The following is a 233,474-nucleotide window of genomic DNA, read 5'->3' as shown; positions in this document are numbered from 1 at the left end:
TCCATACACATAAAATAAATGTGTTAAGGTTTCCTATAAAGCAAAACACCTGAAAACTACTAATTTTCCAAGTTCATACTTTTTGTATAAACAGGTAATGCCAAACCTACTTTTCAACAAAAGCAAAAATCAAATCCAAGACCATCTCACAAGAAGGGTCAAGACACACTCTTCCACTCCCCCACCCGCCATGCTGTGGGCCAAGGGGTTGGTTCAGGGTAGGTATGAGCAGTGCCCGGTGCCCTCTGACCTGGGGCTTCCTGAGATTTCACGTCTTGCCTGGATAATGAGCATGTCCTGTCTTTACCAAGACTAAATCAGTCAATCCTTACACAATGGTTGTTATCCAGGACAGTCAAGACAAGAACTATACATTACTCAGTACTACTTTGGTTCTCGTGGCCCATTCTTCTGTTTTAACCTTGAAATTGTGTTGAGGGCAGGAGACCCTTAGCCTTCTAGCAACATTATGAACAAAAGAGTAACCTAAATTAGTTATTTAGCTTCAGAGCTCCTTAATCTTTCCTGGCAGTTGATGGCTGTCCAGGGAAAGAGGGCCGATCTTTTGGAAGGGTCTCCACAGTTATGTTCCCTTGTTCCAGTGAGCCCCACCCACACACATAATGCACAACACCAACTGGATTTAATGGGTTAGAAAAGACGGAACCAGGGAGATGGGACAATACATGTTGATCAGCACGCAGGGGAGCTAGAAGAGGGAAGTTGGGGGTATGGTCATATATCATTGTATGCATGTATGAAATTCTTGAGAAAATTATTTTTTGAAAGTACCTGAGTATAGCAGAATATCATTAGGAATCATTTCACTGACATTTTTACCCATTGTTTGGTTCTATCCTAGGTCTCTGGGTCATCCAGCCTATGGGTCCTGGCCCTCCAGGCAGTGTCAAGGGTGGGCTCCCCATCATGTATTGGGTCTAAAGCTGGACCAACCAGTCATTGGTTGGCCACTGCTATCATTTCTGTGCCACCTTTACCCCAGCATATCTTGCAGGCAGGACAAATTGTAGGTTGAAGGTTTTGTAGCTGGGTCTTGACTGGTTCCAGGAGATGGCCAGTTCGGACTACGTATGCCCCATTACTAGGAAACTTAGCTAGTATACTCAGATTGGTGCCTAGCAGCTGATGGAAACAGATGCAGAGACCTACAGCCAAACATTAGGCAGAGCTCCAGGGATCCTGTGGAAGAGAGGGAGGAAGGATTATAGGAGCCAGTGGGGTCAAGGACACCATGAGAAAACCCACAGACTCAACTAACCGGGGCTCATAGGGGCTCACAGAGACTGAACTGACAGCCAGGGAGCCTGGATGGGACTGAACTAGGTCCATGCATGTTAGTTATGCAGCTTGTTCTTCTTGTGGGACTCTTTGACTGTCTCTGTTTTGCTGACTTTTGGGACCCGACTCCTCAATACTGGGATGCCTCATCCAGGACCGGGGCGGGGGTGGGGGGTATGCCTAGTCTTAGTGCAACTTGATATGCCATATTTGGTTGACATCCATGAGAGGCCTGCCCTTTTCTGGGTAGAAATGGATGATGAGTGGATAGGAGTGGAGTGGAGAAGGAGGGGAAACTGTGGTTGGGATGTAAATACACACACACTCTCGAAAAAATAGAAATATGCCAACAAGGATGAGGGAAATCTCACCATTAGATGAAGAACTACAGGTAGGTTATGAATTTGAGAGAGCAGAGTGATATGGGAGGGGTTGGATGAAGGACAGAGAGTTGTGGAAATATGGATACAATACGCATACGGGAAAGTCTCAAAAATTTTAAGTTAAAAAACACAAATAAAAAAATATTTCAAGTAAGAATTGTATCATGATACAACAAAACAATCTCTTGCCTGCTTTGAAACCAATCTGTGGGCATAAAGACAGACAACACACTTTTGACTGAAAGATAAATGTGCCGGAAGCACCAGCCCACCCTTTTTCCGAGCTCTGGCCTCTTACAGAGCTCAGTGCACTGCCAGTTACCAGGCTACAGAGAATCCGCTGCCAGCAGGCCGTTAGTACACACTGCTGTGTCTTGTGCTTCTTCCCTATGTAGGGAAAAGTCACTAATTACGATACTACTTCTAGAATTTCTAGGAACTCCCACTTTATTCTGAAATGAAAATGAGACATGCCCTTGTTGGCATATTGAAAGCGTTTTTCACTCGTTAGGGTAACATTAAAATGAGGCAGATAGCTGTGGAAGATATTACTGCCTACTCACCCCTGATCAATGAAGCCCAGCCCACTTGTAGTAATGGTTTTTATTCCATATGGAAAAGTACAGTAGTTGTGCAGAAACAAAACTACATGACAAAGGAGAAAGACTTTCACAAATATTAAAGGAAACAATAAATAGCCATAGTAATTAGAGCAGAACTCAGAGAAAGCTCATACAAATGGCCTAGCTTTTTGTACAAAGCACTCTACACACACAGGAACAAACTCCGAGTGACACTGCAAGTTCCTATTCGTACAAAAACCTTCGTGATGTTCTCAGGGACACCACAGCTACTCATTTTTAAAACATTCTGCAAATATAGAACTTCCTTCTCCCCAGTTCTAGAAAATACATCTCACATCTCAACATATAAAATACTCCCCCCCACCTCTTTCAAGCCAGCATTTGAACATCTTCCAATGACACCATTTTCCATATAAAAATACCTTCAACCAAGGTTCATCCCTGTACCTTATCTTTATAGAAGGATAGTAGGCCAGCTTGGACACCTCAGAGGTGTTCATACAATGAGATAAAGTGCCGTTACGGGTATACTGTTAACATGCCATGAGAACACATCGTTCAGTGCAGTGACCAGCATGGATGTAGCTTACAGAGGACATGCAGATGGATGGCGGGTTCTGTTGTTTGTCTTTAGATTAACTTCTTTTGGATTATATATACAGGTCTGAATAAAACTGGGCTAGATATTTATATATGCAACATGTGACTACAAATAATGACTGCAATAATGAAAACAAAACAAACACCCAGTCCTCCAGGGTCCTGCTTAAACCCTGTCCCTAGAGGACACCAGCGCCTTGTTTCAGAGACTCCCATCACTGTCCTGAGGACTTCTGCAACCAGTTAGAGCTAAGTTGTAGGCACCACCAAGAGTGCTTCTCTTGTTACTTTTGCACAAAAGTATCTGACCTGGTCACAACCAAAATGCTAGATAGCTTTTTCCCTTTCTTCAGCAACACTGTAAAGCATAAATACAGTTCCAAAATGGGGCTATAAAAATACTCTGCAAAAAGACTGTAACATAGACGTAAGTGTTTGATCCCCTTTGAGTAACTGCCATGACGGGAACAATACTAGGGTATGCTCATATTTGCCTCACAGAAAAAAACAAAAACAAAAAAACCCTGCTGTTTGCAGTCACGTTTATATCCATCTACAAACAGCTCAGGTTGTAATTTTATACATGTGTAAGAACTGGAGTGTGACTAAAGGATCTGTAACTTAAATATTCCCCCATCTTATCCAGAGCACACTTCCAGATATTAAGGAATTAAAATCTTTTACCAATGGGTTTTTTTTTTCTTTTCTAAGTAAATGTGCTTTTGTACATAGCAAACCAAATAGTCTCCTAAGAGAACAGCATAGGTTGATGTCTTCTTGGCAGCCTTTAAATTGATAGGTAGAAGCTGACTGTAGTTTTCAATTCTGCTTAGTATTCCTGTTTGTGGGTGGTGTCTAGCTATTTAACTATAATTTTATCCTACATTTTTAATATGTCGATGGTATCAGATCCACCCAAGAAGTGGAATATATGGCTAAAATGCAATTTTTATTATGAAAAAAAAAAGACATTACTCGCTACCACGAGCCAACAGACTGCACTCCAGATTCCACAGAGGGATTGCTTAAGGCTCACACATTTGACTCTATGAATGATCGCTTTGGTTTCGCTGAAGTGAGGTGGCTCCTGTGGGCTTCCGTACTGACATGAGGCGGCTGCTTAGAGATGTTTTCCTGGTACAGGTGAGGGACACCCTTAGTTACCCTGCTGTCTTGACACGGGGCTGGAATTTGGCACTTACTCTCCTCCAGCTCCTTCACCTGTGCCCCATTGTGGACACTCGTGCTCAGCGGGGGAAAGGGACAGGGTTTGGCTTGGCTACAGTACCCTCCCGGCTTCAGAGTGGGCTTCTCGGAGTTAGCCTGCAGGCCAGCTGCAGTGGCTGTGTTTGTCAGTAGCCCCTCTGCCACCTGGCAGTGCCAGGAGCGACTTGGAGGATTGCTCTGCTGCTGAAACCTGGCAGTCTTGTCCATGATGCCCATGAACGGAGTATTGCGGGGCCTGTGTTCAGTGGTGCCGCCCTGCCCCTGGTTGGTACCTTTGTCTTTGATACGAGAGTCTGGTCCTTGGACCTTGAATCCATCTGAAAAACTACTGCTGGAAGTCAAACTACTGGTTGAACTTGACATCTTTATGCTGCTGGATGGAGAGCCAGAGGAGCCCGAGCTAGCGAGGGAAGCCGGGTGTCGCACTTCACTGCAGCTCACTGGTCCACCCTGGCTTGGGGGAGCTACATCCACGGTCATGGACGCGTGAGCCAAGAGCCGCTCTGCAGCTTTGACTTTGCTCGGTAGAGGATACGCAGTGCCGCTCTCACCGCGCTGCAGCGGAAGGTTCTGGCTGGAGCCCAGCCGATCCCCAAAATGGCCACAACCAGTTCCTGCAGTGAAGGGACCCGTTCCTTCTAAATGCTGGTTTCTGCTCCCGGCAGGGGCTGCAGATATCCTACCAGGCATGGGACTCGGGGGAGGGTTCTGGGAAGACACTTGCATTTTTGCGCTACTGTTCCTCATGCTAGACTGCCCGGAACCCAGATGTTGGTTGGTCTTGACGATCTGCGCCTGTTTCGTAGGCTGCATAACCAAGCCTGGCTGAGCTACAGTCTCTCTCAGGGATTTGCCGATGCCTGCCCGACTCTGTGGTGACACTGGCCTGGCTTTGGACTGTAATCCCTCTTGAAGGCTTCGGATATACGGGGAAGGGACAGAGGCCGGTGGCTGGGGTCTGGGAGTCGGGGAAATGGATTCTTCCTGTGAAGACGTTTCTTCCTCTTCCGCCTCCTCGATGGGGAAGTGGTCCTTTAAGCTGGAGGCTGGGGCATCCTCTTCATTATCCGAGTCATTGGATGGGGCTGGCAGGGGCCCCTGCTGTTTTTGTTGCTGGTTCCTCTGGAGTTGCTTGCATTCTTCTTCAACACGGGCCAGCAGCCTCTTGATTTCCTGGTTGGTGGGACAGAGGCTCACAGCCTCCTGCAAGTCAGCCAGGGCTGCCAGGAACTGCCTTCAAATGAAAGCAGAAGGTGTTATTGGGAGTCACATGAGCATGCTCTGATAGCAGTGCCCTTAAGCTAGCTGTCCTCAGAGGGGAAAGCGTGCGGTCTGAGCACCTGCAGAGGTGGCTAAGTTCTGCGTAGCCCAGAGTTGCTGGACCAAGCCGAGGGCTGCACTCTGACCCTGATCTGTCCACAAAGACCTGCAGACAGAGGGTGCCAGCATCCTGCTCGCATTATCTTCTTTGGCCCTCATCATGTCCCCTTCTAATTCAGAGGTCAGACACCCTGTCCTGCCTCCATGCCACCCCTATTTGTCAGACTCAATGAATCAAGAAGTCAGCAGGTGTTCTGTGCTGGGGTATGGTGGGTGGGGAAGATACCAGAATGTCAGGAAAATGAAAGGTTAGCCACAATACTAATACCACTACCATGCCTCTTGGAAGCTACTGTTCTCTAGTAAAAGGAATGAGAATTGTCAGAGTAACCACCCTGGTAAAGGAAGACACCCTCAGACTAATCCAGCGGGCTTGGCTTCTCAGAGAGAAAGAGCCCCACAGTCACTTGGGTGACCCCCGACAGTACCTGCTGTTCCTTTTTGCTCTTGCCCGGGCATAAAAGGCTTCATAGGACTTGGGTTTCAATTCCAGAGCCTTTGAAGCGAATTCTTCTGCCAAGCCAAAGTCCTGGGGTCGATAGGTAAACACATCTCATTAGAAGTAGCGTCTCCTGGGAGCTTTGCTCTAAGAGTAGGAGCACTAGGACCTGGGGGAGGGGGTCCTGGGTAGGGCAAGGCACATTTCCCGGTCATCTGCCTGTATAAAGTTGGATAATCAGAGCCTATGACTGCTTTTAAAAATCCAGTATAGAAGCAACAATTACGACTCAGGAGAGAGCAGTGGCAACAGGGCACAGAGGGCATGGGTGGCCGGAGAGGGTCCAGGCCAACAGCAGTCTATAGTATCTGTGTGCATGAATGCATCCTTCTGCTTTCTCAGCAGGGCAGGTGGTGTGGGTCCCAGAGCAGGTGAGTGACTCTGGGTGGGGGTAGAAGGGATGAATTTCAAAATATCAGTAGGAAGAACTATAAAACGTCTATCAGTAACAAACTACAAGTTAACCACTACTAGTTATAAATTGAGTATTTACTAAGCAGGCTCTCTGAGCAAACCTAAGGGTCACAAGGCAGCTTGACTTAACAGCCACTGGTGTCGAACTTTTCTTGACTATGGGAGGGTAAGCCCTTGATTGTTGGCAATGCTGGTAGCATCAGCCAGGCGAGAAGGGAGCAGCTTGTGTTTGCTGCTTTCACCGAAGCAAAGGAAATTCAACCTACATGCATTCATTCCACCAGCATTTTGGGACGTAGGCAGTGGCTGTGACCTTGACCTGTGAGAGGTCACCAAGAGCAGCAGGTCCACACAGCACCCCAGCCAGATTTGGTAGCCCCAAGATTGAGCCTAGGGCATGGCCTTCACCTGCTGCTAAAGAACTGGGTGGGATAAAAACTCCCGGCTTACATTTGTTTTCCTTCTGCATCGAGACAGATTGAGATAGAGGGAGACTCTGAGTTCATTGAACGGCCTCATGTCTTCTCCGAATCCTTCCCGAGGGAACTTCCTTAAGGCATACTGGTACCTCTGGGCTGCCTCCTTCATCTTCCCTTTCTAGGATTCAAACATCACATCAAGTTATCCTTTCCTAGGGCTCTAAGAGGAGCCACCACGCTGAAGAACCTCATGTACAAGCACCACAGCGTACGAGAAGGATCTGGAGAGTAGGTAGGTGTCCTGGTGGGAACCAATGACACTGACTCGTCTCAACACGCTCAGGCTTAACAAGAAAGTGTTCGTAAACTGCAAAATCGCCAACTCTCCATCTTCACGCATCAAATTATCTTCCCACATATAATGTCGGTGTTACCGCAAGAACCATGTTTCACTGAAATATATTTTAATTTCAAGGATAATAGAAAGCTGAAGAAAAAAATGCTGCCGTTCCTAAAGCAAGCCGTGCCTCGTGGATAAACCTGCAGCCTGCTGTAGAATAATAATTTCCCCGTTAGAGGCACAGAAGAACCGGCGTCAGGAATCAGAGCCACAGTACATCCCTCTCAAGGCCACAGAAATCCATTTGCTCAGTCAGCCTCACTGCTCAGCGGGAGCTGCAGCCTGCTGGAAATGGCTTGGTATTTCTGACATAATTACCTAGCAGAATCCACATAAAACCACTTCAAAGCCACAACAATATACACCCTGAACTCAATTTCTGACCGACTGACTCCAAGCTGGGCACCCTGCTGGGTCATGCTATATGCCTCGTTATTTGTTACCATGAAGGGGGGGGAAAAGCAACAAAAAGGAAATAAATGAACAACCTAGCAGAGAAAGCTGCTTAGTAGTGAAAAGGATTAAAGTAGTCACAACCTTGGGTTCCCCCCCACAACCCCAATAATCTTAATTCTACCTAGTTACAGGTCTGGAAAGAGTAGTAATCTATGCAAACGGCCTACGCACCTTCCTGAGTCAGGTGGCAGGTGTTTACAGTTTTCCTGGGGTACAGCCATGCTCCTTTGCCTGTGCATATATGATCCGTGCCTACCTCTGTACCAGCAGTGGGCTGTCTGATCTCCACAGACGGCAAAGCTGCGAGCTTTCACTATGGCTACCCATGATGGATCTAAACTGACAGATCATTTGGGAAAATTTAACGTCAATTTTATGGATCTGTAAGTCTTAATTCCTCTTGAGAACCTGAGAGCACATTCAATAAAAATACTTAAAATCCCCAAGTTTATAGAACTGAGAACTGAAAAGTGGACGGCCCTTTTAATTTTCTTCTCAAATGTATTTATTTGGCCGGTGTTTGAATTGCGTAGGCACATGCATGCCACAAACCGCACGGGGAAGCCAGAGGACAACTTGTAGGATTCGGTTCTCTCCTTCTACCAGCGGGGGCCTAGGACTCAGAGTTAGGCTGCCAAGGTTGGCAGCCGCCCCTTCAATGTTCTTTTCTTCTATGAACGCTCCTCGGTGTCTTTTGCTGTGTCCCTCATGACTAGGCCCAGTGCCACGCTTGGAATGTTGAAAGGTGGGGAAGCCGAGGGACCTTCCTGTGGGTGTCAGCTGACCTAGCAGTGACTCTCCTTCATGCAGGAGAGCCAGACAGGAAGTCACAGTCACCGCTGGGAGTATTACCAACGATTGTTCTCAAACACAAAGGCTCTGCTGTGTGGAGACTAACAGGCTCCTGGGCAAGAGGTCAGGGTGGAATGTTTTGGAACTCCATTCTTGCTAAGTTACTGGCTTTGCACAGACACATGGCTGCAGCATCCAATACCAAACAAGAGGTGGTTCCAGGTCGTCAACAACAACAGTACAGAAGGAGACGAAGCGCCTACCTTGTACATCACATTTCCTTCCTCCATCAATTTCTGCAAAAGTATAATCAAAATATCAGGTTTGGATGTGGCCATCGCCCAAGCGGCATTTCCTGCAAAATAAACATGCTGTCAGGGGTGCTTCCGAGGCCCACAGGAAGCACTTCCCCGCTGCAGGCCCGGCACCTGACAGTACCAGCTGCAGGAATTCAAGGCAAAGTACGGTGCAGGCTGTGTCTCGGGCTCCTGGCAGCAGGACTCTAGCAAGCTGGCTTAAGCTTCTCAACCATTTTATGCCAAGGCAGCCCCTGATGAGGCATCATGAACACCCACAAAAGCTGTGCTTATTGATTTACTAACAATGGTAACTAAAATGCTTGCCTTCCCCCCAAGAAGGAGTCAAGGAAAAGCAATGAAGCCCTCAAAGGCATCTTTCTCACTCCCTGCGGCACCCGATGTGGCAGGGGTGGGAGGCTGCTGTCCCCAAGGCCCCTGCACTCTGACATTAGTCCTCTCCGAGGTCCTAGATTGGGTCTCCGGTCCCTTCCCTGTCCAGCTTTTCTTTCGGTCTAGACTGGCTATGGACTTGTCTTTAGCCCCTTAACCTGGCCTTGGAATACTGCTAGTCACACAATCTGTCACTGCACAAGCACCTGTGTTTTGTGTTGGTTTTGCAAGCAAAAAGATGCCATCAGCACTACCTACATGCAGGATCATGGTAAAAAAGGGAAACTGCTTAATAACCGGAAAAACTTTTCCATGTAACCCCCTGTACCCAGAGCTGCTCACGGCCAAAGAGCCTGCATAGCAAACCAAGACGGGCGCTACAGTTCTTCCCTGTAGTGATGTTCCACTAGGCACATACGTGGGCCTCCACACAACCCTTACCAATTGCCCACTCTGCTCCAAGGCCCTCCTCAACGTCTCCTCCACAGAAACTCCTGTCAAGCTGTCACCGGTAACTCTAGAACAGCAGCCGTTCTACAGAACTACCCTGGGTTTCCTGAGCTGCGGGTGCTCAGCGCCTTGCAATGAGAGCAGAGCCTCCTAACTGTAAGGGCATTTTTGAATGAGAATGGCCTCCATAGGCTCACATATCTGAATGCTTGGGCCCCGGGTGGTGGAACTGTTTGGGAAGGTGTGGTCTTATGGGAAGTTTATGTGTCATGGGGTAGGCGTTGAGGATTCTGAAGCCATTGCCATTCCCAGCTATCCCTCTGCCTCACGCTTGTGGATCAGATGTGAGCTCTCAGCTACCACCCTAGTGCCACGCCTGCCTGCCGCCACGCTCCCCACCATGATGGTCACGGAGTCACCCTTGGAACTCTAATTCCTCAACCAGCCCCTTCTTCTGTGAGTTGCCCTGGCCATGTTCCCATCACAGCAATAAAAAAGTAAGAGGCTAATACTTCCTGGTGTGAGTGTCCGGGTCATGCGTGATTTCAAACTGTCCCTCTCCTCCTTAGCCTCTGCTCTCTGCCTACCTGGAGAGAATGTTCCAAGACAGCGAGATGGCTCAGTGGTTGAAGGCATCAGGCTGGGGACCTGAGCTGCATCGCGGGGACACACCAAATGCCCTCTGACCTCTGTGTGCAGCTCGTACTGACACACACAAATACAATGCCTTTTTTTTACAGAAGAAAAATCAAAAGCAATGTCAGTTTTCTGGGTGACTGGGATTAAATGAGACACAAGGCAGAGCAGAGCAGGGGGCAGGGAGAAAGAGAGGAGAGCCAGCACGCACTGCCAGCCGCCCAGCAGGCAATCTTTAGTCCTTACAGGCTCTGAAGCCGCCCCTTGGCCCTGCTGACAGAAGTGGGGCTCACGGATCTAAGGGAAGTGGGGTTCACTGACCGAGCTTGGCTCCTTTCCTAAGCAGTGTAACCACCACAGCGGTGTTCCGACAACCGATGGCTCTGTCCAGCGGGCGCATCCCACTGTGGTCCACGTGCTCGATCACGGCTCCCTTCTCCACCAGATACAGCACCTAGAAGCAACAGGGACAGAACAGATTTGAGGAGCGGTCCCTGGCTGGCTGGAGCAGGGCGGGGCCTCTGGTCATGCTGGGTCAAACGGAAAGAACACTGATGTGGCATCCAGGAAAGGAGGGATCTATAGGCCACGGCTAGACTCTCTCTGCTGAGGTGACTCTGCTGCCAGTGAGGAAGGCAAGCTGACAGGCACAGACAGGTGTGAGCCGAAACACATGACCCGTGTCTGACCCCGCTTCCGAGGTCACAGACAGGACTCGTGGTCACCTCTTCACCTGCAGCTGGCAGGGAGGCTTCCGCAGTGAGCTCCGGCGTGCTCCAGACTCTCAGATTCACACAGCAAGGGAGGACAGGCTGCAGACGAGCAGCCTGGAGCCAGGTGGGCCAGCGCCACTCACTATGGTTTAAGAAATGGATGACACTGTGAGGACTGGGAAGGTGACGAGTCTGCCTGCGGTCACGGTGGAACACCTGGATATGATGAAACAGCCGCATGTCCTCGGCATAGGAAATGCTAAGGAAAAACTACTTTACGCCCAGCTTAGATGGTTGTGTGAACCCAACAGGACATGTTTCCTACCAGTCTGCTGGGTATTTAAAATGACGCTGGAGGTTATTGTCCAGAATATAAAAAGAGCTACAATAATCATAAAACCAAACCAACGAGTGGATAAGGGACTTAAACAGCTATTTCTCCAAAGAGGAGACTCAGCGAGCATGTGAAACAGACTTATGTCATTAGTCGTTAGAACAATGACAAAGCCACAGTGAGATATCAACCCACACTCGGGATCCTAATTGTTGTCTAAGAGGGGGTGCCAATGATGACGTGAAGACATTGGGGCCCCTGTGATGGAAACGCAAGCTCCCATCCGCTGTGGGAGGGGAAGTGGAAAGGGGGGGTGGTCGTGGGGTGTCCCTAGAAAGTTAAAATAGAATTGCTGTCAAGCATAGTCATCACAGTATTTAGGAGGTAGAGGCAGGAAATTCAGGAGCGCAGGCCAACCCTGGCAACAACAGGGAGCTTGAGGCCAGTCTGGACTGTGTGAGACTTTACCTTTAGAAACACCACAGGATTACCCTAAGGTCTGGAAATTGCACTTTTGAGCATATAGCTGTAAAGATCGAGAGTAAGGCCTTTTAGGAGCTGTTTGTCCAGTGATACTTCTACTGATGGACAAATAGAATCCCGGTTGCGGGTCACTCCTTTCCACAGCACGACATATGTCACTCTGGCTCATCCTCTCATCAGACACATGGGACTATGAAGCAGGGACCCAAGTAGCTCAGTGATGCTCTGGTACCTACAGAGGTCTAGAATGTGCATCCTGTCAGAGCATGGCACCTGCCTTGGAAGACATCTCCCAGTTCTCAGTTTACAAATTAATAGTTATAACTAAAAACAACCTAAACAATTAGCATATTCTAAGTTAACTATTTGCTTAATCAATCATTTTTCTTAAGGGAAAGTGGTTTCTGAATGACCTATGCAGGGATTTTATTTATAGGCAACACATGATAAAAATAAAGCTACCAATGGGGCATACATGTTGACCTCTGCAGCTGGTAGGGGTAGGGCTTTTGGGCTTCGAAAAGTGCATAGAAACCTTGACTAACAGTCTCGGATTGGACTGCATGCTACGGAGCTATAGACAATTGAAAAGATCGCATACACCATGTGTGCACACACACAGAGGCCGCATTGGGACAGCTTCAGAGTCTGTGCACCAGAGCAGGCCCCTCTTTCCATCTGCCCCATCCTGCACACAGGAAAAGGCCCACAAGCCGGCAGTGAACACCAGTACGCACCGTCTCCGCATCACCATAGAAGGCAGCCAGGTCCAAGGGCGTGCGGCCATTTTTGTCTGTCTGATCTATCTCTGCTCCTTCCTCGACCAGGTACTGGACCACAGCCTTGTGACCCTTCAGACACGCCCAGCTCAATGCTGACAAGCCCTCTTTGTCCAGGGAAGAAAGAGCAGCGCCTGAGAGAAGAGCACATTTATAACTGGTTGGCAGAAACGAAGATGTCCTAAAGAGAAACTGTGTTTCCCAATCTCACTATCAGACTGTTGAAAAATGGACCCCCAAAGTACGAGATTTCACCCCAAGGATCTCATGCTGAGAGAAGGAAAACACACCAGCCAGAGAGAGAACTTGTCTCCCAAAAAGAGATTACCCAGGTTTAACAACTTGTTAGACCAGCTAACAGGACAAGACGGAAGCCTGGACAATGATGGGCCAGGGGCAGGTGGGACCACATCTTGATGAGAACTGATTAGATGTTCATGTCCTTGGCCTATAAATTAAACTTGGGTTTCACTTCAGGACCCCAAAGATGGACGTGAGGAGGCTGCAGAACCTTTAGTCCTCCTCCCAATGTGGCCACATGGGAGTAAATTTCCTTTGTCTACTTTCTACTTTTAATTGGCTTATTGAAGAGGGGCGGCTGGACCTGAGTTGAGCCACAGGCTGTAATCCCCAGATCCAGTAATACAATCACAGGACATGAATAAACCTGGGTTGCTGAGGGTCCCACACCTGGATGCCTGCCCGTGAGTATATCATCCTGAGCAGGTTTGATGGCCAGAGGGTCTCACCGAAACTGAATGATAAACACCCAGGCTGCATCATGCCTTTGAAAATCCACACGACAAAAGACTAGTTAGGAAGCCGAAAGGACTAGAGGTCTCCCGAAGTTCTTTCTGCAAACGCAGCCGGCGCACTGCAACACACCATACCTTTTGAAAGGAGGAATTCCACAGTGCCCAGGTGTCCTTCACAGGCAGCCACCATGAGAGGTGTCCGACCCTGCTTGTCACTCAGGTTCACATCGCAGCCATGAGCCAGAAGCAATCTGACAATCTGAAAGATGTGCCAAGAATCAGGCCCCTGCTGTACGTAAGGCTACGGTCTCCATACCCAGGCAGCTTCTCCATCTTTCCCAGCAGTTGTGTGATACATGGGACCAAACAAGCTTTCCACTGTATTTGTTTCAACAAAATCTTCTTCTATGTGTTCTTTTAGTGTACACAGTTATTATACGTACAGAATCACATATACCAGGCAGAATTAGAAGTGAGGCATGCCAGTCACAGTTAGGAGGCAGGGTTATCTCGGCATAGGAAGGGGCCAGCAGTTGCCATTAAGGTTCCAAACTGGTCCTGAGGAGAGGCATAGTGCCCTGTGTATCTGGGGTTCTGCAGCGATAGATTTACCCAACCGATGGCATTGAATCTACAGACTGAATGAAAATACCGTGCCATTATAAAGGACTTGAGCTTCCTCAGATTTGACATCTGTGGACAAACGAAGAGGGGACTAACTATAGTTACAAGAGAAGGGTCTAAGTCTAAGGCAGGAGAGCAACTCTGCTTAGCTAAGATGCAGCACTGGGCGGTGGCTTGTCCTTCCCAAGACAATTCTTGTCAAGACTTCTCGGAGTCAGAGTTCTCAGAGTCAGCAATGTGCTTTACGCCATGATGCTAGGAAGGGTGGGGAGAAAAATCAGAAACACAGGCAGGGGTCCCATGCGGTCCTTGTGATGGAGGAGGCCACTGGGTCAGCCCGGAGGTTCCCCGGGCACGTCAGCTGTTACGATGCCAGAGTGACAGAGTGGCATATTCCTACTGCTTTCACTCCATGTGTCAGCAAATCCCTTCCACCTTCCTTGTCAGTTAGGAGACACTGTGTCAGGCAGAGGGCTAGTCACAGACACTGTGTCATGAGTGGCCTTGAGGCAGTCTGTGTGCACAACGCAGGTGTAACATGGCGTTGAGTGTGGGTAGAGATGTGGTCACTGTTTCAAAAACGAAGGAAGGAGCTGTGGGGCAACGATGCCCTGGTTCCCTTGTGTTAAAAGATGGCGTAATATTGGTTCTTCCAAGAAGTACCCTGGCGGCTATTATTCAGATATGTTGTACAGACAGGTTACAAAACAATAACCATCAGATACGCCATGGTGAACCGTCTACCTCTGTACTTCAGTCCTCCTGGAGTTAAGAACTACTTACTGTGTGTGGTGGCGAGGTATGGCGTGGCGTGGCGTGGCTGCCAGCCTTCTGTTCAGTCCCCCTCGCTGATTGTACTCGTCTGGCATGTCTGCCTCTGAGAAGCAGCCATGACAACAGAGGAAGAAGCCAGGGGTGGCACAGTGAATCCCATCCCCACCCACTGTTCCTGAAGCATCTAGGGGCCCGCAAGTACCTGCCAATGCCCCTGGCGGGCTGCACAAAACAGAGGGGGGACCCCTCTCCTGTTGGCCCGAGACACAGCAGCTCCATGCTCCAGCAGCAGCTCGCAGACCTCCAGCTTCCCTCTCCCGGCAGCGGCGGTCAGGGCTAGGAGAAGGGGAAGGCAGAGGGAGCTGTTAGCGGGTCCAGGGCAAGGGCTTCGAGGGCCTTGACTTACCACCGCCGTGTGTGTGTGTGTGTGTGTGTGTGTGTGTGTGTGTGTGTGTGTGTGTGTGTGTGTGTGTGTGTGTGTGCGCGCGCGTGCGCGAGTGTGCTCACACAGGCTCCCCCCAAATCTGTGATCAGCAGAGCACAGTGGCCCTATGCTAATGCCTGGGCCTCTGGACATGGGCAACTTGGGCTGCCCTTGAATGCTTGTTCCTAGAAGCCAGCTGCCAAGCTATGAGGAAGACTGAGCGGCTCTGGAGTGAGATCAACAAGGACAAAATGGAGGCTGCATGCTCTTGACAGTCTCAAGTAAGCTCCCAGTGGACAGCCAGCAGCAGGAGGCCAGCCATGTATGAGCTCTCCTACGAGGTCCCCAGCTCAAGGCAAACTACACTCCTAGAGCCATGAGGGCAAAGATACATCAGCTGGCCTGGCATGCTCAAACCCCTGTTTTCTTCTACAAGAGACAGAACATGGTAGATTACAAGCAGACTAGCGTTGTACTCAAATCTGGCCTCTTAGCCTGAAGCCAGAGTCCATTCAATGAAACATAATTACGGGGGGGGCTGGAGAGACAGCTTTGTGGCAAAGGGCTCTTCCTGCTCTTCCAGGAGACCCCGGTTCAGTTCCCAGCACCTATATTAAGCTGTTCACAGACACCTTAACTCCCACTCCAGAGGATCCAATGCCCTTTCCTGACCTCCATGGGCCCCACATTCCTGTGGCATCCACACACACACGGACACAAAAACAAATAAAGCCTTTTTTTTTAATAGAAAGAATGACTGAGATGACCACAGTGCCCACCCTCTCATTGCTGCCTTGCTGGGATGCAAACCCTTTTTAACAAGTCAGACTGAACGTTATAAAACAGAAAGGGAGGTCCTGGGGATGGTTAATCACAAACAGACCAGTGCCACAGTGGCAGGGACGCAGCACCGCAGGCAAAGCGCATTGTGACCGGCTGTGCCACCTCCACTCGCCCGCAGCCTGGCTTCTGCTTTGTCCAAGAAAGGACAACAGCAGGGATCGGTGGCAACTCAGGCCCAGATACCGGCTTTTCAGCGGGACAAGGGGGCAGCATGGTTCTGAGCCACACAGGCCAGATGCTCGTCAGGGAGCCGCCGCCTGCTGCCAGGAGGAAGGAGACGCCGAAGCATGGCTGCTGGTGCCGTTCTCTCATGCCTTCCTGGAATGTTTTTAAATATACCCTCAATTTCCAGCTTCCAGAAGACAGCAGGATTCCTCTGAACCAGGGAAAGGGGCAGACTTCTCAGGCTACAGGAGGGGAAACCTTCACAATCGAGCAAAGTCAACGCCGGTGATCACTTGGAAAGTGCCCCTCCTCCTCAGCCACGGAGGTAACTGGGAGACGGACATGGAAGGAGGGGACGCCTGCTCTTCGCTGGTGGGGATGATGGCAGGGGACAGTGGCCGGCCAACAGGCCAGGTGAATGTGCAGCTGTATGGCAGCATTCTTCACATGGCTTCAAGCCAGGTACTGCCCACATTGCCATCAACGGTGGGCGACACCAGTGAACAACGCTGCCACACGGCGGGAACGTCACACGTCGATGAAAATGCAGGCCCCGCACCTAAGTGACACCTAAGACAGGCCAGTCCTGCACATTCAACTCAACGAACAGCAAAGAACACACGGGAAAAACCCATTCTGCAAGAGCCGTCTTGAAGAGGGGTCCTCTGACCCTCCTTCTGGAAAGGGCAGGCCCTACGCTCTGCCTCCTCAGCAGAGCTGGGGGTGTGGTCACGAGAACCTCGGAAGCCTGTGCCCAGGAAGGCTGCTTTCCACCACGCGAGTCTGCCTGTACCTCTCTCTCCAGGCCTCTCGCACGCGGCTGGCTGACGCTTGCTCCTCCTGGGGCCCTCTATAAATACTACGCCTTCAGCCAGGGTTGACTCCTAAACCTCTGCCCTCTGCTCACAACTATCCCAGCTTCCCCTAAGCATGGCTCTGGCGACCAAGGTTAACCACGAGACAGACATGCAAAGATACAGATACACACACGCTGCAGACCAGAGAGCTGGGCTTGACACCTGCTGACGTTCCACTCCCAGCATTATTCAGAAAGTTAGGAGTGAGGCAGGAGTCATGGGAAGGAGCAGATTACCAGGGGGAAACTCTGGTCTTGGGGGCCCTAGTATCTGAAGTACAGAAGACACCAGGAACACACAGTTCCCTATCCTTCCAGAAAGTCGAGACAATTCTCATTATGCCCTGAGCCCGAGGCATGAGTGTGGACGTCAGTCAGGGCACTGTGCCTGCATCAGCAGCACCCCATCAGGTGGGGAAGCGAGGATCAGGCCATTCTTGCTCATTGCTGAGTTCCTCCTCACTCAGAAACACACACCTAGGTCAGCACATTTCCCCAGCAAGTATGTTCAAGGGGCGCCGTTCTGATCGACCTCAAGTCTCCTGGTTGTTTCTGCAGCAGATGGCACGGAAGGAGCGGTCAGGGGACCAGAGGAGGTAGCAGATTAGCAGCTGACACTAGTCTTTTCGGGTCTGACCGTGAGCACTCGTAGGCTAGCATCTGATGGCTGTAAGATGGTCTAACACCTGAAGCAACTGTGCTTTTCTACAGAGCACAGCACATCCTAACAGCTTGCCTTGGCCTCTGTGGTGGAACACTGTTCCAGGAAGTAGGACACTTTTCCGCTCTCCAAGCTATGGTCTAGCTGGCCTCAGAACCTGTAAAAAGTCAAGAGCCGACACCGAGGCAGGAATTACAGGCTCTAGCAGAAAGTACAGCGGGCCAGCACACAGAGCCTCCTAGGACTCAGAGGCCCGAGGGGTCCAGAATGGAGCAGCGGTACTCCAAAATGCAGGAGTTTCAGGATGAGACAGAAAATATTGTATTTCTGCGTTTGACCAAGACAGTTTCCTCACGTGTGCAGTTAAGTAGTCAAACCTGGCCAGACTTATGTGAAGAGTCCCAGGTTCATCAGATGTTTAATCGTTTAAATATATCTTAACTATTAGAAACTGAGTAATAAGCACAATGCCCTCGACTACATCTGCTATTACTAGATTTTAACATCAAGGCCACCGAAGCACACTGACAGGGTGACAAGAGTGACATGCCTGTGGTTGTTTGAAGAGCCCGTAGACTCAGGTTTGAATCCTTCATTGCCAGAGAGTGGCAGGATTTGAAAGGACTGGGTGTGGTCTTACAGGGGGAAGTACATCACCAAAAGTGGGCTTTGACTTTTTTTTCAGGACTGGTGGCTCTCTTGTCTTCCTGCTGCCTGTGCATCTGAATGTCAAACGCTAGGCTCCTCCTCCAGCACCACGTCTGCTCACGTGCAGCCATGCTTTCTACTATGAGGGTAATAGTAGAACACCTCTGGAACTGTAAGCCAGCCCAAATTAAATGCTTTCCTTTATAAGAGTTGCTATGGCCATGGTGCCTCTAACAGCAATAGAACACTGATTAAGACAGAGCCAAAAGCATCTCCAGAATGTTTCTCTGGTTTATCAAAGAAGTTCTTCCTTCTGTGCGTGTGTGCACACGTGCATGTCCATGCATGCTCCTGCAAGTGCACGCAGGGGATACAAACAGGCCCCTGCCCCTAAGGAGGAGAAGACATTCAAACTTACACATAAAAGATAAGCACCCAAGTCAGTCTTACTCGCTGATGCACAAAAGCAGTGGCCAAGGTGGTCCAAACCAGAAGATGAGACTCTAAGCCAGTCCCCATCCTTGCTGCGGGGAACCCCCCAGTACAGCCTGTTCCTGCCACAATGATGGCGGTGGTGGTGCTCATGATGGCTGAGAGACGGGGCTCATGGTGCTTCGCACTGTAGAAGATCAGCATATACCACACACCCAGATCTGCCCCTGGCAGAGAAGCTACACTGCATTTTGAGAAACGCAGATACTGAAGAGGTTCCGAGTACACGTGAGCTGCCCCTTTCATGTGGGAAGCTGACCTTAAGGGAATTCTCCCTTGACAGGCATCTCCTCTGTCCAGGGAGGGCCAGACAGAATATCTGGAGAAGCAGCCACGGAAACCTCACACCTGCTGGCCTTGCCCAGGTTGCCTGTGTGTCCCGTGGCCTGTGCCGAAGGCTGAGTCAGATGCCCGCGTCTGAACCACCGTCTAACCCGCCTCTGTGAGCCGTGGGCTTCCCAGGGCAGGACACCCTGTTATGCTCTGTTCCCATGACCACGTCTTTAGTTATCGGCGTCTGTCCCTACCCCAGGGGTTATGAAAGTATAAAAACAGTACTGTCTTCCTCTCCTATAAAACACATTATCTGAACTGATCTGAGCAGGGTTCCTGCAAGCGGGTCATGAAACATCCCAGTGCCAGCTGCTGCTCTGGAATTTTCCTTCACTCAGGGATGGTCCTCCTCCCTCCCTGGCTGTACCCACCTAAGAAGAAAGGGATTGAAGGGCACACAGGGCCACACGCGTGTGTTTGCACACAGCGACACAGGACTCCGTGGAAAGAAGTGAGCCCAGCCTTGCGTTTGGATGAGACCTGAGTGGCCCACCAACTAAACACTGCCTTCCTTCATTTTGGGAAGAAGCTTCCTCCCTGTGAGCAACGGGACCTTTAAATCAGCATTTCTGTTGCAGCTGCTACTGATGTCTTTCAACAGGAACACATCAGACAGCCCTGAACTAAAAATAGGATCTGTGTGTTTCGCCAGCCCTCGGAGAAACGAAAGTCAGAGCAGCTGACAAGCTGACAAGTGTGTCCTGCCAGCCCTGGCGGCAGGGTTGGACTCCACCTTCCTTCCCCACAGCCTGATGTGCTGGGCACTTCAGTTGGGGATTAAGAGCCTGTCAGCACAGGTCCACTTTGCTCAGTCTCAAACTGGCTCAGGAAGTCTAAGGAGACACCATGATGGCAGACAACAGGATGAGGCTTTCTTTCTTCTTCTACCCAGAGGGACTATTTTTAGCCTCATCACACCAACTCCCCAGGAGAGGATGCATCTCAAGTGTCATGGGCCACAAGGACTTCAGGGTACCCAATTCCCATATTCGGAAGCAAACAAACACAAACCAAGCTGTGCTCAGGAATTCCAACCATCCTGCTGAGAAAGCCAACCCTGGCCTCAGCTCTAATGAGGGCCAGTGAACTTGGCTTGACCAGGTAAAAAGGCGTGGAGGCCCTGGCAGGAAAGACACAGGGTGGGGAAGAGGGACTGATGCTTTGTCTCGGCCCAACAAAACACAAAGACATATGAAAGGGAACAACCCCCCCCAGCCCCCCCACAAGTCCACGTGCGCACGCAGCACCGAAGCTAGCACATGAGCAGTGGCTAGCACATGAGCGGTTTTTAACTTGGCAAACCCTTAACAAGATATCATCTGTGTGATTATACTGTGAAAATAGGCACATACCCTATCCTGACAATCCTGAATAATTTCACCTCAGCAGTGCTGTCTTCTGAGCATGCGCAGACTCGTCATGGCAGATGTTCATTTGAAGAAAAACCTGACAGAGCTCACTGAAAACAACACTGAGATACACTTCTTTGCACCGCAAAAATGGATCATTTGGAAGAATCTTCTACATACTGAAGTTCTCTAGGCAAAGATTTGTTTTTTTAAAGAAAAGAAAAAAAAGAAACAACTCCTGACAACTTGCTAATAACACAGTCATTTCATCAACAGGGCTGTTTACACAATGCTTTAAGAGACCTGTCACTCAGACGCACAAGTGTGTGTCACTGCACTGGTCCAGGCTGGTTCAGCTTGAGGATCAGGCCGCAGATGCTCATTCCCCTCCTTGGCTTCTTAGGCCCGGCCTGAAGACGGGAGAGAAGGTGGTAGAGGCCACGCCTCCATACCAAACAGCGGTCTTCCATACATCACATACAGAAAATCCAAAGTGACCTCCACAGACTTATGGATCTTCTTTATTAGACACCTCACCCTGTGTTCACATGTGCGTGTATGCGTGTGCTTGCCTGTGTGCATGTGTGGGGGGGCCAGAGGTCAACTTCAAATGTAATGACCTCTACCGTTCCCATTTTTTGAGACAGAGCCTCTCGGTGACCCTGGAGCTTACCATTCTGGTGAGAACGGTTGCCCAGTAAGCCTCCAGAACCTCCCCGCGCCCATCTGCAAGCACTGGGTGGGGTTACAGGTACATGCCCCCGTGCCCAGCGTGTACAGCAGTGCGGAGGATCCAAACTCGGGTCCTGTGCTTAAAGAGCAAGCGTTTTCCTCACTGAACCACCTCCCAAGGCAAGGTCTTTCTGTCTTGTTTGTGAGCAGGGATCCAGATGAATCTATCGGCCAGGTTAAATTCCTGGCTTCCACATGGATTCACGTTGTTACCCGGGTAAAATGTGCGTCTTTCTGTAACTCAGCTCCTTCAGCCTCTCGAAAGTGCACGGTGATCACAAAGTGTGCTCACCGAGATCAAACAGAACCTACCCGCAGTGTTTTGCTGGACTCAGCAGCTCACAGACATTCCAAAGCTATTATATGTGGCTAGAGTTATGATTAGTTACTATTACTAAGATATAGAGCAATACACCAGCCCCGCTAACCACTTTAACGATACTACGCCATATGTGAAGGGCTTTCTATGCCCTTTCCACGAATCCATTTCAGACACAAGCAACTCCTGGGAGGCAAGTGCTTTTCTGATCTGTTGCAAATGAAGAATGAGAGGGCCAGAAAAGTTCATGAGCTTGCCTAAGGCCATACAGAAGTGGGAGCCTGGCTGTCATCTGAGTTCTTGGCTCCTTCCCTGCTGCCTCTAGGAAGTCAGCTCTAATGACACTCAACTCACCAAATAACGACTTGTGGGTGTCCTTAGAAGGAAAAGACCAGAACGATTCTGAGCTCCTTAAGAACTGCCCTGCTGGGGCTGGAGAGATGGCTCAGAGATTAAGAGCACTTACTGTTCTTCCAGAGGACCGGAGTTCAATTCCCAGCAACCACATGATGGCTTATAACCATCTAAAATGAGATCTGATGCCTTCTTCTGGCCTGCAGGCATACATGCAGACAGAATACTGTATACATAATAGATAAATAAATCTTAAAAAAAAAAAAGAAAAAGATCTGCCCTGCTTTCTCCCATGGACAACAAGAACTGCCTGCAATGGCTGTGTCCCCTTCTCACTCTGCCACTAGGTTCCCGAGGCCAGAATGACAGCACATCTTAAAGCACAGCAGCACCACTGTGTAGCAAGCACACCCATCTGAGCTGATTCTTGGATCTGAGTCTTGCCTCCCTCTGGCCCCATTCTGGTATTATTTCAAATAATGTGAATAATTTCGAATATTATTTCAAATGATGGGAATAATGTGTGCTGTAAAAAACATAAATTCAGCCTATACACAATCTCCTAAGTATAGATGACATTAATCCTATGTCATATGCGCTTTGCTCCTCTAAAAATCTGCATGAAGAGCACAGCTTCAAACAGCTGTCACTCCCAAAGCTGAGGGTGTTCACACCAGATAGACCCAGCTACCTGCCAAGACACTGAAGGCATACTTCACTAAAGGCATGAAGATGTGTCTTATCGCCTGCCCTCTCTCCCTTACAGCGGAGCGCAAGCTCAGATGGACAGAGTCACGTGCGGGACATCCTATCCGGCATCAGTGAAAAGAAGGGAGGGTGTGTCATATCTCTTGGTCAGTTTCACACACATGCTCCACAGACCCAAGAAAGCACTGGGCAAGCATTTTTCTTTTCTCCTAGTCTTCCACCTAGCCTTGTGCTCTAAGGGGAATGGATAAAGGTGAATGTCCCAAATCCTCAAATCTAAAACATGAAACTTTTCAAAAACACTAGCATAATATTCCAAGTTTTAGAGCTTTGGAGCATCATCCATTATGAAAATATCCCACATGCTGGAAAACCCACAAATTCGAAATATTTCTGGCCCCATGCATTTTAAACAAGGTGTGTGTGTGTGTGTGTGTGTGTGTGTGTGCGCGTGCACGTGCGTGCGTGCACGTATGCATGTTTGTATGCACTCATGCACATATATGTGTGTGTGTATATACATAATACATATATAACTTGTATGTGTGGACCAAACTGAAACCAGCAAGCTTTAAATAGAAATTCTTATTAAAAGCACCCTCACCCCACCTAAAAAGCAAAGATAAAGTTCAAATAAGCAACTAGCCATTTTTAAAGTAATCGAATAAGGTACTCAGTTCTTTGTGTTCTGAGACAGCTATGGCATGTCAATTCCCACAGCAAAGCATTAGGTCACCAGTTAAGTGTCCCTGGTCATTTCTGCTTGGGCTGATTCACACTAAACACTGCCATGGAAACAGTAACTATTTCAGGCGGCACTTTGTGGGAACCAGGACTGACTGGTCATGGCTGTGGCATGTTGAGACAGATAATGGGCAGCTGATGGCTCACGCAATGTTTCGGGCTGCCCACAAACTGTGGGACCATCATTGCCTGACAGCCTGTGGGTGTCACAGAGCAGGAGCCTCAAGGGTGGTGCAGGTTCTGCTAACACTGAAGAGGAGGAGGGCGAGGAGGAAGTGGGGGAGGGAGAGGATTAAGAGAAAGGGGGGAGGCAGCAGGTCAGAGCTATTTCAATCATAGAACTCACTTTGAAGGGCTTGTCTCTAAACACCGGGCAGACAAGAAGCGCAGCCTCACGAAAAGGAAGGTTTTTCTAAGACCTGTGCTCCCCAAATCAGCAGGCACTTGGAGTTTTCTAAAACCTATGAGTTCATTGCAGTGTCCAGGCTAAACACCATTGAAGAGGAACAGAGTGTGTTCCAAGCCAGCTCCTTCATGATGACACACGTTGACCTTAAGCAGTGAGACGGGACGCTCAACATGAACGGCACAGGACCACGCCTCCTCCTGACTACCCCACCCCATGAAGTCCTTCACTGGCTGAGAACGGTCATCACTCCAGACAACCAGTAGGGACCAGGATGCTAACACTTGGACACTGTGAAGAAGGTACACGGGAGTCTGTCCAGAAAGGACAGTGGGGAACTTTGTACAGGAGCTGACCCCCCACCCAACTGAGCATCTCACTACTGTGAGAGCAGACACTGCATGCCAAACAGGAAGAGACACTGCATAGAAAACAGTGCACCCTCCCTTCACAGATGGGCGGGTAAGCCTGAAACAGACATGGGAACCTCCTTTATAAGCCCGGCCAACACCATAAAGCCAAGTTGTTTAACTAAATCTACACTGGTCAGACTTGTAAACAGATACAAGGGCTCCAGGAGAAATAATGAGAATATTCTCTCTATACAAAGCACTCAGTTGTTCCGCTACCTTCCCACACCCTACATAGGACTTACCTCTTGGACTCCTGGCCTATGCTGTGGCCCAACACTCTGGGACATTCTGGATACAAAGCACTACTGAGAACACTCAGGAATGAGAACCAAACAAACCACTGACCAACCAACCAAGCAACCACTCTCACTGTTGAGAGTCCCTACAGTGATGAGGACCAAACAGCATGTGGAGTGCACCCCACACACACTGAGGAACAGCCAGGCTCGAGTGCACCCCACACACACTGAGAAACAGTCGGATTCGAGTGCACCCCACACACACTGAGAAACAGTCGGATTCGAGTGCACCCCACACACACTGAGAAACAGTCGGATTCAAGTGCACCCCACACACACTGAGAAACAGTCGGATTCGAGTGCACCCCACACACACTGAGAAACAGTCGGATTCGAGTGCACCCCACACACACTGAGGGATGACCAGGCTCGAGTGCACCCCCCCACACACTGAGGGACGACCAGACTCAAGTGCACCCCACACACACTGAGGAACGGAGGGGCTCGGCTGCCTACAGAGGAAGCTTGATGATGAAGACTAACTCACTGACTCTTGAGTCACTGTCATTACAGGATGCACTAAGTCGGAATGTTGCTTTTTACCTCCACTGATCTCTCATTCCCAATAGCCAAATCCAAAGCACAGACCTCAGCCTCCAGCCAGCGCGGTATCTGCTGATGTTCTCATCTAAACCATGCCATACAAGGTTTTGGGCCACTCCCTTTGACATGCACAGCTGGGCAAGGCAGGAAGGTTTGGGGCAGACAGTGGTTATCAGGGGTAAAGGAAATGTCAGCAATGGTACCACCACGATTTTACCAATGCTCAGTTTCTAGAGAGCCACAGAGGCTCCCTCAGTCTGAGAGACAGCCGCCCTTACCTTTCCTTATTTTGAATGTTAAAATTTAAAATGATCTCAATAGAACTCTTGGCGCACACCTAAATCCTAACTCTTACAATGGTGAGGCAGTAAGACTGTGGCAAGCTAGAGGATAATTTTGTCTCCATAGTGAATTCTAGGCCAGCCAAACCTGTCCCCAACAACAAGAACAGGTCAGTCCCCTTCCCCAACTTCTTGCCTACCACCCAGATCTCTAACTTCAAAGATCGGGGACTGCTTGGAGTCTGATCCCTGATCCCAGAGTTCCAACAAGAACTTGTGCTAGCCCACCAACTACTGGGTCCTGAGACAAGAACCACACTGAACCTCACCCCAAACCCAACTTAGACTCCCAAATTCCCACCCCTAGGCAAGAAGCTATCTGTAACTGATAGCTGCTAGAAAAATCAGCTTCTTCAGTGAAGTGACACTAGGGACACCAAGCTACACTCCAGGGCCAGTCTCATGCTCAGGAGTAGTCAGCCAACACGAAATGGACTCTGTGCGCACGCACGCACACACACACACACACAAGCACAAGCACACACTTTTGTGTTTTGAGAGAAAGAAAGTAGGAAGTTGGGTGAAGGAGGGTTCTGGAAAAGGATAAGGAAGGAGGACACAATCAACATATTGCATGAAATTCTTAAAAAATAAACAAAAGAAAATGCCCAAATAAAAACCTCTTGGCTGATTAAATTCACCTGAATCTTACTAATGACTATAAGAATTGCTTTCTAGGCCACAAAGCTTGAGGAGTGCGCATGAGGCCTTATGAGAGAAGGGCCAAACAATTCTGTGGCATTTTACCAGACTCAAGTACAGTTGCAAGGAGATAAATCCTGTCAACAACCACTTGGCTCAAACCAATACCTAGATTATGGGTGGGTGAGAGCTTGAAACAGAATCCAGCCCTGCAGAGGCTAGACTTCTGACTCTCACAAACTGTGAGATAATAAATGTGTACTGTGTTTTCTTTTTTTTTTTTTTGGTTTTTGTTTGTTTGTTTTTGTTTTTTTAAAGTGAGAAGTCTTTAATTTCTCAAGTGTCTCAACCAACTGGCAGACTCTCAATGGGGAGGGGACAGACATTCAGGACTGATCCACACCATCTGGAGTCCAAACTTTCTCTGCAGCTCATGCCATGCCTCATTCCCCCCTTCAGTCCACAGCAAGAGCTATGAAGTCAGCTGATGGTGACTTCCTAGAGGGAGCGAGCCATGTGGCTCTGACGGGCAGGCTCGCACTCCTACCAGGAAAATCTCTGAGGCTTCTCTCAAGTGTGAGCTAGCTAATAAACTCTCCACACCACCATCTGCTTTGTTGGGAAAGAACTCAGAAGCATTAGGAACAGATCTGTACAAGAGAAATGGGCATCACATGCATCGTGGACAAAGCTGGGAAGCATATTATTAAGCATCTTAGTTGCATCTGTCAAACGGAAATTTTCAGAGCAGCAGCAGCATCTTCATTAATCTGAATATTAATTTTTCTCCCCACTAAGTCCTGCAGTCCCCCTCCCCTGAGCAATAGAAAGGGACTTTGGACTATATTCAGTATTTTAGATGGTGCTATGAGACCTGAGTCCTATCCTCATTCCACAAACAAGGCAGAGCAAGTCATACTTCCCTCCCGAGCACCTTTGATTCCCTTGATAAAGGGAGTCTGCCTGGCTGTCCTGGTGGGCATCAGATGAAGATCAGGTAGGTCAGAACACGTGCAAACCCAATGCCCCACTAAGGTATTTCCATCGGATGCTCCTCCAGTGCGTGGTAATTGCTGCTCTAACTCAAAATGAGTCCCTTTTATTGCTTCCAGGGAAGTTTTACTACTCATTTGGCAAGTTTAAACTGCAAGTGTAAGCTCCAAACACCTCGTGACAAAATAAAAACAGGACTACATGCATCACCAGTCACTCTTAGGACAATCAGGACCACAGTGGGGCTGAGACACCTCGCAAGCTGCCCCTGAATACAAACAGTGGACGCGTAATTACCTGTTTCTCCCCACAACGTGTCGGTGCCATTGACTTCGATTTCATGTTCCTCTGCCATTCCCAGCAAGCACTGGACTACCTGTCAGATGTGGCAAGGTGATTTAATGAGCTCTCAGAGCAATAGGTGCTTATTATAGCCCACACATCAAAGGAGAGAGTGTTGTTTCTTTTAACCATTATTATCGTGTGCTGCACAAGTAGAGAAAATAGAATGAAAACCATTTTCAAGCATAATTTGTATGCCATTCACACTTTCACTTGGAGAATTAGAAAAAAAATAAAACAATCTCAGTGAATTCCGGCGACTCTGTTCAGGGCTACCAGGTACTCAGAATTCTAATGAATTCCGACATGACCCAAATATGCCAGCGTAATCAACAAAGGGTCCACTGGATCACAGAAAGTGCAGTTGCTGCATAAATCACCATTAGTGCATTCTTCACACGGAAGGAAAACAAGGTGATATATACTTGTTACAGTAAAAAAAATCTCTTTTAATATTATCCGAATGATTTTTCTGCTGACAGTATTGTCCCTCTCCCTTCTGGGCATCTTCCTGTCAAAGAGCAGAGCAGGTCACAAGTTAGAGGCAGGAAAGCTTGCTCCTGGGAGGAGATAAAGTATCTGTGCCCTGGACCAGAGCCAGCATGATCCTGAATGACAGGAGAATACGACAAAGCCATTTTCCAGGCTCCCAGTCTATATTGTTTGCGGTCTGCTGACTGGGTCTCCTCCTAATCCCCAGAAGCTGTGGGTGCTCCTTGAATGGCAGGAAGAAATCACAGACCTTGAAATGGAGTGATTATGTGGAAATGTCAGGGTATACAGTCTGTCACAAACCTGGTATAACACTCGAAGGACTGGACAGGAAGAATCTGGGCCAAGCGAGGAAGGAACAGGGGCAGTGAGTGGGGCTGCGTACTCCAGATGAAGGAAGCAATCTGAGCTAAGGAAGGTGGCGACTTCTAGAAGCTAGAACAGCCAGGGAAGGCTCTCTCCTGGCTTCTTCTCACCCTAAATTTAGATTTCTGCCCCTCCCCCCAGAACGTTAAGATCAAGCTTGTGTTGTGCTTTAGTCACTCAGAGTGTGGCCATTTGCTGTGATGACATTAGGGAATTAATATCCTCTTTGGGACTTTTGACTAAGAAATCCTGCTTTTCTGCTTGAAATGGTTGTTGGTTATGCCAAAACAGTTTCCGCTTAGTGTTCTCCAGGCCAGCTCCTAAGTAGTGACATGAGTTAAGAAGAGGATCTCTTCCAGACACGGGCATGTGCCATGTGTGGGTGTGCATGTGCTCACAGACCTCCCAGTGATGACATGCTGGAGTCCCACGCCTGTGATTCCAGCACTTGGGAGGGAGAGGCAGGAAGATCGAGAGTTCCAGAGACTAGGCTACGTGAGGTCTTGTTTTAAAAAATCAAGACAAATAAAATAAGAAAATAGCCGCATTTTCAGATATGTGTATTTAACACTGTAATTTATGCATACCAAATATTAGCCAGCCAGCAATGCATGCTTATATGTACATCTGCCATCATGTGTGAGTGCCAAATACCAGGCAGCCAGCTTGGCATTCAAATTTCAGGCATTCCTGGGAGAGAATATTACCAAATATTGGCAACTCCAGTTGCTTAAAGATAACACAGACTGAGAAACACACAGCAAAGTGGGAGCAACTGCTGTTATATTCACAGCCAAAGCGGAGAAACGGGCCAGCTGATGACAGTCAAATCCTCAAACCTAAAGCTAGTGACACCTACCAGAAAGAGACGCTGTGCTGAATCTCCCCTTTGGTGCAGCAAATTCGAATAATGGGCCTTCTCACAGGCTCATTACTAAAAACCCTTCACACACTCAAGAGTGATTTCAAACTAGGACTCCACGTAGTTATTGTCTCAAGTTTGTAAGGAGCCCAAAGGGCTGGGAGGAAAGAGAACAAGGTAGAAGAGAAAGCAGAAGAGGAGAGGGAGGGAGAAGAGAAACATGAACACCCAACAGAGCTCTTGCGTGGAAGGGAAGCGCTCTGCCCATCCCACGCACACGATTGAGACCATGGGCTGGCCTCCCTCCCTCCCTCCCTCCCTCCCTCCCTCCCTCCCTCCCTCACAGCAAGGACAAGGTCACTAGTTACTAGCCAAGCCAGCAGCTACTTCTTGGATCTCCACTTTCTTTTGTGGCTGTGGCTCTCAGCTTAGAAGGCCGTGACCAAACAAATGACGTTGGGTTACAGCGTCTCATACCTCACGAAGCAACCCCACAACCCCACTCACCGCGCTGTGGCCCATGCTGGCCGCTGCTGTCAGTGCCTGCTGCAGGGCTTGGCTCTTCCTTAGCGTGCCAGGCTGCGGGTGACCTGCTGACCACTCACAATTCAGCAGGTACTGGAGAATGTCACTGTGGCCCCGAAGAGCGCTGTGGACGAGTGCACACTGGCCCTTCTTATCCAAGTGGTCTACCTGGGGAGCAGAAGCACGGGAAAGGCAAGGGTGAGCGTCTCCTCTAGCCTGAGAGCCTGACTGCCCTGAAGGCCATAAGCAAGCTCATGCTTCTGCAAAAGAACAAGACTTCACATTCCAACCTGTCTTTCTGGACAGCACTGAGCCTTTGACTCCCTTCACTGAGATAAGAACACTCGCTGAGGCCTCAGGTTCCCTTTGAGGACCAGGAACCACAAGACAGCCTCGTCACACGCACATCTCGGCAAACGACACCGAGCTCAGGGACTGAACCCTTAGACAAAGCCCCGCGCTTCCCAGTGGGGTACTTAGATGAAGTAATTTCAGGCTGCCCGGAGACCCTTGGTCACTGAACCAGGGAGCCAAAGAAGGAAAGGGTCTAGAGAACACAGACCTAAGGGAAGGAGGACAGGAAGGAGAACGTGCAGGGAGACGGCCCAGGACACACACCAGCTTATAAATGAAAGTCACAAAGCTGGGAGACGCCAGCTAGTCGGAAGAGATGTGTGATGGCGGCAGGCACCCCAGCATGCCTTATCTAAATGTGGGGGTCCTAGCCCTGAAGAAAAGCAAAGGGCCCAGCTCTGACACGTTTGCACAACTAGGGGCCATGCTTCCTCATCACCTGGAGACTCTGTACGAGTCCCCCCAACACGACAGCTAGCTTCTTCCTGCAAGCTTTCAGTTGTGACATAAGAGGCACCACTGGCCTCAGAAGAAAGCTAAGAGACAGCTGGTATCCAGAAATCGGGGCACGTGCCATGTAGCCATCATGCATGCACCCCAAAACTGGAGCTCAGGTCCAGATGTCCCAAATGTTGAGCTTTGAAGAAAAGCAAGCAAACAAACAAAACAAAACAACAACAACATTTCTGTACCTACTGTAAGCCTAACTTAACTAAACAGGCAAAAGGCAATTAGCAGTGCTTTCCCCGATGTTACTCAGCCGGCTCACTTGCCTGTGCCTTGTGTATATGCACACAGGAAGCTAAAGAGGGCTTATGCTGAGCTTAGCGTGCATCTCACTTCATCTGGGAGCCTCGCAGCTCTACACTAATGTGTCAAGGAGCAGGGAGTTATCTCATGGTAATAGCAATGGCTGGCTGAAGGCTCACGCCAGTGTCATGGCACAGTTCCTGGGATTCACCGACAGGTGGGAAACAGAGCCCTCAGAGGCCCAGCGTTCCAGGTGGAAAAAGCAAAACTGATTTTAGGCAGTGCCCACAGCTCAAGCATATGACGTCTAAGAACCAAAGAGCTCATGGGATTGTTTTAAAAGAATCATGAAATGAAATAGGACAAGAAGGGGGAGTTGGGGGTGGTGTGAGGTAAACATTTAAAATCTTTCCAACAGGGCTGGCAAGATGGTTCAACCAGGGAAAGGTACTTCCTGCCAAGTTTAAGTCCCAGAACCCATACAGTAGATGGAGAGAACCAATTCCCTCCAGGGCACTGTTTTCTGAACTCCTCAGTGTCACATGGCATGTGAGTGTGCGCACAGACACACAAAGACAATGTGTAGGAAGAAAAAAAAAACTTCTGGAAAATCTTCTAAACAGGGGCATGGCTCAGTGGTTAAGAACACTGGCTGCCCTTCCAGAGAAGCTGGGTTCAGTTCCCAGCACCCACATGGCAGCTCACAACTGTCTATAACTCCAGTTCCAGGGGATCTGACACTTTCACACCAATGCACATAAAATAAAGTTAAATAAATTAAAAACAACAACAACAACAAAAATCTTCTAAACAACCGTGGCGCCACGTCAGATTCTAGACTAAACTCAGTGGCCAGGGATCTGTCTGGTACAAGAGCAAGCAGACCCACAGCTTAGGCACACATAGCTACCTCTCTCCTTGGGGCTCCCGACCTTCTACACTGATCCTATAATCTCTTCACTCACTTCCCTGGACAACACTGAAATCCACCAAGCCTGGCTGAGGGTCAACAATCCCAGTGAAGAAAGGAAGGTATTTCCCACCCTGGCGTCACCCTCCAAGGCAAGAAGGCTGCTACTTACCCTTGCCCCCTTCTTGGTCAGCAGACACACCAGCTTCATGTGGCCTGCAGCAGCTGCGTAGCAGAGTGCGCTCATACCGTTCTCCGACACCCCGTCCAGGCAGGCGCCAAATTCCAGAAGTAGAGTCACAACTTCCTCGTGGCCAAGGTGAGACTGGACGCATAGGATGGGGGCGTTATTTAACACTTCTGTCCTGTAGTTCACGTTGGCCCCTCCCAAAATCAGGAGCCGGCTCACCTGTTGGGCAAGGCACCCCAACAAAATTAGTATCTCACACACGTTAGTCTCAACAACATCTGGGAAGAAGGGCAGTATCTACAACTTCTTATTTTTAACAGACCTCAAGTCTAGAATGTACCTGCAGCAAATATGTATGCACACGCATGCGTGCGTGCATGTGTGTGTGTGTGTGTGTGCGCTCGCGCGCACGTGCGTGCGTGTGTAATGTGCATCTTCACTGGTGGGAACTGCCCACGTTCATCCAAATAATGGGAAACAGAACTGCAGTGCGAGGCAGCAGACTGAGAGCAGAACCCTGAAGAAATGTGCACACCCCAGGCTGCCATCAACAGCATTGATGAAGGCTGAGACACGGAAGCAAGCCCAGGATCCACAGCTGAAGGATGGATAGAGATGCACGTGCCAACAGTGGAGAGAGTCAGGCTCAGAAAGGAATTAAGATATGCTACAGCGGAGGCTGATATACAATATGCTAAATAAGCAAAAAGACAAGGGCCACATGATACTATTATGTTACCATAAAGGACATACCCAAAGGATTCAAACACAGACATAAGCTGAACATGGCTTCCAGGGCATGGGCAGAGGGGAAACCAGCGTTTAATAACTAAAGAGAACTACTGGATGAAAGTTCTAGAGACTTACAACAGGAAATGTGAATATACGTCACCTGCTTCAAAATGGGTAAGATGTTAAATTTTCTTTCTTTTGTTTTTCCAAAGACAATGTTTTTCTATGTTTGTCCTAGAACTCACTCTGTAGAGCAGGCTGCCTCTAACTCAGAGATCCACCTGCCTCTGCCTCTGCCTCCCGAGTGCTGGAATTAAAGGCGTGCACCATCACTGCCTGGCAGATGTTAAATTTTCTATTACAGAGTTTTAGTTCATTGAAGGAGAAAATAAATGTCTTTTTGATGTGGACAGTACCCTCTCCTCCCTCATCCCCCACACGACACATTTTTAAAAGATTTATTTTAACTTTATGTGTGTGCATGTTTTGCCTGCATGCCTGGTGCCTACAGAGGTCAGAAGAGGGCATCAGATCCCCTATAAGCAGAGTTATAAATGGTTACTAGCTACCACATAGGTGCTAGGAATCCACCCAGGTACTCTGCCAAAGGAAAGAGTGCTCTTATCCTGGGGCCAGCTCCTGGGTGGGACGTGTTCAATGCTTTCCAGCTAACAGTGACATTAGTAGTGAAGGAGACATACTTTGACAAGCCACTAAGTAGAGAAACGCTGCCATTTTTAACAATGAAATAATAATCAAGGATGGAATCATAACAGTGACATAGAGCCCAAAGAAAACATGAACAGTCTCTTTTCTCGACAAGAATACGTTCCTGCAGGACGAGAGAACGCAAAGAAGCGTCTGTGTGTCCTTGGGACACCTGCCCACCAACAGCACATCCTCTGCTGCTCCCACTGCACACACACCTGCCAGACATCAGGGCAAGTTCCGGTTCTGCACATTAAAATCACTGAACAGATGCAGACCTCCAACTATACAAACCTCCTTCACATCTCCAGACTGTGAGAAAAAAGACTATGCCCTTTCACACCTACTGAGATGCCCCATGCATTTCTTCAACTGGTCCTTTTCAACAGCTCCAACCTGCATCCGCCACTCTCCCTGCCAAGCCCTGGCAGGTTCTCAGGGCTGACCATTAGGCTGAAAACCCCAGAGACGACATCATCTATTTAACTAGAGGTACGTGGGGATCATTAAAAGATACGGAAAGGAGACGGGACTATTAAAATTCTGGGTGGTTCAGGGGTGTATCCACGGAGTAGCGGATAGAATATTTACAAACTGTAGGAACAGGGGATTAATACAACCAGAGGGAGGGGAAACCACAGTCCATGGTGGTGTCTCGACATGCTAGAACCCAAAGTATGAAATGTTAAGGTGTCTCCATGCTGCTGAAATTTGAGCTCAACACTTCATCTGCTTTGGTGAAACACATTTCTTTTTTTCTTTTTTCTTTGCTGCACTGTTATATTTTTTACCACTTAAAACCCTGCCACTTTGTAGATCTTTACTCTTCATTTTTCAACCACGTGGCACACTTGAAGTCACCCAGAGCTTCAAAATTTCCAGTGCCTGGACCTTAGGCTCGAGATTCTGGCAACCCAGCTCCCGAGAGGATGCGCTTGGCAAGCAGGGCTGTACACACGCCAGGTGGCACATGTCCCTGCAGATACACTAAGACAGACAGAATCAGGTGACCTTCCATCCTTCTGCACTCCAAACCTCTGCTCCCCAGTTGAAAAATGGGAACAAAAGCACCCATTCCCCTGGTGATTGTAAAGATGAGCAGTGAATGGCAAAAATAAGAACACCTTCCCCCAAGGAGGGAGGGAGGGAGAAGGAAGGGAATCAGAGAAGGGGGGAGAGAGGGGAGAGCGAGAGAGATAGATAGAGAGAGAGAGAGAGAGAGAGAGAGAGAGAGAGAGAGAGAGAGAGAGAGCGCACCACACTCAGTATTCCCAAAGTGTCAAATAAACAGTAGCAGCTGCTGTTACCATCACCCTTGCGCTGTCTTCAGAGTGAGACCTACAGACCTGGAGGCCCATCTAGCTCCCACCTTGGATGTACCCCAAGACAATCCACAGTACCAAGCAGCAGGAGGGAAGGCCTTACATGAAGCCCAGCCACCGTCTCAAAGTTCCCAGGAGTCAGCAGCCCTGGTGTTGTCACAGTTTCCAGAGCCACAGGAGCAGCAATCAAAACAACTCACCTGGGCACACAACACAAGCCAGGCACTTTCCCCAGAGCTGTCGCTGCCAGCACATTCATCACTGGGAGGCGGTGTTTTGTTGTCTCCATTTCAGAGGTGAGAAGTCAGGGGCTCGAAATGGGCAGGGCAGAAGTAGCTCAGGACACAAACGCTAATTGCTGCCACAGAGCAGGGCTGTAGCAGATACCGTGTGGTGGCCCACAGGAAGGGACGAGATGACTCATCCAATGCAGGCTTGCCCATCCGCAGGAGGTCTCTTTAGCTAACACTTGAAGGTGGCAGTACCACCTAGCAACTTATGAAAACACACAAGGTAGCCCAGCACCGCTGACAATAGGGACCTGGAGAAGTGCCAACCAGCTCTAGGCTGACAGAAGCGGGGCCATTATGTGTCCTGATGGATTATGACGCAGAGCACAACCGACCCAGGGGCCTGGCCAAGTCCCTGCCTCTTTCCCAGTCTCCTCTCCTTCCAGCTGAGCAAAGCATCAGCAGCCAAAGGCTCCTGTGTCTACATGCGGGGGCTGGGACCAGCCATACGACAACATTCGCGCAAAACAACCAGCTGGGCAGGATCCCAGTGGGCCATGCGGGGACAGGCTGGCATGATTCTGGCCCAGGAGCAGAGGCCACAGGGCTAGCACCAGCACACTTCCAAAATTACTATGCACTCATTTCAGAGCAAGTCATTTTAATTTGCCCAAGTGGCAAACTGCAATTATTTTCAAAATGACATTCATTCCTGTATGACAACAGTTAATACTCTCTAAAAACAGTTCCTTAATTGCATGCATAATTTTAAATTACTGTAATTTGTTCAATATTCTGTGAAAACCATTTTCTCCCTCATCAAAGACTTACAAAGACAAAACAAGAAGATTCTAGAGCTAAGTTACATAAATTTGGGGATGGGGCAGAGGTAGGTAACACGGGGATTTTCTAAAACAAACTAAAAATGACCAACACAAACTCGCCAGCATGTTAAAAGAAAGCTGACAGTCTGGAGAGAGAAGCCAGGCTGTCCTGAAAACCCACTGTCGGGAGAGTTTAACATTTCCCATTCATTCCTCTCCACACGTACAGCCTACGCACGTTACCGTCTATGCCCACGAATCCATTTAGTGTCAACAGACATTGCCAGCTTACTCCTTTTCTTCTTTAATACTTTATTAATTCTATGGAGAAGCCAAAAATTATACTGCTATAGTCAGAAAGATGACCAATGTTATATAGTAACCTAAACTTGAATTTTACAAAACCCAAGTGGAAAAAAAATCCCTAACGCAGCTATCTTTATGTGACATCTAAATTTAGAGCCAGCCAGTTTTTGGGAAAACTCCATCTGGAAAGGCAGCATTACCTGGGACAAGGGACAGCAGTGTGAGCCGCTCCTCCTGCATTACAGACCCACTTACGCAAACCTGCACGCAAGGCTCAGCCTGCACAAAAGCAGCGAGAGCTAGGAGTGAGCCTGGTGGGAGAGAACATGCAGAGGCCCCGCAGCACAGCTCTACTTCAGTGTGGCGGTCTCCCCAGAACACAGCTCTATCTACTTCAGTGTGACAGTCTCCCCAGAACACAGCTCTATCTACTTCAGTGTGACAGTCTCCCCAGAACACAGCTCTATCATCTACTTCAGTGTGGCGGTCTCCCCAGAACACAGCTCTATCATCTACTTCAGTGTGGCGGTCTCCCCAGAACACAACTCTATCATCTACTTCAGTGTGACGGTCTCCAGAACACAGCTCTATCTACTTCAGTGTGACGGTCTCCCCAGAACACAGCTCTATCTACTTCAGTGTGGCGGTCTCCCCAGAACACAGCTCTATCTACTTCAGTGTGACAGTCTCCCCAGAACACAGCTCTATCTACTTCAGTGTGACAGTCTCCCCAGAACACAGCTCTATCATCTACTTCAGTGTGGCGGTCTCCCCAGAACACAGCTCTATCTACTTCAGTGTGACAGTCTCCCCAGAACACAGCTCTATCTACTTCAGTGTGACAGTCTCCCCAGAACACAGCTCTATCATCTACTTCAGTGTGACGGTCTCCCCAGAACACAGCTCTATCATCTACTTCAGTGTGACGGTCTCCCCAGAACACAGCTCTATCTACTTCAGTGTGGCGGTCTCCCCAGAACACAGCTCTATCATCTACTTCAGTGTGACGGTCTCCCCAGAATACAGCTCTACTTCAGTGTGACGGTCTCCCCAGAACACAGCTCTACTTCAGTGTGACGGTCTCCCCAGAACACAGCTCTATCTACTTCAGTGTGACAGTCTCCCCAGAACACAGCTCTATCATCTACTTCAGTGTGACGGTCTCCCCAGAACACAGCTCTATCATCTACTTCAGTGTGACGGTCTCCCCAGAACACAGCTCTATCTACTTCAGTGTGACGGTCTCCCCAGAACACAGCTCTATCATCTACTTCAGTGTGACGGTCTCCCCAGAACACAGCTCTATCTACTTCAGTGTGGCGGTCTCCCCAGAACACAGCTCTATCATCTACTTCAGTGTGACGGTCTCCCCAGAATACAGCTCTACTTCAGTGTGACGGTCTCCCCAGAACACAGCTCTACTTCAGTGTGACAGTCTCCCCAGAACACAGCTCTATCTACTTCAGTGTGACAGTCTCCCCAGAACACAGCTCTATCATCTACTTCAGTGTGACGGTCTCCCCAGAACACAGCTCTATCATCTACTTCAGTGTGACGGTCTCCCCAGAACACAGCTCTATCATCTACTTCAGTGTGACGGTCTCCCCAGAACACAGCTCTACTTCAGTGTGACGGTCTCCCCAGAACACAGCTCTATCTACTTCAGTGTGGCGGTCTCCCCAGAACACAGCTCTATCATCTACTTCAGTGTGGCGGTCTCCCCAGAACACAACTCTATCATCTACTTCAGTGTGACGGTCTCCAGAACACAGCTCTATCTACTTCAGTGTGGCGGTCTCCAGAACACAGCTCTATCTACTTCAGTGTGGCGGTCTCCCCAGAACACAGCTCTATCTACTTCAGTGTGACGGTCTCCCCAGAACACAGCTCTATCATCTACTTCAGTGTGGCGGTCTCCCCAGAACACAACTCTATCATCTACTTCAGTGTGACGGTCTCCAGAACACAGCTCTATCTACTTCAGTGTGACGGTCTCCCCAGAACACAGCTCTATCTACTTCAGTGTGACGGTCTCCAGAACACAGCTCTATCTACTTCAGTGTGACGGTCTCCCCAGAACACAGCTCTATCTACTTCAGTGTGGCGGTCTCCAGAACACAGCTCTATCTACTTCAGTGTGGCGGTCTCCCCAGAACACAGCTCTATCATCTACATCAGTGTGGCGGTCTCCCCAGAACACAGCTCTATCTACTTCAGTGTGGCGGTCTCCCCAGAACACAGCTCTATCATCTACATCAGTGTGGCGGTCTCCCCAGAACACAGCTCTATCATCTACTTCAGTGTAGCGGTCTCCCCAGAACACAGCTCTATCATCTACATCAGTGTGGCGGTCTCCCCAGAACACAGCTCTATCTACTTCAGTGTGACGGTCTCCCCAGAACACAGCTCTATCATCTACTTCAGTGTGACGGTCTCCCCAGAACACAGCTCTATCATCTACTTCAGTGTGACGGTCTCCAGAACACAGCTCTATCATCTACTTCAGTGTGGCGGTCTCCAGATGACGCCGTGATCAAGCCGAAGAACCGCAGTGGGGAGCAGGGAGGCCCCTGGGACACAGCTAGTAATGTTAATCACTGCAAACACTCTGCATCCACCCAGAAACAACAGACCCTCTTCTGCCCTACATCAAGGTCCTACATGGGGCCAGCAGGGCTCTGGGTCATCTACCTACCACCGCTAGGTCCTTCCCGATGCCCACAATCCTTGGCATGTGACAACCTCACTCTTCAACAGGGACGGGAAGAAGGCACAGCACCTCTAACCAATGGGGAGGGCTGCACAGCGCAGACTCCAGAGCCACGGCCAAGGGAGGTATTCTGAGGGCACAGTGAGCAAGTGAGGCTGGGAGAAGACGTATTAAGGGGCCCAGGAGTGTTTCCCATGTCTCCATCTCTGGGACAATGCGGCCCCTTTCTTGAGATGAAGTGAATGCCAGACACCTGTAAACTGAGCCACGCCTTGCTTCCTCTGGCTTGCTGTGAGGGAGCGGGTGCAATCATCACTTTGTAGTGACTTACAGTGAAGTCTCAGTCCCCTGGGAAAGAGCCCCAGAGTTTGTGACCTGCGGCTGGATACTTCTGTGCGGTCTTAACCAGACCTGGTCTAAGGTGCGACTTTGATTCTAAGACTGTGGTATACAATCTGCAAACGGGAAGGAAAATCTATCTGCAAGATTACAGCAAGAACAGTACAATAGGAAAACTCACAGTGCATGGACGTTCTCAGCGCGGCGTGCTGCCCACCTACTACTCCTCCCATTGCCAGACGTGTATGTGTCCCTGGAACCTGCAGGTAGCGGTCTGACACCCATTGTTTTGTGTGACCAATGCTTAATTTCATATGATCCATGAAGAGCTGGGTTGCTATGGCAATTCAGGACACGGAAAAATTCAGTTTCCATGCAAAGCTCTCTGACCTTTGGTTTCCTTTGTGAACTACCTGCTGGCCCCATCCTCTCTGCAACGGTCACTACGTGCTAAGTCAGCGGATCCATCTACCCTATCTCCCCTTGGGGGGAGGGTGTGATGAGCACTTGGGGAAGACATCACCAGGAGCTCCCCTGCCCTCCCGGAGTCTCAGCTGGCAGGATGGCAGAGGAGGATAGGCCAGGCTTCCCTGCAGAGGGCTGCTCACCTTCACATTGGGGGTGTAGAGATTCCTGAGAGAGGCCAGGGCAGCAGACAGCCCTTCCGTGCTGTAACCGATCCACAGGGCCTGCAGGTGGCTCGAGGAGACCCCAGTCTTCTTACTGAGGCCCTGGAAAGAATCAAAGGCAGACGCCTGTGAGAGCCTCCTCCCGGCTGAGCACCCTTCTGAAAGCGAGTCTGCCCACCAGAGGCCTGCCGTAGATAGAGTCTCCCACCGAAGGAGCCCTCTGCCTGCGAGCACAGTTCATGGTGAGGAAGTCACAGCCCGTGGCACACCTGGGAGAGAGCCCTAACCCGTGGCCCTGTGAGCTGTATGCACACCTGGGAGAGACAAGGAGAAAGCTTCCTTCTGCAGAAGGAAATCAGAGGACAGTAAGTGATAAAAGGTCCATAATGAAGAAAGGGGCCAGTAAAGGCCCATGGCGCTATAAATAAGAGTCAAGCTCAGCGCTGTGTCTCCTGACAGAGTATTCTCACCAGTGTAACCTTGGTACTTTGCAAGTGGAAAAAAAAATCCTCAAACTGGATAAAGGCTTTGAACACATCTACCTAGACAGGAAATCCAGGAGGAAGGGGCACACATCAAACTCACTTTGAGAAACACGCAGGGTTAGAGAACCCAGGCGGTATAAAAAGATACAGGCCACATGGAACTGGAGTTCTTTGATTAATAATGACACAGTAGGGAATGAAGGAAGGGCCCACAGACCTGCCTAAAATCTTCACACCACAAAATTCACGCACACCTCACCTTGAAAATGTGTGCCTTCAGGATGTGGTGGCCAAGCTCCATGGTCTGCTGGCGGTTCAGCTTGCTTTCCTGCCGAGAGAACATGAACGCCAGTAGAGCATGTCCGTTCCTAGGGCAAGAAATACAAAGGCTCATGACAAGAGATCCCATCCCAGCACACCACAGGCCCCGGGGTGAGGACATCACACTGCCCCCGAACTGTCATCTGGGGGCATCAGCATGAGTACACAGAACTCTCAGCCTCTTTACAAAGACGGCAAGTGATGTTTACTCTGCAGTATATATGTTTCTCTCACTGGCCGATGAATAAAACACTGTTTGGCCAATAGAGGTAGGAACATATGCGGGACTAGGAGACGAGGAGATTTCTGGGAAAGGGAGGCAGAGAGAGATCATGAGGAGAGAGACGCCACATAGACCACAAAGGAGTAATAGGCTTGGGCATTCTCCGGTAAGCCAAGACCATGTGGAAATACATAGATTAATAGAGATGGGTTAATAATTAAGAGAGAGCTATCCAGGGGCTGGAGAGATGGCTCAGCAGTTAAGAGCACTGATTGTTCTTCCAGAGGTCCTCAGTTCAATTCCGGCAACCACATGGTGGCTCACAACCACCTTGAAGGAGATCTGGTGCCCTCCACTGGCATGCAGGCAGAAGACTGTATATACAATAAATAAATAAAATATTAAAAGAGAGAGCTATCCAGTAAGAAGCCCCAGCCATTGGACAACCGTTTAATAATTAATATAGCATCCGCATGTTTCTTTGGGGCTGAAAAGAGGGTGGCGGGACCTGGCGGGACAAAAGAAACTCCAGCAACAGGCAGTCTACTTGACTCAGGAGCTTGGGCTTGTGGGAGAACAACACTGGGCACCTCCCTTCAGGGCTCTCTGCGACTGGAGAAGATACATATAACCACAATGGAATTCAGCCGGAAAACCACTGCAAAGAAGAGATCTGTGGGAGAAGGGAGGAAGCAGTGCCAACGAAACAATCCTACTTCCTCCCCTTTGCGTTTTGAGTTCCCCTTCCCTGTGGATTACACTGTCTCGAGATGTTCCCCACAAGACCCGCGTTTCCTGTGGTAGTGACTCCAAACTACTCACCTTCCCCTCTCCTCTCTGTCTCCTTACAGCCAGCAGCAGGGGACCCCTAGGATGCAGGATTCCAGCCTAGTAGCCTCCCCCCAAATCCTCATTTCCCTACACCTCTGTTGCTATCTCTAACCTCCTTCCCTGCAATTCTCCTCTACTTCCGGAAGCCCAGAGAGCTTTTCTCTCTCTGTGTCAAGCTCTCTCACCAAGTCACACCACGGCTCTTCACCAGTGATGCTCAATCTCCAACTACCAACACCTCTAACCATCACACAAAATCTGCCAAAAGTTGTGCACCCCCTGCGAGAAATGCTCACCACAATCTTGGAGGTGCCCTTGCAAAAACGGAAATCAAAACAGAAGACGCGTGAACAAAAAGGGCAAAGCGGAAGGCATGGCAGCCCCTGACTTCAAAATTTAGCACAAAGCTCTCGTTACCAAGACAGCACGGTAACGGCCAAAAGCACACAGACCTCTGGAGTACAACAGAGTCTCTGGGGGTGAATTCCCATTCTGGCACCCGACTGACTTCCAGCAAAGGTGATACATGAACTCGTCCTTTCCAATTAAGCAGAAGATTAAAGCTGACCTGACTCTCACCACTTTAAAACACGGCTCAGAAATAGACTGAACTGTTAAAGACTAAGAACTATGGACTAGAAGGGAAGCAGGAAATACTGCCGTCATGAGAATGAACAAGGACTGTCCTGAGGAAGACCTCAGAAGCACTGGAAACAGAAGCAAAAGAGGGAAGAAAGCACAGTTGATTTAACACAAAGCTTGTGTATTAGAGAGAAGACAAGGTGGGTAAAGTGTTCGCAAACACTTCTGACGGGGGGGGTGCTCTCCTCAGGTCCTGGTGACTGCGGCCTGTCTGTGGTTACTGTCCCCGCACTCAGCTCTGCCCTGTGCGGTGCTGCCACCTCTGTGCAGACTGCAGCAAGGGTCAACGATGACCACAGCCCAGCTACCACCAGCTGCCTACACCCTGGGAGTCTCCTGATGTGTTTTCGGCTCTACGAAGTCAACCGCAGCAGCCCATCTTCCTCCAAAGCGATCTTTCCCTGAAGAACTGTAACTTGGTGAGCGATGTCACAGCACACAAATGCTGTCCCTGGCCATTTGGCTTTAGTGGCCAACCTGTTATCCTAAACCAGGTTTGAAAGATAATAAAACCCAAGTCCAGCATCTCCTAAGAAAACAGCCGCGTTGGGGGGCTATAGGACTCCCGGGTACTCACTGGCCTCTCCATTTCCAGGCCCAAGCATCCAACCCGGGGCCCTACAGTTCTGAGGATGCAATCCAGCTGCTTGCCAGCCCCATAGCTAGAGTAGGAGGCAATCTCACTCAGAGAGCACCGGCTGAAGAAAGCAAAGATGCAGGCGGCACAGAAAGAAGGCTGGAGAATGGCCCTGTCCAGAGGCACCCGGAGTCTTCCATTTCTGACCTCTCACCCTATTTTGTACTAGGTGATGGTTGGTAAGCGGGCAGGCAGGCAAGCTTGTCTCCCCACCCGCCTGTGGTTTGACTTCTGTAAGAACTGCATCCTGCACTGGCCTTGTCTATAAGGAGACAGCTAAGCTGGATTACAGGCCTCCCCTCTGTCCCCCACATACCCGTGTTCCCTGGGATGAGATGCTAGATGGCCAAGGGTGGCCAGAGTCTAAGACCGAGCCCGGCCGTGGGCAAACATTCTACAGAAGCTTGCTATTCCCTAAAACAGACACATTTCCCACGTATGTCCTGCTACGATGGTGGGAGGAGTCAGATCAGTGAAATAATTAACAGCTTGGTAGCACCGCCCTGGCACCGCTCGGCTTCCCTTCCACCCAAATACACTAGACGTCCCGTGGTCCCAGAAATCAAAAGAAGGAAGCGTTTGTAAAAAAAAAAAAAAAGTATGGAAATTTTTTTCCACTCCCTAATGACCAAAGTGGGGACCCAAACAGTAAAACTGTACAGTACTTGGTACTCAAATTCCTCTGCGCGTCCACAGAAGCGCCTCCCGTACCTGGGCTCACACAGGAAGGCTGTGCTTTCCCCATCCGCTCTCCACACCAGCCACTCTCTGAAGGATGGGTGGCAGAACATGCGCGTTTTGTCTCTCCTCTTAATGAGGAAGCAGGAGAGGGCCTCCATCCGCTGCTGAAAGTCCTCCCAGGCCTGCTCGCCGTGGATGTGGCCAGCATTGATAGCCTGGAATATCTGCTCATCCGTCATGGGGTGGAGGGACGCGAGGGCCACGTTCAAGATGGGCAGGGCTCTGTCGAAGGCAGACTGCGTCATGAACTTCATGTTGCACTGCAGCAAGTAGAGCTCAGACAGAGACACGGGCACCACCTTGTAGCTGGCGCTCTTTATGACCAGGTGTCCCCGCTGGAAGAGGTCCAGCGTGAGCTTGAGGTACAAGTAGGAACCAAGGCTCCGCAGCACCAGGTGGCTGCTGACTTTGCCGATGAGGGCAGCGTCGGCCTTGCCGTTCAGGGAGATGTTGCTGAGGATGTCCTGGCTGTTGTGGACCCTGTGCTGGACGTATGCGTGCAGGTCACTGTGAATGTCTTTGTTGTCTGGGAAGTCGTCTAAGGAAAGCTTGACAAATGGCAGCGCACTGATGATTTCCTGGGAGAAAACAAAAACCCACAGTGTCACTTCACAGAGTCTCCCTTTTCGCTTTAAACCAGGCTCACCCAGTCTCTTTCAAGAAGGATTTTCGTGGATTACAGGGACTCGTTGTTTTGTATTAAAACATGTAATGGGATAAGGTACAGATAAAAAGCTTATGTGAAAGAAATCCTGATGCTAGATAAGATCGGCAAAGGCTTTTCCCAAAGCCCTCATCGAGGACTCTAAGCCAAATGAACAGAAGGAGGGGCCAAGTAGACGGTAGCAACCAGCCCACACCAACGGAGGGGCGGCAAGACCCTGCGGGTGACCCAATTCAGAACCATCCCTGAGTGGCTGGCTCTGAAATGAGGGTAAGCACTAACCCACACTGCACATCTAAGAACACAGCCAGACACAGAGATAAGAGGTACCCTCTCTGTATCAGATACTAGGGCTGTGTAACCCCACCAGGAAATATGAGACCTCCTGCCCAGCCTGTGTCCCTGAATAATATACAGCGAAAATCATCACCTGTTCCAGTACAGCATATACTCATTTTTAAATAATTTTAAGCAAATATTATTTCAAAAAATTATTTTATGAACATGATTGTCTTGTCTGCAAGTCTGTGTACCACATGTATGCCTGGCAGTTCTTAATCGTCAAGCCATCTCTCTAACCGCCGAGTGAACGGTTTGATGAATCCTAACTGAATGGTGTCATTGATTTTCCCGCTCCGTCATTTCAAAGATAATCATAGCCCTAACCCTAAGAGCAGACAGAAGAAAAATTTCTCACTAGTACTTCTGAAGCCCGCACCCTTTTCTATGCAGTAACTGTAAGAGGAAGGCAGTGAACTGTTATTTGCATTTTGTATGGACATTAACCAAGCCTCTGAACTTAGCCTCAGAGGAACACAGGACCCAGTTGAAGTTTTAACCTAGCTGCCAAATTATGCATCCTGAGGGAAACATGACAGAATAGTTCAAAGGTACATAAAATTAAACACGTCCTTTAAATTTAGGTTTAATTTCAGTTCTAATGAGGAAAAAAATTAGTATGATCACGCAGTTCTACAAAAGAAAACAAAACACTCACAATGAGCTGCCTCAAACCCCTGGAAACAGCTTTAAAGTCTAGTAGCATCACCTGGCTGGAGACCTCAGCCAGAGCACACGCCCACTATGGTAAGCCAGGCTTAGTCACGGCCATTTCAGAAGGAACCGGACAACTCACTGCTGATATGATTCTTGGCTGACTCCTTGATAATCCTTATTCCCATGGGACTCTCTGAAGTCCTGATATCGCTCTAACACTAGGCTAGGATCACTTGTCACTGTACACTTGGGGACTTGGAAAGAGAGAAATCTTTTGTCACCTGAAAATTTGCTCTCACAGTCACGATCAACTTCAGCCAGGTGGGGAATTTAGGAATAATTTTGGTAATAAATGAAGACAGCGTATCTCCGTAATCAGGCTTATGAAATTCAGCTTCATTCAAGCCATCTATCAAAATGATGTACTCCTCTTCTGGAATTTTCTGCTCTAAAAGATGAAATAATTTTTCCAAATTAAGAAATTATACATTTCTATAACACTGCACCACCCAGTGCATTTTAACACACAGCTTAAAGTGTTAGCAAAACCTAAAAAGGTTTACATATGGCAGAAGACATGTTTTCAAAGAAGCATATTTCCTATTAAATTTATAATGAAAAACAGAGCACCGAGCCAAAGGAAACCAATTCTTACAAAGCAGTTTTCGGAAATGTACTGCATTACAGACATTAGCAGAGTCTCAAGCCTACACAGTAGCAGTTAGTTCCACAAAAGCCACCATTACCTGAGTAGCCTGCAGACGAAAGAACTGACACACAGAGCCCAAGCCTGGAACAGACACCGGGTCCTCCACTGGAACTCCCCAGAGGACCGACTCCAGGAGAGGAGGGCCCCACCCTCCCCACACTACCACCGAGAGCTGTCTACCGGGTCACCCAGCGGTGAAAGTGCTGCTTTACAGATACACGGGGGCCGGGCCCTTCCCACAGCAGTGACAGCTTTCTGCCTTGCAGCACAGAGCAAACATTACACAGTGGTTTCCGACCCTCTTTCTAGCATCTTCCAGCAGAAGGCGCTTTGAGGTGGGTAACTCAAAAGGGAGGGGGGCAGAGGTTCGAAACCTTAAAGACCCGTAATGTCACTGACACTCCTAACCTGGAGACTATTCAGGGGCAAGGGGGAAAAATAAGAAAAAAAATAAATGGAAACTCCTAGAAGTGCTATTGGATTTAGATTTCAATTCATCTAAGCAGGGGCTGTGGGGAAGGGAGGAGAACATGCTGGAAGATTCCCAACAATCCACTGGTTCCCCGGCTGCCTGGGAGTGTAAGGTCTCCAGTGCGTAACAGTCTTCAGTGTGCGTTTTACAAGACTTGAGTGTGCGCATCACCTACATAGACTACAGCTATGCAGGGCACCAGAATGTGCATCCCTGAAAGGTGAAGGCCTGCCAGTGTGAAACAATGAAGTAAGTTCAGGTAGTCCCCCACCCGGCCTTGGAGCTTACACCCGGGAAAAGGGAAGAGTGCTCCAGCAGCCGGAGAACTGGAGAAGTCTAGGTTCCAAAGCTTACTAACTACGTGTAGCTAGCATTAGTTGCCCCATGTATTTATCTTCCCAGTTTCCTGCCTCTGAAAGGCCAAGCTATCTCCTGTTTTATTTTGGTGTCTTGCTTTGTTGAGGACCCTATGGAAGGTGGTGTTTTGAGGTCCCTTGTCCAGTGTGTATCCTCCACCCCACCCCCGCTCCGCTACCATGCACTGCAGGCATTAATAAGCCCTGTTATCTGTCTACTCTTGGCTCATTTCATAAACCGAGTACCAGACCCTTGAGGACAGAAAGTCTTCCTCTTTACTCTGTTTACACGGCTTCCTTAGAACTGCTCGGTTGTCCCTTTCACCCACAACAGTGACATTCCATCAAAACTACATCACGGTGGCAACAGATGCATGCCGACTCATCAACAGCCTCCCTGCCACCCCAGGACTAAGCTGACCACCCCCCCTCTGAGGACCGCCTGGGTATCAGCCCGCGCTGGGCATCAGCCCTGAGGCTTTAGTACCGTTTCTTAGGCTTGTTAGTGGCTCCAGCACGCCCCTCTTGAAAGCAGCCACAGGGTCCTGCACGCAGGAGCGGAGGCTCAGCATGCTCTGCAGTTGGGGCTCCTTGATCAGAAGGTCTCTGTAGGCAGCCAGCTGGTGGGACCGGCACAGCAGAGCCGCAATGCTGTGCACAAACTCGGGCACCAGGCACGTGTAAGTGTTGTCAGCCTGGCAATAATGGTAGGCCACCACCTGCGGAGAAGCAGAGACACTGGCATCATCCCACCCTCTCCACAGCTCTCTCCCAGGACTTCAAACAGAAACGCAACTATGACTTTTCCTGAGATAAGACACTGTGTGTCTGCTCCCCAAGACAGAGTTCACCGACTAGCTACATATCTATTCTGTTCTTCACTGGTGTGATTTGCTAATTCTCAGTGGACCATTAATTGCAGCCACAAATCCACCTCCATTAACACAAAAATTAGCACAACTGTACTCTGTATTGAATGTGGATTAGTAAAAGTCGTTTCTAAAACCTAATGCCTAGTCTGGTTTGGAGAACTTCCAAGAAGGCGTGCTCCCGACGCTGCCATCTGCACCGAAATTCTGTTCTCAAGATCAGTAGCACCTCGAGGGGACCTTGTGCTCATCCAAACAAACAAACAAACAAACAAACAAACAAACAAACAAATAAATAAATCACAGGATCAAGTTGATGGCTATGAACCCAACCTATAAAATCACAGCTGCTTCTCCCTCCCCACACCCTCCCTTCTTCAAGGGATGCTACAGAGACATTCAAAAGGGACAGCCGGGAAATTACCAGCTATCTGCTCATCACGTGAAGGGGCACAAGGGGAGAGACAGGGAGGAGCTGCCTCGAGTCTGCAAGGCTGAGGGGCTTCCTTTGTTAGTGTTAGGACAGAGTCACAGAAGCAGGTTGTCTGTAAGATACTCCCCCCAAAACTGCCCAAACGAAGTGCCAGTGGCAGAGCTCTTGGGACCAGGAGGTATGCTTTTGCAGAAATGGAAACCTTACTGCTTTGCAAATGAGGATGAAAGCAAGAACGAGAGTGTGAGGGAAGGAAGGCAGAAAGGGCAGCGTGTTTGTGCAAGGCACACCGTGCTTTCTAGAGTCTGCACCCTCCTACTCAGCCCTGTAGCTCCTGCAGTAGGAGGCCTAGACCACTGGCCCTGGCATACCCTAGATGCCATGGATGCAGCACAAACTGTCAGGATAACAAGACAATTCAGGATCTTGCGCAAGATCCCGCACTGGCAGATAAACGCAAGAGTACATACGATGCAGCTTTTCTTGGGGCAACATAGAACAACCATGACTTCCAGGTTAGAGTAAATCTGTCATTAGCTCTTAGAGAAATGCTCCCTGGCTTTCAACTCCTACGCAGACACAGATTACAGGAATCTATATGAGGACCCCCCAAACATGTGCAAACCATTACAAGATAGCCAAACAATGTCTTGAAATGTTTGACAAAAGCATTTTGATAACCCAATGCAGGCCATGAATCCATCGGGAACCAAGGGTAGTTGTTAAAATCTGAATAAAGTTAATTTCAACCACAGGACAGGCAATAGGACATAAGCTAAATAGAGTTCAGTAACCCCTTTGCTTCTGTGCCCCGTGTGGTTATGTGTGTGTGCATATAACACTAGATCTCTTGCTGTGGGTAACAATTAGAATGCTTGAGAAACCACTGTAGCTAAGTGTGGCTTTGAGACCGATGTGGTCATCCCAGATCATCCCTTCGAGGCTACATCAGTGGTCATATGCAGGGTTCACCGTGCCACAAGCAGCTGCCTTCTGGGGGGCAGGTGAGAGTGGGGGGTGAGAGAGGGCTGGGCTGAGTGACGTTCCTCCCGTCCATCTGCACACCTCACAATGTGCCCTCTGAAGGTATGCCTCGTCACCACCATCTCTGACGGTTTTCCAGCTTCATCACGCCCTCCACTGCTGCCCATGAAGACAGAAGCAGCTCACCAAGGCAAGAAAGGCAACCGCCTGCGTGCAGGGAGGTGCCCCATGAGCCAGGGTCAGGCACAGAGAAGACGGAAGAGTTCAGAGAGCCCTTGGTGATCATGCGTTGAGAGAAAAAAGTCAGCCAAAGTTCTTCTGCAACCTCCTCAGAATCCCCTGATGGAGGATGCTGAGACCCACCGGCCCCGGGCAACAGGGTCCAGGCAGAAGCAGTGGTAACAGCTTCCTTCTCATCCCCCACTCACGCAGCAAAGGAAAGGGCGTGTGCTTGTCAGGATGGACGTTGGGTGAGTGCTCGTGACTTCTGCTGCTGCCTTCAACTCTGTGAACGTGGCTCAGATGGATATAAACCCACTGCTGTGGTCTTTGGGGTTTATTCTCATTAAAATTCTTTATTTGGAATACTCGATCATATTTTAACAAAAGCTACAATACACTCCAGCACCAAGCAGTTGTTTCTGTTTTAAAATCCCTTCTCAAACTCATTTATCAAGGCCAAGCCAGCAACTCTGCACTGGAAGACTCTGGGGAACAAGAGCAGGTTACCTTAGAAGCGAGGTATTTCACCGCATCCTCCCTCGGTCTCTGGTTTTCAGCAGTACCGGGCCCAGCAGGTGTTTTGGCCACACTGAGAGCACTTGTGGAAGAACTTGGTGAAAGTAACGGCATGAAAGGGAGGTCCTGGGTGGGATCTGATGCTGGAGAGAGAGCCACCCAATCGTAACATCAGCATGTGGTCTAACGAGTGTGGGATACACTTCTGAATTAGTCCCAGACAAACCTGAATAGCAATGAGCAAACGTGCATCGAAATTGAGGGGGCTCAAATGAGCACACTAGCTCCCACACTATCCCCTCCCCGGAGGGCTGCCTTCCTAGTCACATTTCTCCCGCTTAAAAAAAAAAAAAAAGGCTGCAGGGCAGGGGTGGCATAGCTGACATTAGTCCCAGCATCTGGGAGGCAGACTCCAGCAGATCTCCGAGTAGGAGGCCAGCTTGGTTTACAGAGTGAGTTCTAAGATGGACAGGGATATACCCTGTCTAGAAAAACAACACTAAAACCTCACATGACTCTTTTTCTTGTTCATATTTCAAGACAACTTTCTTTGTTAAAAGATTCACGGCACATGAAACAGTCAGGGAAGCCAGCCATGGTGGTGTGTGCCTGTATCTCAGCACTTGGGGTAGAGACCGAGGAAAGAGGACCTCAAGCTTGAAGGCAGACTGGGAAGCAGGGTCCCTGTTTACTCACATACACACACAGACACAGACACACTCACACACACACACACACACACACACACACACACACACCAAAAAAGAAAAAAAAAACAAGCAAATTAGACTCTATCTGCCTTGTTCTTCCAGTAGCCCAGTCACTTTAAGAACAAAACTTCACCAGGTCACTCAATCAAAGCCCTCCGTAGTAACACATGCACGCAAAACCTTTGTGGAAAGAGGAAGACAGGGGTTCCGGGTTAGGGGGACACAAGAAGGCTGGCATCAGTCCAGACTGTAGCTAATACACCATACGATGATGGGATACCCTTTCTCTCCCCCCCCCTCAAAGAAAAAAAAGAGCACCAAAAAAAAAAAGCTAAAATAAAACACTTATCACACTGTGACAGTTAAAGTATTCAGATAGTTCACTTAACCTATGAACTGAGAACTGATAAAGTAGCTAGAAAACTTATAGAAAACAGGTAATCCCTGTCTATTCAAGCAGCAGCTCCCCCCATCTATCTATCGCATATTACTATAATAAACTAGACAAGTAGCAACCACCAACATACTTTTAGGTGACGAACCGGGGCTGCTGGACGCAATCTGCCTCATGCGGCTTCCATGACAGCTTAGTGCCACCAACTTGGAAATGATGGCTGTCTTCCCAAATCCCACATTTCCCACGATCACTGCTCCTCTGTTTTCTGCCAGGTCTGGGTTCCTCAAATTTTCTTCTATCTGGTGAAAGAGCCAGTCCCTTCCCACAAACACAGAGTCAGTGGTGATGCTTGGCACTTCAAACAGCAGGGGCTTCAACAAGATGTCCTGGGGCTTGTAGGGAGCAAATCGTGCTTTAAAACAAACAAACAAGCATTGATATGGAGAATGCAGTATAACTTAATATAAGAAGAAACAACATGTCTAACTTGGTTCTATAAATTTGTCTATAAATAACACTTTATTCATGATTATCCTGTTTGTCCCCCTAAAGTATCCCGTTAAAATGACTCCCTGGCCCTTTCACACTTCTGAGTTATTTTCAAACATACAGAGGAAGCAAAGAGGAGCTCCAATCATGCCTGGCTGGTTTATCTGAAAGCATATGGAAGGCTTCTACCCCTGCCCAGCTAAAATGCAAACACAGTTTTCCAAATCCAAGGGCATAGTTCTCATCTGCGTGCAAAAGTGCTTTGCCCATGGGACAGGTAGGGTCCCTGACCACACAGCTGGGCATTACAGCCAGCCAAAGGATGTAGCTGATACGGCTGAAGGAATTGAAACAAAGCAGATGCTTTGTGAGTGGCAGCTATCTCCCATCCCAGAAGTAATTTAACCACATGCTTTCCAGAAGCCCCAGTGTCCTTAAAGCTGGCTCGCAGCAGACCTCTGAGATACTACTTAAAGGAAGGGTCCCATCACACTCCCAACACAGTCTGAATGCCGGTCACCAGACATTCGGTGTTTAGTGGGCAAGCTCGTCACGGTGACACGGGATGCAAAGATAAATACCTTTAACTTCCTGTGTCCTACCTCCAGCCGTATTGTGCCAGGGCAATCTAATTGACGTCCGGAGAGGAGCATTTCTCTGCCCATCTAAGTAACTCAGGTCTTCCAATTTGGTAGAACTTGTCGCTGCAGTATGAAAGCAAAACCGAGTTTAAGGCCACGCCTAGACTGCTGTGAGTTATAAATGACTAATTACTAAGCAGTTCAACATGCAACAAAATTCACCTCAGGATAATTATCTTCGCCAGCTTATGTTTCCAGCAGTACAGTTAACCTGGAAAGTTGAAACGATTAAACGGTACTCGTTCTTAATGTTACACTGGTTGCCAGAATTTGCCATTATTCCTCGAAAGAAACCAACCTCACTATATTTTTTTTAAATAAAAAACAAACTTGTCGCTGAGTGTCACACAGTGGACTTGAGTACTTACTGCTAACACATGGCATGAGCTATTTCTCTGCAGCTCTTGGGAGCTCTGTGCTGTTTGGAACTCTAACCTTCTTAATTAAATAAGCAGATTCCACATGTACAATTCCACAGCACGTGAACAGGAAAAGCTAGCTCCTTGCAGTAAAATTTCAGCACTCGCGAGACAGAAGTAGGTGCTTCACTAAGAGCTCCCGGACAGCAGGATCTACACAGAGTTTGGGAAGAGGCAAAGCTACAAATCGAGACCTTGTCTCAAAAACAAAACAAACAAAAACAAGACTCAAAATGTGTGTGTGTGTATGGATGGATGAATCAGATACTTTAATGTACTATCATGTTTATTTCTGACCAAGACAGAAGGGTTCACAGCATATAGGTACCTGTTAAAAAGCATTAAGGCTAATTTACATGTATGCATAAGTAGTAATTCTAGGATGAGTTACATTACAAGGGTTAAATCTTTTGATATGCTTAACCTGGATGAAAGGTTTAGAAGTCAACTTGGACAATCAGTACTCTGAAAAAACCCTCTGCTACCTCACAGGCTGTTACTAGCATCTAGCTACCCGGGACATCATCTATCCTGAGCCTTTCAATCCAAGCCTTTTGATGCCCAGAGTAACATCTGTCCCGAGCCTTTGAAAGACGTCTATCTCCAGTCTTGCAAAGCTCCCTTCATGTTCCTGGTTTTTTTGTTTGTTTGTGTTTTTTTTGTAGTCCACATCACTTTTCATTCTTTCATTCAACAAGCACCAAAGGTTGAGAGCCCGACTCAGAGATGTCCAGTGCCCTTTCGCGTGTCCTCCAAGTACAGCCAAGCAAATGCTCAGTGTCCTTCCCAGGCAGCAAAACCGTTTCTGCATCTCACTGGTCTGTACCCACTGCCTCATTACAAACTGTGCACATTCAAGCAAATGTTCTGCTCACGGTCAGAGCATGGGGAGAGGGGCTGAGACAGGGTTTCTCTCTGTGTAACCACCCTGGCTGTCCTGGAACTCACTCTGTGGACAAGGCTGGCCTCAAACTCACAGAGATCCGCCTGCCTCTGTCTGAAAATTATTAGACAGGACTCTGCACAATGTTCGGCAGGTTAACCCAACACCTCAAGTTTCTCCACAGACCTTACAGAGGGAAACTTCATACTGTGGCTACAAGACCACCCCTCGCCCTCTAGGCTCCCTACAGAAACACAACTAGAAACCTAATCCCTGGTTTCATGTCCGAGGTCTGGGATTCTAGCTCCTCTGTTCAGCACGCTTCATGGTGAACGAAACCACTGTGGCTCGAGCAGAAGGCTCATCACAGTCAGTCCATAACTCACTTCAGAGCCAGGGCTCTGGTCCTGACTAATACAAAGACACATTGAGTTTCAAAGGGCTTCTGTTTCCCCTTTCCCTGGTCCCTTAGCACAAGACATTCGCTTTGTAATTTTGTAACAACCGAAAAGACTAAAAAAATATATGACTATAAAAGGCATTCACATCAAAGAACTGGGGAGGCGGAGGGGAGAGAAAGCCCTCGTGTGATGTGGATACAGGGTGTAGGGAGATTTCAAGTGTCTCTGTTTTCAGCTTACCAGCTCTCAGTCTGCGGCAGGGCGAGCAACGCCACTGCACACGGCTGAGTCTCCACGTCAACCACAGCTAAGAGCTGGCATGGGGCACATGCAAGGATCCAGCACCCGTGCGGCTGAGGCAAGGGACCATTAAACACTGTCAGACTGGGGCTACAAGGCGAGACTGTTTCAGACAGTAAACACCCGCGATTGCAATTAAGCTCAGCTAAGAAGCTCCAGCTGCAACACTCTGACTGATCTCTACTTCTTGAAGCCACCAGGACACCTGAGATCAGGAACAGTGAGGCCTCAGTTGCTCAGCAATGCGCTCAGGCACTCCCCTCCAAGTGATGACACAATTCTGTCCTCTTCCACAGATTCCCAGACAGCATTAGCACCTAGAGCCAGACTCACATTAGCCTACACAACGAACATCTGAAATGCTTAATTAAAACAAACAACTAACAAACAAAAAACCCACACCACTCTGGGCCGAGGAAAATCAGAGGTCAAACACTCTCTCGCTGCAGAAAACCCACTGCTAACATTTCTGTGGCTAAGTCGTGCACTAGGTGCGTGGGAACCCATGCATGCATGCATGCATACACTGTGCTTTAAGCAGAGTGGGGATCTCATTTCAACATGCTGTAGGAACTGCTGGGGGTGAGAGTTTTCTCCTAAGCTAGATAAACAACAAACGTGAGCTGACGCCCTAAGTTGTGGACTAACCTAGCCAAGGTAAATGCCAGTAAGTCCTGGGCAGTCACCAGTCAGTATTTCAAGAGAAGTGGGATTCCGTTTGGCAACTGTGGTTCCCTGGAGAATTAAACACAGTGGTCTGTGATCCTCTCGGAAAGCGTTTCAACAGATCAGACAAGCAGTCAAACACAGAAAACCCCACAGGCTGGAGAGAAAGCTCAGCAGTAGGGAAGACCAAGGTTCAGTTCCCAGCACCCACCTGGCAACTCACAACTGTTTGTAACTCCGTGCACACTTGGTACACACATGGTGCACACATACCTACATGTAAGCCAAACACCCCCCCACACACAAACAGTATAAAAGCCAACCAGCCAAGACACAATTCTAAAGTCTTTGAACCCCACTTTTAGTGAGAGAAAGAAGGTTCATGGCATTCCTTCTGATGTGATATGAAACCTCTCAAATTAACCCAACTCTAAAAAAAATACCTTTACAATCTCTGATCCTAGCCAACTTATTTTTAAGTCTTTGATTAAAAAACAAAAAAACTTTTTATTTCTTTTAAGCTCCTTGGTTCTCTACACTTCTCTTCAGAAAGCTGAATTACGGGATGTCTGGTAATCTCAGGGACTACCTGTCCCTTTACCTCAGGCCCAGGTCCCAAGTGGACAGCTGTCAATGGAGGCCTGTCTTTAACCTACAGGCTAGCTTTCCCACCAAGTAGCACTTTGTGTTTACATGGATGATAACATGCAAATACTTTCCGAAGATTTACCTCATGGCCCATCACATTTGGTTTCAATCCTAACTTCCCTGTCTGCAGCCTGAATCTACAAGATAAACAAAGGCGAACACAGTCCACACGACTGACCATTATTCTTTCCCATCAACCTTGACACGTGTTTGCCATTCCCTCAGCTGAGGTTCTGTTTTGGTGGCAGGGAGGCAAGCGTGAAGAAGCTACCAGACTCCTCACCGGTTAACAAGGACACAAGGCAGGACAGCTGCCTGCATCTCTTCTGACTGTGCATTTGGCTTGCAGCAACAATTCAGGAGGTAAATGAGCAAGGCCATTAGGCCACAGAGCCCCCCAGAACCCAGAGGTAGAAGCCAACTGCTCCTAAGGAGGTCTAGCTCAAGGGCACACACAGAAGGTACCAGGTGACTGCAGCAGAAACCAGACCCCTTTGCTCCGGAATCCAGGCAGTCTGGAAAAATTCAGCTCACACCCACTGTCACTTCACACAGCCAGAGACATCCAGAGAGTTTCTAGCAGGACAGACTGCCCCCAACTGAGGGCTGTTAACACCGTTAAAACTACTACATTAATGAGTTTCCTAATTTTAAACAGGATGGGCTACCCTGAATATGTGTGTTATTTTGTTGAGGAAACTAAAGCTGTCAAATTCTTGGAGACTACAAGTGATCCATTCATTGTAACTAGGTAACTAACAGCCTAAAGCATCTTGAGTGCCTCCCATTATGTTCCAGGGGTGGGCCGGTGGGGGGGGGGATAGACAGGGGAGCTTTTGGAAGAATCATCAGTCAATACACATAATGCTCTCTAGTACTTCTCCTGGCAGACGGGCCAAATCCCTCTTCTGGAACAAGGCCACTTTGCTTCCTTTGAAAGTGAATTAGAGTTGTACCTCACAACTTTTCCATTAAGGCCATTTATTTACCAGCTGCTTCAGAGTTCCATCATTAAAAAAAATCCAACAGCAGCCAGAATGACCTAGCACATACCGAAGGAACAACATAAATTGCAGGAAGATTCTTTGATGTACAGAGAGTCACTATGGTGGTGAGGGGGACACTTTTCAGCACTGTGCTGGTAACTAAGAATTGCCTCAACAAGTACCTCTTACGAATTCAGCCTAAGAGCACAAATACAGAGAGGAAAGACCTTCAAAAGGCAGAGCGGAGCCCCTCCCCGCACCTCCCATATTCCTTGTTTGAAGATGGCCACTGACCCACCCAGCCACCAGCTAGTGCCACCATGTGTGTGCGTGGCTCTATCATCTCTAATGCATGCCGCCATGTGTGTGCGTGGCTCTCTCTCTCTAATGCATGCCGCCATGTGTGTGTGTGTGTGTGTGTGTGTGTGTGTGTGCGTGGCTCTATCATCTCTAATGCATGCTGCCATGTGTGTGTGTGTGGCTCTATCATCTCTAATGCATGCTGCCATGTGTGTGCATGGCTCTATCTCTAATGCATGCTGCCATGTGTGTGCATGGTTCTCTCTCTAATGCATGCTGCCATGTGTGTGCGTGGCTCTATCATCTCTAATGCATGCTGCCATGTGTGTGTGCATGGCTCTATCATCTCTAATGCATGCTGCCATGTGTGTGCATGGCTCTCTCTCTCTAATGCATGCTGCCATGTGTGTGCGTGGCTCTCTCTCTCTAATGCATGCTGCCATGTGTGTGCGTGGCTCTCTCTCTAATGCATGCTGCCATGTGTGTGTGCATGGCTCTATCATCTCTAATGCATGCTGCCATGTGTGTGTGTGGCTGTCTCTAGCTGAAGGCTGCTCTCACTCCACTGCACATGCCTTCAGCTGTGCACTCCATTGCAGATGAACCGTACAGAAGCATTTGACCTCCCACTACGATGGGCTTCAACACAAAGTTTTAAAGTTGAATTAGGAATCCTTTGAGCTGGGCTCCACCCTAAATAAAATTTGCCCCAAGGGCAAAGTTTCTGAACTTTATCACCTCACCTACAAAAGAGCCAACATTACATATCACAAACTTAGATTCAGAGTAAAGGGACCACTAAAGGAAAGATCCCATTGCTGGCTTGTGTCTGGATCGATTTTAGGGGTAAATAAAGGGAACCCAGGATCCTGAGGCTTGGGGAGACAGGCCCAGGTCTTACCTGCAACTGAGTTGGGCCGTGGCATTATTAGCGAGCTGGAGCTCTGAGAATAAGGGATCGGACCATCTCCAGCTGAGGGTTCCGCCTTGGGCAGCTCGCTCTCCGCTGACCCAGTGGTCTCCTCTTCTGCCACTGGGGAGCAGTTATCTGCCCTCCGGTCATGAAGCAGTCCCTTCTGAACCCCTAACCTTAGGCTCCCATCTTTATTCCATTCCAAACTGGAGCCACTCCGGTCATCGTTTTCCGATGAACTTGTAATTGTGGCTGAAATGAGAAATCAAAATACTTTGAAAACACTTTGAAGGTTAGGCACAGCTGACGCGGCCGCGAGTTAACACACACACATACCCCTCCCCAGGACCAATGGAAAGTTTTCTGGTCAACGCAGATTTTTATCAAAGTATGTTTCACACAATGTATTTTGGTAAATTAAAAGAACGTTGCTTATCAGGGGAAATAAACTGCTAAATCACTCTACAGGAAAGGGGAAAAAAACTGATAGGAAGATAATGAAAAGGCTGCCTGAAAGTGTCTGAGACTTAAGAGTGAATCCATATAATTTGGAGATAATGAATCTTTCCTTCAACCAAGATGAATTGCTCACATCTCATTAAATTCCTCTGAATCTTTAAATATCCTATCCAAACAAACATTTGCTGGGGGAGAAGCAGGACATGGAAACAAAGATGCAATTTAAAGTTAAGAGAAGCTGATTAAAACTAAGCACTCTAGTGTCTATTCAGCACAGTCTAGAGAGATCAACGTGCCTTATCCCTTTTGCAACACAGGATGGAAAAATCGGTGTGACCAGTACAGGGAAAGAACCAGTATGGGAAGGTCTGCTCTGGTTTTAGAATTAAAATTTAACGTTTATGAAAACAAACCAGCACCCAGCCCTCCCCACCCCCCCACCCCAGAAGGGAAAAAAAACCAACTTAAAAGCATCCTGGCAAAAACGCAGAGGAATACAGGAAAGTGAAGCCCAGTACTCAGTACTCACCCTACATAGCTACTACAGGCAGACGTCCTAATTTTCAGACTGCCCAAGCAGTACGCAATCCCCGGTAACCACAGGTCACCCGGCCACTGGGGCTGCCCCAACTGTCCTTGAGGACAGGAACCATGCCCACTAATGCTCTGCTTGGGTCCCAGCAGCCCAGGCCTCTGAGCAGCACCCTGGCAAATGGGAGCGAGCTGGCCAGAGTGCACTCCGCCCGTAGCTGCCCGGAGGCAGCAGCTTTATCCACACGGTGAAGAGCACACAGTATCGGCAACCGGGGAATGAGCTCAGTCACTTATCCAGGACCAAAAGGACTGACTGAATGGTTTAAGTTTTGAAATGTTCTTGAAGGTTTCGAAGATCGCTGCGGCCACAGGACACCTTGCCACAATCCTACAACTGCGTTTGCTGCGGCAGCCTGGACATACTGCTCTCTTGGTTTCCTGCTATTTATAAGCCCTTCCTACACGTGGGAACCTTTGCACAGTTCCTACCCCAAGCTGACCTTCTCCATTTGTGGACAGTGCAGCACCTTGGGCACGATGAGTGATCACTAAATACTTGCTTACTGAATAAATGAATTAGTGAATGAGTGAGCAAATAATACTTCAATTCCACTTGCAGTCAGACACTATACCCCCACTGACCTTACTGTTCCCTGCTCAGGACCATTGGGCTCACGTCTAACCAAAGTGAAAAGTCGTGTGTGGTGTGTGGTCGTTTCCAACTTCTGGGAAGCCAAGATTATTATTATTATTATTATTGTTATCCCACCATTCCTGCATGTTCTAGCAATAATAAGCCACGCACCCATCTCTCTGGAGCGAGGCCAGCCTTCACTGTGTTGTGAAGAGGACAGTTCCCATGCACGCACAACAAGCATGAGGGCTCTTCCCATTGGATGCCGCTGCGGGATTAAGAGCTGCAGCTGCCATTCGCTGGAGGTCCGCTATGTGCCAGGGACTACTAATGCCTTACAGGAACGGTTTAACTTATTCATGAGTTTATTGTTTATTTATGGGAATTCATTATTAATAGTAACTGTTAATAAGTTAAAAGCATAAAAAATACAGTCAGTCTCATAAAACAAATTGGTTTAAGTCCAGTACTTGGAATTCTGAGTGCTTGCCCTGAGATACCTCGTAATACGTTAAAGTTCCCAACGCTGTCCCAACATCTCAATGACGGAGAGATGAGAGGGGGGCGTCCAGAGTGAGGCTGGGGTGGTGTGTTTGGTTATATCCTGTTTTGGCTACTCTACTGGTGTCACCTGCTCTTAAAAAAACAAAGCATCGGGGACAACTGATGCTTTTCTACATCTGCTTTCCCTGTGCTCTTGTGATAAATACCTTCACTCCAACTAAGACCCTAATGGGTGGAAACAGAGGCCTGGACCGCCCCACTTCCTGCTGCAAGTGACAGTACAGCAGACTTGCAGCCTCAGGGCCTCAGGAAGCAGCTGGGAACATCTGCAAGAGCCTAGCCAAGGCAGGGCAGGCGGAAGGCTAATTCTCACAGGGAGGGTCAGGGTTTTACCTGGTGTCCAGGATGTGCTAGGTGGAAACCCTCAAGTACTGGCAGTGAGGGGAAAATTAGGTGAGAGAAGGCGGCCCTGAGCCACAGAAGCAGTGGTTGGAAAGAGAATTCTCCAGTGCAGTGGCCGTTCCTGTTGCTCTGTATTTTGTAGCACTGGGTATCACATTCAGGGCCTTGCACATCTTAAGAAGTGTGAGCTGCACCCCTAACCCTGAACTAGCCACTGCACATGGAGGCTAGGGAAGGTCAGTATTCATCAGCAGGGGACCCTTAACAAGCAGAGAGTAGCCGCGCCCCCATTGCTATAGGAAGCCTGTGACTGACAGGAAGTCCACTGGCCATACTCACCTGGGCACCGAGAATGGAAGCCAGAGGCTCTTGAAGCCAAGTGGGACTGTCCTACTGCACAAAGCCCAGGTGGTGGACTCTGGGCTCAGCTCAGCTACAGCTAAGCTCCGGAAGCAAACCCACGGGACAGAGAAAGGCCAGAGACTCCATCTCCCCTGCACACAAGTACACCTCCAGTCTAGAGAGAGGAAGCTGGCACTCATACCATGTTACTGCAAAAGATTCCAGGCTAACAGCAACACAAATTCCTACTTAGGCTATTATCACAGTCACTTTGGAGAATGTGTGTACATACACAGTCAGATACACACCTACCCACACATACAACACCATCAACAACAACAACGAAAAGCCAAAATGAGGGCCACATTTAAAATATGAAGACTTTCCCCCCTCCAGACAGGGTTTCTCTATAGCTTTGGAACCTGTCCTGGAACTCAGTCTGTAGACCAGACTGGCCTCGAGCTCACAGAGATCAGCCTGTCTCTGCCTCCCAAGTGCTGGGATTAAAGGCGTGTGCCATCCCATCGCCTGGCCCATATGAAGATTGTTTTAAAAGTGTCTCCACAGCAGGGGCTGGCTCAGTGGCTCAGAGCATGTGCTGTTCTTCCAGAGGATCCGAGCTTCATTGCCAGAACCCACGTCAGGCAGCTCACAACTGCCGGCAACTCCACCTTCAAAGGATCTGATGCCTTTGTGACATACACACACAGAGACACACACAAATTTAAAATTAAAATAAATTTTCATATAAGCAGTGGTGGCACAGGCATTTAATCCCAGCATCCAGGAGGCAGGCAGATCCCTGAGTTCAAGGCCAACCTGGTCTACAGAGCGAGTTCCAAGACAGCCAAGGCTACACAAAGAACCCTGTCTCAAAACAAGAAAACAAATAACAACAACAACAAAAGGAGAGCTAGAAAGACTGCATTGTGAATCCATGTTTAGCCTAATGGCTGGACCTAGCTGCACACAGCGGCAGCGTCCGTCATGAGCTACAGAGGAAAGACAGGTGTGGAGACACCTGGAGCAGTATCTTACATACAAACGCTGGGCTCCCCCTTTCGAGAAACAGCACTGGGATTTGATCCCCCAGGCACATGGCGCCGAGATACATGTCCATCTCACAGACAGAACTTCATGCAATCATGTTTCCTCTTTCTCCACTGGCTACCCAGGAACTCAACACCCTCTCTGACCACTCCTGGGAAAGCAAGGACAACTGAATAACCTGACTTCTAAGTTCATCTTTTCTCTGCTTTCATCTCTGTTGTCTGACTTGCACTCCCACAGAAAACTCCTGACTCTCTACATGTCCACGAGTAAGTGAGCATTGCTTACCTCTAAGAACCATCAAGTAATGAGATCCTTATAAAAATAACATGCTCAGCTGAGTGGTGGTGGCACATGCCTTTACTCCTGGCACTCGGGAGGCAGTGGCAGGTGGATTTCTGGGAGTTCGAGGACAGCCTGGTCTACACAGTGAGTTACAGGACAGCTAGGGCTGTTACACAGAGAAACCCTGTCTTGAAAAAAAAAAATGAAGAAAGGAGGAGGAGAAGGAGGAGGAGGAGGAGGAGGAGGTAATTACACTGAGCCAGGCTCGATTCTAAGCCCTGGTCGTATCTTCATCCTTAAACAGGAAGGCCCCCCAACTCCTGAAGAGTCAACTATGCTTCAGAAGGCTGCTCTGATTCTGCCACACTACTTCCAGAAAATCTGGGGACATGTACTCCTGAATCTATTGGTAAGTTATGCACACAGACTGCACATACCAAAAAAATGTACATTTTTAAATGAGAGGAAAACAATTTAGAATTTTCTTCAAGTACTCCATAGGCTGTCACTCATTCTCCACATTCAAAGTAAGAGCTCCAAGAGAACCCCACCCTTCCCTGGGTTTGGAAACATTTAAATAGGAGGCCATAGTTCAAGTGCCTCTTAAATTATTAGTACAATAGTTCTTTCCCCTTCCTGTACAACCAAAAGAAATAAAATAAAGTAAAGTAGCACTGAAACATCTGTTAACTTCCAAATTCAGTTGAATGGATCACAGAAGGAGCTTAAAAGTTAAAGCATTAGAGCAATGAATTTAAAAGGCAAGCAAGAAAGAAATATGATGGCTAGTTAAAAAGTGGGCAAAGGGAGGAAATGGCTCAAAAGGGACATCCAGCCAGTATAGATAAGAGTGCCTTCTTCGGCCTGACCAAAGGAAGGTCTCTGACCACTTCAGAAGTTGTATTTCAATGCAGCAGAGGAACCCTGAGGCAGGGGGGAAAAAAAAAATAAAACATTACCCCTGAGTCAAGGCAGCATTATAGCAGGTCTCTAAGTCCATGGCCGGACAAACGGTCCCAGCCCTCTCTACTGGACTCACATTTCACACCAACAGTTGTTCAGAACACCTGGGCATGCAAGACTACACGGCCAAATTCTTCGTGGTTTCATCTTTCTGCCAAGGAATGCAGCCGTGTACATCTCGCACATTTCCCGCCCATGCCCACCACACTGCAAACCAGCAAAAGCCGCACACAATCGTCCCTGGCTCACCTGCTCCCAGATCCTAAAACCTATGAGCTCAGCAAGGAGAAGCTTCCCTGGGAAGAATGCAAGCTACCTCCCCTGCCAGAGGGAATGCCCGGATGCGGCCCTGGGAACCTTCAGCTCCAGGGACTGCCCGGCTTCTCCTCCTGCACAGCCCCAGAATGGCAGCTCGGCACTTCCGGCTAGTCCTGCCCCTTTGGGTGTTGTTCTGGGAACCCTGTGCACTGGATTGTGACAGCCAGATCTCTGTACCGAATCTCCAGCTCAGCGCTCACCCGCATTGCGCAAGGTATGCTTTGCCACAACACGCAGCAGCGAGGCCAGGGACCCAGCTGCAGTTCTCAGGTACATTCATCAGGCCCTTCAACTGTGGAAATACCTGAAGGAATGGCTGTGGGCAGGGCAGTGAGGGAGGGGGAGGACCGGACCCGCCTCTCAAAGAGAACACTGCCACATCCGGATGTGGCGTGGTAATCAAAGTCTCCAGCAAGAGTCTGGAGGCCTGCCTGGCTGTGACTTTTTCTAGCAAGTTACGCGGTGCTTTGGTGACGCTTTGCAAATCTGTACATGGACCGCATCCACAGTGGAGCCTCTGGCACACTCAGATGATGCCCCGGGGCTCTGGACTTCTCGCAGAAGGACTCACGGCACACAGTGACTGGTATTAATATACACCTAGAACAAGTGTCTTCCATGGGAGGAACCCGCTTTCTCAGCCAGTGGCGGGTCTGACTATTTCCTAGTCACAAAGGGAGACGATTTTGAAAACATAAACCATGCCTCATTTTTTTATTGTCCCAGTACAGAACAAATGTGTTCTGGGAACCCAGCAGGTGTCCATACATGCTTGCCATTTCGAACAGAGCAGTCCGAAGAACCCAAACATACAGAGTGAGTGCATTTAGGGCAGATGTTGTAACTGTAACTATCAAGGATTTCTTCCCTATGCTGACAACGTTACCAAATGATAAATGTAAAGAGAAACTTTCTGCCTTTACCCAGGAGATTAAAAAAGGCTTCTATAATTAATGATGATTTTTAAATTGCAGGCAATGCAGCAAAATGAATATTAACCCAGATCTGAAATATCCTAAATGGTTATTACCAAACCAATTTTAAAGCATTCTAATATGGGAGAGGGGGCGGGGGCAATACAGGTAGCAACTGGGCAGCATTAGTATAAAACCAAAAGGGTGGGAGTCACAAGTTTAAAATGAAAAGAAAGTACAATTAGATTACCCTCCTATACCTCCGCATCTGGCCACCTCCCTGGAGACACAAAATCACAAAATGAACAGACAAGGGCTACCTCCAGAATCGCTTTCATTTCACAAGCCTGGAAGGAGGCAGAGAGAGAGTCAATGGAAGATAAAAGTCAGTCCACGGCGACTTTTTATGTTCTCACAACTGTGCAGGAAAGCAAATGTTAGCACATCCCATCAGGTGGCAGCAGGCTACGGACCAAGGGCCCCGCAGCTTAACGGGAGTCACTCTTGCGAGAGAAATGCTCCCACAAAGATGTTCCCTCAAAGCTTAAACTTGCTCCCTACTTCTAAATGAACAGAGGGGATAAATATCTGCACCCCAGGAAAGCAGAGGGAGGGAAGCAGCCAAAGAGATACCCACAGCCACATGGCCTGGGATGCAGACTCCTGAGGTCCAGCTGAGGTCGGGGAGGAGCCGGGCGAGTGGTAGGTGGCACACCTGATCTGAGAGAGACACAAAGAGTAAGGGAACAGAGCCACTGACAGTGCAGAGTCCTCCAGCCTTCATGGAGCATTCCCAACACCAGCTTTGGCAAGTTTTCACGTTGCAAATTTAGAAACCAGACACTAACGTCCAGGCAATGCCAATGGTCCCAGTATTAAGTAAGAAGTAAGGCACTTTACTTAGAAAGAAAAAAATTAAAGACACTCGCAGAAAATGCAGCTTATCCCATCCGCCTAGCCAGGATTTCCACATGACAGAATCACTGCACTTCTAAGGACTTCAGAAATGGTGGGAGAATCTGAACCTCTTGAAACCGGGTAAAGTGGGGCTCCCTTCTGGGTGACAAGACAAAGTCGAAAAGGGGGCGGGAGGCTCCCTGAAGTCTTGGTCTCCCAGAGCAAGACTAGAAGGGGCCCAGTAACTTCTAGTGGGAACCCAGTGCAAATGGGGTACCTGTGGCAGTCCTGGGGAAGCTGCCCGGGCATGTGGCAGCACAGGCTTCCTCTCCCTGCATCTGCTAGGCAGAAGGATTTAGGTGAAATGCAATCAGCCTGCTGGAAATTAGCCTAGTAAGAGGAGGCTGAGGAAAGCACTGTTTGAAACGTCCCCTAACGCCCTGAGCTTTGAGCCTTCTGCTGCCCCCAAGCATGCATTCCCCGGCAACCTGTGCCTTACACGGCCCACCCCATCGCATGGCCCTTGCCCCGGTTCATAAGGCTTATCCTGCTTAAGGTAGAAAGTTATAGGAAGGCTGGTTCCTCTTTCCTCCAGGACTCATGTAATTTGGAAGATGGATTCTCATCAACTCATTCGACAAGGCTGCTGCCAGGTTTCCGAGGTGGGAAACCAGGATGTTTTATCATGACTTCTGTCCGCTCAGATGGGGGCATTCTTGAGTATTTTACTTTCTTAAACATCTATGAAGTCCAAAAGCTGTGAGCACAGGCTACAGTTTATAAAGTCAGTGAGTTCTTCAGATGGCAAAAAAAGCACAACACCCCACCCCAGCAGTCACGGAACAACAAGCACCACACTGATACCTGCCAGCTCAGAGGCCTTGATACCTCTATCCTTCTGCACCGATCGCAGAGGAGGCCCTTCCCCTCCGGCCCCTCCACTCCTGCCTCTTCAAACACCTGCAGCTCAAGTCAGCCCAGGGAGGAAATTCATGCTTCTTTTCCTTCTCCTCCCTACCACACCTTGGCAACAGACTTTAGTTCTACAGGTCACAGATGGGAGAGAACAGAGGCATGTTGTCACCAGCACGGTGCTTCCCTTATCTACCTAATTTGAGGTGCAAGCCTGGCCCCAGGAGCTAGGGTCTCCCATCTCCCATAAAAGACACTGCTAACTGTGCCTGCTTCCATGTCAATGTTTTCAGCTCTTCAGCCAAGTTAAGGGAATATCTTGGCTTGAGCCAAAGAGCAAAAGGTAGTATTGATGACATAAAAGTCCCTGCTATTTTTTTCAGTCAAAGCAGAGCTTAAGACACTGTGCTATTAGAAGTTTTAACAAAGCCGGGCGGTGGTGGTGCATGCCTTTAATCCCAGCACTCGGGAGGCAGAGGAAGGTGGATCTCTGTGAGTTCCAGGCCAGCCTGGTCTACAGAGTGAGCTCCAAAGCCACAGAGGAACCCTGTCTCGAAAAACCACAAAACCAAATCAAAACAAAACAAAAAGTTTTAAGGAACAAATCTGAAATAGGAATCCGGACTAGTTCTTTATAAACTAGATGTTCCCTGCTTGTGCCCAGCTGAATAGTGGCAGCAATTCTTTCTTTTATTTCTTATTATCAGCACTGGGCTAAGAACCCAAAACAGAGTTGGAAAAAAAAAAAAGACACTGATCCATATGGAGCTATAATTAAATAACAAGTACACTGACGAAAATCACTGTTGTGCCATGGGAGCATATAGCATGGAGTCTGATTGGCGAAGATTATATTAAGTCAAGTGTTAGGAGTTTCCTGGCAGCTTGATCCTCCACTGGCAATACAGGCAGCAAAGCCAGTGCCTTTGCTCTTTTGTAGAAATGCTTGTAGGGGCTGGGGATGCAGCTTGGTTCTATTTCATTTGGTCTGATCCCTAGAATTGCAAAACAAATTCAAACTTTCAGCACTGTGCCTGAGTGAGAGAACGAATGATGGATGGGAGGTTCTGTTACTGAAAATGCTTGTAAACGTTTGATAACCCGCGCCCCATGGCATATTTAAAATCAAGAGGCATGCAATGCCAATTCTAGAACAGTAAATATAAGAAGCCTGTTTCAAAAATAGGTAGCAAAACCTTTAAGGAAGATTAAATTCTCAGAAGGACATGACATTTCCAGAGCAAAGAAAGTCGCGTGGCTACCACGGAACTGACATCGAAGGTCTATCTACGGTGGAGAACGCAGAGAGAGAACAGAAGAAAAGCAGTAAATACAGAACAGTCTGTTGAAGTGAATTCATTAGCAGCAGAAGCGGAGATTATGAGGACGCCAGCTGGCTGGGTCAGCTCAGCGGGAGGCCTCGACGTGAAACAAAAAGGTGTGTGACACACGCCCACTCGTGTCAACTGTCCAAAGTCAGATCCACCACAGACAGAAGGTAGGCTGCTAGGAGGCAAGGCCAGGAGATATGGAGGGAACAAACTGGTACGATGTCCCTCGTGGGGATGGTGACAACATTCTAAGATCAGCTTCTAATGACAGGCACATCATTTTGAACATGCCAGAAGTTGAGTTACGTGAGTATTATGGCATGTAAATTACATTTTGATACTGCAATGGGTGGCAGCATAAAACAAATCCATAAGAGTCTAAGCCCACCAAAATTAGTAAAAGATGTCTCCCTGCTGAAGCTGAGTCCTACGCAAGGTGTGCAGAGCTCTACAGTGAGCCCCAGTATACTCTCTCAGGGGGCATCTTCAAAGTCGAAATGAGTTCATCCAGTTTTTTAAAATTATACTTAGAGGGAACTGCAGGTAACTGGAGCTCAGAGGTCTATTTGACTACACATTAATGTGGAAGGATAGTCGGTTGATAATAACATACAACCATCCTTCAAAGACTTGAGCATAGTTCAGCAAAGGGGACACTGCTAACGGTTCACGGGAGACCCACTATGAAATCAACACAGTCCCAGAGCAGAATGCCTGAGTCATGCCTTCAGGTCCCACGCGTCTGCACCTGTCCCTGTCGGAAGGAAGGGCCAGCAAGCTGGAGACCTCAGCCAGTCACTGCTGAGCCTAACTCAGAATCACAGTGATCTGTCTGAGTGGGGACATGGAAACAGGCTCTTAGAGTCACCGAATTCAAATCACACAGACTAATGAAGTAACCAGAACCCTTGATTTTTCTAGACAGTGAAGTATGCTAAGTCAATTCACTGTTGCTCAAGCCACTTAGAACTTAGCCTTCTTACACTCAACTCCACAGGACAACATGTATCCTAGGAGGCTCAGGGAAGGCTTCCTTAGAAAACCCTGACCTCAATACAGTGGCCAGATCCCAGGATAAGCAACCTTCAGAGAACACAGCCCTACAGGTCGTCAGAAGGAAAAGCAATGGATTGGGTTATGCAAACTGCTTCATATGCAGGGATTTCATTACCCGTGGTGTCCTAAAGGGATCCGATGCTGACCTGTGAGGTGGGAGGGTTTTCCCAACCTCACAGATGTTTTGCTTGTGTTTGTTTGATTGTTTTAAATCACATGAGCCCAGTGACACACACACACACACACACACACACACACACACACACACACACACACACACAAAAGGAATAGAAAAGCTGATCTGATCTTCATTCTCTTAGCTGCACACAGCCCCGAGCTGTCTGCGAGAACAGAGCAGGGTCTGCAGATTGACCTTCACGAGGTGCCTGTGAGTGCTCAGGCTGTCGAGCATTGAGCCGTTACATCACCAAGCAGTGAGCTTCTTACCTATAATTCCACTGTCCTTGCTTTCCAGGGTGGAACTAGGGCTGCTAATGGTCTCACAGGGACTTTTGTTGGCTGCCGTCTTGCTGACACAGCTATTCAAGGTGGAGCAGGGGCTGTCGGTGCTGGGAGAGGCGGTGCTGCTCGTCAGTGTGGAGCAAGGACTGATGCCTTGGCTCAGGGCTGTGCACTGCAGGACGAATGGAGAGAGGCGTTACCGTGGCTTCCACAGCATGCTTCCACACATGCTTTTATTTCGGGTGCTAAAAAGACGAAGCTAAACACAAGACAGACGGAGACATGTTTTAACCTCCAGGAAGACCACAGCTAAACAGGGATACATGTGGTTCTCCAAATGCCGAGAGACGTGTCTTTGTTCTGGTTGCCTCCTTTCAGGGTTTGATTTTCCTAAGAGGGCAGTCTTAGCAATACTTCAGTGGGAACACAAATTCATAAAACAGAGACAGCAACAGGCAGACTTCCTTTCGTTTAAAGCCCGCAGAAGACAAATGGCTTATTTGACCTCTGTACAGAAAACCTGGGGACTGTGTTTCTATAATGTTTCACAGCACAGCAGCCCAATTCTATTCCTGAAGATTTACGGGCTCTGCGTTCAGGAAAGGAGATGGGTAGCCTCTGCGGTCTCAACACCTCCCCAACCCATGCCTCCTCACAGAGACCCCAGGAGGAGGCAGAAGCTCCAGCCCTCATTGCTACTTGCACACGCAGAGGGGGCAGGAGGCTGGTGGCTGTGCTCCCTCGGACAGAGAGTGCCTCCACGGAGGATGAACCATTTGACTCCCTCTCATTCTGTCTCTACCTCATCTCCTACACGTCTTCTCCTCGCCCCACCCCCCAATCCCAGCAGCTAAGAGAGCACAGGTAAGCAGAGACCAATGCAGTCAACAGAGAGAATGGTGCTCTCAATACAGAAGTAGCATCTTTAGACAAACTCTTCCAGCCGCCTTAAATCATGTAGCCAATATTCTCCGGGTAGTGGCTAGAAGGTTAATATGGACATCTTCTTAAGTTCTGACCCCTTCTGTTTGTTCCTAACTACTTCCACCACCCCTGCAAAGACCCAGAAACAAACTGTTGCAATAAATTTCAACACCCAGGAGCCCAGAACTCATTTGACAAACAGTAACACCCCCTCCCATTCCCATCCCCCTCCCATGTGTGTACTATCGCCTCTTTCATCCTCTAAACAGGTAGGGAGTGCAGTTTCGTCTTCCAGCATTACCATGGTTTCATTTTTGTCTTCAAGAGTTATGTGTGTGGCACTTGGGATCCCTTCTCCCAGTAAAAATCCCAGCCTTGTCAACAGCTCTTGAGCTGCTGGAGAACAGCTTGGTTCATTTTCGGCCTTTGCTTCTGGAACAAAGAAAGAAAACAATGAAGGTGCCCCTCTGGGGAGTTTCGGCATCGCATCTGGATGAGTTTGCACTCCAGCTGCTTGTCTGACGTTTTTGTGCATCCTTACAAAATATCCCAAGTTTGCAACAGTGCCTGTCCTCCAGCAGTACATTCTAATTAAGGGACCGTGACAGGTTGAGAAAACAGGGACAGAGAGACACGAATTGCAAAAGGTGAAACATTAGATCTGAAAGAAAGATCCCCATGTCATTATCTGACAGCCATCCCAAACCCCTCAGACACCTCTTTGAGTAAGAAAGGACTTCTACTTCATCATATCCTCAAAGAACACTATATCCACTGTCACAGGAGGACAGCATTAAAACCGGGATGGCATGTTGCATAGCCCAGGTCATTTAGATGTGGGGTAAACTAAAACCAAGCTCTCATTCAACAAGACAAGGGCAGGAGGACATGGGTGGAAAACCTGCTGTACATATTCCATAGCAATGAGATTCAAAATCCGGTTCCAACTCAGATGCTAATCACAAGAATCCACATTGAATCAAAACCAGGATCTAATGCTCTGCTGCCCGTGCCACTTGGAAAACATTCTCGGCACATAATGCTGGGAACCACGGCATTCCTAATAAGGTCGGTCATCTGGCTTTCTGTACCAAAGAGAATGTTCGTGCTGGAATTTACTTAAACACCAAGCTGGAGACTAATCTCAAACCCCAAAGCCCAAGGGCACTTAGCTTTAGTCAATTATGGCTGACAAATAAAATATGGACATTATGCTAACACCTCTCTCCCACTTAAAGGCATCCACTGTGATGAGTCTACATACAAAAGCTAACTGTGCTTACTGGAGCTGGAACAATGTGACTCTCAAGACAACTACTCCATGTTTTGTCTGTTCTTCAACTTGCCAAGACATCTAGATCTATACATGCTTGTACCTATTTTCCCCACACGTGGACATCTACAGGCAGTGAGTGGAGGAAAATGAGGGACATGTAATAAATGAGTGATGCTATGAGCTAACATCACCACCACCACGTTCAGTTTCAACTTTGGCTTTCGTAAGCAACCACAAAATGTAAATGGCAAAAATCATATGGATTACCCTGAGTTACAGAGCAGTCTTTCTATGTCATGCACTCAGAGCGGCAGTTGTGAGGGAACCCAAGCTGGAGACATCTTCATGAAAGAAAAAGTACCCACCACTTGCTTGCTCTCAAAAACCTCACTGTTGAGGGCATCACTCTAGAACCACAGGGAAAAGACTGTTCTGTGTTTGGACTCCTGATGTTTCCAGATGATTTGGGTTAAACTCATAATATCCATGGCCCTATGCCAATACAGGGGAAGGGAACCACCCCAGGGCAGGTGAACCACACCCCTAACACAACTCTAGAAAAAGTCCCTTCCCACTAGAGACTTCAAACCATAGGCAGGTTCTTAAGGGAGATGGGGAAGGTAGAAACCATCAAATCAACACAGCCCAGGCACACCCAAAATCTGAATCCGGAGGACCTATAGACCCCGCCTTCATCTGACAGACCTTAGCCTTCTCCTTCAGCATCCTTCAGGCCTCAGACATCTCTAGGTAGCAAGATGAGTAGGGGTCAGGAGAGCGCTGGAGATGGGGAGGGGAGTTAGTAGGTGAGGGGCAGATCTCAGCAGCGTTTCTACTCCACACCCCTCCTGCTTTCTGAAACAATCTCCACACTGCTGCACCACTGTGACTATGTCCCAGCCCCAGAAAGTCTAGCTTCTGGTTCAACCAGAAACACTCCGGGGAAAGTGCCAGAAACTCCACCCAGTTAGGCAGCTGGCACAGGAGCCAAAAGCAACTGTACATGCAGGCTCGGCTGCTACAACACTTAGCCTGTTGACAAACACAGCCTATGGCTCACTTGGGTTTCACTTGAGAGTTCTGGATCCTGGGTAGAACCTGTCTACTGAAGAGGGACATTACTGCTCCATGGCACAGTCACCGCCACCTCTACAATGAGTCTGCAGATGTATATACCCCAAGTTTTCATGAAAAAAAAAGTAAGCAAACAGCCAGGCATGGCAATGAATGTCTATAATCTGGGCTCTTAAGCTGAAGAAGGAAGACTGTTAGTATGGGTTTGAGACCAGCCTGGGCTACATGGTAAGTGCAGTGCAGTCAACATACACTGCAAAATATTTGTCTCAAAAAGTGAAAAACAACCCCCCCAGCAGAACTGGTCATTCAAATCTTCATGTTCAAATGGAGAGCTATGGCAATTCCAAACCATCAAATCAACACAGCCCAGGCACATGGCTGGACATGGCTATTACCAAAGTTCTAAAACCACACTAAGGTTGAGGATGCAGAGACACACATCCTTTATTTCATTTTGCATTCATAAAGTCACCAACATTTCATTTCCTCCAGAGACTTCCCAACTAGTTTTTTTTTTGGGGGGGCTATTTTTTTCTCTAAATGCCACCTTAAGCGATGGTCTCAACAGAGGGTCCACTTCAGAATGAGCTCCTTCATGCTCACTAAGCCATGTATCGCTTCCCCCAACACAGCATCTTCTCTAAGTGAACTTCACCCTGGCAGAAGGACTCCCGAGTGAAGACTGGCAGTACCATTCTAGGAGAGAAGAGGTGTCTGCCTGCCCGTACAGCGTTGTTCCACTACAAACAAAAGTTCACAGTGCTAAGCTGGGGTTCCCCCCGAAGCTCCAGTTGTGCTCCAGATCCCAACTGGGTTCTACTGGGCCTCTCAGAGCAGTCTGTTCTCATCCCCATACTCAGTAATAACTCCTCATCAATAATGGGGACACCTTAGCCAGTATCTGTGGGATAAGGCCCAGCGAGAGGAAAAAGGCCCCATTCCAGCACATCTCACAGATTTAAATATCAGGGTTCATGGTGCATGGGTCTGGAGCTCAAGAGAACAGCTGGCCTCGTGCAAACCCACTAGCAAATGGCAGTAATGTCCCAATCAGTAACACCTGCCCCCAATAGGATCCTAAGTCCTCTGTGCTAAAGCCGTTGGAGAGCTCTTCTGGTAATGAACCTCCCTCAGAACTTCAATTTCCTGATCACTGACGTGACTGTACCCACTTCCTCTAGGTTGTGAGCCTCAAAACCAGCAACAGGTGAGAAAAACCTCACAAACCACAAGATGGTTAGCACCTCCAGGAGCTTTAACACCAAGGCTGCACGTCTCCGTCAGCATTTCACTTCTTGGTTTCAGACGTATTTCCAAATGTGCTTGTATTTCTCTTCCCCCAAAATATAACTGGGTGTCATTTCTGGCCCAGACAGCTTTCTTCTAAGCTCACTATTCCAAAAGAAAAGCTCTCTCTCTTCACTGTTTACACCGAAGTTTCCCTCTCAGGCCCATGCTCACTGTTTCACTTCCGTTTCATCTTCCCCGCTCCTTCAACTCAGACACTGTTAGATGCCTGCTGTGGAACTTTCCAGCTTCATCTCTAAATGGGATCTTCCCCCTCCGTCTTTTGGGTAATCCAGCTAAGGGTCTGTCAAACTTGTCTGTCTTCTAAAAGAACCAACTCTCCATCTCAGCGAGTCTCAGTCTTGTCCTTCAAGCTTCCGTTGCATTGATTTCTGCCCTGATTTCTATTATTCCTGCCTACTGGTTTGGGGTTTTTGCTTTGTTCCTGTTTTCCAAACTCCTGAGGTCCATTATTTCAGTCCTTCCTGATTTGGAAGACACAGAGGAGCCCCCCTCCCCCATCTTCCTTGTACTCTGCAGTGCTTGTCCAGGGTACTTGGATAGCTCTTGGACATTCATTAGCTATATGACCTTGAACAGCTGAAGGACACTAAGTTCCCAATGTGTTTGCTAATCAATTGTGTTAATTAAGTAAGATGGGCCCTGGACAAGACACTATGTCCCTTTTCCTAATCTTAGACACTTCCTACCCATGGCCTGCATCTTAACTTCTTGTCCTCTCTGACACTTTCAATTTGTTTGCTTGTTTGGTTTGGTTTGGTTTTGAGACAGGGTTTCTCTGTATTGTTTTGGAGGCTGTCCTGGAACTTGCTCTGTAGATCAGGCTGGCCTCACACTCAAGAGATCCGCCTGCCTCTTCCTCCCAAGCATTGGGACTAAAAGTGTTTGCCATAATACCCAGTTACATTTTCAATTTCTTTCTGGTGAATTTTCCTGAGCCATCACAATTCCCACCTTATTTCCAAAAACCAGTATATCTGCTAAGTTGGTGTTTCTAGGCCATAACATTTAAAATTTACCTGCATACGAGCTAGCTGGAAGCTATTCAACTCATTTACCTCTGTGTTTTTCTCATTTACCCCCATACCCAATCTGCTGAGGCATGCCTTTGGGTTTGTCAGTGCTGAGAACTGAACACAGACCCTCGTACTCACTGTGCCACTGAGCTTGAGCTCTAGCCCCATCCCTGGCCTCATCCCCGTCCCCATCCTGATCCCCATCCCGATCCCCATCCCCATACACATCCCTGGCCCCGGCCCCAGCCCCAGCCCAGGATGTGGTCTTGTAGAACCACAGAACTATAACCTAGGATACCCAGAACCCTTTTCAGCTAACTCTGGCTCTTCTCTCAGGCCTCTCCAACACCCGACAAATAGCAATTTCTTAAAGGTAAATTCCAATGCTGACTTTAATGTGTACCAATTAACTTTCTGTACTCTGGTCCTGTAAAATCCAATGATCTGTTTTATGGGTTTTGTTCTGTTTTGTGCTGGAGAATTAACCCAAGGCACTACGCATATTAAATGGGCTGGCACTCTACCATTCGGCTACCCACCAGCCTGCTTTAAAGAGATCATTTACCTGAGAAAGATTTTGTAATATCATGGATTGGGTCAACTGGGAAAATGCTGGTTTTGCAAATCTTAAAAATGTTGGCACATTTTATTACACAATATCAAACTATCATAATCATTAATATTACATGAGCTCCTAACTGAAAAATCCTGAGACGGTACCAAGCTCAATGTGACAAGTGCAAGTTTCCCCAAAATGCAGCTCTCACTTAGAAGGTCAAGTTTTAGCAAGGATGACTAACCCTATGAGGTGTCCTTTTGTTGGTTTGTTGGTTTAATTGAAGTGACAGGCTCATTCCATGCTCACTTCATCCCTTTATACGAAAATGTGTGGTAAATGCTCAACTGTGAGCAATCATAGTTTGCCAATCATTATTTCAAATAAATGTTATGTTTTGTTTGAAAAGCTGCTAGTCTAACTTGCAATTCAAATCAGAGCAAAATGCTTTACCTGAAGACAGCCATCAGACAGCAGCATGCAAGGGAAATGCTTTGGGCAGACTACTTCCCCACCCAGAATACTAAAAAGATGGGTATTCAAGAGTCAGGATTTAATAACACTAATTATTTTCAGTGTCTTATCGGGGAAATGCTTGAGTGAATTTTCAGTCCTGGTGCAAGCGTGCGGCAGTGAAGGCTACCAGGATGCTGGAGAGCCGGTGCTCTGCTCTGAAGAGCTTTTGAGAAATGATTTCAATTGTTATGGGTGTTCAGTGTCACTGTTCTAGCCTTCTTTCTGGTGCTATAATACAACACTCTGGCCAAAATCAACTTAGAAGCGGAAGGGTTTGCGTCAACTTTCAGGTTACAGACCATCACTGAGGGGAGCCAGGACAGGAACACGAAGCAGAAACTATAGGAGAACATTGCTTATTCACTTGCCTGCGGGCTCAAGCTCAGGTAGCTTTCTTAAGCAGAGCCCAGGGATGGATGCCACCCATAGTGGGCTAGGCTCTTCTACATCAGTGAGCGATCAAGACAGTCCACAGAGGTCCACAGGCCAATCTGATCTGGGTAGCTCCGCAACTGAGACTTACTTCTTAGGTGACTCTAAGCTGTGTCAAGTTGACAATAAAAGCTAACTGGAAAGAGACAGACAGACAGACAGACAGACAGACAGACAGACGGACGGACGGACGGACACACACACACACACACACACACACACACACACACACACACACACACGGAGACGAGATATGAAAGTAGGAGACAGCCTTCTTAGGAAGAAGGGTTTTATCAAAAAGAGATGGGCAAAAAAAAGTAACGGAATAAAAATGACTAAAATTTATTATATACATGTGTAAAACTGTCAAGGAGTTATACTATCTATCTTATAAATGAAAAAGGGCTTGGCCTAATAAACACAGACAGAGGCATACTAGGTTCACAGCCCACATTCTGAGACTCTGCATGAAGTCTACAATTATGTTCAGGGAAAGCCTTTTTCTTAGAAAAAAAAAAAAAAAAACCATAGCCACACACTCCTCATGCCCCTTCATATGCTCAAATTCCTGGGGGTAAAAGATAACTGTCCTCATCAATTCTTTCTTCATTACCTCTAACTTCATTCATTCACCTTCAGTACTCTCCCCAAATGTCCCTATGAACTACATTTATGTTGAATTTTCTGATGACACGCCTCTACCTTTATTGACTTTACAAACTCTGTCCTGTAAGGCAGGAAGCAGCAACTGCCAGAAGAGATACAGAAAGAAACCACGTGGTTTCTCCGGCCCCTCCCCCTGCTGCATCTAGACCCCAAAGCTGCTCGGCAATCTTATCTCAGAACAGAGAGATCCCTCCCCTTCATTTCGATTCTAAGACAACGGGTACCCGGTTTACGTACGGAGTTCTTTCTTGGGGCCCAGTATGATTTCCTACTCTCGCCTCAGCACTTTTGCCTACTGGCTTTTCCAGCAGACAACCCCCCTGAAACGAGTCACATCAAAGGGTTGGGTGGTCCCCTCTCGCCCACAGCAGTCACCTCATCAACTCTTTCTCTCAGGGCCCTGGGCCCCCAAAACCCAGCCCCGCTTTCCTGGCCCTGCTCTAAAGACTGCATTCTCCCTCGTGCTGGCCCCTACCTGCTCCCTCCATCTGCTCCGCTGCCGGGTGCTCTGGCTCCAATGTTAAGTCTCTCTTCCAATTTCTGTGTGAAGACCCAACTCTCGGTGTGATAGTGTTAGAATGCGGGGCCTTTGGAAGGTGACCGGGGAAGCGGGGAATCGCAGCCCTCATGATGAGATTCATGCCTCTGTGACCTCTTTCTACAGCAAGAGGTCATAACAAAACGCTGGCTGCCTAAGAGTCACGAAGCGACCCTCATCACATAAGATACCTGCAAGCCCCTTGATTTTTACCTTTCCGGCCTCAAAAACTGTGGGAGAAAAAAATCTCTCTCTGTTGTTTGTAAACTACCTGGTCTGTGTTATGTTTGACAGAGTAGCCTGGATGGTCTACCAGGTGAATCATAAAGCATGGTGCATCCACTATGCCTTCCCATGCCCAGCACCTCTGCCGGCACCACACACAGTTTGCATTCATCCCCATCTCCACTCTGAATTAACCAGTCAGGCTGCACGCAGGGATTAACTAGACACTACGGATCGTGAAGAGAGGACCCCCACACACACCGGATAGCTCATCCCAGACAGCACCTAGCATGGGGTTTTCACAGCTTATGAATATTCATTTACTGAAGGGAACAGAGTGAGGAGCTCTTCCACGCCCATTCTCTCTTCCTCTGGGCACGGGTTGGGCGTGTCCACTTCCACACTCCATCAAAATCTCAATCAGCCATTAGGAGAAGGAGCATGGCCATCCAAGAAGTTGAAATTAAAGACAAAGCAGGCTGGGGGTTACCTCTCAAGGAAGTAAAGAGAATACAGTCAGGGGAAATACCGTGGTGTTTTACTTCTGCACTTAGGTAGGGAACAGACGCCTGCCATAATTCCTTAGATCTCCTTTCTTCTTTACAATGCTTTGAATGTATGTAAAAGTGATTTTTTTAAAAAAAAGGAACTAGGAAAGTATTACCATACATGCTCATCTAAGATAATACTCTCCGCCCAGCAGGAGAGCTTTGTGCTTAGTGATGCTACTGCTTCAGGCATGTTGTTTTATTCTTGTTTTGTCTTAGTTTTCAAAACAAGGTCTTGCTACTTAGCGCAGGCTGGCCCACAACTCACTATGCAAACCAGACTGGCCTTAAACTTGTGGCTCGCCTCCTTCCTGTCTACTGAGTGCTGAGATCACAGCCGTGTCCTATCCGTGCTGTCTAGTGTGTGTGTGTTACCTTTCTTTGCAAACCAACCTCCTAGGGAAGCAGGTTTCATCATACTGTGAGACTGATCTTCACTGAGCAATGACTCATTAGATTAATAAGTTTCTCACCCCTCCCTATCCCAGCATGCTTTGCTAATAGTAAACCAAACCTAACTGAAATATGGTTGCTCCTAATCCAAAGAAATAAAGTTATTTATTGCAATTTAACCATCCTCCATAAGGAAGACGTATTGTTTATGGGGGAAAGACACTGAGTTAATGTCAAAATGGTTATTTCTATAGAGGGCCTGTTCTATGTGGGGCCTAGGTTGAGGGGAACACGAGACAGAGGAAAAAGTGGAGAGGGGAGTTGCTTTGCTTTCTCCATCCATTAAGTCTGGTTTTGCCAGAGTAGAAAATTCATGTTTCAAACGTATTTTGAAATACTAAAAAAATATAGTATGTCTTTTTACAGATGTTTACAAGCTTGAGTGAAGTTTAACAAACAAGTTCTTTGCTTAATAAAAAAAAAAAAGCACATCTGGATGAACCTACTTCCCAGATGACTAAGTTAATAAACAAATTGTATATGCTCACTGGCCTTATTTTATTTAAATTCCAAACAGTGAGCAAAGAACCAAGAACTAACGGAGTTGCATGGCCAACAAGTTAGCCTGGGAGAGAGTAGCTCAAACTTTCGAAATAAACTGGTACTGCCCAAGTCTACATGAAATTTTAAAGGCATCTCTGGAGGAGCTGTGGTCAAGACTCTCAGTCTACTGAATACTGTCATGTTACTACTGATGGCAGCTGGAGGGTCACAGAGACATAAAGAAGAGTGCCCAAAGGAAGCATGGGAGGCAAGAAGGTCAAACTTTCGAGTAGAACTTGAATGGCGATGCCGATATTCAACTCTGGAAATGAGAGTTTGCCCATCATGCTTGTGTACATGCTTGACTTACTACTCAAAGCTTAGTTGGCTCTACTTAGCATGAGCCTCTACTTTAGGTTCAATGATCTAGACGTAACATTTACACTTTGATATGGCAGTCTTAATTAACTCCCCTGACTTAAAAGATTCCACAAAGATTACAAGACATACCACCCTTTGCTAATTGTCAAATTCAATTTTGTTATACAACTGCCTCATCATCAGCCAACAGAGCAACTGCGGGAGCAGGTGCCTCACCGTAGTTATCGCCACACATGACCGTGGACCCGGAAACATAAACCATACCCCCATTTCACACCTACAGAAGGGAACACAAATTGTTTCTTAAAATTAGCCAACTGTAATGTCTCATGTCCTTCATTTGCAACCTATGTGTGCTGTGACCTTGGGCCTAATGTGGTCTGATGATGCTGAATCAGAGATCTGGGATCTTAGGAATAAACACACGTGCAAACGTTGGCCACTCTAGCAAGACCAATGGCTACTCTTGAGTTTAGCTTGGCCCATAGTCAAGCATCCACATCTCTTGCCAGGAAAGGTATCCAAATCTGCCTTGAGTCAGAGAAAAGTTGACAATGAGAATTATTTGTAACCAGTTTTCTTTGTTGAATAAGTTTTCTAAATCTGTCCTCTCATTTCACATAAGAAGAACCCAGCACAGAGCCCCATGGATCCTCCTGATGGCATCCATGGCTGAAGCAGTCAAAAACTCCAGTACTTTAACCGGCCAGGGCTACAAAGCCTTTGGTCACTGGAGATCAAGTGTGGGTTGGAAGAACTAATCTGAATTGAGCGGAGAGCTGGCAAATTTGATTACTGTTACTCACCTTCAAAAGAATACTCTTGTTTTCCTTTCAACACAGAAGAAAAAACGGGGGGGGGGGCACTTCCTACATATATCACAGACAAGAAAAGCCTCTAAGAGGTCCAATGCAGCCCCCCCAAAATGGCAGTGCAGGTGACAAGTCCTAAACAGAAGAACTTTGGCCAGGTAAACAGAAGGATTTTTACTGGGTAAACAGAGGCCTAAAGGAGGGTTTCTGCTTACCAGGATCCTCCCTTAATTAGCCCCAAAGGGGTAAGGGCATCTAACCCCAGATCAACTGAACAGTCCCACCCTGTCACTCCCATATAAAATCTGTTTGCTTTTCTGCCATTTTGCTTTTCTCTCTGTGCCCCCTCCTCCAAGATATAGCCTTGGCAGTTTGATCCCCAATAAACCTTTCTTTCTACCCAGGAAGCAGTCAGTTCAGTAGCTTAACTGCGCCCTCATTTACAGCCTCTTGTATCAGCTGACAGCTACCTAAGCTAACTGATCACTACCGTGGATTCTCCATGACAGACAGACAGACAGACAGACACACACACACACACACACACACACACTCACTCACTCACTCACCCTACTGCCTTGCCCCAGAGCTTGTAAACTGAGCCCCTACTACTACACAAATGTATTCCATAGTGGAAATCTGGTTAAGGATCCTTTCCATGGGTGGGCATATTTCAGTGCTAGAAGCTAAGAGAGGCTGTGTTCACAAGGGACAAAGCCAGTTTCTACCGCTGAATCTTGCTCTCCTGTTTCTGTGGGCGAATTGGACTGTATTTTCAGAACACACTGTGGACAGATGAAATCCCAGAAAAACAAGACAAGTGAATTCCTGACTTGATTAAAAATAAGCAAACCATTAATGCATCTATGAAATGCTACAAGCATATAACGTGTGTTATACTTACATTTTGATTTGGAAGTGTTTATGGGGGGTGATATAAATGACTTTATGGCAAAAGGGAAAAAGAAACTGGCTTCAATCAGTTTGGTTTTTTTTCTTTTTTGTCTCTAATCTAATCCCCCCTAAAGAAAATCACAGATGTTTAACTTTTTAAGCTTCCCTAAGTCACCACACGCTCTTAAGCTGTCTAGTGGAAGTCTCAGATTCTCAGCCAAAGCCTGCTCTTGAATATTCTGAGGGGGTAATGTGTTTATATAAAAACCAAAGTCAACTGGCTGGCTTTGCATGTCTCCCAAGCCCAGGAAGGTCAGAATTCAGAGGATACAAGACCTAACCCTTAAGCAATGCAAATACACCCAGCTCAACTATTCCTGCCTCTTGTATACAATTTCAAGAATTCACATCAGCTAAACTAATCTCTGTCAACTGCCCAAGGGGAAAAACCCTCCCAGATACATTTAGTTCGGTGGAGCACTCTTGCAAGGGACTCTCAGTTTTCCTTCAAAAATGGAGAATGCCACTCTGCAGGGAAGGAGAGAAAGATCATGGAAAACATATCTTACCGTTCTCATTGGGCTCTGGGGGCTTGGACCCATCTCTGAACGGGACCATAACTGTATCTCCAGGTACCCTGGGGCTCTCCACATACTTGGGCTTCCTGACAGGACCTGCAGAGGGAAAGATCTGAGTATAGCTAATTTTTTCCAGATGCAAACAGAGCTTAGGAACATACAGTTTGTGTCCTTACCAGGACCCAAACAAGCCTAAAGGAAGGCTGGCCTTTCCCTCCCCTGAACACACACACACACACACACACACACACACACACACACACACACACACACACACACACACACACACACACACACACACACGTCAGTTCAGGCTGGTTTGCCAGAGTAGAACAGGGTGAGCTCGTTTTGGAGATTGTAAACCCTGACCAAAACCAAAGCTGCTCCCTCGCTGCAGTTTCCACAGCTGTCTTTACTGTGTGCCAAATAGGTGACTTTGACATGTTCAGACCTATACAGCGGTAAGGGATGCAGTTATGATGCAGAGACCATTTTCCTCTCACTGGGATGCAGATGGCTTGGTTCCTTGGCATCTATCTCCAAGTCAGGAGTTTCGAATTACAAACAGCTGGCCTGTGGTATCAGCATGCTGAGCAGCCACCGAATGTAGGCCTCTTATCAGGCTGATGACGCATGGTAACTGCATGGAGGCCAAGCATGGCTGCTTTCTTGGCAGCTGAAGCAGCTGCCCTCAAGCGGGCGTGGACAAGTCCCACCCGGATTTGGGGACACAAAATACAGAGAGCTTTATTCCCTAACATCAAACACAATTCATCAGAAAAATCTGGAATTTTTGGTCATGGTTTGGCTATGTCACTCTGGTTGGCCTAGAACTCACATCCATCCTTCTGCCTCAGCCTCTGGGGTGATTACAGGCATGTACCACCACACTCTTGGGATTCTTTATAATTTTACGGGTTTTTTGTTTATTTGTTTTTTTGGTTTGGTTTTTCTTTTCTCCCGAGAAAGCTCTTGGAATTCTTAATGAATGGAACGCTCACTTCCTGCTACTGAGAGCAAAGATGCAGTCACTCTGGAAAACAGTCCCGTAGTTGTTAAGAGTTCAACAGAGCTGCCATGTGGGCCAGCAGCTCCATGCATACGCAGACATAGGTCTGCACAGAAACGAGTACACTGTGTTCGCAGCAGCATTGTCGCATTACCAAAGGGCCATCAACACGGGGCGACTGGGAAAGGAGAAGGGCCCATGGAGCCTCCATTCATGCTGCAACATGAAAGGACTTTAAGAAGCCAGTCACAAAAAGCCACATCCTACACTGTTCCTTTCAACAGGTAACTTCCAGCATAGGTTAGAAACCAAAGACTTGAACAATTGCCAGGTTGAAGATGGCAGGCAGGCAGGCAGGCTCGTAAGGTAATGAATAAGGGAATTCTTCAGAGTGACAACCTTTTCTAAAAGTAGACTTGAGCAATCATTCACAATACCTTGGGAACACACTAAAAAAAACTATAGTACTGTACATGCTTGGCTAGGTGAATTGCTTAGTCTATGAACTAGATCTACAGTGACTTGAGAAGGAAAAACAATGCCTGTTTGCACATTCCATGTTGGTCCTGAATCACCTGTTCTACCTGCTATAGTTTGCACAAGGTCACAGAGAAAGGGGGCGGGGCTGGAGGGATAGGGAGTCAGGGGGCGGGGCTGGAGGGATAGGGAGTCAGGGGGGCGGGGCTGGAGGGATAGGGAGTCAGGGGGCGGGGCTGGAGGGATAGGGAGTCAGGGGGGCGGGGCTGGAGGGATGGGGGGGGGGGGGCAGTGTTCCAGGCAGACTACAACACCTGTCCTCTAGCCAGCCTAGGCCCCTACCCTGACCAGACCAGTGCCCTGGCTTCATGCCCACAGCAAGCAGGTGATCTAGGCTGACTGTGAACAGCCTCCTGTCTCTACATCTTACATGTCTGAAAGAGCGTTCAATGGCTCACGGTGAGAGATGCTGCCATCTAAAGGTTTACTGTGAAAGCATTTGCAAGCCTAGAAAAACAATCCAGTTCCCAGCCGGCGGTAATGCAGTGCATCTTAAACAGGCCAAGCTATGAAAGAGGCTTCTTTTTAGAAAAGGATGCCATTTCAAACTTTAGAAAACATGATTACAGACGGCTAATGGAGTATTTAAGTACATGGCTGTTTTAACAGTTTATTTAACTGTCAGAGAATTTTTTTTAATTTCAGTGTGATGGTTACAGGAATGGGGAAATATGTTCACAGTGTGAGTAAGGGCTGTGGCATTTACAACAGCATCCAGATTTTATTTAATGCATGTAAACATCCATACTTAAGATAGGTAAGAGGGAAAACAGAGCGCCTAAAAAGAAAGCCTTTGCCAGGAAGAACAGAAACAGCAAGACGGCCAGAACAGGACAAAGAAACAGGACACGAGAGCTGAGAACTATACGGGGTTTCAGTTGTCCCCAGCTCCCTACAGCAAAGCACAGCCCTGACATCTTGTCCCTAACAGTTACAGGACAGAGAGGCAGCAAAGCCTTTTGTTACAACTGTCTGACGATGCCGAGCTGTTATGGTCTCAGCTTTACCCACTGCTACGGATACACCTGCCCTGCTCACCAGAACTTGGGGTGCAACAGCAGCAAATCCAGGGATCTAGTTCCAGGCTCCAAAGTTACCCAGCATCCTCTCAAAATTACCCTCTTAACAGTTTGGTGCTTTCTTAAAATGTGGATTCCTTCACAGGATAGCAAGAGGTCTTGGGAATGGTGGGAACAAGGAGTCCTGTGTCACTGGGAGCCTTCAACAGACATCCAAACCCACCTGTCTAAGCATCTGCAATGGATCTGGGCCTGGAGCGGCAGCCTAGTCATCCTAACTATTCTAGAAGCTAAGCCAGGCGCATAGCAGGTCCAAGGCCATCCAGGCTACAGAGGAACTTTCTGGACAGCATGGTTAACTTAGTGAGACTATCTGAAAACACACAGTAGCCAGAGTGCTAAGGACAGAGCTGACTGGGAGAGCACCTTCCTATCACACGCAGAGCCCTAGGTTCAAGTCCTCCTTAAACAAATTCACACTTGCCAACCCGGAGGTGTTGCCATGTTAAGAGCGGATTCTGAACAAATTTGGACAAATCTAGGTTTCATCACCGTACCCCTCCTTCTTTGTCTCCCCCTTATTCTTACTCCAATCTCAGTGTGTCCCAGAGTTAAGAGTCAAACAAGTGAGGCTCTTATGATGGGGGCAAAATCCATGTGGGCACAAACCAGGGCTATGTGGTTCCCAGGCATAAACAACTATACAGTGAGGTAAATAAAACCTGTACCACTCCCCCAACCATCCCCCAGTGGTCGCTCAGGCTAAGCACATTTCCATGCATCCACTAATTCGGTCCTAGAAACCTGGGGGACAAAAGCACAATGTTCACCATGTTTAGGTCAGGAAACTGAGGCTCAAGTAAATCCAACAATTAGCTCCACGTGCAAAAGAATTCACACTGCTGTCTGCACAGCTCTGAAGCCTGGGAATTGAGCCACAACTAGCAATCCTACACCAGGCCTTCAACTCTGCACAGGGCCAGAGAATAGGAACTCATGGAGGTAGCAAAGCTCGTGTTAGCCCCACGTGTCTCTGGTCTCCCCTAACTTTTACTAGCAGCAGAAATATTAAAGTGAATATAAACAACCGTTCTCCAGTGTGACCCTTTCATGTAAATTGCTTTTCACGAACCGTGGATGCTGTAAAACAAGATATGTTTATAGGCAGAGAGGTTTTATTCTTGCCCCGATGAATCGTTAGAGGATTCGCGCACACTTTCTACCGAACCCGGCAAATGAAGACTCGCCTCTCCCTTCTCAAGGGCTGTTAAAGTTGCTGTAAAGGGATTAAACAGGGAGAGCTGGGCAAAGGAGACATCTACAGGTGAGAACAAACTTCTGACATTGGGATGAGGACTCACTCCCACGGAGCAGAGGTCCAAGCAGAGCAGGAAACATAAGGGCCATGAGCCTCAGAGTCACAGTCCAGTCAGAGAGCAGGGGCCAGAGAGGCCAACCCTGCAGGGTGGAAAAGGAGCTAGGCCTCTTCCCGAGCCTTGATCCTGAAAGCTGAGTTAATTTCTCTAGGAAGGATGAATTCAAAGCCCCGAGAGAACAGTAGTGTTTATGAAAAACAAGGACTAAAAGTGTTATGTGTGTAGGCCCTGATAGGCTCAAGGGACAAAGGTCCCTACCCTCTACTCCCACTCAGCTGTGGGAACACTGACAGGCACGCTTGGGCACCAAGGCAGGGTAAGATGCAGACGGTATCACTCTGGGGAAGCTCAGACCTACCAAGTACCATAGCTGACAAACCCCTGACCGCCATGTTCTAGCAAAGCCAGACCTCCCCATTCACCTTACAACAGCACCTCAGTACGTAAAAGTCATGTATAAAAGGAGTTGGAGACCCCCCAGATGGACCCCATCAGTGAAAGGCCCTGCCCTGCAAGTCACTTGACCGTAACTGTATCATTACAGAACTAAGGGAGCCGGGAGGAAGGCCGCCGAGAGAAAAACAGCATTACACCTAACAACAAGGGTCTACTGTGACAGGGAGCATTCAGTCTGGGACGTGCCAGCCAATCAGGCTGCAGCTGCTAAAGAGGACCACCGAGGCCACACCAGTGAAATCACCCCCACAGGTCTCCCTCCTGAATGGCCACTTACTAAACCACAGCGACAATGACCTCAGCACCCTCCCCGCCAAAAGTCATTCCATACACAACAGCCATGCAACTTATGGACACGGGTTAAGACTGAAAAGCCCATTTCCCTCAAGCCTCCTCACGCAGGGGAAATTACTGCCCAGCACATGTCCACACCCATCCTAGGCTACGTCCTAGGCTGGCCCAGACTAAGAAGCTTAGGGTAATATTTGAGTTTTTGTTCAGCTGCTTTTTAAAGACAGGATCACGGCTAGCCTAGAGTATACAATTCACCCAGGCTGACCTCAAGTGCACAATCATCCTACCTCTATCTACCAAGTTGTGCTGGGATTACCACTATCCCCATGACATCTAGCGAGTGGGCTTTTCTTGATCCTAAGTTAAACTCATTCTACATGACTTTTATCTATTTTTTCATTTTGGATTTTCCAGACAGAGCTTATCTGTGTAGGACTGTCCTGGGAGTCACTTTGTAGACCAGGCCGGCCTCTAACTCGGAGATGGGTCTGCCTCTGCCTCCTGAGTGCTGGGATTAAAGGTGTGCACCACCAATGCCCAGGCACAGCATCTGTCTTTCCCATTCTCTATCCAAATGTACTTTCCCCAGCTCTATATGTATCATGTGATAAAGAAAAGGGCTCCAGCTTTTTTTTTCCAAAATAAAATTCCGCTTTATTGTTGGACATTGTTTCACACACACACATCAAACAGGCCAAAGATAGGTAGGTAGGTAGGTAGGTAGGTAGGTAGGTAGGTAGGTAGATAGATAGATAGATAGATAGATAGATAGATAGATAGATAGACAGATAGAAAGAAAGAAAGAAAGAAAGAAAGAAAGAAAGAAAGAAAGAAAGAAAGAACAGCAACTTCATGGGCAAAAAAAAAGGAAGAAAAAAAAGAAACCTTTTATCTTTGGCCCTTTTAACCATCTCATACAAACCAATTACTTACAGCATAGCTAGGTATATAGACAAAAAAAGTTACTGGAATGCTCGGAATAAGATTTTTGTTGTTGTTGCTGTTTTCCTCCTTTGAGATTATAATGAACCTGGTAATAATAAAAATGAACCACAAGTAAGGTCAGAAATGGGATAGAGAATGTTCCGATGGCTGGTTCGGCTGCCGGCCGCCCGTTATCATTAAGAATGGCTGACCCCCTAACAAATGGGAATGCTAATGAGGAAAATGGGGAGCAGGAGGCTGACAGTGAGGTAGAGGAAGAAGTTGGGGAGGAAGAGGAGGAGGAGGATGAAGGTGACGGCGAGGAAGAGGATGGAGGTGAAGACGAGGAAGCTGAGGCTCCTACAGACACGTGGGTGGCTGAGGATGAGGATGAAGATGAGGATGAGGATGAAGATGAGGATGAGGATGAAGATGAGGATGAGGATGAAGATGAGGATGAGGATGAAGATGAGGATGAAGATGAAGATGAGGATGAGGATGAGGATGATGTTGACACCAAGAAGCAGAAGACCGAGGAGGATGACTAGACAGCAGACAGGAAACGCTAAACTTAAGGCCACTGCGACCTTCACCCTCCACTCCCCTCTCAGAATTTAAACATGGTCACCTTCCAGTAGAGGAGCAGGCCCCGCCCATAGCGGCCAGTGCCACCCACAGATGACATGCGCTCTCCACCACCCCACCAAAACCACAACATGAATTTGCAACAGGGGAGGAAAAAAGAACCAAAACTTCCAAAGCCCTTTTTTTTTCTTAAACATATTTGAAAAGGGCCCAGTTATAAAGGACCCTGAAACCCCAAGGAAGCAAACACACATAAACGTGCCAAACAGAGGTCACAGGCATCGGGTTGCAGATACCGAGTAGTCGGAGCGCAGCGGCTGCTGTCAACTTCTTCAGTCACACAGAAGGGTGTGGAAGATGTGGGAGAAGCCACCCCAGCTGCCCTATTCTGCAGCTAGAAGGGCCAGCCTTCTCTCCAGTCAGGATTCTGTCTTTGCTCAAGTCTCCAAACACACTTTTCTCAGTGGTCAGCTTTTCCTGCTCTTTTTGACATTTTCACCACACAGCTATTCTGCTGCTTAGAAACTGCCATATAAGGAATGTTTTTAAAGACATGACAAAAATAAACCAAGCCAGGCTTTATCTCCAGGCGGCGAAAGAGGACAGGGTGGAGGTAACTTATCATTTTAGAGTGTTTCCACTAAAAATAATTCTCTGTGTGTGTATGCGTGTGCATGCATGTGTGTGTGCGTGTGTGCGTGTGTGCATGCGTGCACACGTGTGTGTGGTCCAGCTCCCAGTAAGATCCTGTCCCAAAGGAGTAAGGCAGAGTGTGACAACAGCAGGACCCACAGAACATACAACACACACACACACACACCTCCTAAAAAGCAGAATCTTGCAGTGTGGAACCTGCTGTGTAGACCAGACCAGGCTGGTCTCAAACTCTCATTCATCCTCCTAAGTGCCTGAATATGCTCCAGGCAGGCATGGCACCTGGCTAATCTTGAAGTTTTCTTTTTGAAACTGGGTCTCACTATGTAACTCTGGCTGGCTTTGAACTCACCGTGTAGACCAGGCTGGCCTTCAACTCAGAGAGATCTGTAGTGAATGTAAAAAACAAGATATGCAGACATAGCTTCTGAAGTTTGATCCCTTTCCTCTTTGCACCCCCAAAGAGAATGTGGAAGGGTAGAGGGTTGATAAACAGGAGGAGGACCAGAGTCAACAAAGGCTGCAGCACACAGGGACTCTTCAGCAGGACCATTCCTACGGTCTCAAGGGAGACTAGAGTAGCAGTGGCTGCACACAGACATAGCCATAGGCTGGAGACAGCCTCTTGCAAGGATTCGTTCTGGAAAAGCAAAGCCAAACAAGTCACCCTGTGGGCAAGCCCTAACAGAAGTATTCTTTGTTCTAACAACTAAAAATGCCTAACTTTCAAAAAATATCTGTTGGGGGCTGGGGTAGATGGAGAGACATCTCAGAAGAGCATTTGTTGTTCCTGCAGAGGACCCAAATTCAGTTCCCACCACCATACTGGGCAAGACACAACTGCCTGCAACTACAGCTCATAGCTCCAGGAGGACTTAAGGCTTCTGAGGTCAGATATGCACGCATGCACACACATACACACACGCGCACACACAGAGGGTAGGGGGAGTTTTTAAAAGATTTATTTATTATGTATGCAGTGTTCTGCCTGCATATATTCCTGCAGGTCAGAAGAGGGCACCAGATTTCATTACAGATGGTTGTGAGCTACCATGTGGTTGCTGGGAATCAAACTCAGGACCTCTGGAAGAACAGGGAGTGCTCTTAACCTCTGAGCCATCTCTCCAGCCCGGTGGGGGAATTTTTAAAACATGTTTTTTGAGTACAGACAGACCTGATGTGCAAATGGTAAATTTTCCATCTGATTCACGTAACAAGCTACAGTCAAAACACAAGCACACTGAAAATACTGTATAAAGTTATTTTCAAAAGCAGGGCAGTGGAGGTCACACCTTTAATCCCAGAACTCGGGAGGCAGAGGCAGGTGGCTCCCTGAGTCTGAGACCAGCCTGGACTACAGAGTGAGTTCCAGGACAGCCAGGGCTACACAGAGAAACCCTGTCTGGGGGTGGAAGGGCAGTGTAACTTTCAAGTTGTGTGTGTGTGGTTTACATAAATTTTATATAATTTATATAACTATAAATTAATTTTATGCTTAGACTTGGGCCCTACCCCTATGATAACTTATTGTATGTATAAATAAATACTTCAAACATTAAAGTCTTCCAACTTCAAGGCATTTCAGATTAGGTATGGTCAACTGGTTGAACCATTTATTTACAAATAAATCTGATAGCTAACAACATTAGTTTTGTGAAGGGCCTGGAAGAAAGCACTTCTCCTTTCCTAGAAGAAGGGTCATTTCCCAGTTTCTGGAAGAGTAACCTCCGGGTACTGACATCAAGGGCAGGAAAAGGCCCGAGAGATGCACACTCTAACCACTTTCAGAGAGAGACATCTAGGAAGAACTGTTGTTAAGATATACAGCTATAATTAGATTAGAAGGAAGATTAATTATAGGTCTCAGTTGCAATCTGGGAGCTGGGGCTGTTATCTCAATTGGCAAAGTGCCTGGCTAGGATGTGTGAAGCCTTCCTTGGGTTCGGTCGCCAGCACCACATAAAATGAGATGCAGTCACCCTGGCCTGTAACCCTGGCACTTGGAAGGTAGAGGCAGGAGGCTAGACAGTTCAAGGTCACCCTTGTCTGGGCTGCATACAATCTTGCCTCAAAACTAGAGATGATGGTAACAGTTAATAAAGCCCTCTAAGCCTAACTGGGTCACAGTGAGACCACCACAGACGTCGAAGTCCCTCTCAGAGGACGTGCATCCCTTGCAGAACAGCTAACGCTTCAACCACACAGAACAGGCCCCTGCTGAGGATGCAGAGCAACCAAGCTCCCATTTCACCGGCGAGACCACACAATCTTTCAGCTCTCTGGAAAACAGCTGGCACTTCCACACAAACTTAGACACATTGCAGGATCCTGCCAAACCCTCTCGTGAGTCCCGACCCAAGAGAAGGGAGCACGTTTACGCACAAGGCGGCGTGCGCACAGCTATAACATCTTTATTTAGAATCATCCCAAACTGGAAACTAGTCAAGTGTCTTCCAGCTGGCAAAATGGACAAGCATCGACATACGCCAGCGGTGGACCACTTCTGAGACATTTACTAAAGGTTTACTGATACCCACTTTAACATGGGTGGATCTCACGGACACCCAGCCAAGGAGCTGGACTCAAAGGGACTGTGTAATGGATGGCTCTACACACCACATTCCGAAAAGGCAAATTCTAGGTTTGGGGAAAGACCATGGGTTGCCAGGGCTTTGGGTACAGCCGATTAGAATGGAGCAGGGTGAATACATTGTGGTAGCTATACTGAGATGAAGGAACTGGTCTCCATCTTGACTGTGGTGGCTTTTACACAATTTCTCTGCATTTGTGGACGCTGAGGATCTGCGCTGAGAGACGCCTCCAGTTTTCTCTTCTGTTTCCTTTGGCAAGAGATGCGGATGCGCATGCAAATTAGTTCAGCAGAGTTTTCATGAGGCCATCAGGTAAGGCGGTGTTAGACGCGTATGATAAATGATAACAGTTTCCAGGGACGTGTCCACGTCCATGATCTATTTCCTGGAATGTGCAGCCACTTGATTTCTAGGTCTGCAGAGATTCATGATTAGGATAAGGATCTTGAGATGAGGGGAACATCTCGGATTATCCAGACGGGTCTCAAATACGTGTATCCTTGCAGGAGAGAGGGAGGCAATAAGACTGCAATGCAGGGAAAGGTAACGAAGTGAAATAGAGAGTGGAGAAATGTGGGGTGATGGGAGATGTCATTCTGTAAATCTGTCTCTTATTGGTTGTTGAATAAAGCACTGTTGGCCAATAGGGAAGCAAGATAGGTGGGACTAGGAGTCGAGGAGGATTCTGGGAAAGAGAAACACAAGGAGTCATGATGTAGCCGCCACAGGACTAAGAGGTTCGGACCCCTTTCTCCGGTAAGAGAAAATACTTAGATTAACAATTATGGGGTAAATATTTAAGTCAGAGCTAGCCAGTAGGAAACCAAACAAATGGCCAACCGCTTCATAATTAATATAGCCTCCTGTGTGTTTATTTGGGACTGATGCGGCTCTGGAACCAGGCTGGCGAGAAGGCTTCACTCTACAGTGGGGGGAGACAAAGTGGAAACATCTGGAACCACCAGAAGGTACAGAAGGTAGGAGTCCTCCCAGACAACGTCTCTACGGACATCTTCCTGTGACTCCGAGAGATAGACATCCACAGTTAAAATCACCAAACAGTGATAACATGGCACTGTAGCCCCAGGAAACACTCACTCTTCAGAACCAGTGTGGGAGCTCCACTTGGACCACAGGCCTTCCCCATGAGAGACAACTTCAAGTGGCCAGGGATCCCCTGCGCAGTCTGGACTGTTAACAAGAAAGGGCAATAAATGGCTTGCTTCAGATATTATGTGTTTGCTCCAAACTCAAGGCCAGATTTAATCCTAAGAACACACAGTTTTTGGCCTTCAATCTTTCCTGACAGCTGCCCTACAACCTAAGCAAAGTTTAGAACGAAATGAAGAGTTGAAAGAAACTCAAGGAATCGGCACAGTTATGTTATATTTAGGAGTGAACTTGTCCCCTATCAGAACCTGAGAAGATACTTAGCAGAAAATTACTAGCCTTTAAAAAAACGGTAGTGAATGGGATAGCTGAGTGGCCTGTGGGTCCTCCCTGAATTGTATGGTTCTCAGTCTTACATGGAATTCATATTAAATATAGTTTTAAATCTGTTAATAAGTACAAGACTTAAAACTGAATTTAAAGGCTATGGAAACTATGCTTTAAATTGTCAGCTAGAATATACTGAAAATAAATTTTATATGTTCTAATGTAAATAAGATGTTGCTCTCAGAAATGAAAAGTTCTTCTTAAAAATGACCTCTCCACGTGGTAAGGTCAAGCTTTCCTTCCAAATTATTAGTGGAAGGGAAGCGACTCTAACTCCAAGTCCCTGCTTGTCCTCCAGCTCCTAACCAGGTGGCAAGGCATCAGGCATCACTGCCCATGTCCTTGAAAGCACCTCCAGACAGCGCCCTGCTGGGCGGTGGCACTTTAAACAAAGGAAGCACTCTGGCCTAAGCCACTGCGTCTCTGCAGTGGGGACCTTACTGACTCAGTGCAGACCTGGCTCGCAGCAGGCCACAAATGCATCATTGTGAGGTCACGAAAGGCACTGGCTTTCTTGCCTGCTGAGGCATCTCCTGCAGACAGCATGCAATGGGGTGCTGGGCTGAGCCATAAGTCACTCTGGAGTCCCTACAGCATCCCTACTGCCATCCCCTGCAGTGACCCAGAGCACGGCAAGGCCCTCGGCCGTGGGTTGACTCTGTCCATCCATGTTCTGGGTTCAAGGCACAGCAGAGAGAAGGATTTCCACATCCAACACACCACAGCCCAGGTGCCTGTGGGATTATTTAATGGTGAAATCTGCTACAATGTATCTGACCTTCCTATGAAAGCCGACCGTGATAAACATCAGGCTGAGAACGTCTGACCTAACATCTGTGCTTTTAAAAAAAGGTGTGTGTGCGCCCACGTGCTCACATGCAGAAGCTAGAAGAGGTCACTGGGTCCTCAGAGTTGGAGCTGGAGTTAACAGGCATTTGCCAGACATGGGTGCTGGGATCCAAACTCAAGTCCTCTCTTTATCACTGAACCATCTCACCAGTCCAAGTTGCTTTCTTTTCCTTCTTAGAACAACTATAATTGGCTACTTTAAAGTACCCATCTTTTACCTAAACTTGGTAATATATAAAACCAAAGTAGCAGTTCTTTGAATTCTTTGAAGAACAAAACATTTTTTTCTTTTGAAAACTTCCTGCTAGAACAGTTAAGAGTTGCAGAACTTAGCAGAAATTGTCCCCGAAACATTCAGTATTTACCACAAGGTGGCGCTGTCTCAATGCCATTTTCACACAAAGGCCCCAAAGGCACATAACATGCTTGCTAGAGAAGTTTCTTCACCATCAAGGTAAGAAATGATTGTCAGTCTAAGGAATATAAAGTCCAAGATGCTTTTTCTGTAAGATTTTAGATGACACATATATGCTCAGCAGTTTACACTAAGGAATTAAAATTCAGAGGCAACAACTTCGGGCCCATTTTACACCTACCCTAACAGAACACTCTGAACAGCAGGGGGACCAGGCACCAAGGCAGGCGCAAAGGCCAGAGCACCCCAGGTATACACCTGACATTCCCAAAGGCCCTACACACTGAAATCCACACTTGGAAGACACAGCTCCCAAGAGCCAGCACAATCCCCGAAGATTTACAAACACGCTCCATTGTCGGGGGCACAAAGTTAGCGCCCGCCCTTACCTGTGTCCAGTGACCATGCAGAGAACAAAGTGTGTTCCTTACGTGGTCAATGGAAGCGGGGAGGGAAGGAGACGGTAACTTCCATGAAGAAAATGGACAGCCAAAACCTTGGCCAGGTGATCAAGACCAAATGAACGGAGGTAAATGACACTGCCGGTTAGGTACCTTCAGCTCTGCGGGATGAGAAAGGGTACCACAGCTCTCCGAGTTCTGCCCGAAATCCCTTAAGTCCTGGCCAGTGGTGAGAAAAACATCAGACACGTTCCACTAGACCTACAAAACACCGTACCCAAACCACCAGGGTCACCAAAACAAAGGAAGTCTGAGAAACTGTCACAGTCTATCTACAGAAATGCCATGCGGTGGCAGCACAAGCCTTGAGTCCCGGCACTCGGGAGCCACAAGCAGGCAGGCAGGCTGATCTCTGAGTTCAAGGTCAGCCTGGTCTACAGAGAGCGTTCCAAGACAGTTGGGGATACACAGAGAGACCCTGTCTCGAAAAACAAAAACAACAACAACCAAAAAAGAAAAAGAAAAATCTACAGAGACATGATATCTGAATGTGATATGGTATTGTGGAATAGAAAAAGAGCATTAGAGATGTGGGGAAAGCACAAATACAGACATTAGTAGGTATCAATATTGGTTCTGTATTACACAATGCTCTGAGTTAATAACGCAGGAAACTGACCATAGGCTATATGGAACTTTTGTTTTGTTTTGTTTTTGCTTCTCTCCCCTCACCCCAGACAGGGTTTCCCTGTGTAGCTTTGGAACCTGTCCTGGAACTAGCTCTTGTAGACAAGGCTTGTCTCGAACTCACAGAGATCCGCCTGCCTCTGCGTCCTGAGTGCTGGGATTAAAGGCATGTGCCACCACTGCCCGGCTGGAACTTGTTTGCAACCTCCCTATAAATCTAAAACTACTACAAAACGTTTATGAAAATAAAATCAAAACTGACCCAGGCTTAAACAGTAACTGGCAGATGCCACCGGAGGCAGAAGCGTCTATCCAGGTGGAGGTACTGGTGTCCTCATAGTCCCACAGACTTACTGTAGAAGACACAGGAGAAGAAAAGCTCAGCTTCGCTACTGGTCACAGGAAGGACAATGGCAGCAGTGTGCGGTTCCATGTCTTCTGTGCCAACTAGACCCCCTGAGAATGATCAGGACTAAGACCGCTGCCCTGGGTAGCAGGCCAGGGAGGTAGAATGAACCAGGCTTTGAAATCAGAGAATTCAGGTCCTAGCCATTTATCAGCTGGGTGGGTACCCACCAGGAGAACTATCGCCTAACCTAGGATTCTCCGAACATCGTAGATAGGACTGATACTTATATCTAGGATTAAAAACATGTACACTGTGTCTAGCACTGAATAAATTCTAACTCCAATCCTCCTCCTAGGCCAGGAAAACCATGAGAATGATACCACTGGGTACTTTCATAAATGCGTGCCAGATTACAACCATGACCATCTACCTACGTATACTTTATAGACCATTTTGTGCCATGGTGACCGGATCCAATGGTTGCAACAGAGACCATAGTAGCCTAATGCAGTTCCTGTCTGACCCACGGCAGAAGATGGCCAACTCTGGTCAATAGCTGTATTACCAAAAGCTAACAGACACTTTTCATTCTTTACTATGCTTGACCTTCAACACCACAAGCCTTCCTCCTCAGGGCCAGAGATCTGAACTTGGGTTCTGCACTCTGACTCCCTCGTACTCTGCCCAAACAGGACTCTGCGGAAGACCCAAAGTCCCTGAAAAGTCAGATCAGTGCACATGGTGGTGAGTTACCCCAGCGGTACACCTGGGTCTCAATAGAAGTGCGTCACTTATAACCTTAGGACCAATCAGCACCTTGGAGTTCTTATTCTTTAAAAATGTAGGAGTACTACCCACCTTGGAAGTATCACAAAAACTGTATTGGGGGCTGGTGGAAAGGTACTAGGCACACACCCCAAAAAAGGTTTTTTTTCAAATGCAAATTCATCTAGAAAACCAAACTGGAGCCCTAGCAACTTTCCCAATTGGCTCTGCCAAGACACAGGTCCCTAAACTCTGGGCTGCTGGGCAGAGACAGGGGCAGTGCCTCAATGATGGTTCACTGATATCCCAACTGCAATGTCAATATCATGTGTGAAAATAAAACGTCCCCGCCCCAAGCCACTGTCCACATTCTATCCCCCTCAAATTCCCATGTGCGAATGTGTCACTATAACCTGGAGTTTCGCTTCCCTAACATTTTCTCAGGCCAACCTCCACACCACCGTGTTCTCTTGGTCTTGCAGAGAACGAAGCTGCTGCCCTTCGCATGAATCACTGACAGTCCCAGACCAGTCTCAACTCCCAGTGGCAAGCAGAAAACAGGCCCTGCTCCAAACCCCAAACTTCTTTCATCCTCTGGTATAAAAACAGTCAAAGGACATTACTGACAAAAACAACCAAAAAAAAAAAAAAAGTTAAATCCTTCCTGGCTCCGTGACCCAGCTATTTGCATAGGTCAAATCCACCCTGGCCCTGACTCACGTTCTCACATGCCTCCTGACCACTGAGGGGACTGGTCGATGGCCAGCTAGATGCCCCCAGGAGCTCCGGTCTGCCGGGGACACCATCTACTTTGAACCCCTTCCAACAGAACACACACAGGGAACCCCTGCTTCCAACCAAGAATTCTCCCTCTTTCCCACGAGGTCACAGCACCCTACAGACACTGCTGTGTCTTCTCCATCACCACCAGTCTCTCTCACTAACCTGGGTGTTCCCAAGAGCTCTGGGCCAAGTGTCTACTTCCCTCTATGCCTCCCTCCTCCCTAGCCCAGGGCACACACGGCTAACACTGAGAAAACCCACATGAAACCAATGTTTATGAAAGCTCCTGAAGCCACCGAGTGAAAAGACGGACTCGGATAACTCAGAGTGCCTCTGAGGCCATTCGGAAAAATAAACATCACGCCAGATAGCCACCTCCACCTCAAAGTGTCCTGGGGTGATGAAAAGGGTCCTGGACCCAGGAAAGCTGGGGCCGAAAGGGACCTTTGGGGTCCTGGACACAGGAAAGCTGGGGCCGAAAGGGACCTTTGGGGCACTCCATATAAAGAAAGACACAGTCACTAAGAATATCCCGGGTGAAAGAGAAACGGGATGTCAACCACAAAGATAGTGGGAATATGCAAAAACACAAGTAAAAGTGTGATTCTCTTAAGCAGCATGCTAAGAAGTTCCTTCCTCGATTCAGGGCAGATTCATGGGACTCTGTTTTCGACCACCGTCTATCACAGAAAATCTAAGCACCAACCCTATTAACTCACCAAGGTGGCTCACAGCTCTTAGTAGACAAGTAAGAATCTGTTTTCCCTTCTTCTAAAGTAAACAAGCAAAACACCACGAAGTGTGTACGAGCACACTGGCCAAACAGGGGGAGCTCAGGTCCCGTTTCCACTTCAGGAAGCTCAGGGGAGTCTGTAACTCCAGCTCCAGGGTATCCAAGGCCCCCTGCTGGTCTCTTCAGGTATCTGCACATATGTGTATATGTGTATGTGTGTGCGCACACTCACATGTATTTTTTTTTAATCTTACAAAAAAGAGTATGCACCGTAAAACCAAAGACCGATAAATGTCAGTCATGAGGAACTGGACTGGTTTCCTAGATGTCTCCTGGGCAGAATCTTCTAGGGCTCAGGGAGCCTTCTGGGGCACCCTTTCAGCTTGTTGTGTATGAAATGCTCCTCTCATGCTCCTCCAAGCTCGATTACCCGTGTCCTCACTGCTTCATCTTCATCGCTTCCCATAAAAGTGGCCACAGGAGCGGAAACAAAACATGCGACAGGAAATGCAACCCGATTCAGTGTCGGGAAAGATCCTTTCTATGGAAGCGATGGATGGGTTGACTAATCCCAAAGCCGTGGCCAGAATGTGTAAGCATAAATCCAAACTGAACCATTACAACCCAAAATCTAGATAGCAACTCAGTTTTAGAAGTTCCTGCCTTTCAACAGTATTGCCTTCTCTTTCCTCCTGGTCAGAGATATAAAGCTAAAATAAAATTAAAGGGGGGGGGGCTGGAGAGATGGCTCGGTGGTTAAGAGCACTGGTTACTCTTCCAGAGGTCCTGAGTTCAATTCCCAACAACCACATGGTAACTCACAACCATCTGTAATGACATATGGTGCCCCTCTTCTGGCCTGTAGGCATACATACAGGCATACTGTATACATAGTAAATAAATAAACCTTAAAAAAATTAAAAATGTCATACAAGAGGCAAACAAAGGCCAGAGAGGGCAAATTATGGGATCTCAGAAGTTATAGCCAGTTTGATGTGACCTCAGTAGCTTTTCTCCAGAGTGTTCTAGGAGGCACTCTTCATCAACAGCCTCTATAATTCCACCAAAGATACATATGGCAGATGACTACTATCATTTCTACAGAAGAGACCAAGTATCAAGAGAGATCAGTCTAGTAACTTGCAAAGACATATGGTTATCAATAACAAGGATTTGGGACCTGAACCCAGGTCTGTCCTCCTGGACAGGACAAAGCCTGGGTAGAATTTTTCTATTAAGGCAGTGAGAGAAAAGTGGGGATTGTCTACAAAAATTCCTGTTCACATAATACAAGTTATACCGCTCACATTTCATAGATACCTTTAAAATATTCATTTATCCCAAGAATCTCCTGTATGCACACATGCAAACGTGAATGTATGCATGAATGTATACATATTCATTCGGGTCTCAAAATGTATACATTTGGCTCTAATAAAAACTGTATCACTGAAAAATAATATAAACTGCACCAAAATGTTTTCAATAAAAGAAATCCCTTATTGAACTTATACTGAAGAGCTTAGGCTCCACAGTCATATTCTGATTGACACAAATGGGAACTTCCCAGCATACCAGTGCTATACCCAGAGTCCCCGAGAAACACTGTGCTGCCCAAAATAGCAGTGTGCCTAGTCCTTGCTGTATTGTCAAACAACACCCTCCAATATTTTGATGGAGTCATAACTAGGACACGATGACCTCATCTGCAGCCTACTTCATCTACTCCATAAAGAAAAAGAGGACACGTGGTCAACTATGGTAGTCTCATTTGCTGGCCGCACAGTCAGGCTGGCTCTGCCCCCACATGCCCTGTACCTGACAGGATTCCAATGTACAAGCTACATGCTTCTAGAATGATGCACAAGCTCTCTGCTCCATCTGGTTTCCATCCAAGCAAACACCAATCTGTTTCTCTGACAGAAAAAAAAATAACGGCTGTGTCATCCAGACACTGTTTGAGCAATGTAAGCACTATCCAAACTGACATGAAGGCGTCCACTCAAGTACTGACCTGATCCCTTGCCTGCACGAAGGAACAACACCACGACTTTCTCCTACACGCGGTTCCAAACACCAGGCTACTGTCTGCTTGACCTCACTCCATTGCTTAGTGAGCAAACAGGGGTCACTGTGGAGGATGCAGCCACCACGATCTTCTTGATTACTGACCTCTCTTTTCCACTGAGAACATACGGGGAGTGTCATCAGTTAACAAGGCAAGACATCACTGGGCACGGTCTGCTCCACCTACATTGCCCTATTCTGCTGAGACCCATTGCCTCTTTCACTCCAATCTCTGGTTATGAAAGCTAGCTTAGCTTCCTTCACCAGGCAATTACCCATACAGCATTTTACCCATATCACATGAGTCATGTGCAAAACAAGAGGGGATGAGTGACCCCAGTGGCTGGCGGTAGAGTTGGGACTGGAACCTGCTGTGCTCTGTTGCTTTTATGTCCTATTCGCAGGGAGCAAAGTCTTGCAGGAGACAGAGTTGCTCATCAAGCTGACACACGCTTGCCAGAAAACACACATCTGAGGATGGAGTCCCACTGGAGGGCATCTGGCTGAGGATGAAGGCTCAGGAAGACCAACCCTGTGGGAACGCAGTGGTGGCCACTGAGTCAAATGAAGGAAGATGGAGACTTCGCTCCATAGCACATGGTTCCCGGGGAAATTGCAATCACCATACCCTATCCATCAGTCTCCATCTAAGTTAAATGTGGCTTGCCCTGTGGTATAGTCACTTCGGGCTTCTGTAATAAAAGCACCACACAGAGTAGTCTAAACTATTTATTTTATATAGTTTGGAGAGCAGTAAGCCCAAGATCAAGGAACTAGCTGGAAACTGTCTTCTCGTGGTCCTGCTCACATGGCTGTGGCAAAGCCAGCTTTAGTCTCTTTCCCCAGTCATATAAGGACACATGACAGTGCCACAGGTCTCCACTCTCTCAAGCCCATCTATCCTTAAGAACCCACCCATGCTCCACACTGCTCCCCCACAGATATTTCCTAACGGCAGGTCCTCAATATTACAACCTGGAAATGTAAGAAAACACATTCAAGATCACACCCATAAGAAAGGCACCAGATCCCCGTCTCCATAAGGAGGAGGAAACACCTACAGTCTACTCCAGCACACCACCACGCTGGGAGGACCCAAGTCTGGCCTGCCTGTGATAGAGCAATCGGAGACAGGCTGCACCAGTGAGGTCCTGCCCCCCTCAGTTAGGGAGACTACCCAGAAGACCAGGGCTTTTGGTGGGGAATTTAGCCTCCCAGGCTCTTTCAAAGGTGGCATGTTTACCAACATTCACTGTCATCAGCAAGGAAGGCTTTTTTTATGAAGAAAGTAATGAGAAAATCAAACTTCCCCAGAGAGGCATTTCCTAAATTCTGTATTCCTGCATCTTCACACAAAGAAAAGACGGCCTAAGTGGAGTGACAGTGCTAACTACTCTAGATAAGCAGCCACTCTCAGGGAGGCTCCCTGGGCTCAGCTCTCACTGTCCCTAAACAATGAAGGTAATGGGGCTGGGTAGGTAGGTAGCTCAGGGGTAGAGCACCACACCTACCTAGCATGTGTGACATCCTGGCCTCCAGGTCAGCACAGAAGGAAAAGAAGAAAACCCTGAGTGGAACTGGAGGATATAGTTTAGAGGCAGAGTGTTCGCCAGGTGTGCAGAACGCACTGGCTTCAATGGGGTGGGGGAGGGGCGAACACATGCTGTGTCCATACCAGGCCCTGGTGAGCAGCCATCAGTAAATAGATTTTAGGAAGATAATTAAATATAGGTGGGCCGGAGGGGGGTTAGGGAGGCTTGCGGTGCATACCTGTGATCCCAGCACTCGGGAGGCAGAGGCAGGCAGATATCTGTGAGTTTGAGGTCAGCCTGGTCTACAAAGTGAATTCTAGGACAGCCAGGGCTCCACAGAGAAATCCTGCCTCAAAAGAAAAACAATAACAACAAAACAAAACAAAACAAAACAAAACAAAACAAAACAAAAAAGTAGGCAGGCTTGTGACACTTGTCAATACCCCATGACAGTACTATGTGCCCTTTATATGACAAGGGCAGGAGACTAGAGCTGGCTTTGCCACAGTCATGTGAGGAGACGATGGGAAGGCACGTTCTTCCCCACGGTCCATTTCCTTCTTTGAAAACAAAAAGAATCGCCATCCTGTGCTACGTTCATTTCCCAGCTTCTGGCTTTGCACTTCTCTGGCTACTCTGCCTTCAACACAGCAAGCCATTCCTGCCCCCTACCAGCATTCACATTTCACGACAAATCTGAGGACTGGAGCCAGAGCGCCAGCCCCTCTGTCTAGTCCTACCTCATGCTAACATTCATTAACGTTAGAGATAGGTGGAACAGCTCCCACCGGCCTCTGGGAGTTCTGGGTTTCTCTGTGAATCAGCAAGTATCAAAAAGATTCTCACTGTCCCACCCCCACCTACTTTCTGTGAGGCAAAACCTTCGCTTCTGAGCATGGCTCTGGGCTTGTTCCAGCCGCCATCTGACACAACCACAGGGTGCAGCTGACACTGCTATAAGTGTGACCAGCCTAAACCTCCAGCTGTCATTAGCTGCAGGCAGGCGGCAGGAAACAGGCAGCAAAACCTTGAAAAGCCTAAGAAAATGAGAGTGTGACCAGGGTTCGGAAACGCAAGGGGCTGCCAACAGAACCACGCCCGGGCACACTCCCTCTGCGCACGGTGTCTGAGCAACCCAGCCCACGGGGAAGGCTGGACCTTAACTATAAAGTGTGTGATCTCTGTAGACACGGCAAAGAGCTATGCTCAAAGCTTTATGGGTGCAAGGTACCACTATTTCTAAATTGCTTATGTGCCCTTTAGTGTTTCCAACCAATCGCACATAGCTGGTAAAAGCAGAATACCAAAAATCTCATGCCTAGGTCCCATCGCCAGCATTAAGAAAGTGACTGGAACCTCCTTTTCAGAGCTCCTGGGGGAACAGAAAAGAACCAAAGACAAGACTCTTGCCCTTGAGGAATTCATGCATTCACTATCAAGGCAGAGAGATGCAACCCAAGGCTTGGCGGAAGGAAATGAGGTGTGCGGTGCTTATCGCATTCAGAGGCTATTCCTCCCACGGTGAAAAGGGAAGACGGAAGGGACGCTGTCCCTGAAGTCAGCTCTGAAAAACCCTGACCTAGGGCACAAAAAAAAGAGAAGCGAAACGAGGAGAGCGGCATGGGCTGGAGTGATGACGCAATGGGGGTCAGCCAAAGACCAATCAAGGAGGGGAGATCAGCTTTCTCAATAAACAGTTCAGGAACCAGCGGTGTCCATGAGTGCAATGACGAATTCAGTTCACACTTCACATCATGCACTGGCCAACCCGACGTGGACCAGAGATCTGAATACGAGGAAGTGAAAACGACGGAACCCTTAGGAGAAAAATAGCTACATTAGGTAATGGCCATATGACATCAAAAGGACCGAGGCAAGCAAAAAGCCGGACAATAGAAAACCCTTCCTGTTTGAAACAAAACTATCGTTTTAATGAAAAAGAAATCACAGGGTGGAAGGATGTTTGCAAATAATATAGCAGGTAATTTACATTCAGGCCATTAAAAATGCAGCAAAACATAAAATACTAGTTTATATGCGCTAGGATAATGAATTAGGAAGAACAGGATAGAGAGGCTGCTAGGGGAAGTGGAAGTCTACTTCTCCTCCACTGGTGGGAGCATCAAGTGGTGTAGTCACTGCAGGAAGTAAGTTAGCAATACAGCAAAGCATTAGCCATAGAGCCACAGTTAAGAGCCACTGGCGCTAATACTACATATACAGGCAAGAACAAACAAATGCAGATGTGCGCGTCAAAGTTAAAATACAAAACTGTAGCAGTATTCGTGACAGCCCAAGGTGGAAACAGCCAACTGTCCATAAGGGATAACCAAAATATGGTAAGATCTGATTTGGTAACGAAACTGAATGATGTTGATTCATACTACAAAGCATGTTCTAAAAACAGCAACAAAAATCACTCGCCGAAGATCACAGCTTGCTATAATGCTAGTTGTACAGAGTGCCCCCAATAGGTAATCTATAGAGACAGAGAATGGAATTGGAGTTGCTTAGGGCTTGGGAGTGGGGAATGAAGGGTGGGGAGGAATGGGAGATGATTAGTGATAAATGTAGGTTTGGGTTTTCTTTTCTAGGTAAGATTAAAAAATAAAGTTCTAAAATTAGACTTTAGCAATGGTTGTAACCATGTGAAAATGCCTTTAAAAACTGCACTGGAAACTTTAAATAGCTGAATTATGTGGTATGCAATTATATTTCAATAAATCTGTTTTTTAAAAAAACACAACTGGCTACATTACAATGGAAAATGTATCAATTTAACTTTAGAAAATTAGAAACTTCTGTGAGTCATAAAACACTATAACCTAATTAAGTGGAAAATGGACCAAAGAGGGTTTTTATAACATTCATGACTGACAGCTCAAAACAAACAGTAAAATTGTGACCATTCCTAAGAAACATACGCTGACAAGACAGTTATGAGGACCAACCATATCTTCAATGTTAACCAAGTGTGTCTCGACCCAGTCATTCTACTCCTACAGCCGAGCCAATGAAAAGAGCGGATAGACAGGAATGTTCTTTATCTAGCCCCTTACTTGTCCTGTGTTAGAGAACAGGCAAATGTGTGACTGTTGTTTTGTGTACCGTGAAAGAGAGAGAGGGAGCTGGGTGTGGTGGTGCATGGTCCAATACCATAGAAGAGCTGAGGCAAGACTGGGAGTCTCCATAGGAGACCCTGGCAAAAGCCAACAATAGACAGAGACAAAAGTAATGATCAGTTAGGAGGGACAGAAGGAGTAGACATCTAGTGTTTTCTCTCTCTCTCTCTCTCTCTCTCTCTCTCTCTCTCACACACACACACACACACACACACACTTTTAAGGTCGCAGTATGGCCCCAGATTGGTCTTAAGCAATCTTCCTGTCTCAACCTCCTAAGTAGCTGAGACGACAAGATGTGTGTCACCATGCCTGGCAATTCCATATACTTTTGTGTATATAATACGTGTGTGTGTGTGTAGTAGTAGTAGTAGTAGTAGTAGTAGTAGTAGTAGTAGTAGTAGTCTGGAAGCTAAAGAAACACAACTCAAGCCATTCCTCATATGCCTTAAATACTAAGTCTAGCAGAAGACTGGCACACTAGTGTGCTGGTATTTCTTTGGATGCTCCAGGAGCAAATTCTGGGTGTAGCCAAATGACCCCGTGAGTGAGCTAGGGCTCATGAACAGAGAAATAAGTGGACTCCAAGCTCTCAGAACCAGTAGGGAACACACACTGGCTCTGAGCATAAGCACACATTTGGAGAATGACAGAAAGTGTGTGTGTGTGGAACGTACCCTTGCTGAAGGCTGGTCTTAGGCACTCAAAGGAAAGCAGGGGGTAGAAGTAACCATCTCTACAAGGGGAAGAAGGACTGTGTGTTCCCTGCCTTATTCTCCATCCCCAGAAGCAACCTCACAGATGCAATGCACCACCCTCAGCCTGTGATCTCCTCCATGCATGAAGCCAGAACATATAATCTCATTTGTAGCTCATGTGTCCGCAGTATACAGGCAGAATGGTACTGGTGACAGATCAATAACTTGCACAAATTTCAGGCATGTTGCATTAATGACCCTGGAATCGTTGCTTCCTTTTCTTCAAAGAATTCCCAGCCAGAAGCTGTTCTAAGAGCCCTCCTAACTCTAACAGTCTTAGAAGGCTCCATAATCTCTGTGAGCCTCTCCAAGCATCAAAGGCAGCAAGCAGTTATAGATGCAACTGGACACCAGCTGAATGTTTTCCTAAACATGAACTTGATCTGATTCAGCTGTGATAATGCCCCTGATATTGTACCCTGGGAAGAAGGGAAATGGAAATATCTAAGAAGCCCGGACAGATGGGAAGTTCAAAAGAGGAGGGTCACGGAGAGACCCTCCACCTCTTTAAAGGCCTCAGCAGGCACAACCAGCCCAGACAGAATGCCTACAAGCACCAACCATTTAGATGTTTTCCAGAAGATGGTCACTTCAAAAACAGCTCTCGGTGAACTCTGAAGGGAGTGTCAAATCAACACTACTTTGTGAAAAGCAACTGTCCAGTCTGCAGCAAGACTCCTCTCAACAATGCAGGCCATTTTGGTGAATAATTCCACTCAGGGAAACTACTACCCTGAGGAAATACCAGATGTAAATGAAATTAATTTGCCAGAAAAAAAGCATCAGGAGTTCTGGAGATGGGTTACACATCAACATAAAGGACTTACTGTTAAACAATATGCATATAGGCAGGGCCTTATGTAGCTGACCTTGAACATCTGACTCTGTTACCTCTACCTCATAAGCACTGAGCTTATGGACATGCATGGCTATTTCTTGGCAAGATGGGAAATGATATACACTACGATACATATGACATCACAGCCAAAGATTCACACCAGGAATTACTAGCAAATACAGAAAACATTTTTGGTTATACTACAAGGTTTGTTTTGTATGCGATTCTTCTGTCTCACCCCTTCCATGCCCTGGAATCACAGGCATGTTCCACCGTACATGGCTACCAGTTCTTTCAATGAAAAACAACACAATCATTTAAGTGGGAACCAGTTTGAAAATCAGTTATTGAATATTGAAACAGCTGACAATAAATATCAAGTTCTTAAAGAAAACTAGAAATACGAAGGAAACTAGAAATGCCTTACAATATGGCATAAAGCAGGGAAAGAGAGCAGGGAAGAATTACATCATGTGGGTCTCAGGTTTACATAGGGTAGGTTTGGGGGAGGCTGGGAAGATGGATCAATCAGCGATGTTGCTAGGCAAGCGTGAGGACATGAGTTTGAGTCCCAGTACCCACATAAAAAAAGCGAGGCACAGCAAATGTGCCTGTAATCCCAATGTTGGGGAGGCTGGCTGAGCCTGCCTTAGATGGATGGGGAAGCCGTGGATACAGTGAGAGAATCTGTTTCAAAACATTAGGGGGGAATATCAGGTGTGGGGGAGCATGTCTTCATTCCCGGCAGTCAGGAGGCAGAGGCAGGTGGATCTCCGACGTTTGAGACCAGTCTGATCTGCACAGAAAGTGCCAGGCCAGCCAGAGTCACATAGTGAGATTCTGTCTCGAAAATAAAATAAAATAGGTGGAAAAGCAATTGGGAAGATTCCCAATGTCAACCTGTGACTTACACACACACACACACACACACACACACACACACACACACACACACACACACACACACAAAGATGCCAGCAGCAGTTCTCTCTCAAGAATGAGATTTCCAAATTAAGAAGCACTCTTGCAGAATAGGGGAGAGAAACCTTGGCAGACATTAACTCACGGTCCAAGAATCAAACAAGGAAGTTGAGTTCCAATTCACAGCTTGCCAGGGCTTTCCCTAACAGACAGCAAGGGGAGTTTGCACAACCACGGTAACAGCTATGCCAAATGTTAAGCCAGAACTGGAAATAGCCAGTGCTCTCCAGTCTCCACACTCTAGCCAAAAGTACAAGGAGGCAACACAGCGCAAGGATCCATTATCGAAGATTTGCAGAACTCTGAGTATTTCAGGTTTTAGACTATGTGAATACAGGGGTCGAGGCATGGGGGGCCTGGGCCCCACATGAAATTGATTCACACTCATCCATCCTACAGGTAGACCCAGAAGAAAACATGTGCAAACATTTTACTGTGCCTGAATTTCGTTCATGACCAATCACATGGGGTTGGGTATGATGTCATGTCCAGGCTCGAAATTGCAGATATTGGGGCATTTCAGATTTTGGAGTTTCAGATTAAGACTGTTCACCCTGCACTGCCCCGTGTCATTCCTTCTGTTCTTTCCATCACAGGGGTTAAAAGGCCGCTTCTCATCCACGCCGAATCACAACAACCCCAAGTGACCCAAGGAAGAGCCTGCAGGTAGGAAATAACATACTAGGAAGAAGCCACAGGAAATGGCGCTTTCTCATCTCTGGAAGATGGAAAACGAAAAAGGATACAGTGGAGATACTGGGGAAGTCCTAGTCCCGTTAGGCTTACAACAACCACAGAAGTATCTTAATGGGTCTCAGTCCTTGTTTGTGATCGTCACAAAACAGATCATCCAGTTAGAACAGTATCAAAAGGTGAAACGATACCCAGAAAATGGAATGTTCTAGCAAGCAGTGGAATAAATCACAAATAAACAAGGTTGCAGAAGGGTAAATACAAATAACTCTGAATATAAAGCGGGGAGTTACACATAAAGCAGTGGTAGAGCACTTGCCTAGCACTAACGGCACCATGAGTTCAGTCCTCAATACTTCCAAAAACAAGTGATTAACTCAGTTATATAAAATTTACACCAACACAAGGTTAATGACATATGTTTGTTGTTTGTTTGTGACAGAGTCTTGCATTGTAGCCTTGGCTGGCCTGGAACTCTTTATGTAGACCAAGCTAGCTTTGAATTTCTGGGCCAGTCTTCTTTGTCTTCCACATGTGACAGTTAACACGAATGAGCCACCCAACCTGGTTTTAATAATATTATCTCTTGTCCGCAGTTCCCAGTATTAACCTACCTAGTATTAACCGAGTGGTAGTTACCTAAGTATTAACCCACATTTTCATGAATGTAAGTTATGTTGTTCAAGGTTCCTAATTACAGACTCAGCAGTTGACTCATGATGGAATAACAGCTCTAGTCCCTGACTGTTTCTTCTTTGTTTTTTAAGGTATGTATCCCAGCAAGGATAAAGCATCGCCCTTTCCAAGGAGACAGTAGTCAACCCGCCACCAAGTTGCTGGCCGGTCACCCTGGGGAATGATGCCAAATCCGAGGCTCAGTGTTGGTCTCTGCTCTTGGCAGAGTTGTCACTCAGCAGCAGCTGTAGCCAGGTCAGCCTTACTGAGTGAAAGTGCATGTTGTCAAGCCCGTGCATGACTTTAACCTCTACCACCATGGCCACTCCGTTCACAGGCCCTTTGGGCAAGGAGAGATGCCCATGGAAAGAGACTGACTGTCCACAGAACAGTCATCCCATCTGCTTGACGACTGAACTCCTCTGCTAAAGTTACCTTTTAATGAGCATTTTTATGGGACACAAATATCCTTGGCCCACTCAAAGAGATCTATCCACATACTCCTTCCTTGTCTTAGTTACTTTTCAACTGCTGTAACAAAACATTGTTGACTAAGTCAACTTACAAAAGAAAATTGTTTAAAGTTTGGGACTGTCAATTACAGAGGGTTAGAACCATAATGTCGGCAAGCATGCCAGGAGACGAGCTCTGGAGAAGTAGCTGCAAGTCCACACACTTATCAACAAATAGGAAGTAGAGAAGCCGTTGATACCTCAAAGCTCACCCTCAGTGACACACCTCCTCCAATAAAGCCACATCTCCTAATCCTTCCAAATACAACAATTCGGGATCAATCAAATATATGAGCGTATGGGGCCATCCTCACTCAAACCACCATATTCCTCCAATGTCTTGCTCACCAATTTTCCAACCATGCTCTTTCTAAGTTCTTCGTCACCCAGCTAATGCATTAGCTACAGTCTATGAATCGGTAAAGAACTGAGCATCTGCCCATTCCTTCTTCCCAAGCAAAATGTACAACCATGTGTACTGACCACCTTGTAGAGTGCAGCTTCCCCGCCATCCGCCTGGGCCCTGCCGCGTTGTCTGAACCCCCAAATAACTCACAGGACGCTACATTAATTATAAGCTGTTGGCCGTTTGCTTGTTTCTTACTGGCTATCTCATAATTGTTAATCTAAGTATTTCTTACCGGAGAAAACGGTCCAGACCGCTTATTCCTATGGCAGCTACACCATGTCTGACTCTGCCTCTCTTTCCCAGAATCCTCCTTGACTCCTAGTCCCACCTATCTTGCTTCCCTACTGGCCAACAGTACTTTATTGACATATACACAGGACTTAGCATCAAGTTATGAAGTGTTTCTATACAAGCAAGTAAAACAGTTTGGAGATTTAGGAGAGCTTCTGAGGGTTTTGTTTGTGGAAAAAAGATCTTGCTATGTGTAGCCAGGCTGGCCACAAACTCTTGACTCCTAGGACGGGTATCTTTTAAAAGCAACTTCATAAACATAACAAATCATAACAAAAGCCAGCAAGGTAACCTGAGTGCTGGGCCTGAATGATGGTCAGGGGAGCACGGGTCACAGGGGAGAAAAGATGGGTACCTGAGGACTGCAGGTACACTGTATTTACTGCATCCTCAGTAGCAATGGCACTAGTTTTAAAACATGGATATTTTTAAAGCCAGTGCATGTTCACTGCCATATGTCAACCTTTAAAAAAAAAAAAGCAGGCAGGTAAGACATTAGCCCTCTGGATACTTTTCCAATAATGTGGTCTAAGTAGAAATGTGTTAGGAGCTATGAAAACGTTATTTCATGTCTGTGAGCCACTGCCATTCTCTGCCTTCCATTCTTCAAGTTAAAATTACTAAGCTAATGGTGCTGAATCAGCGCTGTGAGACACCAATGTGGCGCGTGGGTTTAGGCAGTGCGCAAGAACTGTTCTGCTAGCATGGATCTGTTCAGTTGAACAAAAGCATCTAAAATGGAGGGTATTTCCTTGAACCTATTAAAATGTTGAATATTCAGGAGGACGGCCACATCTTTCTATCCACAAGACCAACCAAAGAACTTAGAGATAAATTTCATTTTTATAACAGAAAAAACTTCAGGATGTTTCTAAAGCTATCTGATATTGGCCCAGGAATATGGGACAAAGTGCTCAGGGTTTCTCTGCCCATATGAAGAGAGTTCTCTTGAAACTCTTCAGTATAGTCATGTTACCAAGGCTTGCCTGCCAATGCTATAGGAAGTCCCAAACAGACACTGACGCTGCCATCAGTAATAAAATTATGTCTGAAATGCAGTATTCCCTAGAGTCTCAGGTGATGCCCAGCCCTGGGGCAAAAGCAAAAGCAAAAGCAATTTGTTGTCTGAGTTCGTCATGTCAAATCTCTGCGCTTGGCATTCCCTTCAACTGAGGTTCCTCAGTAAGAAACAGGCCATGGATTATCCCTGTTCTACATAGGTTCCACTAAGACATTTTGCTTGCCCTAAAGCATCAGTTATGTGAAGTGAACAATATGAAAGAAAAAGCATTATTCTGTGACACTTGTGAAAAGTGTAGGAAGGCACACTTGATTCAGGAATGGGCGTTGGACCACCTGCAGCAGAATTTTTCTGTAAAAAGAGGCTCAGCTCTAAAAGCTGCACAGCCACGTGGGGTTAATACAGCCAAGGTCCAGGGTGAAGGGCCGAGGACGGAAAATTGCAAAGAGGAAACATCAGGAATAAGGAGGGGAATTCTGGCTTAAATGACCTAACAGGGTTCTTGCTGAAGTTAGGCCAGGATGATCAGGTATCGCCTGGGAGTGGATGAAGGCAGAGAGAACAAGAGCCGAGCTGGGGCTGAGACAGGGCTTCCCTGTTCAACTGACACAACAGGTTTCTTGGCCAAACCTGGATTTTAAGGTTCGTGAGTCTGGAATTTGGCAAAGCAAAAAGGCTTTGTTGATAAGCTTGCTAACCTAGAGTGAAACGACATAGCTGAGTTAAAAAAGAGATGCAGTCGAACAGTCATTCCAAACAGGGCAACCTGGCAGGAGAGACCCTGTGGGAAACATGGTTTGAATGAAGAAGACATCTGACAGAGACACAAGCAAAGGCCATTGCAGGAATTCCCCTCAATACTGATACACAGGTCAAATTCCTTGGCACAGGAAATCACTTCATACCAAAAACCGTTCCCAAGTTCCAGCTAATGACTGAACTGTAAACAATGCTGTCCAAAATAAGAAAGTTTTGGAACAATGAAAGATTCTGGATACTCACCAAATTCACACCACCACTTCTAATATAAAATACCTCAGGGTTTTCCCTCTTACAGTTTACCATACAAAAATCTCAAAACATCAACTAATCAACTCACAAATAATGCATAGGCCATTTCAAGTAACACAAATATTTAGGAAACCAGAAACTAATTAATTTCATAGCCCTGAGGGCACAGTCTAGATGAACTCTGAATACATTCCTATGTAAATGAGAAGAATTTTCACTGGCACATGATCAATGGGAACCCAACTTACCCTGCCTTTTGTAAGCAAATAGTCAGCCAATTTAAAAGACTATCAAAGAACTGTGAGGACCCCAGCGGTGAGTACAGGAGGGGTTTTCCTCACATCTGAACCCCAGCCTCTTATGGCCGACTACTACTTGTTTTTTCTTCTCAGTATCAACAAGCGTATGAAGTTGGCAATGAGGAGAGGGGTCAAGATGCCTTATACAAAGTAGCCCCTAAGCCATGTCCCCTGCTCTGTTCCGAGTCTGACTCTTCATCAGAAATTAAACTTCAGAGCTCTTCCAATGATGGATGATGTCAGCAGGCGAACAGATTCAATACACAAGGCTTGGTAGTAATGAGCAGACTGTGGTCCGTGTGGCACCTGCCTGCATCCATAACTTGAGGGGTGTCTTGTGAGAGAGAGTGTTCACCAGGAAGAAACTGACAAAGCCAACGGTGGACATGAGTTCTTATATCAAGATTTTGAATCTATGTAAGTCTATCCTGGGCAGTTTATCATTATATATAGAGGTAAAACTACAAGAAAGGTAGATGAAAATACTTACTACTCCCGCCCTTGGACAGGTCTTGCAGAGGACCTGAGTGCAATCCCAGCACCCACGTCAGGTGACTCACAACCACCTATAACTTCAGGTCTCAGAGATCCAACAACCAACAACTTCTGGTCTGAGGGCACCCGAACTCCCACGTGCACATACACACATACACACCATTAAATCTTTTTTTTAAAGGTTCCTTTCTTCTAAAAGTTACTTGAACACTGGAAAAAATTTCTCCTAAAAGGTGTATTTTAGAAGATGAAGTGTCACTATGTTACCCAAGCTAGCCTGGAACTCCTGGGCTCAAGGAATTCTGTCCCAGCTAGCTCAGTGCTGGGATTACAGGCACACGTGGCCAAACCTGGCTCTCCCAGATTTCTTATAGACACTCACTCATCTTACTTACACTTAATGCAAATATTAAATAACCAGCATAGCTTATGTAGATACTGAGAAATTTTTTTTCTTTACCTGGGGATTTTTTGTTTGATCTTGACTGTGTCAAGTGAGATTGTCGAGGCAACAAGGGTGATGAAGGAAGGGACATGGAAACCCCTCTGGCCAAGCTCACACGGTAGGTATCTTCTGCTGTAGGAAGACCACTCACAGGAGACTCACCACTGTGACCGGAGGACAAGGCGGGCGTCTCTGAACCAAAGTCACCGCCTGGAGTGGAAAGATGACATCTAGGTTACAACACCACCCATGACAAGTTGATAAGGCTTTAATTCCTAAGAGCTACATTCTTAGAATATAATTCCCATATACCAGAATACCTAATTTCTTTAAATTATTTCCTTTATCACTCTTGAAATCCACAGCCTACAAGAACAACTCAAACTTTACCATGGAGCATCAATGAACGCAGCCAGAAGGCCCTTTCTGCTGCACTCGACTGCTACAGAAAGTCATGATCCACACGATGCTCTGATTTCAGCTGCAGTTACAAGTAGGGGGGTCACTGGGCTTTTGTGGGTGTCAGTAGAGCAGCATCCAAAGCCAGGAGCTCTGTGGACTTAGAGCCTGCAGTCTGCTCCTCCGATATGGGGCTGCCAATGTAAGTCCCAGACTGCCTCGACAGTGCTCCCTGGAACCACTTCTCTTTTCTGATCCTGTCTACTCTACCATTCTGAACTGAACCCCAGCCAAGCCCAAACCATTCACTAAGCAGGTTCCCTTAGTATCTTAACCCCCAAATGAACCTGGGAACAAACTGGTACACCGTTATGGAATAAAACTTTCTAGAGAAAGCAAATCCTCCAGAAAAATAGAGGATGCAATTACAGTGTACAAAGTGTATGAGGAATACAGATCCCAGTAAGGACGACGAGCCAAGAAAGAAGAAATGCAGCCAGTCTGCACGTCCTCAGATGATACACTTTGCTCCCATCCTCCCCAGGCTCTGCCACCCCACCCCCAGTCACGTTCCCTCAGTATAGACCAAGAAGCAACTGAGGTCTGCAAAGAAACCCGAGTCATCACCCCATAGATTACAAACCATCTTCAAAGTGCTAAATTATAGACAGTAGAAATCGGAGGAGACATGTAAGCCATCTATAAGCAGAGTCAGTCTGTCTGGCAAATGCTTTCTAACTAGTCCTTGTCATGACTTCCTGCTAAAAAAGAACAAAGCAAACACAACATTTGAAGGAAGGGGGGAATAAAAACCATGAGCACTACAGCCAGGCAGACACTCATTTTTTTCCCAGTTCTTTGTGCATAAGGCCAGAGAGGGATGTGACCGAAACCTATCATTGTCCATGTTGCTCTGCTGTACTTGCTTTCCACACTAGAAGCCACGGGAAAGGCATGTTATCCCTGCCACGGAACAGAGGCACATGTCTCACATCCACGAGCAACCCAATAGCAAAGGAGCTGTCAACGGGGAAAGACATGGAAGGTCTCTTCAGTCTCACCTGGACCAACTACACTTGAAGCATTTCAATAAACTTGGGAAGCAATAATGATTTATCCCATCTGCCCAAATGACTAGCATTTGAAGAAGAGGAAAGGCACACTTACAGGACATTCTACCCCTAGGGGAGGAGGATAAACATGGGTTAGTAGAGGCCCTTTATACTGACCACATAGAGGCCCCTGTCCTGGACCTTCCCACCAATCGTTTATCATGGTTTCATAAACAACAAGTTACATGCATATAAAGTATGCAGCATGGTGTTTACAATGTTACAGTGTTACACACATATGAGAGAAGCAGCCTGGATTCTTGAAGATGCCACCTCTTGAGATCGTTAGCCAGTGCACAAGGCAGCCAAGGCTACAACCAGAACACTACACCTCCCCACAGGGCTGTATGCTTATAGAGGGACGTGTGACAGCAGAAGGACAATTACTTTCTCCATCTCCTAACTGGTTCCATGACCAGTCTCACTATCCTTTGGCTCTATAAGCAGGTACAACACCTACAAGAACACTCCAATGACCTGATTTGCAGGTGTCTAGGCAAGTCACAATAGGGGACAGACAAGAAGCTGAGGTTATACCCCCACAGTGACGAGGACACAGGGACACCAGGCAATGTTGACTCTCCATCTGTTTGAAGAGAGTTACATGGCCCCATGGGTGTCCGTGTATTACCAAGTCACAGCAGTCAATAGCAGTGAGATGGCCCATAAGTCAAAGCAATAGTCTGCCTACCCATGGCCTATGCATGAAAACCCAGACTTCCAATCCCTTATTTTCAAGGGGAACACAAAGAAATGGAGAAAGACATACACCATCACCAGAAACCCTAAAAGTTAAGCTTGTTCCCGAGGAAGGAGTTATTATCTCACACAGAATAAGAGAAATTAGGGACTGGAGGGCAGAAGATTTAAAGCATTTCCTAATCACACATTCTGCCCATAAACTTTTGTTTGTATCGAGCAAAGCAAATGTTTTCATTAACTGCAAGTCTGTGAGAAACAGCTTCTAAAGCATGTCACAGTCACGAGGACCCTCAGCCTTGGGGACAGCTGGGCTCCGGCTCTTTGATTTTATGTAGGCTGCAATGAAAATGGGACTTAGAGATGGGGTTTGGGGGAGGGGACTTCTATTTCAACTTGACTTTGGCATCCCATGACAATATCTGTCCCAACCACGCTGTTCTGTTTGGTTTTTCAGAATCAGTTAAACCTCCAGCTTCCTTTTATTGGGAAGGCACAGAGCAGGGAAAGCAGCTTTACAGATGAGCTGGGGCACAAAGCACTAGGTGGGAGATCCAGCCGCTCAGAAGCTGGACAGCATCCTGGAGCCTACAGCTTTAACTCTACAGCACAGGGCAGCAGGCTGAGGTCGAAGAGAGTCCAGAGCATCCTATGACACGAGAGGCCAAAAGCAGAACTCTGGCAGGGGCACACACACCAATGATAAGGCATGCTCCAAGCAATCACACATCAGAAATCCCGTGCTGTAAGACATTCGTACATTGTGTGAAGTTACATTGCTGTGATCGGTTTAATCAAGAGCTGAACGGCCAATAGCTAGGCATGAGGTACAGAGAGAGGGAGGAGGAGGAGATAATCGAGGTGCAGAGGAGATGCCAATGAGACATGGAAGGAGTTGGGCATACTGAATGAAAGAAAGGTAAAAAGTCACGTGGTAAAATGTAGATTAATAAAAGCTGGTTAATTTACGGCATTAAGATCTAGTGAGACAAGCCTAAGCTAAGGCCAAGCTTTCATAATTAATAAGAAATAGTCATGTCATTATTTGTGGGCTTGCAGTCCCAACAAAAAACGCCTGCTACACCCCTGGTTGGTTCAACATTCCTCAGCAGATGCTTAAAGATGTTTCAGAAGAACTAAAGATGTTTCACTACAACAACCAGCACAACTGGGACATTTCACTGGGCCTTGAGTAGATGCTGTTTTGACTACAGTCTGCTTTATTCCTCACTTCTATTAAGTAATAGGAAGCACATTCCAATCACACTTCCTGTTGCTGCAGCAGAAAGAGGCCAGAGCTGGGCAGGACCAATGCATCCTCTCCAGGGTGTGCAAGCCATGTTAGCAATGACCAGGATTGGCCAGGCTCCCCTCCAACACTGGCAGGTGCTTCCCACGGAACATTTCAACACCACAGAGAATCAATCCCATCACCCCAGCGTGAGTTCATCACAGAGAGCCCCTGATCCAATCACACCTCTCACAGACAGGAAACCGGAACAGCACTAACTGGGATGAACAGAGGGAGCAGCCGAAGCCTTCTCTCAACCAGCCAGCTCAGATTCTAACACTACTTCACTTATCCAAGAATGCTGGGGGAAATGGAGAGCCCCCACAGAAGCACATTCTAAATGAGTTAAATATGTAAGGGGCAATCATACTTTTCCTATAAAGGGCCTAATAGAATCTTAGGCTTTGTAAGTTATATACAGTCTCTGATATTTGTACATGCACACACATACCCCTCTCTTCCTATTTTAAAATCACTGATTTCCTGAATTCTAAAAATAAAAGATCAGGAAGGGCATAGGGACAAATGGTCATTTATAAGGTCTTCTGTGTTTATAATAAATCAAAATTAAAATACACATACAGAAGAAGTATCAGAGTGAAAGCTGTATATGCAAAGATAATAGACTCACCAAAGAGAATAATGACATCCAGGAAAGCATTGCAAATTGGCAGAAATGGCTTTGGATAATGGTTCTTTAACTTTTTTTCTCCTACTCATGAAGGCTTTGGATGAGAACTTATAATGGAAGAAAAACCGTGAATCTGGGAGATACGTGTTTAAAGGTGGCCGTGCAGAATGCTGAAGTCGACACTGTAGATTAGAGTACATGGAGTATAGGATTAGAGATGGCTTTTAAAAATCAGGGCAGGGAAGGCAGGCAGATGAAAGCAAGGCCTATCTGAGAAAGGCAAGACCTGAGAAAGACAGGGGTGAGCCCAGACATTCAGGTAAATAGGTCTATAGAGGCAGGAAATAAGATTTCCATTTGCCGTGCATTAAAGTGGCTGGGGAAGGCGGGGGCTGGAAGCTTCAAATAGAAAGAGAAAGATGTTCTGTTTATCCAGCTCCAGAAAATGGGATTGGGGTGATAGATTTAACTAGGGCATTAAATGTATTACAGCATCTTTTGTGATTCCCACTGCCTCAGAGCGCACTGTTTTTTAAACATATTTTCCATCATAAGGTTTTATAACCATATAACTCACACATTTACAGAAACCCAGCAAGCGGGGAAAAATTTTCCTCTGCAAGATCCAGCGTCATTTTTGAGCCTTGCAGAAGACTCTCTCTGCAACGGGAAGCACATTAAAGCATCTTGTGTCTTATGTGTGACCTCCTGGTACCTGGGCAGAGCTAGTGATAATTCAGCATACATTTTCAAAAAGAAAGGATAAAGGAATCCATGTCAACAATTTTCCAAAACATATCCACACAATCATGACTAATCTGAAAACAGTACCACAGTACCACAAAATACATAAGAAAGAAAGAAACCTGCTAACCCCTGGGGGTCCAAAAAGTAGCAGCTAATGAGACAAGCGGATCCTTTTGTCTTCAGACATTGCACAGATGCCTTCTAAATGGAGGCCAGCAAACGTCCTCATACTGCATGCTATAGAACCACACGCACAAATGCACCTTATCCTGAAACACACAGCGAAACAGACATAGAATCGCCTGCCTAACTGTCCAAGTTTTCCCTTTAAAATATGTCACCGTACAAGAGCTACTATGCTTTAAAAAGACATGATCTTGGAGAAACCTCCTATCTCCCACCCTGCAGAAGCATAATACAAAGGAAAGGCTTTCAGGGGCGCAGGCAGGTGCCCAGAGGGCGCTGTTTCCGGGGCGCAGGCAGGTGCCCAGATGATGCTGTTTCCTTCTGTCATCTTCACAACCTCCCTACCAAGCAGCCACTACCCCGTGTTCCCTTCTCAGACGAGGAAACCGAAGAGCAGAAAAGACTAAGTAACATGTCTGAGGACACCAGCAGGTGTCAAAAGTGAGTTTGGGCTCAGGCAATCAAATGTGGAATCCATCTCCCCAGTGCCATTCACTTTCAGAAGGCTGCCAAGGTATGCTTTCAATATTACGTCACTCTGTGTACTTAATAGGGGAAACCAAAAATAGTTTATGTAGGTCTACACGCAGTCCTAGGCCACCACGAAGAAGCCTGCTCCCGCCTCTATTTCCCAGCTCTGTGCTGGCTGCTTAATTAGTTCCAAGCACTCCGGAACATTCCGCTGGGGAGGTGCCCAAGCCTCCTGATCATTAATTTTCCTTCAGTCACACCTTATGCTGCTGTCACACAAAACCAGTGCATCTGAGGCATAGGTGTTTAGTCACCAAGCACCCGAAATAGTTTCCCTTTCCTTTCCTTTCCCGGTACTATATGTTCATTAACTCTTGCAGGATACGGGCCTGCGGCTTCTGCGCCAAGAGAAGGGCAGGTCTAGCCCCACCTCCACCCCAGAGGAAGAATAAAGATGTGGGTTTTCCGCAACCCACAGCAGCCTGGAAAGGTCTGTGGGATACATGCAAAATTCCTTGTTCTCGGTTTCCTCAGCAGTGCATAGATGTTTACTGACCTTGCGGACCTCACTACCGATTGGGTTCTGAAACTTTCAAGGCTGTGAGTCCACGCATCAATCTGATCAGAGTGTGGCCTCGACTCCTCCCTCTATTTGTTTGGGGAGGAGGTCTAGAGCTGTCCAGGAAGCTATTTCAACTACTGCGGCTCAAGTCACGGGCTCTGAAACACTCCCAGAGAGGGTAATACAATGCAGTGTGTAGCAGGGACTTCTGCCACTGGAACAAGAAGCTGGTCAGGATCTAAGATGATTGTGTTGGGAAGCCAGAAGTCAAGGCCAACAAGGGAAACCAAAGTGGGGGAGGGGAAAAGGGAAGGAAGAAACTTTAAGAAATGATCATGTACAAAAAGCTTTCCTATATTTAAAAATGTATGTTTCGTGGGGGGTGTATGCATCTATATTTGTATAAGTTATATAATATGTATATACAGCTCTGTGTGTGTGATATGCATGCACACACAACTACTGTTTGTGAATGGAGGGTCTCTAGAAGGACACATGGATTCTGTAGCCGTGCCTACATCTGGAAACAGGAAGTAAACGGCGGAAAGCTTGGGCAGAGGTTAATCCTTGTATACGGCTGACCTCTCTGTGTGCACGGCTGAGGCAAACATTTACATTTACACTCCCGAGGATAGAGCCATGTGTATATCTGAAGGTCCTTGGGTTAAACTGGCCACCTGCTACGATCTAACTTGGCAAGTGAACGCAGCGAAGTTCCATTCCACAGGGTATGTGCTCAAGGACACCTGCGTGGTGATTGTCACCCAGAGCTGACCTCGACTGCCTAAAAGGGAAAGAGAGGAGCAGAAAGCCATCATCTATTGTCACCTTCAGTTGATGGAGTGGGTTGAAACGGGATGCAGGGGGTAAAACGGCACCAGCAAGTAGTTATACAAAGCCTCCTGAGAACCCCAGTAATCTGTAAACTAAGGGACAAAAAGTCACCTGTGTAAAAACGGTGTCCTCAATAAGAGAAGGCTAGGAAGGACAGACAGGAGAGCCCAGGCAATCTAGAAGACAATGGAGCACACTTTGCTGTTGCAACACAGCGGGCTAACCAGGATCTAGCCACTGCTGCTGCTGCTGCTGTTCCAGCCTAAGCTTCCCAGGACAAAGGCTTCAAGAACCTTGATTAAATAGGTTCCCCTTACACAACAGACCTCCCCTAAAATCACCGGTGGGAAGGAGCTGCCGAAGTTTACAGTTTATCGATGAAAGGAGAGCGAACACCTTGAAGACTGGGAGAAAGAAAACCGAGACCAACACAGGGGCAGCTGGGCACCCTGGTGGAATAGGAGATGGCTGGCCCACACCTTTCCCAAAGCTTGCTTTCCAATCACAGACTAAGATCGACCAACACTTCATGCTAATCACTGATAGAGAGCAGAGGCTCAGGACGTCTCCCCAGGGCATAGAGGGAAGAGACAAAAAAAGAGTTTAATGATGTAAAAAGATTACAAATTTGGAAAACAAAAGCTGTTTCTCAGAAGAAACCTAGGCAGGGTCTTTAAAACCAAACCCTGCTCTAACAGGAGGAATGCAGACAAAAGGGCCCACCAGGCCCCATGCTGCTTCCCTGGGGGGGGCAGCCCTCCCATCATCTGGTAAAAACTAGGTGGTCCTGAAAACTTAGACTGTCATGAACCAAAGTATGTGTTTTTGAATGCGCATGGAACAGAGGATGCCGCAAAGAACTAGAACCCAACCATGCTTGGTCCCTGAGCTGTCCTAGAGCACTGTAAAACAAGGTACCACAAAAGGATACAACCAAAAGTTAATGTCTCACATTTCCAGACCTAGCAGTTCACAATCAAGATGTGGGGTGGGGTCATGTGCTCTCCAGAGTCAGGCTAGTGCATGCCTATTTCTTTGTTTCTGGTTAGCCCCATCTCTGATGTTTCTTGGCTTGAAGACTCATTCCAACCTGTCTTCATCAGTTCACAGTGCTCTCTCTGTGTTAGTCTGCTTGAGACAGGGTCTGGTCCCTCAGTTCAGGCTGGCCTAGAACTCACTATGTAGCTCAGGCTTGCCTCCACCTCCCAAGTCTTGAGATTACAGGTATGAACATCACACTCAACCCCGGGCATCTGGAATTAGGATCAACCTACCTTATCCTATCATGACTTTTACATTGATCACATCTGCAAACACTGTATTTCCAAACTAGGTCATTTCCACAGGCACCGGATTAAAAGGTTGGGGCTTCAGTATATCTTTGCAGGAAACTCAATTCCATTCACAACACTTTGCCCTCTCCATCCTCAAAAGTCAGAAGCCAAAACAATAGCTATATATAGAGAGAGAGGGACTAGGAAGATCAAGTCCCACAAAGCTGAAGCAAGTTTTCAATTGTAAGCCACAGGTCAATCAAATCATCTGAGATGGTCACAGACTCAAAACACACAGTATATTCATTACTTTGGAAACAAAAAGAAAACATTACTCAAGAGAACCATCTAAATTAACTACAGCAGTGGAGACACCATGATTTTTTTAAAAATGTGTACTATATAACACCTTCCAGTACTTTTACTCAATTGTCCCTTTCCACCTCCTTCTCTTTCAGGAAATGTGGTTTTGAACCACATACTTTACCCCATAATGAAAAAGGAACCTCTTACCTTATCTGGGTGGCCTCTTAAAAACAATAACTGTCCTGCCCGAACTTGCATTTTACATGATCAGGACAATGGGCAGAGGATGCCTTCTTTGCCCCCACCGACAGATCTGAACAAGCAGAGCTGGTTTTGGTGCCAATGAACAAGTTACAAGAAAGAAGCAGCAGCAGCTTGCCATACGATCGGCCTTTTTTTAAACCATGTGAAGTAAGCGTCTAAGCCAGTATATGTAACATGTTATATGCTGTGTGACAATAGCGAAGCATGACACACAACCAAAGCCTTGGAATGGGCACAGAAAGCCATCGGTGGGTTTCCTCTTCTTTGGATGTTTTCAGTTTGGCATGTATTCTGCCAATGTTTAGGAGATGGATATTTTATAAAATATACTTGACTATCTAGCACACAGAAAACTGTACCCATCTCTTTTTATTTCCTGGGGTTGCCCAGTAAAGCTATCCCCGCTGGATACTTACCAAGAAGCCTACTTTCCCTGTATCTAGAAGCGTCTAATCATAACCACTATGGACGTCAATCCACAGGTTTAGACTTAAGCTAACACACCCAACCCAGTATCGAGGTCTTACTGACGTAAGGTGGTCTTACTATTCTACAATGATGTTCTAAACTGGCTTGTCTGGCTGTCTTTCTTTCCCATGTGGACACAGGGTCTCCCCATGAAGTCTAGGATGGCCTCAACCCCCTCCTCAACTAGGATTAACATGTATTAACTACAGCCTAGCTATCTTACTCCAATTTCTCTGTCTTCAACTACCAAACTCAACCAATTTTTCCTTAATGCTAAACGTCCCTAGACATAACCCAAATTCATGCTCTTAATTCATAGTAATATTTAAAAACAACCTTCACTTTTCCCGCCAAATCTTTTTGTGGTAGACATGAGAAATACAGGGAACATGGTGTCACATACATCACAAATATGTCATTAGCGCTCTGAAACCAAGCAACAAGATAGCCAGGAACCGCCAGTGCCCACAGCATATCCATCCTTAAGGCATTCACCCATCTCGTTTACATGCTTTAGCGCCATGACTACAGCCCAAGCTCACTGACTCCTGCAATTCACAAGTGGGCATCACAGTAACACACCAGGATTTGCAGCTACGTCTCAATTATAAATGTTATGTCTATTGAGTATATCTGGACTACTAATAAAGATGATTGCATTTGCTGGCTGCATGAGTGTAGGTGCAGGTTTGGCAGTCAGAGGACAACTTGCAAGTATCGGTTCCCTCCTGTTATGTGTTCTCTGGGAATGGAACTCAGGCCATCATGCTTGGCAGCAAGTACGTTTCCCACTAAGCCATCTTGCCAGCCCCTAATAAGGATGACTAACCTAGTAGTCACTAAGTCCTTACTCAAAGTGCCAGACACCTCATTAAATACTTTACATACATTAATTTATTCATCATAGTCTATTTAAAAGAGATGGATGCTTTAACACCTTGCTTGCTCCAGATAAGGACACGCAGAGTTGCCCACAACTTAGAGCCCAGGCTGCCTGACTCCATCACAACTTTATCACAGGAGCATACTGGTTTGCTGGCCCAAGTAGCAGATGCCCTAACCGAAGTACAAACCGAGAATGGAGAACTAACTGCTCGCTGCCTAAGGAATTCTATCACCCACAGATCATTTAGCAAGTCGTGCTTCTCTGAATGATAATCGTCAGGAACATTCTGTCACATTGGACATGATGACATTTTGGGGGTGGAAAAATAAGTGGAGGGAAAAAGGCTTCTGGAACAATACCATAACCTGTACACCACCCCCTCGCTCACTACCCGGTCCCAAACTCTGCCAGTCCCGTCGGCAAAGCTGCGTGCCAGCAGCCCTTGCTACGAGAGAAGAGCAAGAATAAAGGGAGCTGCTATCTCTCCTATTTCAGTTACAAGGAAATTTCCCTACAAGGAAATGGGATCTATAAACACTGTGTGTTGGGGGCGGGACGGGGGCAGCTCAAAGTTTCAAAGCAGCATGTGAAGTTCTCAAAAACAGCCTTTAAAAGTTCAAGTGGGAGACCTGAGTTTTGGCCACAGAACCCACATTAACAAAAATGAAAAATGCTATGTGGGTGCCAGGTGGTGGTGGCAGAGGCGCACGCCTTTAATCCCAGCACTCGGGAGGCAGAGGCAGGCGGATCTCTGTGAGTTCGAGGCCATCCTGGTCTACAAAGCGAGTTCCAGAACAAGTTCCAAAACTTCACAGAGAAACCCTGTCTTGAAAAAACAAAAACAAACAAACAAAGAGCTGTGTGGGCATGGTGGTCTACTTGCAATCCCAGCCAGCACTGAAAAGGCAGAAGCAGGATCCCTGAGCTCGCTGCCTGACCTACCTAGTGAGCACCAAGTCAGCGAGAGAATCCAAGGTGTGAGGTACCCACAAAGTAACACCCCAGGTTGACCTCTGGCCTCAGCACAAACGTGCACACATATACACACCTCCAACTTGAAACTGCACAACACAAGCAACTCCATTCATATTCCAGGAAGACCATATAAATGTACTACATGTGTGGAGCTATTTAACCAGGTAGTTTTTAGGCCAATAGTGAGGTATGGACTAGAGGAGGGAATGAGATAGCTCTGCATTTACTAGTTTTTGGATTTTTGTTTTGTTTTGTTTTTTGAGACAGGGTTTCTTTGTGTATTCCTGGCTGCCCTAGAACTCACAGAGATCCACCTGCCTCTGCATCCTGAGCGCTGGGATTAAAGGCTTGCGCTGCCACCGCCACCAGGCTTCATTTACTGTTTTGTTTTTTGTTTGGTTGGTTGGTTTTGGTTTTTCGAGACAAGGTTTCTCTGTAGCTTTGGAGGCTGTCCTGAAACTCATTCTGTAGACCAGGCTGACCTCGAACTCACAGAGATCTGCCTGTCTCTGTCTCCCTGAGTGCTGGGATTAAAGGTGTGTGTCCAGCTCATTTACTGTTTTTATCTTTTGTATTCTATATACCATGTCTGTTCTGCATCTCTGTAGCTCTCTCTCTCTCTCTCTCTCTCCCTCCCTCCCTCCCTCCCTCCCTCCCTCCCTCCCTCCCTCCCTCTCTCTCTCTCTCTCTCTCTCTCTCTCTCTCTCTCTCTCTCTCTCTCTCTCTCTCTCGTGTCTCACTCATACACACAAAATAACATTGCTCAGTTTTCAAAACAGCTGCTTCAATGACACGTCTGGTAAAAATATCCTAGCAACAATGTCAATATTGTCTCACTGCAGCTAACCATATTAACATTCCACTCTAACCATGCTTTCTAAAACTTAAAATGGGTTGCAAGTTATTTGCTTCATTCATTCTTCGAGTATGTCTCTGGAAAGAGAGTCCCTTAACATCATGCAAACTGAACAGCAAAGCTATATTCGCTAGCCATTTCTTCCTGTGTATCTAACTTGGAAGTATAAGCATACGAGGGAGCAAGTGTTGACAGGCAATCAGCATAAAACAAGTATCAAATGAAATACACTGACAAATAACTTCGATCAAATCATGTGCCTTGCTGTTTTGTAATAGAATCCTTTAACTTTTGTACTTGTGTACCTGTATTTAAAGTCCATCTTTTTAAGATTACCAAGAACACAGTTTGCTACATAATGGGGGAACACACTTTTCCTAAGTTTTCAAAGCTACATACACATATGTTGCATAACTAGTTAGGGTGCCCTTGCAAGCGACACAGAAAGAAATGGCAGCCCACCAGCAGCTCTAACCATTCAACAACCCTCACAAAGGTACAAATGTGTGGCACCCACTCAGTCCTTGCCAGGGTGACACCAAGTAGGGCTGGTGGGGGAGAACTGGCTGGATTTAGGACTCAACTGCCCGTCAGTTACGTTAGAGCCCCTTCCTGTACAGATGAAGTGACAGTGAATCTCGCACCTGGCACTTCTGATGCACACACATCTTTGCTGACACGGGATCTTCTTGTTTCGAATCCTTGCACCACGCCCCAGTATCCCTACCCTCTTCCATCTCGTGGCGAACACATGTCTTCCCAGAGTGTTTTTACAGCAATTGTCCCTGCAGCATTCTGCTAAGGGCAAGCCTATTGAGCAGCTCTTTCCTCCATCTGCACCAGATGGAGTGAGCAGGGTCGGGTTGCTCACACAGACAAGTGAGCTAATGAAACAACTTGTCCAAGATGCCACTAGTTACCAAAGTCTAAGGGAAAGTGGAAAAGAGAGAGCAAAGAAGCCAGAACAGAATAGCGCTTACCATCAGTTACAAGAGCAAACGGCTTACTGTGGCCCAGACATTGTTATACAGACTTTAACTCATTTACTCTTAAAGAACCAACAATCTAGAGAGAGTGTTTGACCCTTGGTATTGACAGGGGATTGGTTCCAATATCCCCACTGGATACTAAAATCTTTTTGGAAAAATGACACAGTATTTTCATAAAACCTACATATATCCTCTTCTATACTTGATTAAATCACTTCCAGATGCTGGACAATACCTAATACAATGGATGTGTTGTGTAAATTGGGGGTCATGCTGTATTATTTAGGGAGTACAAGGCAGAAGTCTCATCAGACTTGAACATTCAACAGGTCATCTCTGAACTATTATTCTCCCCCATTTCACAGAAGCAAAACTGGAAAGACAGTGGGGTTCAGCAGCTTAATCTGGGAACTGAACCCAAGCACGCAGGTCACTCTTTAAGGGACAGAGAAACTATCCTGCCTCTGCAACTTAAGAACTCTGTCATCTTTACATAGTTCAGAGTGGTTTCCTTGGTTTTCTTCCTGTGGATCTAGGAATTGAACCCAGGACCTTGAGGATGCTAAGCAAGCACTCTACCAGTTGTCTCTCCCACCCCCATGCCTGCCCCCGCCCCGACTTACTCTCCAATACATTAGGTAAACAGGAGCCCTCAGCACATTGTTACTGCGGGTAACTGGGAGTCAGTGAGGAGCACAGCGAGCTGCAGACTCGATTACTAAGGAAGTTAGACCTGCCTTTGTACCCCCTCCCAAGGTCCCATAGGCTCAGGTAGCTGAGTCTGCTGAGTTGTCTTTTCCTCATTGGTGTGTCTGGTCAGGTGTCTCTTCATCAGCAGCCTCTGAGCATAGAGGCAGGCTTGGCTCAGAGAGAAAGTGCCTGTCTTCTATGATCACACAAGCTGGCCTGGGCACCTGAGGCTTGGGAAGGCTGGCCACCAATTTCCCCTACACATCGTATAAGAGTATGCAGTGAAGAATAACTTTTTCATAAGAACCATCGAGACTTCTCTAAAGAATTTGCTTCCTGGTCAACTGTGATTCCATTCCTGGTTTCTTTAATATCTTAAGGAAAAGAAATCTCCCTCCCCTCCCCCAGCATCTGCTTCTCAAAACCCATGATACAAATTTAAATATCTGCAGGAGTATACTCAGGATACGCATTTCTCCAAGGTCAAAGGTGCCTTTTAATGTCACCCGATGTTGAAATTTGAAAACAAAATTCATTGCGTTTGACTCTCATAATTGCTATCTGACACAAATTATCTTTATCTCATAGGCAGAATGGATAAAGGTTCAAAGAAATATAGTAACCTGTTCTAAGAAAACTATTAGGTGCCTTCAAACTTGAAACTGAGAGGCCACTTCAGGGGACTTTTGTTTGTTTGTTTGCTTTTCCGGTTTTGTGTTCCCAGCCAGAGTGTCTGTCACTCAGCAGCCCAGACTGGCCTCCTGCTTGCAATCTTCCTACTTCAGCCTCCTGAGTGTGCCTGGCTGAAGGCATCACAAAGTGTGCTTAACTCACTTCAACACAAGGCTTCCCTGCATCAGAAGGTACTTGCTCTCATGTTGGGAGAGCCCAGCCAGCCATGTAACAGTTGAATGCATGAAAAGGAAGGACCTCATCTTCTGCACCGTGGCGCCATGGACGCGGGCCCGAGAGGTCTAATCACATGGGCACCACACACTCGAGCACAATACAGGGAAATAAAGCCAATCGCCTCAAAAAGTGAATTAACACTGAACTTAGAATAGGTACAGAATCCTTCACTTAATCCTACCAACTCTAAAGGGTGACTTAGATAAATCTTTTTAGGCTTTGTAATTCAAAATTAAACATAAGACATGTTTGTCTTGCTTAAGACTTTAGTTGGTGAGCTTTCGATGATTAAACACCCATTAGAATATTAAAACAGCAACTAAACCTAGAGGCAAACGAACAGGACAAAGAAAGGAATGTTATTATTGACAAAACGTCATACAGCATACACAGTGTCAAACATCAGCTTAAGTGCTTTTAAAATATTGACTGATTGAATCCTCATAACCAAGCAGTGAGCACAGAGCACTTAAGTCATCTGTCCAGGTTCATGGAGATGGTAAGCCACACAGCCACATTACCGTCCCAGGCAGGATAGTCTCAGCGAACATACGAGAAGGTGCTAAATTCATACCTTTAAAAAAAATCATAATTGAAAAGTAAGATGCAATTTTCCTGATACTACCAAAGATGAAATTGTTTAATTACAATATTGATAAGTATTTGGACAAACATATTTTCTAGTAATTTGTTGGTAGAACTATAAATTTAATGTTGTCTTTTTTGAAGGGTGTTTCAGAAAAATATGAATTAAAAATATACTTTTTTTAAAAAAACTCTTTTCACCAAAACACACACAAATACGTACATAGGGATCTTCATTTCAGAATTAATTTGTAATCGTGACCAGAAAGACAATAAAACTTTCATTTTAAGACAGGGTCTTGTTTTGTCACCCAGGATGACCAGGAAATCATCATGTAGGCTAGCCCAGGCTCTAAACTCACATTGCTATACACAGTAAATACATAAACTTTTAAAGGGAGGGTTCCGGGGCTGCAGAGATGGCTCAAAGATTAAGGGCACTAGATGCTCTTCCACAAAAAGATTCTAAGTTTAATTCCCAGCACCCACATGGTGGCTCACAACCATCTATAATGACATATGGTGGCCTCCTCTGGTGTTCAGACATACATGCAGGCAAAATACTGTATACATAATAAATAAATAAATAAATTTTAAAAAGAAAAGGGGAATACTGGAGAGACAGCTCAGCAGTTTAGAGCGCTGGCTGATCTTCCAGAGGTCCTGAGTTCAATTCCCAGCAACCACATAGTGACTCACAACCATCAGTAATGAGATCTGGTGTCCTCTTCTGGCCTGCAGGTCACATGCAGACAGAACACTGTGTACATAATAAATAAATAAATCTTTAAGCTCACATTGCTTTCAAGTGCTGGGATCTCAGGCACATGCTATCAGGCCAGGCTTCATCTTCACTATCAACTATGGAAATGAATCATAATATATCCGCCAGACACGGTAGCACATGCCTTTAAATCCCAGCACTCTGGAGGCTGAGACTGGAGGAACCGTGAAGTCTACAAGCTCAGGATCATTCTGGGCACCAAAGCAAATATCCTATCTCTTAAAACAAAAACAAACAAAATGTAAAAGGGAGAAAAGGAAATACCACGCATACAAACCAGAGTCATGAGATCAGGCCCTCACCAAGGCCAACAAAACACAGCGAGCCAGGAAACACAAGGTTGCTGAAAAGGTAATGTACTTGAGCAGGAACTACACAGAGGTAATCAAATGTGAAAGAATGCTAGCTTAAATTAGCAATACTCTTTGCCTACAAAATTTGCACTATTAAAATGCACAACATGCTTAAGACTAAGAAGAGTCCAGCAAAGAGCATGTTCACACATGCCACTTAACATACATGACAACCAGTATGGGATTTCTGGAAAATAACTTGCAAAGGGCACCAAGAGCTCAAAACAAATATGTTTCTTCTAACCCTTGATTGTCGTCTGGGAAGCTTTCTTCTCCTACAGTGACCAATTCATACCAAAGTGCTCATCTTAGAGAAGGAGAATCACAAACAAACAAACCATGGTATGACGGCACAGTAGGGTATTAGGAAGCTTTTGAAGACTAATGGGTGTGGGTGTGTTTGTGTATGTGTGTGTGTGTGTGTTAAAACAAAAGAAAGTGTCTTGTCTTTTTTTTTTTCCTTTGTCTTTAACTTATTTTCCTAATGGGACATTGCTCCAAAGACCCATATTTAATCTCAATTTTATTATCAGAGAGTCATTTTGTCTAATAAGACAAAGCCTCGCTATGTGGCCCACGCTGGCCTTGAACTCATAGCCATCCTTCCGCCCCAGCCTCCGGGGTGCTGGGGTTACGAGCCTGTGTTTCCACACTTGACTAGAAATGCTAAGTACAACAAACAGTGACCACACTTTGAATGTATTCTTGTTTTATTTTTATAATTTAAAAAAACAAAAACAAACAAAAAGTGAGGGCGGGCATGACGGAAGCACTTGCCACCAGGCCTGATGACCGACTTGAGTTTTTTCCAGCCAGGATTTCTCTGTGTAACAGTCCTGGCTGTCCTGGAATTCACTCTGTAGACCAGGCTAGCCTTGAACTCACAGAGATCCTCCTGCCTCTGCCTCTGCCTCTGCCTCCTGAGTGTTGGGATTAAAGGTTTGTGCTACCACTGCCTGGCATAAGAGAACTCTTTAATATGTGTTTTTTTTTTTTTTTAAAAAACCTATCTCCAAAATAACCAATATAACATTAATCAAAAGCAATGTTAAGTGATAAATTACTATAGAAATTTTTAGAGAGGCAGTTTTTCTTTAACAGTATGAAAAAATAATGGTGTATTTTACCAGTGAATTATGGCATTGCACTTTAAGAACGATAAGTACTATGGCAGATTGCGTCCTCTTCAAAAGTCTCATGCTGAAGCTGTATCATCTCATGCTTAGACATGAGACTGAGCATCAGGTAGACAATTCAGGCTCAACAGCTAGGGGACGCAAGTGCACAGTCCTTGTTAGAGTATAACACGCTTGAAAGAAGGGACCCCGAGATCATGCTGTCCCTCTCTACCAGCAGGCAGGCACGCTAGAAGGCCGCCACCCATCAACCAGTAAAAACCCTCACTATAACCTGACACGCTGGCTCCCAGACCTTCCACCTCCAGAACTGAAAACACATAAACCCTGTTGTTTTAGCCGCCCCACCAAAGATGTTTTGTTATGGCAGCTCAAGCAGATAAGGAAATTCACTATCAAAAATCAAAACAAATTTCACATCTGGTACTTGGAAAAATATTTTCGAAAACAAACTACGGCTATCTAAAAACTGTCCTTCTGGAGAGCCCAAGCCCTCAGAGAAGGCACAATGACATCTAAACTGCTCAGGATGGAGAAGCGAAGCCAAGCACAGTGTGCAGTGACTCCCGCTTGTATCCATAACCCGGAGTTTGCAGCCAGGCTCCTGGCCTTGCTAATTAGCCAGTCCCAGGGCTTAGAAAAACTCCAGATAATCCCAGCACCTATGTCTGGCTGCTCACATCTGCCGATAACTCCAGCTCCAAGGGATGTGACGCCTTCTCCTGGGATCCACAGACACACAGGTAGGAAGAGGCAGAAACATAACACACCCACAAATACAAGCAAATCTTGTTTTAAAGCCTCTGAACAAGAGCCCACACCACTGCAGCTACCCAGTGTCCATTATTCCCCTCGGGGATCAAATCATTCCTGTGTCCTCTGTGTGCTGGAACAGGTATTGTGTCAAATCTAACAGCCTAGATGCTCCCACGCCACCTTAAATAAGGGCAGCTCTTGGCTGAAACCTTAATAATGAGGAATTAAAATCAGCTGTTGAGATACTTGTTTGATTTTTACTCCTAAGACTTTAACCAAAAATGGTAAGTTCAGATCGTCTTCTGCTAAAAGTTGAGCCACCACAGTCTTCTCTGCCGAAACTGTTGGCCAGTACAGGGAGACGGATCAAGTTCTCCACATTTTTGCAGAATAAAAAGAAAAGCTTGAAATTCTCTCCCTAAAATGCAAACAGCTCACATGGAAACTAAAATAAGGTGATTTTATGGAATCATAAAACAAACTGCAAATCTGAAATGAAATCCAATTTGGTAAACAAAAATAAGTATTTTAACTGAATTTCTAATTTATCATTTCACTATTGAAGCCAAGCTTCCTTTTGCATACATACACAACCAACAGGGGCTCAAGGAAAATCGTGGAGAGTTCTGCATGATGATTGGAACAGGAAGTGTCTTCCTGGAGGTCCATATGGAGTGGCAGGTTCTGGGAGATCGTCTTTGCCTTCCCTTTCCTTCCGAGCACAGAGCTTGCTCAAGTAGACGCCACACAGCAAGCAGGATGTTCAGCATGAAGTCATCATGGTCCACATGTGCCAGTGTCCAACACATGACAGACGCCCCACACTTGCCCACTTCCTCTAAAGCGTCCATCCTTTGCTTCCGTAAAGCATGAGAAAGCAACCGGGGAATGAGAGGCCAAGGTCTTCCAAAAATATAGGCCTTCATGAATGAGGATGTGCTAAATGAAGCCTTATAAACTGTATTTAAAAATCTGCCCTCAGATCTGCCTGGCTCCTCCTGAAATCATTTTCGCAAGGGAAGTGGCCTTTCAATTTAATTGCACAAAGAAGTATACAAAGTATTTAATGAAAGCTCAAGGAAAAAAAAAAAAGACACAGGAGAAGAATTTCCAAAGTATAAACTACCATCTAGTAAGCACCAGTAAGCAACTGAGAGCTCACCAGTTACATTATGGAGGAATGGATCAAGGTGAGAGAAACACCTTTATTACCCCCAAATAGACAGCAGGGCCCATGTGTGGGAATGGGAAGCCATCCAAAGAAGCTTCTAGAATATCATTCTTTGCCTGAGATCAGTCCGTTGTTGTGGGAACTTTGTTTATGCCATGGTTTGTTGTCCAACTGAATAGACAATTTGGCTTCATTTTTGCTAAGGTTACCACCTTTCCTTTCTATTTGGATAATGCCTGATAATTATTCCTATTGTATATAGTTTTACTATGTTAGAGTTAGAGCCCTTCCTTTTTAATTAGACAAAAAGGGGGAAGTGTTTTAGGAATTTTGTTTATGTGATGGTCCCTTGCCCAGTTGAATAGAGAGCTTGATTTGGTTAACATTCAACTGGTGGGAATGGATCAGAGTCCTTGGGGAATGGATCAGAGTCCTTGGGGAATGGATCAGAGTCCTTGGGGAATGGATCAGAGTCCTTGGGGAATGGATCAAAGAGTCCTTGGGAAATGGATCAGAGTCCTTGGGGAATGGATCAGAGAGTCCTTGGGGAATGGATCAGAGTCCTTGGGGAATGGATCAGAGTCCTTGGGGAATGGATCAGAGTCCTTGGGGAATGGATCAAAGAGTCCTTGGGAAATGGATCAGAGTCCTTGGGGAATGGATCAGAGAGTCCTTGGGGGAATGGATCAGAGTCCTTGGCAGATGTGGGATTAAGAGAAAGAATGGCCCTGGGGAAGAAGGTCAGACCTGAAGATTTCCAGGCCAAAGGTGGTATATGGGCTGTGATGACTGTCTCGGGTTCTTTTTCTTTTTTGAGACAGGGTTTCTCTGTATTGTTTTGGAGGCTGTCCTGGAACTCGCTCTGTAGACCAGACTGACTCTGCCTCCCGAGTGCTGGGATAAAAGGCGTGTGCCACCAACACCCGATGACTGTCTCAAGTTCTTATATTTGTCCCCTGGTTTTATATTATAATTGACAGAAATCCCTTCATTCAGTCCTGACTTCTCTATAATTCCCAGAGAAGAAGACAATTTTGTCTGATGCCCAGCATAACTAACTCATGGTTGCCTTACTTAGGGTCTCTATTGTAATGAAGTAACATGACCAAAAGCAACCTAGGGAGGAAAGGGTTTATTTCATCTTACACTTCTAGGGAACAGTTCTTCAGTGAGTGAAATTGGAGGCAGGAACCGAAGGCAGGAAACAAAGCAGAGGCCATACTGGCTTGTTCTCCATGGTTTGCTCAGCCTGCTTTCTTATAGAACCCAGTACCAGCAGCCCAGGGGTGGGGTACCACCCCACCTAGGCCCTCTGGCATCAATCATCAATCAAGGAAAATCACCACAGGCTTGCCCACAGGCCACTCCGGGGAGGGCATTCTCTCTAATGGAGTTTCCTCTTCCCAAATGACTCCAGCCCATGCCAAGCTGACAATACTAGCCAGTACAATGGTGCACAACCATTGTTTGGGAGGCAGAGACAGGAGAGTTGCAAACCGAGCTATCTAGCAAGTTTAAGGGTACTCAGGATCTGCATCTCCTCTGTCCTTTAAGCTGCCACAGCTTTCTCGAAAAGAACAATGAATATCTAACAGAAAGTAAGCTAGGTAGAAAGTATCTCTCTCTCTCTCTCTCTCTCTCTCTCTCTCTCTCTCTCTCTCTCTCTCTCTCTCTCTCTCTCTCTCTCTCTCATTTCTTGTTTTTCAAGGCAGGGTTTCTCTGTATAAACAGCCCTGGCTGTACTGGAACTCACTCTATAGACCAGGCTGCCCTTGAACTCACAAAGATCTGCCTGTCTCTACCTCCCAGTGCTGGGATTAAGGGTGCGTGCCACCACGGCCCAGTTGAAAGAATTCAACCTGAACAATATCGCCATAAGAAAGTTTGCCCAAGTTTCGGTTATTCCAGAGGTGATCAAGTTGAGATTTGAATTTTGTGATCACTAATTCCAAAGTCTGGTGTTTTGGTTTGTTTGTAGGTTTTGTGTGTCTGAAAAAAACAAAGAAAATAAACAATGCAGGAACCTACCACACCCTGAGGAAAGCTACATTCCAATCCACTGTGCTTAAGCCAGAGATGGACACTTCATACAGCTATTCAAATGTTCTGGTAAAGAGAAACACATTACCTTGAGAAGGAATTCTTTCTGGTTACTGTGTTGCTGCAGAAATATTTTGTAGTCTCTTAACAGAAGATACCAAATGGCCACATCTCAACACTATGGTCGATGCACCAAATTCCTAAATAATGGTCCACAGCCGCAGAAAGCGGGCAACGGAGCACAGAATAATCAAAAGCAGCCTCATATTTTCTGGATGAAACAAAGCATCGTTTATATTGAGGCATTTTTAGAAGGTACCACCGAAAGCCAGAAGGCAGCCTGGAATGGCTTAAAATACCAAGTTTAACAATCACATCAATGGCTTTTAGACTTTGGAGGGGACAACAGCTTCCTTTTGCTTTGAATTCAAAGTGAAGAAAGAAATGCAAAACAAACCAACTAATTGGGTACTCACACAGGCTGAGAAACTATCCGCTGTCTTAATTAACACATTACAAGTGTGTTTAGCCAACCACCTGGCTCTTAGTGATGGAAAAGGTGAAGGCCAAAGCTTCTTAATAAACTGCTCTAAACTAAGATCATTTCTTTAACTCACACTTGCACACATAGACACAGAGAGAGAGAGAGAGAGAGAGAGAGAGAGAGAGAGAGAGAGAGAGAGAGAGAGAGAGAGAGAGAGAGAGAGAGAGAGCGCTAAAAGCTGGTGAAGGAAGAGATACAAACGGCAAGTGCCCAGTCCCTTCCTATGGAAGGCAGGAGATCGTCCATAAGAAGAACAAAACTCTTGTTTTTTTTAAAAGGAAAACAAGCCATTATCTACTGTGAACTTTAATTATATTAGGTATCAGATAAAAGTGTGTCTCATTTCTTGACAGCAAGAACAGAGACACAAAAGCCTAGCTAAGCCAGCTGCTTGCTGTGACGTGTGGCTATTATCATGTGTGACACTGAGTACCTGGAGGGAAGAGACCCTCCCAGTGTCTCAGACCTAAGAATCAGCCCGACGGTGTATGGGCTGACAGGAGGCAAAATTCCCCCTGCCTCACGGACATGAAGAAAATTACACACACACTCTTCCAGCTTCAGCGCAGACAGGACCCAGGCATGCGACCCAGGCTTGGCCACTTTAAAGTACTTCCCAGTTTCCAATTCTCCTTCCCCAGGCCTAAACCTGCTCCCTGCCACATGAATTTTGACATCAATTTTATGCTGTGTTGGAAAAAAGAAGCACAGGATGTTTAAGGAGGTCAAAATGTTCTTCTATATGATCATACAATGTATTTCTCTAAGCCACAGGACGTAGACACCTACAGATGGGCCCTGGTATAAACTATCTTTGCATCATTGTGAGTGCTGTGTGACAGATAAGCCCAATGAAGCATTCTGGTGTGACTGTTTTTAATAGAAGCCACGCACATGTGGGGGGAGCGGCTGCACCTTCTAACAAGTCAATTTTACTGTAAGTCTAAAGCAACCCCTTTCAAAAACTTTAAAAAAGAAAGTTGTCAAAACCAAAAAGCTGTTGTGAGAGCAGGTTTCAACCAGGAGTGAAGCATATTTCAAGGCTTTTATCCCCAGGACTACAAGAACCAACAACAAATGCGGGATTTCATCAGAGAGTAAAAGAACTATACAGATAATTTTAGGAAAACTAGTTAGCTTAGAATAATAAACATTTAAGTGTATGCCTATATACTGAGATATCTAATATTTCTTCGTATTCAGTCAAGTCTTGAGTCATCAATATTTTTATTTTGCATCTCGATATAAAGCTTGCACTTTTATTATTAAAGACTTTTGCTGTTACAACATGGAACATTATTTCTTTTCTCTAGAGAAGAGAGGCTGGCTACTTCTGCTGGGTTACTATGCATTCCACACTCTTATTAGGTTAGGCTCTCTCATCAGATACTCCTGACTGAATATAGCAGCTAACCCTTTTTTTTTTTTTTTTTCCAAAACAGGGTTTCTCTGTATTGTTTTGGAGCCTGTCCTGGAACTCGCTCAGTAGATCAGGCTGATCTCAAACTCACAGAGATCCACCTGCCTCTGCCTCCCGAGTGCTGGGATTAAAGGTGTGCGCCACCAACGTGCGGCAGTTAACCCATTTTAATAACAGCTTAGTAAGAGTTGAATGAAAATCATCTGGTTAGGCTAGATTGAAATCAAGAAATAGGAGTAGGTGGCAAAACTCTGAAGGGCTTTGGGATAAAGGTGATGCCTTGTGGAACTGTTTTAAATCAAAACTACTGTGAAAACAGGAAAAAAGATAGATGTCTTAGTCTAACATGCCTTTCTTCTTTGGCTAAATACTGAATTTTTTTAAAAATTACATTTATATGTGTATTGCATGTGCGGGCATGGGAGTCCACACATGTGGACATATAGGACGACATTCGGAAGTTAATTCTCTCTTTCCAGAATCAAATGCAGTCATCCTTCAGGCTTGGGAGCAGGCATCTCACCAGCTGAGCCATCTAGGCAGCCCTTAGTATTCATCTTTGCTCCCAAAGATCTAGTCCAAGGCCAAGAAACAGATGGGGCTCGTTTTTTACAGAAGGAACTTCAACAAGGCCGAAGAGAACATGGGTCCCAAAAACACTCCAAGTTTTTGATATTTCAATCCCCAACATGCCTCTCCAGCTTCAAGAAACTGTTTGCCCATCTACATGCATAAATAAAAATGTATAATCATTTTCGAGGGAATTTTGCTAATTCTAGAGTTCAGTCAAATGGGATTCAATCTCACATTTTAATAACTACATGCACGCACGCACGCACACATACAATTTGAGTCTCAACACTTGCTAACTTTTCCCACCCAGCTTAAGGTAGATACATAGGATATATTCTTTTCAGGACAGAGGCTGGAGGAAAAGCTTTTCAGTACTTCTGGGGATACAGCTCAGCTACAGAATGCTCACTTGTAGGCTGAGAGTCCTGGGCTGAGTCCTTAGCTGTGGCTGTGAGGAAGAGCTGCTAATGGCCTCGGGTGGTGAACCAGGATTGTAATCCTAGCAACTGGGAGGCAGAGGCAGAGGCAGAGGCAGGAAGAGCATAAACTCAAAGCCAGGCTGGGCTGAGTGCAAAAACCTTGCCTCAGAAACAACACCAAAATTGAAACAAACGGTGGCAGTGGCCCGAACCTTTAATACCAGCACACGGGAGGCAGAGGCAGGCGGGAATCTCTGAGTTGGAGGCTAGCCTCATCTACTGAGCGAGTTTCAGGGCAGCCAGGGCTACACAGAGAAACCCTGCCTTGAAAACCAAAGACAAACAAACAAACAAAATAGCTTTTAATTGGAAACAGCACTGCAAAGCCATTTCATGAAGGAGAAGTTCCCGGAGTCTCACAACTGTCTCAGACCTGTTAGCTTTAACTTAGAGAAAAACTCAGCTAGGATCCCATTACATGATGAGAGTTGGCACAGAACTCAACAAAGAAGTTGTCAAATTCCAAGTATTTACCCAAATCTTTTTACATAACGTCATCTGGATGTAAAATCCCAACTGCTTTGTTCCCAACACAACACAAACCAGGTTCCAGTTAACAGCAAAGAACACAGACCATACAGATGCTTTATACAAAATGTTCCCATTATATTTTCAAGTCGGTGTACCCTAGTGAAAAAACCCAGAGTGTGGGAACTATTACAAAGACAGGACTCACAGAAAAAGCAGTAGTTACTCTTAAGAGGCCAGAGGGAGACTTAAACCCCAAGTCCCATGTTTTGAAACTGGAAACCTTTCAAAGGCAAACTATGCTTGCTGCCTAGCCGGCCTGAAGGGCAGGTGTTGAACATCATTTAAACTTATTTCCCATGGCCCTGGCACTGTGGAAGGGGCGGGTCTTTGTTGAGAGACTCAGTTACTCTATAGGGAATTTGGCTTGCAGACCATGGTCTTGGGAGGGAGTGGGGGTGGTTACCTGTTTGCTTGGCAGCTCCATCCCAAGACAGCTTAGGATCTACGTTTATGCTAAAACTTAGCAAAGGTTTTGAAGGCAACAAATACAGTCTCTAAAATTAGTATCAGATGAGCCAAAACTTTGAGAAAAAAAATTAACTGCCTTCAGAAAAATAATGAGAAAGACATTTTGGCCCTGACCCAACAAAGAATGAATGTGCCCCTAGAAAGAAATTATGTGAACTAAAATTTCTCCATAGTAACAATTCTAATTAATTATTCAAAGCTAGGGGTTGATTTTCTAAGGTTATGAGCTAACTATGAAGCCTTCTGTTTATATCATTAAAATCTGCTTCCTTCTATTCTTTGTATCTGTTTACCCAGGCATTAATGAGAAGTGTGCAATAGAATCCTAACAGCAACCTTGTAATAAAGGCTTCTCTTTTGAGGTGAGTTTGCCACTTTGCAGGCTTGGTCTCAGGGACAATTAGTAATAAGTAGAAACTTTATTTAGGTCCCACATAGTCAAAGCATTTAGAGGTCTACTGAGTCCCTTATAAAAGCAGGGAGACAAATTAGCAATACATAAGGTCTTTTTAATTAAAAGTTAAGTATAATTGATTACTCTAAGTTTACTTATCTATGGTATTGTAACAGAAAAACTGAAATATTACTTGATATTAATTTTAAAAGGAGCCATTTGCCAACAAGAGTAGATTTCACATGAGTTTAAAGACTGGCTTGCAGGGTAGTTCCAAAAGCACCACACATAGACTTTCTATCAAGAGGAACTGGAACACAAGACAGACTGGTGACCACAACAACCACAGGTTACCACGTGGAATGTGATATTATTCGGGTCACAATGGCCAAGTATGCACCAAAACACTGCAGACAGAAAGGGAAACCAAAGCCAAGTTAAGTCACTCCTCTCACAGTGAGTGAGCAGTCTGGCATTATGCGGGGCTACACCTGTTAGGAATAAAACTCGATACTCAAAAACACAAGAGCCAGTCAGGCAACAGTTGGTCAGACGTAAAACTCAACTCCATGTGGGACAAGGGAAAAAGACTTTCTAGAAATCAAATTCCTAAACACAACTGGTATCCTTCAGTGTCTTTAACTATGCTTCTGGAGCTGAATGACTGGTTAAAGTCATGAACCTTTAACATTTTGGGGGGAAGGGTTTGGTTCAAAACTGAAACTTCTTACCAACATCGCTTCACATAAAAAAAAAAAAAGCTAACTTAAGAACTAGAGTCCTCACAGCATCCAGGACACCGCTTAGTCTGCATGTCTCTGAACTAGTCTCAAAGGGGTGGGGTTTGGCCGCCCCGAGCCGAGCCACCCACTGTAGCAGCCCGAGTCATTTTTGCACACATACATACATACATACATACATACATACATACATACATACATACTACATACCTGTCTCCTTCTTGCTTCCCTTTCCTCCCTCTCGGCTCTTCTTCAGCACAGCTTTCAGCATGGTCAACACTCTTTTGTCTCTAAAGAGAAAAGGGAAGGAGTTAAATGCAGGAAACACGGGGACTATCGCTTGCGTAGCGGCCTCATGTCTAACTCGTGTGCAGGAAAGATTCCTCAGGATAACCTAGAAGTACCTTGAGATTCATATGAATCTCCTATGAATAAACATGAGGGGGGAAACTAAGCGGCAGAGACGAGAGGAATGCTTTATAGCCTTCCATGAAGACATCAGAAGTTCACTGTCATGCTATAAAAGCTACAACCACCACACGCACTGCATTCCCTGAATTCCACATCTAATTAGGGTTATGGGGCTAAACCTGGGGCCACGGCTAGTAGTAAGAGATTTGGCAAGGTAACAGAATTTGCCAGCTCCAGTTCTCAAAAACAAAAAGAAAAGAAAACACGAAATCGCCACGATGACGGTTAATAAGAAAGAAGCTGCATGGGTAAAAGAAATGTTTTACAGGTGCCACTAATTATAAACCCACAAAAACCATTTTGGAAGGTTACTGGGTTGGAACATACCTTGCAAGCATTTGCAAACTAAATACAGATGGAACCCATTTTAACCCTGATGCCAGGTGGCCCAATTAAACAGTGCATACTCCCGTGCATTTTTACTATATATAGTGATGACTTTGGGAAGGAGACGAGGAGAAAAGGCCTGTGGATGGCTGCTGAGTCCTTTGAAAGAATGAATTGCATTTTGCACGGGGAGGTTGAACTGAGTTTGTAAAAACAACACAATGGCCCAGGATTAAGATGAAACTGGAAACGATCTCGGCAACAAGAAACAACGGGACTATTGTTTCCTCATGAAACTGATGCACCACGAAGAAGGCAGAAGGCAGGCCAAGCAGTGCCAAGCCCACAAGGATGGGGGTGGGGGAGCATGAAGACGGGTGAAGACTTCCACCAGAGAAGGAACCCCGAACCTGCCTAGCTTGAGAGCTTCAGACGGCCTCTGCGTGACAAGCCACATCTCGATGCCCAGAGTACAGCAGTTTTGTGGAGCCCACAGAGAAGGATAAGGAGTCTTGATGTGCTGCCATCCAGAGTCACAACACAGGCAAGCTGGGTGACCTTCCTTATCATGTGGTCCCAGTCTGTGTTTATTTTTCCAAGCCTTTGTTTTACCAACGAAGAAGAAACAGACCCTGGGAGACTGAGTCCACCCGGGGGTCACTCAGCTAATTAACAGCAAGGCCTGATTCCAAATGTGCAGGGTTCCAGCTGGGCTCTGCCTCCTTAGCAGGCTCGTCTTCCTCAGCAGGCTGTCAGAGCCTGGCAGGCTGGCCTCTCCTCTCAGAGCAGTGAAAGCTTTGGGCAAACAAACAAAACTGGAAGATTTTAGGAGGAGAATACCTAGAAAGCCACAGTGGTCATCAGGGTTAAACCTGCCTGCAAACAGAGCCTTACACACAAAAGGAGCACCGCTCAGGCCCGGTCCTGCCGATGAAATTCTTCTAGAATCTGCAGAGCATCTTTCCATGTGGAGCTCCCCCGGAAACACTAGTTTCTCCTGGCAGCTGTGCTCAAAACAAGGCAAAGTGGTGTGGTGTTTTCAAAAGGCCATGAAAGCCATGGTGGTATACGCCTGTAATCTCAGTGGCCAGGAAGCTGGGGCAAGGGGATCACCAGTTTCAGGTCAGCCTGGGCTACCCAGCAAGACTTTCTCTATAGAGTTTTTGGTGGTTGGTTGGTTGGTTGGTTGGTTGGTTGGTTGGTTGGTTGGTTGGTTGGTTTTTAATTTGAAGGAGTCAAGTCAAAATAAAACAATGTATACCTAATAAGCATACAAATTTTCTTCTTCAAATCAACTGTCTGGGTTTGTAACTCAGTGGAAACCACACACCTAAAAATGGTAAACACCAGCAGAACCATGCCATAAGTTTTTTATAGGCCCCTCATACATGCTGTGGTGGCTCTCGAAGAGAGACCTGTGCTTGACCCGCTGGCCAGTTCAGGCTACATATGTTCACAGAGCTGCCCTTAATTAGCCATCAGGTCATTCCTAGCTTGCAGCAGAAGTACCATGCTACCCACCATGCTGCAGAGTAAGCTCTAGGTGACACTGATTTTTGGCACCTCATTCCAGACGTCCCACAGGCTTGTGTCAGGAGCTCAGCTGTTTTTAGCTTAGATCTACATTAGCGGTCTTAGTGCAACAGACTATCAAATATCTACTGTAAAATTTTCTTCTAGGTTCCTACTTTTCTACTAATAGCTGACTTGGGGGAAAAGTTTACATTTTATCCTAAAAGCTGTTCAAAACAATGACATGGGAAAATGGATCATATGTGGATACAAAATAAGTCTGCTACTACTATGATAGCATGTGTACACATGTACGTATATGTGTACACACACACACACACACACACACACACACACACACACACACACACACACACACACGAAACGGGGAAAACAAAGACTTCCCAGCAAATTAAATTCTGAAATCAACAAAAATCCAACTGAGCCATGCAAAGTCAGTTGGCCCAAAATCCATGAGGGACAGCCAAAAAAGAAGCCATAATAAGAAACCAGGCTAACACTGTATCCTTCAGAAGGACATCTAGCATACCTGACTGTACCTGTGTCTTTGAACTTACATACACACACCCATGCACAGGTCTGGAAACAGATACAGCTGTCTCAAGAACCGTGTTAAGTGGCGGTATGATAGAACTAACCCCCTCTGATCACACGCCATTCTCTCCACGAAGCACCTAACGTGGCCTCTCCTTTAACCCACCGTCTGCCCACTACGGTGGGCTATTCCAGTCACACGACGGTTTGATTTGCTGGCAGACATGATAATGGGAGCAAATTAATAAGTTGGTGTTCTGAATTTAAATAAACGCTCTTGTGAGCTCTGTTTTAGTGGACGTCACTTTGCCAAGTCAGAATAGTAGTGAGTTCCTTGAGCCCAGTGAGAGGACCAGAGAAGACAGCAGAAATTCTTCGATGGCGATGGCACCAAGAGGTGCCCTCAGAACACATCCCTTGTTCAGCACACACTTCCTCTCCAGTGGGCAACCGCTGTCAGTCCCCTCCCTCTGACGGTGTGAACACTGCCTTGACATGAACCAAGCAGAGAAGACGTGGATTCCGGCCCCCACCCCACCTGATTCCAGACACAGAAATTCAGATGCGAGGGACGAAAGCCCAGCACACTTAAAAGAAACTGCCAGAAGATCTCGGGCTACTCAGACAGAGCTATGCATGCTACAAGGAAGTGCTGAGGAGCAAGTATTACGAAGTAGAGCTCAAGCCATGGCCTTTATCTTAACTGCAAACACCATGAATGACACCAAAGGCACGGATGTAAGTAGCCAAGTAGGAACCCTCCCTTAATTTCTGCCCTGGGAAACAGAAGCTTCCATGGAAGGATGCGGAACAAGTGTAGAGTTGGACTCCTTTAATCAGAGTCAGGCCAGCCTGGTCTACAGAGCGAGTTCCAGGACAGCCAGGGCTAACACAGAGAAACCCTGTTTCTAAAGAACCTTGTTTTGAGTTGCACGCCTGTAGTCTCAGCACTTGGGAGGGTGAAAAGGGTCACCACGAGTCTGAGGCCATCCCAGCTACATAGTGAGAGGCTGCATCCAAAGAAGAGGACAAGATGGTGACACACTTCAAAGCTGGGCTTGGCAGCTCACAACTCTAAGGCTATCCATCTGGAAGCCCGAAGCAAAAGAATTGTAAGATCGAGGCCTGCCAAGACTACATAGTGAGGGCCTGAATGCATGCATAATATTTACAGCTTTAAGTTAGACACTCTTGATCTGGGGATAATGGTGGGAGACTACCAGCCCAATCTGCTCATGATCCCATCCCTGGGGGGGATAGGAGGGGTAGGGGAAGACAGAAAGGCAGGGAGGGGGCAGGGGGAAGGGGAGGAAGAGAGGGGGGATAGGGGGAGACAGACAGACAGACAGACAGACAGACAGACAGACAGATAATGTATTTTGAGGAAGAAAATGTAAGACAGAAGTATGATCTTTTCTTTGCTCACTATAAGATTCATGGCTGACAGACACCTCAATAGCAGACAGACTGACAGGAGGAAAGTCAAAGTCTTATGTGACATGGAAGCATTCCCAAATGAAGACCCAAAGAGTCAGGACAATTGAGTTTTTAATGCTTGGGTGTGATATTGACCAATGGTGGTAAACTTGGAGGAACACAGTAAGGCCCATGCTTCCTGCTCCCTAAGGGGCAAGATCTCTGGAATGGGGGTCTTAGTGACCTACTAAGGTGAGATAATAAGAAAATTCCTTCACAGTCATACAAGAGGCACTGACCTTCTTGCTGCTGTTGTTATCATCTGGCAAGGGGTTAGATTTTAAGACGCCATGTTACAAAGCCCAACTAAAGAACAGAGTAACCTTTAGGCTACTAGATAAAATTAACAGAGGCAAGTTTCCCATGACGTTCATTTAAAAGAAAATCAGGGGTGAATCATTACCCCTAGAAGGCTGATATCCTAGGGTCAACTAGATTTCCTTATTTGTTACAATCAATCACTTGACATCTTGAGTTTCGAATTCATCTAGGGAGCTGGTGGAACTTGCCACGTAAGCATGAAAACTTGAATTTAAGTCCCCAGAATCCACAGAAAGCCAGAAAAGCCAGACAAGACATTTACAATCCCAGTGTTCCTATAGTAGGATTGGAGACAGAAGAGGAGAATCTCTGGGAGATCATGGCCAGCTAGTCTGTTGGCTATAGTAATAAATAAGAGACCTATCTCAAACAAGGCAGGTGAGAACTGACCACACACACACACACACACACACACACACACACACACACACACGCACGCACGCACGCACGCTCACACACCATATATGCATACATGTATGTGCACACACGACAACAAAAATGCACCAAAATTCTCTAGAAGTTAAGCTAATCATCAAAAGTTCTAACTTTGGGTATTTCTCCTTGAGCTCATCAAGTCTTTGGGGACAGACACAATGCCCTTTCATACAGCAGAAAATGTGCAGTACATGGTATACTCTATCTGTCATAGAACAGAACCCCCTAGGAAATCAACAAGAAAAATTCAAAAGAAGGTAAAATCCATCACAGTTGTCAATCACAAGTCATGGAGTAATACTAGCTCTAAAGGGCTTGCTTCTGAGGCAGCATGCACATTGCCTGTCTATGCAGCATTGAGACAACCTCCTAGCAGAGGGCAGAGACTCTGTTTACTCTTGAACAGATCCAAACAGAAGCCAGAACACAGGCTCCACACCCACTATGTTCTCAGTATTTGTTGACAGGTGTAACCAGCCTCAGATGAACATAGATGGACCATTTCCTCCCAAATCAAGCAATTGACCAACATTTAGAGCCGTTTAAAAGGGACACGTAACATTCATATATATTCTTGCTTGCAAGAAACACATCAAATCCAGTAGAACATCAGAGGAATAGATACTTACAAAGAATAAGCTGCATTGCCTAATATCCCTCAAGTCCACACCTAAATTAATCTAAAAATATCAGTCTAGTTATCCCAAACACCTAAACTTTCATGTTCTAGACATTCCACCCACCTATCTGCTCAAAACAAAACTCTATGAAGATGTTTTCTTTCTCTGATCAAAATAAAGTGGAGCTGGAGAGATAGCTCAGCGGTTGAGAGCACCTGCTGCTCCCGCAGAAGACCTGGGTTTGGTTGTGAGCTCATATAACTGGCTGCAACTCCAGCTTTAGTGATCCAAAACCCTCTTCTGGACTCTATGAATTCATGCAGACCAAACATTCATTTACCTAGCAGGTAAAAATGTAAAACAATAAATAAAATAAAAAATAAAAGAAGCAAGATTAATATTTACAAATGAAATACAGCAAACCATGCTGTGTATGAGTATTAGGAGCCATTTTACTTCAGAGAAGGGAGGCATCAAAAACATCCTTCATGTTAGCAACTCAAGTTTTTAAAGCCCGCTTCGTTTTGACTTGTGTAGGGAAGGCCTTGTGGGCTTATCTATGGATTAGTCACATTCGGTGTTTATCCATAGAAAGGAAATGTATGGTAGCAGTAGGTCGGCACAACCTACAAGATAATAAACAATATAGAATAATGCAAGCAGAGACAACAAGGCAGAAGAGGCCACAGAAAGAGGTCTGGAGAGGTACCCTGGGGATTCATGAGAAACCTGCCTTACACAAGTGTCCTGACAGCAAGCACCATCAACATCACTTGAGAAAGCCCAGGAGGCTGGGGAAGCCCAACTCTGGATGAATGGATAATTCCTCCTCTGTCAACACAAAGGAACCCACAATCCTTACCATGCAGCTATGAACCAGTAAGGGAACATCTCTAGGACTCAGAGACTGAACATATAAAAACATTAAGACAACTGGAAAGCAACTGGGACGAAGGGTTGGCTTTGGTTTTCCTCAGCATGCACAGTTGGAGAATATGGTACCCATAGGCTGTAGGCTGTACTCTCCTACACAAAGACCTCACCTTTCAGAGTACGCTATTCAAACTGATGCTACAAGCTGAGTCTCCAATCCTATTGTTACTTACTTGATTGTAAGTTAGATTCACTTTAAAAGATTTGAAATTTATGACATTAAAATCTAAATAAGTTTATAGTCATAGCATGAATGCTTTTTAAGTTTCAATGCATGAATTTAAACTCAGAATGTTAAATAAATTGGGGCTAGAGAGATGGTTCAGTGGCTAAGAGCACTTGATACCCAAGCTTGAGGACCTGAGTTCAAATACTCCACGCCTACATTAAGAAGCTGGTGTGAGCCGGGCGGTGGTGGCGCACGCCTTTAATCCCAGCATTCGGGAGGCAGAGGCAGGCGGATCTCTGTGAGTTCGAGACCAGCCTGGACTACCAAGCGAGTTCCAGGACAGCCTCCAAAGCCACAGAGAAACCCTGTCTCGAAAAAACCAAAAAAAAAAAAAAAAAAAAAAAAAAAAAAAGAAGCTGGTGTGGTCCTACACTTCTTTAACCCAGCACTGGGAGAGGCAAAGACAGAAGGATCGTGGGAGCTGGCTGGCTTCCAGCCTAACTCCAGGCTCAGTGAGAGATCCTGTTCTCAAAGGGTTAGGGAGGAAGTGATTGCACAGGACATGCAACATGCCTCTCTAGCATGTACATGTGTACTCGCGCCTGCACACACAGACACTCACATGCATTCAATGTTTAACAAATTAAGTGGAAACTCCCTGTTTTAATGGCATCGCTTTACACCTTAATAAAATACTCTAAGTCCTTCTAAATATTAAGTATATCTCAAGTTGCTAAAAATGACTATGCTCACTTTGTATGGAGAGGCTCTCATTTTGATATTACATGGCCGAAAGGAAACTTCACTTTTGGAGGGAAAAGTGACGTTTCTGCTTCCTTCTGTGTACAATAGCCTTGTCCTATTAACTGAGAAGGGATCTGTGCAGTCCAACTTTTATCAATGCCTTCTCCACAAGGTTCCAGGCAGCAATGGTTGTACATTCCATTTCCACTGATATATTTTTGTTGGTGAAAAACACTCAATTCTACAAATTCCCCACAGCACGAGTTCTTTACACAAAGCACACGTTTTCCAGCACATAACTGAGAAGGTTATCGGAGAAAGGGAAAGCACAGTGAACGGTGAGCCTCTCCCCAAAGTTTTCACTAGTTCTCTGAAAATTCTTATAGTGCCAGCTACTAACTCCCAAACTTATGGTCCGAGTTCTCAGGTTCATACATGAAAAACAGATCTGTGCTCCATCAGGCCTTAAAAGCACTGGCTACAAGAAGATTTTTGTTTTGGTATTTCAAATATGCACACAAACCGGATAAGGGCAATGACAGAAAAGCCCAAGTCTGAAATCAATGCATTCTTCCTCAAACCAGGACAAGTTCAACTCTAGAAATAACCAAGAGCTGCATTCCTTCGAGGCCAGTGCAAAGGTGGAACTCCCGTCTTGCAAGGACCCCTGCTCACTCCCAAGGTGTCCTCCCTAAGCAAACTTCCCTTCTGCCCACGCAGCAGGACACCCGTAACTAGAAAGGCAGAATTACCACTCTTCCTACCACACAGACAGTGAAAACTCCATCCCATAATCTCCATCTCTTAAATACATTATTACGTTATTGACACTCCTGCTTTGCCCAGCAGCCTAGGATAGCCTGCATTATCAGACCCTTCTCCCAAGCAAGCATGTTTTCTCCTTGCAATATCAACGGGCATTTCTGAAGGAGCATGATGTTATCTGTAACTTTTGTACCTCAAAAAAGAATGGCTGCCATTTTGAGGGGCTGGAGAGAGAGCTCAGAGGTTAAGTGCACTGCTGTTCTTGCAGAGGACAAGGGGTTGGGCCCTAGCACTCACATCAGGTATCTTACAACTGCCTATAACTCCAGTTCCAGGGGACCCAACACCCTCCTTTGGTCTCAGTAGGCAGCCACATGTACATACATACACAAATAGACACATAACAATAAAATAAAATTTAAGACTATCTTTTTTATGAAATTAGTAAATGGAATACGCTCAATTAAAATGCAAAGCCTTGAGCAAAGAGGGAACTGTCCCTGGGTGTCTGGGGTCAGCAAGTTGAAGAAATGGGATTACAACCAGATTTTTCCAGCAGAAGGAACACTGGGCTAGTATTGGGGTTCACACAGCCTAGATTGGGTATGATGAATACTCTTTAACCAAAGGCAAACGAAAGGCCTCCTGGCAAAGCTCTGACCTCCTGCCTTCCTTCCTCCTGCTTTCCATTCTGCCCCACAGCCAGTCACTGATGTCAGAACTACTCCTCCCCCAAGACGGGTCACAGGAATTCCTCTTCCCTAAAGCAAGCCTTAAAGTCTGGCACTGCCCGCTAACTTCCCCTACCTTCCTACTAAGGAGCTGGCCATAGAGAAAGTCTGTGGCCTACTGTTTTGTCTCAGAGTCTTTGAAATACATGTCCCAGGTTGTCCCAGGTTGTCCCAGCTGTCTGGAGTTGGGAAGAAGGAATTCCACACAGAGAGCATAAGAGGATGTGAACACAGAGACCTCCTCGGGGCTGCTTCCAGTAGAACAGACCCTACTGTCCAATCACACACAGCTCCGCAATTCATCTTCACGTTTAAGCATAAAATAGACAGTTCTCACCGGGTTTGGGGGTTTGCAAATCTGAAGGACCTTTCTGGTTTTTCTCTTGTACTAGCAATTGTGATGTTTTCGCTCTACACGTGTCAACCAACTCCCTGAATAAAGAAGAGGTCCCCTATACTGTGTGAGAGATTGCCACTGCCCCTTTTACTCAGCCAAAGGGTTCGCTAGTTCCTGATCCCCAGGACTGGCTAAGTTCAGGTCACTTCCACCAGTGGGTGCTGCAGTTTTTAAGTAGAAATTACTTCACGTTCCCATTCCCACTGTAAATCACAGTAGTTGACAAACAATCACCATAAAAAAGGAACCGAGGAGGGAGGCTGAGGTGCGGGTGGTAAGCTATTAGTATGAAAAGGGAAGAGACCTTGAAGACATTCTTCCTAAAGTGTTAAAGGCACTCAGTCAATCAACGCCAGCTGGATGAAGTCTGCCATTAGAAATCTACAGAAATCAAGTTTTATAAATTGCACTGCATCTGGCCTCAAAGTGAAAAGGGTCAGACAACTTCAAAGATGCCCCGTGAAAGGCGGCTATTCATTACAGAAAAATCTCTTGCTTATGTAGCTGACAGATGAATCTTACACTTAATGCCCCAGAATAAAAGACCTCAAAAATCCCTTTTCCCTTCATTAGAAACTGGCAACGACTACTAACGAGGTTATAACCTCCACATGTCCTAATTTCATTAGGATGAGAGGTTTGGGGGTCTTTGTTTTTTTCCTTTAGTTTTACTTTATGTTTATGCTTGTAAGAGTTTTGCCTGCATGTGTGTGTCTAGTGCCTACGGAAACTAGAAGAACATGTCGCAATCTCCTGGACGGCTGTGAGCTGCCATGCCGGTGCTGGGAATTGAACACAGTCCTCTGGAAGAGTGGCCAGTCCTCTTAACCACAGAGCCATCTCTTCAGTCCTGGGGACTGGAATACTTAATGCCCACTTAGTGCTTTAGGTTTCTGTTTCTTTCTTCTCTGATTTATCAGTGTTTTGAGACAGGGTCTCCCTATGCAATCCTGGCTATCCTGGATCTTGCTACATAGACCAGGATGGATGCAAATTCATTAAAGACCCATCTTCTTTCCAACCTCTCCCAAGGTGATTCTAACATGCAGACAGCAACACTTACCACGCATGCTGGGCTCTGCTCTGAGCACTTTGCATGTGTGGAGGCATTTCATCTTCAAGCTGTCCTTTGGGGAAAGTACTATTGATCTCCACTCTGCAGGGGCACAGACAGGCCTGTCACTCAGCTGACATGTGACACAGCCTTGTTTGTTGCCCATTCAGGCACCAGCCTGACTCTGAATAGCTCCAGGCCTTAGCCATGCAGTCCCTAGGCCTTCTTTCCCTCAGGCCTTGATGAACAAGTCAAACATAGGCCAAGTTGGCCAAAATAAAAAAAACTTTTACTTTTCAAGGAAGTTATATGGAATGTAACACAATAAATAAAAGATCCAGAGACAGACACTGGGGTTCAAGCTGAAGATCAGAGAAACAAAGCAGTTGGCCACTAGCTCTTGCCTCTACCTTAGCTCAGACCAAAGCGGTGATCCTCAGACTGCTCCTCAGATTCACTCATACTGCTGTGCTCTCCTCAACGTGGCTAGCGACTAATCCTGGTACTGACTACTGAAGGCCCTGCTCCTATCTTTTCTACCCCCCCCAATGCTGAGATTAAAGGTATGTGATCCTGGGTACTGAGATCACCTTTGTGTGAGCTGTTTCTTTTAGGACTGGATCAATTTCGTGTAGACAGTGTGGCCTTGAACTAACAGAGATCCATCTACCTCTTAATCCTAAATCCTGGGATTAAAGGTGTGTGCCACCACTTCCTGATCTCTACAGCTTGTGGCTGACTTTGCTTCTGAACCCTGAGGCAAGCTTTAATAAATCACAAATAATATATCACCACAATGGGAGGAAGCTGCATCCTAGGCCTCAAATCTATCCTGAAAAAGAAGCTGTCTCCACTGAAGTACCTACTGCCCCATCCCTCAGACTTTCTAGACATTTAACCCAGTTATTTTCAACTAGTGTGTTGCGGCCTACAGGCACTATGCAATAGAATGCATAGTAAAGGTGCAAACTGAGCAGACTCGTGCACACACAGGGAGAGGCAGGCCAGGAGAACATTTGGAAGAGACATTTGTATCACGTGGGCATTGATTCATATTCCTAAGATTTACCATGTTAAAGAGGAATTCTAAACGTAGGACCTGTGGCAAGGCATGGCCTGATGCCCTCTTGGCAGTTTCACACAATCGAATAAAGTTGTAGGGCTTTACCACTGGGCATCAGCTCTAAAGCTTGGGTGTGACTGTATTGAAAATGCAGTGCGGAAGCCAGGCAGTGGTCATGCTAACTTTAACCCCAGCAGTCAGGAGGTAGAGGCAGACAGATCTCTGAGTTTGAAGCCATCCTGGTCTACAAATCGAGTTCCAGGACAGCCAGGGCTACACAGGGACAAAACAATACAAACAAACAAACAAACACATGTGTTTTGAAATATCAATGGAAAAAGAAAAAGAAAATGCAGAGGGACTGAATCAAATCCTGCCCCATGGCACACTTACCTCTTCTCCCATCTATCAAGCGCCGGGGACTGGAGAGAGCCTCAGCAATCACCAGCACTGGCTGCTCTTCCAGAGGTTCAGTTCCCAGCACCCACATGGTGGCTCACAACTGTCTGTAACTCCAGTTCCAGGGGATCTAACACCCTCACACAGACATACACACAGGTAAAACCCCAATGCACGTAAAGTTTAAAAAAAAAAAGTGCCAGCATCAGCACCTGCACTGCCTCCTCTCATCCAGTTTACAGGGGAACTATTCTTGACCACTGTCACTAAAATTCCTTCTCTGGATGCTGTTCACATCTCCCGATTCTCCTGCTTCCTCAGGAGGTTCCAACCACAAACCCAAGTACAAATCCAACCCAAGTTCACCCTGGGGAACCAATGAGAGCCCTGAACTTACTTACAGGGTGTGGCTGACCTGAAAGTAGACACACTAGAAAGTCTCCGCCCTGCATGGATCTGTCGGGCCACACAGATGGCATTCCCTCCTCAGTCTTCTCCAACCCATCCTAGTCCCTCCTCCAGACCACCAGAAGAGGCCCTGAGCAATTAAGGCACATTTGCATACAAATGGCTGGGAGGCAAGGCTGAACACTCCAGTGACTTCCCAATGACCCTTCTCTCCCAGTCCTAGGAGGAAATGTCCACCGCTCTCAGCTGGATTGGGAGAGACATTTTTAAGTGGGCACAGCTGCTCTCTCTCATGAAGGTGAGGGCAGTTTGGCTTGAGGACAAACAGCTCTTAGAATGTCCATAAACATTTGGTTATAGAAAATAGTCTGGTGCTGGACAGATGGCTTAGTGGTTAAGAGCACTGACTGTTCTTCCAGAGGATCCAGGTTCAACCCCAACACCTCAACTATCTCTAACTCTAGTCCCATGGGATCTAGAGTGTATATAAGACAACATATACACAGAATAACTTGCCCCACTAGGGAACCACCACCAGAGCCAGAGAGATCACATAGACAGACATGCAAGATGACTATATCTCCTAACTGACCCAAACAGCCCCCAAATAGGGAACACCAGAGCTCCAGAAGATTAAAAATTGGAAGCCAAGTCATGCCAAGAAACAAAATGTCTTGTTTTTTGTATGTTTGGTTTTGGTTTTTTGTTTTGTTTTTGTTTTTACTTTTTGTTGTTTTGTTGTTATGGTTGTTTCAAGACAGCGTTCCTCTGTGTAACAACTGACCTGGAATTTACTCTGTAGAACAGGCTGGCCTTGAACTAACGGAGATCTGCCTCACTCTGCCTCCTGAGAGCTGGATTAAAATCATGAGCAAACACTGCCTTGTCAATTGGTTTTTTTGTTCTATTGATTTTTTTTGTTTTGTTTTGTTTTTTTAATACCAAGAAATCTAGCTATTAACAAATTATTTAACAAATCTATTTCTGACTTTGGGTGTCATTGGCCATTTCAGCAATCTGGATCCTCTACTGGAATAATCTTTTTGAATGTTTAAGTAGAAAACTAATTATATTGAAACACAAATGCCAAAAATATTTCAAAAGCAACAGAAACAATAATAGGTCCTTAACATTTAATAAAAACAAAAAGTCTGATTAAGAGTAGAAGTGTTTGTTTGTTTTTCAAGACAGGGTTTCTCTGTGTAGCTTTCTTTGTAGACCAGGCTGGCATTGAACTCACAGAGATCTGCCTACCTCTGCCCCATGAATGCTGGAATTAAAGGCATGTGCCACCACTGCCCAGCTAAGAGTAGAAGTTTTTAAGGCAATGATAATTAGAAATAATACTCTGTATCTGGCAGCATAGTACAAAAATCTATAACTTCTATGTGATAAAATCTTAAGAGTTTTGTTGCTAGCTTTCATGACTGAAGTAAAGGTAAAAAGATTGGGGAACTAATGTCCATTGATCCATCCACTCGAACTAATTTTCCCTCATTATATAATGACCCCAAAGCTCACAGATCCAAAAGGCTCTGCTAGTAGCTCAGGTACTCAGAAACAAACAGTAACTCAGCTTTATTGACTCACGGAACCAGTGAAATCCAGAAAATGAAACAGTACTCTGCCGTGGCACACACAAATGGTTGGATGCCGCTCATCTGCACCACTGCTGGCAGTCAAATGTCACATCCCATGACTAGTTTTCCAGTCGTCTGCAAAACTTCTACGCACCAAAATGTCCATCATCGCTGGCAAAGCACTAACTCACATTTGCACACATGCATCGTGAAATGCAGGAGGAAAACCACCTTTTCACATAGCAAGACAACCTACAAACTGGAAGCACTATAGTTCCTATGTAGGTCAAATGTATTTCAAGTGTTATTTTATATGCACTGTTGGCTTTACTGTTTTCTGTGTTTACTGTCTGGCGGGGGACAAGGATCTCCCTACAAACTCCGGTGGGTCTGAAATTCGGGTAGACCAGACTAGCCTTCACTTTGCAGCAATTCACCTGCCTCTGCCTCCTGAGTGCAGGCATTACCAGAGTGCACCATCACAATGGCTTTGTCTCACTGATTCTACCAAGTGTTTATGGCCCGGCAACCACAGTCTGTCAGCTAACTACACTGAGCTTCCCAGGAAGGGTGTGACCCCAAGGCTCACCTCTCCTGCCCACTACTGCCTAGAATACAGCCAGGCCATTCCCCAGCTACACACCCTAAATCAGGAGATCCCCGTGGAAAGATAACGATGACTCAGAGTCTAAAATTCATGGACTCACACTGGGCAGCACTAATTTCTCATGTTCTCCAGTAACCGAGAAGGCTTTTGTTTGAGCGACTTGAACTACAGCAGCAGCTGCTGGAGCGCCACGCTTTTCCTAGATTAATAAAATTACCTAAGTCTGGGACCCAGCGTCTGCTGTGGCTGCGGCCAAACTTTCCAGAAAAGATACAAGTCTTGAGCTATGCTCACAATGCTGGGTGGTGGCTCTGAAGGAACTAGGCAGTCAAATCCAAGCCAACAGTAAAAACCACCCCAACTGAATCTGCATCATAGAATGATTTCTGCGCGTGCAGAGATATCAAACATTGTTTTTTAGGGGTTCTATACAATCTGAGTGGAGTCTATGAATTTAGGGGCAGAGGCTAGGGCTGCAGCTCAGCTGGTAAAGTGCTTTCCAAATGTGCACAAAGCCCTGGGTTCAATCCCTGACCCCAGCACTAGGGACATGAGGGTAAATCAGAAGTTTGAGATTATCCTTGGCTATATAGAGAGTCTGAGACCAGCCTGGGCTACATGAGACTATCTCAAAACAAAACAAACAACAACAACCAAAAAAAAAAAAAAAAAAAAAACCACAAATCTATGCAGTTCAATGATGTGGTATGTCCTTCAGTATGCTGCAAATATGTGTAGCTTTTATTGATTGATGAAAGCTATTTCAGCCAATGGCTAATCAGAGTAAAGCCAGGCAGGAAATGGGGGGGGGGGGGACACCCAGAGACAGAGAGAGAAGGCCAGGGTGGAGGAAACGCCATGTAGCAATGAGGAGACACAATGCCAGGGCATCGCCAGTAAGTCACAGCCACATGATGACACACAGATTAGTAAAGATGGGTTAATTTGAGAGAGAGAGAGAGAGAGAGAGAGAGAGAGAGAGAGAGAGAGAGAGAGAGAGAGAGAGAGAGAGAGAGAGAGAGAGAGAGAGAGAAGCCTAAACCAATGTTCAAACAATTGTAAATATTTATTAAGCTTCTGGGTGGTTATAAGCAACTTCGGGAATCTGACGGGCAGGGAGAAATCAACCAAGTGGGACTGGACAAACAGAGAAAAGTCTTCTGACTACAATTCATGCTTTAAATTAAAGGCATGTCCCACTCCACACACAAATGTTGTGAGGTTTGGGGAGGTTGTTTTTGTTGTTTTCCTTTCTTTATTGAAATTCACTGCAGGTGAATTAGTAAGTCTGCACTGGCACTTTTGATGGCTGGATCTGTCTCCACCTCTCTGAACATGCATGAGGCACATCCGATCCCTCAGGAACAAGATGGGCATGATGGATGAGTGATCACTGTGTGACACCCCCCAACACACACACACACACACACACACACCTTTGGGTGTGGAGGTCCTCATATCCAGAAGCCAATTTCCAAAATTAGAACGTTCTATACACATTTCCCATACACATAGGACAAAGTTACTTCCTAAATATCAGTGTGTGGTCCACATGCCTTCCTTTAAGGAAGCCCAATTGGAGCCCAGTGGAAAAGAGGACACGTGTTTCTGGAATGACTTAGAATGAGTGTCGGCCAGTGAAGAGGTTCCACTTCTAAGGAAGATGCTGCACAGATGTACTTGGGTTTCGGTCTCAGCGAAACATCTCTCCAGTACAGCAAACTACGTCTGCAGCAAAGCCGGGATTTGAGCAATCTCCTAAATAGCCAAACCTTGGTACACTAAAACTTTCCAAACCAAGTCCTTTCTGCCTGCTCACCTGCATCAACCAGGAAGCTCACATTTCAAGGTTTTGGTAGCTCTCTGGAAAGCAGGAAATCCCATTCCTCTTCTGCTAAGATCCCTAGCAGACCTTCTGGTAACCATCTACCCAGTGTACCATAAAGCAGTTAAAAGATGCACGATTCCAGGAACCAGCAATGGGCTCAGAAACAGCAGCTGTGGAAGCATCGGTCCTTCCCAGAGCTGTAGTTAATGGCCAGACAAACAGAAGCAGAGACAACCTCAGCAGCCTGCTCCAGGTCACACCCTTGCTCTTCCTCCTCACGCTTTTCTTCTGGGGATAAGTCACCTACTAGAACTCTGCCTTGCACCACAAGGCCTTAGATCAAAAGATAATGGCATGCCCATGAAGTCTCTAATTCTGCAAAAGGAGGACTGAGACAGCATCCTTGTGAACCCCTGGTGCCTGCCGCTCCTGTAACCCAGTCAGTGTAAACCCGGATTTCACGTACTCTGAAACCCATTTACCCGCACAGTGGAATGCCGTGACCCCACAAGCAGCTCCACCAGCCCAGCCCTGGATGCTGTCTCCTCTGTGTCCCTTTACTGAAGCCACTCTGACTTCTGCCTCTGTATAGACAGCTCACACATCTACTACTCCATTGTTCTGCCAGCACTACAGCCACAGTCCATGACTGCACCAACCCTGGCAATGGCAACATGTGCCAAACTAGACCCTCCCTCTCTCCCCACACCTCCAGACGCATCCCTGGGACCCAGGTTCCCACTCCGAGTCCCATGTTGTTTTGTCCCCCAGACTCAAAGCCTCCATGTTTTCATGGCCACCTCTGTCTGCTAAGCAATCGGGACCACCGCTCCGAGTTCTAGTTCCTCCCACTCATCCCACCTCTCTCAAGAGGTTCCCCCCCACCCCCAAGCCTCCAGGCTGATTCGACTAGCTTTAAGCTCCTTTGGTAGTGCCTACTGCTACAGAATCACCTGACGGCAGCACGGCTGAGGCAGACTGCTGGGACCCAACCCTGGAGTGTCTGCTTCCTGTGTCTGGGAGCAGCTGAGTTTCCGACTCTAATGATCCCAAGCTGAACACGATGCTGAGGTTTTCCGGGTCCTCTGAGGACCACCGCCACAGACACCCCCTTCACTGTCACTTAAACCCGAAATTGTAACTTTCTAATAACTAAGCTGTCTCTTACCAGGGCCTACCGAGAACATTGGGTGCATGTTCTGTCAAAACTACTGGCCAAATACATTAAACCACACCGAAATTTATAGGACAATTTTTGTAGGGCACAGCCTTTAAAAGTTAACGACAAAATCCCACAGTAACAAGCTGGGCCCTTTTCTTATCCATCCATTCTTATCAAAGTGTAATGGGAAATGATTATGTCTTCGGAAAAATGGGAGAGTGGAAGCTGACAGTACCCAAGGCAGGATTCACTTTGGCACGCTACAAACATGTCTAAATCTGTTCTCCACGATCAACAGAACAGAAGAAAACTTGAGAGGATTTTGCTTGAATGTGCCTACCTATACCTGGCAATCCTGAGTCTGTAGATCATACCTTATTCTACTCTAAGAACAGTTTTTCTATGTACTGAAAACAGAAACTAGCTCTATGTATACTGTCTCGATTAATAAGGTCTTTACGTCAGCCTTTCCTGCCTTTACTGCCTACACAGGATGGATCCAATCATCACATGACGGAAGCATTCACTGAAATCTGGGAGGGTTCATATCTTAACAGACAGCCGTTATAAGGAGGGAGCACCTGCTGGCCAACTATCAACTCCCACAAACTGCCCCTGGGATTCACGGTACTTTCCCTCAAGCCATTTAACTTTCATGAAAATCCTGTTAGGAAAAAAAGACTATCCTTGTCTCAGGGCACCTGGCTAAGACATAACTATGAGGAAAGCCCAGGGCTGGAGTCCAGACGAGGCCATAAGGAGCACAGGCCATCATTTTCCTAAAGTCGCATCTTTATCTGTTGTGAGTTGCTATAACAAAACACCCGCGAAAATAATGCATAAAGGGAAGAAGCGTATTGATCACAGAGTTCAGAGAGCTGAAAGGTCACAGCTGTGTGGCAGCATCCAGGGGGACAATCGAAGGACAAGGTGACAAGTGTCCAATTTGTAGAGCAGGACTCGTTTCTAAGCTCTGCACTGACCACTTTTTTACAATCCAGTCATTGAACTAACTTCCTCTCGAATGTTACATGGGGACCAAATCTCACCTCCCAACTGGGAGAGGACAAACTATACCCAAGCCATCCCAACTTTGGAAGAAAAGAAGATGTATCTTGACAAAGGAGAACATGAGTTGCCAACTCAAATTCAGTTGACCTGACAGAAGTCTAAAACAACACTGGCATTATGGGACAAACAAGCCAGAGTGGGTAGAGGCAAAGGCTGAGGTTTTGGAGTTTGAGAGAGGGTGACCCACAGGTTCGAATCCCAACTCTAATACACTTTCTGTGCTCTGATGCTGTGATGCTGTGTCTCTCTGAACCCTAAATTTATCTTATACCCCCAACATGTCATGAAAATTGAGTTTGAGGCCAGCCCGAGTAACACATGACCATCGGGTCAGCCTGAGCTACAGATCAAGATGCTACCCTCCCAAGAAGGCTCCCCAAAATACATAAACAAAATCATCCTTTTCATATTTACAATATTAAAAACAGTAACATCACTAACTAAACCAAGGGGTTGACTAAGGGAGGAGGAAGAAGAGGAATCACAGATTTCTGGCTTTAGTGACAGACTCACTGTACAGCCCACCACCAAAATGGAAAACGCTGATAGATGCTTTGGGGTGAGGGCTTTGGAGGGGGGCAGGAAGCAAGAGATAATTAGGGAGGAAATGAGTTAAGTTTAGACATCCTGAGTTAAAAGTACCCATGAGTCATCCAAGGAGAAAGGTCCAAAAGATGGAGATGAGGATGAGCTCAGAGAGAGGTGGGGTTTGGGGAGATTAACTTGTGGGTGGTGGTCAGCATGGAAGGGGCTGAGCAGAATAAATGAGAACCGCTAAGGACGAGCCTGACCTAGGGGACAGGCGCACAGAAGAGCCGACAGAGGAGGAAGGACAGTCACGGATGTGCAGAGGCCAGAGAGGGTTCTCAGGAAAGGAGGTCAGGAGTATGGGCACTACAGGGAAGTCCCGTCAACGACTACAAAGTGACCACAGAGGTCTCCCATCAGAAGCCACAAGTGACCTCAACAAGAGCAGCTTCTGTTGAGGCAATGAAAGCCAGATGACAGGCCGTTTGTGAGGTTCCCTCCTAAGCCATGAAATTCTCTAAAATCAAGACTGGAGCTCACCATGCCTCAAAACCAAAACATTAGTAAGACCTCAAATATTAATGGGTTGCAACGTTTTCCTTCAGATAAAAGGAATTTGCAAAGGAGTTAAAAACATAAAATAGTTTAAAAATACATAATAGGGCCAAGGAGATGTGAGCAGAAAAAGGCCCCAGCCACCAACCCTGACAACCTGTGTTTGATCCCCCAGACCCATATGATAGGAGAGAACCAACTCTCACAAGTTATCCTCTGATCTATCTCCACAGGTACTTTGGGTAAGCATTCTCTGTCTCTGTCTCTGTCTCTGTCTCTGTCTCTGTCTCTCTCTCACAGACACACAGACATACACACAGACACACACACACACAGAGGCAATGTAATTAAAAACAAAACAAAAAAAAACAAAAAAACAAAATCATGTCACATGATTTGTTAGTGAATTCCTACCTACTTCCTGAAGCTCATCCTAGGGAAGAAAAAAATCAGCTAATTATCTGGCACACAAAACCTGAGGAGGAAAAACTGATAATTCACTAAACACATTTCCAGTCCAGTAAATTGTTTAAGGGCAGCACACCTCAGTCACTATTTCAATGTGACTCTGAGGAATGTGTGACTGCCATGTGAGCCTCTGTTTCAATATGCAAATCTCTGGTAGAGTTCCACCCAAGCAGATTTCCACCTGGATTTCTAAATAAGTCAAACTTGGGCTGAATTTAGCAAATTACTCTTCAGTGTTATTTTTCTCATTCTGTGTGCAGTTAAAATTGTAGAAAACGTTGTTCCCATGCAATTTTAGGTTAAGGTTGTGAAATGGTTCAGTCATATATGGCAGAAGGGAATGTTGGTTTGGCAGTACAAAGTGGTTAAACTAGTTAGTGAGGTTCAAAATAATACCCTCAGACATCTGCTCAGGGTAAGAAGGCGTTTTTCTTTCTGTTTCCAAGTGAACACCTCTACAAGTAGCTTTCAAAACGTTAAATACCTCAGATATTAATGTAGCAAAGGGAGGGTTTGACCATTTGAAAATTCTGAGCTGTTGCTAGTGGTGGTGGTGCATACCTTTAATCCCAACACTAATCCCAGCACTCGAAAAACAGAGGCAGGCGGATCTCTATGAGTTCGAGGCCAGCCTGGTCTACAGAGCGGGTTCCAGGACAACCTCCAAAACAATACAGAGAAACCCTGCCTCAAAAAAACCAAAAAAAAAAAAAAAAAAAAAAAAAAAGCCGGGCAGTGGTGGTGCATGCCTTTAATCCCAGCACTCGGGAGGCAGAGGCAGGTGGATCTCTGTGAGTTCAAGGCCAGGCTGGACCAACAGCCTCCAAAATAATACAGAGAAACCCCGTCTCGTAAAAAAAAAAAAAAAAAGGAAGAAGGAAAGGAGGAGGGTAGGAGGGATGGTGGATGGGTAGCAGGGTCTCATCCTCACCCAAACGGTAATTCAGCATACCTGAGCTGAGTCCCAGAAGTCTCATTTTTAACGTTCACAGGAGACTCTAATATGCACTCTCTGCCACACCACCTTTTGGCATGACTCCCAAAATCAGGGAGCAGCGCAGCCACTGTTCTTGATGGATAAACAGGGTGTGGTGGAAAGGTAGGTGCAGGAAAGGAATCCACTGGGAAGTCACACAGGGAGGGTGACAGGGTGCACATCACAGGGACATCTGAAGAACAGGTTGTGGAGCAACCTCAACTTTGATCCTCCATCCCTCTGCAGAGACACCTGGGCGGGCCAGTCTTCGGTGGATGTCCTGCGGTCCCCGCCCATGCCTGTGTGAGCACCTGAGCCTAACTGGAATACTCCAAGCTGTACTCATCCAGCATCAGCCTCGGGACCTAGTCCCAATCAGACCACTCTCCTTAAGGGAAAAGGCAGATGGCACGCCTTCAGACCTGAGTTCCATCCCAGAATCCACTTGATAGGAGAAAAACAACGCCTGCAACACACACACACACACACACACACACACACACACACACACACACACACGCGCACGCACGCACGCACGCGCGCACAAAAAAATGAATATTTTGAAAAATGAGTAGATAAAAGGGACGTTCCTTTCTCTTTCTTCCCTTTTTCTCATGCAGCTCAGGCTTGCCCTACTATGTGGACAATGATGACTGTGAAAGTTTTGTTGATTCTTTTTTTTTTTTTAAGTAGGGTCTTACTGTGTAGCCCTGGCTGCCCTGAAACTCACTATGTAGACTATGTTGGCCTTGGACTCGGTGATCCCCCTGCCTCTGTCTCCTGAGTGCTGGCATTAAAGGCGTTTGCCATCATGTCTGTTTATTATTTCAGTGAGCCTAGGGCTTTGCACATGCTAGGCAAGCAAGCGTTCTACAAACTGAGTTACATCTCCAGCCATGAAGTAGGTATTTAGACAGGAAAATCACGGCACAGGTTTAATTTGTTCCCCTGAAATTCCTAAAACCACACACCTAGAATATTCTCCTTGAAATCCAGTGTGGGCAGAGTTTCCAGCTCCAACAGATGACCTCAAAAAGCCAAGCTGTGAGTGGCGTTTGAAGGCTGGTGGAAGGAAGGCTGTAAACATTCCCTTATTTGTCTCCTGGGAGGCAGAAGGCAGTTTGTAATTAAACCTGACAAAGCTTTCTTGGGGAACTAGGGACAGGAAACTGACAGAAGAAAAGAGACAGTCGATCTAACTTTATTAAAAATTCAGAAGCCAGACACAGTAGTGTGTGCCTGTAGTGCCCGATACTCTTACTCTGGAAGCTGGGGGTGGGGGTGTCACTTGAGTCCAGGAGTCTAAGGCTAGCCTAAACAAAAATGGGGGACAGTTCTTCAAAACTGGGCCTAACTCAGTCCAGGGCTCACCTAGCACACACAGAGCCCTGGGTTTGATCCCCAGCACCACCAAAGCAGGTACAGTGACACATACCTAGAATCCCAGCATTCCAATAGACAGAAGCATCAGGAGTTCAAGGTCATCCTGGGATAGAAGAGGCCTAGTCTATAAACAGTCTGAGACATCGACATCACTTGTGTGTAAGCTGTAGACCAACACATTATAGTAATCAATGTATATTAAATATTCTCAGTAGAAAAGCACTGTACTAGATAAATACAAAAAAATCCAAAGAACTCTGAAATAAGCATAAATCAATTAAATTGGAAAATGTTGAATCAAGGATACACTTACATTTCTATATTGTTAACCAGGTGTTTTAATAGCAAGACACTGTTTTTTTTTAAACAAATTATTATTTGGTTTGTTTTCCTAAGCCATTCTGTTCATGATCTGTCTGCATCAATGTGTCACCCGGCCCCCTCTCACCTCACCTCACCCCAGGCTCCCCTTGCCTGCAACAGAGAGTGACTGTGTCACGTCCCTCAGGAATTCTGGAGAGTTCCTCTGCAGAGGCTAACCAAAGAAGACTGGCAAGAAAGAACCAGAAAATGCAAGCCTGTCGGTACACTTACCCTGTGGGACAAGCAACCCCCACACCCTGAAAACAGCCCTGGGCTCACTGAGAACCCGGAAGCAGCGGCGATGGAGAGGAGGAGAGAGCAGCACTGGGAAACAGCCTTGGGACTCCGCTACTTCCCTGCTCAGCTCGGTACAAGCTGGCCTGGCCATTATTACTGCAAGCCCCTGGCCGCCAGTCTCCAGCAAGGCACTGAAGTGTCCAGTTCACCTCCACGAACTCACGTTCTCTTCAGAAAGGTCTACAGCCCAGCCCGCCGTGAAATGTTTTCAGGGTTTAAGGTAACCTTGGGCACCTGAGACCCTCTGGCCTCTCCTTCCCACATTTCTTACCTCAATCACAAATGCCAGCTTTCTCTGAGACTCCCCGTTTCTGAGTGTAAGCTCAGCACCTTAGCGCTTCTGCTCTTCCTCACTCTGAACAGCCTTTCTCCCACTAGGTGTATTAGTCATCCAGAATGCCTGCCCCCCCCAAATGCTTCCTCTGCACCAAAGTCAGCACCTACCCACCCCAGTCTGCCCTGGGTTAGCATCGGTGCCATTTGCTGGACTGTTGGTTTCTGGAGGGCTAGTTCCTGCCACCACCCTCCTGCTCTGGTAAAAAGGATAGTCAGACACAGAGACAGACTCAACGCAGGCAGGCTTCCTCGCTGGATTCTAGAGGGCTCCCATGACTGACTCAGCCTACTTCCTGGTTGTTACTTACACCTGTCCATTAAAACTGTTATTCCCTAGGGTGCTTTCCATACTCACAAACACTGCCAACCAGGCTCTGGCCCAAGTGGGTACCCTCACGGCCATGACGCCAATAAGGACAGGATCGTGTGTAGTAGTCACAACTGGGCCAACAAAATCGCCCTGGCAGGGCACAGGGTACTAATAGGTCTGTGCATGCAGAGGCTGAGTGGAGGCCTTTCCTCCCCTTTAAATTGGTTTAATGAGGAGCTAGAAGCCATGCCCCACCTCCATACCCACCAGGACTTCAAAGATGAGAACAGAGCACAGGAGCTGTTCTCTGGGACGAAACCGGGCACCGAGCTGGGGAAGGTCCAGCCTCCTCCGCCCACCTTGGAATCAGCTGGGCCCTCACTGGTGCGAACACAAGGGAGGGAACAGAACCCTCCGGGGTACAGGTGGTCGGTCCCTCCGCCACCAAATATTTAATGCTGCCTCAACAAGGCATGCCTCCACTCATGCTCTTGTTAAGCAAATGTCAGGGTTTCTGGGCACCCCAGCTGCTCTACAGCAGGCCAGGGTCTCCTCCACTGCAGGACAGCACTGCCTGGTGAACAACAGCCTGTACGTCCAGGCAGCCTAGCGTGTGCTCCCCCCCATTACCTGTCCCTTTCAGGGGATCAGACAGACCTGAGAGTCTTTTCCCAGCCACAGCAAGCCCTTCCCCGCCAGTCCTTCCGCAGAGCACATCTCCACAGAAAAGGCCCACCTCTCTCATGTGCGCTGTCCACGACTGGCCGGCAAGTATCAGAGGACACTCCCATGGGTTCACACCAGGTCCTCTGACACAGAGGCCCCGGCCTGAGGTCCTCAGACCTGTGCACCCTACCAATCAGACCCGCAGAGGTTTTACTCGAAGCACACTTTTTCTCCGGCCTCCGCCCCACTATGAGCAACCCCGCCTGTACCACTGCTTCCGGCAAGGCCAGGGAAAACATCCTTTCCCTTCCGAATTTGAGACTACAACAGAGGCAGAGGTAGCAATTACAGAGGCCAGAGGGGAAGGAGCTTCCTTGGAGCTCCTACAGCCTGTTTCTGTGGTGATGCGATCACAGAGGGCAGATTCTGTATCTGGTCCTACATGGGTCTTAAGGATCTCCGCTGTAATTACGGTAAGGAAAAGGAGTGGCCAGGGAGACCAGAGGAACTCTGAGTGGTACTTGAGAAGTTACTTATTACTACAGACTGTCTGCTGTGCTTGAACAAAAACTATGCCTCAAAACTAACTTTAGATTAGGAAAAAAAACAGGAACATTTTACTAATCTGCTTCAAGTCCCCTCCATTCAAAAATGTTTTCAGTACACAGAACAATATTCATACCCAATAGCGATTTTAAAAATAAGCACTACATCATATAATATTCCTATATAAAATACAAAGTTTGATAAAAATGCATCAATGTTAATGGGATTTTCACAAAACTTGAAGCTCAAGTCTATAGAGCAGTGTTCTCAACCCGTGAGTCATAACCCTCTTAGGAGTTTGCATATGAGATATTTATAGCCTGATTTATAACAATAGCAAAATTACAGTTATACAGTAACAATGAAAATAACTGTATTAAAGGGCTGCCGTGTTAGGAAGGTTGAGAACCACTGCTATGGAGTCTGAGGACTCCAGCTACCTTTCACTAACATTTAATTTTCAGATCTAATTTCAAACTGACTTCCATTTTTTGCTTGTTTTGTTTTTGCTTTGGTTTTTCAAGCGAGTGTCCCTATATATCCCTGGCTGGCCTGAGATGCACCATGTAGACCATCATACTAGCCTCAAACAGTGACCCTCCTGCCTCAGATTTCAAACTAACTTCTTACAACTAAAGGCTGGCCTGGGGGTACATGCTTAGAAGCCAGCACTCAGGAGGCTGAGGAACAGAAAAATCGCATGTTCAAGGCCTGCCTGGACTTCCCACAAACTGGGAAACATGTCAAGACCCTATCTCCAAATAAAACATAAAAAGTGGGCTGGTGAGATGACTCTGTGGTTAAAGGGGCTTGCTGCCCAATCTGCAAACCTGAGCTTGAACCCTGGAAGCCACACATGGAAAGATTAGGCTCCACTAAGTTTTCTCAGACCTCCATGCACATACTGTGGCATACCCCCAACCCTCTACACAATAGTAGATATATCTGCTTATTCTTTAAGTATAAAATGGGCTGGGGATACAGTTCAATGGTAGATTGCCTGCTTATCATGCATGAGGAAGGCTGCAGGTTCAAGCTCCCTTATACAAGACTTAACACTCTTGAGAAGAATTACTAGGGCTTATATGTTGCTCACTACTCTTTCAAAACTGAAGAGACTTCAAAGTTGCTTATCCAATAGAAGTAGCCATCCAAAAAAAAAAACCCCACTTTTCTTTTTCTCTCAAGTATTATCCTATCCTAACCTCAGACCATACAACAAAAGGTACTGTATATGTCCATGAACCAAAGCATGTCATCACTGGGCCCATGAGATAGTCCTAGGGCTGTTGGGGGCTCTATACCTCTGAATAACACTGACTAGAAGTCAGAGGCGCAGGGAGGTTCAACAACAGGACAGAGGCCAGAGTTCATGAAGAGGGTCAGGTCACACTCAACTGCAACCAAGGAAACAGTACCCCAGACCTCCTGAAACAGATCAAGCAAGCCCTGGTTTCTGTTGTGACATGAGTGATGCCGCTTAATAGAAATCAGGCTCGGCTAACAGCAGGACAGGGAGGAGACCTTTTGTGGGAATTCCTCTGGCATTTGGAGCTTACGTGACAAAAGGACTTTTTTTTTAAATGGGGCTTATTGTTTTGCCCATACTGGTCTCAAACTCCTGGGCACAGATTCTCCTGCCTCAGCCTGCATTTACCCAGGACTACAGGCAGGTGTCACCACCAAGTCCAGGGGCAGAGGTCATTATTTTCCATTTCAAATCTTGGATAACTTCCTTTTCCTTGAGACAGGCATCCTGCTAGCCCTACAGGGAGGTGGCTTCCATCCCTAACACCTATTCGGATTTCCTAGGGAGGTTTCAGGAGTCGGATGTTCAGAAAAATTAAAAGAGTTACAGATTTAACACTGATGTACTTTGTCAGCTTGACCTACGGATCCTCATAGGTAGGCAGGAGTGCCAACCACTACTCTCAACCAATTGCCAGGATGTTTCCTTTGTCCTCTTGAGGGTGGGGCAGAGGGCTTGCGGACTCTCACCTTTTGTGAGAGAGCAAACAGACCCGGGAAAGGAGTGGAGAAGGACAGAGTGGGTGGGTAACTTCAGGGGGAGCTCATTGGGGTAGGTGTACGGTGGCCTGAGGGGAAGACTAGAATAGAGACGGAGGGGGCCACTGCTGAGTCCTGAATAAACTCTAAATTTGGTTGCTCTGGCAGGCAAGAGATATGGGCCAGTGGTAAGAGTTCCGAGCTGTCTGCAGAGAACTCTCCCACCCTGAGCTCTTTAAGAGGTGAGAAGTGACTGTATTGATGGCTTCCTGAGGGAAAGGACAGGAGGGGATGGCCACACCGCTCACTCTGCTCTCACAAGTAGATTCCTGTAGCTGCCCACCCTCCACCTGTCTCTGCCCTGCTTGGATGCCCCTTTCCCGATGTCTGTTTCTCCCAGAGGAAACCTCTGCCTTACCCATCTTTTATTGGTGTTTCTCACTTGTACCCAGAGTGACCTGGCCATTTTCAGACACCACCACAGCCGATTCTCGTAGCTAGAATCCAAGTGTCTGCACTGCAGTCACAAACACTTATCATTCCTCCTCTGAGAGCTGTGGAATCTCTCCCGCCCCTCATACCTACACCTTACCAGGGATGGTTCCATGAACTCCCTCTCCTCCTCCTAGGACTTCTGGTACCCACACCGGGTCTCCAACGTAGAATGCATGGCCCGTCAAACTCAAATGTCACTTGGGTCCCTGCCCTCTTGATTCCAAATTCCTGACTCACATCACACAACAGGCACCCTGGATGCAATGCTACTATTTCTAACTACACGTTTGAGGTCTGCTAATTCCCACGTCATCACACAGAAAGACCCATGGAATTTCCAGAATACTGGGTCAGAAAAGGCCTTTGCCTCGGGTCTGAATTGCTCTCTATCCACTCTTCTCATCATTCGATAAAATATCTGCTTTTTTTCCACAATAAAACTGAACTGGGCATGGATGGGAAGATGTTGGTGAAACCACACTAGGGAAGCCCGACAGCTGAAAAGCCCTCTTACCCAGAAGACACCAGGAGCCTACCTAGCACACAGGAGTTTTCAGAGTTGCCAGTCGAGGGGTTCCCAACCTCCAGCCCACACCTCTTTCCAGATCCAGCCTTCTAGCTAATTCACCTCCTTTGGGATGCAACTCTCACAAGAAGAAATGCTTGGTTTCCCAAGCCACTGGCAGTTAAGACGGACTGCCAGATCAAGGTACAAGGACAGCTCGGAGAAGCTAAGACTTAGAGAAGCAAATTTACAGTTCAGCAGTTCAATTCCCCAAACTACCCAGGGGCACCAAGACAAAGCATTACAAAATGCACAATGAGGTCCTTGCAAAGACGACACTGGACATCCAAAAGGAACATGCGGCCAAACTCTGTCCTTTAAGACCCACGTAGTCTAAAAAAACTCAAAATGGGGTCTGCAGCCATCTGCAGGGTTCTGTCACCTAGCACCTCCAGGGTCACCTAAGGCCCTGACAGCTCTTCCCAAAGTCAGGCTGCACCACTCAGCACTGCCATTTGGATGTGGAATTCCCTCTGGCTGCACCCACACCCATCACTCCCTTGCCTACCTCATTTACGGCAGTCCTGAGTAAAGCTCCTCGCAGGGTTACAGACTTTGCTGAGCACAGGGCTACGGTTTGGGGTGGAAGCCATGCCCTTCCTCCTTCTGGATTACACTACAGCCTGTGGCTCTGTCATCTCAATCTATCCTGGAATCTATCCTGAGGCTTTAGGATGCTGGGGAAGGCAGCCTTTAAATGAGTGTGCTTTAAGACAGTCTTCCATAGTCTGTAAAGATAATATTTCCCGTGCTTGGAGGTTAATAATAAAATGGGTTGACATACTAGGGTTCTGGGGTCAGTGAGCCAAGTGGCAACTACCTGTATGGAACCTGTATGGAATACAGAGAGCCACGCAATAAACTCAGCACTGTTGCATAAAGGCAAAGGTGGGTTTACCCTTGCTCTAAAAGAATAGCTTTGGCCAGCTGTTACCTATTCAGAGTGGACCTAGTGTGTGACACAACAGCATTCCAAAGCACCACGTTGTTTTAGACGAAATGAAGAAACTAATGCAATATGCTTAACCTGGTAGTTCTGTAAGATGAGGCCGTGTACTTGCAAACCAGGAGTTACAGTGCACACTATACAGTCCTGGGTCTTGGAAATTGAGGAGAAGGTGGATCATAAACTCTGGGTCAGCCTGGGCTACTAAGATCCTATCTCAAAATGAGAAATTAAATCCACATCTACTTCTACATTTGAAAAAATAATTCTCAGTATTGTTTCAAACCTATTAAATATGATCGTTAAACTCTAAACCCTAGCATTTACAAGACAAGCCAGAAGGACCGTCCAGGACACTGAGAACTCCTCAGCTGAGGGCCAGGCAGCAGGGACTTCCAGGCTTGGTCTGTTGTTTTCAGTGTCTGCAGCCCTTCCTTTCCACAGCCACGCCTCTTAGCCCTTGATCCCACCCATCCCTTCCTGGCTCAATCCAGTGGGAAATTCTACACTAGAGATTTAAATAGCCCCTGGCCAGTCACTAGCCGCTCAGCAAGCCCTGACTCTTGTGTTAGCTTCTTTCCTGCAATGCACAGGCCTAACCCACCCTTTACCTCAGTTCTGATAAGGAGCCCGGGACTCTAACCAGATAACCTGTTAAGCCCCCAGGGGCTGAGGCATTACCTTGCTCTTAGCTTTTGTCTAGGTAGGACACTGGTAGTCACTCTGAATCCACATGGCCAGAGTAGGTCAGGGGACACAGAGTGTCAACCCACTCCCACAGACACGGTGCTCAGGACCCTATCCAGGCCATTCATCCTGAAGACCCTGCCCTTCTCTTCTGGAACAAGGACTTCCTCTCAGCTGCAGACAGGCCTGCTGTCCCCACCCCTGGGCAGGGCATTCCAGGCCCAATGCTTGGCACTGATTAGGAAATGACTCATCACAAAGTGCCGTGGGGGCCTCTGGCTATGGTACAAGTAAGTCATAAGATCTGGATCTAGCTATCCAAAGGGAAAAGGACGGACGGACAGACGGACGGACAGGCAGACAGACGAAATAAAATCCCAGCAATAAAATGGAAGAAAAACACTTCCTTGTGCTGAGAATCCCATGCTGGCCTTGGGTGTGCTGAAGCCGCTGCACCGGAGCCCACTAGCTCTAAGATAAGAGCCGAAAACTCAAGAGACAAAACTACACACAGCTCTGTGGGCTGTGGACACTATAGCGGGCTTCCCATAGACAGTCTCAAAGCAAACAGTTACTGGCCATGGGTGGCTGAGGCAGCAGAATTCCTACAAGTTTCAGACCAGTCTTGGCTAAGGATTGGCAACCTCTATCAAAAACAAAACCAAATAAGAAACAGAAAAGCAAATGTTACTTAAATTGCAATATCAAATTTATACAAAATACGCATAGCGGCTAACACCTATAACTGCAGTACTGGGGAGGCTGAGACAGGAGGATTGCCCTGAATTCGAGGCTAAGCTTGAGTTAGAGTGTGACCTATGCCCCATGTGTATGCCTCCCCCCCCCCCAAGAGAAAAAAGAAACTAAGTAGGCCATTCTTTGCTAGGCAATGATTTTGCCATCCAAATCCCTATGGGCAAAGCTAACTATATGTATAAGCTTACCAATATTCCAGAAATTCTGACTTTCAAAGCTGGCCTGCTGCTCTGTCTTACCCTTGAGAACTAATGAAAAAGTAGTCACGGCTACATCCTGGACAGAGCTTATTTTGTAATCTCCATTTCCAATGCAGTCCAAGGGTTTTCTGCTTTCTACCTGGACCTTTCCTCAATTGGTTTTATAACTTTGATCTTGTTAAAAATCCAGAAAGCCCATCCTTGCAAGTTTTTCCGCTCCTGGGAAGAAAGTACACAGTCATTTGAAAACCAAAAGCAATGTCAACACTTCCTCAATGACACAGCTGCTGTTGGAGACCAGAGAAAAGAAGGGTTTTCTTCACTGTCAGATTCTCTCCCAAATGACTCCCAAGGTTAGTGGTCAAAAATAATAAGCCCTGAGTTCAGCAAGACAGACAACCAACCTATGATAAGGCACAGTGGGTACACACAAACTACCAGCAAAGAGGCTGATAATGACTCTAGGCAGAAGAAAACCCCTCTACCACCATGGTAAACTATGAGTAAGGACACAATGAAGCCACTTCAAACCTAGGGAGGGAGGATTCAACACTTCTTTTTCTGAGAATCAATCCAGATGAACAGAAATCAGAACTCTGATTACTGGTTTGTCCCTAGCTACTTTTCTTATACAACCCAGGTCCACCTGCCTAGGGCTGGCACCCCCCACAGTGGACTGGGCGCTCCCATGTCAATCATTCTGCCCACGGGATGATCTGATGAAGGCAATTCCCCGGTTGAGGCTCCCTCTTCCTAGGTGACTCTAGTTTGTGTCAAATTGACAAAAACTGACTAGCACAGCTATCTATGTACATCTAAATGAGGGCCCTAAACTGGCCCAAGCCAAGAAGGCAGGCAAGGGGACAGCTTTCAAAGGCTGGAGCTGTCGCTTGGTGGAGACCAACTCCATATATGCTTCCAAATCATCAGCTGCTAAACACTGAACGCAAAATCACTGAGGCGAATCCCTGGAACTGGTTGGAACTGAGTGGCAGGGAGAGGCCTGGGGCAGGCAAGCACACACTCCAAGTACTGCATGATAAATAAGGAATATGGCGGCTATGGAATCACCTTCCTCAGGAACCATTGTGATGGTAAATGATGTGTGGAACACCAGATAAACTACAAAACACTTGTAGAGGGAATAAAAACACAGACAAATGTGCCAGTAAAATAAATATTCCTGAAAATTTCAGGTTTACAGAATAAATGAACCCTTTAGATGATGCGCTTTAGTTTGGATCTGAAATGTCCCAGTGGTCTGTGAGTAAAAGATTGTTCCTCAAAATGGCGAAGATGGTGCTGTCAGAAGGGAGTAGAACCCTTTCCAAGAAAGGCCATGCTGGGGGAAGGAGCTCTTTAGGTTTTTTGTTTGTTTTGTTTTTGTTTGTTTGGTTTTTTTAGGGCATTGGGTGCATGCCCATGAGGAGGACTGTGGGAGCCCAGCCTCTTTTTCAGCTTCCTACAGGAGGCGAGCATTTCTGCTCCACCTCACACGTCTGCTGTGATGGGTTAACTCATCACAAGCCTACGGCTGATCTTGTCCTGGAACCTCCAAAACTATGAGGTAAATAAGCCATTTGTGCTTTTAGGTTCATTATCCCAGGTATTTCACGATAGTGATGGAAATCTGGACTGGGTAACAGATGAACACCAGGGACTCATTCTCACTTCACTGCGTGCGGACAGGAAGCTTTATCGATCGGAATCGAATACTATTTATAAATAAAGTCACAAATGTATAGGGTTTGTTCTAAACTGCTGGTAGATACAAGGGAGAAAGATAACAGGTCAAAGATGACAACATTGCAGTTACGAAGGATGAGTAAGTCTGGAGATCTAAGCAGCATGAGGACGACTGCTTATAATACAATAAACACTGATAATTTTCAAAGGACCACCTCTTACGTATTCTTACCACAGATCACAGCCTGAGAAAAGCATTGCTAGGCAACTTCATCACTGTGTAAACACCAGAGAGGACCTAGAGAAACGTGGTCATACTATTCAACAATGAGATGTTAAATGCGAGGTACGGGAAGCTGCTGCATGCATAACACAGCACTGTGCATTACAGGAAACTTTTTATAAGTAGAACATTACCTTTTTAATATTAAAAAGTTTTCTATAAAAACAATATGCTGTACACACCAGAGTCCCCATGAACTTTTATTTTTCTACACCGGCATCACCACAAACATGAGTTGTGTTGTTCTCCGTATCAGTCACTATGCATCGCTAAGCAAAAGGACTATTTTTCAGTACCATTATAGTCTTACAGGACCACTGTGGTATTCACAATCAGTTATAAACCAAATACAGTTACATAGAAAGTGACTGCAGATCAAACTTCATGCTGCTCGTGTTAGACAGACAAAGAAAAATAAATTACTCGAAACATCGACACACAAACTGTGTATAAGCTCGGCAAAATGTTGATGCCTGCAGCTGGCCAGTGAGTGTTGACACGGACTTGGTTACATGCCTCATGACTTACAGATTTGTGATAATTCCTGTGATGACTTTTTAAACCTCTGGGTGCTCCCCACCCCCCTTTGGTCTAAGTTTGCTACCCAAATCCTAGCCACCTCACTAAACCACACAGATCCTTGTAGTATCCCCGGAATATACTCGTTCTTTCTGAAAGCTCCAGTTCACTCCCTGAGAGCCAATGCTCCTCTACAAAGCCTGTTTGCTCCAACGATGAGGCTTGCTTCAATTTCCCACGTGTTCTCACTAAATCCCTTTCCCCTCACTCTGAATCTCCTGTGACATTATCTTGCATTTGCATGTAAGCCAACTGTGACAAGAGAGGGAGCTTCATTCGTTTCTTTACCGCATGCCAAGGATGTGGTATATAGTATGTCGACTGATAAATATTTGAAACACAAACAAGGCCTAGCTAGTCTGGAGTTGTTACAAATCATAAGTGTCATCCTGCCTTTAGGACATACAGGATCATCCTGAGGTGGGCCTTTGATTTTTTGCATATACACAGCCACTGACTTCTGATGACACGACTCGGGAATTTTCCCACTTCCCGGTGGTGTGAAATTGATACAAATTCGGTAGAAACCAGACTTGGAGTTAAATCTGGACTTTTTCCCAGGCTCACAGCATGTGTCCTCTCCATGCTGGGCAGTGTAGCTCCCAGTCACAAGGCCCTGAGGTCAGCAAGCACTCTGCAGCACACTGTGCTGCCAGCGTTTGGGGGTATTGTGTTTCGAATTTCTGCATCCCATTGTGTCTACCCAACACTCACCTGTATGTGCACAAGAGACACTCTACACGTCACTGCAAAATGGGCTTGTGCTAGATGCTGCTGCCTCCCAACACAGGGTTCTGAGTGTGTTAAAGGCAGGGGGAGGCAGCGTAGGGAGCAGCAGTGCCAGTGCCGGTTCTGAGTGTGTTAAAGGCAGGGGGAGGCAGCGTAAGGGAGCAGCAATGCCAGTGCGGGTTCTGAGTGTGTTAAAGGCAGGGGGAGGCAGCGTAGGGAGCAGCAATGCCAGTGCGGGTTCTGAGTGTGTTAAAGGCAGGAGGAGGCAGCGTAAGGGAGCAGCAATGCCAGTGCGGGTTCTGAGTGTGTTAAAGGCAGGAGGAGGCAGCGTAAGGGAGCAGCAATGCCAGTGCGGGTTCTGAGTGTGTTAAAGGCAGGGGGAGGCAGCGTAAGGGAGCAGCAATGCCAGTGCGGGTTCTGAGTGTGTTAAAGGCAGGGGGAGGCAGCGTAGGGAGCAGCAGTGCCAGTGCGGGTTCTGAGTGTGTTAAAGGCAGGAGGAGGCAGCGTAAGGGAGCAGCAATGCCAGTGCGGGTTCTGAGTGTGTTAAAGGCAGGGGGAGGCAGCGTAAGGGAGCAGCAATGCCAGTGCGGGTTCTGAGTGTGTTAAAGGCAGGGGGAGGCAGCGTAGGGAGCAGCAATGCCAGTGCGGGTTCTGAGTGTGTTAAAGGCAGGAGGAGGCAGCGTAAGGGAGCAGCAATGCCAGTGCGGGTTCTGAGTGTGTTAAAGGCAGGAGGAGGCAGCGTAGGGAGCAGCAGTGCCAGTGTGGGTTCTGAGTGTGTTAAAGGCAGGGGGAGGCAGCGTAGGGAGCAGCAATGCCAGTGCGGGTTCTGAGTGTGTTAAAGGCAGGGGGAGGCAGCGTAGGGAGCAGCAATGCCAGTGCGGGTTCTGAGTGTGTTAAAGGCAGGAGGAGGCAGCGTAAGGGAGCAGCAATGCCAGTGCGGGTTCTGAGTGTGTTAAGGCAGGGGGAGGCAGCGTAAGGGAGCAGCAATGCCAGTGCGGGTTCTGAGTGTGTTAAAGGCAGGGGGAGGCAGCGTAGGGAGCAGCAATGCCAGTGCGGGTTCTGAGTGTGTTAAAGGCAGGAGGAGGCAGCGTAGGGAGCAGTAATGCCAGTGCGGGTTCTGAGTGTGTTAAAGGCAGGGGGAGGCAGCGTAGGGAGCAGCAGTGCCAGTGCAGCGATCTCTTGGGAGGTTATAGCAGGCTAATGAAGATCCTGTCACAAAAACAATCACACAGCACAGCAGACGAGACCAAGCTGTTTGGTAGGGCAAGTGTGCTCAGTTATGATTCCATAAAAAGCTGATGGGGTACTGGAAATTTTCTCTTCATATCGGTCTGGAAAGTCAAGAAATCTTAAGTTCAGCCATCCCTTCTACTTTAAATTCAGTTGCATTCTGTTAAGCTTACGTTAATTAAAATTTACTATCTTAAACCCGTCAGGGTGGCTCACTGGTTAGAGGCACGTGCCATGCAAACCTGGGAAACCCATGATTAAAAAAAAGAAAACGGAAGAACCCATTCCTACAAAGTTGTCATCTGACCTCCATATGCACATACACACACACACATTATGCACATGCATACACACAATCAATAATTAATAATAATTTTTAATTTAAAATTATCTTGTTTTAAATGCCTGTATCATATTTCTATGATTTTACAAGTATCCACAAAAGGTAGGTTGCTGTCATCAAGAAAATAACTTGTTTTTACATTTATTTATTGAGAGAGGGGGAGAGGGAGACAGACAGACAGACAGAAAGACACAGGGGGAGCAGGGGAGACAGAGAGAGAGCGAGAGCCAGAAAGAGAGAGAGACAGAGCGAGAGCCAGAAAGGCAGAGACACACACACACACACACACACACACACACACACACACACACACACACACACAGAGAGAGAGAGAGAGAGAGAGAGAGAGAGAGAAACAGAGAGAGAGAGAGAGAGAAACAGAGAGAGAGAGAGAAACAGAGAGAGAGAGAGAAACAGAGAGAGAGAGAGAGAGAGAGAGAGAGAGAGAGAGAGAGAGAGAGAGAGAGAGAGAGAGAGAGAGTCCATGTTACACCATGTATGGAGGCCAAAGGACAACACACAGGGCTCAGATGTCTCCTGACATGTGGATCCCAGGGATTCATCTGGCTTGGTAGCAAGAACTTCTTCTACCCACTAAGCTACACTTCCCATCCAAACTCCACCTACTTTTTGTTTTCTGAGACAGGATCTCATAGGTCAGGCTTCCCAGAAAAAGTGTGGATGATTTCCTGTTGAGTGGAAAGGATCAAGTCTTGCCTCCACCCTCCCTAATGCCGAGCTTTGAACCCCACTCACATCTACCAAAATGTAGGCCAAAAGCCCAGTTTCAGATGAATGTAGTGATTACCGTGGTGCCATCTTGCTTGTACAAATAAAGCATGTCTGCCCATCAGAGGATAGAGCTTGCTACTACCTAAACATAGGGATCTATCTGGAGGTCTGTACAGACAGACAGGAAGTAAGATGGCTGGGTAGAGACAGGAAGTGAGATGGCTAGGTAGAAAAAGGATATAATCAGGAAGAAACAGGCACTCGGTCACTTTTCCGCTGGGAAGCTAATGAGGTTAAAGGTGGCTGTGGCTTGCTCCTCCTTCTCTCTGATCTCTCAGCACTTTCCTCTATTATCTGACTCTGGGCTTTTATTATTTAGACCAGTTAGAACTCCATTTGCAGATTACTAATCCGTTCCTGTGGAAATTGCTTGTTTTACGTTAGAAATTATCTTTATATTCTCATTTTAAATATTTCCTGCAAGATGATCAGATTGTTACAGCTAATGAGGTGAGTATGGGCTTGGACCTCTCTTAACCACGGTAAACCCCAAATTCCAAGCACAGTGCCGGGGGACCACGTATAATCAAATCCTCATTAGTACTCCACCTGACCTCAGCCAAAGACAGAGCAGAAATTCACACTGGCACTAGCAGGGTACTGTGGTTTTAATGTCTTAGGTTCATGTGGTGCTACAGGGGGAACACACCACATGATGGTACAAGCGTCCCCTCTAGCCCACAGTTTCATTTATCCTTTGTCAACTATGGCCCAGAAGGATTACATGGAAGACCCTAATTAATAAGCTTTTATTTAAAAAAAAGCACCAACTTTTTGAGACAGGTCCTCTTATAGCCCAGGCTGGTCTCAAGTTCATTATGTAAGGAAGGATGACCTTGAACTTCTGATCCTCCTGCCTCCTCTACCTTCCAGGTGCTGGGATTACCGGTCTGACCCACCATGGCCAGTTGAAACAGGATTGGAGATGGCAAGCATTCTATCTACTGAGCTACATCGCCACATCGCCACATTCAGTACTGAGTGGACCAATGAAACCATTGACTGCCCTTCCAGAAAGTAAATCATCTCTATCCAGCACATCCAGGGTACACATATGACCAGCCTGGTAGATGTCTACATAACCAGAGCAGCTGCTACGTTAACTAGCATATCATTTACTTGTTCTGTATTATCATTTCCTGTTAATCCCTTCTGTGCTAAGTGTGTCAATTAAACTTTGTTACTGCAGGTTTGTACGTGCAGGGGGAAGGGCAGTACACACTGGGCTCGGCATTCTCCAGTGCTTCAGACATTCACTGCAAGTCTCAGAGTGTAGGGGAGGGGTACACATGAATATAAGCTTCTCTTGAAAATGTGGGAGCCCCCAAGATAAGGGAGGCTACTACATTAAGAGGTGAGGAAGTGGGGGAGCCATGAGGGCTCTGGCTTAGGGCCTTCATAAAGAGTTGAAGGGGTACCCTAAGCCCCCTTGCCTTTTCACTTCCTAACATCTGAAAACACAGCAACAAGCTGTCGTCTTATTGGACTGTAGGCACTGGAGAGTGGATTAACGAAGCTTCAGAACTATAAGCAGCATTACTCAGCCTTCATTATTTTGTATAGCAACACTAAGAGACTAAGATTATACCCATTATAAACTATCTAGACATGACCAGTGGCTCAGAAGCTGTTGAGTGATAACACCTTGTTACACCTAAACAAAGCCTATCTGGCTATATACACAACAGATGTATGTGTTTTCAAGGGGTTCTGACTGCCAGGCATCTGAATGACCTTCAACTGGTCCTTTATAAATCAGATGGCCCTGAACAGTTTCATGTGCAAAATCACTACACTGAATCACACATGCTCAAATCCTTCCCATTCTAGAATTCAACATATATTCACAAAGTCTTAACTGATTGACTCTACAATGAAAGAATGTGGCTAGCATGCAGTAGCCACGCCATGAAAGCCAGCAGCTGGCAGTAAAATAAGGACAGTAGGTTTGGATGTGTTACACACTGCATACATTTCAGTTCCTTTGCTGAGGCTTTTTCTAAAGGAGGGGATGAAAAACACTTTAAAGTCTTATTTTAATCAGCACTGTTAAATCAAAGGAGCCCAAAATGAAACAATAAATTATGAAGCCCTACATGAAAGGATATGAGCCTCTCAAAACCGAATGACTTTGTTTTGTTTTAAATTAGACTTTCAGTGAACTCTTGGCAGCACTTGGGAAGAAATCAAGATTGCTCTAGAGTCATCATTCAGTGCATTTACTGAAAATTGCTGTATCTAAGTTGCCACTGAGGGAGCAAAGAGCAGTAGGCCTCTCTCTCCCTCGAGCAGAAGACAGCAACTGTCCCAGGAGGTGCAAACTGTCCTGGGTTCTGGATAAGGAAAAAAGGTTATCTGAAGCCACCAGAGCAGAAGCTTCAAACTAGTAGGTCCCCGAGACGCCGTCTGGGGCACGCTATGTTTTGTCTTTGGCTGAATGAGGCAGTCTGTGCTTAGCAATTAGGAGTGGGAAAGGGTTTCCAGGGGCTGACGGAAATGTGCAAGGGCCAGCAGCACCATGCCTGCACCTCCTCTCGGCAACATCAAGGGTATTTTATTTGCGCAGCTCCCTTAGCCCCTGTACCAGGGCCCGGGATCAGAAGCCTCCAGGGCTGGCTTGCCTAGCTTCCCATGGCCTTGTCTGCTATGCCCAAGCACAGCCAGGCTTTGGAGCTAGAAGCCCACCTTTCACATACAAGCCAGGTCATTGTTTTAAGGGCATGGTTCATCTTCAGTTTCCTGCATGCAAAACTGGGATATCCGTGACTGTTTCTGCCTCCTTGGGCTGGTGTGAGGGTTAATGTGTTATTACCTGCAAAGTGCTTGGAGCCCAATCTGACACACAGTAACTGCTCCATCAATATTAGAGGATACCACCCTCCTGGCCCCTGGAGGCATGAGGAGTTTCAAATTTCTGTCTCAGAACTTTAATATTCCACAGCGATCTGTCAAATTATTTTACGATTTAAAAAGAAACTGCCTAAGGTGAAAGCCCACGGACAAAAGCATGGCTCCCCTGGATGAGGCACCTACACTCAGCAAATCCACACAGTGGGAGAGTGGACAGAGGTTACAGACAGGGGGCAGGGCAATGCAATGAGAGCTACTGATTAATGGATACAGAATCTGTCTTTGAGCTCATGAGAAAATTCTAGAGATGGATGATGGTGCTTATAAAAACACAGATTCATTTAATCCTATCAGCTGACAAACTTAGAAAGGATTAAAAATGAACTCAATGTCTTACATATTTTACCATAATTCCTTTGTTTTGTTGTTGCTGTTTTTCTGATAGGTTATAGACATGCCTCACCACACCATGCCCATACTTTGTTTTGGTTTTTCATTTGCTGTTTTTTGTTTGTTTTTCGAAACAAGGTTCCACTGTGAAGCTCTGGCTGTCTTGGAACTCACCTGGAACTCAGAGATCCGCCTGCCTCTGCCTCCAGAGTGCTGGGATTAAAGGAGCGTGTTGCTGCTGCCACCACCCAGTTTGGTCACTCACATTCTCATATTCTCTCTCTCTCTCTCTCTCTCTCTCTCTCTCTCTCTCTCTCTCTCTCTCTCTCTCTCTCCCTCCCTCCCTCCCTCCCTCCCTCCCTCCCTCCCTCCCTCCCTCCCTCCCTCCCTCCCTCCCTCCCTCCCTCTCTCTCTCTCTCTCTCTCTCTCTCGTAGGGTCTAGCCTGGGAGTCGCTATGTAGACTGGGTTGGCCATCTTTCTGTCTCTGCCTCTTTAGTGACAGGGTTAAAGATGTGTGCCACCATATGTCATAATTTTTTTACAAAAGTAATTACTCTAGCCTACATAATTTGATCTGCAACAATTAGTTGAAATCAAGGTATTACCATTTCTAAGACACTCGACTCCACTATAAATTTATGGTCTCAAAAATCATGTGTCATATAACCCATAATATGTTTGTGGAGGGGAGAGCATTAAGTTCTTTAACAGCTGTGTTCACAACAAAAGCCTTTCCTTTGGATCTGGGGTTGTATGAGAAGGAATTTGTAGCAAGCATAATATGAGGTCAGACCAACTTTTAGTGATTGCCAACTGTTAGGACTGCCTGCACCTTCACTATCGGCTGTTAGGGACTTCCCTATTTTCTCAACAAATACACAAATGGAGGGTTTCCAGCCAGGTACACATAACTGGCCGCTCTGAACTGCAGGATACTGAGCAAACCAGACAGGGACTTTTGGTCCAGGCCTGTTCTATGATAATATTCAAAAGGCACATAGACACTAAGAGGCAGCTATAAACAAATATAAGGACAGTCCCAAATCACCTAAATTGGTGTTCTCAGATTACAAGATATCTTAGTTAGGTTTCTATTGCTGCGATGAAACACCAAAAAGCAAGTTGGGGAGAAAAGGGTTTATTCGGTTTCACTCTTCAGCATTGCTGTTCAACACTGAAGGGAGTCAGGACAGGACCTCAAACAGGGAAGGATCCTGGAAGCTGATGCAGAGGCCATGAAAGATGCTGCTTACTGGCTTGCTCAGTCCACCTTCTTATAGAACCCAGGACCAGCAGCCCAGGGATGGTACCACTCATCATGGGCTGGGCCTCCCCCATTAATCGCTAACTGAGAAAATGTCTTACAGCTGGATCCCATGAAGGCATTTCCTCAACTGAGACTCCTTCCTCTCTGATGTTGACACACACAAACCCAGCTAGTACACACGAGTATATTACCATGCCCAGATTGCCAAGGTCTTTACATTTCTACATTCCACCATTTTCAAAGGTGTCTGTCTTTAAAAAAAAAAAAGTACACACAAACCTGTTATAGCCTGTATACATGGTATATTCCCACAAATTTCCTGGATCTACCACAAAGCTTGTTTTCTCCTCCTTTCTTTCTTTCTTCCTTCCGTCCTTTCTATCTTTCTTATGAACAGGACCTCACTATGTAATCTTGGCTGGCCTGAAACTAGCTATGTTAAGTAGGTTGGTCTTGAACTCAGAGATCATATGCCTCTACCTCCCAAATTAACATATGTGGCCACCAGACCAGGCTCAAAACCTTCATTTCTTTTTATTGTTTTGGGAGTTTTTTGTTTTTTTGTTTTGCTGTCCTATAGTCTGTAGACCAGGCTGGCCCAGAACTCAGAGATCCGATTGCTTCTGCCTCCCCAGTGCTGGCATTAAAGGGGTGCGCCGCCATGCCTGGGTGTGAAACATTTATTTCTTAACATTGACAAAAAGGGTCATTGCCCGTGATTTTATAATCTTGAATGGGGCTGACTCCAAGGAAAAACTTCTCTACCTACAGAAATGTCTTAAATTAGTGTCTTTGGGGCATTAATGATTCCTTGTTTGCTTGTTTGTTGCTATTTGTTTTTCAAGACAGAGTTTCTCTGTGTAGCCCTAGCTGTCCTGGAACTACCTCTGTAATCACTGCTAGCTTCAAACTCACAGAAATCTGCCTGCCTCTGCCTCCTGAGTGCTGGTATTAAAAGCATGCTCAACCACTGTGCGACTATAAACAATTCTTTGAAATACTAGTGAAATTCAAATGATATGGCACATTGTTCATCTCCTAAATACAGAACAGTGAATGCCTGTCTGTCTTGGAGACAGCACCTTGCACCTTCATCCCATGGCTGCCTGGTTTGAAGGCACTGAGATCCCAGGTAGATGCATATCCTATAGAAAAAAATCTTCAGACAGTGATCATTTTCCCAAGAAGGCACAAAACATGAATAAATAAATCCAATTTATTATTTATTTGCAAAAAGACTAAAAGGAAATGATCACAGATAAAGTTCTCCATTTATTCTCTCTAAAACCAATATGTGCAAAGAAGTACTTTTATACTCTACAGAACAAACGGAGAAAAGACCAATGTTTAAAATTGATTAAAAAAAAAAAACGGTCTCAAGCAAAACTACTTCCATCTAAGACTTGACATCCATCTACAAATCAGCATGGAAAAAATAAAGAATGGGAACATACAAATATAGACATATGGAAAACCTGGCCTTCTTGCCCAAGCTGCAAATATTACCACGTGTTTACTGAACAATGAGGAGAAACACTGAACAGATAGGAGGGCAAGACCAGAGTCCTGCCACTGGGGTCGACAGGTCCTTCCCACTATGAATGCCGAAGTTCTACAGCACGGCCCCTTAGAACAGGACCTTATTTACAGAGAGAATTGATACAGAGGTGGTCAAGGAAGTCAATAGAGGGGGCCTAACCCGATGTTATCTTCATGAAAGTGGAAACTTGGTACAGACACAGGGAGGAAGCAAGGCGACACCTAGAAACCAGAGGGGCTTGGAATGGATCCTTTTCCTGCAGGACTCATAGGGAAACAGCCCTGCCCACACCTTGATCTTGAAACTCCGCTTCCCACAACTAAAACAGTGACTTTCTGTTGTGAAGGCACACAATTTGTGGCACTTATCTGTAGCTGCATGCTTGCAGGCCCTGGGTTTTAGCTCCAGCTGGCAAAAGTCACTGTGTATGACTGCATAAATACAGAGTCTATGCAGTCCAGTTCTTGGGTGCCTCCGCATCACAGGAAGGTTAAGACAGTGTCCACAAGGCATCCCAGATCCATAAACATCAGGGTGATTGTTAGCACAGTTTCAGTCTTGGTGGGGCTACAGGAGAAATCTAGCCACTCTGCTCTTTCTTGCAAAGATCTTCCCGGCTCAGTAGCATGGGCAACAAACAGCGCTTTGTGATTTACCGTACTACTATAAACCATGACAGTAGGAAATACTTTAACAACAACAAAAACTCAGCCAATTCTTAAGACGGGATTCTCCCTAGCATCAAAGCAAGTTTGTGAAGTTTAGACACATTACGATGGGTTATCCTGTCCCCTCTCAGGAGACCATTTTACTGCAGGAAGATGATGTAATGCCCTGATTTGTCCACCAAACAATATACTGTGCCTTAAATATGTCAGCCTGTTCCATCATCTCCCTAAATACATAATTGATTTTCAACATTTTATGCTCCAGTTACCACCCCAAAGCAGACTGGGACAAGTTCACATTTCAACTGCTTCTTTCTTTAAAGTACAAAAGGGGTGATCAGAACACGTAATAAATTGTTTCCAGTTTTTCTTGGAGGAGTGATTTGCTTGTGACCTTCTCCGGTTTCTCTGTTACTCACTTACATATCCCTCATGCATGAGTCATGGCTACAACATGCATGCAACCTGGCTACAGAGGCGCCAACAACAACAGAAGAATTGCCTTTGTATTTAAACTCTGACAGAGGAGCCACTGACATTCCTCAAACAGAATTAGGACCAATGTCAAATAAAAAGTTTAAACTTGCCTTCAAAAAAAAAAAAACTAGAGCTATATATTTGGGTCATTTTATTTTTAACCACAGTCTCCTAAATGACCTGAATATCCTAACATCTATTCTAAATGACAAGTTTTGTAATTCTTATGAATAATTTAGTTGGGCAAACTTGCTTTACTTGCTGTTGAATAAAAATGCTGCTTCAGAAATTGGCAAACCAGTTGTCCACAATATATTTTAGTCTGAATATTTTCCATTCGTACTAGGGAGGTAAAAAAAATGAAGGAAGAAGGTACTTCAAAACTGGGTCTCTGACATGGTGGAGACGTCAACAATCATCACACCAGGAAACATCAAGGTATTCTAATGTCCTTAAAGCGTGTGTTTGCACGCGGCACAGAGAGACACTACTAACAGCACAACCACGTACGATGACTTTCCCCCAGTGCTTGAGATCAAATCCAGGGCCTCACACATGCTAGACAAGCATGACACCACAGCTGCATCCTCAGTGCCGGGACTTTGCAGAAATACTGAGTAAGATACACCAGAATAGTTAACCTGACTTATACTAAATAGAAAGCATAGCAGAATCAGCCTTGACAGTAGCTATAGGGTGACAGTTTCATGCTGTCGTTCTAAAACCTTCACTTTTACAAAACCTTGTGTCTCTGGTACAAGATAACGTTTACCCCAGAATGATGTTGGCTTTGAGAACCGGAAGAGGATTTGTTACTGGGAACTGGAGTCAGCCTGGTTCCTGTTTCTTTCATAGAGTGCCCCACTAGCTCATCATCAGGGTCTCTTTCTGGGACCCCCACTTCTCGAAGCCACGGTAACTTACTAATTCATGAAGTGTGGGAACGACACTGAGAGGTGAGAGGAAGCCTATCCCTCCCTGGCTGCCAAGCTCTCTCCCTGTAAAGCACACACTGAAATCCTGGTACAGCTTGTGGTTGAGTGACAATGGCCTCCACTGTTACGCAATACTGTTGGTCCAACATGGGCGGTGGGCAGCCAGGCAAGTCTGCCTATGGTGGAATTCACCTGATTGGCCCTCCAAAGGTTGTGTTGCAAGCCTAGTTCCCAAGTCCTTATGCTAATGCCATTTGAAGGGGGGCAGGTGGGGGCTTCCGGAAACTAAGTTAAGATCAGATGAGGTCATCAGGGTGGAGATTTTATGACATTTGAGAGATCTCTGTAAAATTCTTTGCTATGTTTTTTAAAAGAAGTTTTAAAATGTTATTCGGATTTACACGTGTGTATGCACATGAACCTGCTTATCTATACACGCGCCATATGTGTGCACCGCCTGCAGAGGCCAGAAGAGAGCATCAGAACTCCTGGAAGTGACATTACAAGTAGTTAAGAGAGGCCTGATGGGGATACTGGGAACCAAACTCAGGTCCTCTGCAAGAGCAGCAAGTACTCTCAACCACATGCCCCACCCCCAGACCAGCCTTGCTGTGTTCTCCCTCTGCAAAGGGTAAAGTCGGCTCCTGAATGACTAGCCTCCAGGAACCAAGAGCCAAATGAACTTATGTGTATGTTATCCAGTCTCGAGTATTTTGTCACAGTAACAGAAACCAACCAAGGCAACATAATTGAAATAAATGAAGGCACATTCCTTAACCTGCATTTCTGGACATTTAAAAAAATTTTTAAAGTACAAGGTGAATTCAGTATGCCTTCTCCCTGCTTTAATCTCAGAAATGGCTCATAACTTCGAGGGGGGAAACTAGATGATATTGATCCTACATCACCACACCCGCCCCTGAAATGAGGATAAGGTAGTATTCAAGATCTTGAAACCTTTAGAAATTTGGCTTTGGTCTGAGAGTGTATGTATCTCAGCAGTTGGATGCTTGCACAGCATAAAGAGGACTCAGGTTTCACCCCCAACACTGCAAACATAAATAAAAATTGCTTTTATATTTATTTTACTTTTAAGCCATCTGTGAGAAAACAGGAAAAATTAAACAGAATAATTTAGTTCTGAAAACACTTAAAAAAAAAAAACAAACAACAAAAGTTCAGTCGAGAGATACTGTCAAGGAAATCGCTAGCACCCTCATTATGACCAAGTCTCAATGTGCCCCGCTCAGCCACTTACTAGTGAACTTGCCTGTGCTTGTAAAATGGGAACACGGTTTATCCCCACCCCACTGGTAACACAGAGAGCAGGGGACACACAGATTTGCAGAACCACCACCCATCAAGCAGCTGGGGACACACACAGAGTACACTCAGGAAGGCAGGCCAGCAGAGCCCATTCCTCTTCTGTCCCCGCCCATTCAGGATGGAGACGGCCATTCAGAACCAGCAGGGGTTCTGAGTGTCCCAGTGAGCCTTTCTTCCACTTGGGGGTGTAAGAACTGAGACGTGGTATGAACAAGAGGGCGGCCAGACATCACTCACAGATCTGTCTTTAAGCCCTTCGTCACTACAAGCACACAATTCTTAAGGTCGTCCTCTTCCCTGAAATAGGATTTGGCAGATTATAATCTGCAAATTGAAGACCTTCTTTACTGGAGAGACAATGGTGAGGCCAGGCCCCTGCTGGGCTCTCGGGGCCTCCCCTTCAAAGGCTGAGGCTGGGCACGCTGGCACTGTCCCACTGAGAAATCAACATAAATTGTCCCTGACTCAACCTTTCAGGGAGGCTTCCCTCGCTCAAAAACAATCCCAAATCCTAGTTTTATCAGTTTCTACCTCTGTCACCTCTAAGAAATCGCAACTACGTGGTCTCCCCCATCAAAGCCACAAACACACCAACTACTTAGTTATAAAGTTGGTCAACTCTTTCTTATTCAGAGTCGAGGATAGGAATAGTAAGAGCCTCTAGATGCTATAAGGCTTCATTTACAATTTCTCCAGGATTTAATACAGCTCTGCACAGCCCATGGAGAAACGGAAGGTGTCTGCATTTGCAGTTGCCTCTAGATGCTATAAGGCATCATTTACAACTTCTCCAGGATGTAATACAGCTCTGCACAGCCTATGGAGAAACGGAAGGTGTCTGCATTTGCAGTTGCCTCTAGATGCTATAAGGCATCATTTACGACTTCTCCAGGATGTAATACAGCTCTGCACAGCCCATGGAGAAACGGAAGGTGTCTGCATTTGCAGTTGCCTCTGGTTATTGAATTACCTGTGTCCCCTATTTCCTAAAGATGCTCTTTCCTCATCTGCTGTAAAATACTTCTGCCAGAACTACTCAAACACTGCTTCAATATTTTATTTGTGGGTAGTTTATAAAACCCATGGCTACCGAAATGCTGTAGGATTCCACCTTCTTTTCAGATCTGAGTACTCGTTCTAAATACTTTCGCATCAAAGCAGAGCTTCGGGCAATCTGTGATCACGTAGCAGCCCTGTCTCAACACTGAATTCTCAATCTGCCTGAAATCACCAACTTTATTTCAGTTACACCCAGTGCCTAACAGCAAACTAAGAGTAATCAGCCAGGCAGACATCAATCAAACGCCGACCACATATTGGTCTGCAGTGGTTTCTGGTATTTCAGGACTGGCTTCCTTAAGTCCTGCAACAGCATTTTCACCAAGTCAAGGCGGACACTTTCTAGTCACGGCGTCCTTTGAACTCCAGAAACTAGAAATGCTGTCAGTGTGGCGATGTGAATGGGAGTGTCCCCAGGAGCTCAAAGGTTTCAATACTTGGTCCCCAGGTGGTGGTACTGTTTGGATAAACTTAGGAGGTGTGGCCTCACTGGAGAAAACACATCCCTGGGGGGCAGGCTTTCAGGGTTTTTGTTTTTGGTTTGGTTTGGGGTTTCTCTGGGTAACAGTCCTGTTAAGCTCCATTCCCAGGGTGTCCTTTCTGCTTCCTGCTTGCAGTTCAAAATGTGAGTCCCCGGCTTCCAGAACCTGCCACCAGGCATTTGCTTCATCACGTCGGACTCCAAACCCCTGGAGCCATAAGCCCAAATGAACGCTTCCTTCTTTAAGTTGTCTTAGACGTGGTGTTTAATCACAGTCAGAAATGTTTGTTGTGGGAGTCTCTGGACTAGCTGACCAGGAAATATTCTACAAGAAGTAAGCGCTCCTTGAGCCTGCCGCCCCCCACCCCCCCATTCACAGCCTCTATCCACTCACAATTCACCAAGCCTGAGTCCAGCACTTTCATCTTAGTTCCACTACCCAATAGTTGGCTTGGTTTCCATCCCACCCCATCCCAACCCACTCTTTTCACAGACTGGGGGGACCTCCAGTCTAAGCTCTGCATGCCTTACCTGTGAACTACACTCCGTGGTCCAGGGTCCAGCAATGAGAAAGTGGTCTGACTATCCTAACGGGACAGCTTTAATCCTCGGGACTTTGATAAATGACACCTCAGCATCATTCTTGGGCAGATGGTAAGGGAGCTGTACCCCCAGCTTTCTGGTTTACTCTCCACCCAGCCTACTCTCAATCTGCTTGACAGTGTACCTCTCTGTCAACTTGCGCACACACGGCTCCAGGCACTAACATAACCATCCCTCAAGCAGCGCTGGGTGCTTCCTCTTCCAGATCACTGTCATTCTCAACCAGACGCCTCCACGGCAGAGGGTAGGAGGCGATATCCAAGGGTACCTAGGGGAAACTGTACAACTTCTAATTGCGTTGACTTGCCTCATCTTGTTTCCATTTATTATTCTATTTACATATTATCTTAACTACAAACTGCTTGCCACTATGCAAATATACGACCATCATTTATACATGTACAAATGTTGCGGGTGTGAGAAAGGATTCTACTGATGCTGGGAATGGCCTAGTCAGTCACTGTGGCGTGTGCCAATAAACCCAGCTATCTGGAAAGCTGATACAGGAGAAGTTACTTGAACCCAGGAGTTGGAGGTTACCATGGGCAAACAAAATAGCAAGATCCTGCCTCTTTAAAAGTAAAATAAAAACGGGCCGTGGTGGCTCACACCTTTAATCCCAGCACATGGAAGACAGAGGCAGAGGATCTCTGAGCTTGAGGTCAGCCTGAAATACAGAGTGAGTTCCAGGACAGCCAGGGCTACACAGAGAAACACTGTCTCAATAATAATAATAATAATGATAATAATAATAATAACAACAGTGATAATAAAGTAAAATAAAATAAATGCTACAGGACAAATAGTAACACTTTTGTCCCTAAGTTTACTTGGTGCTTGTATTACTTACTTTTCTGTTGCTCTGATAAAACACCATGAACAACAGCAACTTGCATAAGAAAGTTTATTCTGGCTTACGGTTTCAGAGGACTAATAGTCCATCACAACAGAGGAGAGGCGTGGCAGCAAACCACAAGCATGGTGACGAGAGCAGGAAGCCAGGAGATCAAATCTCCAACCACAGACACAAAATAAAAAGCTATAAATTCCCAAAGCCCACTCCCAGTGACATGCTTCCTCCAGGAAGGCTGCAACACCCCCCCCCAAACAGTACCACCCACTAGGGACCATGTGTTCCAATTCCTGAACCTATGAGGGACATTTCTTGTTCAAATTACCATAGTGCTCTATAGACAATTCCGAGTAAACCAATATATTATAGTTGGGATCATTAAAAGTTTTGTATTCATACAATTTAGATAGTAACAGAACACTCCTACTCGTAAAATCATATTTCATTCCTGGCTTTCCTATTAGATCGTTAAATTTACTTTCAGGCCTACTCTTAGACAGACAGACACACACACACACACACACACACACACACACACACACACACGATGGGGGGGTGGCTAGAGAAATGTCTCAGCAGTGAAGAGCAGTCATTACTCTTACACATCCAGCTCTCAGCACCCACACAGTGGCCAAAAATCGTCTGTAACTCTAGTTCTAAGAACTCTAATGCCCCTCTGACCTCCAGGGGTTGCTGCATGTGGTGCACACACAGATATACAAAAAAAATTTAAATACTATATCTATATTAAATATATATTTCAAAATTAAAATAATCAGTGAAACAGCTCTTAAAAATAAATGACATTGGGCCAGGTGGTAGTGGTGCATGCCTTCAATCCCAGCACTGGGGATGCAGAAACAGGCAGTTAAGTTTGAGGCCAGCCTGGTCTACAGAGTTAGTTCTGGGACAGCCAAGGCTTACACAAAGAAACCCTGTCTCAAAAACAAACAAAAAAAGACATTTAGAACAAATTTTCAAACTCCTGAATTATGTCTCATTGAATGCTTTTGATACTTAAAATGTATAAAACTGTATTCATTTATTCTAGAAAAGCTTAGGATTTTTAATACCTAGGAAAAAACTATTTTTTAAAGATTTATTTTAAGGGCATGTGTGCTTGAGTGTGTGTAGCATATGCATGCAGGTAAACTTGGGAGGTGGGGAGATGGCTTTTACCCTCTAGAACTGGAGTTACAAGTAGTTATGAGCTGCCTGACACAGGAACTGGGAACCAAATGCACACTCTCTGCAAAACCAGCAATTGTTCTTAACCCCTGAGCCATCTCTCCAACACCATAGGCTATAAAACTATTAAAAACCTCAGGACTCACCTATATTCAATATTGATTATTTTTTAATTGTGTGTATAGGTGGTGTGGGGTAGGTATCTTCTCATGAGTGCAGGCCCCAGCAGAATCCAGGAAACAGTGTCAGCTCCGGTAGCTGCAACAATAGGAAGGTGTAGGTGCTGAGAGCCTAACACGGGTCTTCAAGGTCAGTAGGTGCTCTTAACCTCAGAGCTGTCTCTCCAGCCCCCTCATTATTGTTTTCAGGGAGCCGTTCTGAAGGCAAGCCATTAACTCCTGGAGCTTCATCGTCCTCCAATTCTCAAGGCATCCAGTTATTAACAGTGTGACTTTGAACAAGTCAGGCAACGTTACCTCCCTGGGTCATGTAATTCATCTTTATTAAACTTCATTCCACATGCCAGGAGTGTTCTTGGCTGAGAGATAGATACAAGGTACAAACAAACAAACAAGCAAGCTAGCAAGCAAACAAATCCTTTTGCAAAGGCCCATTCAGTAATTCTGAGAAGGCACAGAAGATTAAGCCATTATAGTATTGGCCCCCCTGCCCCAGGAGGGGCCGGAATCAAACCAGAACCTCACCCAAGGAAGGTAAGTATTTTACCACTGAGTGGTAACACTAGCACCCAAATTAGCCTTAATTGTTTTACAAGATGAAGAACTACTTTAGTAACTGTTACTTTAGTCTTATTTTAAAAGGCAAGTGTTCCCTGGCTTCTAAAGGGTCTTAGCTGGTGAAATCAGGACTCAAGGGAGCCCAGACACCCTCTACCTCTCCTTGCTGCAAAGCTCTCCAGATCCTGCCAGCCGCTGGGGTAACACATCACAGCCGGAAACGAGGCCTGGCAAATGACTTTTTGACGGACAGCATCCCACCGAGTTCTGTCTGAATCCTCAAAGCCCTTTTCAGTGATGCTGATGAAGGTCTGTTTACACCTGGAGGTTACAGCTGACGCTGTACTGTGGAGACTCCGGCAGCTGCAAAATCCGACTGCAGGGCAACTTAATCCCTCACGGTACTGTTCATTTCCAGGCTGCCCTTGCAGGACCTGCCAGGAGCCATCTTTTTATTTATTCTTAAAAAATTACGTAAGCACAAACCTCATCTGCTGCAGTCACCATCGTTTCACGGGAACGGCCCCTCGGACAGCCCACCTCTCAGCACAGAATTTAAAAAGCCACCACCCAGGAGGATAAATGAATCCTGCTGGGCCCAAAGGAAATATGTGAAGGAAATGAGAACAGCAACTCCCAAGAGTGCTTCTCTCATAAACAGCTTAGGTCCCATCATAACCACCTCACTCAAATCCAAGGACCTGAGACACCCGTGCACCTATAGCACGGGGACCCAGATAGCTGGGCCACCACTGAAGACTGGACGTGCCTTAGGCATTTTAGGATACAGCCTCAAAAATGTTCTTGAGGAGCCAGCGCCATCCAATTCCTAACATATTCATTTCATACTATTCTGCCAGGAAGAAAGAAACCCTGTAACAAAAGGTCATAGTCTGTTGACTGTCTACAAAGTGGGAAGGTGGGTGATGATTCGACCTCACCCTCGGGCTTTGTTACTGGCAGCAGAGAAATACTCAGGCCACCTCCTCCTTGTATCCATGCATCTCCATCTGGTATCAGCTAATTGACCATAGACTCAGTGGGTCCACAGATGCCTGCCCCCAGGTGACAGAAAGGAGGCACACTCAGGAGGAGCATGAGAAAGGGGTCAGACTAAGCTGCTCTTTAAGCACTGCCCATCCTGTTCAGTCGCAGGTCCCAGTCTGGGAAGAATCTACTAATAAGTGGGTAGCTAGCTGTAGGTAGCATAGGCTACCACACACACACTCATGATAACCTGGAGTCCCCTCCTGTACCCTCTGACAGTTCTAGTACTGCTGTACCCAGCCCCCACACTGGAGGCCAGGCTCTCCCGGCACACTTAGATCCATGTGGTCTCATGACTAGGACCCCTCATACCTTTAATCCCAGGATCTGGGAGGCAGAGGCAGATAGATCTCTGTGAATTTGAGGCCATCCTGGTTACAAAGCTACACAGAGAAACCCAGTCGAGAGAGAGAACAACTCCCATCCCTCGCAGTTTCCAGAACCTTCTTCCTGCTTTTTAGTTCCCCGAGTAGAGGCAGGAGGAGCCAACAGTACCAGCACCACCATTCTCTAAATGTGCGACCCTGGACAAGTTATCTAATCCCTTTAAACCCAGGACCCCCATCTGTGCAGCAGAGCTGACATCATCGTCAAAACAGGGATTAAATGAAAGCGATGCATAAAGCACTTAGCGGAATCCCTAGCATTCATTCACATATTTGCTAGGTGCCCACTTTGCAAAGGGAAAAGGTTTCGTGACTGGTGATGGTTGCTATTCGCTCCCTCTGCTGTCTTACTTTTTAGGGTGGTAAGAAAAGAAACATTTCCCCATTTGCGAGACCACAGGTGACACGAAGGCACACTCACAAGTTTCTGAGCCATCGGTGCCAGCAACGTCTGAACAGAACTCTTCCCCCTGGCACTGGCACTCTGCTCTTGAACATGAGCTCACCTGCTCAGCTAAGGAGACGCGGGTTCAAGCACAGTTCTGGAGGAACGGAACTACTCCAGCCCCTTCCCCCTGTGGCCGCTTGTGGAAACTGCTCCATCTCTGGGGCTCCCCCATCCATGCATGGTCATCACACCACCCTCTACCCCAACTCTCAACTGACACCTACCTGCTTCTGGTAACTTCTCATTCACGGAGGAAGTGCGGTAAGTGGTCCGTAAGTCACAATTCTCCCTCCGGTCCTTTTCCTGTGTGTTTGTGCCGAACAGTCAGCTCCTAAGGGAGAAAGAGCACAGAGGACAATTTGGATTAGAAGCCCATCTCCATTTGTTGGCTCATCATGGGATCTGGAGCAATTTCTTCCCCTCCCTGGGCCTCGATGCTTCGTCTGTAGATGGGGATAAGCCATTCGTGGTGGTGTTGTCCTAATGGACACTTGAAAGCACTTAGAGCTGTGTCCAGCACATGGAGTGACAACAACTGTCATTCGTCACACGCACCTGCAGCTCCCGGATCTAGGCTTTACCCGGCACACTTCACAGTGGCCAGTGTCACCCCACGCTTGTCCTTCCAGCTGGTACAGAACCCCCACCCACCCACCCACGGCCCTGGCTCTTCGGTGGTCCTTGAGCGCATCCTGTTCTTCACACGCAGGCCTCATTATCCACCTCCGCCCCCCCTCGCCATCACTCTCCACATTCCCCGGTCCTCTTCACTGGGCACAAGGTTGGAGCCAGACTAGGCCTCAGCTTCTCAACTACACTCCAAGCCAGAAGGACCTCCAAGAGAGGTCCTGCTGTAGCCCAGAGACACCAGAGCCCTGGAATTCTCAGACCCAGAAAGGTCCACAAAAGGCTAAAAAAAAGGTCCCTTCAGTTACCCCCGACAACTGTCATCCCTCCTACTCCACCCACAGGACCAAAGGCAGCAGGCTCGACATGCTAACCCCCACCTCCCTGCTCCTCCCCAGGACTCAGGCAATGTCCCCCACCTATCCGCTGGGATTCCAAACCAACCTCTCCTGAGTTCCTTTTCCGGGTGCCAACCACTGTACACTCTGTCCCATCGCCAGGAAAACGGGTACTCGTCATTTACAACTCATGCCTGTCGAGGCTCCCTCTGGGTTGGCCCACTGCTCCCTCGGGATGTCACCCTCTGCCAAACCCTCATCCCTCACCTAGACACTCCCTTGACATACAACACAAAAGCCATCTCCTCCAAGCATCTCCTACCTCTAACCCTCTGCACTCCTTCTCCAAGAACACTTCGCTATTTCCTACTGATGGTGTTTCTCTATCTGGGTATGGAGCCACGTCCGGCACAGTGTGCCAACAACTGTCGTATAAATAGCCCAAGGAGGACTACAGACCCTTCTCTCTGCTCCAATATGGTTTATTGACACGTCCCACGTTCCATCAAAAACTTCAATTAAGACTCACAAACCCACCACTTACATACAGTGCTGTACATTGTCGTCCTCTGACTTAGATTAGAAACATCCCCTGCCCTTGCCTTCCCAAAACAAACATATTCCTTTGATACTGGGAGTGGGGTGGGGGAGAGGCCAGAAACAAAAACACTACTTCCTCTTCAACAAAAACCGAAAAGAGCAAAACAGCTTATAAAGAGTGTCCAGCTGACACTGGCTTAGGTAGGGTAAGAGGCGGTTGTGAGAGCCTGAGAGAAAGGGAAGTTTACTTTGGATGACTACGGGGGTGGGGGTGGGGTGGACACCAACAACATTCACATGCTATATAAGAAGGCTGAGCAAAATAATAAATCTCAGGGCTGTTTATAAGCAAAGGGAGGAAAAGGAAGCTGCTAACTGCTGTGGAAATTTCCTACCTTTGTCTAGTTCCACACCAATTTCTCAATAGTAACTTGTGACAATTTCATTTGTAGGAAATGATTTCCCAGGGCCCAGGGAGCTGCAGATGGTAACTTGGGGGCCCATCTGTTTAAGGATGAAAGCTCAGCACACGCCATTACATCACTCTGACCTTGCTCGGTAACTTCCTATCTGACAAAATCTAGATGTTTGCTCGGTCAACAAGATATTTGTGTTTGTCTCCAGCCTCGGGCTTTGGCTCCAGATTAGTTTTAAAATCATTATGCAGCCAGACTGAATAGGCCCACTGTTAGCAGCTGGAAGGCCATCCTCCGGGCACAGCCCCAGCTCTGTGAGCTCTGGGAGGGACTGCTATCCCTTCTGCAGAACTGCACTCTGATGGGCCATCCTCCTGCCCCCTGCCAGACCTCAAGCTGCTCTCCCTGGCGTCCTCTTTCCTTGGGCGACCCCTGGAAGGAGGACACTGGGAGGCTTTAGACTCTCCTCAAATAAATACACAACACATCCCAACTCGGGGGACTCTCACCCCACATAATGTCCTCCAGCTGCCCTGACACCAGGAGAGCTATTATCTCCTGGATACTCACAGATGCCAGAGCATCCCAGGGCAGAACACACTCAGGTGACCACACACACACAGCTTTCATCACTCTGGGACACAACAACAAAACCTACATCCTCTCTAACTCTTCATCTTCCTCCACACTCTAGAGTGCACAATGGCATTTGTAGTGTCAACTATGCTGGGTACCTGATGACAACTACCTCGGGAGACTAGGGAAGACCACGGGGATTAGTGGGATTGGGAAGGACAATGAGACAGAATACTTTATGTCACATATATGGGAATGTCATAATGAAATTACATTGTGTGTAATTAATGTGCTAATAAAAACATTTTAAAGAAGAAACCCACTATTGTGTATAATTAATGTCCTAATGAAAACATTTTAAAGAAGACCTTATTCTTTAAACAGGCTGGGTTGTGTGAGGGAGGCATATGCACTGGTGTTTGCAACTTTAAAGTACTTTCTACAATAAGATGGATTAATAGGCAGGTATATAGTAAGTCAAGAAAGTAAAAATCACAGATATAGAATGTAGTTAATAGGAATTGCTGTCTATTCATTTCATGGTTTCCTTCATTTGAATGTCCTCATAACAAGATATTATCTGGGTTACTCTAGCTTCCCACTAGCATCCCTGAATTCTAGGCTCCTGGTCCAGGGTCCCACTTTGTAGCTACCTGTCCTCTGTCATCTTACAGTTTTCTTTATTTGCTTGGTTTTTTTTTTTTGTTTGTTTGTTTGTTTGTTTACATCCTTAATGGTGTTAAGGGGTCCTGGTCAAGTATTTTGCAAAATGCTCCTCAGTAGGTTTTGTCTTGCTTTTCTTTCTTTCTTTCTTTTTAATCACAAAAAATATTCAGCAAAACAAAAAGTTTCCTATGAAAATGTACATGACCCAATCCTACTCCACAGTCAAAGATGCCCTTTGGGGAATGAAGTGGACTCCTCTGTTGAACATTGTTTAGACTCTTTCCAAGGCTTTTAATGTGATACTGTTTCCTTGTATGACACCATCCCAATGTTATCCTGCTGCCATCTCCACAAATTCATCAGTCCCAAGATTCACAAAGGGATCAAAGGCCCGCAGCGAAGGGACACATGTCTGCCACCCCTTAACTTCAAAGATAACTTGTCCATAAATTTCTTTAGCTCAAGAGGATGGGCCTAGCTCATGGCAACTCCTCAGAGAGCTTGGCTACCTCAGAGGGCTCTGCTGGCAGCAAAGAGGCAGGCCTATCTGACATTTTCTTTAATGGCTATCTGGAGCTATGGGTTTGGGGAGACATCAGGTTAAGGTCCTACAATCACAGGATGGCTAAACACCAGGTTAGCTTTGGCTGCTCAGTGACAGCTGTTGTAAACTGATTTCTCCCTTCCCATACTCTACCCTTGAAGAAGAGTCACAGAGCTCAGCCTCAGTGTACCCTCGGTGAGCTGGAGGGGGTGCAAACTTCAGCCTTAGGCTCCTGAAGGAAAAACTATCGACAAAAACTATTGTAACTTCTTTTATAAGAAAGCTGTCTCCAGCCGGGCGTTGGTGGCCTTTAATCCCAGCACTCGGGAGGCAGAGGCAGGCAGATGTCTGTGAGTTTGAGGCCAGCCTGGTCTACAGAGCGAGTTCCAGGACAGGCTCCAAAACAATAGAGAAACCCTATCTCGAAACACCAAAAAATAAAAAAAGAAAGAAAGCTGTTTCCTGTCTTAGAATGAATTTCATGTCATGTGAATACATATACTATGCTTTGGATTATTATGCAGTACCACACTATTTACTCTGCTGCTAAAGTTAGCTCTGGCTATTAAGAGCTCCTTGAGGTTGGCTCCTTCCTCCCTTCGACAGCCTTTGTTTTTTGAGCACTTATTTTCTGGCCACACAAGATGCTCCAGATCTACAATTATGCCTTTCTCCAAAGAGTCTGGGTCACTGGAGAATGGCACCCATAGAGTAAAGATATAAGTGTGCTTGTTGCTACAGTATGTCATGGCTGCTAAGCCCTCATCATTCCTGCGTACATACCAGCCCATTTACACACACTGATCTACCTGGGTCAGTAATTAGCTAAACCCAAGTCCACACCCCGTTCTCCAACTCTAATCCCATCCAACAAGGAACAACCCAACTTTCTCCCTTACTTACTTCAACATCTCTTAATCCATGCACATGAAAAAGAACTCTAGAATTGCTAAACCATACCCCAAGAGAAAGTTTACCAACTATAGTATAATGTGTTTTCCTTTTCGGCCTTTAGGTTTATACTCAAAATACCATTCTTCGAAGTGAACTAGGTCCCTGTGTCTTGTGTCCCAAGTCTTCAATGTCACTGTCATACTGCTAGACTCTTCCATCTCAGTCTGCACCTCAACACTCACATCCCACATTCACAGACAGCTACTGTCTGATCTGAGTATACCGAGATCCTTCCATACCTAATCTAACTGAAGTGCTTATGTTCAACCCAAGCCACACTCCTGGGGGCACACTGGCCGTGCTTTACCCTAACTCTTAGACCTAAGCGGTTCACCCAGCAACTTGCTCAGTCCTGGAACACAGTGATTGCTAGGATATTAAAGAGATGAGCAAGCTATCAAGATGTAGTCATTTTATGTTAATTTAGGGAAGCTTAATGGTTGGAATATATTCAACAAAACTTGAAGGACAATTTTCATCACAATGTTACCCAAAATTCAGTAATAGTTATAAATTTAATGTTATTCCTAACAGACTAAAAAGCAAATTACACACAACTGTTGGGAATCATTTGAATACATATTGGTATGTGATAAAAATATACCACACTTGTGTATAAAAAAAAATACGTAGCTAAATAACAAAAAAAGAATGGCATACATACCATTTAGCATATGTCTGTAAAAAGAAAAACATTGGAGGATACATACTAAGTTATTTTTAAGCTCTTTTTTTTCCCCCTTTAAATTAAAATAAGGAGTCTGTTTGCTATGTGGAAAACCATATAGGAAATTCTTCTAAGACATGGAGTATTGCTCTTAACAAAGAGTAAAAAACCAGCTCGGTGATGCATGCCTTTAATCCCAGCACCCAAGGAAGAGAAGCAGGCGGATCTCTGTTGAGTTTGAGGCCAAGCCTGGTCTACACAGCAAGTTCCAGGCCAGTCTGGCTACATAGAGAGACCCCTGCCTCAAATTGGGGGTGTGGGGGCAACTAGAATCAGCAGTTGTGTCCTGGACTTGGAACAGTTTTCAGGGCAAGGCTAAACAGAGGCATGGAACAAAGAGCAAAGGTCCGAGAGGCGTACCCCCAGGTCCACTGTCACCCAAGAGGAACACTTCAAAGGCAGGGATGAGTGCAAACACTGTTTCTTACAGAAAGCAAGGGTAGAACTGGGACTGTCTGGAGAATGTCCAAAGACAGGCGGGGTTTAAAGGCTAGGAAAGATTTCAATGAAAGCAGGGAAGTATTCCTCTGCCTGGAAGATGTCTCATTACCTCCATTAGAACCCTAACGTCCACAGGCGGTCCTTTACCTGCCTTCTGGCCATGCCCTGGGAGGAAAGAGAAGATTACCTGTGGGTATCTGCCTCCAGTGGGTCTAATAAAGCTCAAGTGGCTGATACTGGGATTAAAGTTTTTACACTGGAATTTACACCCCACCTCTACAGAAACTACTCCAGTACAAAGTAACCTTCTATTCTGCTGAAGGCTTCAAGGGAGTAAAGTCTAACGCTTGCTTTCAAGTCATTTTCATTGCACAGCACTGAGCCCAGTAGGCAGCTATCTCTAGCCCCAGATCACATAAGGCCAGACAGATATACAGGCCGACCTTATACAGACACTAGTGCAGTTGTGAGGGCTTGGGAAAAACTGGTGTGTGCTGAACACTTACATAGACAAGGCAGTGCGTGTTACACATGCCATCTCCTTCACCTCACAACCACCTCACAACCACCTCACAACTAATCCGCAAACACCCACTCTTAGCTCAATGGTAGGGTCTTTACCTAGAACACAAAGCCTTGAGTTCAGTCCCCTCCAGCACCCAAATGGCAGCTCACAACTGCCGGTAACTCTAGTTCCGGGGATAAGACACCCTCTTCTGGATCCCAAGGGTTCCCAAATGTTCTTAATATGCATATAATCATGCAGGCACATACACAAGTAGAAATAAGTAAAGCTTAAAAAGACATTGATTCCTTCCTCAAGTAGTACTCTTTTTTTCAAAAATGAATCATATACAACACCAAGATCTCAAGGTTAAAACCTGAAGCATAGTCAAGCATGGTAGTACATACCTGTAATCCCAGCACTCAAGAGGTAGAAGCAGGAGGATCAGGAGTTCAAGGCCAGCCTCAACTACACAGAGGAGTTCAACAACAGACATATCCTACCTCAAAGATCAAGAAACAAACAGCCAAAAATAATATTCTCCATTCCCAAAGCACTAAAGACAACATGTGAGAGACTGAGGCAGGGGGATTCCAAGTTTCAGGCCAGATTGAACTATATAAGACCCTGTATCAAAGACCAAATCTGAACTTGAAGCAGACATTGAGCTCATGCTTCCTCTCCAGGGAAGACTAACATAGTCTGTCCTCTAAACATCACTCCCTCCTCTTCCCTTCCCGCCTTCCTCTCCCACACCCTAATAAACACTCTGCTCCTCACCTAACTGCATTAATCATTAAAATAACTTTTTGATCTACACACCATAAGATAAAAAAGGTTAGGCCAGGTTCTGCCAGTTTATAATTTTTTTTGATGTTCTTAGACAGAATCTCTCCAGTTAAAATTAGAACTGTATAGCGCCTAGTCTGCCTATGCCAATGGGGAAGTCTGTCACATTAAAATGATTTCATCTTTAACACATTCATTAAAAGACAGAGAATGATACTGCAGTGGGGTTCGGGATGTGCCACCCCAAAATATGGCTACAGAGGAGCAAGATGAGTCACCTTTCCACTCGTCCTGAGAAGGTGTCTTTCTGAAAGAGAATGGGCATCTAAACAGGAAAGGCCCCAACATCTGTCATCACGCCACAGGCTTTACCTGTGGTAGAAGGCAGTCTCCATCTGCCTTGAGGAGGCTTCCACCACCCACTAGAAGCCCCCACACCTACTGTGCTACGTGAGCTTCAATGACCTCACTCTTCTCTCGCTGTGAGACATTCCTGTACACATAACATGGATTTCCCCTACTAATCTGTTCTGTGTCAACTTGACTTGTAGCCCAGCCCAAGATTCTAGGAGGGTGAAGAGAAGCCAACTCCCCTTCCCTACAGGCACTCATAGATATCATCTGTCACAGCTGAGCACCCTAGCCACATTCAAGACAACAAGACAGCCCCTAAAGAGGACTTTGGAAAGTAATGTTTAAAATTTAGTAAGAAATGTTAAGGTGAAACATGGGAAGGAAAAAAAAAAGTTTGTTTGTTGAGACAGTGTCTCCCTCTGTAGCCTTGTCTGACCTCAAACTCACAGACATCCACCTGCCTCTGCCTCCTGAGTACTGGGACTAAATGTGTGCACCACCATTCCTGGCTAGGTTCATTTTTTTTTAAGACTGAGAAAAAACTATTTTGTGCTTATTAAAATACAGAACAGTGGAATATAAGTAACAACAGTACAAAGGTTGTTTTTAAAACTATTCAATCATACCAACCAAATCTCACCCAGATCTCGTGTGTGTGTGTGTGTGTGTGTGTGTTCATGTGTATGTGTGTACACACATGTCTCTATTCAGACATGAATACTTACATGGCATTATCTTGGCATAGTGTAAATGTGTAACAGATCTACAAGACCTAGTGAGAGGCTCACTAGGTGAAGGCACGTGCTGCCAAGCCTTGATCCCCCAAGAGACCTACGTGGAAGGAGAGGGCTGACTCACACAGGTCAGGTCATGCTCTGGCCTCCACACGCCTGCTGTGGCACTCACACATACACACACACACAAAAGATATGTAATGCATACTTTTAAAAAATAAATGAATGTGACTGTGCCATTTAATAAACCCCCCTTCTCCTAAGAATACATCCCAAGACACTCGCCAATGGATAAAAAAAACCTCAGCACCAAAGCCTACCATACTGTTTCCCCTAACACACACACACCTATAATAAAGTATAATTTATAAATTAGTCACAGTAAATGATTAACAACAATAACTAACAAGAAGACAATTACAACACTACAATAAAAGTTTGTAAATGTGTCTGTCTCTCTTGAACAAATCAAGGTAAATATTAGGAGTTTCGGGTCCTGTCGAAGGTGCACTTCTGAACCACAGAAGGTAGAATGGTGGAAAGGAGGAACACCTACACGGAGCAAACTGTGAGCTGGTGCCTCTCACCTCAACAGTACACAGAAGGCACTTGTCCCTGCCACTCCATTGAGCCCTCCTCCCTTCTCTGCCAGGCCCAGAAGCAACTCAGGACAAATGGTTAATGTGGTGCCTACTTAGCAAACCAAAGCACAGCTGGCCACCAGGCTCGCTCAGTACCTGTGGCTTCTCTCAGCCCATCACCGAACTTCCCCTCCCCCCTCCGCCCTTCCCCTAAACCTGTCCAGCCCAGGGCTGGGCTTCCCTTCCCCCAGGTTCGGATTCCTGTAACAACCTGCCGTCTTGGTCATGCATTCTCTTGGTCCTTTGTGTCCACTTGGTCCTGAGCTCTTGGTTCCCTCCCTCTCCCTGACCTCTCTTCTCCTCTCTCACTCCCCTCCCCAACCCCAACCCCTCTCACTGCCAGGTTTCATCTGGACTGTTCCAAATGCTACTGACTGAACTCTCGCTCATATCTACAATGAAAACCTAGAAGCGGTCATGTCCCTATTTTCATTCACTCGCCCTGTACAGAGCTGCCTTCTTGTTCTAGCGTGGGGGAGCAGAGGGTTTAATCCACTTCCACCACACAGTCCATCACGGAGCAAGGCCAGGGCAGGGAGCTCAAGGCAGGAACTAAGCAGACACCATGGAGGAGCGATGCTCACTCACAAGCCCTCAGGCTCATACTCACCAACTCTTCTTACACAGCTCAGCCCATCTGCCCAGGGACGGCAAGGCCCTTCTCCACCAATTAGCAATCAAGAAAATGCTCCACAGACCAATCTGATACCGAGACTTCCTCAACTGAGGGCCCTTATTCCCGGGTATGTCAAGTTAGTAACCAAGATTACCCATCACACTACTGGTAAAATATTGTATTACTATGATGGTAGAGCATTCCATTGTATAGGTAACATGTTTCTCCTCAAGCTCTCCTTTTGAAATGAACATTTTCCCCAATTTTTTTGCTAATAAATAATGCAGTAACCATCTATGTGACATAGCTGTGTGCACTTGTACAATTATCGGATTGGCATAAACTTCTAGAATCAGGATTTCTGTCCCAATGGTTTGCGTGAATATATGAACAGACTGCCTGCAGAACTGTCCCCCATTGGCCCTCCCAACACTGGAAGACGATTCTCAGGTTCCTATCACCCTTACTAACACGGGGATTCTTTTTAATCAACATTTCTTTTCATTAGTCCTCAGCGAGCACCATCCAGATGCCAGGTTCCACCTGAAAAGCTCCCCAGTTACTCTTCGTGGTTTGAATGAGGCGTGTGTATTTGAACACTTGGTCCCTATGGGCCATGCTGTTTGGGGAGGCTTAGGAGGTGTGCCCTTATTGGAGGAAGTACGTCACTGGAGGGTGGACCTTGAGAGTCTAAAGCCCTTTGGAGTTGCTCTCTCTGTCTAGCAGGTTCACAGACCTGCTCCAGCCACCATGCCTCCGCTCTGCCACCACCAACCAACCCTTAAGCCCTCAGAAATCATAAGCCAAAACATACTCTTTCTTTCCTAAGTTGCATTGGTCACGGCATCTTACCACGGCAACAGAAAAATGACTATCACAGCTCTTAGCACCAGAACTTACAATGGCCCTGTGGAAACTGGTGCCCTAAATACATTACACCTGTGTAACGGTCACACTACTCTGGAACAGTAGGGTCACAGAGCTTGCCAACCATGCTGCTGGGGTACGACCCCAGCTCAGGAGCAGCAGAACACAAGACAGCTAGCTCTTAAGCTTCTCACAAATGCCAAAAATCGGCCTTGGCTCATTCTCCATGCTGAATCATCTTCCCCCAGTAAAACCTCTGAAGACTGTGATTCTGAGGACAATGGGAGGAGACCTCAGAGTCCAGCATCTTGCGGGTAACTTTTTCTGCATCTCCTCTTGGCTGAAAACGGCCCAAAATATCCACCATCTCTACCTCACAGTGTCTAGAAAGCCTAAAATGAGCATCTATTCTTCCGAGAGTACCTGCTGAGATCTTTCTCTGTGCCCTGATTCTGAAGACAAAGAGGCCATGCCAGCCCCATGCATCTAGAGAGAGATGAGCAACCAGGCCAAAACCAACCAGGCTACAAGAGAAGTGGAGGGTGGAGGGGGAAGGAAAGACCCAGACACTGAAAACACCTGGGAAATCTGGGAAGCCGGGTCCGTCACACAAAAAGTTCCCCAAAGTCCCCAAGTCACCCGAGCCGGCTGCAACTGTGTTTCTAAAGACACACAGAGGGTAGAGGGGAAGCAAGCCATGGCCGCTGCCTTAAACACAGAATGGTATTCTTTTCTCCCCTTTCCCAAACTTTACAGAGCATCATTTAACATTTATAATTCTTAAAATATTTTAATTGCTGCGAGCACAGATGGAGGCGTGATTAATTCTGACTGAAATAATGTATTGAAAGGTGGGAGCTCTAAACCCCCCCCCATGAATGGTATTATTGTCAGAGCATGAAGTAACCTAGAATTATGCATAACAGCATTACAGCGAGGGTTATTTTTATGTTCTGCTCTTGGTTTCCGGCTCACCTGATAATGTACAACATTAATCATTTCTTTGCAATATTTCCTCTAAATGTCTAAAAAAAAAAAAATACAGATGTAGAAGTACGGTACAAAGGGGGCTTTCTCCCGTCCCAGATGCCTGACTTTCTTCGAGTTGCCTTATTAAACAGTAAACTCCACAACTATGCTTTAGCCAGAAGTTTACATGTAAGCATTATTAACATCTCACTTGTGGTACTGCATCTCAGTCCCTGAGCTGCTTCTCATCTCCAGCCCTAATGCCTTTTTCCCATTGTGCTTCTCAAGCCTGCGGCTAGCATCAAACTTCTCCTGAACTCCACCTAGCTCCCCACAGGTATCTTAGTGTTAAATGCCCCAAACTCCTCACTCTCCCAGAGGGGAGAAGTCTATTCTAGCCCTCATCCTTCCTTCTCTCCCCCCCCCCTGGTGTCCCCCATTATTCACACTGAACTCTTGATCAGTACTTCCTCCCCCTATATACCTATCAGTCAATCACCGCTTTGACCTATTCACACCCTCCATGCTTCCCACCCCTACCCAAGTTCAAGTTACAATCTTAACCATACAAGAGTCTCACTGGCTTCCTGGCCTCCCTTCTGCCCTCCCTAAATCTTCAGCCCTTCCTACCACTCTCCAGGAAAGCAAATTTAACCAGGTCCCTTCCCTAAAGCCCTTCAGAGATGCCACCACCTACACAGTCCGGTTTCAGTTCTTCAGCAAGGTCCACGAGGCCCACCAATAATGCCACACCCCAGGCTCTCGGAGCTCCCGTCTCTGAATATTCCCATCCATTGCCCATGCGGTGGCTTTGGCCACAACCCATCTGTGAGGGCAAACCTCAGTCATCCATTTGACACACCTGAGAGGAGGGACCCTTAATTGAGGAATCGTTTTTATCAGATTGGCCTGTGAGCATGTCTTTGGGGCATCTTCTTGGTCGATGATTGATGTAGAAGGACCCAGGTATCAGTAGAGTACCACCACCAGGCAGGTAGGTTCAGTTTATAGGTCACCACAAAGAAGTGAATGTGAGTTTTGCCAATGATTTGATAGTAGGGCAGCCCATTAGTGAGGTGGACCACTGGGGTGGTCGTAGCCCCTGATGGTGGGGGTGGCGCCGTGGGCCACCCAAAGGTGCATACAAACCCGGACAGAGAAAACAAAATGGGGACGTGTGGCGACCGCGACCTGCAGTTCAAGCGGCACCGTCACCAGTTTGGCTACGTCCTTTGTCCTATGACACCTGCAGAGCATCGCCACACTAAGTGTATTGATGTGAGATTGAGGCTTCATTGTGTGAAAAGGTGTCCTTCGGGATGAACAAAGGATGCTACCACCATTTTTTTTTTAAGTAGCTAATGGCAAGTCTGGGGATGCGGCAGTAAGCCTCCTTCCTCTGTGACTCCAGCATTAAGTTCCTGTCTGGGGCTCCTGCTCTGGCTCTCCTCCATGACAGCTGTAACGTGTCAAATGAAACACACCCTCTCTTCCTCAAGCTGCGTCTGGTCATAGTGTTTTATCACAGCGACAGAGAAGCAAACTCAGTTCTTCAGTCCTTCCAAAGACAGCTTCAGCAGTAAGTTGTCTTGAAAAGCTTCAGAGTCTGCCAAGCCGTGGGGAGAGGAGCGGCTCCCTGTGCTCTGCTCCTAGGTCTTGGCACTTAACCTCCAACTGAGGAGCTCCCAGGTGCCGGCCTTACCCACGGATGCTAGGTTCTTCCAAAACAGAGACCACGCCTTCAGCCTTGTAGCACTCCCCAACACCGACTATCTATGAGTTAAAACCTATTCTGGGCATCCTGTATGTCAATTCTCATGAGGACAATGACCCCCTCTACGGATGAAGAAACTGAGGCTGTGACATTAAGGAACAGCTGCCAGGGCACTAAGTCGATGCTGAAACTTGAATCCAAGTCTATGGAACGCCACAGTCATCGCTCCTTACATTTTACTACTGCTCCCTTGTGTATGACGGAGCTTGAACTGTGAAGTCCTGAAGGTGACAATCAGCTCACAATCATGGACAATGTAAGTGAATCCCCCCAAATGTCAGTCCGAAGCAATCCAGAAATGACAGTGAAACAGAAAGCATATTATGAACAAATTCACAACCTGCTTTTAGCACGTCCAGGCAAGGGCTTTTGGGAGGGTGGTTCCAAATCCAAAGGGCACGCCACCTTAAGTAGCCGCAGCAGCCCAGTTTAACCCAATGAGTTAGCTCTCCCCATGGACAGCCATGTCCCAAATCTTTCTCCCCACCACCTAACTCCACAGCACCTATAGGCCCACACCACTCACTGGCATGGACCTCAGAACCAGAAACTGTAAGGATGTAAAAGTGGATCCCTTCTGGACAGACAATAGTTCCTGTCAACACCTAGTGAAGAGCCCATAGGCAGGGAAAGAACAGAAAGTGTAGGGGTACAGGTGGGGTCAGGGTTCATGGCCACCTACAAAACAGGCACAGGGGCGAGAATGATAAGGCCCTGTGAGGACCAGATTAGACTTTTTAAGAATAAGCACATGGCCCCAAGCAAGCCTGGCACAAAGGAGACGTTCAACCGGCATCTTCAAAATGACTGAACGAGCAACCAGGCCGACCTGCCACCTGTCCTCCACCGGTCAGGATGGGAACTGAGGCGCTGGGAGCTGAGTAGCCCTGTTGTTGAGACAGGAAGTCACGCCAGGCTCATCTCCCTCCCCAGCACGAGACAAATGAACAAGAATCTAGTCTGACCTGCAAGAGTTAATAGCTAGGAGGACCATAGATGCAAATATTACTGATGGCCACCAGGTACTAGCAAAAGACAAAAGCCAAAGCAGACACGCTACCAACTCCAAGCAGACACGCGTCAGAGATTTCCGCCCAACTCTGGAGGAGTCGAAGAAGGTGGCCAGGAACAGCAGCACACGGTCAGCCCTACACTCACTGCTGGCAGAATGAGCACGTCCTCAGTGTGCCTGAGTGAGGGTGACAAGATACACAGCCTCTCCCACCTACCACCATTAAGCCGAAGTCTGGGACCTCACCACGCTCGATCCAAACCAATCCTCAGAAGCAGCCACACCCGCAGGTCCCCAGAGAGCAACCTCCAGGAAGCTGTGCAATCTTGTTCAGGGCTCTGGGACCAAGGCACTGGGTTGGGGCCTCACCAGAGTCTCCTGGCTTCCAAGCCTCAACTTGGAGTTGCACACGACAAGGAGGGCAGGAACTGGATGTCACTAGGCTTTGTAATAAGAGGTGGCTTGACTCTAAATCTCAGATTTCAAAGAGCTGAGTACTTTTTTTGTTACTTTGGGGGGAGACTGAAATCAGTGACTTGTTGTAATGGGGAACCAAATTCAGGACCTTTTTTTCACGATGTAAGTGAAATGGATATAATGTATATATCTAACCATTGAGCTACACTCTACAAATGTTTAGTCAGGAACAACCTAGGCCATTCCTGGGCCAATTAATAACCCAGAATATATAGCATTCCTCAGTCTCACTCTCTACTTCCCAGAATTCCAAAACTCAACTCTTTCTTTTCTCTAAGACATGGACTCACTATGTAGCCCTGGCAGGCCTGGAATGTACTATGTAGACCAGGCTGACCTCCAACTCACAGAGATCCACTGCCTCCCAAGTGCTAGAATTCAAGGCCTGTGCCACCAACACAGCTTTCAAACTCTTTTCTGTAAACAAGAAAAACAGGAATCCAATTTCCTAGAAATCTTTCTGAAAGTCCATTGAAAAGACAAAGCAAACTCTAATTTTGAAGGCTTGCTGCTCCCAAATGTCAATCCAAATAACTTTTTAAAAAGAGCAACCTTGGCAATATCCCATATAAATGCACACAAGATAATAAAAATAAATCATTTTCCTAGGTGACTATTTTTCTTAAAACCAAATACCAACATCATATGGTTTAAGCAGGTACGAGAATGGGAAGATGGCTCAGTCCGTCAGGGGTTAGGGGAGACCAACTGGTTCAGGGGCGCTTACTGGCCCCCAGCCTAGCCAAATCCATAAGCTCCAGTTTCAGTGAGAGACCCAGTCTGCAAAGTCAGGGTGGAAGGCAGGCGAGGCTCCTTACCAGGTAAGCGTGCTTAAGGAAAACTAATAAAGAAGCATAAACGGTGCCCCACCCCATGTCTAACATTTCTAGAAATCGGAAGAAAAAGAATCTCTCTTCAAATTCCCAGATGGACAGTTTTCCAAAAAAAAAAAAAAAACCCACACAGCTCACAGTAGCCAATCGAAGCCAGCCATGTCACCCAGAGCAAACACAGGTACACAGAAGAAAGGTTCAGCCGGGCAATACCAGTCCTCTGTGACACTGTGCTGTTTGCTTCCCTGTGTCCCAGCTGGCTGGCGTTTCTGCGGGGCTCTGCCCTTCCCTGAGTCCTTCTTGTCTGTGTGTGTGGCCTCGGAACTGCCCACTCATGAGCTGCTGAAAAGGCAAGATGCATCTTGAAAACTCAGTTTTGTTGAAACGGTGTTCCTGGACACCCTGTTCCAAGAGGACAGTGGTGTGGGATAACAACCTGGGTTCAAATCCCGGATGACCCAGGTGACCCTGGGCCTGTGTCCCTTTTATGAGAACCCCACAAGCTAATACGTCTTAAATGAACTCTAAAAGACTCTCAGCTGCCATCGGTCCTCATCCTCCCAATAACCCCAGCCGTAAATGTCACCTCTCACCTGACCTACTTCATAAGCCTTACTGAGCACCCCACCACCCACCTGTCCCCACGTCAATCTCGTTTCCTCCATACCACAGCTGCCAGGGCTTTGCTCCAAAACACAGATCTGATTACATCACCTCCCAGCTGAAAGGCCTCCGACAGCTATCACTTGCTCACAGGATCAAGTCCACGCTTCTTAGCCTGGCGTGCGAGGCCTCTGCAATCTGGCTCTCTCCTCCCATCCACTCTACCCAAATGCCAGGCACCGTCTGTTCTAGAACAAACCCCCAAGCATGACTTGTTTTCGTTCCTCCCAGCCTCTGTTCATTGTGCTGCCTTCATCCAGAAAGCACTCCCTCCCACCTGGCAAAACCCTACACAGGCTTCACCTCCTCCCTCTGCTGCCTGAAGCCAGCCCAGAACCAACAACTCCTCCTCCTCCTCCCTCTCCTCCTCCTCCTCCTCCTCCTCCTCCTCCTCCTCCTCCTCCTCCCTCCTGCTGCACTAACTCCTGGTCACCTTCCCCTAGGGCCGTGTGTGCTGCTGTCTCGGACAAAGACACAGGCCTGGTCCTCAAAAGACATGACAGCCCTCAAAAACTATTTGTTGGCTGCAAAAGTCAAAGACCATTTAACAGAAAACCCTAACACCAGACATAAGAAACCCTCTTTTTGAGTTGTTGGTTGGGGTTATCCAAGACACTACCAAAATAGTATAAGCTATTGCTATTATTAGTATTGCTATTGCCACTGGTTACCCCCTCCCAAAAAGGGAAAATAAGTCCCTATAACTGAAGACACTATGCACTTCAGACATCGGACCCAGGGGTTCCTGTGTTGGATGGAACTGACCTGAGGGCCTCTGCCCTGAGGACTAGCTTTCATGGTACCAGAAGATGCTGTGCAAACTTACAAAGAGGGAAGCCCCCAACAGCCCCACCCAGCTATGACACCATGTACTGGCTAATTTTATGTCAACTTGACACAAGCTAGTCAACTGAGAAGATGCCTACAGAAGAGAAAATGCCTCTGGCTGTAAGCAGACAAGACTGTAGGGCATTTTCTTCATCAGTGATCAACAGGAGTGGGCCCAGCCCACTATGGGTGGGGCCACCCCTAGGCTGATGGTACTGAGGACCATAAGAAAACAGGCTGAGCAAGCCAGGAGGATCAAGCCAGTAAGCAGCACTTCTTACATGGCCTCTGCATCTGCTCCTGCCTCCAGGTTCTTGCTCTGACCCTTTAGTAAAGGTCTACGATGTGGAAGTATAAGCCAAATAACACACTACCCCCACCCAACTTCCTTTTGGTTGGAGTCTTTCATTAGCAGTAGCAACCCTACGTAGGACAAGCCATACCGATGACCAGCACAGCATGGGCATTGTTCTGACCTTTAAAAATGCATAGACATTGTGTCTGTGAGACTGGCTGCAGCAAAGGAGGCCTAGGAAGGTGAAATCTCTTTATAAAGTCCACTAGCCCAGAACTCAGTCTCCACCCTGTAGAAATGGCATCTCTCTTCCATGTTGGCAAGAGCAATTGCCTCATTCCTCCTGGCCTGACTTCCAGACTGTGAAGCTGGTCCCTCAGGCTTAACCTAAATGCTCAAACAGGGAGAGATCAACAAGCCTGTTAGAGGGAGAAAGGGGTAAAGACCTCGAGGGCAGTTGGACTTGGGTGTCACTGGCGTACTGAGTTCACTCTCAGAAAACGAATACTACCTGGGTAAGAAGCAATGCAACCCCCTTGTCTCATTGAGTATTCACCTTATACTAGCTAGATCCAAAGTCAGTAACATAAGAAAGACCTGGAGGGGCTGGAGAGACTGCTCAGCAGTTAAGAGCATTGGCTGCTCTTCCAGAGGATCTGAGTTCAATGCCCAGCAACCACCAGGTGGCACAGAACCTGACACCCTCACACCAATGCACATAAAAATAAAATGAAAGAGAGGAAGACAGACAGACTTTGGAGACAAATTACAGAAGAGCTAATCCCACCGGGCAAGCGCTAAACCCATCAGACATGGTCTTCAACAAGACCCCCGTCTGTAAGGAGGACTGCTCACCCACCACCACCCCCTATGGCAGCTCTCTGGGGAAGCCTGCCCTCCTGGCTGGCAACCGCCCTGTGAATAAGCACATCCACACAGCTGGAGCGTGGTATGCAGAAATATGCTTCATCTAAATAGAACACAATTTACTGTTCTGAACCACAGAGCAAAACACCACCAAGAAGCCTCTGGTATCCTCACAGTCCCAGTAGGTAGATGGACTTTCATAAAAACCAGACAACTACTTAGCAATATTCCTATAGCAAAATGTACCTTTTGGTCAGCCAACTCCTTTGCTTCCACAAACTGCCACCAAAAATTGCCCTGCATGCCTGTTCAAAAGTTTCTGTATGGACATCTAATTGTATAAAGATAAACCAACCACCTTAGAGAGGAGCATGAAACCAAGTTCTTATTTGGATTCCTATTGAAAAAAAAAAAACATAAAATTAGCAATTCCTTCCCCATCCCAGAGTCAAGGACTGAACCCCACATAGTGAATCCTCGACTGCTGAGCTTAGAACACTCAAAACAAACGGCTCAGTTAACAGAGGTGCTCCCACGCCTGATGCCCCAAGTTCAATCCCCAGGGGTCCACATGGAGAACCAACAAGTGCCAAGTTGTCCTGCCAAGTTGTCCTCTGACCTCCACTCTTACCCTGATAAAGGTATTCCCACGCATACAAACATGCTCACACTGAATAAGACAGACATAAAACAAGTAAATAAAAATTTCCACACAACCACTTACCCAGAGTGTTAAGAAGAGAGAAGAGATGTGCCTGTGAGCCAAGTCTGGCAGTAAGCAATGAATAAGGTCTCAACCTTTGGTCCTTGCACAAATTCCAAGAAATAGGCATTACTAGCCTCATTTACACACATGGAAATAGGTCAAGTCTCCTATCACAGCTACACACATAATCAAGGTTCAGATGACTGCAAAGGTCATGAACTTAGGGCTGGGAGCACAGCCGAGTAGCAGAGCACTTGCCTACTATGCACATGGTCTGTGGTTTGATGCCCCACACTAGCAGGAAAGAAAAGGGAGCAGGGCACAGTGCCACATAGCCACTGAACCCCAGACACTAATTTTGAAAGAAAAAAAAAAAAGGAATCGGGCAATGGTGGCATACACCTTTAATCCCTGGAGGCAGATCTCTGTGAGTTCGAGGCCAGCCTGGTCTACAGAGCGAGCTCCAAGACAGACTCCAAAGCTACACAGAAACCTTGTCTCAAAACAAGAAAAGAAAAAGAATAGAGAGAAAGGGGAGCACATATGTATATTTGCTGTACAGTGTTATAGTTACAAAATATCTATTATGACCAAAGCACCTTACTTCATGAAAGGCAAGTTTTAATGTATAAAACAGAATCCCTGCCAGCTAAGGGATTAAGTATAGGAATGTGCTGGTAAAGGCTTATGAAGGTTGCCATTCATCATACAAAGCTACTTTATATGTGGTTAAGTTGTTCTTGATTAACACACAAATTCCTTTAATTATTCTCAGACATAAAAGCACTCAAAAGGCTACAGAAGGGAGAAAAAAAAACCTTACACGGCAAATTAAATTAGCAAAGTCAGCAATGAGAACTTTGATTTATACATCCCAGTTTACAAGATAATGTGTAGATAAATTCACTACCATAAGGATTTCCTTACACTTTTGTTCTTAGATTGGCCTACACATTTGTAAGCAAAGTGTCTTTGTTAAAAACTGTAGAAACAAAATTGATGCATATTTCTAAACTAGTTGTGCAAACAAAAATGAGCCACCATACAATAGAAACTTATCATTAAAACTCGGACACCTTGTCATTTTGAATTAAACACTCAAAACACTTTACTCAAGTAAGACACATGCTATGTAAGACACAGTGTACTATTAAACCAGGAGACTATACAGAACACCCTTTCATCATACCAGACCAATTCAACTTGCACCTCCTTGACATGTTAATAAAAATCAACTTCTAAAGAGATTCTTAGATTTCTCTATTTATTTTAAAAAAGCTACTGCTTATGAGTTACTAAACCTAAATGTTCCCAAATCATGGGGGTGGAAAACTACACCTACTTTTTTCTTTTTTTCTTTTTGGTTTTTTTTTTTTTTTTTTTTTTTTTTGCCCCAAACCGTCTATCCTCATTCTACTCGTGGCTTGATTCGATTCTTATTTATTTTGTGGGCATGTGTAAATGCTGCTGTCATGGCTTGAGAGTAAAGGTCAGAGGACAACTTGCAGGAATCAGTTCTCTCTACCACATGGGTCCTAGGAATAGAACTCTGGTCACTGGACTTGACAGCAGGTGGGTGTATTTACCTGCTAAACCATCTCTGCAAGCTGTAATTAGACCTTTAAAACTACCTTCCAGTTTATAGGAAATAGGGACAAAGAATAAACACCACCACATGGAAATGATTTCAGAACATAAGGTAATCTACAAGGTCTTTGCTTAAGATCAAGACACAGAGAGAAGCAGTAAATAGTATTTTTCTATCCTGAAAAAGATTGAACAAGCAACACAGTGTAAAATGTGAATTATGTGAGTCACTCTTGGTACAAGACAACATTAATAATTGACATCTAGGGGACAATAAGATAATACTGAGAAACTATTGTTAATTTTATGTGATAATGGAGTAGTGATTTTTTAGTCTTTAGTTAGAAATGTATACCAAAATTTGTGAAGCAAAATTACAAATCTGGATTTGCTTTAAAATACCTGACAAACTACTCAAGGACCATTGTTCTGTAGCCAAAATACACTTTGAAAAAAAAAAAAAAAAAAACTATTGCTCCAAGCATTTGCAAAACTGAATTCTCTATCTGCTTTCTAAGAGATCTAAAATAGCAATAAGACCTGACTGTTCAAAAGTTGGGGTATTTTAAAAAACATATCTGGCTTTGGGCTGAGAAGACTGCTCAATATTTCCCACACAAACTTGAGTACTGGAATTCAGAAAAACCAGGTAGGCATGGTGGTGTCCTGTAATCCCATCACCTGGGGCACAGAACAGGGACTCCGGGGGCAAGCTTTCAAACTGAACTGCTCAGAACCGGCAAGCTCTAGGTTCAGCAAGAGACCCCTAAGTAAATAACCCAGTGATGGAAGAAAATACCTGTGGTGGTTAGAATGAGAACAGTCCCCATAGGTTCATGTGCTTGACTACCTGGGCCCCAGTGGGTGGAACTGTCTGGGAAGAACTAGGAGGTGTGGCCTTGGTGGAGGAAGTGTGTCTTAAGGGCAGACTTTAAGGCTTCAAAAGCCTCTGTTATCGTCAGTGCATTCTCCTGCCTCCAGCTTACAGAGATGTGAGCTCTCAGCTGTTCCTGTCACCATGCCTTTGCTCCACCATCATGGCCTCTAACTCTGGAACTGTAAGCCCAATTAAACCCTTCCTTTCACAAGTCACCTTGGACATGTTTTATCACAGCAATAGAAAGTAACTAATTCCACACTCAACATCAGCTTCAAGCCTCTATACATATTTGCACACACATACAGCCACACACATGTGAACACATACACACACACACACACACACACACACACACACACACACACACACACACACCCCTACCTGGTATACTTTGCTTGACCGGGATTTTTGCATTTATTTAACTATAAAACCCTGTTCCTCTGAGGTGCCCTACCATGAAAATTAATTTTTCATGGAACCCATTTTGAGAACTGCTGTTTGTTTAGACAAATCGCCTTGTGGGAAGGTTGTCTTAAGTCACATTCAAGCTAAGAACCTCAGACAAGGCAGCTAGAATGTAATGACATCCATCTGCGAAGCCAGCATAAGGAAACTGAAGCAAGTGGACAGTGAGTGCCAGACTAGCCTGGGCTGCAAAACCGCTCCCTGTAGCACAAATAAATAAACAGAATCAAACTTGCATGTTGACAATCTAAGGGCTACCTATGGCTTCTGTGCCTCTTGCATCTATAATTACAGTGTGTTTCTGACACACTTTGGTTTGTAAATCTCTACAATACTAAATTCCACTGCAAACTTGCCCTCCATGAAGTTCAATTTTACTTATTCTCATCCATTTCCTTTTAATCCACAGAGGGACAATTCCAAACCCATCCAAATTGTCAAACTACACTTAACTTTTCAGTTTCAATCTATGCTGAGATATTTCCAAGGAACACCAACACCTCTCTCGGGAGATTAAAATGCCCCTAAAATCAAAGGTCTCCTGGGTACCACTTAAAGTTTGCCATGATTCCCATCCTTATGCAGCAGTATCTCACTTATAAGCAGGTCCTTTCAAAATCTGGCCAACTATAGTGCCAGAGCATCGCCTGATCACACATCAACCCCACTCCACAGCTAAATGTGTACAGCCACTTTCAACTACTGTCTATAACTCTTTGGGGAAAACTACATCCCATTCTACCTAGGATATGCCATGCTTTAAAATGCACTGAAATGTACTCAAAAGAAAACAGAAATGGCTAACAAAGAAATGAGACAGAAGCCAACACCACGAGAATCAGATTTTATGCTTCCCCTGCCTATAGGAGACCATTTATAACGTTCCAAACACTTTCGTATACACTCTGTCATTTGACCTTAAAACTCTGGAGGAATCTGTTTTTCATCATAGCAGCACAAAGTATCTAGCAGAGCTCAACTTGAAAGCCGACAGCTTGTCAACCCTCAATTAGCCTTCTATGTCAGGAATGTCAGCTGAGCAGTGGAGAGTCCATCATTCCCAACAGGAATCTCTGGCCAGTATCACAGTAGCATACAGGACAGTCTCCCAGGATTTGGCTTGGTGATAATTACAGATATCTGACCATTCACAGGCATTTAGATCTTCCTATATATCAGCTATACATGGTGGCACATGCCTGCAATCCTGTCACTTGTAAGTTGGAAACGAAGGGACTAGGAGTTCAAGCCTCACCTCAGCTATTTTATTGAGTTTGAGCTTAGGCTGCATGAGACCTTGTTTTAAGAAAAAAGGAAAATCGCACTCGGGAGGCAGAGGCAAGCAGATCTCTGTGAGTTCGAGGCTGGGCTGGACCGACAGCCTCCAAAACAATACAGAGAAACCCTGTCTCGTAAAACCAAAAAAAAAAAAAAGAAGAAGAAGAAGAAAAAGGAAAATCGAGCTAATGAGAGGGCTCAGCAGATAAAGGCAAAAGGGGCTTGCCTCAGGTCTGATAACCTGAACTTGACTTCTAGTCCGTCCGCGCCCCACGCCCCGTGGGAAGCAACCAGCTCCCATAGGTTGTCTTCTGATCACACACGTACAGCAGTGTGTGCAACACACCATCTCTCTAATCCGCTAGGTAGCTACCTAGGACTGTCCAGTGATGCCTCTGTACCACATCCGTGGAGCCTCCCATCGTTGCTCATGTCAATATTTAACTAAGTACTTTAGGAGCAGACTAAAGACCTTTGAGCAATCAAACCACAGTGGGACAAACACTTCATATATATTAGAGTGGCTGTTTAAAAAAAATAGCCATTACTAGTGTTGTATCCATCTCAGACAACAAAAGAATGTCGGGTTCACAGAGGCAAGGTAATAGGGGTATTGCGTGTGTTCGCCTTACCATGGTAATATTACACGGTGTATACATATGACAACTAATAGTATGTACCAAGAAGATACTCCATCTTTATTTTCAACACACACACACACAGTGTTTTGGAATGTAAGTGATTTGGGATGTGTCTTGGATCCTTCTTAGCTCTGATAGGACGTCTGCACAGCTCTTTGATCTCCTGAGGTCACTAAGCTCTGGGAGTGGGAGAGCGCCACCCAGAGCACTTGGTGTGCAGTGACATTTAAAAACTGTGGGTTCTGGAGCTGGAGAGGCGGCCCAACGAGCAAAGGGCTCCGGTTCTTGCAGAGGACCCGAGTTGGATTCCCAGCACCCACATGGGAGCTCACAACCACCACGGGCACCAGACATGAAAGTGATGTGCGGACATTCATGCATGTGAAGCACTTATACACAAAAAGTACTTTTAAAAAAAAAATTAGGGTGCCGCATGTCAGGGAAAGCCTAAAGATTAGATTGTAAGAAAACCTGAAGCCATGCTTCAAAAACCTGCATTACAGGGCTCTCATCAGTTTGTCAGACACGGGACTGGAGAGGCCAGCAGTCTGGTTCTTGAAAGATCTCTGACTCGGGTCCAGCTACTTGGGTGAGTAGGTCAGGACCCTGTCATGAGACAGGTGGAAGGGGAAAAAACAGTCACAGTATCTTCTCTGGCAACAAATGAATTGTAGTGATCAGGGGACAGGGAAGTATTCCTAAGAGATGACGTCAGTCAAAAGACAGCCTGGCACAGAGTATCAGTGTTTCAACCCGGCCTCAGAGAGGGGCTCACGTATGGGGGGGTGGACTGTGGCGAACACACAAAGATAACGTGAGGGGGCAAGCAGCAACAATGCTAGCTGACGACATATTACCGAGTGACCACACAAAAGAAAAGGCACAGAAGAGATGAATCATTATTTGGAACAGTATCCCTTCCAAATCCTGTGCAGTCTATAGCTTAAAGACAAAGATTAAAACTTTTTATTTTATGTATAAAAAAATAAAAACAGATTCTCTGCCTGTCTCTTCACTCCAAAGCAGAGGCAAATAATCATTTTATTTTTTAAGGCAAGGCAAGACCCCGACCATCATCAAAGGGCAAACAGGTGAACAACCTAATTATAAAAGGCAGAAGGAGAAAAACATCTTAATGAATGCACAGGCATGTGCCGGGAAGATTAAGGGGGGAGTCGGCGAAATGTGGAAAACAGAGAGGGGAAACCTGCATGAGCAATCCGTATCTCTGAGCTATGTATTGAGGGTGATGCAACTTTCAGGTTGGGGAAGAGGAGAGAGGAAGAGCCTTACCAAAGGCAAAGGAAGGTGGATCTCCCTGAGTTCAAGGCCAGCCTGGTCTACAGACAGTTCCAGGGCAGCCAGGGCTATACAGAAAAGAAACTTTTCTTGAAAAACAAACAAAAGTTGCAACAACAACAAAAAGTTCATTACACACCAGAATTGGACTCAAAGTTTATACATCTCAATAAATTTTTTGGGGGGGCAGGTCTTTGAGACAGGGTCTCCCTACATTGCCCTGGCTATCCTGGAACTCAGTATGTAGACCAGGTTGGCCTCAAACTCACAGAAATCTGCCTGTCTCCACCTCCCAAATGCTGGGATTAAAAATATGCACCACCATACACGGTTCAATGACCTTCGATAGATACAGTTAGCATGGCCATTCAGAAGGGAAGCTGTGGGGCTCACACTGGATTTCATACTTTCACTATCGAATATATCCTTACGCACTTAAGCCACCAAAAACAATCCATGACAGAGTTAGAACTAGAAAAGCATTTAACTTTATAGCCCCTTCCCTAACTTGTGCCTATGACCTGCATTCAGTCCTTCCTCACCCAATAACTGCCCTTTCCTGTTCTCCTTTCTACATGTTATAATTTGTTTATATATACTGACTAGATTCCACACATGAAGACTCTAATGAGACTTCAGACTCAAGCAGTATATTAGTGTATTTTTATTAATATAAGTTGATATGCAAATCTCGTGCCAACCTATCAAAGCCAGGCTCCTAACCCCTTTGCAATGCGCCCTATCTTCATACCTTCTCATTATCTTTACTCCAACTGTGTGCCATTAGCATTTTCCCACACTTCCTTTGCAAGAGCCTTTTAAAGCTGCTTCCCATTTTGTGGGAGCCAGTTTAATTAAAAATAGATAATAGAAACCATAATCTATGTAAATGGATTGAGTTCATCCCAAGGTAGTGGTTCTCAACCTGTGGGCTGTGATCCCTTTGGGGCTAAACAACCCTTTCACAGGAGTTGCATATCAGATATTTACGTTATGATTCTTTTTTTTTTTTTTGGTTTTTCGAGACAGGGTTTCCCTGTATTGTTTTGGAGGCTTTCCTGGAACTCGCTTTGTAGACCAGGATGGCCTCGAACTCACAGAGATCCGCCTGCCTCTGCCTCCCGAGTGCTGGGATTAAAGGCGTGTGCCACCAACGCCCGGCTGCGTTATGATTCTTAACAGCAGCAAAATTACAGTTATGAAGTAGCAACGAAAATAATTTTATGGTGGGGAGGGGGGGTCACTACGACATGAGGAACTGTATTAAAAGAAGCATTAGGAAGGTTGAGACCCACTGCTCTATGGCAAGAACAGCAATGAGGAAGGGTACCACAGTCAACGCCACTAGGCTGTAAAATGTTCCTGACACACCCAAGTGACAGGTGCTGAGTGTACCCATATATAAATGTTGGTAAAACTGTTTTGCTTTAGCTTCCTTCCCCTTGGAAAAACGCTGATCTCTCCTTCTCATACTGGATAGTCCTATGTGCTTTGGTAATCACTGTCTTATGCAATAATAAAAATTAATTTCCTCAACCGGGTGGTGGTGGTGCACGCCTTTAATGCCAGTACTCGGGAGGCAGAGGCAGGTGGATCTCTGTGAGTTCGAGACCAAGCCTGGTCTACCGAGCGAGTTCCAGGACAGGCTCCAAAACAATACAGAGAAACCCTATCTCGAAAAAAATTAAATCATGGTAGCTCTAGGGCTGGCTAATTCAGCAGCTGAGAAGACGCCACTGTGGTTCTGGTTGCCTTCAACCTTTGCATGCTGTTAGGCCACTCTGAGCTTCATGTAATGCTGCAGATACGCAAGTCATAATCGGTGCTACAAACTGGTTCATTAACAAGACACTGACAGCATGGGCAGTTACACTAAAATTATCTTTACTCAAGGGGCAGCAGACGCACCCAGCTTATCCATGAATATGCAGTCAATTGAAAAGTAATCAAAAGCAGAATTGTGGCCAGGCAGTGGTGGTGCAGGACTTTAATCCCAGCACAGCCAGAGCCTGCAGCACACAGCCTGCAGAGGCAGGCAAATCTCTGAGTACAAGACCAGCTTGGTCTACAGAGTGAGTTCCGGCACAGCCAGAGCTACATAGAGAAACCCTGTCTCAAAAACAGACACGAAAAGGCAGAACTGTGGTAGAAGTAATGTTGTGAGCTTTTTACAGCCATGCCCCCACCACCCCCCTTGCCCCTCACTCAAGCCAGTGAATCATGGATGAGCCTAAGCCTAGGCAGAAGAACCATCCAACGAAGGCCAGTCCTCATTCCAAATAAATAAACCGTGGTGGTTGGTCTATTTCACAAGAAGCAAGGGAGACCAGGACGCAGAATGTCACCTGTATACAGAGATGTCACTGTGTGTGCAGAGCAACAGAAGAATTACTCTTTCATTCCCATGGATTTTTTTTTAAATTCACACATCTAGTTCCACATCAGCAAGTATTCAATCAATAAACGTAATAATTGATGTCATGAATCTCTCGGAATTTAGATCAAAGCCTGGCAATGAGAGGGGATCATGATAAACTACATATATGGGAGTCATGACCAGCCCCAAGGTTTTTTTTTGTTTGCTTGGTTTTTGGTTTGGTTTCATTTTGGGTTTTCAAGACAGAGTTTCTCTGTGGCTTTGGAAGCTGTCCTGGAACTAGCTCTTGTAGACCAGGCTGGTCTCGAACTCACAGAGATCCACGTGCCTCTCCCTCCTGAGTGCTGGGATTAAAGGCGTGCGCCACCACTGCCCAGCCGGCCCCAAGTTTTTAGAAGTAATTCAATGGCTATACACACAGAGACTAAATCTCTGTAGAATATGGACACGGCTATGTTTTCCAGACGACAGGATTGTATGTCATAAGAACATCCTTTTAAGGCCAGCCAATACCACCTCTAGCCATCTATGTGGTACTGGCCAGTTCTTTTTGTTTTCTTACTCCCTGTCTCTTCCATCTACAATAACCTCCACTGTGGGACACTCTGTTGCCCTCGGTTCCTTCTTGTGGGCTTAGCAGGATCTGCCAACTGGAACTCTTCTTTAGCCAATCTGGGTTCTTTCCCATTTTTCTCAGGTTGGCACTAACAGCAAAGAGACAGCTTCTTGATGTTAGGAGGTTTTGGAGCTATCAGGAGCCAAAGCCTGAGCTAGGCCATGGCGACTTACCAGTACATGCATCCTATCTGAGACAAAGGGCTCCAATAGTCTCAAGGGAGATTTCTGTCCGAAGACATCAAAGGTCAAAATGGATTATCTGGTTATGGTAACATATGCAATGGATTTAGTAGCCAGTCATTAAAACAGAGCCAAAGAAAGTTCAACACAGAGAATGCATGTATGACAAGAAAAAGTATATCACATAATCATACACTGACTCTAAACTGCAGGAACACCACAGACGAGTCTTTGAAGGATATTTTTCGCGTCTTCAAAACCATATATATAACATAACGTTTTGCTTCAGTACATCCTTCGTGCTAAAAGGCCGTGCACTTTCTTCCCTCTCTCCTCCCCTCCTCCTATTTCACACTGAACCATGAGAAGAGACTTCCCTAGCATGGCAAGCACTACAAAAATAGATCTATGCACGCAATAGGAAGGGCGTGTGACTCCAAGAGGCAGGTGATCTCTCTGTGAGTTCGAGGCCAGTGTGGTCCACAGAGCAAGTTCCAGGACAGCCAGGGCAACACAGAGAATGCCTACCTTGAAAAGCCAAAAAGCAAACAACCAAAGCAGCTGGTATCCTATCCCATGATTTCACTGTTGAACCTGTTAAAGCTCACAGACAAGCGACGCAGTTCGGGGGTACATGTGTCTAGAGTGTCAGAAAACCTAGATCTGATTCTCAGTATTACCAAAAATCCTGACCAGCCTCCAGACTGAGGGTACGGTTACACTTAGTGCTCCCAAACAGGCAGGCAGGAGCACTGTACCCTCCTACTATTTCACCACTGAACCACGAGAAGAGACTTACGTAGCATGGAAAGTGCTAGAAAAATCGATCTATGTACTCAATAGGAAGGGCGTGTGACTCCAAGAAAGGGATACTCAGCCCGGCTTTATACTCAGTCTGACAGAAGCCAAGATGAAAGGCAAAGGGTGTGTTCATCCTTGTTTTTAAAAAGAATTGATTTGAGAAGGGAGATAAGGGATCTCCGCAAGAATGCTACCACGGATACACACCTGCAATATAAATCACATTAGACCCTGAAGCCTACTTGATTAAAAAAAAAAAAAAGGAAGGAAGAAAAGAAATTGAAAGTAAACAAATGATCCGTCAGAGGTATGTGACTTTCTGAAACTCTCCTAGGGAGAATGTGTAGCTATCATTATTAGAGAACTGTTTCTAATTCTTCATATCAAAGCAGAGATAGAAGCCATGGGGTTCTCGAACCAAAATAACCATAAATGAAACTCTGTGAGAAACTGTCCCACGTTCTGCTTGTCAGGGTTTAGTGAACTCACAGGTGCCCTCCACGAATGAAGGGAGACATCGGGAGAGGAATAGGAGGGCAAGAACCGGCTGGGCTCAAGTTCAACTTCATCACAGGTGACATCAGGCAACCTGATCTAACTTCCCGGGCCCCGGCTGACTCAGCTGAGAGGGTTAGGGATAAAATATGTACCGAAGCTCCTTATGATTACTGTTGCACTGTTCTAGTATTACAACACAGGCCCCAAAATTCCTAGATTTCCCCAACTCTTGTTGTCACAAAGTTGCAATGTGATTCCATTTTGCAGATGATCCCTATGAAAACTAAAACACAGAAAGGCTTAATAGCCCTGTAGAGCAAATGCTTCTGTAAACGGGGAGGGGGGATGGGGGGAGCTCCGGGGACGACGACATGACATGACACGGGACACACAGGTAGTTTTGCAACTACAATAAGCATTTTAAAGACAGTTGGTGGCACACACCTTTAGTCCCAGCGCTTGGGAGGCAGAGGCAGGCAGATCTCTTGAGTTCGAGGGCAACCTGGTCTGCAGAGAGAGATCCTGGAAGGCAAGGACTATATAGTGAGACCCCAACTCAAAATAACAAACAACAAACCAAAAACAAACAAGTTTAAAAAAAAAGACCCTTTTTCCTTTTTTTTTTGGTTTTGCAAGACAGGGTTTTTCTGTGGCTTTGGAGGTTGTCCTAGAACTTATTCTGTAGACCAGCAGGCTGGCCTCAAACTCGAAAAAAGACCATTCTAGAGACTAACAATTCGTGTGTGTGTGTGTGTGTGTGTGTGTGTGTGTGTGTGTGTGTGTGTGTGTGGTTTCCATAATAAAAATAAAGTTTGTTCTCCACACTCCTCCCCCAACAAGGCCTCATGTATGTTGGACAAGAACATATACCCATTTTTCTAACTAGGAAATTCTCAACCTAACAGAAACAAAATCTTTATTATTGAGTTTTAAGTGCCTGGTGGAAACAGACCTAACTACCTCCCAGCTATTCTGGCAAGCCTCATTATAATATGGATTATAGCTCTACTAGCCCTGGGACAGGGCTTTTAATGTTCTCTGGGAGATAAAGAATTAATCAGCAACCCAGAAAAGAAGTTGTCTAAAAATGGATGATTTAGTCAAAGTAATTCCATTTGTCTCTAAAATTGTGCCCTCAATCACCCAGCATCAAAACCCCACTATGGCATCAAATAAATCGTGTGGTTAAAGAGACAAAATGTTCTTCTGGCTGTTATGGGGAGTAGAAAGGGCTGACTATGAATCAGTTATGTTTTAGCTCCACAACGAACATAAATTATGATAATTTAGACATTCTGGTGGTTAAACCAAAAAAGCAGGAAAATCAATACTTTCGAGTTCCAGCAAAAGTTAAGTTTGTGGCACCAGAAACATGCAAGTGACCTTAAACTTATTTCTGGACTTCCCTGCCCCCACCAAAATCAATGACGCTATTCCCCATCTCTTGCTGTTGAATCACAATAGTTGAGAGGTCTGGACACATCAACTTGACAAGTAAGAAATCTCTAAGCGAAGAGTCTCCAGCAATATCAGACACCAAACTTGCTTTACTAGGCATACTTTTCATTGTAAAAGCACCAAGCTCTATTTATGATGCTTTTTGATTGACACCCACAAGCATTTTGGCTGACACAAACTTTGCAGATTGTAAGGAAGTCCCTGTGAGCTCTTTAAGAAGCCCAGATGAGCAAAACACTCAGAACACCACCATAATGAGCACCTCGCAGGCGCTCATAAATTCTTTCATTCCCAGCAATCAAGAAGCAGCTGTTAAAATCCAGGAATCTTCCTAGTAGCAGATCTGAAATACCTCCGGGCTGCCCAGAGAAGTCTCACAACTGCTTTCTTCTCTCCCTCCCTCCCCCATCCCAAGAGTGCCAGCCTGGCAGGATAAGGATGACCCAGGAAGGGGGGAGTGGGGTGAAGGGGAGTAGCGGATCTGGTGAAAGCAGAGACGCAGGCTCCCTTCTTTTTCACCACAAAGAAAAACCAACTCCCTGTGCCAGCCAACCAGGTTTCTCCTTCCCTCCCCCAGCACACAAACTTCAGCAGTTGATGAGTCTGGCATTTCCAGAGTTCGCGACCTCGGCCGCCCCGAGCCCTTTCCTAAAAGATTTTGAACCAGGAGCCAGCGGCGTCTGAGCTCCTTTCCAGGTTAAGACTCCGCTTGCCTTTACCTTTTAACCCGCTGGGACGCTACTTCCCGGGTCAAGTTCAAGATGAAGGTACCTTCCTCACCTCCCTGGGTTCACTCCGCAGGAAACTGTAATATAGAGACGAGTCCCACTAGTCCAGGCACCAGGATCTGGGGCTCCCAAGCAGGAGCCTAGGCAGCCTGGAGAAAACTGTCACATTCCGGCGTCCTCCGCCCTCGGCCGCGGCGCCGCGTTTCTACCTGGCCACGGCCGCATTTCCTCCCGGAGCCTTTACACAATAAGTCAAGTAAGTTTTGGGAACGCCAGTCCAGAGATCTTGCTGTCAGCAAACACGCTACACAATGCCCAGGGCTTCCTTCCCCGCCAGCCGTTCCGGAAAGAACCGCGCCGAGCCCGGGGGGCCCACACACACCCAAAAGTCCTCCAGGAAGAACCTGAATCCTCATAAAGCCTCCAAAGTAATCACTCGTCGCCCAAGGACAAGGGGACTCGCAAACTTGACACTACCCTCCACTTAGCAGGCACGGAAAGAAAAACCCTCAAGGTCTCATACCAAACCATCACCCCACCACCGCCACCACCAAGAAAGAAATTCGCGTGCAGATGCGAGTCGCAGCCTGCCGGAGCGAAGCACACACTTCCAAGCCCACAGCGGGCGATACGATTTCCCCCGCTGAAGTTCGCCCCGTAACTTCGCGACCCGCGCACCGCGACACTCCAGACCCCGCTGTGCCATGCGCCCCTCCCGCAGCTTCCTCCCCCAACCCCCACTCCAGGTGCCCTGCGCAGCCCAGGGCCTGTCTAGCCAAGGGACAGAGGAGGAGGACGACGAGGGGCGGCTGGGAAAGTCCTGCGCGCCGCGTGATCCCGGTGTCCCCGGCCCGGCTCTGCTACAACCCGTTCCTCCCGGCGCGCAGGAAACGGCCTGCACGGACTCCCCGGCAGCGCCTAGCCCGAGGCCGGGAGCGCCAGGCATGCCCGCGCCTATTCCCGGAAAGCTCCCGCTGTGCCCGCCGGAGGAGGGGGGCGTCCCGAAACTTTCCCACCAGCCCAGCTCTGGTTTCCCGGGCTGCTCCCCGGGACCCTTCCTCCCCGCCATCCCCGGCCACTGACCCGGCTGCGGACGCCCGGAGGCCCGCAGCGGCGCCCCGGCAGATGGAGTTTACCTGCCAGGAAAGTTTCCAGCTTCCGACGCGCTTCCCACCCCGGGGGCCGGGCCTCTGGGAGCGGCGGGCCGGGCGCTCAGCGGTGGCGGCGGAGGCTCCTGCGGCTCCCGAGCCCGGCTCCCGCAGCTGCCACCGCGGAGGCAGCTCTCGGGCCCGTCCCCCCGCCTCGCTCGGCCCACACCGGGACCTCATTGGCAGCGCCAGTCCCCGCCCTTGCGCGTGTTCCGGAAGGCACCTTCCTTGTGCGCGCCCGCTGGGGCTGCGCCTCCCGCGCCCCTCCCGCCTGGAGCTGCCCGGGCTCTGCGACCCGCTGGGGCGCGGCACGCGAACTTTCCGCCGGGCGCCTCCGCTCCTCCTCTCCCAGCGTGTTCCCTGCGGGAGGCCAAGCTTCCCTTGAGAAGGTTGCTCCCTTGGGGGCTCCGCCTAGACTCCTGTGGGACAGGACCAGAAGTGGGATTAGTCGCCCCACCACCTCACACACACACACACACACACACACACCTTTTTTCCTCAGCCTTTTTAAAATCAGTAAAGTGGCCCGGCCTTCGGTCTACACTGCTCTCTAAAAGCAACGGAGGAGGACATATGGGAGCAATTAGCCAAGCTGAAGTTTCCACGGATGCCTTAGGGTGGCTTTGTTGGCTTTTCTTCCCCCTCGCTTAACTACACACAAACAAACACACTTTCTGGTTCCAAAAAGAGCTAAGAGAGATAGACAGTGCATCTCACTCTCTGCCCACTGAACCTTTTTCTTTCGCAAAAGTGAATGAGGGGTGCTCGGAGACCAGTGACTGCCCCGGGTCCAGGGTCCACCGCCTCCTCAAAGTCTGTGGCCGGTGGTGCAGTCTGGGCTACATTCATCGGGGCCAGCATCTAGCCTTCTTGTCAGGAGGAGGAGTTGTGGAGGGGGAACAGACAAAGATGCTAGTAATAAGTAAGCTGGTGGCAGTAAATTAAACTCCCTAGTTGCCAAAATGTTTGTTATTCCCAACAGAACAGAAGTCTAAGAATGGCCTCGGGGTCTGGGAGACCACGGTCCTCCAGAACCTCTCAGGAATTCAAGCAGTCAGTTTACTTGTAGAAGGCTCAGCCCACTCTGTCCCCTCAGCAGAAGCATCAAGTGGAAATTCCAAAAGGAATTGGGCACAGGCCGCCCATCCGTGTGCAGAGTGAAGAATACAGAAGTTGCTATAAATGGCTTTATTGGCAACCCTTAACCTTTGCTGTGGCAAATCCGCCTTTAAAGACAACTGTGTTTTAAACAAGTTTCCCTATAAAAACTTCAACCTCACGTAGAGCTTCCCAATATAAAGATAGCAGCAGGAATGGTGTTCATATTTAAAGTTCCTGTGAAAAGCGACAGGAAGCAAAAGGCCACTCCATCTCTCTATAATAAATAAAAGATGACTGAAACGGGCTGGATATTTTTCACTCGTACATTCAAAGGCCTGATTATCACTGTATTTATATTTAAGCAGCAACAGTATCTCAGCCTTTCCTCACGCTAAGTGGGACATGAATATTCAAAGCAAGTAAGAGGGTAACAGTAACATGGGAAGCCAGGGAAGTTATGGACAGTCTTCTCCAAGCAGAAGTGCCAGGTTGTTGGAAACCAGGGTGTTGTTTCATGAACTTCTCTTGAAATGCAGTGTGTAAAAGTGACCAGTCTTTCAACCACAGATAACAAAGTCAACTGGCAACAATAAGACACCGAACGACCCAAAGAAAAGGCAAAAACTCAGTAGTCAGCCCTGTCTGAAATCCTAAAATGGATGAGAAACTCCTGTACAGATAAACAGGCACCGCTTGTCAGTAGTGGGCAAGACGGTTAAGCGATGGAGGAAATTCATAATTTTTGTCCATTCCTCTTGCCCTATCCTCAGCTATCTTTCCAAAGTTGTATGAAATTGCTTAAAGAGCTTTGAAAACAAATTTCTTCCTCTCTACTCTCAAACTTGACGAAATACCAAGGAGAACAAGCCAGAAGGGAAATATGCTAATTTTTGTGTCCTCTTTATTTCAGGTTGAAAAGGGTTTGGTTTTATAGTTTCAGGAGTCACAGTTATCTCATCACTGCCTGGTTAGTGGTTCTTACCATTCTACACAGGGAGAGAGCTAGCAATCTGAAATTTGTTCCCCCTTCTTCCTGGACTGTTTCTGTAATCTGAACTACATGCAATGAAGAACAACCCGATCTCTTGCTTTAAAAGATGACTATTATATACAGAATGTTGTACTGAGAACATCAAGGCTGTCTTAACCTGTGAGCGGAAATGATACTTGGAAAAGTCAAGGCCAAACATACAACAGAGTAAAAAAAGAAAATCATGGGTGAGAATAAAAAGAGGGATAGGAGGCACATGAAAATCTGTTGTGTAAAGAGTGGCTTCTAAGACTTCTTAAGAAGTCTCTTCTTGAGCTGACCCCTTCCCCTCCCCACAGGCCAGGGTGAACCCACCTTGGGGACATGCATGTAGGGGAGCTGACTCTGCCCCCTCGCCCAAGGTGGGTGGCCCCAGTTGCCCAGGATAACCAGCTTGGCTATCACCCAGCCCCACAACTCAGCCTTGGCTTGACCCACCCTAGCATCTACCCCCATCTAGGACCTGCTGGAGGGAGCTCGTGAAGGGACTGACCCTGTGGAACAATTCCCACAGGATCTCCAAGACTTTGGGTGGTCACAAGATATCCCAGAGGAGGTCTGGTGAGGATCCAGTGACGATGGTGTACCAAAACCCACAAGCCTTGAACCAGGCCACGAGACTCTTTGCCATGAACATTTGCCAGTAACACTGACACGGACGCCTCCAATGCCACCAAGACAAATGAAGAGGCCAGGAAAGAAGAAGCAAAGAGATTTTTCTGTTGTTTTAGTTTTGGTTTGGTTTGGGGGTGGGGAGTGCTTTTACTTTTGTTTGCTTGCTTACTTTGTTTTGTTCTCTTTTGGGGGGCATGGCAGGGATGAGGGAAGAGTATGGGGGACCCAGAGATGAGTAGAATTGGGGTGAATGATGTAAACTCCCAAAGAGTCAATAAAGAAGTTAAATAAAAGCCTCTTCTTTTTTTTTTCTCAAATGTCCCTTTTTTTCCTTTTTTTTAAATTTAAGTTATAAACAAGCTTGTTTCACAAGTCAATCCCAGCTCCCTCTCCCTCCCCTTCTCCCTCACCCTCCCCACCAGGCCCCCCAGTCCTCCACCTAATCTCCACTCCAATCCCCAGGGAGGGTGAAGTCCTCCATGGTGGATCTCCAGAGTCTGTCATTTCATCCAGGGCAGAGCTTAGGCCCTCCCCCAAGAGTCCAGGCTGAGAGAGCATCCCTCATTGTGGGATGGGCACTCAAAGTCTATTTGTACTCCACGGATAAATACAACCCAAGGCCCCATAGATTACCTAGGCCTCCTCAATGGCACCCACATTCAGGGGGTCTGGGTTAGTTCCATGCTTTCCACACAGCCAACCATCTGGGGTTCAAGAGCTCCCAAAAAGCTCTTCTTAATATGTGAAGTATTAGCTGAATACAAGGTCAAACAATGAATTTTCATGCTTTAAAAACAATCCGGAAAAAAAAAAAAAACAATCCGCATTTCCCTTTTAAAAGTAAATAAAATAAAAGGTCAAGCAACGCTGTATTTTCTGGGACAACAGAAGCTCACAAATCACCACTCACCTTTCTTAGAGCTCTCCACTCGGCCAGTTTTAAACGTTCCCTAATTCCTTGTCTGTTTATAACAACTGAAAAGAAATAAGAGGGAACCGCAGATTGCACAGATATTAAGAGCCACACACACATTCCTCACATATGCATGCCATATACTGGGTTGCGTTTGTAAGCTTTCTGTCACTTTGCCAACAATGTAGCTTTTCTCAGCAGACCAAAAGAAAACAGCAACTATTAAACTGGTTATTTTACCACACAGTTTACTGCCTAGGGCAATAGACTGAAGAAGGCACGAGAAAAGAATGTGCCTTGTGAGTGTTAGTGTATTTCTCCCCCTTGGTCAGATTCCTAAGTAGTTCTATTTTAAATCAAACCTAATTTAGGGTCGTAGCCAGTGTTTATTATGGGATGTGTCGTATAGAGCACACAGTAAGAAGAGTTTAAGTTTAAAACTTAAACGCCAGATGAATTTTTAAAAATGAATAAGACAAGGTAAGAAATCCAACCTTAAGCACACACTTCTGGTTCTATGGAGGATCTTTTAACAGTCACAGAATCCGTTCTTCTCCTTCAGTTTCTTCATTCTTGCTCTGCTTTTTTAACATATTGAGAAAGAAAAGAATAACGACACCAGGAATAATAAAATAAACCCAGTATAGTTGGGAATCATTTGGGAAAAAACAGTGAAATTAAATACCCTTATACAGTCCCTGCATGTGCAATGATCATAGTCTCACAAGTTTGCTAACACTGCAGTCATATGGGCTAATGGCAGACATTCACTCAGAGATTCAGAAACCCATTGCTGAGCTCCGTTAGCCAGGCTGCTAAACTAAAGGAATCACCGGACATATATAGACTGCTCACAGGTCTACCCCATGGCCTGCCAATAGTGTGGGAACTCATCAAGTACAGGGTAGGCAGTGAATTAGTTAAACTGGTAGGAAATCCAGTGAGGGAAGAAAGTAGGAAAAATAGATTCCAGGGTTCACACTGTGTTGTAAGATGTGGGGATAGAGTTGGAAAGATGACTCAGCTGGTCAAGACGTCTGCCACCAAGTCTAATGACCTGAGTTGGATCCCTGGGACTAACAGAGTAGAAGGAGAGAACCAATTCCCAAAAGCTTTTCTCTGAAAATGAATGAATGAATAAACAAACAAACAAACAAATAAATGTAACATAACTTTTTTAAAGAATATGGGAATAGCTGAAGTCCTAGAAAAGTCAGACTTAGGGTACTACGAATGTGACTGTGTTGCTACTGCTGTTACTGCAGTTGCTGTGCAGTCTAAACCCACCTTGAACTTCAGATCCCTCTGCCTCAGCCACCCCAGCGCTGGAATTACAGGGGTGCACACTATCTGACTAGTATTTTTTAAAATACGTTTATTCAGATCTTCTGATTGTGAAATGATCTGAGGACAGAAACATGTTAAGAGAAGCTTTTTCTTTTGCTAGCCGCTTTGGTTTATCCCCCGCCAGTCGCCTGGGCTCTGCCGCGCTAGCCTGGTTCTAGATCCGCATGAGTCCCAAATAAACACACAGGAGGCTATATTAATTATGAAGCTGTTGGCCTTGTTTGTCTCTTACTGGCTAGCTCTGCCTTAAGTAATTACCCCATAATTGTTAATCTAAGTATGTTTCTTACCGGAGAATAGTTCCCGGCGTCCTACCCCCATGGCGTCACATGTTGACTCTCTTGTGTTTCCCCTTCCCAGAATCCTCCTCGACTCCTAGCCCCACCTATCTAGATTCCTATAGGCTCAACAGTACTTTATTGACAAATAACAGGCAAATAACAGGACTTCCCCAACAGAAACAGAATTCTCCTTTTTCAGAAAAAGGTGAGATAATGCAATTGGGTGCTAATCCAGCTACTGAAGAGGCTGACCTAACATCAGTGCAGCCATGACAGGCTAAAGACAATACTGGGACTAGGCCTCACCCTTACAATAACCAGGAAAAGCCACACACCTACAGGGGACCAGTCAGAATTGCGACAAACAAGTACTAGATGCTCCAGAACATTAGGAATAGCTTACCTAACTTGTATATAGGTTGCCAATTTCCTTGCAGCAATGCCAGTATCAATCCCTGTTTGACAAGACTTCTGTTACCTCCCTTCTGCCCAGCAAGGAGTTCAACCCCCATCTTAATCCTGAATTCCCCTACCCTCCCATCCTTTTCTCTTTAAAAACCCTGCCAGAGCTGAACTCTCCCTGATGCAACCCCTGTGTTGGAGCGGTCGGAGGGCCCAAGCTGCATCTTGCAATAAAGGCTCTTGGCTTTTGCATACGAACTCGGACTGCCGGTGGTCTCTGGGGGGGCTCATGAAAAGGGCATAACACTACTATAGCTGAAATCTACTTATGATAATGTAAAGGCAGCCTGTTAATTTGGCAAAGCAAAGGTATATTTTACAGTCTCCTTTTAGAAGTATGGCTTCCCCTTTTCCACCAAGCTTTGTCAAGCATTAATCTAATTAATCTTATCAATAAAAAAATCAGGAGTCAAACAGTGGGGTAGGAACCTGAAAGATCAAGGAGTAGCTTCCAGTTGCTTCCTACCTCTTCCCTTTCTCTGTCCAAAAGGGCCAAGATCCTCTCTCCACCCTGCCTTACTACTTCCTGCCTCCTCTCTCTACAATCCCCCAAACCTCTATGGTTAGCTAGTGGCTAGCTCTGCCCTCTGACTCCAAGCAAGCTTTATTTGTCAGAACACAATTAGAATATCACACAACAGCTTTGTACGAAGAGGCACTGAAATCAGAGTTGTAACATGAGGCTGTTTCTCTGGCTTTCACAATGTTTGTGATTGCAGGCAATCCATCTAGTCTTTCTGGCCTGGGGTCGTAGTCTACAAAGTAAGAATATAGAATCCCTGCCTCACAGCTCTGTTAGAAGAATAAATGAGATAAGATTTGTAAAAACTTAGTTAGTTGGAAAGTAGTCTGTAAAGATCCGTGTTTAGTTAATAGACAAGATGTTTTCCCCCTGTTACCAGGGGCCAACATGATTGGAATAATCAGAACAACCCAGGAGACCCACATCTGCACTCTGAGGAAGAGTGACTTAACTAACGATGATTCAGCAGTAGATAATAACAACAATTAAATTCTTAGGGTCTCATCTGGGGGTAAATTGGCAGTTCTTGTCTCAAACAGTAGCACACAGGAACCACTTACAGAGATATGCTTTTCTCCGTGTGAGTTTAAAGAGGAAGAATTCTACTATACACCCTGTGTTGATATACCTCACTTAATGTATCAACATACAGATTGTTTTTTGTTTTGAGACAGGGTCTCTCTTCATATAACCCTGGCTGGCCTTGAACCCCATATGCAGAACAAACTGGCCTCCAGTTCACAAAAAGCCACCAGTCTCTGACTCCCAAGTGCTGGGATTAAAGCCATCATCACACCCAGCCTGGAAATTCTTTTTGTGTTTGCTTGTTTTCTTTTGTTTTCAAACCAGGGTCTCACTCTATAGTCCTGGCTGTCCTAGAACTCACTATGTAGACCATGCCATCCTTGAACTCACAGAGACTTGCCTGTTTTTTGCTGGGATTTAAGGCATGTGCCAACACACCTGACCTTCGGCTTGGAAACTCTTAACTAAATGATGTATTAAGGTAAAGGAAATGTTTCATTTAAGAAATCCTAGCTGGAAACTTTTGCAAGAGCCATTACTATCTTATTTACACTACTAATCAATGACTGTCCCTTTGGTCCTATGACATAAGGAGCCTAACTGCTAGTGAGATTATGAACTTGAGTCTCTCTCTCTTTTTTTTTTTTTTTTTTTTTTTTTTTTGGTTTTTTGAGGCAGGGTTTCTCTGTATTGTTTTGGAGGCTTTCCTGGAACTCGCTTTGTAGACCAGGATGGCCTCGAATTCACAGAGATCCGCCTGCCTCTGCCTCCCAAGTGCTGGGATTAAAGGCGTGCGCCACCAACGCCCGGCTGAACTTAAGTCTCTACAAAGAGTTTTGTGAGAGCAGTTATTAAGCAAAACTGTTGTGCATCTGAACACGGTTCTGTGCACTCATCATATCAGCACTTGGAAGGCTAAGGCAGGAGAATGGCCATGTTGGAGGCCAGCCTGGGACTTTAACTGCCTAACAAAACTGGGCACAGTAGCACATAATGTCATGCCAGGGCTCTGGAGGTTAAGCAAGAGAACTGAGATTTGAAGTCAAACCTGGACTACATAGGAAGAGCTTGCTCAAAAAGGAAGGAAGGAAAGGCAGGCCATGGGGTGGGGGTGGGGGCGGCTGTAAATATAGAGAGTTCTGCCAAACTGGAAAGTAATGATCAGTTTGCTGTTTCCACATTGACAGCCGCACAGTCAACCCTGAAATGGATGAAGGCTGCTGGTATTATTGGTAAAGATAATCAATTTGATAGCACTGAAGAATTCTGACTATAAAAAAACAATGTCGTAAAGGCAGTAGCAATTCTCATGTTAAACGGAAAGTATATAAGTACTCTTAGAAAACCATTTTGAGCTAGTACCTACATTTTAGTAATTATTATTAACAGGAAATACTATAAGAAATAAAATAGCCAGACGGTGGCTGCGCACGCCTTTAGTCCCAGCACTTGGGAGGCAGAGGCAGGCAGATCTCTGTGAGTTCAAGACCAGCCTGGTCTACAAGAGCTAGTTACAGGACAGGCTCCAAAGCCACACAGGGAAACCCTGTATCAAACAAACAAACAAACAAAAAGAAAAAAGAAAAAGGAAAGAAAGAAAGAAAAAAGAAAAGGAAGGAAATAATTCTAGCATTTATAATTTCATTCTTAGAAGTTCTTTCCTTCTATACAGTAGTCTATTAAAGATTCAAAGATCTGCTGGGCGGTGATGGCGCACGCCATTGATCCCAGAACTTGGAAGGCAGAGGCAGGTGAATCTCTGAATCTGAGGCCAGCCTGGTCTACAAAGTGAGTTCCAGGACAGCCAGAGCTGTAACACAGAGAAACCCTGTCTTGAGAAAACAAACAAACAAACAACAAAAAAGATCTGCACATCTTAGAGTTGAGACAGAAGCTGTTGACACAAACTCTTGCTTCTATCTTCCTTGTGTGTGTCATGTCTGTGTCAGTGCCTACAGCAGGAGTCATGTGTACCTAAGAGAAAATGTGACATTGTAAATACCAGCAGATATTAAACTACCAGGTTTCATTGAGGGAATCACCTATTTCCCAGGGCATGTGCCCTGACAAACAGCTGCTTAGCTAGACTGCATAGTTCTAGCTAAAAGCTTGTTACCTTTCAAAGATTTCCAAGGTCTTCCTAAACCAACTTGTGCATTTATGGCTGATCTATTGCTTCTTGTTCTTCTAGCTTTCCAGTGGCTTTGAAAAGATTACCTGAAGGGAAAGAGATTACTGAACAATTACAATAGAAACCAGTTAAAACAAGATGTCAGTGATCCAAAATAAGACAGCAATCCTGAGCTGAGATGGTATGCCCTCTGCCTCTTCATCTCCTTTTCAATGTTGGGTGCCCCATCCTACCCTGGGAATCTACCCAGATATTAGAGGCTTAAATCTTGTCGACCAAAGAATCCATGAAGGGAAATCTAATCTTGAAAGCTGTGTTAAAAGTATTATTCAAAATCAGGTGGCATGCATAGAAATCAGATCACTCATCTGTTACTCCTGGGGACATAAAATGTTATCACTTCTCTAAAAACACAATTTGAGAGTTCCTTAAAAATAAAGAAACTAACTGAGCATATCACCCAGCAATTATACTTGT

At 46.4% G+C, this 233,474-nt stretch overlaps 1 protein-coding gene and 2 pseudogenes across 9 annotated transcripts; 1 reads left to right on the top strand and 2 right to left on the bottom strand.

The window, feature by feature from the left end:
* Positions 1–2,270: 2,270 nt before the first annotated feature.
* On the bottom strand, positions 2,271–191,682 carry Tanc1 (tetratricopeptide repeat, ankyrin repeat and coiled-coil containing 1). 9 transcript variants are annotated; one of them, XM_040745400.1, is made up of 28 exons: positions 155,222–155,227; positions 144,675–144,677; positions 138,953–139,032; positions 112,235–112,429; positions 91,690–91,782; positions 81,138–81,242; positions 69,689–69,819; positions 68,449–68,635; positions 57,389–57,652; positions 51,825–51,947; positions 50,885–51,166; positions 49,639–49,790; positions 47,111–47,342; positions 45,368–45,534; positions 43,397–44,004; positions 40,291–40,399; positions 39,526–39,648; positions 31,729–31,965; positions 29,525–29,710; positions 27,253–27,331; positions 14,893–15,026; positions 13,428–13,551; positions 12,496–12,671; positions 10,550–10,682; positions 8,717–8,808; positions 6,837–6,983; positions 5,902–6,002; positions 2,271–5,327 (listed from the first exon to the last, which is right to left on the bottom strand). In XM_040745400.1, the coding sequence occupies exons 3-28, from the start codon at positions 139,011–139,013 to the stop codon at positions 3,899–3,901; spliced, it is 5,670 nt and encodes a 1,889-aa protein (XP_040601334.1). In that variant the 5' UTR covers positions 139,014–139,032; positions 144,675–144,677; positions 155,222–155,227; the 3' UTR covers positions 2,271–3,898. The 9 variants fall into 9 exon arrangements, with proteins under 9 accessions (XP_040601334.1, XP_021082225.1, XP_021082232.1 ...); XM_021226566.2 differs by lacking the exons at positions 144,675–144,677; positions 155,222–155,227 and adding an exon at positions 191,577–191,682; XM_021226573.2 differs by lacking the exons at positions 144,675–144,677; positions 155,222–155,227 and adding an exon at positions 191,577–191,682 and having other exon boundaries at positions 51,846–51,947.
* On the bottom strand, positions 188,907–194,998 carry LOC110340707 (annotated as a pseudogene).
* Positions 194,999–215,441: 20,443 nt separating this feature from the next.
* LOC101842335 lies at positions 215,442–215,857 on the top strand (annotated as a pseudogene).
* Positions 215,858–233,474: the final 17,617 nt, after the last annotated feature.

Source organism: Mesocricetus auratus, unplaced genomic scaffold (assembly GCF_017639785.1).
Source record: "Mesocricetus auratus isolate SY011 unplaced genomic scaffold, BCM_Maur_2.0 Super-Scaffold_100004, whole genome shotgun sequence".
Classification (NCBI taxonomy): Eukaryota; Metazoa; Chordata; class Mammalia; order Rodentia; family Cricetidae; genus Mesocricetus; species Mesocricetus auratus.
This window is presented reverse-complemented; position numbering and strand designations above follow the sequence as displayed.

What these genes read in the sequence shown, in the direction of transcription:
- Tanc1 (XM_021226566.2), bottom strand. Translation starts at nt 139,013, where the DNA reads ATGCTGAAAGCTGTGCTGAAGAAGAGCCGAGAGGGAGGAAAGGGAAGC. An exon ending in CCCGCCAGGGGCATTGGCAG is followed by an intron (nt 13,552 to 14,892) that starts GTACTTGCGGGC and finishes CACATCTTTCAG; the next exon opens with ATTGTCAGATTGCTTCTGGC. An exon ending in AGAGCAAAAAGGAACAGCAG is followed by an intron (nt 5,328 to 5,901) that starts GTACTGTCGGGG and finishes TTTCATTTGAAG; the next exon opens with GCAGTTCCTGGCAGCCCTGG.